General features: G+C 33.3%; 25 protein-coding genes, 1 non-coding gene and 10 pseudogenes across 58 annotated transcripts; 20 read left to right on the top strand and 16 right to left on the bottom strand.

Moving 5' to 3' along the window:
• Positions 1-2909: 2909 nt before the first annotated feature.
• On the bottom strand, positions 2910-5096 carry LOC149517669 (uncharacterized). The gene has a single exon (XM_089765145.1). The coding sequence runs from the start codon at positions 3679-3681 to the stop codon at positions 3178-3180; it is 504 nt and encodes a 167-aa protein (XP_089621271.1). The 5' UTR covers positions 3682-5096; the 3' UTR covers positions 2910-3177.
• An 8337-nt stretch (positions 5097-13433) lies between these two features.
• LOC111278471 (uncharacterized) lies at positions 13434-14915 on the top strand. The gene is made up of 3 exons (XM_022865089.2): positions 13434-13996; positions 14120-14266; positions 14350-14915. Exons 1-3 carry the CDS (start codon positions 13916-13918, stop codon positions 14611-14613), a joined length of 492 nt encoding a protein of 163 aa, XP_022720824.2. The 5' UTR covers positions 13434-13915; the 3' UTR covers positions 14614-14915.
• Positions 14916-17486: 2571 nt separating this feature from the next.
• On the top strand, positions 17487-18900 carry LOC111278616 (putative WRKY transcription factor 65). Its single transcript, XM_022865228.2, has 3 exons — positions 17487-17796; positions 17901-18047; positions 18179-18900. The coding sequence occupies exons 1-3, from the start codon at positions 17639-17641 to the stop codon at positions 18678-18680; spliced, it is 807 nt and encodes a 268-aa protein (XP_022720963.2). The 5' UTR covers positions 17487-17638; the 3' UTR covers positions 18681-18900.
• Positions 18901-21220: 2320 nt separating this feature from the next.
• LOC111278126 (ras-related protein RABA1c-like) lies at positions 21221-24274 on the bottom strand. Its single transcript, XM_022864632.2, has 2 exons — positions 23468-24274; positions 21221-21942 (listed from the first exon to the last, which is right to left on the bottom strand). The coding sequence occupies exons 1-2, from the start codon at positions 23692-23694 to the stop codon at positions 21507-21509; spliced, it is 663 nt and encodes a 220-aa protein (XP_022720367.1). The 5' UTR covers positions 23695-24274; the 3' UTR covers positions 21221-21506.
• A 3136-nt stretch (positions 24275-27410) lies between these two features.
• LOC111278771 (uncharacterized) lies at positions 27411-29695 on the top strand. Its single transcript, XM_089764882.1, has 3 exons — positions 27411-28113; positions 28268-28365; positions 28880-29695. Coding segments are annotated over exons 1-3 (387 nt in total). The 5' UTR covers positions 27411-27825; the 3' UTR covers positions 28881-29695.
• Positions 29696-29739: 44 nt separating this feature from the next.
• On the bottom strand, positions 29740-29811 carry TRNAG-UCC (transfer RNA glycine (anticodon UCC)). Its single transcript has one exon. It is a non-coding gene; the product is annotated as a tRNA-Gly (tRNA).
• Positions 29812-34996: 5185 nt separating this feature from the next.
• Positions 34997-35736, top strand: LOC149517668 (precursor of CEP14 pseudogene; annotated as a pseudogene).
• A 13429-nt stretch (positions 35737-49165) lies between these two features.
• On the top strand, positions 49166-53560 carry LOC111278125 (putative alpha,alpha-trehalose-phosphate synthase [UDP-forming] 7). The gene is made up of 4 exons (XM_022864631.2): positions 49166-49384; positions 49627-51740; positions 51847-52120; positions 52642-53560. Exons 2-4 carry the CDS (start codon positions 49753-49755, stop codon positions 52951-52953), a joined length of 2574 nt encoding a protein of 857 aa, XP_022720366.2. The 5' UTR covers positions 49166-49384; positions 49627-49752; the 3' UTR covers positions 52954-53560.
• Positions 53561-55841: 2281 nt separating this feature from the next.
• Positions 55842-57999, bottom strand: LOC111278709 (protein GRAVITROPIC IN THE LIGHT 1-like). Its single transcript, XM_022865335.2, has one exon. The coding sequence runs from the start codon at positions 57733-57735 to the stop codon at positions 56332-56334; it is 1404 nt and encodes a 467-aa protein (XP_022721070.2). The 5' UTR covers positions 57736-57999; the 3' UTR covers positions 55842-56331.
• Positions 58000-79430: 21431 nt separating this feature from the next.
• On the bottom strand, positions 79431-88299 carry LOC111278469 (uncharacterized; annotated as a pseudogene). The gene is made up of 12 exons (XR_016344211.1): positions 88261-88299; positions 88133-88195; positions 87955-88020; positions 87609-87855; positions 87439-87495; positions 87274-87325; positions 86960-87187; positions 86522-86872; positions 86314-86434; positions 84477-84487; positions 80121-80256; positions 79431-79701 (listed from the first exon to the last, which is right to left on the bottom strand). The product of XR_016344211.1 is annotated as an uncharacterized LOC111278469 (transcript).
• A 1050-nt stretch (positions 88300-89349) lies between these two features.
• On the top strand, positions 89350-96515 carry LOC111278123 (protein STICHEL-like 3). 2 transcript variants are annotated; one of them, XM_022864627.2, is made up of 7 exons: positions 89350-89582; positions 90353-92748; positions 93445-93664; positions 94063-94623; positions 95087-95732; positions 96031-96094; positions 96212-96515. In XM_022864627.2, the coding sequence occupies exons 2-7, from the start codon at positions 90676-90678 to the stop codon at positions 96302-96304; spliced, it is 3657 nt and encodes a 1218-aa protein (XP_022720362.2). In that variant the 5' UTR covers positions 89350-89582; positions 90353-90675; the 3' UTR covers positions 96305-96515. The 2 variants fall into 2 exon arrangements, with proteins under 2 accessions (XP_022720362.2, XP_022720361.2); XM_022864626.2 differs by having other exon boundaries at positions 89350-89945.
• Positions 96516-100999: 4484 nt separating this feature from the next.
• LOC111278120 (U-box domain-containing protein 17 pseudogene) lies at positions 101000-103946 on the top strand (annotated as a pseudogene). Its single transcript, XR_016344122.1, has one exon. The product of XR_016344122.1 is annotated as a U-box domain-containing protein 17 pseudogene (transcript).
• A 994-nt stretch (positions 103947-104940) lies between these two features.
• Positions 104941-108971, top strand: LOC149517667 (uncharacterized; annotated as a pseudogene).
• LOC111278121 (Pentatricopeptide repeat (PPR-like) superfamily protein) lies at positions 107074-112215 on the bottom strand. 4 transcript variants are annotated; one of them, XM_089764879.1, is made up of 3 exons: positions 112077-112215; positions 109073-111876; positions 107074-107555 (listed from the first exon to the last, which is right to left on the bottom strand). In XM_089764879.1, the coding sequence occupies exon 2, from the start codon at positions 111030-111032 to the stop codon at positions 109425-109427; it is 1608 nt and encodes a 535-aa protein (XP_089621005.1). In that variant the 5' UTR covers positions 111033-111876; positions 112077-112215; the 3' UTR covers positions 107074-107555; positions 109073-109424. The 4 variants fall into 4 exon arrangements, with proteins under 4 accessions (XP_089621005.1, XP_089621006.1, XP_089621004.1 ...); XM_089764880.1 differs by lacking the exon at positions 112077-112215 and adding an exon at positions 108360-108429 and having other exon boundaries at positions 109073-112030; XM_089764878.1 differs by lacking the exon at positions 112077-112215 and adding an exon at positions 108360-108429 and having other exon boundaries at positions 109083-112030.
• Positions 112176-114961, bottom strand: LOC111278119 (heat stress transcription factor A-4c-like). 3 transcript variants are annotated; one of them, XM_022864623.2, is made up of 3 exons: positions 114696-114950; positions 113534-114443; positions 112176-113435 (listed from the first exon to the last, which is right to left on the bottom strand). In XM_022864623.2, exons 2-3 carry the CDS (start codon positions 113750-113752, stop codon positions 112443-112445), a joined length of 1212 nt encoding a protein of 403 aa, XP_022720358.1. In that variant the 5' UTR covers positions 113753-114443; positions 114696-114950; the 3' UTR covers positions 112176-112442. The 3 variants fall into 3 exon arrangements, with proteins under 3 accessions (XP_022720358.1, XP_022720357.1, XP_022720356.1); XM_022864622.2 differs by having other exon boundaries at positions 113534-114447; positions 114696-114896; XM_022864621.2 differs by having other exon boundaries at positions 113534-114961.
• Positions 114962-120352: 5391 nt separating this feature from the next.
• On the top strand, positions 120353-124932 carry LOC111278614 (BES1/BZR1 homolog protein 4-like). 3 transcript variants are annotated; one of them, XM_022865227.2, is made up of 3 exons: positions 120353-121290; positions 123647-124410; positions 124506-124932. In XM_022865227.2, exons 1-3 carry the CDS (start codon positions 121075-121077, stop codon positions 124507-124509), a joined length of 984 nt encoding a protein of 327 aa, XP_022720962.2. In that variant the 5' UTR covers positions 120353-121074; the 3' UTR covers positions 124510-124932. The 3 variants fall into 3 exon arrangements, with proteins under 3 accessions (XP_022720962.2, XP_022720960.2, XP_089621001.1); XM_089764875.1 differs by lacking the exon at positions 120353-121290 and adding an exon at positions 121430-121841; XM_022865225.2 differs by lacking the exon at positions 124506-124932 and having other exon boundaries at positions 120431-121290; positions 123647-124414.
• A 1483-nt stretch (positions 124933-126415) lies between these two features.
• Positions 126416-129908, bottom strand: LOC111278118 (uncharacterized). Its single transcript, XM_022864619.2, has 5 exons — positions 129651-129908; positions 128461-129375; positions 127938-128138; positions 127228-127423; positions 126416-126859 (listed from the first exon to the last, which is right to left on the bottom strand). Exons 1-5 carry the CDS (start codon positions 129780-129782, stop codon positions 126669-126671), a joined length of 1635 nt encoding a protein of 544 aa, XP_022720354.2. The 5' UTR covers positions 129783-129908; the 3' UTR covers positions 126416-126668.
• Positions 129909-130900: 992 nt separating this feature from the next.
• Positions 130901-134444, bottom strand: LOC149517666 (uncharacterized; annotated as a pseudogene). The gene is made up of 2 exons (XR_016344121.1): positions 134071-134444; positions 130901-133925 (listed from the first exon to the last, which is right to left on the bottom strand). The product of XR_016344121.1 is annotated as an uncharacterized LOC149517666 (transcript).
• On the bottom strand, positions 133496-136024 carry LOC111278467 (uncharacterized). Its single transcript, XM_022865087.2, has one exon. It carries the CDS (start codon positions 135751-135753, stop codon positions 134704-134706), a length of 1050 nt encoding a protein of 349 aa, XP_022720822.2. The 5' UTR covers positions 135754-136024; the 3' UTR covers positions 133496-134703.
• Positions 136025-136587: 563 nt separating this feature from the next.
• LOC111278466 (uncharacterized) lies at positions 136588-137613 on the bottom strand. The gene has a single exon (XM_022865086.2). The coding sequence runs from the start codon at positions 137201-137203 to the stop codon at positions 136646-136648; it is 558 nt and encodes a 185-aa protein (XP_022720821.2). The 5' UTR covers positions 137204-137613; the 3' UTR covers positions 136588-136645.
• Positions 137614-140136: 2523 nt separating this feature from the next.
• LOC111278613 (aquaporin NIP1-2-like) lies at positions 140137-142388 on the top strand. The gene is made up of 5 exons (XM_089764876.1): positions 140137-140477; positions 140677-140901; positions 141089-141286; positions 141585-141646; positions 141918-142388. The coding sequence occupies exons 1-5, from the start codon at positions 140340-140342 to the stop codon at positions 142129-142131; spliced, it is 837 nt and encodes a 278-aa protein (XP_089621002.1). The 5' UTR covers positions 140137-140339; the 3' UTR covers positions 142132-142388.
• Positions 142389-143398: 1010 nt separating this feature from the next.
• On the bottom strand, positions 143399-145784 carry LOC111278612 (seipin-2-like; annotated as a pseudogene). The gene is made up of 2 exons (XR_016344120.1): positions 144588-145784; positions 143399-143788 (listed from the first exon to the last, which is right to left on the bottom strand). The product of XR_016344120.1 is annotated as a seipin-2-like (transcript).
• A 1554-nt stretch (positions 145785-147338) lies between these two features.
• Positions 147339-151936, top strand: LOC111278116 (MACPF domain-containing protein CAD1-like). Of its 2 annotated transcripts, none has more exons than XM_022864614.2 (6): positions 147339-147887; positions 149092-149330; positions 149633-149828; positions 150019-150202; positions 150311-150465; positions 151011-151936. In XM_022864614.2, the coding sequence occupies exons 1-6, from the start codon at positions 147588-147590 to the stop codon at positions 151656-151658; spliced, it is 1722 nt and encodes a 573-aa protein (XP_022720349.1). In that variant the 5' UTR covers positions 147339-147587; the 3' UTR covers positions 151659-151936. The 2 variants fall into 2 exon arrangements, with proteins under 2 accessions (XP_022720349.1, XP_022720350.1); XM_022864615.2 differs by having other exon boundaries at positions 147757-147887; positions 149026-149330.
• A 428-nt stretch (positions 151937-152364) lies between these two features.
• Positions 152365-156536, top strand: LOC111278465 (protein NRT1/ PTR FAMILY 4.5-like; annotated as a pseudogene). Its single transcript, XR_016344209.1, has 8 exons — positions 152365-152451; positions 152673-152772; positions 153335-153478; positions 153596-153812; positions 154015-154457; positions 154597-154724; positions 154840-155233; positions 155793-156536. The product of XR_016344209.1 is annotated as a protein NRT1/ PTR FAMILY 4.5-like (transcript).
• A 188-nt stretch (positions 156537-156724) lies between these two features.
• On the top strand, positions 156725-158576 carry LOC111278117 (cyclic phosphodiesterase-like). Of its 2 annotated transcripts, XM_089764874.1 has the most exons (4): positions 156725-157162; positions 157286-157340; positions 157646-157791; positions 158224-158362. In XM_089764874.1, the coding sequence occupies exons 1-3, from the start codon at positions 156863-156865 to the stop codon at positions 157765-157767; spliced, it is 477 nt and encodes a 158-aa protein (XP_089621000.1). In that variant the 5' UTR covers positions 156725-156862; the 3' UTR covers positions 157768-157791; positions 158224-158362. The 2 variants fall into 2 exon arrangements, with proteins under 2 accessions (XP_089621000.1, XP_022720351.1); XM_022864616.2 differs by lacking the exon at positions 157646-157791 and having other exon boundaries at positions 158224-158576.
• Positions 158577-160977: 2401 nt separating this feature from the next.
• Positions 160978-166478, top strand: LOC111278115 (serine/threonine-protein kinase 12-like). 3 transcript variants are annotated; one of them, XM_022864609.2, is made up of 12 exons: positions 160978-161441; positions 161531-161605; positions 161689-161784; positions 162366-162451; positions 162742-162862; positions 163221-163300; positions 163689-163751; positions 163901-164007; positions 164169-164254; positions 164963-165084; positions 165492-165603; positions 166109-166478. In XM_022864609.2, the coding sequence occupies exons 1-12, from the start codon at positions 161121-161123 to the stop codon at positions 166211-166213; spliced, it is 1374 nt and encodes a 457-aa protein (XP_022720344.2). In that variant the 5' UTR covers positions 160978-161120; the 3' UTR covers positions 166214-166478. The 3 variants fall into 3 exon arrangements, with proteins under 3 accessions (XP_022720344.2, XP_089620999.1, XP_022720347.2); XM_089764873.1 differs by lacking the exon at positions 161531-161605; XM_022864612.2 differs by lacking the exons at positions 162742-162862; positions 163221-163300.
• Positions 166479-171054: 4576 nt separating this feature from the next.
• Positions 171055-177229, top strand: LOC111278611 (agamous-like MADS-box protein MADS1). Of its 5 annotated transcripts, XM_089764870.1 has the most exons (9): positions 171109-171562; positions 171885-172120; positions 174742-174823; positions 175406-175467; positions 175553-175652; positions 175800-175841; positions 176374-176415; positions 176530-176696; positions 176947-177229. In XM_089764870.1, exons 2-9 carry the CDS (start codon positions 171894-171896, stop codon positions 176948-176950), a joined length of 726 nt encoding a protein of 241 aa, XP_089620996.1. In that variant the 5' UTR covers positions 171109-171562; positions 171885-171893; the 3' UTR covers positions 176951-177229. The 5 variants fall into 5 exon arrangements, with proteins under 5 accessions (XP_089620998.1, XP_089620996.1, XP_089620995.1 ...); XM_089764872.1 differs by lacking the exon at positions 176947-177229 and having other exon boundaries at positions 171055-171175; positions 176530-176700; XM_089764871.1 differs by lacking the exon at positions 176947-177229 and having other exon boundaries at positions 171201-171562; positions 176530-176700.
• A 556-nt stretch (positions 177230-177785) lies between these two features.
• LOC111278610 (GDSL esterase/lipase At1g29670-like) lies at positions 177786-179465 on the bottom strand. Its single transcript, XM_022865218.2, has 5 exons — positions 179163-179465; positions 178789-178913; positions 178458-178703; positions 178103-178358; positions 177786-178009 (listed from the first exon to the last, which is right to left on the bottom strand). Exons 1-5 carry the CDS (start codon positions 179395-179397, stop codon positions 177786-177788), a joined length of 1086 nt encoding a protein of 361 aa, XP_022720953.2. The 5' UTR covers positions 179398-179465.
• An 8786-nt stretch (positions 179466-188251) lies between these two features.
• LOC111278609 (alpha,alpha-trehalose-phosphate synthase [UDP-forming] 1-like) lies at positions 188252-194916 on the top strand. Of its 2 annotated transcripts, XM_022865216.2 has the most exons (18): positions 188313-188522; positions 188627-188999; positions 189101-189198; positions 189298-189686; positions 190334-190448; positions 190602-190703; positions 190908-191058; positions 191434-191522; positions 192013-192061; positions 192173-192273; positions 192366-192553; positions 192802-192919; positions 193073-193249; positions 193347-193469; positions 193557-193644; positions 193777-193907; positions 193995-194093; positions 194422-194916. In XM_022865216.2, exons 1-18 carry the CDS (start codon positions 188472-188474, stop codon positions 194809-194811), a joined length of 2832 nt encoding a protein of 943 aa, XP_022720951.2. In that variant the 5' UTR covers positions 188313-188471; the 3' UTR covers positions 194812-194916. The 2 variants fall into 2 exon arrangements, 1 of the variants encoding a protein (XP_022720951.2); XR_016344118.1 differs by lacking the exon at positions 193557-193644 and having other exon boundaries at positions 188252-188522.
• A 125-nt stretch (positions 194917-195041) lies between these two features.
• Positions 195042-197004, bottom strand: LOC111278464 (uncharacterized; annotated as a pseudogene). The gene is made up of 5 exons (XR_016344208.1): positions 196940-197004; positions 196809-196830; positions 196224-196347; positions 196035-196128; positions 195042-195889 (listed from the first exon to the last, which is right to left on the bottom strand). The product of XR_016344208.1 is annotated as an uncharacterized LOC111278464 (transcript).
• Positions 197005-201808: 4804 nt separating this feature from the next.
• On the top strand, positions 201809-202590 carry LOC111278608 (protein S40-3 pseudogene; annotated as a pseudogene).
• A 6388-nt stretch (positions 202591-208978) lies between these two features.
• On the bottom strand, positions 208979-213345 carry LOC111278463 (exonuclease 1-like). 3 transcript variants are annotated; one of them, XM_089764866.1, is made up of 7 exons: positions 212163-213337; positions 211655-211974; positions 211439-211562; positions 210641-210831; positions 209552-209766; positions 209267-209456; positions 208981-209146 (listed from the first exon to the last, which is right to left on the bottom strand). In XM_089764866.1, the coding sequence occupies exons 2-5, from the start codon at positions 211664-211666 to the stop codon at positions 209686-209688; spliced, it is 408 nt and encodes a 135-aa protein (XP_089620992.1). In that variant the 5' UTR covers positions 211667-211974; positions 212163-213337; the 3' UTR covers positions 208981-209146; positions 209267-209456; positions 209552-209685. The 3 variants fall into 3 exon arrangements, with proteins under 3 accessions (XP_089620993.1, XP_089620991.1, XP_089620992.1); XM_089764867.1 differs by having other exon boundaries at positions 208979-209456; positions 210656-210831; positions 212163-213345; XM_089764865.1 differs by having other exon boundaries at positions 208980-209456.
• A 307-nt stretch (positions 213346-213652) lies between these two features.
• On the top strand, positions 213653-215999 carry LOC111278462 (bidirectional sugar transporter SWEET2a-like; annotated as a pseudogene). The gene is made up of 6 exons (XR_016344117.1): positions 213653-214118; positions 214511-214547; positions 214633-214850; positions 214945-215103; positions 215192-215311; positions 215447-215999. The product of XR_016344117.1 is annotated as a bidirectional sugar transporter SWEET2a-like (transcript).
• A 2059-nt stretch (positions 216000-218058) lies between these two features.
• On the top strand, positions 218059-222673 carry LOC111278112 (transcription factor GTE12-like). 7 transcript variants are annotated; one of them, XM_089764864.1, is made up of 11 exons: positions 218059-218292; positions 219048-219797; positions 220060-220123; positions 220195-220347; positions 220436-220488; positions 220576-220636; positions 220720-220803; positions 220947-221068; positions 221182-221248; positions 222013-222134; positions 222267-222673. In XM_089764864.1, the coding sequence occupies exons 2-11, from the start codon at positions 219057-219059 to the stop codon at positions 222486-222488; spliced, it is 1689 nt and encodes a 562-aa protein (XP_089620990.1). In that variant the 5' UTR covers positions 218059-218292; positions 219048-219056; the 3' UTR covers positions 222489-222673. The 7 variants fall into 7 exon arrangements, with proteins under 7 accessions (XP_089620990.1, XP_089620988.1, XP_022720341.1 ...); XM_089764862.1 differs by having other exon boundaries at positions 220424-220488; XM_022864606.2 differs by having other exon boundaries at positions 219040-219797; positions 220424-220488.
• Positions 222674-231764: 9091 nt separating this feature from the next.
• On the bottom strand, positions 231765-234511 carry LOC111278114 (protein SRG1-like). Its single transcript, XM_022864608.2, has 4 exons — positions 234127-234511; positions 233548-233789; positions 232355-232679; positions 231765-232259 (listed from the first exon to the last, which is right to left on the bottom strand). Exons 1-4 carry the CDS (start codon positions 234388-234390, stop codon positions 231993-231995), a joined length of 1098 nt encoding a protein of 365 aa, XP_022720343.2. The 5' UTR covers positions 234391-234511; the 3' UTR covers positions 231765-231992.
• Positions 234512-242688: 8177 nt separating this feature from the next.
• Positions 242689-243120, top strand: LOC149517665 (uncharacterized). The gene has a single exon (XM_089765094.1). It carries the CDS (start codon positions 242689-242691, stop codon positions 243118-243120), a length of 432 nt encoding a protein of 143 aa, XP_089621220.1.
• Positions 243121-244301: the final 1181 nt, after the last annotated feature.

Raw genomic sequence — 244301 nt, 5'->3', positions numbered from 1 at the left:
GATTGATGATCGATCTGATACTATTTATAAATATTTATATTCACTTGTAAGATATTGTTTATTTTAACTTAAAAATTTATCAATTTTATCTACTAAAAATATTTCATAAGTTTAAATTTAAGTTTCAAATTACATACCATAATAAAATTTTAAAATATTTTCACGTGAGATTAGAAAGTCATTTGATGAATTTCCATGAAAAGAATACAAAGCCATGAGATTTGAAACAAATCAGGGAAACGGACAAACATTCTATCGATGGCTTCAACAGCTGTTGGGAAATAATACCCATCTTTACATTAATATAGCTCCTGGCATTGCGCAAACAAAATAATATTAGAAAAAACAAAATCATTATGATTGACTTGCACACGCTGATTATTATCATATTAAAACTAGATCACTTGTAAAGAAAATTGGACATTTTAAATTTTTGCCCTAATCAGAAACAAATGACTGATGAAATGATCCACCATGAATTTTGGTATGCATCAGAAAAGATTTCACTGCTAAAATTCAGCTTTAAATGATAAAATTTCAGATTGCTACTTATTCACAGGGGCTAAAGGATACAAAGAATGAATTACTCAGGAAATTTGCAGAATCAAGTTCCAATCTCCAAGAGTTATGAAGTTATTCATCTCATTCTATTTTCTTCAACAAAGATATATACTCACTAGAACCAACTATTTCCCGGGTTGGATAATTTATAACTCATAGTGGTCAAAATTGTTAAGGATGGTATCCTCTTAACTGAAGTGTAGCTCGGCGAAGCTCAGTAAGGCTATTTTCCCTGGTTCATTGGTGATATCTATGCCAAGCTGATCTTGGATCAACAATAACATACTCCAGAAATAATAGAAGACAATCTCATACACCAAAAACAGGCAAAGCACTCCATAATATCAACAAATAACATCAATCATTCCGCCTTTACTACTTTGGTTGTGTCACAGAAAACAAGATTATCTGATTCAGCAGGCGTTGTACAGAGCCAATTAACCTGACAAAGAGAAATGACCACGTAACAAAGAAAATGCCACACAAGATACAGCAGCAGTATGACCACCTAAAGAGTAATCCAAATGCAACCATTTTCTTCCGTTTTCATCCTCAACTCCACTATCAGCTGGAAGACTGCCTTTTGACACTGACTTAGATCCTTTTCGGGATTTTGTGGAACTTTTAGGCCCAATGGCTGCAAGCTCTGACTCCATATTAATCACATTAATAACACCATCACCCCTAGCAACAATACATATATCCTGCCTAATTTGTCCAACTTATCAACATCTGGAATTTCTCTTAGTGAACAAAACTAGGGTTGAATGTTAGTTTAATAGTTTTGTTATGTATAATTGTTTGATTTTAGTTAGAAAAAGTGGTTTGAAAATATCAATTTCTTTATATGAGTAAAATACTAAAATTTGAATGTAATAACCTGATTCTGAATGCCAAATCAATTTGAAATAAGTTAAAATAAAGGTGGCTCTAAATACTAACTCTCTAGTCTCTACCATCAAAATAGAAGAAATGACGATCAAATTGATAATACAGTTTGTCAACCCAAGTGGTCATTTTTCAACAAATCACAAATAGACGTTGTCAAGAAACATCTTGCAACTAAGAATGTTTTAAAACAATCAAATGTGGAACAAAAGAAGCAGAAATTGGAACAGGAGCCTGTCTGGCAGGCTATACTTGAAAATTGAAGTTGCAATTTCAACTCATCTAAGTTAGACATGAAAATTTTCAAGGGAAAATTGTGATATTTTAATATTTTTTTATAAAACGATTTCAGCATGGAGATAAAATAAGATGTTATAAATATTAAAATTTAAATATCAAAACTCTTTGACGTCATATTTTAAAAATAATTATATAAATTAATCAAGTAAAATTTGTGACATTTGAATATTAATCGCATGTTAACAATCATGCCCATAAACCTATATAAAATTAACTTTTAATCAGTAAATATCAAGACATGAAACCAATTGATTAAAGTAGGTATTAGGCAAGACATGCCTAATTGCAATTGCTTTTGATTTAAATAATCACCACCCAATTCTTTATTTATTTTTTTGATAAAAATCATACTAAGTAACATGTTATTATGAATCATTTAATATTTGGATTGAGTTCATTCCCTTGTTTCCTAGCAATCAAACCAAGAATGTCAAAAGAAGATAATACCCTTATCTTGCATGTGAACTTAATCGGTCTGTAGAAAGTTTCTTTGCTAATGTCGTTTCTTTTGAATTCTTCTACCAATGCCTCTCCTCTTCACTCGAAACAGCAGCTTGAAGTTCAACATGGCAGCAAAAAAGTTGACCAAAGAAGTCAGTTAAAACTTAAAAAAGCTAGCCCCCATGTATATGTTCATACCAAAGGACAAAAATGGAGTTTGATTGTAGTCTGGATTCACGTTTTGGGGATTCTAGTGTGAGGGTCGGGAAGTGGAGGACAGCATTGGGAAAATAACAGCTGTAAAAAAGAGCCAATATCTTTGGTTATTGATCAGAGGCCTGAAGAGTCAAATGTTTAATGAGTTGAACCTGTGGGATTAACGGTGACAAAATGCTTATAAGCAGAAAAAAAAAGATCATATCTGCCCTTTCACGTGAAAGTTTCATAGGCTTACTTTAACAACCATGCCTCATGATTTTTATTTTGATCTTATATGGTAGTAAAAATGGTGTGAAAGGTGGAGCATTCCATGTTACCTGTTGCCCAACTCCTTACATAGTGCAAGAAAATCAAGTAAAAATGTACTATAATTGGGTCTTTTTTCATTGAATTTAATGAAATTTTAAACTACGTTTTGAACTACTACCATTTCTTGTGATAAACCTCTAGCTTGAATTTGAATTTCAAAGAGTTTATGACATCCATAATTTGATTCAGAATCACATAGTTGATGAACAAATTCCATGAAGAAAGGATAACAACTAAACAAAACTACCATGCATATTCGCATTTCCCTTATCAAATTGATTATCCTTGGTTATGAAGAGATCTGCCAAAATTACTTAAAACAGAAATGGAACTTAAACATAGTAAGTAGCTAAAAGAAATGCAGACTTAACAGTCATGGAGATGGGTTAAAACAACAACTGAGCAGTCCATAACAAAATGATCAGGTTTTGAGTTGAAGCTAGTAATTAGTAGTAACATTTATCTGACACTGTAGGCGACTGCATGAGCCCAAGACTTAAGGTGCTCTTTCATGGCCAAACCATCATCCAAAGGAGGCATTTTCATGTAATGTTGGCTTTGGAAGTTTGAATACCCATATGTTTCTTCAGAAAACGAAGACTTGGAATCCAAGTTTCCATGAAACCCCAAATCAAGGTCTCCAAGGACATTTCTCTTGCTTCTTTTCCTTCTCCTCCTTCTCTTTGGCTTCTCTGTTGGCTTTGCAAATCCCACCATTTTAACTGGCTGCACTACCTGCTGCTCACTTCCAGCAGCAATTTCACCAAAATTGGGACACCTTGGAACCAAAATATCAGTACTAAGAACCCCATGAATACTTTGTTTTGATGGTTCTTCTTCCTCGACGGTGTCTTCATCTAGGACAGCGGCATGATTCTTGTAATGAAATGTTGTTAAAGTGAGCACATTGTTGAAAAACCATAGAGAGTCCAAACTTTCAATGACTTTCTTTGAACCATCCATGAGAGGACCCAAGACGTGAAACAAGACTTATAAACATGGACAAAAGTAAAACTGAGAGAATTAGAAGATGAGAAAGCTAGTCAAAGTATTTTTTTTAATTCAGCTACAGTTAACATTTGGCTTGATTCTCTTTACAAAAGCATCAGGGGAAATTTTGTTTTTCTGAAATGCAAAGGTTAACCCTTTGTTGCTATTGGCTTATTTTGATGGAGAATCATGGAGGAATGAGGGTAGTTTGGGTCTATTGGAAAATCCTGGTTTATTGGTTGGCATTGGTTATTCAATCTAATTTTTATTTACGATTAAACTTGAAAAAAAAAAAAAAGAAGGAGAAAAACAACTGCAGAATTCAGTATCGAGTAATTAAAATCATGTAAAAAGAAGAATTAGAGAGAAAAAAGGGGAAAATCCCAAGAAAACCAAAACAGTGAACTGTGAATTCTCATCATCAGAATGAGCCCACCATCTAAGGTTGTCTTTCATTTCTATCTCATCGCCCAAAGCAGGGACACTCCAATCCATCAAAGGGTTTTCTTTTCTTCTTGTTCTTTCTGAAACTTCCCATGCTTGTCTGAAAGATAAGGCCTTGAAACTCCAGCTTTATCATCAGATTCCTTTGCCATTTTGTTTGAAAGCATTCTGTTTTTATGGTAGGTTATAGTTTAATTATCCCGATCAGTATACAACATTGCCACTTAGTTTACTTTGCCATTTTGTTTTTCAACTGCTATATCCATTAAGCATCATTTGGTGCTAAGAACATGTAAGAAATAAAAATTTTGAGCACTAATTCAATTGAAAGAAGGGTAACTTTCTTTTCCTCCCATTTACATAATCTTTTAACAACATTATGAGCTTTCTATCATACCTTTAACATTAATCAGCACTTTCAAACCGGTCAAAAAGTACTAATCTCCTTCTGAAATGTTCCAAATTTAAGCAATGGGAACCTTGTTGAACATTTAAAGACAAATATTTCTGGGTATAGAAGGAAGCAAAAGGATTAGTATATTGTAGATTTTTTCTGAGTTTAGGAAGTAGTACCATGAATTTCTGCACATTAAATTGACTGAAGAATGTATAGCTGAATTGCTGGGCAAAACTCCTTTGGCAATAAGATTACTCCTGATCCCTCTCTCATAACCCAAACTATGAGCAGCCCTGAGTAACATAATGCCAAAGTTGAGTTGCCTAGTAATGCATCCATACCCGGCAATTGAAAGTACATTTTTGTGCAGATGAACAGTTCAAAATTCAATCTTCATTTATAGGCCAGGAAAAGTCTAGCATTTCCCTGCATATAGCATATTCTTAGCTTATCCACTTCTTTGTAGGCCTCAAGTGAGATGTGTCATCTTTGTTTCCATCGATCCGGTTGGTAATATTTTAAGAAATAATAATTCATTTGAACCCTATAAGAAAATATAGGATGGCAAAATCATAAAGGATTATAGTGACACTGAGAGGAAGATATTGTCATAAGGTTCTTCACGAGTTCCTATCTGTCCTTTAGATACATGAGGTTAAACACATTATATATTTTTTATTCCAAGTTATTCATGTTTTTCTGCAAATAAAACTATTTTTTCTTCTTTCTGGTGATTAGTCATTGACACCTGAGTTAAGAACAAAGCTGACTGATAGTTAAGAACAAACCTGACTGATATATGTGGTCCTTAATTATAAGGCCCCTTCACTCCTCCAAGGGTCACAAGAAATTGCACGCAACCAGATTTACTGTAAAGGAAAGCATCGAATATAAAGGCTTCCCTTTTGTCTCAATAAGTATTAGTCCCCATCCAGAAAAAAGTAGGAGAAAGAAAAAAATCATAAAGCATAGAGATGGAAGATCCAGTGGCATGTTCCATTGCCTATCTTTCTGATCTCTATGGTTTTGTGTGTTTTATGGGGAAATAAGGAACATTTTCTGTTGATGCTGCATGTTTTTACGTGTACTCATGCATATTTCGCTTCTGTCTTCATTTTTCCATTAGCATATATGCATCCGGCTCTAATATGCTTTATACAATATTCTTTATTAACTGTTCTCATGTGCTCAGACAGCATTCATAACTGATAGTGACACTAAATTAATATTTGAATTCTAAAAGTGTTGAAAGATGCATAAACATTTTTTATTGATAGTAGATTAGCAGGACTCTTGATTGAAAAGGATATGTTTGATTTCTTAATGCAAGACTTGAACCAGCTTTTAACTAGCTTGTTTGACATTACATTATTTTGCCAAACTATATATAATTAGTATTTAAATATTTATAATGGCATTATTTGATATACCCATGTTTCTCATGTAGTTGTCTCCTCTTACTTGTCCTTATGTTTGACACAATTGATAATCTTTTTCTTGCAGAATTTCATGATTTGACAGTTTAAAATGGCTATGACTACCTCCTCTTTCATTAATGATTGAGAAGAAATTGATTAACTCTTTTGTTAATCGTTAATATTGCAACATAAATAGGGAAAAATGGCATCACTTTGTCAAGAGAGAGCAGATAAAATTAGGACCACTGTCCCATGATTAAGACAGGGAATCTTCACAGGTTTGAATTGGCATATGCCACTCCTTCCATTGGCATATCCAAAATATTTTACGTGGTAAGTGTCATCTATTTCGTAAATTAGAAAGAAAGCATATGGCATTTGAGCACTATAAATACTAGCCAAGGAATTGTATCAGTTTCGGAAGCAAGATAGATGTGGAGTTGAGGAATTACAGAGCAAATTCTCCTCTAGCAAAAATGATTAGGCCTCCTGCATAATTCTGTTTTGCCAAAAGAGATTTGCTCTGCCATTCACTCGCACAATGATTTCCTTTTTCTAAATCAGTAGTCTTCTTAGTAATGTTGTCCTATTATTGTAAGTTTAGCATTGTTTGTTGGAAAAACAGACTATCAATGCGGTCTTTATCATGAAGTTAGGCTTCACTTACATGCAATCTTTCACTAAACTGACACTAGCAGTCGTATTAATCAACATGGAAGGCTTTGTTTTCAGGCTTGCTTCATTGCATTAGGCCAAATGCCTGCAGCTGATCAACGAATATTATTAAGACAGATCTGCGAGTAGGTAATAGTAGATCCAAAGTTCTCAATATATCAGAGTGTTTAAACATTTGTCTTTGCAGCACTTTAATAAAAAGAGCCATAAGAGATGAGAGTCTAATAGCTCTACGATCGATCCTGTTATGTTTTCCCATATCAGAGTGCTAAAACAATTGTCTTTGCAGCTAGGCTAAACAAACCCTTGCAAAGAAGTGGTATTTCCAGTGTCATGGATTAAGCGGAAAATGCAATATCAGAGATAAGTGTACTAAGCTTCTTTTTCATGTAATGAAAATATCTGTAATTTCGTATACGAATGCCTCTATTCTCTTCTGTCCAGCCTTTAAAAATTAAAAGAAAAAAAAAATACTTGTTCCTGTTTAATTTAAGAAATCAGTTTGCATTTTTGTACGTATTGATCCAATTCATTGATTTTCAGGGAAGTTCAATTGACCTGAACCAACTGACCGATCAAGCTTGTGTACAACCTTGCATTTCTCATATCTAATTACTCTTCCTGAAAGAAAAAAATAAAAAATCTGTGGTGGTTCATAGCCTAAATAGTACCTGCACATCTCCTTCAGTAAGTCCCAAATTCAAATCCCTCCTCTGACATACTATTATGAAAAAAATCCTTTGACAAGTTGTGAACTGCAAGAGTGAAAATCATAGAAATATCAATAAAGACTACATATGAGCATGGAGAAAAAGGGTTGCAGTAGAAGTGGGGAGAATTTCCTTTTGCAGATACTCCAATTCATTGAGAATTATAGTCTTTGCAAATGTTGTAATGCAAGCAGCACCAGTCAAAGAAGGTTTAGGCAGCAATTTATGTTCACAATAAGAATGATACAGTTGATTAAACTGTCACTGCATTTTCTTCCCTTATCCTTAATGCATCCTTGTATTATATTTTATAAGCAAAGATCAGAAAGATAGAAACTCGTTTGGAATGAAGCATCATCTCTAAAATCTACCAATAGATACAAACAACATCTATTTTAATGTTTTTGTTATTCTTATAACATCAGATCAGAGAGAGATATCGCAGTAAATATTCCTTAGATCACGTGGTCCGCAATATATGTGTGGCCCTTGCTTTCATAAGGCAATTTCATTGAAAGAACGAGTTAATGAAAAGTCATATAAACAAAGTATGCAAAACAGTCTGACTTAATTGTGATTGTGTTACAGAATTTCCTGTATATTTAGACTTGCTTATAAATATAAATTCATTTATAGGACAAGTTCTGGAAAAGGTTGTTGAAAGAAGCCTGATGAAGATTGAAGAAAGGGACCATGATGACAATAGCAGTAGAGAAGAGCAAGCTTCTTATAGGAATGAACCTCGGCATATGCCAACCCAGTTCCATCAAATATCCATATCGATATGCGAATAATGCAGAGAAATAAGAGGAAATTCAATTCAACCTAGCAAACACAAGCAGGAATGTGATGATCAAAGATGTTCTAAGGGTAGAGAAGAATAACAGTGCAATTCTCCTTCGGCAGAAATATTAAACTTGAAGAAAAGTGCAATATCCGCCAAAGGAGAATTGCTCTGCCATTCAAGTACTCTATCATATTTGGCGTGGAGCAAATCTTTCTTGAAATTGATATTCACATTTATTTATTTATTTTATATTTTTCTTATCTGTTTAATTGCTTGTTGTAGGTGAAAGGGGCCACAGAGAGAGTGATGAATAATGCGAGATACTCATTGTTAAGAGAAAACTATGCAGTGCTTATATTTGCAGTCAAAACCACAACAGTCCCAAAGTATATTTTCAACATTATTCATGCAATGAAGTTTAATGAGAATATCTTCGGCTACAGGAGGAGCTCAAACCGTTTGGTGGATTTGTTTTGACGATAGTTTGATGGTATAGACAATCAGAACATGAAGATATCCTATCTAATGTGTGATCATCAGCCTTTTCCTTGATAAAACCTTGTCATTTTCCAAATTGCATCAAACTGATTTCATCCGAGAGTAACAAAAATGGAGGGGGATCAAGTGGGTATACCCAGTCCTTCAGATGATGTATATATGGAGGATGATCAAGAGTGCAATTAAATGGCTATTGCAGGTTAAAAATAGATATAAACTATACATATATACTTCTGTATTTAACTCTATTTGAGTCTGTCCAACTTTAAAATTTGATCTTTGATAAGCTGTTGCTGTATTAATACAAATCAGTAAAGAAAACTTGACTTTTCATTTCCTATGAAAAAAAAATTACAGAAAAACATATATATTTGATGCTTAAGGTAACTGTTTTTCAAGCTACCTTGGTTTGTGCATCAATTGATGACTAGTTTTATATTAGAAGATGGGTATATTATGGGGATTCGCTTTAACAGGAGAGTTTAAGGTTTCGATCTCACATCCGCATATTACGAGGATTGTATATACGTAGAGAGTTAAACACATACTTATGAGATACTTTTTGTGAAACAAAATTGTGAAACCTTTGAGTTAAAGCAGATAATTCCTTACTAATGGGAGGTGGGTCTTGACATTTCACGCAGCTGGTAAGCTGAAGGAATGTTGCAGCGGAATTGAGGGGCAAATCTCCATTGGCAGAAGGCACACTACAAAATTTAATATGCATCACAAGTCACAGCTGATGGATCCTGCCAGCTGGAGATTTTGTCCTGTAATGCAACTGCAGCTGAAAATTGAAGAGAGATGAACACCAGATGCCTCTTGTTTATAGTTACCATATTTTCATTATAATGCTAAATGCTGCGCATATCCAACGTACAAACTTTTTCTTTTCTGATTGAAGGATTTTCAATCAAATTATTCCTTATGCATCGCGTAGTGATAAATTTGCTATCATGAGGAAAAGTTTGAGAAAGTACGATTGCCTATCTAGTGAGTAGAATCGTTAAAAGAATAGAGACATAGAGTTAAGTTACCTCAAATTGTGTAATATATCAAGCAACTGATATAAAAAATTATTCCTTCAAAAATCATATTCGCTTTTATCTGATCAGTTTCCTCGTATAATAGTTTTTACTTGAAATAATCTTTGACAAAGATGTAAACATATGGAATCCAATTAATAAAATGAAAGAGAATTGGTTTATTATTTGTTTTTCGTCATAATAGGTCATAATGATTGTATTGCATGTAAGAGCATCAGTACTCAATTCTCTTAAGCTGTCCATGCACGGGATCTCCTTTTGAACATAGAAATTTGAACCTAAAACATACTAATTATTATTGAAGGTTTTGCTGTTATAATATTCATTGCATCATGGGTACTGATTTGTGAAAGGAGAGGTTCAAACCAACAGCCGCCAATTCCTTTCAACTTCCAGGAATATGTAAAATTTATACATGCAAAAAAAAAAAAAAAAAAACACGTGTGAGAGCAGGATTTAGATGCTTCAGGTACTCAACTTTTTTTTTCAATTTTTGTTCCTTGTTCCCCTTTCCTTTTTCATTGGTAATTCAAATCGCCAATTAACAGGACTGCTTATCTTCTCGTGCTGCTGTTCAACTGAATATAACGAGGATTTGCGCCATCTCATTACATGCATTTACATTTCTTCAATGCTTCTGTGAGTTATACCTGGAGAGGGAGCAAAAGAATTTGTGTCAGAGTCACAAAAAGGTGACAACATATATATGAAGAAATAAAAGATATGGGTTTTGTGCATGAATGGAGTGTAATGTTTGAGCAAAAAATGCCATTGGAAATTAAAATAAAACAGATTGAAGGACAGAAAAAAAGAAGCATCGTCTTTGAATCTCAATGGACAATCAATTTATAAAGGGGTTTGCAATTGTAGTGCAAAAGAATTGCCGGGCAAATCTCCTTTGGCAGATGGCACACTCACTACTACGTACATTAATGCATGAGTTTGGATGCACGTCTGATGAGTGCCTGCCTGCCTGCCCGCCAATGGAGACGTTGCCCTGTAATGCAGTTGCACATGAAGTCGCCTTGTGTTTGCTACAGTGCCTTAATTCTCCCTTATTTATGCCCTCCTGGAAACAAGCATATTCAGTGGAACAATGCCTTGCTGTTGGACTTTGCTGCCTTTTTTGGGTGAATCACAGCCACTTGATTGTACATATGTTGAAATTCCATATATTTCCAGAATTTCGGTGAAAATTTATAGAGGAAAGGTCACCTGGACATGTAACCAAATATGCTTCCTTGTGCGTAATTCATCTATTTTAGAAATGAATAAATTTCACAAAAGATAGAAAAAGGAAAGAGAATAAGCTGAAATGAGTGCTTTGCTTTGGAATGGAAGATCCAAAGAATGTTCTCTATATTCTACTTGTGCTGTCCCTTTTGTAAGGCTACTGTCAACCGGCCAAAACAAATGGACCCTAAAGTTGATTTTATGCATAAACTCGAGGCTGCAGTTCCAAAATGCTTAATTCTTGTTGTCCTCCATTGTCGATTCTTCCAGTACTCGTAACTGCAAACCTTCCTGATTCATCCTCTACTGACTTTCATTATTTGATAATAACGCAATATATCACATGTAATTATTGTACTACAGTTAATCACATAACTCTTCAAGTAAAGTGTTTTATCAATTTATTCTAATGGAGAAAGAAAGAGATTTTAAGCTTTGACAATGGCAAATAGTTCTTTCACGAGATGAAATTCTATTGCATTGGCAGTTTGGCACGCACTTCAGGAAGCCCAAAAAGTGGTTCAAGGCCAGATATAATAACACGATGAAGTAAATAGGACTTTAGGCAGAAAATCAAGCCCAAAATTTGAACCCACTTCAACAAACCCAAAAGATGATTTCTTAATTATGACACATTGAATGGAATGGTTCTTTGGGCCAAAAATCAAGCCCAAAATAAGATCCAAGTCTTTATACACTGACATAATGATAATTGATATATGGATGTGTTTGATGTTCCTTTGCTTTTGGGTTCTTCTAACTCCTAATCTAATCATATCATTGACACCACAATCAAATTAACTTGGAATTTTCTTTCTTTTTTTTTTTGCTGTTTCTAATTTGCATCTTGTCCTGTAATTACAGGAATATTGTAGAGACTGCTACAATGCAGGGGCAGGGCAATAGAGTAGTACTTCAGCTTTCTGACAATTTTCAGAGTTGAGATTCTTCATTTCCTAACAAAAGAACAGATTGGGTATCCCTAAAAGGCTTCTAATTCCCATTAATCTATGACAAACTTTAAGAAAAGGAGTTTTCATCTTAATCTCTACAGATGTACTTGCAAGACTCTTTTTATCACATTGGATATCAAAATAGTCCTAGAAATAGCTGCTCAAGGAATTCTTCAAATCCTAGAATGAACACAAAACAAGAATTATAGGTTTTTATCCCCTTGTTTTGGTTGAACAATCAAATGTAGTGCTTGCAAGCTCGATAGTTAGCTCATGTGACTCCTGATGCCCTGGACGAGAAGATATAAGGGAAAACAGCCTCAATATCTAGACAAAATTTTGGTAGAAATTGGATCCTCCTTTAACAAACTGAGAAGGAGATGTCAAGCAGAAATGGACAAAGAAAACTAACGGAAAGAAAGATGGGTTTAAAACATTGAAATATCAGAAAGATAAAGGGGCAGAAATGGACTCCTACTAGACTAGAGAATACACCAACAAACAAAAGCTAATAAGAGTGATTTAGGGAGGAAAGGGGATGCATTAATGCAAAGTTGTGGCTGCGTCCTTCTGCATATGGTTCTGAATAAATGACAGAATTTGAGAAGTGGACAAGTTCTTGTCATTGATAATAGGCAAAGTACCCTGTTATATACTTGGCCTTTAGTATTTTAAAGCTTATCCTCTCACTTTTCTTATTAAACTCGGAAAGGGAACAAGAATTCGCGGACATCCAGGTTATTTGGTGTCACAGTAGAATCTATATGACATATCATGCACTGTAAGAATCAAACTTTTGCATTGTACCCTTTTTTAGTCATTTATCAAAGATCTCTTGGCAGCAAGTCCTGGAGCAGTATAAGTTTCAAAATGAAGCGAATGCTAATTAAGGATTACGAGTCATGAAAATGAGGGGGGAAATGATAACAAAAGGGGAGAAAATGAACCGAAATGATGGAACTTTTGAATCTTCAAAGCAACAAAGGTGAAATAATTTTACTTCTGAGACGAGTGGTTGGTGGAAGTACCTGAAACCCAGAATAGCGAGACAGCTGGACTTAACGAGGGGATATGATGAACCCCAGAAGAAGAAAGAACGATAAAGAATAAAACAGAAGTGAGAGTGTCAGAGCATGTGACCTACAAAGCCAAGACCAGGGCACTAGAAGGCAAAGGCAAAGGGCCTCGCTTGCGGGGGACAAAGAGAAAGAGGATATGACAAACATTAACTGACTCTGTGCCCTATGGTTTTATCGATTGCTTGATATTTCTGATTCTGACTGTGACCATCATACTCAATTCCAACATCCCTTCCCATGCAAATATTGCTAACTGAAACAGAGAATATAACAACCAAGCAATCCATTTTATCTATCATTTCAACTGATCCTTATTCCTTATCATTTTGGCATTTCTTGTTAGCTAGTGGTCCTGTTTCTCACATTTATCAATGGAGTAGTAGTATTATTTTGTCCGGAGGTTTCATGTTTTGGTATCTGTTCCTCGATACTTTATTATCATTTGATTAATCTAATCAAAGTGGAGAGGATATAAAATGGAATACCCTTAATTGTTACTGTCAATTAATGATTTTTTGTTTCTTATCATTTCTAAAGAACTGCAAAAAACTACTTCTAACCATTTCAGGATGCCATATGATCATATGCCTATTGGGCACTACATAATTAAGAAACTGTAATCATTCCAACAAAAAAGCCAAAATTCTGCAGCATAAACAAGTTCACAATTCCATAAACTATTCCCTTCAATGTTCCAGAAACAATGCCACATCAACTAAACTTAAGAACATCATGTTACCCGTTCCTATAATTGCCTTGCCTTTGCAAAGTACTCTCTCAGTCTCAACTACTCATCATTTTTGGATCCCAAGACATACTGATCTCTCTCCTTTAGCTACTCTTCCCTTTTCCCATCCTATAAAAGCTAGGCCACTATATTGAAAGTTTACTACTATTACTACTACACGTTTTACATAAAAAGTGTTAGACAGAAAGGGAAGATCAGCGGACAGAAAAGAGAGAAGAGATGGTAACTAAGCTGCAACGAAGAACAACATTTCGCAGAAAGGTTCACCTTCTGCGAACTCTTTCCACCAACACCATATCTGTAATACAAACATTTGTTATCGGCTTTAGCCCCTTTTTTTGTCAAAACCAATCACTACGTTCTTTGATTGGATTCAAAGAACTTATCAGGTTCATGATGTTAATCCCTTTTTTTTTTTTGAAGATTAAAAGGAGTTCCATCATGTTAAAAGTTCTTCTCCATTTTTACAAGCTTAAAGTCAAGTTGGAAGAAATACAAAGAGAGTGCCAAAACCTTATGGCTATCAGAAATGAATACTTAACTCTATTGAAGCATATACAAATCCCAAAGGTATTCTCATGGTGACAATGTGTGTGTGTGTGTGTGTATAAAGCACATTTTTTTCAATTAATGTATGCATGGAATCTTAGCAGGAAGTGAAGGTGGAGAAGATCGGAGAAGAGTTTGTAGTTAAAGTGACTTGCAACAAAGGAGGGGACAAGTTGGTCTCAATTCTAGAGGCGTTTGAAGAACTGGGGCTTAATGTTCTTCAAGCTAGAGTTTCTTGCAGCCATTTCTTTGCCATGGAAGCCATTGCTGTAGCTCAAGACCAACAAACTACTGATATCAAAGACATTACACAAGCTGTTCTCAAGGCCATTGAAAAGCAAGGAGGAGAGGGGATGCTTGTAACATAGAAGTTTCCGTTTTCATTAAAATTTTCTCATTTTCATTTTAATGCTATGGAAGATTTTGAAAATGAGATGATGTTTCAAGAATTCTAATGAGATTTTCGTTTTGTATCATCTTCTGAACTGTTCAAATGGCAAGAAAGAATTAACCACAAGAATTCCGTGGGTAGAAACTTAACAATGGATGGTTAATTGGTAGATTAAAAAATAATTATACATCAAAAAGTTAAATGAAAGAGTAGAACATAAATAAATATATGGTTACATAAAAAATCTTCAAATATGAGCATGACTATTAGTACACAAATATCAAAACATTAAAAAAAAAAAAAAAAAAAGAGAGCGTGAAGGAAAATTATTCAACCGTGCCATTAACAATATTGTGAATAAAATAATACTTTAGTTTGATATTATTAACATATACAGTAATCAAAATGGATAATATGAAATCATAAAACCCAATTCTATGTTTCTTGTAAAGTTCATATATTAAACTCCTTTCATGAAAGAAAATCTTTAACTTCATTTTAAAGGTTCATTTAGTTAATTAATAAAAAATAATTCCAACTTAATGAATAATATGAAATGATAAAATGAAATTATATATATATATATATATATATATATATAAACCCTCACTCAATCCAATACAAATCTTTCTTGCAATTAAGCCCACACCCAATGCAAACTTTTCTTGTAAAATCCATATGGGAAACACTTTCACCAAATCACTCAACCGTCCAATAAGTGTGTTAAACCAGCCCACCATCAACCTTTCCTCAACTCAGCACAATCAAGCCTATCAAATTTCACATATCATAAAAAATTTTTAAAAATAAAATTTAAATATATATATAAAAAAAAGGTAAAAGTATAAATTTTCAAAAAAAAAAAAATTTTTTTGGGACATTTTAAAAAAAGAAAAGAAAAGATGAAATGAAAGAAGCACTGCTAAATTAATAAATTATTATATTTTAATTTGCAAGAGAATTGAATATAGCCGATAAGAATTGGCCCCATTTTTTTTTTTTAACAAGTCTTAAAAGTTATATAAAGTGAAAGTCTACATTAGATGTTGTAAACATCTCGACCGTCCATTATTATATTGATTGCATGATGTTAGCCGGCGAGGATGATGAAAATTGTGTGATAATTTTGATTTTTCATTATATACTATGATGCTGCATATGACATCATAATATATTACTAAGTAACAGTAGTAATAAAATTAACTATCACAATAGTAACAATTATCATCCAATCTTACATAATTATGTTATTGATAAATACTTTTAACAATACTTTGTTAAATTCACATGATTTTCTTTCCCTGACAAATTAGGTCATGATTTGTCAAAGACTAAAATTAATGTTGGAAAACAAGGTGAAATGCAATTTTAATTATATTTAACAAAATAATAATGTGATTGAATTTTTTAATTTTAATATTCAATTTTTAATTTTTAATAATTTTAAATAAAAAATAATTATTTTACATCAAAATATGTATATAAATATATATATATATTGTAAAAAAAAATTCGAGGATAAATAAATTGTTCAGTCTCTCAAGTAAGAGTAATATGTGTAGTACCTGATAACCTAAAATAAATAATTATAAATTATACATTTAAGATGATTTCAACAAATAACCATCGATAAATATATATGTATTTAACGGTACAACTACTACGATAGAACAAGTTGTTGTCCTGGTGGAAGAAATTTCTGTTAGCCCAATGCAACGGTGTTAATAAAGGAGTTTTAATATATATCTGTCAATTAATATTTAATAATAATTAATTAAGGAGAAAAAAAATCAAGTAAATATTAGTAAATGAAGACAAGAGTGAGAGAATTAAGACAAGGCCAAAGTTGATGAAGTCACCATCATTGAATTATGCTATTATCATTGAATAATTAAGCAAAATGGATAAGTTTGTCCTCAATTGTTATGAAAAGACCGTGTGAACTGAATCAAAGTGGTTCCTTTGTCGTTGTTTTGTTTTGTTTTTTTCCTTGTGTGTTTTGTGGGTTTGATTTAGGAAAGATAGTTGGTCTGTTTAATTAGGAGCCCCAAAATACAACAGATTCTTGTTTCTTGAAGTACTAGCACGATTAATGGATGTCAAGCAACTATTAAATTATAAATCTACCGATTTTAGTTTTTTTTTTTCCTTGGTTTTGATTAAAAAAATCAGCAAATTTAACCCAAGTAACTTCCCAAAAGTTCATTTATCCTTATTAATCATCTATACATACAGCTCATACCTACAATACTTATTTTTTAAAAAACACATTATACTAAAAATTAATATTTGATATATTATTAATGTATAAATTTTATATACTAATAAATTTATAAAATAATAATGCTAAACATAAATTCTTACAATAATTACACAAAAAAATTATTAAATATATTGATAATAAAATTTTTTAACTCTATAACTGTGTCTTTTATATATTTTAACAAAATTAATTTAAAAAGTAAATAAAACATTTATTATTATGTTAATTTCGTTTATAAAATTAAAAAATTTTACTATTAATGTATTAAATAAATTTTCTTACGGAAACGCCCTCATTTATAATTTAGTTTTTTTTTCTCAAAAACTTATATTAATTAATTAAAAAAAGGGCGAACAGTAAGGATTGAGGAACGAGGGGGGGTGTAACCTGGCATGTATCCCATGTAACAAATGAAGATGAACAGTGAGAAAGCTGTAATCAGTGTGCTTTGATTAATATATCTAATAATTAAAAAACGAAGATATGATATAAAAATGAAAACATAAATAATATGGGAGGTCATTTTCAAGTTGCATTTTAATAAAGTCTAGGATTTACATCACATTTGCTAAACCAATCTGTCAACATGCCGCCCACCACCCCTCCCCACATTTTTAAAAGGACCACCCTTCTTCCTGTTTCTTCTTCTTCTTCGACCTAACCCCTTTTCTCTCTCTCTCTCTCTCTTTCTACGGCCACCACAAAACTAAATCTGATCATCAAGATCTAATCATCAATCATGAACGGTGGTAGTAGTTTCAGCAAAGCAAGTAACCCTTTTGTTACCGAACAACAATTAGAAGACAACGACAGCGACAACGTTTCATCAGAAACCGGCGCCGAATCTCCTCCTTCTACCACTTTCAACGACATGAAACTTGCTTCTCCTAAAAAAGGGTAATTTTTTCCTATCTCTTTTCTTTTTCAAAGTACTGTAAAATTCTATTAAGTTCGTGTTTTGCATTTTGTTTTTTCTTTTCACGTAATGGGTTTTGTTACAGTAAAAAATCCGTACACAAAAGAGTGGTGTCAGTGCCAATCAAGGACGTTGAAGGTTCCCGCCTTAAAGGTGAGACTGCTCCACCGTCCGATTCTTGGGCTTGGCGAAAGTACGGCCAAAAACCCATCAAGGGCTCTCCTTACCCCAGGTAACTAAATTAACTAATTGGCAGTAAATTTATCCAATGTTTCTCTGCATCGAGGCGTAAATTTCTAAGTTTAGGATTCCTATAATCATCACCGTTGATCAACGTTTCTGTTTTGATCATTCGTCCGGCAGAGGCTATTACCGGTGTAGTAGCTCAAAGGGATGTCCAGCAAAGAAGCAAGTTGAGAGGAGCCATGTGGACCCTACAACGTTAGTGATCACGTACTCCTGCGACCACAATCACCCTTGGCCGGCTTCTAGAAACAACACCTCCTCCGTTAAGCAAGCTTCGGCGGCGGCGGCAGCATTTGCTGTGAAGCCCGAGATATCTACATCTCACCCGGACACGGAACCGGAATCACGAACCGAAGAGAGGTTCACGGATCTGACGGACGACTCGATTCTGACAACGGGGAATGAATTTGCTTGGTTCGGAGAGATTGATACAACGTCGATGACGGTTTTGGAGAGCCCGATATTTGCGGAAAGGGACAGTAGTGTAGCTGACGTGGCGACGATTTTCCCGATGAGGGAAGAGGACGAGTCGTTATTCGCCGATCTGGGCGAGTTGCCCGAGTGCTCGTTTGTGTTTAGGCACCAACGGAATGTGGGACCACAGGTGGAGATCTTCTGACACGTGGCTAATCAGCAATTCGTAAGTGGCAGAGGAGTCGTTGGTTTCAACATCGTGTGGTGCGTATAGAGTGGCACAAGATATTAAATTCCTAACGGAGAAAAATGAAAGGGAAAACGAAATTTTTAATTAAAAAAATTTTCTTACATTACATTCCCTTTTCACAGTTAAAGTTGCCTTGATTTCGGTGTAGTAAATGAATAAAATTCAGAATTCCAAACTCTGCCGTTATCTTGTTGTGGCTACCAACATTTGCCGTTTGCTTAAGGGACTTGATTGAATAGAAACAATTTTAACCAAACTCACAACAATATTTTCTGATTCTCAAATTTGACCTTAATTTGATGAAAATGATGTTAGTAGCCGTTTTAGACTTTTATGTTAGGGTAAATTCCACCTAAATCTTTAAATTTTAAATATTATTTAACTCATGTTTATTAGTTTAAAAAGTACACATTTCACTTCAAACTTTTAAATTCGTAGGACAAAAAGATTTTTTGTTAGTTATTTCTTAATTATTTTATTAATAATTTTATTAAAAGAATTTTTATTTTTGAAAATTTTATATCCTTAAATATTCACATAAAATAATAATTTTTAATAATAAAATTTTTAATTTTTTCTTAAAATATATTAATAATATATAAATAAATTTTTAGATGTAATATATAAAAATAAAATTTATAATTTTAAATATGTTAATATCTAAATATGTAAAATAATATGGAATATGTTGAACTTGTAACAAAATTTTGACATAGAACAAATTAAAAAAAAAAAAAAGGAACATGTAGCATATAATAAGAAAAAATATTTGGTTGGGAAAAAAAATTTTGGTTAAAATTGTTACATGCAAAAATATATTCATTTTGTTTATATATATATATTAACATATTTATAATTGTAAACTTTGTTTGTATAGGTTATATTTAACAAATCTTTTTATATTATTAATATATTTTATATATCTTGAGAAAAAAATAAAAATAATTTATTATTATAAAATATTACTTTATATAAGTATTTAAAGATATCGATTTTTTATAAGTAAAATAATATTTTAATGAGAGCATTAACGAAATAATTAAAAAATAATTGACATAAAGATCTCTTTATCCTATTAATTAAAAAATTCAAGATGTAATATCAAAATTTTAAATTAATGAATTTAAATTATATTATATTTATATTAAAATTTAATTTCAATCATTTTATGCATATTTATATATCCGTTTAAAATTATTTATATATCAAATTTAAAATTTATTTCAATTAATTTATATAATTTTTATATCTTCATATCATGAAATTTTTTATTAAAAAATTATTATATATACTTGATTTGTCGATTGGTGCATGAACGCAACTCATTCTGGTTTTTTTTTTTTTTTTTGGCAAATTGCTTTAGATTTAGAAGCTCGAATTGTACACAGCAGCCTGCAATTTGGCACCCGCCAAGGACAATTGGATAGTCATGACTTTGGCAAAAGAAATTGAATATTAGAAGATTCTTTTTTTTTTATTGGATGAAAGTTCAGCCGGCCATAGCATTTAAACTCAAATCAACCGAAGAACTTTGACTTTTAGGTGATCGTATGGCTGTAAAATTTGTTCCACCCATTGTTTTATAATTTTTTTTTTGGTTCTTATTATCCATTCAAACATCATTTGTTCACACACATCAGAGAGATCCACATGGCTTTAGATAAGCTAATCTTTGCTGCTCTGTTAAGCTTTTCCCCAGCTAAGCCAAGGAAAGGAAAATTACAATATTATACTAATACTTTAAAAAAAATACCAATATAAGGAGTAGTTGAGGCCGAGAAGAGTGATTGAGGGACCCAAGTTGATATTAAAAATCAAACATTTTAATTGTTTTTAATTGGTTAATAATTACGATTAAGTCAAATTTCGAATAAGATTTATAAAATCCGTAAGCAGTGGTTGTTATATATGAATTATTTTAGTAGATTAAGCCTTGATTTGCATCTCATTATCTTGTACGGTTATACAAAAGGTCAGGGTCACTTCTATAATGATCAATGCAATCGTTAATATACTTAGATTTATAATTATGTGATTTAATGATAAAATATTAAAATTTTAATTTTAGATTTTTAATTTGAATAATTTAAATTTATTAAAAAATATTATTTATAATTTAAATTTGATTGATATTTATTCGATAGTAAAAATTTTATTAATATTTTTATTAAAAATATTTATCAAAAAATATTTATTAAAATTTTTTTAAATTTTACATACTTAATATATGTAACAAAAAATTTTAATTTTAATTTTTATTTAATCATTTTTAATAAAAAATTTCGTATAAATCTTTTTAGAAATTACATGATTTTGATCATGATAAACTCACGCAATCTAAAAAACAACTTTTGGAGAGAAGGATAATGACAAGATTCTTCTTCATTTTAAAGTGAGTTCAGATTTTTTTTTTTTTTTTCAAATTGCTATCCTTACCATCATTCATTGATTTTGAATCTGTCTGAGAATGGAAGAGAAGAGACTACTACAGATAGTGATTCCAACAAAAGAGCCCAGGACAACTGGCTCTCAGCAAACAGATTTTCTAAGCAACTATTTAAATGCGTTCAGTGTAATACCCTGTTCCTCAAACGCCTCGTCTGCTAAAAATTACAGCCATGAGGAAAAATTTTGTATGTAAATTAATCAATCTCCGGCCATATCCTACTGTAGGTATCTTTCCAGTGAATTTTACAAAACCAGAGTTTACAAAGAAATAGATGCTGCAGAACAAACCCAGGCAGCATCCCTTGAACAATCAGGCTTCAGATTAACAACATCCTAGCTTGAGCAGCAGCCCCCTCTCCTCATAGCAGAGACATCTTTACTGACATCAATTTTCTCGCCCTTGGAGGGAACGGCTGAAGCAGACCCTTCATCACCTGTCTCCATGGCCTTCTTGCTCACAATATGGTAGATCTGAGTAAGAACTTCAGCAAATGCTTTTTCAACATTTGTAGCTTCCAGAGCAGAAGTTTCCATGAAGTAGAGGGACTCTTTCTCAGCAAAGGATTTCCCATCCTCGGTTGAGACAGCCACAAGGTGACGAAGATCTGATTTGTTACCAATGAGCATGACTACAATGTTGGGATCCGTGTGATCCCTCAACTCTCTTAACCACCTCCCGACATTTTCAAACGTGGAGTGTCGAGTAACATCATACACAAGAAGTGCACCAACAGCTCCTCGGTAATAGGCACTTGTTATGGCACGATACCTATCAGCGTAAAAGAAGTTCAGAAAACAATATAAAAGAACTAGGAGAGCATGGAACAGAAGAATTCTGCAAGTAACAATGTCAGATCTGGAATTAAAACTAATTTATCGATAACTCACTACAGTACAAAATAACCATGCTTTAAATACAAAGAGAAAGTAAAATCACAATCAATCCAGCCATTTAACAACCTCATCATCCCTTATTACACTCTATAACCGTTGTCCCTAAAACATCAAGGGTTTGAAATCAAAGTTCAATCATGCATCTGTTTCCTATGATACTAAAACTACATTATTCCAGCTATTAATCCATGATGTAAAAGCAATTCCATCAATCGACCATTATCTGAATCCAAACTATGTAGGGACTAGAGATTATACACCTCAGCTTAAACACTTTCAAAATGGGATGTTTTCATTGCTCTTCTGGACCAATCCTCACCTCTTCCAACCCTTTCTTTCTGGCAGTCCAAGAAAAAGGATGAAGCCTTACATTTTGTATTTTAAATAAACAAACCACCTTAGAAAACATATTATAACTTAGTAGCCTTACACACTACTAGAACAGGGAAATCAAACCATACCCAGGCCATGACACAGCAGCCCGTAACAACAACAGCAACATTAGAGATATAACAATTTACCAATTTACTGAAGCACTACTCTTTCCCTGTAACATTCTGAGCAGTCAAACCACAAAACGACTAATAGGTCCTTCTGACAAACTAACATCTATTTACTTGTTCATGCCATTTCTTCCATTCCCAATTTACCAAACAGTAGCTACAAGGTCCCACAAGTCAGCAATCATCATCTCTTTGGGACTACGCATTACAAAATTAGGAAGCACGCAAGCAATGAAGACAACGGATGATGGTTTTGACCGGTGATGAGGCAGTGCCGCTTATCAGTTTCTCTTAATCCAACTTCAATTTCTCTTAACCCAACTTGTAATAGAGCTCACAAATCGTAATGCAATTTAGCTCTAACATGAAGTCAAAACCATATCTCATATCTAGCAGGAAGCAAACATTAAAGCATGACCACTTTGTTTCTTACTCATTGTCAAGCCAGATAACAGCTGCAACACGGCTCACACAACAAGATTAAAAGATGCAGAAGCAACAAGATCTGGTGATCCACACTTCAAATCTATGTTCAAACTATTGATAACCCAAGCCTATTGGGAAAACAAACTAAACCTAAATAACAGATTTCTATCAAAACAAGCAACCAGAGCTCCATATACGCACAAGCTGCTAACAGATCTAGATATGCAAGAAACTTCCTTTTTCTAACATACAAGTGAAAAAAATTTTCTTAAATCTGATTTTAGATCAAATCAAACTCTTCCAGAATCAAAGTTGCTCTCTTTTCCCAAGCAGCCAAGAGCACAATCTCCAAAAAGAACAAAAACCGAATTCCCTTATGGTATTTGCTCATCTTTTGTAGCAAAATCAAAAGAAAACTAAAAATACCGAGAAAAAAAAAAAACGAAGACAAGATAATAGTAAAAGTGAGACCTTTCTTGACCAGCAGTGTCCCAAATCTGCGCCTTGATGACCTTGCCATCAACATTCAAGCTACGCGTAGCGAATTCAACGCCAATAGTGGACTTGGACTCGAGGTTAAACTCGTTCCTGGTGAATCTTGAGAGCAAATTTGACTTTCCCACTCCTGAATCTCCGATCAACACCACCTTGAAAAGGTAGTCATAGTCATCCTCTGGTCTGTAACTGTAACCAGCCATCTTTCACTCTACCCAAAACCACAACTGTTCCACTCTTCACCTCCTTTTTCTTTGTTTCAAGCAAATATGAAAAAGCGACTGCGTGTGCTAGAGGGCGTTGGTTTCAAGTTTTTTCAAGCTTTTTTCTTTAAGATCTCTCTCTAGAAAAAGGTATTCTTGGGTGTTTTTTTAACCTTATTTTATTTTGACGGGTTGGAAATGTAAAAGACTGCTGTCTGCTCGATTGGACTCCATAGTGGAAATTAGAGGAAGTGGGGGTACGTCCTTTTCAACAGTTGGGGCCTGATTCTATGGTTTTGGCCCTTCTGGGTTTCTTCAGGAACTTGAAATGACTTCAATGCCTTCCAAATATTCCTCTTTATAATGTCTTTAGCTGTTAAAAGATGAGGTTGTATTTAGCGGATGTCATACAGTCTTTTGAAGTGGGTGGAAGGTGTTAATTATAGGACACCATTTGTTTGTTTTTAGGTATTTTCTTTCAGAGGAAGGGAACCTTCAATCTGAAGGCTTCAAATGACTTACTTCAATGCTGGTGATGAGATCTTTGTTGTGCTTTGGTTTAGGGTTTAAATGGGGTTGGTGACTGATTGCTGTTGAAGAAGTGGTTACTTGCCAGGTTTAAGGATATGATTCTTGTTAGGACTTAGGATACCGTTAATTGTGCTGTTTCTTTTTTGTTGTTTTTTTATGTTCTTGATTTTGTTATTAAAAAACAAAAGGGCATGCAAACTAATTTCTTATTTCATAATAAAATATTAGTATAGTGTATAATTTAATTTAATGATATAATTGATCGAGTTTAAGTTGATACAGTATTAAATTTAAATTCAATCGAATTTTATTTTTTTAATTTGAGCTTAAATTCAATTTAAAATAGAAATCGAGTTATACAAACCCATTCAATCAAGTTCAATTAATATATAAAAATAAATTTGATTCTTATATTCGATAAAAACTCGATTATTTATATTCGAGCTTAAATTCAAGATAATTTATTAATTAAAATATTTAAAATATATTAAAATATAAAAATTTAATTAAACTCATAAATTATTCGATTTTAATATAAAAATATTTAAATTCGATTTGATCGATTAATCAAATTATTTAACCTCGATTTAATCAATAAATCGAACTACTCAATCTCGAATCAATAATAATTAGATCGAATTTAAATTTTATTCGAATTAAATTTTTGTAATTTATAAATATTAATATATCATTTATTCTTCTAGTTTAATTCATATAAATGAAATTATTTAAAACATTTAGTCAATTTTGAGTTGAAAAATAGAAGAAAAAAAAAAAAGAAACAAATGAGTTTGAATTTCAAATGTACTCCCTCGACTAAGTCCCTAAAAGGTAAAAATAGGCTATATAAGATTACAATCTGATCATAAAAAATTACAATTAGTGATATTTAAATTTTAAATATGTGGGATTTTAAACTCTGAATTCAAAATTCATAACTTTTATTGAGAGCAAGTGGAGGGGAAAATGACGGTTGATTTTTCATGGGTTATGTTCTTTGTCCTTGTATTCAATTATGGAGCAACTATTCATTCCAAGTACTTTCATCATCACACTCTTCATTTCCTTTCCTAAAAGGAGGACCACGTTTTTTTCGTTGTTCATTTATTTATTTATCATCACAAAAAAAAAGGGGTAGGATAAGAGTGAATGCCATGGCAACCGGCACAAAATTTGGTCAAATACGCAAAGTTAAGATTTTCATATTGGATTGGATGAATTAATTTAGTATGAATCCAATTTAGCCCAATCCAGCTGTTTCATTAGATTTTGTTGATTTGGTATACAAGTTAGAGGCATGTGAAACTGAATCAAATCTGATAGCTACAAGAATATTCAAGTAGTTTTATCAAAACTGAGATGATACTAAATCTTGACTCACGTGATTTTCCCCTTTTTAATATTCAGATTTAATCTCCCAGGTGGGAAATGAAATTTCTTGCCATTACTGGGTAATAAGGCCTGACCTTGCAGTATTTAGCTAGTTTGACCCAGCTCATGGCCTACCTTGGTCCCTAAACTCAGGCCTCCATGCTTTCCACTTTACCAGGCAAGGGATCTAGCACCAGGGCTTACCTGGGTCTCCCAGACCATTCACTTTGGCTTGGGCCTTGATCTTGCACACAACCAACTCAAACTTTAACTTGCAAATTTGCAGTAAGTCGGTTATCAAGCCGAGGATGACATTTTTTGATGATATTAAAGTGTCCAAACCTGTCTTACAGTGATGACTTGACATAAAGGAGAGAGCAAATGTCGGATTACTGGTCTTAGTGAAGGTCAGTCCTACGATTTCTTCAATATGATCACCTTGATTTGTAGTACGGTCCGTAGTTATTATTGGTTTCATGAAAGATAGCTGGCCACTGTCCCCATAAAAAATTGTTAAACCCCTTTCCTTGCATCGTATTGTAGTCATGATTCAGAATTGACACATGATGGTTTTGGGAACAATTATGAATAGAAAAATTGCCAACAAATATGGAAAAGCAAATTATTTTGGAGTTTCGATTCTATTTGGTCTTCATTGGGTTTTGAATCAAATTCGATTATTGGGTAGATAAATTGCTTGATAGATAGGGAAAGAATGGCTTATGACAAGAAAGAAGAACAATCTCCCCCGTTAGAGCTTGGAGAGAAATGGATTGAAACTTGAATATGAGACAGTGGGAAAAAATCCGAGAACATGACAGGGAACTAATTTATTTGAGTTGAGCATGAATCTGACATTGCTTTGGGTTGTTTTCTTTCTTATGGAAATTTGATCTTTGCATTCATCACTGTCACAATAGACAAAAATCCTAACATAATTCAAGAGTTTGAGCCAGGTGAAGGTGTCATTATTGTTGTCAATGTTATCTTTGTTGGAACAAAAAGTGATCCTCCAGCCCATACATTACAGGAAAAAATAATGGTTGATACTTTGCCTGTGTTCTCTGCCCCACAATGTTGAATGCATAAGGCCTCCTTGAAAAGAATCTCAACCAGTTCAGCATCCAATGAATTGAAATTATGGCCACCAGGAAACATTATCCAAACCTATGGAAAGGGCAAAGCCCTATTGCTTCCTGCTTTCCATTGTAGCCTGCACCAAAAATACCGTTTCTGGTAAAACGTAAAACTTGATCTTTACGATTTCAGAAGGTTGGAAAAATGGAAATCATAAAGCTTCCTTTAAATTCCAAAAAGACTTTCCGTTTTTCGTCGTTTGCTTTGCAACAATAGAGTTTCCCTATGTCGGTCTCGCAGCATGATCAGAATTAATTCTGGCTCAAAACTGCAGTCGCCTGTGCTTCAACTTAATGATCATTGTTGGAGTAATTTCTTTAGCAACAAAGTCATCATTGTGACATTTTACTTCTTAATTTCCGGAGTGATAATGATCCTATATCATATAGGAACATGGATATAGCAAATACCTACAAGGTTTAGTCTAGTTAGTAAATAGTTAAATTTTCAAATCTAAATTTAGTTCAATTGTTATATACGATTATTTTTTAAAATATATCATATAACAAATTTAAATTCAAAATTTAAAACTTATAATTTTTTTTTATGTTCTCGTTTTGCAGTCTTCTTTTGTAAAAAATAACATGAATATAGCAGATCGTACTAGAGTCGGTGGTCTCTCCCATCTTTCATGTTCAATTATAAGGGTACCCAAATTAATCAAATGAACCTGCTTGATTAAAATCACATTTTCGGAAGGATTTGCTGACCAACCATGGATTTACAGTGAACAAGATAGGACGAAAAGAATACATCCCTTCAGCCAAACCAAACAAAATTGCAAATGTACAAAATAAGCTTTCCATGGCTCAAATAATTGCTTAGCCAAAACTAGTGCAGGTTCCTCTAAACTTGGCTCCGGAATTTCAAACCCCAGAGATATAAACCTTGGGTTATTCCACCCATGACCTCTCTATGATTGCAGACAGCCATACATGTTTTTATCAAAGTTCCCACTTCTTCCCCCAACTCCAGCCTTCTAAAAATGTTGTCTCCTTCTCAGTACCTTCATCAATCCCAAGCTTATCATAATTATCATTATCTTGTTGTTCTTTTTTTGGAGGTTTTTTTGTACTGATTTCTATTTTATCAATGTCAATCTCTGAAGTCATTTCATATTCACCTTCTAATTTGCCTGAGACATTTCCTGTTAAGGTTCAAATGGTTTCTAAATCTGTCTCCGACCGCCTCCTTGAGAAGTTTTTTGATGTATCTGAATACAACTTTGATTATGAGAAGAGTGGACTCTGGTCTCCCCCAGTTCGAAGAAGTGCCTTTTTAAGCTCCCCTGGTCGAATATTCACTGAACAAGAAATGCTTGAAAGGCTCAAAAGTGTAATGGACAGACGTTGTAGTAGAAGACATAATATTTGTTTCAACGTATGTCTTTGTACTTTTCCCCTTCTTTAATTATGATTGAATTCATTTCTCTTTCATTGATATTTCATGTCAAGAACCGAAATTCAACTAAGTTCAGCTTCAATTCTAGTCCTGTTGAGGATTGCTGATGAATCTTTTAAACTTTTTTTCGCAGGCGTTTTGTTGCTCCTGTAGGAAACATGATACAGTGAAGGCTTGCTTAACAACGAAAAGGAGAAACGCAGAAAAGAAAGTAACAAGAAGAAACCAATAGTACTTGCCTCACCTTCCTTTAATTAAATGTTGTAGTTTTCCTGTAGAATTACACAGCCTTTTCTTCTGGTACTTTTCTTGGGAGTGTTTGTTTTCTTTGAAATTAATGAAACCCAGCTTTCTCAGAAGATTCAATATCTTCCAAGCTTGCAGCTCCCAAGGTTAAACTTAACAACCCATTACAATCTTTTCAGCAAGAGCTTCTAATATTTCATCCAATACCAAAATCACCTAATAGGGTCTCAAGCTCAAAAGTAGTGTTGCATCAGATTAGAATTTATGTAACTAAATTAGATACTGATTTTATTATAAGCCATTACTGTTAGTTTTCTGAGATGCTTTAATCTACCAAGGCTGTCAGCTTTGACTCAACAACAATGGCAATTCCAGCAACTTCATAACTATTTGCAGTATTGTGCTTTTGCATGAACTTTAAATTGAAATTAGAGTTGAATATTTACATTGTACACTTCAAACAAAGCATTATTATCAGTCATTCTGGTTAATCCTGCAGGAAGAGTTATTGTACTGAGGACAGTATTTGGAATGGAAAAAAAGATGCCAAATTGGAATCACATGGAAATCACATGCTAATCATGTGCTCATCAGCTTTAGATAGGCAACCAATCCCCAAAAAACACAACTCATTCCATTGCGGACAAAACTTTTGTGGGGTCCTGCAACTGTAAAGTATGCATGCAATCTCAAAGAGAATAAATTTGAATGGCCAGCCTGCACTTTAGCTGCTCTCACCATGCAGACAGCCAAAGAAATTTGTTTTTCTTCAACAATCTAATCTGTCTAAACATTGAATCAAGTGAACCTTCCAAAGCCAAGCTGGTCCTCTACTGTTCTGCTTCGTACAAGACCAATTTTTTTTTTTTCAGTAAAATGTTGTAACCTTTCGATCTTCAATCCTTGTTTTGGGATAACAAAAAAAACAAAAAAAAGGAAAAAGTGAGGTGAAGGGAGTTGAAAAGGAAAGGTATTGAGAAAAGAAGAGGAATCACAATTGTACTTTTACTGTTCTCATCAAACTGTGAGCATCATCAAGTCCCAAGTAGCAGTGGAAGTACCTGTCCAAAGTTTGAAAAATGTACTGTTTATGACCGTAGGGAGGCAGTGGGCCCGTAATGACGTGCCCCAATGAACATGTCCTTTTTATCCTTTTTCTTTAATCGTATTTTCCCTTTGATTTCTCCTGTGATAGTTCATGGAGAAACCCGCATATATTTATAAATGAAAATTTATAAACATAACAATGCTAACAGAGACAATGCATGCATTAATGATGGTTCACTTGACTGATACTGAGAATGGAGAAAGAAGATGATGTTGATACAACTTTCCAGTCCAGTTAAAAAACAAAAGATATGCGTTTGCCGGGAGTCGAACCTGGGTCTATTGCTTGGAAGGCAATTATCCTAACCGTTGGACTACAAACGCTTGGTGTCTAAGGTGGAAGAAATTTCAAAACTGGCAAGTTACAGCCAGTCTATTTAGGTTCACAAGAGGAGATTTAATCTTGAAAGCGATACTTCCATGGTCCATAACTACTAATTCGAAAGTGATTAGATCAAGCCTTGTTTCCTTTTAGGCCTAGAGCCTAACTATACCCATTTTTCCAACACTAAACTCCTTCTCAGTTTTCCAACCCACAATGTTTTTCCTGGCCCAAAAGAATTGCTACTATAATGTTTTTGCTTTCATGACGTCCCAATGCCATGTGAAGTTGCAAGACCAAAGAAGAACTAAAGCCTAAATTGGGAAGAGAAAGGAGGAGGCAAAGAATGATTCATATTGGTGTATAAGGTCATGAAGTTGGATTAAAACAGCTAAGAGGTGATGATGGTGGGAAAGAAGTATGTTCTATTCGCTAGTCTGAAAATGAATTTGATATGGTATAAACAGCTTAGCAGGGCTTGTCATTTTTCTAATCCACTTTTGACAAATTCTCATTCAATCAATTAAAAAAAATATCTCCATAAATACTAATTTCTATATATAGTAAACAAGAACAAATCTTTCATCATTCCAATTTTTTTATAATTTTGATGGGCAAGTATGAAATTTGCAACACTTTTCATGATCAATTACATTTGTCTTTTAACTTGAGATTTAGCTTAGTTTATTCATACAATTATCTATAACATCTGCAATTCTTTTTTTTATTCCCAAATTGAAGCCTCTAAATCAATAAAAAAAAAAAGGGATTCAATCGCTAGGTTTGCCTGATTATTGGTATTCATGTAAATCACTTATCAAATAATCAAAGCATATAGAAATATTTAAAAAAATGTTCTCCAAAGTCAATTGAAGAATTTTTTTTTTTGATAATGGTAATATGATCTTTAAATACAAATATAATTAAGGCAAGTTGAATTGACATAGTAAAAAGTTCAAGCTCAACTTTAACTTAATACTCGTTGTTCAAAAGAGTTTTGTCAAATTTAATTTTTAAATTTAAGTTTAATTTAAAATAAAAATTAAACTATTCAAATTCATTTAATAAAAAAATAAGATTGATTTTTATATTTTATTTTAAGTATAATTATGTTTAAACTCAAGTTTGGACTCGAAATTAATATATATATATATAAATAAAATAATAAATTTTATTAAAATTTAAAATTTTAATTAAATTTATGAATTAATCAAAATTAAATATAAAATTATTCGAATTTAATTCGTTCAATAAATTAAATTATTCAAATTAAATTTGATAATAATTAAACTAAATTTGAATTTTATTTAATTCCGAGCACGAGTGATACAACCATGCGCACAAGGTAATGTCCCTGACTCTGTTCTTAGAAAAATTTTCTGAGGTGTAGTGAGACAAAGGAGAATTGATTGCACTGTCGGCCAACTGCAACGGATAGTAGTTGTCGCCTGGCAGACACCTGAGTTGTTGACATGGGTGAATGCTTCAGGGACCCTTTCGTACACATCATGCCCTGCAAACATCTTTCTTTTTATTAATGTTACAAAACATTTTATATATGCCGACAGGTTTAGCTACATTTTAACACGAATTTTTTGTGGGTTTTTTTTTTTTCTTTGTTACTTTCCTGGTTTGCTTTAACTTCCTCATCGTGTTGGCAATTCAGAACCATATTTCTCTTCCTTTTTCTTTCTATGTATTGTTTAAGTCAACAATGAATGTCGACAATTTGTTTGTATTCATCTAAAAGGAAGGGTACTTGTCAAATATGGTAAGTGAGAAAAGCTTACTTGAGCCATGGTTTCTATGATCTTTCCTTTGAATTTTGATGCAAATTTTTTTGTTTTTATATGGAGTAAAAAAGTTCAAAGAAATTCAAAAGTTGAAATCTTCAAAATGTTGTTATAGTTGTAATCCAATTTATTGGTAAAAGAATTAAAAGTAAGAAAGTAAAATCTAATGCTCCAATGAAATACATGCTAATTGCTAAACGATCTCTTCATGCATGATTCATTGAAAGAAAAAAAATCAGACCCATCAACCATTTTGCCATTAAAAATCATTTAATCCACATTCATGTTTATAATTAATGGTTGAAGGGACTCTTTGTTGAGAGTTGTTGTTGACTTTCTCATTACAAAACAAAATCATCTTTCAAAGCTAAATATAATGAGAGGCCATTTGGTGCTAAACGCGTTATCTTTCATGTACAGAGTGGATAATATAGAAGTGATAAAAAAATAATAATAATAACAAATATTTAATAGGAAAATATAATAAAATGTCATGAAATATTATACAATAATAAAATGTAATAAAATTTATATTTCCGGTTTACTTGATTAGTGCATGATCGGATCTACAAAATTAATCATTTGACCATTTAAAGTAGTTTCATGAAAGAGAGTAGTCGTTATTAAAAAAATAATAAAGTGTTTTAGTTCTAAGGATTAATGAATGAGAGTTATGATATCCGTAGTTAAATAAAAGTCTAAGTCTCACATAAAATTTTTGTTGACTTTTAGATGCTAAGAACTGGGACACTAAGCGATTCTATGAGTTTGTTTTTGTTTTTCATAATTGTTGTTGGATAGTAGTCTCTAATATATTAATGTTAGTGTCAATTATGATTATCATACTAGTCTTAAACCGTTCGATCCACGTTAAACCCCTCAAGAGAGATAAGCAGAGTGATCAGTCTCTGTGATGAGGACGTCACGAGGTTGAATGCGAGAAAATGTCATGAATTTATGAAAGAGTACTGAATTCCACATCCAACGTAATAAGAGGATCACTGGAGTATAAAAGGATTCACATTATCTCTTCATTATGAGGCATCTTTTGTAAGATAAAATCGTGAGGTCAGGGGACCAGAACGAACATTATCTCACAAGGGTGTGAATCGTGACAAGTAGACTGATCTGGAACGTCGAATGAGTGGATGCCCAGATCCCGAAAATCGCGTGAATTTGGAACTTAAATCTCGACCCTAGACAAGTGGTATTACTTTAATTTTATGTATTTGTGTTGTATTTATTTTATATAAAATATAAAAATTATTATATTAAATTCGTATCAATATATTAAATATAAAATTTTTAATTTTATCAAATTCATATATAATTTTTATTAAAATTTTAAAATTTTTATTTTATATCATCGTGCAACGTCTAAAATTATCATATCTAAACAAGATTACTCGTTGCTTCCACGTAATGAATATGATATGTGTTTATAAGACAAACTCTAAGAGAACAATACAGTTAGCATACTGATCCAGGCATAAATTAATTAGTTACGCTTTGTTTGGCTGTTATTTTTTCTTCTTTTAGAAAAAGAAGAAAAAATGGGAAAAAAAAAAGAAAAAAAAAAGAGAGAGTTTCATGAGGGGGAGAGGGTATTACTGCCTGCAATATGAGCCAAACAAATGTAGTTAATTTAGAAGATTATGGACAAATTCTACGCCAGCTAGCCAACTGCAGGCTGGCTGTGGAAGACGTGCTAGTTGTTTTCTCTTCATTTTGTAAAAGATTTAAGAGCCTCATGCCCTCATGTGCTCGACCTGTTCTCCTATGACAGAAAAAAGGTTTTATTGGCTGTAATAATGGCAGCAAAGGTACTAACTCCAGTAATGTCATGCACCGAAATTATTCAGGACCAATTAATTGACATTGAGAGCTTGTTTTTGACAGTTGATGTTCCAGTCCAGTAACAGCTTTATCAATCACAAACTACTACAACACACACAATGTCCAATAACTTGTTCATATCTCAATTCATAAACTTTTAACAGCAGCTCCAGTTCTATAATTTATTGGTAAAACCCTTTTAATTAACAGGCCTGTGACGGTCACTTGTTGTGGGTGATTACTTGGTAAACAACCAACAATTGAAGAATTTTAAGAGCTAGCTTCATGTATCACATTATTTAGTCTTATTCCAAATCTGGCCTTTCTGCTTGGCATCTCTTGAGATAAGGTTAAGGATATGGGACAAACTCTTCAGATTCTTTGTTTGCGTCTGCATAAAACATTTCCATTTTTTTGCCGTCGCATTTGTAACAGGGACTTTGCTGTCCTATTGTTCCACATGTTAATTTTGGATGTGAGAAAATTGACAAGAAGATAGTTCTTTTTTTTCTTCATTAATTTAGGTTTGTTGTTTTAGCGGGGTTGCTTTAAATATCAGGAAAACAAATCTTAATCCTTGGCCAAGAAATGATCGGTTTCCCATTGGCCAAACAAAGGTTAGACTTAAACACTGGTTAACATATTCTTTTATAAAAATCTTTCAATATAACAAGTTATTGTCACGCAAAAGTTTAACCCTTCCCCAATTTTAACTAAGGGACCATGTGGATCTTAATCTTATTCTTTTCTTTCATGATTTTGACTTTGGCAGTTTGTCCTGCCAATCAGACCTTCAGCTTCAACTCGATTTTAGAACTCGGCTAAAGCTATAAAATTATCTTCATTTGGCGGTGGCTAACATTTGTCAGATAACAGTCACAGTATGATGTTGATGGCACATGGAAACTGATATAATTCTTGTGAGAATTATCTGTGACATGTCATTGCGCTTAATTCTCCATTTTTTTATCAACCTGTTAACAGCTGGTGAGAAATATTTTGGAAGTAATGATAGAAAATCCCATTCTTTCAATCTTTCTTGGTCATAATAAGAAACTTAATTGAGAGGAATTTCAAAGATGGAGATTCAAGTCTGCACTAGTGGAGACTTGACTGAGTGGTTGAGCCGCTGCCATGCATGAAGCTAAAGCCTAAACTGAGCCAAAACAAAACCAAATGTGGATGCTGAACTACTGCCGTTTGGACCAAGAATTTAAGAGTTGACGGTGCATGAAATTGCCAAGAAATTGGCCGGCCGCTTATCTCACTAGTCACTCCCTCAGTACCTAAACTCATTTTTCTTCCACCATCACGCGGCCTTCTCTACCCTCGTTTTTAATTAGTATCCAAATTTGTATGTCCCATTTTAATTCCACTCTGAATTAAACCTCAAAATTTTCTTTTATTTTTCTTGGTTCTCTTCATTTTCCATTTTTTTAATGTTTGACTTAGCCAAACCCCTTCTAACTTGTCCTCCACGCCATCTCTAAAGCCATCACGCGTTGGTTCATTGCATGATTTCTCAGTATATTTGTATATATATTTGTGCACCAGACCCCATTGTCAAGGCATCAAGCAAAGCACTACATTACAACTTCTCTCAACGTTTTCCAACTTCACCAATAAAACCCAGATTCCATTCGCTCTTCTTTTTCTTCTCTGTGTCTCAAACCTCGTTTTGTCTGCAATTACTTTTTTTTTTTTTTACAATTCATGGATCGTTTTGGTTCTCTGGCTCTCATTTTCTTGGTGATCTCTGCTTCACTTGTGCCGCAAATGGAAAGTAGGAAGCTACTAAACACAGGGGAAAGCAATAAAAATGCTCCTTCTTTGTTTGCAAGCTTGGTACTTAGTGCCCTTGGGAAGGGCACAGTGCCAGCTTCTGCTCCTAGCAAGAAAGGTCACGCCATACTCGATAACGAGAAGCTCTTTGCCCGCCACCTTGCTGGCATTGATCGGATTCTTCAGTCTGTTCCAAGCCCCGGCGCAGGACATTAGTCTCTCCAGAATCTCTCCCTAGCTAGTTTTCCTTTTCCATATATCTTCATGCATAGGGTTCTTTGTCTCGGTTTGCATTTTTTTTGTCTACAATTTTGACTTTTTCCTTCTTTTATTCTTTCTGATTTGGTTCAGATTATTATTATACACATAAACAGTCAGTCAGTCAGGTTTTTTTTTTTCTTTCAAATTATATCCTTTCATTGGGATTGATTTTGTTATTTATCCCTTTGATCAATGCCATTGTCTTGAAGGTTTAGAGTAATATGAATGAAAGTTTCTTAATTTTTCTTATTATAATCAGCTCTTACATTTCTGCGAATTTGGAATCCTCTCTCTGTTTTTGTATTTATTTTATCAATCCCAAGGCCCATGAACAACAATGGAGTTGATAAAATGATGGAAGAAAATCACAACTTAAAAAGCAATTCATTCGATATTTAAAATGTAAAAGAGAAATGTTACAAACCTAGTATCTAAATATATATATATTGAATTTTAACTTAATTCAATTAATTTATGAAATAATTCTTATAAAATGACATGAAATAAATTTAAAATTTAAATCCCCACTTATAACTCTTTATTTTTATCTTCAAACTATGGTTTTTTGTATAAGAAAATGTGCAAGTATTATCTTTGTCCGGTTGCTATTGATTAAGATTTGAAAACATTAAATTCAGCCTAATTTAAAAGTACTTTTCAAATACTCAAGTGAAAGTGAGCTTTTCATGTTTAAAATATAATTTTTCCCCATTTATTTTTGGACTCTATCTCAAGAAAAAGATTACATTTCCAAGCATAAAGCTGGTAAACAACACCAATATGCAAACAAAGAAAAGGGGAAAAAGAATTAGAAGAAATATGGAAGGGAAAGATCGCTTATCATGCAGACATAATGGCATGCCATTTGGCCCCTAATTGTGATAATAAAATGAGACCCCAAATATAAGGAAAGACGGGTTTAAAGACAAATACATCAACCATTATCGGTCGGTTGCTTTGACATAAAGATAAAGATGGTGATTGCACCCTTTGGGGCTCTGGTCCAATAACCCGAATCACAAGATTTGTCTCATAAGAATGGAAGGTTAGTCAATGAGAGCTGGCAAAAGTGATAAGAGGTGATTGTTGGGTGCATTAGTATTTAGATTCGATCCTTTGTTATTTTTTAAATAATTTGTAAATTCGAAAAATTTATAGATAAAAATTAAATGATTTCTTAAATTTTTATTAGGTTGGCAGTTTGTCTTCCCCTGTTCCTAAACTTTTTTTGGACAAGAAAAAATGACCTCTGTCAAGAGTTTTGGAATGTCTCTCAAGTAAAGCTTCAATTTGAGTAGATTTTATCTTTCATTTTTCAAACGTTTTGCTTCCAAGAATTTAGCATGATTGTCACTATTTCTAATCCCTTGGAATAATCAATGATTCAACAAGTCAAAATCATTTTAATTAATGCACTATGGTCGGTGAAATTTTTAACAATATTCTTATATGGCTAATTCAAGATTGGTGGAAAATGATTTTATTAACCCAAATTCATGCCTTAGACGCGGGATGAATTCAACCAAAGCATGAAACTAGCATCCTAGGACACTAAAAGCCATCAAAATTGACTGGGAATAAAAGAATGATGGCCTAGATTTGGGTTCTTAGATTATCTTCCCCTGACTTTCTGCCCATATAGGTAGACTTTTTGACTGTTTTGAACCTTAAAAGTTTGAACCCAAAAGTCCAACCTCATGCTAAGATTTCTTAATCACTCGAAGCTACCAGCTACCTTCTTCTACAGAAAAGTAGTCTGGTAAGTCAATTAGGGGGACTTAAACCAGTTTTAAAACAATTGTGGCACAGTGAAAATTGCTATAAGCAAACTGAGGTGTGGCAGAGAGCTGTGTTTATGTTCTCAAAACTGACAAAGCAATTGAAACTTTGACAGAGAATTATAATCAGTGACAAATCAGATAAACCAGGTTGAAAAGAAAAGCAAAAGATATGTTTCCTACAGGACAACAAACCACATAGATTACATGAACTTGTATCCTAAATCTTGATAGGATGGCTGTCACACTGTCTTTAGCTTTTCTTTTCTTTTATTATTATTTTTTTTTGGCATTTGGGTCATGTAGTCGTGTTAATGTAAGATCAGTCATTTCTCAATTACATAAAATTAAGGCATAATCTATCACTAACCACTGGGATTACAGATTATCTCAATCATGACAAAATGCATTTCTAGTCATAGGCTGATAAGAATCATCAGTGCTGCCCTAGTTTAAAGTGATGAAGGAAAGGGAAAAAAGTGGTTGATGAAGAGATTAATCCTTTTGATAATTGTCTTATGCTTAAAAGTGTCTTGTCCTCCAATGATAAAAAATTACGAATATAATTTTGCCTTGTCCAATGTCCATACCAACATAAGGGCTCCACAAAAGCACCATTCACCTGCAAAAACAGCAAGACATGAAATCAAATCCTTTTGCATATATTTGTACTTCAATCGACCATCAATTTGTCTGAATCTTTTATCTGTGACAACAGCGATTAGCAAGAAAGATGCTGATAATTACCAGTTTATCTTTTACCCTGATCTGGTGTTCTTCATTCTTTAATGTATTTTTTTGTACTCACTAATGAGATTGAGAACATAAATAATTGACATCAGCCAGTTTAGGTATTGCTAAAATTAAGGGTGACAATAACTTAGGATGAAACATGATCAAGCTCTACTATCGGACTTCAATTATTTATCCAAACTGCTTGATTTTAGAAGACAGTTTTTCAAGGTAACCATGAACAAGCGATGAGGTGATAGAATTGAGAGTTTTTTCTTCTTCAACTCTTGCCTAGCCAATTAAATATTGCTTCAGTTAGACTAGAGGTGAAACATGTGATAATTAAATACTAAAGTTACTTACAGCAGGGAAGGTGAAGACGGGTCTTATTTGTAATGTGAAAAACCCTCATGCAGCGTCACTTTAGTCAAGGCCGCAAGGGCCACCATGCGAGCAGCGTACCAGAAAATCCTTGACGGTTTGGCTCCAGGGTTTGAAGTGTGGATCATATTGTCATTTTCCCTACCTAAAAATTTACCACTCATGTTTTTGACAGAATGTGGGAGGGCACTTTTCGAAGATGTCGGGTGTTTCGTGTTCCGGAAATCAATGCACAGAATGCATGTAGACAATTTTTGGACCAGGAAGAAGCCAATTGAAAGCATCCCTTAGGTCTAACGTTAAGACAGCAAGACTTGAAGAGCAAATTTCGTAGGAAAACAGCCTTTGAGTTGAAGAGAAACTTGACACGTTTTTTTGCAGTTAATCTCTGGTCCAACCAAGTTTCAAAATCGTGGGTCGGATTTCCAAGCAAGATCCCGTCCTCGCCTAAATCTAGTTGACAAATGACAACAACACTGTCGGTGGGCGGGAGGGGGGGCGGTGAATCTTGAATCACATTTATGGATGGTCCAAAACATGAAAAAGAAAGCATTATATATTGGCCTATAGCCATCACAAATGGGGCTAATATATAATTTTAGTTGCTTTTAGTATCTTGAGCCCTTTATTAGAAAAGAAAACCAAACAAAATACATGGAAAGGAAGGAAAACGTAACAATTGGAAAGTCGGCTGCCAATTTTTCCTTATAAATAGATTTGTAATGATTTTTTTTTTAGGGAAAATGTCAATGCTGTAATTCAAACATCGATTAAATTGTCCGTGGATATTTCCTGAACCACTATAATTTAAACATGCGTAATAAGTTTTTTTTTTTTTGGTGCAATTGCAAAGGGATGCTTATACAAATGGTAATTTCAAAGACTAGGGCATTGACGATTTTCCATTTCTGAGGAGATGTGCATTCGATGCTGGACAGGTTCAGGGCTTCAAGCTGCTGGAATAGTACTCAAAAGGACATGAAAATTAACGAGCAAAGTTGTGAAATGCAAAAGAAAAGAAAATTGCCTAGCTAGAAAAATAAGAGATTAAGTCAAAATTGGTTCACATGGACTGTGGCATCATAAGACACAAGAAATCATAATAGTATGGGGAAATCTTGTTCAAGAATTCAATGTGTTTGACTGTCTGTTGCCAATCTAATGTATATAATAACATTCACAAAAAACTTCTTATATATCCGGTTTATTGAGTTGAATTGAAATTAAAGTTAAAAGATTTGGAAGGAATTTTTTTAAAGTAATAATATCTTCAGCAATTGTTATAGGCAGCTGTACAAACATCCTCTGCAATTGTGACCATTTGTGGTGCGAATTGCCATCAAGATAATCGCAAACGATTTGAAATTGTATTGTGGATATCTAGCAAAAATTGACTTTGGGAAAGAAACAGAAGGAAGCATGATGACATGGAGATGCTACCTGAGAAAATGGAAATATCATCATGCCAATGAGTTTTACACATTACCTTCACAAGGACTTTCCAGGAAGCTTCAGAAAAGAGGATTAATAGACTAGTACTAGTACCCCCTCCCCGACAGCATTGAAGGCAGATAAGTTAAAATGAAGAATGTGATACTGAAGTTAACTAATTGATCAAACGTCCTTTGATATATAATTCTCAAAGATCAAACAGAGAGACAAGGAATATTACAATCTAAGTAGTAGAATTTAATTGCAACAAAAATGAAATTGAAAATTTGATACATCTAGTCTTATAGTCCAGCCACTAGAGATCAAGCTATCTTTTTCCTTTTCTACACATTAAGTCTCTCAAATCTCAACAACCAGAATAGTGAAAAAAAAATGAAGTTCAACAAGAACCTGAGGACAAGTACAAAGTTGTAGGTATCATCGACGGCCAATTCCGAGGCTTGGCACAGAAATTAGCTCTTGAAAACTTATAGCATCGGCTTATCTCAAGAGATGGTGCCTGTTGAAAATGGGTGCAGTATGGCCTCTGTGGCTTGGACCTGAAGGCGTTATTGGACCCTTCATGAGAACACGAAAGGCAATTCCGTATGATTCTCGCGGCGGAACATTATCATCATAAATGGCTAACATGTCGGGATTAGGCCCTTCACTTGGAGACTTTGATGTTGTCATCAGTTGCCGGTTGATTCGAGTTGCAGAAACGGTGCCCGGCATGAACATGGGAAATATCATGAAAAAGCTGATCAAGTAAAGCATATAATTGAAGGCAGCCATGAGAATTTTTTAAGGTTGCAGGGGGGAGCAAGACAGGCGATCTATGAATTGTGAACAATATCGTTTTACCAGGAACCACAAAAAGTTAGTAGGAAGAAAAGGAAAGAAATAGGTGTTGAGGGGCCTAGAGTTGGGCGGTGTAAAATGGGAATGAAAAGTTCAAGCTGTTAGTATCTGCTACAGCTCAAGTCTTATCATGATAAAAACCCAATTTTCCATGAAGAAACAATTCATAAATTTGACAAATTTCAGTATTAGATGCGAATTAATACAAGGCCAATCCTTTAGATTAAAATAATTAAGAAGCATATATAAATTCCAGAGCAGATTCTTTGAGAGGATATATATTAGCTTAAAACATACTGATCATATTCAGGTAATTATTTAGAATCTCAATCATGTTGTATTACGGACCTTAAACATAGTTGCAAATCCTGGGATTTTTATGTAAAGGAGGAAGAAACATTGATGAAACATTGATGAAGGAGGTGTTAGATAGTTCTTTGGTGAATTCATGCTTTGTCAGTGAACCTAAACATGGTTTGTCCTAGAAAAGCAGAGGTTTTGGGCAGCTCTTATATATGGGCATATCAAGAATGAAAAACTCAAAAAACTCTTAATAATTGAAGTTGTCAGAATTCAAATCTTAGTCAATAAATAAAAAATTTAATATGTTATTAACAAATCATATAACGGTTGATTAAACTATATAGATTTAAGGATGATATTTGCAACTGCCCACCCTTCATGGAGAATAATGTATACAAAATAAATTAGGACACCTTAAAAGCATGGGGTTAATCAGGTTAGTAAAGCAAATAATTGTCATTATCTTTGGATATGGGCGGTTAGGCCTTAAAGAAAGGACACAAGAAATAAGAGGACTTAGATTAATTTGACTTTTGCATGTGTCTTTAGTGACTGTGTAAAAGAAAATGATACACCTTTTGAAACGTTTGTGAAAAGATAGCTAAATGAAATATTAAAGAGGTATGGCTGTTGGCACGTCGCCGACTCGCATGGTTAGGTATTTAATAGATTTGATGAAGATGTGCTTGCTTTTGCGGGCCAGTTGACATTGAATGTATAATTCAATCTCTATAGAGAAAAAAAAACCATTTAAATTCTCTTTGCTAGAGGCGTAGATCAACTCTTTCTACATAAGATCATGAGTTTTGGAATTGCGAAATTATTATGCAAAAACAGGCATCTTATTTGGGTTATAAAGTTATAAAACGACCCTTAACTTGCAATATCATGGACATTGAGATGGGAGAGCAGAGCAGGGCCGTCCAATCTCACCTTATCTCTCAGCTTTCCTCCAATTACTACTTAGACAGTTACTGTTTCCTGATTTATGATTAAAAACTACAAAATTTTGCACCCTGGGAAAAGCTGGCCAAAATTAAGTACTAGGAGTAAATAATAATACTGAATTATTTGATATTGAAACGGTGATGGAAAGAATTCTTTCACCTTTATATGCCTGGAATTTTCATTGCCAAAGATGAGTTTGTACCATTTTTACATATTTCTATGTTTTAAAGGGAACTACTTTTAATAATTGGTCTATTAGCTCAATTGGTTAGATGTCGTGTTAAAAACATGAAGATTGCAGATTAGGGATCTGCACGGTTATTTTCGTAACATTTGACAGTTTAATCATATAAGCCAATCTATAATCCCTTTAAATTTGAATGGATTAAGTTCTATTTGAAAGGAGGGTATGAAATGAAAAGAAATGGTGTGGAAATCTTGACCGGGATCATGTGCTATTCCAACTCCTACTAAAGAAGCAACAAAGGCGTGGACGCCCGAAGCAGGTACCCTGCAACTATGATCATCGGTGCCACTGTTCACAATTGGCTGCCCAACCTATGGAGTTCATCATGTATGTAAGATTGCCACCAAGACATTGAGTCAGCCTCCACCCGCATAGAAGAAATCCCATTGCAGCAACAAGTCCTCCAATGCCTCTAAACCAGCACTTCACTTGCAAATACCGCTGATAATGTCTTATGAATGGTTAAATGCATTTTGGTTAATTGTAAAAGCAAATGATTCAATAATGTTGCAGTAATTAACTTACCTCATCTTTCCCATTTCCGTAATACTTTGATCTATGCTTGAACACATCTAGCTACATATGGATTCACAACAGCAGCTATGTCGCTAGCGGATCAAAAAACCCTGCAGACCAAGGCCAAGATTGAAAGAACTATATGGCAAGTTGATCAATTTCGTTATGCTTTTGCATTGCCAGGGTATTTGTGTGCTTTAATTTGGGTTAGTGCACTTTAATTTGGGTTAGTGCAAGAGTAGGCAAAGATGCCTGATGCTAGAAGTTGAGGAAAACTGAGGCAGTCTTCTATCTCATCATATTTTTTAGCCAAGGCCTGCCGAGAGAGAGTTCTTCTGTCATACTCAAGGACCTAATCCATTGCAGTTATGAGTTATATATGCAGTCAGTAAAACCAGCATTTCTTCGTTCCTTGCTGAGGAAGACATGAGATTGTGCATTTTTAGCAAACCAAGTTAGTTAAGTACCCTAACTAACGAGGGAAAATGTGGACTTTGTCATGTAGCGAATAAACTTAATGGCATCTTCAATTGGTGTTGTTTTCTCCATCCTCTGAAAGTTCCTTATTTGCAGCAACCTGTTTGGCGTTGACTTAAGCAGATTTTTAAGTGGAGCAGATTGATCTGCACTAGTATTAATAATACCACGAGAAACAGGTTGAACCTGCTCAGACTCTTGGGCCGCAGCCAGTGAAGTCCAACTTCTATCTTCCTCCTCATAGACTGTTTCTCATCTGCAAAAAATCTTTTGCACCACTAGACTGCCCTGAGTTTCTTGACTTTCTACATATTCATACTTCATAGATGTGTTTTCCTTTAATTTCTGTAGTTTTTGCTAGTAGCAGATCTTTTCATTGCCAAAGGAACGAACACATCCTGTGGCAAAACCCAATTAGGCTATTATTAGGAAATCAAAGATTAGAGACGACCAAAAAAAAAAAAAAACCATTGGTGGTACAGCATAATTTGCAATAGCAATAATAATATGAAATAAATACTGTAATTGAACAGTATTTACCAAAGATAATAGTGCGCCAATCAAGGCAGACCCTGCAACAGTAATTATAACAGTTAATCTATTAACATCCACATTGTTTCCTATGACCTACCACCCTAGTCAAAACATTGTGCGGCCAGCATGGTTCCCTGATTGCTGAGGTGCGACAGGATTGATAATTGCAATATTTATCCACTTCAGTATCAAGCCAAAGAAGAAGAAAAAGTAAGGCAGAATGTTTCAATCATTTCGGGTCAGACTATAGTCATAAAAGTTCTGAACTTTTTTATCTGTCACGTCCTTTTCTTTCTTTCCTCTTCTTGGCAGCAAGCCAATCTAACATAAAATTGGTAATAAAATCAATCAAAGAGACCAAAGTCTTATCAAGTACTTGCTGTGATGAGAACAATTACCATACTCCACGTCAAGAAACCTCCAGTGGGTTGACTTCATTTCTTTGAGGAACTGAATGAAAACGAAACTTCATTAGGTTTTTTTGTATACCACTAAATGTTGCTTTTCCATTTAAGAAATCTTTGCGCTGGGTGAAGCTTCTGTTTGGTAAAAGTAGAAACAAGCAAAATTATGATTTCGAAAATGACATCTTTTCCATACATCAGAAAATAATAGCATTGACAGTCGTAGTACTGTTGTTTGCTGAGGCCGCTCCAGGAATATCTACGGCGCAAGCCATGATTGAGGCCTTCAAAAGGGTTAAACCCCGTGAGCCTACTGATATTGAAAACTGCAATTAAAAAAAAAAATTCGTTTTCAGATGTCATAAGAAAAACATGTGCTATTTCATTTTTCCATTGGATCATCGATGCAGGACCTCAATGTTTTCTATGTTCAAACACTCATGATCATTGCCATATACCTTGGCTTGCAAATAAGTTTTGAGCTGTACAAATGAGCTGCTTAGTTTGATTAATTTAAAGCATGGAAAGGCCAAAAAAAAAGGGGTAAATTGAGAGACAAACAGGGGCCGGAAGATTGTTGGCACCAACTGAAAATGCCAGTTCAATCCATTGATAAGTCTCCTTCCACTTCCCAACAACCCTGGTGGGCCGGTGGCCAATTCAACAGCAAAATTTTGCATTCTTTCATGGCATTTTGTCAACGGCTTTAGTCACAAACCACCAAACTTATGTTGAAATTAGAATGCTTGAAATTCACATTTGGAGATATCCCCCAAGTCCTATAGATTGGCTTTGTCGTTTCCTTCTCTCTTCCTGTTTGTTTTTAATGCTTACAAATTTGAGTTTTTCGTATTGTTCTAGCTTTCTTGTTTATTGGAAAAACCACTGTCTTAAGATTCTACGGCAACGAAAAAAAGACAATTCAAATACTTTATTACTTAACCCATAAATCGAAAAAAAAAAATCTAGCAAGAATGTGATAAACATGCAAAATTTGGACATAATTTCTACGAGAAAAAAGAAATCATTGTAATATGGTGGATATTACCATGACCAAATTTCTGTTTTAAAATGAAGGATCCATCAATTAATTTGATATTAAACTTAGTGGAAATTTAAACTTTATTATATTTTCAGTACAGTGTAATTGAACTCACTGTACCATTAAATAAATTCAAATATTAATTTTAGTGATATTCATTAAATATAAATATTTTTATGAACTTTTTTTAAATTATAATAAGAATATTTTTTTCAATCATAATTATAATAATTTTTATTACTATTTTTAATTTTATCGAAATTAATTTTATCGTCTATCTAAATTAACTGTTAAAGTTAAAGAATTTGCTAATAGAATAAGCCAATGAAGGTGCTGGGAGACATGAGGGAGCATTCAAGCCTTTATGCTTCTAGTTATTGATCAAGAAGGAAAGCATTTTAATTCAATTCACCTATAACTATATTGAAGAAAGTTTCGATGGCCCTTCTCTACCAAGAATGGGAAAGGAATATGTCATTTCCAACTTTTATTTTGGCCTTTCTCATGTTGCTTTCCATTGAGTTCATGATTTGTTTCCTAAATTTTAATATATGTTGAATCTTCTAAAACATTGAAGCACATCTCCATTTTGTTTCAACACAAAAATATTTAAATAACAAAAAAAAAAAAGATTCTAAAGAGATAAGCATAATTGAAAGTCAACAAAAAGAAGTGAAAATATACCGAGTGTGAATGCATGGTATGCCAAAGTTTTCTTTTTATCTAAAGCTTCTTTCTTTTCCTCTATTTTTTACTATCTTTCCCCAATCTTTTCCTTGATTTATGTATATATTCCCATTTTTCTTTGTTTGGGAATGAAAGAAAGTGTTTCTGAACTTCCTCCCTCTCCCCTTTCCAAACAGATATATTTATTGAGAGGTGATAAATGTACCTATTTTTTTTTACACCCTTATTTAAAAAAAATTATAAATAAAATTATTTAATTGTTTTTCTCATAATTTTTAGAAAATGAATTTTTGGATAATTATATAATTTTTTGAAAATAAATTTCTAGAAAATCATAAATATTTTCAAAAATGAACTTTTAAAAAATTATATGATTTTCCAAAAATCCATTCCAAGAAAGTGAGACAATAACAATTTTACTTAAAATGTTTCTTAATTTTTTCTTAGCCCATTTTCCTGAAATGGATTTTCAAAAAATTTAAATTTATTTTTGAAAAGATTTATAATATTCTCAAATTTTATATGACTTTTTTAAAATAATGTATGTAAAAAAATAATTAAATAATTTTACTTACAAAAATTTTTAAAAAATTGGGGTGTAAAAAAAATGGATGTATTTAACACCTCTCATATTTATTTTGTCCAAACAATTTCCTTTTATTAATTTGGATAAACTTCATAAATATATCCTATAATTAAGGTCAAAATAAAAGTAACACTAAAGTTTAAAACGTAATACTTAATTACTATATGATTTGTTTTATTGTTTTTAAACCCAAAATCATTACTTTTTTTTTTCATTTAAATTCATATTCTTTCTCTAAAAAATCATACTATCTCTCTAAAATAAAATCAATTTTTTTTTTAAACCAAAATCAATCCACAAGCAATAACCTTCAAATTACCAAAATCGTCATACTTCTATCACCATTACAAATTCATATCACTACCAAATTTCATCTTTAACTTATTCTCTTTCTCTAAAAATTTATATTTTCTATTTAAAATCACTAGTTCCTTTTTCTTTTTTTTCTAAATGTATTTTTTCAAAAACAAATTTATCAATCAATACTCAAATCCCAAAATCTAGTGAACTCCGTAGTCACTACTATTTCAACATTATATGTTGACATTAACATACCTATGAAACACCTTTTTTGACTTTAGTTCTTTTTTTTTCTATTGTTTATCTTCTCTTTTCAATACCTATGAAATTTCGAGATCCTTGATTTGATTTTTTTTTTGGGTTTTTATTTTTAGGTTATTTGGTATGGTTTTATTTGATTCTTTAGGTAGATTATTGATTTTAATGACAAGGTTGATTGCTTGGCAAAGGTAACGGTAAGGTTAATAGGTTGCTGAATTTGTTGGTAACCATTTGTTTTGGTGATAATGTAAATTTGTAATGATGGTGATATATAAATTTTGATTGTTTGAAAATTATTGTTTATGAATTGATCTAAAGTTTAGAAGAAAAATTAATTTGATTTTAAAGAGAGAATGAAATAGCGGAAGATAATAAATTTTTTTTAAAAAAGTATGAATTCAGATATAAAATGAAAAATAAAATAAAAATAAAAAATGATAATATTTGATAAAAATAATAAAATAAATTATAAAATAATTAAATGTAACATTTTATATCTTAAACGATAATTTCATTTCAACCTTAATTACAAGATATATTTATAAAATTATCTCTTTTAATTTTATATTCCCCATGACTTGTCAAAGAATATTAGGTGAAAGATATCATATGAGTCAACAAAAAACACCCAGCAATCTGGTCTGACCCTAACCAGTCATTGGAATCTGGTCTGGTCACAGCCACATTAATTTTTTCTCATAATTCCATCCTAACCTTCCTTTAATTTCAATCCTCAAGGCGAAACTGACATTTTACCTAATAAAACGAACACATGCTTACTAGTTCCTCCATCAATGCACAAAACCAAACGCAGCGTTAAACGTAGACACAGCTCAACCAACCCCGTCCTGCCATTTGATGATGGTGACTTCACCGATGACGTCATTTCCTTTCAGGTCATCGCCAACTCTACCTTATCCGCAAAAAACTTTTGTCTGCCACGTGGCGACATCGTGAACAGAGGAAGTGGAACTGAGCTTGTCCCCACTTTTCAATGAATCAATGATACGCAAGCTAAAGCCGTGACGTTTATTGCGTGTTGAAGATTGGAAGGGTTTAAGCCATCCGCCATGACCACGGGGTAGCACAAACAAAAACACGTGGCAATTTTGGTTAATGCCACGTCGGAATCATCAGGAGAAGAGAGAAAAGGCGGGTGAGGGAAAAACCAAACAATGCCAGCTGGCATTACTGGGACGTCCACTGGCCGACCTTGCCCTTTTCCATTTTTATATTCCAAAAATTTGTATATTTCTATTTTAAATATTTCAAAAGAGCGAAGCACTTACAGGAATTTTCTACTACGCGGTACGGGAAGTAATGCCGCCAAAATATACCAATCTTTTTATGCCACGTGTCTTTAAAATGGCTACGAAATTATTGAAAACCGGTAAAACCGGCAATGCCACTTGGCACAGGTCAAATAATAAGACGAAGGTAAAGCCATTACACTGCTTAATTATATTATATTAAAATATTAAAACGAAACTTATTAGTAATATTTTGTTACATAATTTTAAATTAAAATATATTTATAAAGGCATCAATAAGATTTATTATTCCATTTTCTTATTGATAGTTAATTTCTATTTAATAATATGGTATCTATATGTAAATTTTATAAATAGTATTTATATTAATAAAAACACTTTAATTGATTTGAAGTTATAAATTAAATGACACAAATTCAATTAAAAACATGACAAAAAAATCATTTTTGAAATAATTATTTAAATTATTTTCTAAAATTACAATTTTATATTTTTTTACTACAAATATGTGAATTACATAATAGGGTACAGTTAAAATTTTTTTTTTTTTTGAATAAATCATATCATATCCCATAATTAACGATACAGAAATTTTATTTTATTTAGTTTAAAAAAAGTTTATACCAAAAAAAAATAAATACAAATGTTAGTGTCATCGTTTACTTATAATATGAAAAGTATTGAAAACAAGGCCCAAATTTTGTCTTTTATACAACTTTTTTTTGGACCACACGTGTCTTTTATACAACGTAAGATAAAATAGAAATGGAACTCTGGGTTCACCTGCAACTTGCTGAACCAGGTAATCTTTAAAGAACGGCTAAGATCAATTATTGTAAAATCGTACGGCAGAAGTTCCTGGCGGCATCACGCCGGCTTTTCACAAACGACATTACAATATCACCAACATTTGCAAATTGCAAGAGAGAGAAAGGAAAACAAACTCAAAAAGAGAAAAAAAAAAAAAGGATTTTAAATGTGGCTCTTTGAGATAGAGTATCAAAACAACCCCAAAACAAACCCTAGATTTCATCCTTGACAAGAAGAAACCCCCAAAAGAATTTCTATTTTTTATCTCAAATTTTCATATTTGGATCCAAGGGTTTCCCATTAAAGACATAAACTCTGTACTTCGAAGGGCAAGGTTAGTTTCAAAGTTTCATTTTTTAATTTACTCCCGTTACTTTGGATTCATCTGGTTCCAAAGATTTTGCCTTTTTTTTTATTTTTCTTTGATTGAATTTTGATATAATATTAATTTGGGTACTTTTAGTTTTTTTTTTCCAATTTTTGATCTAATTTATTCATGGGTTTATTTGTTTTATGTGATTCTTGTTTGTTGTTCATGTAAAGTTGATTTTTTTTTTTTTTTTATATCCAATGCAGAACGTGCCAAATTAAAAGGAGTATTTTTGGAAGAGAAACGAAAATCTTGAGGGTGTCTTGTTTATAGTTTTGAGATTTTGGGGATTGCTTCTTGTTGAAGGTTGATAACTAAAAAAGAGTTTAAAGATGATGTCAAGATCATATACCAATCTTTTAGATCTAGCGTCTGGTAATTTCCCGGTAATGGGTCAAACTCGTGAAAAGAAACAGCTGCCGCGGGTAATGACAGTACCGGGGGTTATTTCAGAGCTTGACGATGATCAGGCTAATAGTGCCAGCTCAGATGGGCCATCCACTATTATCCAGGATAGAATTATTATTGTAGCCAATCAACTCCCAGTTAAAGCTAAGCGTAGACCTGATAATAAAGGGTGGAGTTTTAGTTGGGACGACGATTCGTTGTTATTACATTTAAAAGATGGTTTGCCTGAAGAGATGGAGGTATTGTATGTTGGTTCTTTGAAGGTTGATGTTGATCCTAATGAACAAGATGATGTTTCACAGCTTTTGTTGGATAGGTTTAAGTGTGTCCCTGCATTTCTGCCACCTGACATTTTGACTAAGTTCTATCATGGTTTCTGTAAACAGCATTTGTGGCCACTTTTCCATTATATGCTTCCGTTTTCAGCGAATCATGGAGGCAGGTTTGATAGATCTTTGTGGGAGGCATATGTTGCTGCGAATAAGATCTTTTCTCAAAGGGTAATTGAGATTATAAACCCAGAAGATGATTACGTTTGGATCCATGATTATCATTTGATGGTGCTGCCTACATTCTTGAGGAGAAGGTTTAATAGATTGAGAATGGGGTTTTTTCTGCATAGTCCATTTCCTTCATCTGAGATATATAGGACTTTACCTGTGAGGGAAGAGATCCTAAAGGCACTCTTGAATTCAGACCTCATTGGTTTTCATACTTTTGATTATGCGCGGCATTTTCTGTCTTGTTGTAGTCGAATGTTAGGTTTAGAGTACCAGTCAAAGAGAGGTTATATTGGACTGGAGTACTATGGAAGGACAATTGGGATAAAGATCATGCCTGTTGGGATCCACATGGCACCGATTGAGTCTGTATTGAGACTTGCGGATAAGGAGTGGAGAGTAGGACAACTTAAACAACAGTTTGAAGGAAAGACTGTGTTGCTTGGAGTTGATGACATGGATGTCTTTAAAGGTGTCAACTTGAAGCTGTTGGCAATGGAGCAGATGCTGAAACACCACCCAAAGTGGCAGGGAAGAGCAGTTCTGGTACAGATCACAAACCCTGCTAGGGGAAGAGGGAAAGATATTGAGGAGATACAGGCTGAAATACAGGCAAGCTGCAAGAGAATCAATCAGACTTTTGGACAACCTGGTTATGAGCCAATTGTCTTCATTGATAGGCCAGTATCCCTCAGTGAGAGAGTTGCATACTACACTGTAGCTGAGTGTGTTGTAGTCACAGCTGTGAGGGATGGGATGAATCTTACTCCTTACGAGTACATTGTGTGCCGGCAAGGAGTCTCTGAATCAGAGTCTTCCTTAGAATCAACTGGGCCCCAGCAGAGCATGCTAGTCGTATCAGAGTTCATTGGTTGCTCTCCTTCACTCAGTGGTGCAATCCGGGTAAATCCTTGGAATGTTGAAGCAACTGCTGAGGCAATGAATGAGGCAATCTCAATGGCTGATGCAGAGAAACAATTGCGCCATGAGAAGCATTATAGGTATGTTAGCTCACATGATGTAGCATTCTGGTCTCGAAGCTTCTTCCAGGATATGGAAAGGACATGTAAAGACCATTTCAGAATGCGTTGTTGGGGAATTGGTTTGAGCTTTGGATTCAGAGTTGTAGCTCTTGATCCTAACTTCAGAAAGTTGTCTATTGATCACATTGTATCTGTGTATCGAAGGTCCAAAAACAGGGCTATACTATTGGACTATGATGGAACGGTAATGCCTCAAACATCACATAACAAGACCCCTAGTGCAGAGGTTATCTCAATCATAAACACACTCTCTGGTGATATCAAAAATACCGCTTTTGTTGTAAGTGGAAGAGGAAGGGAAAGTTTAGGCAAGTGGTTTTCTCCATGTAAGAAACTTGGAATTGCGGCTGAACATGGTTATTTCATGAGGTATGCTGTTTTCTTCTTTCTTTCTTTTTTTTTTTTTTTTTTTCTCTCTTCCCATTTTTGTGCTTCTTCAATAGGTACACTTACTTCAAAGTTGTCAATGTTTCAGGTGGTCTACTAATGATGAGTGGGAAGTCTGTGGGCAGAATAATGAATTTGGGTGGAAGGAAATAGCTGAGCCTGTTATGAAATTGTACACAGAGGCCACTGATGGCTCCTCTATTGAATCCAAGGAGAGTGCCTTGGTCTGGCACCATCGAGATGCAGACCCAGGTTTTGGGTCTAGCCAGGCAAAGGAGATGTTAGACCATCTTGAGAGTGCATTAGCAAATGAACCTGTGGCTGTGAAAAGTGGCCAGTTTATCGTTGAAGTGAAACCTCAGGTATCTGCTTAACTTTGGTTTTGTAACTTTATGTATGCAATATCCTGTCTTTGTTGTCTTTTCTGATCATTTTGTTCTAGTTAATTAATACATTAAAATTGGCATGATGTGTTGCAAACTAAGTTTTTCCATTCCTTTATCTGTGATTCCAACATTTTGAAATATGCTTAATGATTATGAAAACTCTAGCTTTAATATTGTTTTTCAGCTTACTCTTTTAATGGGAAATGTAACAGATTACTTTGCCTTGCTCCTGAGCTTTGGTAGTAAATTAGTTACTTCTCAGGTTACTTTGATGGCAGTATTTGGGATTGAGAGTGAATTGTACTATTGTTCCATTAAGGATAGGAAAAGCATAAAATAGAAATAATATGAGTAAATCTTGTTCTTGTATCACTCCTGAATATAATGTGATCAATTTTGGGAGGTTATTATCTTAGTTTTCTATTTTGATTTAGTGACATTGGTTTTGTTGATTGGATGAATGCATGATATTGAATCAATTTTATTGTTGGTTTTAGGGAGTCAGTAAAGGTGTGGTCGCTGAAAAGATCTTCACAACCATGGCAGAGAGCGGAAGGCGGGCAGATTTTGTTCTCTGCATTGGCGATGACAGATCTGACGAGGAAATGTTTGAGATCATCAGCAGTGCAATTTCCAGTAGTGTCCTCTCCTCTAAGACATCTGTTTTTGCCTGCACAGTTGGCCAGAAACCTAGCAAAGCGAAGTATTATTTGGATGACCCAGCTGAGGTTGTAATCATGCTCAAAGCTCTTGCAGAAGCTTCAGACCCTGAACCCTTCACAGATACCGGATCAGAAGGCTCCCTTTGAAATATCCTCCATGGCTTTATATCAAATTTTGGGCCTGTTGTCCTTTTGGCCAGTTGGGAAGAATGCCATGCCTGACCTGTGATGAAGATAGATATCATTTTCTGCTTGGTTTGGAACTTACTGTTGAAAAGGACATTCTCTGGCCTTCTGTCTGATTATTTGGCCATTGAGAATTCATATGATCTGAGGGGGAAGGGGTAAGAGGATCTTCTGGGACGTGGGTTGATTCATGGAGAGAGACTTGGAATTGAAAGAAACCCATCATGTAACTCTTACTACCATCTCATGCATGAGAAAGGTTACTAAGCTTTCCTGTGTGCAGTCATAATATCCATCACATAGATGGTTTGTATCCAGTTGCAGTACAGCCAGATAAGTATCATTAATTTCAGAGATCAACTTTTTCTGGTGATAGTGACAACACAAGCAGGTATCAGCTGGTTAAGAAAGTCATCGTGTTGAATAAACAGATACAAATGTTATTTTCCCCCCTCATTTTATTTTTTTGGAGTGAATTTGTTTTCTTCCTTTTCATTGGATCCATTCCTTATTCACTATTGAATCTGTAAATTTTATGGAAATATTGCAACTAGCTTTTCTATGCTTACATTCAATTGGAAACTGACTGATGGATGCAGAGAGGGATTTACAATAGCAGAAAACCCAGAAACTTCTTGGCAGAATTATGTAATTACTGCAAGTTCTAAGAAATGTTTTAATTTTGCTTCTCTTGGATTCATTTGGTATCTCCTTTTAAACCTAACAAAATTTTACGTTCTTGAATTGAAAATCTACTCATTTTTGTTGTTGAAAAAACAAAATTTATCTTGGGGGTGTTTGTTTTAGCTTGATTATTGATGAACTTCATTGAACTTAAAATCAATATATGAAAATTAAAGACATAATTGTTTAATTAAATTATGAATAGAAATCTAGTGCCATAAATTAGACCAGTCAGTCAGGGATATGAATTGTGATGCTTGATGCACCCAAAGGCCAAAACTAGTCGTTGGATAACAGGGCTCAAAGCTATTCAGGTTGCTTCTGGACACATTGGGCTCTAGAGTTCTAGGACCATTTATTTTCTAGGACTTTGTTTGTTGTTCATATAAACTGAAAGAAATTTCAGATTTTAACTCAAAGGAATGCTTTTTTTTTTAAATTTATTTAAAATTGCTAATATTTCAAATTTAATCATTCAAACTAAGAGTTAAGTTATTTTAAAACGATCGTATTTTCATACGTAATGTACCCAATAAAATTCGTATCTTAAACATACTTAAATGAAATTAAGAGATACGTTTCACAATCAATGGGGGCTTTGAAAATTATTACATCCGCCCGAGGCCTAGCTAATGAATTGAGGTGGCATGGAAACTGCCGAAACAGCTTGGCAGCTTGGTCTCAGATGCCAGCCTCTAACGATAAGTTGCCAATATTTATTGTTTCTTATTGGAGTATCAATCAATTCATTTCTTGGTTACAATTTATAATCAGACCAGAACTGTCCACATTGGCCTACTGCATTTATGAGGCAATCTAAAAACCTTGTCTCATTTAACTTCATCTTCCTTTGTTTTCATCCTCGTGCTGCACCTGCAACAGGCTTAGGTTTTTTTTTTTTTTTTTTTTACCCTTCAGATCCTGACATTCACATGGCTTAAAGTTCCAAGGATTTTGGAAACAAGTTTTTTCTCTTTAACAAATGGCTTCTTAATTGGATCATTATAGTAATTTCTAACTTCAACCATTGCTGTATTTTAAGTTCTTACATTCTTGATTTAAGTACATAAACTTTTAAATAAACATTGACAAATCAACAGTTGTACTGACTGTTGGGTGTTCTGAAAGGGTACAAATTGGTGGAGGCTGAATGAATTGATCACCAGTAATTATCCTGAATGAATGAATCTTGTACCCTGCAAACAATTATTGTACTCTGGTTATCTTTGAAAACCAAAATCTCTGGTTTTATGTTCGGTTGCACACAGATCATAGCCAAACGTTACATCAGAATTAGGCAAATTTTTCATAGCAGGCCCCGTGATCCTTTGCTCAGATTTTTGCGATTACAGCCTAAACCCACTTTCCTAAGTGAATTATATGACTTTAAAGTCTTCCTTATTTGACCCTACATTGCTTCCCCACTACCGAATCTATCAACCAAAGCAACTACAAACAGTCCTTAAGTTTTTTTCTTTGCCGCTTATGTTTGCTCACTTATCAGAAAAGGTTAAAATCTGATCAGCCCAACTGCTAAAAATTGAGCACCTGACCCCAAAGTCCAATTTTTTTTTTTCAAATATTACAAAAATAAAAAAAAATTATAGATGATGAAATTTAAAATCTAAATCTACTAAATATTAGTTATATAAATCAATTAATATAAGTTTCGAATTCATTTTATTTATTTGCAATAAAACAAAGTCTTACATAAAAATAAGATATATGAAGTAAAATTTGCATAATTAGAATTAAGGAGATAGTAAATAGCCAAAAAGGTTTTCCCAACTAATTGGTAAATCTAATATTTCTCAAATTTAAAGTCCATAGATGATTGATTTTAATAAAATTAAAAATAATAATAAAATTATTATTTTTATAATTAAAAATATATTATAATATGATTAAAAACTATAAAAATATTTATATTAAATAAATTTTATTATTAAAATCTAATTGATGATACGATAAATTATAATGAATCCCACTTTTGATGGAATCCAAACCCTTGTGAGAATATGAGTAAGCAGATGCAATGACATATATGAACAAGGGTATTGTTCATGCATTATTACAAAGACAATCATAGAATTTCATATTGGCTTTTAAAATATTTTTCTATTGCCAACTTGCAATTCTTGTCTAGGAATTTTTAGGCATGTTAAACACTAAAAATTTGCTTTACGCTATTATTACTGCTGCTGCTGAATTACAGTACTAACAGAGAACTTTTTTCCCTCTCAAAACACTTTCTCTTTCTCTGTTATAAAACTGATTTTTTTTTTAAATTAAAAAGAAAGAAAAACCCCTACTCCCCTATAACGTAGCTGCACCTTCTGTTTCTTTTTGGCCATTTTGGGCTGTGGGTCCGGATGCTGGTGGTGCTATCAGCCACTACTATTCCATAGATCAAAAACCACGCGCCACCCCACGCTCCGCTTTCTTTCCCATAACCTGGGAGATAACTGAACTTCTGAAGTTGAAATATAAACCTTAAACCACGAGTCCACAAACCCCACTTGAAAATAGCACTCAACTCCACTCTCCCCAACTTTCCCATAGCGGTGCGTGTACCATACGGGCGTGGATAGCATCTTAATTTATTCATCTAATAATAATGAAGTACTATACGTTGATTCTCTAAAAAAAAAAAGATCAACGACTCACCGGAGGAATAGACTCCGGAGACAAATAAACTTGGCTTTGTATCACAGTTTTACCAATCTTGAACCCTGGAACCACCGTGAAACTGACTCTAGTATCAACATTTGCGTCGTTGATTTCACCGGAAAAAAGAGATTCTTCACTCACATTTTCCATGTAAACCTCAGAGAATTTACAATCTTTCTTTACCTGAAAGACTGAAACTTGATCATGGATTGAGAATCCCAGGCAATGCAAGAGCCAAAAGCGCCTAGCCATCTCTGCAAAAGCTGTAAAAAAGGCTGTATCCGGGAACCCACTAGAGGTAACTAGCTTCCTTTGGTTCAAGTTTCCAAAAAAGGAACATTCCATTTTGGCATGGACCAGGTTGAGGTACTTGGTTCTGGTGAATTTAGCAAAAGAAGAGTTCGGATTTTGAACTAAAAAGGATTTTGGGTGAGCAGATTTCAGGTTCTTGAATTTGTGGAAATACTGCTCAGGGTCGAGTTTTTTTGAGGCAGAATCTTTTGTTAGCCCAAAATCATGGCAATTGAAGTCTCCTAACATTGTTTTACACACAAAAGATTCAAATACCAAGCAACTGTGGCTTTGTTTTGCAAAAACGACTCCAGGTTCAATGGTTTGAGCAGCTGAATCAAGATCCCACTTGGCTAACTCCATTTCCTTGATCATCATTTTCACGAAACTGCGAACAGATCTCAAAGTACAGTGTAAAACTTGCACAAAATGACTTGGATTCAAAGTTGTAAACTGGATATTATCAAACATTGACAAAGGTCCACTGGAGTTTAGTTTCTTTTCTAAAGACTTGTTAACAGCAGTGCAATCTTCAAGCTGCTTATGGAGTAAAGCAATGTCTGAATCTTTTTCTTCAACATCAGATTCCAACTTCTTGATTGTGATCTCGTAAGTTCGCATCAAGCTTTGCTGTTCCTGAATCTCCGCGAGCATCAAAGTAACTTGAGGTGAAAGATCAAGCTCTTTCTTTAAAAACTTTCGCTTTAGCTCTGAAAGAGCTCTGAGTTCTTCCACAACAGCTTGGTCAGCAGCCTGAATAGCATCACTGTTGTACGGATATTGAGCCATTTGCAGCTCAACATAAGCAGCTTTGATAGAAGTAACACTAGCAAAAACCTTAGCAACCACAGCTTCCAGAACTGCTTTTTGCTTAAGCTTGGAGCCCCCATGTTTGTCTGCATGGGAAGAAGTTTTCTGACCTGGGATTGAACCTTCCTGTGGGAATTTATGTTGGGATATGAGAACAGAGGTTCTAATCCCATTGCTTGAAGCAATTCTTGTTGCAGTTCTTAGGTTGATTACTTTCTGGAAAGTTCTTGCTAGCCTGCTCTTATTGTTGCTGTGGTTCAAAGCTGATTTGGGTCTGATTGTTTCCATTTTGGAGAGATGAAATTACAGGGAATTGAAATGTGGTTTGGAGCATGAAAATAAAAAAAGATTTTGGCTTATTGTGAGCCCAGAAAAAAAAAGAAAGAAAAGAGGGAATCGTGGAAAAGAAAGTGAATGTGATATGAAGAGCACAACTTTGACTATCAGATTGAATCCGGATACGATGGTGGGGTTGAACAAAAGTGAAAAACATATAAAATATCATGTAAATGATACAAAGAGAAGTACAAATTCAAATCTTGAATTTCAATACTCTTGAGTGAAGATAACAATTGTGAGCACTACAATGCATAACGTAATCACTTTCATTTACATTTCATTTAAACATAATTTGGGTTCTTTAATTTTAAGAACTCACAACCTTATGCATCCAAACTTTTTTTTTTTTCAATTGATCTGCATGATTCAATCATTTAAAAAAAAATTGATAATCTTAAATATTAAAATTCAAAATAAATAAATTATTTAATTTTTTGTATTAAAATAAAATTATGACCTAAAAAATAATAATTACATTATAAATTTGAGATGACAAGACAATCAACTAATCTCAAACCCTAAGATATTTATGTTGAAAAAAATGATCTTATCAATTAAATTAACATCTTGTTGGTAAAAGAATATATATTCAAGAATCTTAATGCTCTTCTAGACAGTAACAAATGTTAAATTAATTCTTTAAATACTTAAATTTCAATGTTTTCATTGTTTAGATTTTAATAATAGTAGAAGGGATGATGATTGTATATAGGGGCGGCTGATCAATGGTTGATGAACCCCTTGAGTTTGAGGTGTTATTTTACTTATCCACCCTCTCTTAAATTAAGCTATATAATTCAAAATCTTGGAATGTAAATAAAAAATTCACTCGTTTATTATAAAGAGATAATACAAATGACAGCCCGAAGATCTAAAGTTAGGTGTAGTGAACGAAGGCATTAGCATCAGTTTTCAGCAGTCAGTCAGATTTGTTCTTTGGGCAGTGAACAAAATCAAACGTTAGAGATCTGTGCCTGCGTTCTTGGTGGGTCCCCAACTGATGAACTGAGAGTTATGAACTCAAGCAGAAGAAGCATGAGAGAAACACACCCTTGTCATCTTCCTCCTCAAATATTAAAATCATATTCGGTGAAATAAAATGATAAAATTTTTATATTATATTTTATTTATATTCAAAGAGATACATGAGATTATAAAAAGTATTAATATTTTTTTATATAAAAAAATTTATTTTTTTAATTCATTATATTAAATTTATATATGTTATTATATTTTTAAAAATTATATTAATAATTTAAGTTGAATATATAAAATTTTAAAAATAATATTTTTAATTAATAAATAAAATTATCTTATCTTAATTATTATACACTTCAAACATAAAATAAAATAAATTATTTAATCTAATCATCTCTACAAAATAATTTTATACATAAAACATAACATAAATCTACTATATTCGAATTTGGACTATCTTTGTATGTATCAATTCACTGCCCGCTGTCCCCCATTGGCCTTTCAAGTTGAAGTTAACATATTTCAAAATAAGATAATATTTAAATTGAAATTTAATTTAATTAATTTATAAAATTATTTTTAAAAAATAATATTAACAATTTTAAATTTTAAATTTTAAATTTTAATATCTACATCCTATTCTTATATTTCTTAATTACGGCCTCGCACCTAAAAAAAACTTTTTTCTTTTCATTTAAAAAATTGGTTTTTAACTTCTTTATTTTTCTGTTAGCTTAAAATCATGTTTTTTTTTTAAATGCTTCCTTTTAATTTACCCTTCTCAGCGCTACCTAGCAAAGATTGAATGATTGACTGACGGTGGATTCTTTGTTCCTTATAAGACATTGGGAAAATTGGAAAATACTTGTGAAGGTATAACTTTTTTGGGTTTTGTTTGAATGAGGAAACCACAAGGAAACTCGTTGATAATAGCATGCATGACGATTCAGACAATGTCAATTTGCTAGAGCTTGATATGCACTTCGTGGTCTTAAATATATCGAATTTGCTGCTGATTCAGGACGCTTTTGCCTTTATTTTTTTTAACCGTAAACACTCATTTATGTTCAGATTCAATTAAGTTTATTGATGTTTGGATTTGATTAGGTTCATTGATGTTTGAACCTGATTAGGCTCATTAATGTTTGGGTTGATTAGATCTATTTATTCTGAATCCAATTAGACTCATCAATGCTTGGATCCAATTAGAGAGTTTTTTTTTTTTAAATTGTTATCATTATTATTATTCATTTTTCTTTTTTTGTTTACTGTTTTCTTTTTTATCCAATTTGCACATGGATTAGAAAATAGAGAATCAGAATCCATATCCGTGGTCAAAGTTTTAATTGTAAATCAAATTGCTAAACTTTTGGACTAAAAATCACACTAGACACAATGCAATTTCAAGATTCAAGCATGAGATTAATTCTGTTCATTTTCTTAAGCTGATCCTAAGACTACTTATAAATTGGAATGATTCTACAAAGGGAACACATAAAAATTTTGACAAAAAGTTATTGAAAAAAACTCTATGAAATTTTGTGCAGAAAAGGGTTTTGGGAGCTTAATTTTGGGATTATATGATTCAATTTGAAATTGTGAGCTTCATTTTAGGTTTTTGGGTTAGAATTAGGGTTTAGAACGATTCTGAAAAGGTTATAGGGGTAATCTAGACAAAATTTGAAGAAATTTGAATTTTTCTAAGTTTTTTTGGGTTTGGGAACAACTTTGAATTTTTTGACGAAGGTTGAAGTTTTCAGCGAGATTCAAACAAGATTTTCAGAATCCGACATGTTTTTCAAAAATCTATGAGTTTTTTAGCTTTTGGTTGAATTTTTTGACGACATCCCTAGAAACTTGTGAGATTTTCACTTTTTGATTAAATTTACTAGCAAATTTTTTAGAGAGAAGGTAGATGTTTTTTGGCTAGAGAGAGAGGCTCTAGAATTTATGAAGAAAAACTCTAAAATGTGCCTTTTATACTATCCCGGCATGATGTCATTTTGGACAACCCAAGATCCGTGTGTTGACCTGGTGACCTATATGCTGACTCACACTCTAACCCGACCTGATCATATGTTTTTTTTTATTTTATTTTTATTTTCTAATTTTATTTTATTTTATTTTATTTTATTTTTAACCCTTTTTTTGAAAAAAATGTTATTTCTACCATCTTTATTTTTGGAAGAAAAACAAAAGATTCAATAAAAAAATCTTTCCAAATAAAAATAAAAATATCTTTTCAAAAATTTTTTTTCAAAAAATCCTTTCAATAAAAATATAAAAAAAATATGTTTTTAAATAAACAAAAATACTTTTTATCGTCTAAATTATCGGATGATTACTTTGAAGTAAGCCCTACCAAACTATTGGGAGGCTTTGCTAATTTTTTTGGAATAAAAATTAATAAATCTGATGATGGAGCTTCTTCAAAGTGAGACACTAGTCTTCATAAATACTCTTGAGATGAAAAAATTATCCTAAATTGCTATCAAACTATTGAGACAATTTTAGGGTTAATTTTTAATATTAAATTATTTGATAAATCACAAAAATGATCGAGGCTTGGATAATTTGAAATCAAATCAGTACCATCCTTCGGATGGGCATTGTAGAAGTGCTACAACCTTCCTCATGCATAACCGACTCTCGAACCTAACATCTATCTTATAGATTAGATTCAATCAAATGACTAATCACACCTAACCAAAAAAGATTGGTGGTGACTCCTGCTTATCCATGTCTAGCGGTAGGTCCACGGATCTATACGTTATGACAGTTTGGAAACTCCGTTGGAGAAATTGAAAGTTAAACCAGTAAATGATTTTTTATTATCCAGGCATCGCTTAATAGATTTAAAGTTATTTTATTCCCTTTCATTGCTTATATTTGCATTATTATTTATTTTTCTTTTCATTGTATATACTTGCCTAATTGTTTATTTGTCTATCTTTTATTCATTATTTATATTTACTTAAATATTTATTTATTGTATATATCTGTCATTCATTTGCATATATATAATATAAGCTTTTCACGTGGGCTTTACCTTTAAGAGAGTGTGAAGTACCTATGCCCTCATGAAATTTTATGTCTCTGCATGAGCTTACGAAATACTTTACTCATATTGAACCATTTCTGCTTATAGCTTATGATGGATGAGGATTAGGGTGCCTTATTATTCTGTAATGGACCTGATATAAGGTATAATTTGAGAACCTGTAGAATTAACCCCAATCACATATAGTCAACTTTAAGAGCCCAACCATAGATAGAGCTTTGTCCTCCCACCCTTTATAGTTAACCCAAAATCCAAGGTCATTCTGTAATATTAACTTGCTATTTGGTGTTTTATTAAAGTGACTAACTAATTTTTTTATCTTCTTCTTTTACTTTTTTTCTTTTTAGGCACATTTATAACCATGTTTATAGATTGTATAGTGTTATTGCCCCAAAGCTATTTCAACAAAAGCCTTCATGGATTCCACAGAGCGTCAGGTTTGTACCTTATCTATATTATTCAAATGTGACTCTCTCATAGATGTGAAGTTGGAATAAAAAAAAAGACAGTGAGAAGAATGAGATTGTTTACCACCTAGTCATGTCCCTACATTATCAGAAAAAGTTTGCTCCTCAAACATAATGATCTAAAAAGCTTACTAGATATATTGAATAGTATGACATTTTCAAGGCACGAGGCTTTTTGTGAGAAGTTTAGACATATTGCATATCTCTTGTTAGTAAAGGTTGACCATTCACTTATCAAAGTGATGGTACAGTTTTAAGATCCTTCTTATCGATGTTTTATCTTTAATGAGGTTGATCTAGTACCAACATTAGAAGAGTACTCAACTCTAGTAGGTATGCATTTACTGTATCCAGATAGAATATATATAAAGAAACATAAGTCAGAAAGTCACATGAAGCTGGGTCAGATTCTAAGAGTAAAAAATGAGGTCATAAATTCATACATCCAAAAGAAATAAGAGCATAAAGGTATTTCATGAAAAATTATTCAAGATTTCATTATCAAGCATGTCGATAATGATCAGGGAATGAATGCATTTGCTCTAGTTATATATGGGCTGGTCATTTTTTCTAAGGTTTTAGGTCATATTGAGATAGAAATGATAGATTTATTTGAGTAGATTAAAATGAGGTGTAATCTTTCACCAGCTATTTTGGTAGAAACCATTAGATCTTTGAATTTTTGTAGGTAAAATGACAAAGTATGTTTCATGGATTGTATTATTATATATATATGGATGAAAAGCCACTTTAAATGCAAGAAAAATGCTTTTTTCAAACTTTATTTCTACATTTGGAGTTTGATTAAGGAGTTCTGTTAGAGCATTTGACCAAAAGCAAAGACTAAAAAAGAGTGAAAATATCTGCTACAAGGGTTCACAGCTGGTCAGGTAAAATGGTAACTTTATGGATGAACAAGGAACCTATGTTGTATTAATATGAAAATGAGACAAAGGTCTCACTTTTAAGTTTATGGGGGTCAACAAGTTATGCATCGTTGATGGTAAAGAGACAGCATGGATCCAAGCAGTTTACTCTTATGACCTATAAGTTCAGCCAGTTTGACTGTTCTATGGGGAGCCCAAAACTTTTTAGAAGATTGGTGGAAATATTAAGGCCTGAAAGAAACTCAAGAGAGTTAGCTCAGGGCCATTCACTAATAGAGTCACGCAGGGGTAGCTAATTTAGAATAATAAAATGGTCAAGAGATTACATTTATGCCTCAGAATCATCACCTATCAGTGAGCCAAGAGTCAGATAATAAGCTTTTAGAGTTAGAGCATGAAATAGAGAAGGAGAAACTGAAGTAAGAAATTTAAAAGCTGCAGGAGAAAACAAACCAGTGGCAAAATAAAGCTGAAAAATTAGAAATCCAAGTCCATAGTATAGGATCTCTAAGGAATACAACAAAGCCTAAAAAATTGTTAGAGAACGAGATGATACCCTTAAGAAGTTGAAGGAGCTACCACAAGAACATAAGAAGTTACGCATATAGGTGCAAGCCAAAGAAATAAATAACATAGAGCTAGCTCATGAGAATGAAAAGTTAAAAAAAGAGCGTGCCCAAATAGAAGATGACTTTGTAGAGGTTGAACAAGAGAATCAAATGTTTGTAGATTACATTTTGACTCTAACATTAAAATTGAATGAACAAAAAAATCATGTCAAAACCCTCACAGAAAGGCACAGAAAGTTATCCTATCAGGTGTGGTACAACAAAAGAAAAGTGTTGGAAAAACAAAGATACATAGAGTACCTCACAACTCAGATAGGTAAGGTCATGATCAAAGTAGGTGAGATGATAAAAAAGGCTGAGGCATTGAGAGCTTCAATTACACCAGTAGAGGAGCATGGACAGAGACTGTTAAATTTTATTGAGGAGGTTACAGATCAGTATGAGCAAGTTAAGCATTTTTATAAAGGGACAATATTAGATTTGATGTAAAACAAACTCCTGTGAAAAATGAAAGTTTTGTTTTGTTGAATTTCTTTTAAGGGGTAAATATTTTCATTTCTTTTTTTTTTATATGCATTTACATTACACTCATTCATTCGTTCATCATCATAATATCATCATTGAATCTTCAATTATGGTACTAAGGTGTAACAATAGCTACATATCCATACAATACCCAAGCTTTAGTTAGAAAGATAGAAAAGACAATACAAGTCGTCTTAAAAGGATAAAAAGAGCTCAAGAGGCACTAGAGGAAAAGTTGAGCAAGATTTTAGAAGCCTTAAAAAAAGTAAATAAAGAAAAATTAGTGGAAAAAGATACTTAACAAGAAGAGACTGAATCAACATATCTTTCAGGCTTTGATCCATAATAAACTCAAATTGTCTTGGTATTCCAACCTTAACATGTAGCTTTTTCAAAATATAACAACCCGAGAATGACTTATGCACCTCATCATAAAAATGTCTAGAGTTATGATAATCTTGTTTTAACCAAAAAGATAGCTGAGCCCATTTAGCTCTCTACTATAGATGAAGCAAAAGAGAAAAATAAGTTATGAATAGTTGTGCTCTTAGAGGGTTCTAAAACTGATCAGGCCATAAATAAATTTGAAAAAAAGATTGAAGGCTATAGAGGGAATGGATTTCAATGGATCCATGGATGCAGTGAGATTTTATCTAATACTAGACGTGGTGATGTCACCCAAGTTTAAAGTACCAGAGTTTGAAAAGTATAATGATACTAAATGTTCTATCACACATATCATCATGTACTATCGTAAAATGGTGACATATGCTAGTAATGAGAAGCTACTTATGCATGTGTTTCAAGATAGCTTAATTGAATTTACAGTGAGGTGGTATTTCAGTTAGATGAGACTCGTATAAAGATATAAAAAATTAATCAATATTGCCATATCATTGACATGGCTCCCGACTATTTTTTCCTATAAGCAATGAAAAAGAAGTTATCTGAATCCTTCAAGCAATATGCTCAAATGTAGTAGAATGTAGCTACCCAAGCACAACCTCTCTTGATAGAAAAAAAATTATGGTATTATTTGTTAGCACTCTAAAGTTGTCTTATTATGAAAAGATGATAAAAAATACGACTAAGAACTTTGTTGATATGGTGATTTCAGGAAAAATCATAAAAATGCCATAAAAAATAGTAAGTTTGAAGGGTAAGTCTTCTAAAAGAGTACCTAAAAAGAAAGAAAGTGAGACTCAAGCTGTAAGTCTTGAAAGCTAACAATTCAGAAGTTACTCTTGGCCTACCTACCTTACATACCATCACACTGTGAACCATACTTCTGTATCTCCCTACCAATCAACCATCCGACCATCTTATCCATCTTCACTGAGATCTTTTGCTCACCCAATTAGCACTACAAGTAATACCAAAAAATCATGAACCAGGGAAAGACCCACTTTTGATCCTATACCCATATGCTACACAGAGTTATATTAATAACTTTACAAAAACTATTTAATTGCTCTTGTTCCTGTCAAATAGCTTGAATTTTTGTACCATAAATGGTATGATTTTAGTGCTTACTGTGATTATTATTTTGGAGTAGCAGGACATTCTATTAAAAATTATGTTCTTTTCAATCATAGGGTATAAAACTTGATCAAAAAAGGGTTGATAAGTTTCAACACCAGTAGGAATTCAATATCCAATGTCAGTGAAAATCTCTTACCTAATCATACAGTAAATGCTTTGGATGAGGGCAAAAAATATGTGAAAAGAAGGGTAAAAGAGTTTAAAATACCATTTGGCTAGTTCTATGATGCCCTATATAAAGCCAAACTGATACAACCAGTGACTCTATGCACTTATGTGAGAAGTTGTTTCCCCAATTAGAAATGTAAATATCACAGTGGAGCTTCTGGGTATTTTATTGAGAAATGTCAACAATTTCAGCATGAGGTACAGAAACTAATAGATTCTTATCAGATAGAGTTATATGAGAAATCAAGAGCTTCAAAAAATATTGGGGTGGGTATGATAGACAAGTGGGTGTCGAAACTATTACCAAACATTGTAAGAAAAAGACACAATCGGTTATGAGCAAGTTTGTTCCCAAACCAATAGCTTTTAGAGTCTCACACCCATTTTTTTATAAAGATAACAAAGTGGTACCTTGGAGTATGAGTGTGAGTTGATGACTCAAAGGCAGCAAAAAAATATATTAAAAGATAAAATTGCCTATATAACGGGTGTAAGAGGCATAACTAGAAGTGGGATATGTTACATTCTAGCAACTTTGAAGAAAGAAAAGGAAAAACAGATTACATCGAAGATTCTAAAGAAATATGCCTTAAAGTTTGTGTCTAAAAAAAATACCTGCAAGTTTTTAAAGTTAGTCAAGCAAAGCGAATATTCTGTGGTGGAGTAATTGAATAAGATGCTAGCTAAAATTTTTTTACTATCGTTTCTTCTGAACTCTTAACCACATCGCAATAGCTTGTTAAAGGTATTGAATCAGGCTTATGTGACCCATAATGTCTTCATGGAGTATGTGAATCAGTTGAAAGAAAATCTAGTGGTACCACACTATATCTCTTTTAGTAATGATAAGATTTCACTTGAAGGTAGAAAGAGCACCAAGGCATTGCACATCACTGTTAAATGTAAAAGTCATATAATAGCTAAGGTTCTTATTAATAATGGATCAACTACTAATGTCATACCTGTGTCCACTTTAGCCAAGCTACCCTTTGATATGTCTCATATCCAAATAATCAGATGATGGTCTGAGCATTTGATCAGACTAGACGAAAGGTCTTGAGAGATGTTGAGTTACCTATGTAGATTGGTCCATGTATTTTTAATATAAAATTTCAAGTCATTGATATCTCTCAATCATACAGTTGCTTATTGAGCAGGTTATGAAGCAGGTGCCATCCCTTTTTTACTGCATCAAAAGATCAAATTTAATATAAAAAGACAATTGGTGATTGTGGCTGGAGAAAAAGACTTATTGGTGACCTAACCTATAAATACCCTATAGTGAAAGTGACAAAAAAATCATTAGAGTGCTCTTATCAATATTTTGAACATGTTAATGCAGTGGTGAAAACCTTAAATTTAACTGAATTGTGATAAATCAGATGGTTAATAAAAGTTAGAGTATTAGGTTCAGTTTAGGCAAGAATCTTCAAGAGATGAGAGAGTTGCTAAAACTTGAAGACAACAGTGGCAAAACAGAGCTAGGTTATGAGATGGAGAAAGTACCAAGCCACAGTAAAAGGACAAATAATGGATCAATGGTTGTTTCTCATTTAAATGAAACTTTCATTTTTGGATGATACAAGTACTCGAAAGTTGAGGAGAACACAGAAGAAGAACCAAAGTGGGAAGACGCTTTTACCAAGCTATCTATTCATATGGTGGATAATGAAAGTCAAAATGAGAAAGCTTTGGTTTACCCCTGCTAATCAGGATATGAATTGTCGAATTAGAGGGTAATCCATATACCTATTATTTTTAATTTTTCTTTAATATAATCACATCTTCTAATTGCTTATGCCAAAAGTATTAAGATAAACTCTTATGTTTGGACTTTTTTTTTCATTATTTCAATAAAAGTAGGAGCATGCATTTTATTCATTGCTTACATTCCATTCATTATCCCATCAAAGTTTCTTGCCAATATTTCCTATCCTATTAATTTTCAAGTCCCCAAATGAATACGAAAGTAATCATGACAATGATTTAGGGTTTAACTTTAAAAATTTAATTAATACCGATGAACTTGATACTGAAAAAAATTTTGAGAAAAAAACTTTGTCTCCAGATTTAATGAGGCTAATTGAATAAGAAGATAAATCCATTGAGCCTCATCAAGAAGTTATTGAATTGATCAATTTGGGTGATGTCAAAAACAAAAAAAAAAGTCAAGATTGGCACTTCACTCTTAATTGTTGATTGACAGTGATTAGAGGATTTACTCTGAGAGTTTGTAGATGTATTTACCTAGTCCTACCAAGATATGCTTGAACTTAGCACTGAAATAATGAAACATAGGCTACCATTGAAGCCAAAATATAAATCGATGCAGTAAGAGCTAAGAAGAATGAAACCAGAGATGCTGTTAAAAATTAAAGAGAAAGTCAAAAAGTAATTTGATACGACTTCTTGCAAGTGACCAAATATCCTAAATGGGTGGCTAATATAGTAACTATCCCCAAAAAGGATGGAAAGGTATGGATGTGTGTAGACTATAGAGATTTAAACAGAACTAGCCCTAAAGATAACTTTCTTTTACCTCACATTGATACTTTGGTGTTGGTATTCTCTTTCATGGATAGATTCTCTAGTTACAATAAGATAAAGATGGCCTGAGATGATATGAAAAAGATCATGTTTATCATTATGTAGGAAACTTCTACTACAAAATTATACCTTTTAGACTAAAAAATGCTAGGGTAACTTATCAAAGGGCTATGGTAACATTTTTTTATGATATGATGCATAAGGAGATTGAAATGTATGTGGATAACATGATTACCAAATCTTAAAAAACAGAAAATCATGTAGTCAATCTCAAAAAATTATTTAAAAGATTGAAAAAGTTCTAGCTCAAACTGAATCTGACCAAATGTACATTCAAAGCCAGGTTAGGGAAGCTGTTAGGATTTATAGTCAATGAAAGAGAGATAGAAGTGGATTCAGACAAAATTCAAGCTATCCAAAATTTATCTCTGCCAAGCACACAAAAAGAGGTTCGATGTTTCTTGGGTAGATTGAACTATATATCCTAATTCATTTATCAATTCACTCTTAAATTGACCCCATTTTCAAACTCCTTCGAAAGAATAATCCTAGAGAGTGGAATGAATAAATGCCAAGAAGCCTTCGATAAAATTAAGCAGTACTTATCAAATCCTTCAATATTAGTACCCCTGTTCTAGGAAAACCATTGATTCTATACATAGTGGTACATAAAGAATCAATGGGATGTGTGCTAGGCCAACAAGATGAATCCGATAAGAAAGAGAAATCTATATATTACTTGAGCAAAAAATTCATAGAGTATGAGTCTAAGTATTAATCACTGGAGAAAATGTGTTGTGCTTTGGCTTAAATAGCTAAAAGACTCAGGCAATATATGATTTATCATACGACTTGACTTATAGCTAAATTGGATCCCATCAAATACATCTTTGAGAAACCATCATTATCAGAAAGAATTGCAAGATGATAGATGCTGCTTTTTGAATACGACATAGTATATGTGTGCCAAAAAGTAATCAAATGAAGTGTTATTACTGAATTCTTGACAGATATGGTCACCGATGATTATGAGCCCATGAAGCTTGATTTTTCAGATGAGGAACTAATGACCATTTCAGAGTTAAAAGAAGATGATGAGGAAAATATGTGGAGAATGTATTTCGATGGGGCCACCAATGCTATAGGGCACGGGATTAGAGTAGTTTTAATATCTCCAATTGAGCATTACTATCCTATTATAGCAAGAATAAACTTCAACTGCACCAATAATGTAGCTGAATATGAGGCTTGTGTTATGGGGCTACATGCTACTTTGGATAAAAAAAATAAAAAAAAAATTAAGGGTGTTTGAAGATTTAGCTTTAGTCATCTATCAACTAAAATGTGAATGAAAAACAAAGGATTCAAAACTTATTCCTTATGATAAATACATTTTAGAGTTGTGTAAATAATTCAAAGCACACTTGTCTCGTGAAGAAAACTAAATTGTAGATGCATTAGCTATTTTAGCTGTAATGGTACGGATTGATGATATTGCTAAAATTCAACCTATTAAATTAGATATCAAGGACATGTCAGTGCATTGTGCCAACTTGAAAGAAAATGAGGATGGCCACCTCTGGTATCATGATATTATGCAATATGTAAAGAATCAATAGTATCCAGATTGAGCAATAGAAAGTGACAAGAGAATCTTTCGAATATTAGCCATGAAATTTTTTTTAGATGGAGAAATTTTATATAAAAAAAGTAAAGATCAAGTATTATTACGCTGTGTAAATGCCTCTGAAGCCAAAAAGATTATTAAAAAAGTTCACAATGACGTATGTAGAGCATATGCAAGTGGACATATGATGACAAAATATGTTATGCGAGTTGGATATTATTAGTTGATAATGGAAAAAGATTGCATTGAATATGCTCAAAAATATCATAAGTGTTAAATTTATGCTAACAAGATTCATGTTTCACTTAGTGTTTTACATGTCATAGCACCTCTTTGGCCATTTTCTATGTGAAAAATGGATATCATTGGCCCCATTACCTCAAAGGCATCAAATGAGAATAGATTCATTTTTGTGATGATTGACTACTTCACTAAATAGGTTAAAGTCACCTTTTTCATGACTGTGACTAGGTCAATGGTTTGCAAATTCATCAAAAGGGAAATAATTTACAGATATGAGCTCCCAAAAAAATCATATCAGACAATAGAAAGAATCTGAATAGTTAGATGATGCAAAAAATATATGTTCAGTTTAAGATCAAATACCATAATTCAGCTTCATATCACCCAAAAATGAATGGGGCAGTAAAAGCTATAATAAAAATATCAAAAGAATTCTAGAGAAGATGATTGAAACATATAAAGATTGACATGAGAAATTACCTTTTACTTTACATGTGCATCATACTTTCATACAAACTTCTATAAGGGTAACTCTTTTTTCGTTGATTTATGAAATGAAAGCTGTATTGCCAGCAGAAGTAAAAATCCCATCGCTAAGGGTCTTAAGGGAAACAGGATTAGAAGAAGCTGAATGGATTCAGGAATGCTATAAGCAATTAAACTTTATTAAGGAGAAGAGATTAACGGCACTCTACCATGGCCAATTATACTAAAAAATGATGAAAGCTCATGACAAAAAGGTTAAACCTCATCAGTTTCTAGAAACAGAGTTGGTATTGAAAAAAATTCTTCCAAGTCAGCATGATGATAGAGGAAAATAAACCCCGAATTGGGAGGGATCTGTAAAAAAAGCTTTTTTAATAAGAACCTTGAACCTGTCAGAAATAGATGGAGATGAACTTCCTAGTCTTATTAATTCTGATGTAGTAAAGAAATACTTTGCTTGATTCTTAAAAAAAGAGTCTAAGTTGAAAACCCGAAAAGGCAACTTGTATAAAAAAAATAAAAAAAATAGTTTAAGTTGAAAACCTGAAAATGTGGCTTGTACAAAAAAAAAAGGGTTCAAGTTAAAAAACTCAAAAGGGCAGCTTGGATCCAAAAGAAAAAGTTTTAGTTGAAAACCTTAAAAGCAACTGGAATCAAATGAAAGCAAACTCGAGTGAACAAAATATGGCATCACTTGGGAAAGCATACTAGGGATAGTGAATTTCAAAAAGCTTTAAGGTATTGGGGCATCATGTTTTGATTGAGTTTTTGAAAGAGATCTAAAATTTATTGTCATGGTTATCTAATCATTTGTCTTGGGGCATTGTTACCCCAAATAGTTACTCTTGAATACATTTTTTTTTATCTCTATACCATCATTTGTAATTTATTACTTATCTAAATAAATGAAAATCGTCTTATTATTCTTTCCTAGTTCTATACATTGCCAATATATTTGTCCTTTCTCTTTATACCTTGTCATGAATGGAAGAAGCGTATAATTTGCATCCACACTTTGAAATTAGGATAATGATTAATAATTGAACAAAGTTATAAGAAGTTGTGTGTTACTTTGAAGAATTAAAAGAAACAAGGACCAAATATGAACTCCTTTAAAATAAGAGCAAAATAGCCTCCATAGCCTTCCTAAGGATAAAGATAAATATTTAAACTGATGAAAGATGGTTTTTTTGCCAAAGATATGCATTCAAGTTGATGAAAAATAGTTTCTTTGCCAAAGACATGCATTCAGGTTAATGAATGATAGTTTTTTCACTAAAATGTACAGTGAAGATAAATAATCAGGGTAATAAATGATGGTTTCTTTGCTAAATATGTGCAGAAATGAGAGTATAAAAGCCTTAGTACCACAATTGATGTTTCATTTGTATTATAGATAGGACATGCATTTGCATTATCTACTCATCTGATCTTGGCTCAGTCCAGATCATGTCTTTTGATTTATGGTTTCACCTCGATCATTTATTTTCGACCTTAACTCGACCCTAGTAACTTTATTTTGACTCGTGGTTTCGTTCCGATCACTTGATCTTAGCTCAGTGTAAATCATTTTTTATGATTCATAGTTTCGTCTCGCTCATTTATTTTTAACATCGATTCGAACTTAATCGCTCTATTTTGACTCGTGGTTTCATCTCGGTCACTTGATCTTGGCTTAGTCCAGATCATTTCTTATGATTTATAATTTCATCCCGATCATTTATCTTCAACATTGACTTGATCCTAGTTGCTTTATTTTGACTCATGGTTTTATCCCGATCGCTTGATCTTGGCTCAATCTAGATTATTTCTTAAGATTCATGGTTTCATCCTAATCATTTATTTTCAATCTCAATTCGATCCTGATTGCTTTATTTTGACTCATGGTTTCGTCTGTCTCTTGATCTTGGCTCAATCCATATCATTTTTTATAATTTATGATTTTATCTTGATCATTTATTTTCAACTTCGACTCAGTCTTGGTCGTCTCATTTTTTACTCATGGTTTCATCTCGGTCACCTGATCTTGGCTCAGTTCAGATTATTTTTTATGATTCATGGTTTCATCTCGATCATTTATTTTTTACCTTGACTCAGTCTTGGTCACTTCATCTTGACTTATAGTTTAGTCTCGGTCACCCGATCTTGGTTTAATCCAGGTCATTTTTTAGTTTCAAAATTGTTCTTGATTTGACTCGAATAAAGTGGGTGTCTAGGTCTTTGTAACATCTCTATTTAACAAAGATATGCAAAAATAAACAGCTGTAGACACTTATTTGTGTTCGGGCTCAATTAAGCCCAATGATGTCTGGGCTTGATTAGGCCCATTGACATCCGAGCCTGCTTAGACTCATTGACGTTCGGGCCCGATTAGGTTCATTTGTTTTGGATCCAATTAGGCCCATCAGTGCCTGGGTCCAATTAGATAGTTTTTTTTTAAAATTGTTATTATATTACATTATTATTATCATTATTATATCATATTATTTTTTTTTTTCATTTTTTTTCTCTGTTTACTGCTTTCTTTTTTATCCAATTTGCACATAAATGAGAAAATAAGGAATCAGAATCCGGATCCTTGGTCGAAGTTTTAATTGTAAATCGAATTGCTAAAATTTTGAACCAGAAATCACGCTGGACAGAATGCAATCCAAGGATTCAAGCCTGTGATTGATTTTGTCCATTTCCTTAAGCTAATCCTAGGACTGCCTATAAATTGAAATAATTCTATAGAGGGAACACATAAAAATTTTGATGAAAAGTTATTAAAAAAAAATCTAAGAAATTTTGGGCAAAAAAGGTTCTAGAAGCTTAATTTTGGGATTCTAGGGTTCAATATAAAATTATGGGCTTGATTTTAGGTTTCTGGGTTAGAATTAGGGTTCAAAATGATTCTGAAAAGGTTTTGGGAGTAATATGAGCAAAATTTGGAGAAATCTAGGAAACGTTTGAAGAAATATGGGTTTTTCTAGGTTTGGGAAGAACTTGAATTTTTCGACGAAATTTTTCGATAAAGGTTGAAGTTTTCGACGAGATTCAGGTAAGATTTTCAGAATTTGGCACATTTTCCAAAAATCAATAAGTTTTCTAGCTTCCAATTGAATTTTTCGATGACATCCCTATAAACCAGTGAAATTCTTAGTTTTTGGTTGAATTTACCGATGGATTTTTTAGAGAAAAGGTAGAGGTTTTTTGGTTAGAGAGAAAGGCTCTAGGATTTCTGAAGAAAAATACTGAAAGGTGCTTTTTATATTAGCCCAGCACGATGTCGTTTTGAATAACCTAAGATCCGCGTGTTAACCCGATGACCAGTGTGCCGACCCACACTCCAACATGATCCGATCGCAGTTTTTTTTTTCATTTTATTTTTATTTTTATTTTTATTTTTTTATTTGATTTGATTTTATTTTTAACCTATTTTTTATTATTTTTTTATTTTTTTGAAAAAAATGTTATTTTTGCCATCTTTATTTATGGGAGTAAAAAAAAAAGATTCAATAAAAAAATCTTTCTAAATAAAAATATCTTCTCAAATAAAAATTTTCAAAAAATCCTTTCAATAAATATAAAAAATATATGTTTTCAAATAAATAAAAATACTTTTTATTCTCTAAATTATTTGAGGATTGCTTTGAAATGAGCCATACCAAACTATTGGAGGCTTTGCTAATTTTTTAAAAATAAAAATTAATAAATCCGATGACAGAATCTCTTTAGAATGAGACATGAATACTTTTAAGGTCAAAAAATTATCTTAAATTGTTATCAAACTATTGAGATAATTTTAGAGTTAATTTTCAATATTAAATTATTTGATAAATCATAAAAATGATCAAGACTTGGATAATTTAAAATTAAACTGATATCATCTTTTTGATAGATGATGTGAGGGTGTTATAACTTTTTTCATGTGTAACTGACTCCTAAATCTAATATATATTTTACAAATTAAATTCAATCAAATGATTAATTATATCTAATTAAAAAATTTTGATAATATTTTTTTTTAATTTATGTATAATGATAAATCTATTAATCGTTATGACACTAACAATAGAAGCTTTGGTCTTGTTCGAGAGTATCATATGAAATGAAGAGCACTTTCTTCATCTGACAGTCTCCGACAAAGTCAAATTTCTTCGATGCCAAAATGATTTGAGTAATTAAAACTTAGCTTGTGATTCAGTATTTAAAAAACAAAACGTGGCTGTGGGCTCGAGGAAAAAAAAAGCTGAAGAAAATGGTCCAAAAAGTCATGGCCGAAAGATGATATCGACCCATAACTAGCTAGTTCTTAAGACTGGCCGAAACAAGTTGCTTTAAATTGTCCGACCAGAACAAAATTTGATTAGGATTAAAAGTCTGTCAAATTGTAAGAAAATTATTGAATAGGCAAACAAAATTATATTTATCTAAAATTACATATTATAATTTATATCGATATAAAAATATAAAACATATATTTTTTATAAATTTATTTATAATTTTCATTAAAATTTTAAATTATATTTTATATTTTATATTTTATATTTATATTATTTTATATCATATTATCATATTATGTTTAAAATTATTAAATGTAATCGAACCTCAAGGAAGCAATGAGCATCAAGAAACAATCATTGATATCAAATTATCGTTAAACAATATCATATTTTCTTCTTTTTGGGGGGAATTTGAAAAAGACCTCATGATAACAATACACACAAGTTATTGAGTTTGTTGGGAGTGAATTGGTGGTGTGATAAGGGGGCCAATACAAATTTATTGGTGTTCTTATTCTAGTCTCCAAGTCTCCAACATCATTAACAGTGACAATAGAGCTAAACTAAAGTTGTTCAATGTGGAAACAGGGGTCATCCCAATTTCTACGAAGTTAGTTAACATAATTGAAAATAAAAATGAAGTGACCTATAAGCCAATGAGGCAGGTTTAAGGATGATTTTGGACATGGATTTTTTTTTTTTTTCAAAGTTTACAATGATTTTTAAATTGAAAATTGAATTGCTTTCTTTTTTCTTTTTTCATTTGAAGATAATAGTAACCTATGCTAGGGTAGAAACGTTTAGTTTGAATTTATCAAACAAAAGGTTAATTTTATAAAATTTCAGTAATTTATTTGAATTTTTTAATTTACATTATTTATAACATTAAAGTAATACCTAAATGAAAACATTTATTTTTGCAATTTTTGAACGAACAAGATTCGAATCCGATTTTTTTTTTTATGTAAAATATAAATACATTTATCATTAATTAAAATGTTCATATACCAACGAATTACTTGATGAATTATGAAAATTAATAAGATTAATAGCATATTTATACAATTTATCAATGATTAATACAAGACAAGGGACATTAGTAGCACTGGAAATGTAATTATAATTTTTTCTATTAAATAATGGAGTGGCATTTTCACGTGTGTCGTGTACAATTAATAAGGTTCATTAAGTGTTGGAATCGGTTTCACAATTGAAAATTTCAAATTCAAACCGATCCAAAAAAAAAAAATCATATTCTTAAGCAAAATTATGACATTTGCTGACTTTGAGAAACAAATTGGTCGTACCAAATTATGACTTTGGCAGACCATGGAAACACAATAATCATTTCACGGATAGGAATAGGCATTCATTTAGTGGAGATTTGAATTTTATTGTATTTTTAATGTGATATATTTGAATAAAAAAAAAATAAAAAGAAAGCTGGCTAAACTTTGGGTTCCACAAGAAGCAATCATGCTTGAACTATGAAGTATACATGCGAAGTTATGAAGTGTCATACGATTAAAGAGGAAGAAAGTATAATTGCAATATAAGTATGTAGGAAAATGAAGCGAATGAAAAACAATACATACAATCAGCTACCAATTCTTTACAAGAGAATAGAATAGAGTTTGGTTGGGATACATTTGGTGTACGTAGAAGAGTCGAAATTGAAGCGTAACTGAAACCAAAGTTCTAAGTGAGCCAAGGGATAACAGTTTAAATGAAATGCAATGACAAAAACGTGGATTCTCCTTGTTATTAATGTATGATTGCTTTAAAAGCAATCAACTAGAGAGTCCCTTACTCGCTCGAATAGTTAGAGAAGGTAAAAAAAATTAGAAATCAATGGGTTTTGACTCGATCTGATTTTTTAGAGTTGATTTTTTTTTTTTAAATTGAGTATTGGATCGGGTCAGATTAAATGATATAAAAAAAATTCGAAGTTGGGTTGAGATCGAATTTTAGGTAAATTCGATCATACTCGATATGATATATATTATTTTTTAATTATTTATTTAATTTTATATTTATATTAAAAATAATATTTTATTCATTTCGAATCGAGTCAGATTTGAATATAAAAATAATAAAAAAATTTATCGAATCAAGTTTAAATTTTATATATTTTAAATAAAATTAAATTCGAAATGAACAAAAATTTTTCTCGATTCGACCGTTACTATCACTAACAATAATTAATTTTTGAAGTGACAATTCATTCGTAAATTTAAAATTGACGTTCTCCAGGATTAATTTAAAATAGGAAGATTTTTTTATATTATTTTTAAGAATAAATTTGATTATTTATATATTTATATTATATAAAATATTAAAATATTTATATTCATATGATATTTTATATAAAAATTATATGTAATAATTCGTTTAGATAAAAAATAAAAAATATATTTTTTAAAATTTATTAAATTTAAATATAATTATTTTTAAAATTTTAATTCATATTATTTTTTAATCTCACTTTTATATTATATTTATGTCATATTCGCATTTTAAATTATTTTTCTATCAGCTTTTCAGCTTTGGTGAGGATAAAGATGTAATCATCTATATAGAATCCAGCGGCCATAATGGAGGTGAAAGCCTATTTGTTCTTAGTGCTGGGGAGGCGGCTTCATGTCTCATCAGTGGCCTGAAAACCTGGAAATTCATGTGCTGTATGTTAGTCAAACCAAACCTCTCCAATGTTCAAAATGTTGATTACTAAAATCTTATTACTACTATTTGTATTCAAATTTTGGGTCCAAATTGGTGTCATTTCTGGCCACTATATATACCTTTTTTTATTAAAAATTGTTAACAAATATTTTAAAATATTTTAAAATTTTAAATTGATTTAACAAATCAAATCGAAAATTATAATATCAATGTCAATTTAACGACTTTATCAATTGGTCTGATAAACTCTCTTTGATGTTGATTGGTTATTTTTTAAGTGGATAATTAACATCTTAATTAACTTGATTATATAAATCATTCCTAACTTCAAGATTAACCAAAATCCATCACAATTCAATTATAAATAAAGATATTTAAGTATCATTCAAAACATAAAATACTTTCATTCTTTTCTAATTTATGTATTTTTTTTTATCGATCTTTGATTTAAATATCAAAACATAAATATTAATATTACTTTTCACCTTTATTTTAATCGTTTTCTTTTTTTTTTTTATTGGTTTCATAATTTTATCCCTAACAGGTCAACTCGACGCAAACAAATGTATGGTATGATGCATGCTTCAGCTATCGAATGAAAAGCTAAGTTTTGTATTGTCATCTCTGTTTAAGTATTATCATGCTTTAAATATTATAAAAAAAGGGATTATCATGCTTTATATTGAGCTTATGTTTTGTCGTTGTCTCGAATATGCTTTTGCAAAGACAAAAAGAATTATAAATTTAATTATGTTAATTTATATAATTATTTTAAGAGATAATATTTAATAAATCTGAATTTTAAATCCTATAATTATAAATTTTTTATTAAAAAAACAAAGAGCAACCAAACCTATATATATATATATATATATATTTATTTATTTATTTATCATCAAACTATGAAAACTCTTTTATAAAAAAATGAAAAACAAAGAGCAACCAAATCAGGCTAAATTCTCTTTACCCTTTTTCATTTTAGTGAAACCACTTTAATAATTAAATGTTGTATACAAACAAGAATAAAAGATTTAAGCATCCTTGACGAGCAAGGATACCCATCCAACGTTTTTTAATGCTTATTCCATCAGATTTAGTCATTAGTAAGTTTATAGCATATTCTAGATTCTATACATCCGATGATGGATTGTTGTCTTTTAACTTTATTTTTCTGTGTTCCATCAATTTAAACTAGAAACTTTGGAGCATCAAAGAATGTAAGATCATGGAAAGATATGTTATAGTTTGAAAAATCTGTAAAAAAAAAACCAATTCATGCTCTGAGAATTGTCTTAACAATATCCAAGAACAGCGTGTTTATATTCCTTGAATCTTTTGTACCGAGTATTACTTAAAAATGGATACTCATTTTTCTTGCAAAAGATATTAACTTACGAAAACACTGTTCAAAATTATAGTTTTGATGAAGATGAAGTTTATCTGCCTTTGCCTGCTTGCTAACATAATAAATCAACGCCTGACTAACAATCTTGAACTCAATTTCTATCCACAGGGTGTTACAACAAGGTGGAAACTACTTACATCTTTGAATTCGCTCATCAAAATTGCCATGACTCTCCAACAGCACCACCTAACATTATTTTTTTTTTTCCTAAAATGAGTTAGAGCTTAGAAGCCCAGTTCACTGGCTCTCTCCTTCTCAAACGTCTCAAAGTACTGATATATGATTCTCATGGGCTCACGGCAAGCAATATTCCAGTCCCGGAACCAATTGCTCTCATGAAATCAGCTAAGACTGTTAGCGAACCGGTGCACATTCCGCCAAATGCAGCTGCAGTTGGTATGTAGCGGTTCAGTTCCTTCTGCAGATTTGAATCTCTATGTCCAGGCATCACCATTTGTTGTTCCTGCAAAGATGCAGGGAAAACAGGAAACTTAGAGAAATCAGAAACACATCCAGTAAACAACTTGAGTTTTGGCCTTAGAAAACTCTCTTCATTAAGTTCTGGATATCCAAAGCACTAGAAGATCAAATTAACCATTTTTAAAAGGCAACAAGGACACGTAAATCAAAAGAACAAATAAGCATTGACATAATTCAATCACATATTAGGCAAAAACTTGGAGAAAACATGATCCATGAAGTCTTCACTTCATGCACGATGCAAACAAACAAGACTAAAAAGAATAAGAACTCTTACAGGCTTCCTGATACAAGACTGAAATCCCAATTTTTACAAATAAAAACATATGGTAATGCCTAATGGAGAAGGACAACAAATAGAAACAGATGGATGAGATAGAAAAACTTATCATAAAAGGTTACCTTGAGCTGGTGAACCGCGTCTGCAGCAGAAGAACCAGAAACTTCAATCCAAGTTTTTGAAAACAAGGCACATGCTGAAAGCATGAACACCGAATAAAACAGAGCATGGAAGGGTTTAGCTGCCATGTCTGCCAACCTGGAGGAAAAATCAGAAAAACCAGGCATCATATGATGAAGAGAAAATAGCAAATAAATGAAAAACAAGCATGCTGAGTGTGATAAAGATGGAAGAGAAACAAGATCGAACCTTGCAGGTGCAGTTGTCACGCCCTGGGCAGGCGCGCTAGGCACATCAGGCGCACCAACACGCGCACCCGGGATTGAAGCCTGCACACCAGGCGCACTGGCGGGAGTTTGTGTGCAAGGCCTTGGAGGGAAGGCCAGAACACCCGCACAGCCTGCAGGCCAGCCCGCACGGCCAAGGCCTAGCCTGCATGATGCCCGCACAAATCCAGAAAGGCCCAAGAGGGGAGATGTGCAACAGTATCTTCTAGAAGCCCTCAAGATCAACAAGAGCCTTCTAACAGATTTGGTTGACCCATAGAATCAAGAGATAGAATCCTGATTGATTGTAATCTTTGTAATTCCTTGATTTTAACCTTGATTCCAGGGATTTAGCCATAAGTGTAGCTGAGAGCCTCAACTATAAATAGAGGGCTGCTCCACCCTCATTTGTACATCATCATACACACTTCTGTTTCAGTAATACAGAGCATATTTTCAGCAATTCTCTTGTTCTTCTGTTTCTCTCAAACTTGCGCATTCTGCCCTTCTCAATGTTCTAGTGCCCGCACGCTTGTGTTTTAGGCTGACTTAGGCTAGAGGGAGGTGATTCCAGGCCTAAGCCCACATAGATTCTAAGTCTAAGGTTGGAGCCCGTGACAGTAGGTATCAGAGCAGTTCGATTGTGCGTGTTTGTGTTGTGCATGTTAGATCACAGTCAAGGAGATGCATCCCAGAGTGACGTTGCCAGCCAACAACCAGAGGCCCAAGAGCAAGGGCGTTGAAGAGGCAAGAAAGCCAATTCGAGAGACATCTGGTCTACCATGGATGGGAGGCTGGCCAAGGTAGAGGTGACCATGGGCGACATGAGGGAGAAGCTTGATGAGGTAAAGGCTCACGTTGAAGCGCTAGACTCCATGGGGGAGGAGCTCTATGGTGAGCTACAAATTGCTCTCAACAAAGGCATGGATGCAATCACCCAAAGGAACGAGGCCTCTGAGGCTGTGGTGGAAACCATGTGCGATGGCATGGAGGCCATGAACAAGAGAATAGAGGAGCTCACCAGCGAGCTCGTTGCATGCAAGATTGCAATTAGGAATGGCATGTTTGCTAGAACGTCTAAGTCCATGATGGATGTTCCCAAACCGAAAGAGTTCAAGGGGACGAGGGCGGCCAAGGAAGTAGACAACTACCTATGAGGTAGAGTAGTACTTCCAGGCCATGGGCATGCAAGACGAGGCGATCAAGGTAAGCACCGCTACTATGTATCTTACTGATGTGGGCTTATTGTGGTGAAGGCGCAAGTGTGATGATGTAAGGCGTGAGAGCGCCAAGATTAGAACATGGGCAGAGTTCTAAAAGGAGTTCAGGGAGCAATTTTACCCGGAGTATGCCGATAATGAGACGCGAGCAAAGTTGCGCAGGCTGAGCCAGCAAGGGGACATAAGGGAGTATATCCAGAAATTCTCTGAACTGATGCTACAAATCTCGGGTCTAAGCGAGAAGAATGTCCTGTTTGCTTTCATGGATAGGCTGAAGCCATGGGTGAAGCATGAGCTACAAGGGAGGGTAGTTCATAACTTGGCTAAAGCCATGACTACTATTGAGTCCTTGATAGAGTTTAGACCACTGAACAAGTTCGAGTCTTCCAAGCCCAAAGGTAAGGGCAAAGATGAGAGGGATCGGAAGAAGCAATCCAAGGGTAGGGGCCGTGACCGATAGTCCAAGGATAGGGATCGAGAGCATTCAGACAAGGATGGCGCGAGGAAGCCACCAGCAGGCAAGTGGAAAGCAAAGGGAGAGCGAGAGCTACTCGCATGCTACCTATGTAGAAGGAGCCACATAGCATGCAATTGCCCACAGAAGGGCAAGCTAGCTGTTGTAGACAAGGAGTCTGATGAGGAGCCAGAGGCAGGGGCAGCAAAGCTTGGATCGTTGGTGCTCAATGCTGTCCAAAGTAAGGGAAGCCGCAAGCCAAAGGGCTTGATGTTTGCGGATCTGATGGTTGCAGGTTAGAAGGTGAGCGCACTGGTGGACACAAGTGCCTCACACTTGTTTATTTCAGGTGATGGAGCCTAGAAGCTTGGACTGAAGGTGCAGAAAGGGACTGGTACCATTAAAATGGTGAACTCCAAGGAGGTTCCAGCCATTGGAGTAGCGCGGGGAGTGGAGTTGCAGCTTGGAGACTAGAAAGGCAATAAGACCATTGAGGTAATACCCCTTGAGGCCTGAGTTTGTGATTGAGTTGGATTTCCTTGTTCGGATTAACGCCCTCTTTGTGCCTTTTGCCAATTGCATTTGCATCTTGGATGCACGGTGCCAATGCCTAGTACCATTGAAGAGAGGGTCCGGAGTTGGGTCGAGGGTGGTGTCAGCCATCCAATTTGCCAAGGCGGTAAGCAAAGAGGAAGACACCTTCTTGGCAGCCTTGAAGTATGAGGAGCCAAGGGAGAAGGAGACCGAGTCACCCTTGGAGGTGCTAAAGGTGTTGAAGTCCTTTAGCGATGTGATGCCCGCAAAGCTGCCTAGCCAGCTACCACCTAAAAGGGAGGTGGACCAAAAGATCGAGCTGGTGCCCGAGGCCAAGTCACCAGCTAAAGCCCCTTACCAAATGTCCCCACCAGAGTTGGAGGAGTTAAGGAAGCAGCTTAAGGAGTTAGTTGATGCTGGCTTCATCAGGCCATCAAAGGCACCATATGGTGCACCGGTTCTATTCCAGCGCAAGCATAATGGGTCATTGCGGCTGTGCATAGACTACCGAGCTTTGAACAAGCTGACCGTTAAGAACAAGTACCCTATCCCACTCATTGCAGACTTGTTCGACCAACTTGGGAGCGCAAGGTGGTTCACCAAGCTGGATTTGAGGTCGGGCTACTACCAAGTTAGGATCGCAGAGGGAGATGAGCCCAAGTCAGCACGTGTCACTCGGTATGGTTCGTATGAGTTCTTGGTCATGCCATTCGGACTCACGAATGCCCCAGCAACATTCTGCACCCTTATGAACAAGGTACTTCAGTCGTTCCTTGATCGGTTTGTTGTGGTTTATTTGGGTGACATTGTGATCTACAGCCAGACTTTGGGAGAGCATGTAGACCACTTGAGGCGAGTGTTCGAGGTGTTGCGAGCGCACAAGTTGTTTGTCAAGAGGGAGAGGTGCTCGTTTACCTAGCATGAGATCCCATTCCTAGGCCACATAGTGGGAGGTGGCAGGATACGCATGGATGAAGGCAAGGTGCGCGCCATCCTAGAGTGGGAATGGCCAGCCAAGGTCACGGAGTTGAGGTCATTCCATGGGCTGGTTAACTACTACAGGCGTTTCATCAAAGGCCACTCAGCCATAGCCACACCATTGACTGACTTGCTCAAGAAAGGGAAAAGCATGGGAGTGAAGCGCAGGGTGCCAGGGAGCCTTTGATAGGTTGAAGCAAGCTGTGACCAAGGAGCCAGTCTTGGCCTTGCCAGACCATGCCAAGCTGTATGAGGTGCATACAGACGCATCAAACTTTGCCATAGGGGGCGTGTTGAAGTCTGATGCAGGAGGGACATCCAGTTGCGTTCGCGAGCAGAAAGTTGAACGAGACTGAACGCGAGTACACGGTCCAAGAGAAAGAGATGACTGCAATGGTGCACTACTTGCGCACTTGGCACCATTACCTGTTGGGCTCGAGGTTCGTGGTTAGGACGAACAATGTGACGACCAACTACTTCCAAACGCAGAAGAAGCCGTCCCTCAAGCAGGCGAGATGGCAAGATTTTCTTACGGAATTTGATTTCCAGATGGAGTACAAGCCAGGGTGGGCGAACCTGGTGGCAGACGCCCTGAGCAGGAAGGCTAACCTTGCTGCCATTAGCCAACCAGAGGGGTCATTGGTTCCGCGCATCAAGGATGGACTTGCGCATGATCCTACAGCCAAGGCTCTTATGGAGTACGCCCAGCAAGGTAAGACTAGACGGTTTTAGGTGTAGGATAGTTTGTTGTACACCAGGGGCAATAGACTGTTTGTGCCGCAATATGGAAAGCACCGCAGGGAAGTTTTGCAAGAGTGCCATGATTCAAGGTAGGCTGGACATCCAGGAGTGAGCCGCACCTTGGCGTTGCTAAAGGACTAGTACTACTGGCTGCACATTAGGAACGATGTGGAGGCCTATGTGAAGACTTGTCTTGTGTGCCAACAGGACAAGGTGGAGCCCAAGAAGCCAGGTGGTCTCTTATAGCCATTGCCAGTGCCAGAGCCAGAGCGACCATGGGAAAGTGTTTCTCTGGACCTTATAGTAGGTCTACCCAAGGCAGAGGGGTTTGGAAGCCTCATGGTAGTGGTGGATAGGTTTTCCAAGTATGGAATCTTCATTCTAGCAACCAAGGAGTGCCCAGCCGAAGAGGTAGCTCGATTGTTCCTGAAGAACGTGGTTAAGTATTGAGGAGTGCCAATGATCATTGTTAGTGATCGGGACGGGCGTTTCACAGGCAGGTTCTGGATTAGTTGTTCAAGCTGTTGGGGTCAGACTTGAACTTTTCCACCTGCATGCATCCGCAGACCGATGGGCAGACAGCACGTGTGAATGGACTATTGGAGGTCTACCTCAGGCACTATGTGAGTGCCACACAAAGGGACTGGCCAAAGTTGCTAAATGTTGCGCAGTTTTCTTACAACCTGCAAAGCAGCGAGGCAACGAACCAGAGCCCATTCGAGGTTGTGATAGGTCAACAACCACTAACACTCGGTTTGATTGCTGCAGGTTATACAGGGCCGAATCCAGCAGCATACAAGTTTGCTAAGGCTTGGCAGGAGCAGGCTAACTTGTCCAAAGTCTGTCTACACAAGGCGGCAAAGAGGTCGAAGAAGTGGGCAGACCAGAATAGGCGGGACGTGCAATTCTAGGTAGGAGACTTGGTTTTGGTGAAGCTGCATCCCATTGTGCGCCACAGGGGGCTGCACAAAGGCCTAGTCCGCAGGTATGAGGGACCTTTCCGAGTAGTCAAGAGGGTAGGCAAGGTTGCCTACAAGCTGGATATACCACCCAAGTCGAGGGTACACCCGGTGTTCCATGTAAGCATGCTCAAGCTGTTCCATGAAAATGCGGGAGATCCAAGACGGGCAGAGTCAAAGCGTGCGCCATTGGGAGTAAGGGCCTCATATGAGAAGGAGGTCCACAGCATCATAGCTGACTGAGAGGTGAGACAGAAGAACTACCAACCAAGACATGAGTACTTGGTGCGCTGGAAGGGACTTCCAGACAGTGAGGCAAGTTGAGAACCAGCAGAGGACTTATGGCAATTTGGGGACCAGATCAGGCAGTACCATGCAGAGGATGCAATGAGGGCGTTGCGCAATCAGGTGGGGGAGAATGTCACGCCCTGGGCGAGCGCGCCAGGCACATTAGGCGCACTAGCATGCGCACCCTAGGTTGAAGCCCGCACACCAGGCGCACTGGCGGGAGTTTGTGCGTAAGGCCTTGAAGGGAAAGCCAAAATGCCCGCACAGCCTGTAGGCCAGCCCGCAAGGCCAAGGCCTGGCCTACATGATGCCCGCACCACATCCAGAAGGGCCCAAGAGGGGAGATGAGCGAGGGGATCTTCTAGAAGCCCTTAGGATCAGCAGGAGCCTTCTGGCAGATTTAGTTGACCCTTAGAATCAAGAGATAGAATCCTGATTGATTGTAATATTTGTAATTTCTTGATTTTAGCCTTGATTCCAGGGATTTAGCCATAAGTGTAGCTGGGAGCCTCAACTATAAATAAAGGGCTGCTCCACCCTCATTTGTACATCCTCATACACACTTCTGTTTCAGTAATACAGAGCATATTTTCAGCAATTATCTTGTTCTTCTGTTTCTCTCAAACTTGCGCATTTTGCCCTTCCTATTGTTCTAGTGCTTGCACGCTTGTGTTTTAGGTTGACTTAGGCTAGAAAGAGGTGATTCCAAGCCTAAGGCCGTACGGATTCTGAGTCTAAGGTGAGAGCCGTCACACAGTAACGTACTATGCTAGCAGGCCAACAGGAATAAACTGACCACCTGAATATTCAGATTCCTTCCACTTGCCCAACAGATTCACAAAGAAGTTACCACTGTACCTCCTGTACAGCAACTGCACAAAATTAAACAGTGTTATAGGAGTACAACATTAACAGTAGCCTTTTTCATATTTAACTTTCATATAGAGTATAAGAGGTAACAGGGAGATGAATTAAAGATTTGAAACAAGAGCAGATTGCAGGATGATAGGCATGTTGGAGGTGTAGAATAGCTTAATGGGATATGACCCTTGTTGTCCATGAGCATTTTTTTATCTTACAGGCAAAACCACACAGAAACCTTGGAAGTAGAAAAGAATAAGGAAGATCAATACTGTAGCAAGTAAATTTGTAACATTTGGAAGATTCTGCCAATTGAAAGCCTTGCAAAGTGCTCGAACTTTGTCCAACCTAGTTATCATTAGATGGAATATAGCAATGACAGCACCTTCAAATTCAGCTCCTCAAACACTGTTGATAGTTGTAGGACTAAAGGCTTTCCAGAATATGTTTTCACTGCACAATCAAAATAGGATTTAGGATAGTCATGTACTGGAATACATATCAGTTGAGTCAAAAATGGAAAACAATGTGATAACATACCAGATATTGGTGGCTATGAAAAGGGAGATCCCAGAGCCCAAACCATATCCCTTCTGGAGAAGTTCATCCAGGCAGATCACAATGATGCCAGCAAAGCAAAGTTGAATAATAATAAGAATAGCATTCCCAACACCGAGCTGACTGACACTGCCATACATACCAGACAGTACATATGCCACTGCCTCATCCACAGCAATCAGGATGCCCAACAACTTTTGAGCCCCATTTCTGTAAAGCACACATAAAAGCTCAAAAGATTATAATATGCACATAGAAATCATAAAGGATAGATAAAATATGGTCTGAGCTATCACAAGCAATTACCAAACCAGTAAGGCACAAAAAACATCAATAGCATAAATATTGCTACATGTTATAAAAGAGAAAATAGCTGTTTATCTAATCCAACTATAGAAAAAAAATGAAGTATAATCCCAAGTTCCATAACATTACCACGGTTCGGTGCAAGAATAACACACATCCAATAGAATGGATCAACACCTGTCGTAGAATGTATGCCATAAAGTGGGAGCTGGCTGCAGAGCAGAAAGATGAAAAGGAAGATGACAGTGTAGATGACCTTCTCTCTAAGGGGAACTTTCCTGTCAGCACTCTGAACCTCTGGCAGAAATGAAAGGAATGGTCTAACCAGATGCAGCACTCTGAACCCTCCTCCCATATTGACTATTCGGAACTGAACTATGCCACCAATTCAGCAATTGTTCGTTAGTTAAGGAACTGGCAACAAATATAATGCATTTAAGAGCAGAACCGGAAAAGAAAAGAGGTGTATATGAACAGATTGTAATCAGGCCAGAGTAACCACAGCTATCATTGATAATCAGAATCAAGAAAAAGCAAATTTCCATGAATTCTGCTAGAGTTGAAACATTATCCTAAATTTCAGAAAATAATTCGAAACCCGAATATATGATTCCTTGGATAATTAGTATCCTACTTGACCTCAATCTATAAATCATTCATTCAATTCTTACAATCAGAGCAATGATTACATAGAAAGAAGCAAGCATGCATAAGTTCTGAAAAACCGTTCTTATACTCTGCCATATTTGCATACCAAGTGCAAGAAGAAATATGCGAGGAACCCATGAGGTAAAGGTTAAATGTGGATGCCTTGATAAAAGAAATAAATTTAAAATTTTAAAATCAAACAATCAATAAAGATACAGTTGAAGCGCTCATCACATTATTAACCAGTATGAATTTGGCAGCAGACTGATTAATTCAATCTAAAATTAAAGTCAACAGTAATGAACTAAGCTCTCATCCATATTAATTACCAGTAAGACTACAATTATGTTTAGCATCCATTCAACCATTAATCATTAACTATTGAATCACATCAAAACACAACATCATGATTACGATTTTTTTAAACTGATCGGTTCAAATCAGATAAATTAAAAAGAAAAACCGAAATAAACTCACACTTATTTACAGATCAACCAAAATAACAACAGATCTACAACTTTATAAAGTAATCATTTTGTAAATGCAAATCCAGATCACGAATTATCTCATTTTCCAGAAAAAAAATTTCTCAATAAACAGAAAGAAAATGACTTGAAAAAGAATGATAAGAAAACAAAAGGAAAAACAAAAATAGAGAGAATCGGAGACATACGATAAGGATTGAGGATCAGACCAACAGTCAAATAAGGGGTCCGAATAGATATAATTCGAGTAAAGTTCACATAGAAAATGTTTCGGATTTTTCAAAAGAGAAGGCCCAGTGCTGGGTTCCAATTGCAAGAGAAAAAAAAAATCTGCTGCATTTTATCCGATAGCGACTTACCACGTGTATCCGAGACTCTTTAAATGTTTTGATTTGATTTGATTATATTATAAAATTTTCAAATTTAGTTGATTTAATTTTTATATTTTTTTAAATTGGTACGATAAAAATTAAATTTTATTGATTTGATTTATTTTTTTTTAATTTTTAATCTTATTTTTAATATAATTAAATAAATTTAAATTAAAATAATTATTTTATTTTATAAAAATTTAAAATACATACAAAAATTAATAACAATTATAATTTAACTCAATTTTTTAAATTTAATTTTTTATTCAAATTTAATATATATATATATTTAATATTTAAATTTAATATAAATAAATAATAAAATCAATTCTAATCAAACTAAAAATTATAATTTTAAATCAATTTTTTGTTTTTTTTTTTTTTAATTTTACCTTGCTTTGCATTGCAAAAATCCACGAAACTTGCAATCAAACATGGGATCGTTCAAAAGGGCAAAAACAAAGGAAAAGTTTGAAACATTATTAGTGAGTCGAATTATACAATGTTGGTAAAAAGTCACTTCTTTACAACTATATCATTCCAACGACAACGGCAAAAATTTAACACATGGGTTACTTTTTGGTACCATATTTCAATAAAAAAAATCCTTAATTTAAAACATACTCCATAATTAAAATCTTCAATTGGGGATGGGAACCAAAGAAAATCAAATCAAACACTTTTTTTTTTTTCAAGATTTCTACAAAATGAATTTGCATGCTCGGACGAACGGACACGCCAATATATTGGCATCATGTCCTGTTTCCATAGATGTGTGTTTCTGAGTTCTTGTCGGTAACAGATCTTACTGACCCCCTTTCTTTCTCTAAAAATATACTTTGTACATTTGTAGTAACACACGGAACACTTCAAAAATACTGCACTCTCTCTTTCTTTAAATTCTTTCAGGAGCTCTGTGTATCTCTCTGTGTGTCTTATGAAAAGAAAGAACTCTGTTTCTTTCTCTGTTTTTTTTTTTAATTTTTTTCGTGGGACTATCGTTTTCTTTTGAAAGAGTGCCCAGGATTGTTAGTGAAAGAACATGTGAAGTGGGGTGGCGACAAAGAGAGAGAGAGAGAGAGAGAGAGAGAGAGAGAGAGATCTATGGGGGGTTCTGAATGATAGGAATGGTTCATTTTGCTTTTGGGGGTTTATCAGGTGAATGCAGTTTCCTGTTCCTCTTTGCCTTATTTCTCTTTTTGCTTGCTCTTTTTTAGGACGTTGAAATCATGGGTTATTAGTCTCCAGCTTTCCTTTTTTTCTCTACTGCCCATTTCTTTTCCAAAGCTATAATCTTTGAGGGATTGAAAGCTACAAGATTGAAAATAGTTTCTTTTGGCTTAGATTTATTTTGTTCTATTATTTGTTTTTGCATGTTTCAAGTTCTGGGTTTTGTGCCTTTAATCTCATGCATAGAAGTTGGAAACTTTTCTTACAAAGAGCTCTTCTTGCTTCCTTGTGGAGTTAGGTTGCAGCTTCGGGGTTTCAAGCTTGAATTTTTGGAAGTTTGCCTGCTTGGCTTTCTAATCTATTGCTGTTACTTACTTTTTGTTTTGTACTTGTAGATTGTCTTTATGTATGATGGCTAGCATCAAGGGCTTGTTGTGTTTGATGGGAAATTTTCAAGTTTGTGGCTTAATCATCTCAAATTGGGTTGCCCTTGTAAATAAATGCTTTGTTTTTGAGGAAAGATCTGTGAGAGCTTCAAGTTTGGTAGTTAAGACAGTTTTGCTGAATAATCTGTAGGATGCGAGGAATTTTGGTGCTTTTTAATAGCCATAAAAAAGAGAGATTTGGGGCGTGCGAGATTAATGAAAATGCAATATATTTTGGTATGTTTCTTTAAGTTAAAAAAGATTCTGCAATCAAACACATTAATTCTCTGATCATGACAAGAGCTGTTCCAGATAGGATACTCAAGGATGTGAATGCTGATATCAGCGATCATCTAAACAACCATATTCATTTGACTAATTGTATCCACCTGAAGAACCATATGCATACGCATAGCCCTATATTGGCAGAGGGATCACTTATGAGGGACCTTATAGTCCTTCAAAGATCACAATCCCTCAGGGACCCTTCTGCCAGTCCTCCTTCTTGTCACTCACCTAAGTTGCCTTCTGTTGTTGATTTGCTTTCGAAGAAGGGTGATAAGGATGCTGTCTGGGAGGGGAAAAGATCTGCGGGCACTGAGAGGCAGAGGGATGGAAGAAGGATTTCAGTAAACTCACCTCCTTTAGCTAATTTGGCAACTTCAAAAGTTGCTTCAGGCGAAGCTAGTAGGGTCAATGAAGGGGTGCCAGCAGTTAGTAAACGTAGTAGTAAGAGTGGAGCTAGAGATAGTAGAAGAATTAGGAGAGAAGAATTTAGTTGGAGAAGTAATAGGACTGATCTTTTCGGTGACAATAAGGAGCAGGATGGTAAGGATTTGCCTCCCGATGCTATCTTGGGTAATTCCAGACTGGAAGATGGCAATAGTAAAAAACAAAAAGGGAAGCAAGCACAAGGCATTCGAATTATGCCTCTATCTGAGCAGTTGAATTACCTGCCCCTGGATAGTGATGATGTAGCATCCTCAAATGTCCACCTTCGTGGGAGGCATATTAGTACAGAGAAAACTGGTAGGGAACCTGAAATCAGCATCCGTGGTTGTTCAAGTGGATTAAACAGGGTGAAAAGACACAAGTTTCGAGGGGCAAGAAGAGTGAGGGCTGCGCCTTCTTCTAGAGAGTTTGGAGGTCAGAATGAGTTGTCCATGGCTTCTAATTCATTTGCTCAGGGTTCAGTGTGTCCAAAGTATGGTGTGGAAGAGGAAGAAAATGAATATGAAGAGCAAAATGTCACTAAAGCCCCTAGAAATGGGTGTGGGATCCCCTTTAATTGGTCAAGAATTCATGACAGGGGTAAAACTTTCCTTGACATTGCAGGAAGGAGTTTTTCCTGTGGTTTATCAGACTCTAGACTAAGGAAAGGTGTGGCAGGTTCTCATGGAAGAAATGCTCCCGAAATGCCTATGGAATCTGATCAATCAAGCTTATCAGCAAAATACAATGCAGAGGCACTGCCTCTTCTAACTGAGGCATCTGGATCTCAGGACAGCAAAGAGAATGCTGGTTGGGTGAATGACTATTCAGGGGAGCTAGGTATATTTGCTGATAATTTATTGAAGCGCAATGTTGATTCTGATCTTGCTTCTGAAGCTAGATCTGGTGACCAACACAAGTTATGCGGGAACCTCCGTGGCAGGCACCAAAATCTGACACAAAAATACATGCCAAGAACTTTTGGAGACCTTGTCGGACAAAATTTGGTATCACAAGCCCTTTCTAACGCTGTCATGAAAAGGAAGGTCGGATTGCTATATGTCTTTTATGGACCTCATGGAACAGGAAAAACTTCCTGTGCTTGGATATTTGCCAGAGCTTTGAATTGTCAGTCACTTGAACAACCCAAACCTTGTGGCTTTTGCAATTCTTGTATTTCACATGACATGGGTAAGACTCCAAATATAAGGGAAGTTGGTTCCATCAGTAATTTTGACTTTGAGAGTATTATGGATCTACTTGATAATATGATAATCTCTCAGCTATCTTCACAGTACAGAGTTTTAATATTTGACAACTGTGATACTTTGTCCCCTGATTGTTGGAGTGCCATATCAAAGGTCATTGATCGAGTCCCCAAACGTGTGGTTTTTATTCTTGTCAGTTCAAGTCTTGATATTCTGCCTCATATGATCATGTCCAGGTGTCAGAAATTTTTTTTCCCGAAACTGAAGGATGCAGATATCATTTATGCTTTACAGTGGATTGCATCCAGAGAGGACGTTGAAATTGAGAAAGATGCACTAAAACTGATTGCATCTCGATCAGAGGGATCGCTGAGGGATGCAGAGATGACACTTGAGCAGCTAAGTTTGCTTGGGCAGAGAATCTCTGTTCCTCTGGTTCAGGAACTGGTGTGTCTTCATAACCTAATTAGAACATGGTATAATAATTGATATCACCATGCACTGGTTAATATTTTGGCTTTCAAATAGTTCGCTTTGAAAAATGCTCTCTGGTTGCTTCCTTAATCCAGCAGTCTCCTTATATTGCTTCAAATAATTAAATGTTCATTGTATATTCCAGTTGAATTATTCTTCTAGGTGTTGTCACTATTGCTGTGCCTATTTACTCGACTTTTTACTTGATCTAATCCAGTTGTTCTTTTATTTTGTTGACTTGAGCTTTGATACATGCTCTTATAATTCTAAATTCTCTATATCATCGTTTTACTTGTGATTTCTCAAACAGAAGACAAGGGTGGTTTTGGCTTCTTTTCTTATTTAATTTAAATTTTGATTCACATTATGAATCTTTATTCAATCTTTTTCACCTAGATAAGTGTGGCTGTCTTAAATGACAGTCTTTTCTGAATATTTTGGGCTGCAATTTATAGTTTTTCCCCTTATTTATGATTTTGTTATAATCAAAGTTACTTCTGCATTTGATCTTTTTATTTTTTGGTTTTTTTTGTTGGATACGTCTAACCTGGGTAAGTAGTGACACCCATGTCCCCAAGTTGAGAAAAGTAAACAAAGATGACAAAGATTTATGTAATCAGCTAATATTCTGCATACTATTGCTCTAAATTTTATGGATCTGATTTGCAGGTTGGGCTTATCTCTGATGAAAAGCTGGTGGATCTTCTTGATCTAGCATTATCTGCAGACACAGTAAACACTGTAAAGAGTTTGAGGGTGATAATGGAAACTGGTGTGGATCCTTTAGCTTTGATGTCACAGCTTGCTACAGTGATAACTGATATTCTTGCTGGCATTTATGATTTCTCTAAAGAAAAGCATAAAAGGAAGTTTTTTCGAAGACAGCCATGTGAGTCTTAAAAGAGAAAAAGTTTTATTTAGTTTACAGTTACTAAACCACCCATTTCCTCTTGAGTTCCAGTAGTAATTGTGTGTGTGTATATATATATATATATATATATATATATATATATTATGCTTCCCCTAAAGTTTCATATTTGCATATCTTACTTGGTGTGACTCTTTTATTCTTATTATATTTTTAATATATTTGTACCATCTTTTATATTTTTCAATCCTTTTTTGGCTCATCAACCTTTTGCCTTGTGAAATTCTGTGACTCTTAGATTGCAGCCTAGTAGAAAAACAAACAAACAAATAAATGAATAGACAAATACTCATTGACTCTTTTTGTGTTTAAATATTTATCTTTCTTCCAAACTGATAGAACGGATTTATGCAATCCAGTGTCCAAAGAAGATATGGAGAAACTACGCAAAGCTTTGAAAACGTTATCTGAGGCTGAAAAACAACTGAGGATGTCAAATGATAAACTCACATGGCTAACTGCTGCTTTGCTTCAGCTTGCTTCTGATCAGCAGTATATGTTGCCTGTTTCTTCTGCTGACACTAGTTCTCATCATAGTCCCTTGCCTCTAAATGATGTGGGTGGAAGAGATACAACCAGGAAAGGTGGTGAGCCTGTTGAGCTTGGTAATAACTCGAGAGGGCTGTCAACAAATGCTAGGTTGGAAAATCTCCATGCTGGAAGTTCAGGGGATTTTGAAACTGGTAACATGAAAGGTATAAATTTAGATAGGAAGAGACGTGCTGTGGCTAGGATGGCTCCTCAGCAAACATCCATAGTCTCTGCTGATTTGATCAGGGTTACTGGGGGGCAGACTGTAGTAAAAAACCGTAAGGGAATCGAAGAAATTTGGTTGGAGGTGCTTGAGAAGATTCAAGTTAGTAGTCTAAAAGAGTTTTTGTATCAAGAAGGAAAGCTGATGTCTGTCAGTTTTGGTGCAGGTACATCCTAGTGTGCTTTATGCACGTGCCTTGAACATACAGCTATAACATACTTTTAAATGAGAATTGTTGCCAGCTACTTAAATTACTAGGAACAAGAAATTTTAGCAACTTGAAGCCATAATGCATCGGCCATTGGCATTTAATGGTTCTATGGAATTTAATATTCGTGGCCAAGGCAGAATAAGTTGTCCCAAAAATTGATTTCAAGTGTTCTTTCTCATCTAGATGGTGGCTTCATGAGCCTCCATCCAAGTTTTGCATATTAAGTAGACTCAAAATTTGTTCTTTTTTTCCCTCTATATTTACAAAGATTTCTTGTTATTAATATCACCTCTATCAGCAGCACTTAGAAATGTTATTATAATTTTACTTGAAATGAGACATTGCAGAAATAATGCTTCTCCTGTGCTTAGTAATTATAGGTGTCTCCTCCCTTTAATTGAGTGTGCTTTTCTTTCAGCTCCGGCTGTACAATTGATGTTCAGTTCACAAATGACCAAATATAAGGCAGAGAAATTTGGGAAGCATATTTTACAAGCGTTTGAGTCTGTTCTTGGTTCTCCTGTGACAATTGAAATTAGATGTGAGGTGAAGAAAGATGCCAGAGCTGGCATTCGTGGACTTCTTGTTTCACCAGCTTCCAGGGATGGTCCATCTCAGATGGTCATGGATCCAGAGTCTAATTCTGGAAATGTGATGCCTAGGGCAGGTTTTGACAATATTAGCAAAAGGGTTATGAGAGGTAGAGATGCCATGGTCAGCTCTCACACTCGGCTGTTGCACTCCGAATCTCTTGAAGCAGGAAGGAGTGAAATTGTTGAAATACCAGCTTCTCCAAACGAAGCCAAGGTTAATGAACATGCTGACAACATAGTATCTAACAGAAGAGATTCAAGGGTAGCTGATGCTGCAGCTTATAGGAAATCAACATTGGCATCTAGCTCAGGAAGACGGAAACTTGGGGAACTAAGTCAGAGTCAGAGCATTGTTAGAAGTAAGGTGTCCCTTGCACATGTACTTCAGCAAGCAGAAGGATGTACACAGCGAAATGGATGGTCAAAGCGCAAAGCAGTTTCCATTGCTGAGAAGCTTGAACAGCAGAACCTGTATGTATATCTGGTTCCACTATAAATTCTCCAATTATGTCAGCTTCTGTTTTATGGGTTGGAGTTGCTTGATAAATTGTTAAGCAGCTGAATCTCTTGTTTGATTATCAAAACTATGGTAGGAAATGTTGGGTAATCCTTGTATATTTTTACACTTTTTATTCATGTCCCTCAATGAACTTAAATTAGTTATTATTCACTGAAGGATCACACTATGATGAAAAATTAGTATACACTGGAATTTAATCATTTTCTGCCGTCTTAAACTAAGAATTGACTTCGTATTTGTAAATTTCAGGAGATTGGAACCTAGGTCGAGAAGCTTGCTTTGCTGGAAAGCATCTAGAGTAACCCGTCGGAAGGTTATTAATCTTATATCTAATCTTCTTAAATTGGCATTATTCTGATGAAAACAAGTGATCATTTGTTCCAACTTTTCTTCCTCTTCTAACCTTCGATAATTTTACTCTGTCCCGCAGCTCCCACGCTGGAGGATTAGGACACGAAGACCGCATTCATTATTGAAGCTTGTCTCCTGTGGTAAATGTCTCTCTTCTAAATCTCCTAGGTAAGACGAGAAAAATTTTGGTTGGCTGTGCATGACTTAATTGAATTCATATTACATTTGTAATTAGCTATTTTCTTGCCGTTTACAAGGTCAATACAATCTGCGAAATCTTTTTCCTGGAATAAATGTATATAGTTCTTTTCAATGAGAAAATATAGGTACGAAATTGGATAGTGAATTTTTACTATCTTTATGCAATCATTAATGTTTTGTTAGGCCTTCTTCCACTTCTTCCACTTCCATCCAGAAAAGATTGATTTCAACCTATTATGGTTGGATGTGGATTTGATTTCCACGATCAATAGCACTTATCCATCAGTTCATGATAAATACATACATAATTAAATTGATATCATGGTTTCAAAAGAATGATTTGCATGTCAATATGGATGATGTTTACATATTCCTGAACAACTTGTTTGACGACCAAAGCTTGACCTCATACCAGTGATTGGAGTTTCTGATCGGAGTTGATTTCGAACTCATAAACTATGCATCCCAAAACAAGTCTAACAAGATGTGGCAGGGGAATTGGGCTTACCCTTGAAGATGGCTAATCAGGGTCCAAAAATCGAACGATCCCACGACCCAAATCCTTAGCCTTATGTTAAGGACATCAGTTTCGGTTGTTCCAAACGTTCAATCTTCATATCAAACAAAACAAGTTGTGTAGAAACATTTTTAAAGCATTTTCAGAGTTCACATTTTATGTCTGAAAACGATTTGAATGAAAAAAACTAATATACAGTCCCTAAACCCCATCTTACTTTAAACTAAAACTTTGAAAGATATATTATAAAAAACTCAGAATTCAATTTCCTTGATTGAACCCTTTTTTACTCCATGCAACCATTTCAAAGCTACCATTTTTTTCACGCTTGAAAATGATGTTTGAACTTTGAACCCTAAATCCCCAAAAAATAAAAGATAAAAAGAAAACTCGCTTTCTTTTCCATGGAGTCCATCCCATTTATTAAGTACTAGCATTTTTTGACTTGGGGCTGTCTAGCAACGTAACTATGAATCACAGCTTTGAAACTTGTAGAGGTCGGCTTGTTTGAATCCGGAAAACCAAAAAGAAAAAAAAAAGCACCCCCCATTGCAGCTCGTCTTTTCTCAATACCAAACTTGTATTTCTTCATAGCAAGTCCAAGGTACTTGTTCCCATTCCACAAAATTATTCTCCGCATCATTAATATCTTTGAATGAATCTTTCGACATTCAAGTTCACACACCAGAATAATATTCTTTCTGTATAATTTCCATTTTCCAGCTATACAAACATAGAACGAATCCAATTCATTTGAGACCAACTTGACTTTAGCAAGCTTAATAAAAATAAATATAATAATTTAAAATATAATATTATAATAAAACATTACGATGTAAAAATAAGATAAAAAAATAATATGATTTAAAATTTCAAAAAAAATTAAAAATATATTTTATGAATTCAAATTAACACGTAATGTGATATACAAAATTTAATATTTTATATTCTATGAATAAAAAAATCATCAAGTGTATTAAAAAATGTATTAAGACTTCGGACATTTAATTTAATAATTAATACGTAAAATAATTATTGAACTAAAAAAATATTTAATGATTAGTAACTTAAAATTTGAGGTTTGGGGAAAGAGCGTACAAACCGGTGTGTGTCATTGTCGAAAGTCCAAACATTGCTTTGATTTGTCTTTTTACTGTTGACCGCACTCTATACGTGGCGTGATCGTAACCGACAAAATCATCAGCAACTTGACGATGTGGCTTCCAACTTGCGATCGCGGGCAACGGTATGGACTATGTAGAGTACACGTGGAGACTATAGTTCAACAATGACGGTTGAGCCAGCTATATCACGGATTGACACGAAGCGCTTGATGCAAGACTTCCGTGTTTTCCTTTCCTTTTTCTATTCAATGGCAAAAAACAATAGAAATTTTGGCGATGATTATGAACAAAGATCAATTTAAAATGGCATTTTTCGATTTGGGACGCGTTTTCACACCATTTTATCACCGCTTTGTTTTATTATCTAAATAAATTTTTAGATTAAGAACGACCATTAAATGAAACGAAAATGTTAACAAGATTTTTTGTTATAATGTTTTCTTTATTTCATCCGATGTATATAATAAAACATAAATATATAATATATTTAAATGCATGTACCTAATTTCAAATAATTATTATGGCTTGCGTAATTGGTAATTGAGTAACACGAAAGAAAGTATTTTTGTTTTTATCTTATAAAAATATATTTTAAATTGACGTAATTATTTATATTTTAAAATTAATTTTAATATATAATCGATATAAAATTTATAATTTTTTTTTAAAATTATAAAATTTTTTTCACTCCGATAAAATGTTTATTATTGTTGGTAATACGTAATTAATTGTGAGATTTATAATTTATTTTTAAGATCTTTTTTAGTGATATATAGTTAATATTTTAGTATCAATTTGTGATATATTATTTGATTAAATTTTATAATTTTATTTTATAAAAAATATTTTATAAATTAAAAATAATATAAATATTTATTTTTTAAAATCAACTTTAACATGCAAATCTATATGATATTCATCATTTCTTTTTAGAACCACGATACCCCGCATGGCTTGTCAAATGAACCAAAAACGGAAAATAGAGGTTTGGCCAAAACTATTGAAATAGCTGGTTTCGTGCATTCCAACACAAAACCGGCTGTTAAGCCTAGTGGAATTGTCCATTTCATTCAAGTCGTGGGGGTTGGGGTTACCTTAGAAGTTAGGATAAGAGTGTAGGCAAAATCTTAAAATTAGAAATTTTATCAGTTTCTGGAAATTTCTGACTAGAAAGGCAAAGGACATCTTCATTCTTCCATCCAAAGGCAACCACATATTCATTATGGTCATTTATTTTCTCTAGGCTTAAGTTTCATATAATCGGATGAGTAGGTAGCGGTCGTCTGCTCAAATTTCATTTCCCCATCAAGCCATATGAAAATGAGTTCTTCTTCTCACCAACCAAATTTAATAAGAGTTTAGATTTCATCATACTTTTAATACAATATAATTAAATTTATTGTATAAATTTTATTATAAATTTTTTTAATAATAATAATTATTATTATTATTATTTTTTTAATTTTATAATCCATTTAAATAAATTTTTATAAATTTTCATTAATTTTCAAAATAAAAGTTGATGGCATGTTCCAACTTCCAACTTTAACTTCCCATCCATTTAATTTACACTGTCACTTCAATTTCTTTTACCCTTTTTCATATGATTTTAAAATTACACCGTTTTTCACTTTTATCGACAGTGGTTAAGGGGTGACATTCTAAATTTTGTCCTAATTTTTTTTTTTTTTACACAATTAAATCATTAAGTCTGAACGTGCCCTTTTTTTGAACTTCTTGCTTTGCGTCTGTTTTGAGTGTTGGATTTGCCTTTTAAGAGGTCAACTTGCCGTAATTGTTAGTCAAAGTGAAATTTTTTCTTTGTGTATGCCAGATGGATGTTGGCAGGCAACTACAAGGATAATAAAGCTAACCCTCTTCTTGTAATGACTCCAAAGTCCACGCGCCTAAAAGTCGCGTGGGCCCAGTGCGGTTTTTTTTGGGTCAACCCTTGAAGGCTGAAGCAAGTCTTATATCCATTTTTGGCTTTGCTTTAAATGGCAAATGAAATGTAATCATACTCTGCCAGCAGAGATTCAATTGTAGTTCTCCTAATAAAAAATTAGTAATAATAAAAGGATTTGGAAATTAATAGAAAAAGTTTCCCCTTTTTAGGGTAATAAATTTTTTTTTGGTAAAAAAAATTTAAAAATGATACATTATTCAATTTTTTGAATTAAAATAAGATATGTTATATTTAATAATTTAAAATTAATAATTATAAATTATGTATTAGAGATAATTTAATAAATAATTATTAATAAAATTTAAATTTAAAATTTTTTCGTAAAAAAAACGAATCTTAATCAATTAAATTAATTATTTATTGATATAAATTTATTTTTATGATATTAGGCTAGTAACAAATATTCACATTCACAAACATGAATAATTTTAATAGATGCTATTATATTTTTTATTTGCAAAAATTGAAATGTCTATGGTTTATTATTTGAAAATAATTCTTCTTCTGTTTCATTTTTTTATTTTTTTAATATTTAATATTTTATTTTTTATATTTTAAAATTATTTTTATGATTATTTTTAATTTTTTGACATTAAAAATCATACAGTTTTAATTTAATAAAAAATTTAAAATTTAAAATTAAATATATTAAAATAATTTTTTTTATAAAAATTAATATATAACAAACATTTTGAGAGGAAAACAATATCATTAGTTGGAATGATGTTTTATTTAAATATTTTTTGGGATTTCGACTAAAATCAAGTATAGGAATGAGGCTTTAAGATTATAATATTTCAATTCAAATTATACTTTAATTAATTTATATAATTTCAAAAAATAACATTAAGTAAAATTTAAAATTAACTTTTATTTTTTTTTCATATTATGATTTTTCATAAAAAAAATTATTTTATTATAAAAGTGGAATATGATGATTTATGCATGTTAAAGTAAAACTAGTTATCCAATAGAAATTGCCAAATGTCAAATGCCAACAACATTGTAAAGCCAAACTTCTACAAACAGCCGGCAAGGAACAAGAAACAAGTCTAACCAGACAAAGTGCCTCACTCGTTATTCTTTAACGTCCCCAAAGTCCAAATCCTGGAAAAATTTAAACCCCCCGATTGAAAAAGTACCGTCCTTAATGGTTTACGAAGCCTACTTTTACAAACCAACTGGTAAGATAACCAAAGTTGTACGCATTTAAAAAACCACTGTTTAAACAGTAGAGTAGAAGAAAAGAGAAAGGCAACGAGTGGACAAGAATCTGGATGATTATCCGTCAAAGCCATACAAGTCATTTTCACAGCAACTGCATTGAATTTTTTACAGAGAGAAAAAAACTCAAAGGAAAAAGGAGTTGAAGAAAGAGGAAATATAAAAAAGAAAGAGCTGTTCATGGAAAATTCATGCCCTTTTTCCTTCCCCTTCCTAGACGCGGATTTGGTGTTACACAAATCTTCTCTCTCTTGAAAGAATGCCCCTTTTTTTGCCTTTCACTAATATAAAAATGAAGCTTGTTTTTGGTTGAAGACCAAATCTTGCTATCATTTGTATACAGCATCCTTTGCAGATTCAACCAACAACCCAGAACTAGAATAAGGCTAAAAAATCTTGGGTATTTTTTTTTTTTTCATTTTCTTTTTCTTTGGCTTCTCATTTCATTTGTTTGTTGCAGATCTAATTCTGTTTTAGCCAGAGTTGGTTCCCTTAAGACCCTTGTTTTAGAATTCAACTTTGGAGTTTATTAACCATGGCAACAGCGGCTATATTCTCTTCTCTTAGGAGGAGAAGATTGCCGTCTTTAGAGGCTTTCTTGGCTCCCGTTGACTTAACAGATGTAGCTCTTGTTCAAACCCTGGCAAACATTTCATCTGAGCTTGTCTCTTGCTTTTCCAACAAAGCTTTCTTCTTTCAGCGAAGAAATTCTCGATCTTTGATTAGAAAGATGGAAATTCTCGTTGTTCTGTTGGAGTCTTTGAGGGATTCAGGATCAGGGTCCATGTCCATGTCAAGCCTGCCTTCAACAGCCATATTGTGCTTCAATGAGGTCTATTTGTTGCTATATAGGTCAAAGATACTACTTGATTATTGTGCTCAATCCGGTAAGTTGTGGCTTTTGCTCCAAAACGATTCAATTTCAGGCTATTTCCATGACTTGAATCAAGAAATCTCTACCCTTTTGGATGTTTTTCCAATAAAAGATGTTGAATTGAGTGATGATGTCAGGGAACAAGTTGAGCTGTTGCAAAAGCAGGCTAGGAACGCAAAATTGTATGTTGATAAAAGTGATGAGAATTTAAGGGTTACGTTCTTTTCATTTCTTAATGAGTTTGGGAATGGGAGGATACCAAATCTTGTGGAATTAAGGTTGTTCTTTGTGGAGAGATTGGGGATTAGGGATGCCAAAAGTTGTAGGTGTGAAATTGAGTTTCTAGAGGAGCAGATTGTGAATCACGAGGGAGATATTGTACCTACGGCTTCTGTGCTTAATGGATTTGTTGCAATTACCAGATATTTTAGGTTTTTACTATTTGGTTTTGAGGAAGATGGGGTGCAGTTGTCTTTTGGGAATCAAAAGAAACCAAGAAAAGGTTTGATTATTCGTGAGATTGCTGATACGTTTTTAACTATTCCTAAGGACTTTTGTTGTCCAATATCTTGGGACTTGATGAGAGATCCGGTGATAATTTCGACAGGGCAGACTTATGACCGGAGTTCGATAGTTAGGTGGATGGAGGAAGGGCATTGTACTTGTCCAAAGACAGGGCAAACGCTCATCCATACTCGCCTTGTTCCTAATCGAACTTTGAGGAACTTGATCATGCAGTGGTGTACCGCTCATGGTGTTCCATATGATCCTCCAGAGAACACAGATGCATCTGCAGAGTCTTTTGCTGCAGCTTTGCCGATCAAAGCAGCAACTGAAGCCAATAAAGCAACAGCAACACTTCTTATTCAACAACTAGCGAATGGATCTCAGGGAGCTCAGACTATTGCTGCTCGTGAGATTCGCTTGTTGGCTAAAACAGGTAAGGAAAACCGTGCTTTTATTGCTGAGGCTGGGGCGATACCACACTTACGGAGGTTGCTGTCATCTTCAAGCCCTGTTGCTCAAGAGAATTCTGTTACTGCAATGCTGAATTTATCCATTTATGATAAAAACAAAAGTCGAATTATGGATGAGGATGGCTGTCTAAGATCAATTGTTGAAGTCTTGAGACTTGGGCTCACAACAGAGGCTAGGGAAAATGCTGCAGCAACATTGTTCAGCCTCTCTGCAGTTCATGACTATAAAAAGAGAATAGCAGATCAGGAAGGGGCTGTTGAAGCCTTAGCTGGTTTGTTGAGAGTGGGGACCCCAAGAGGGAAGAAGGATGCTGTGACTGCTTTATTTAATTTGTCCACTCACACGGACAATTGTGCAAGAATGATAGAGGCTGGAGCTGTTACAGCACTCGTAGGAGGTTTGGGAAATGAAGGCGTTGCAGAGGAAGCAGCAGGTGCATTGGCCTTAATAATCAGGCAGCCAATTGGGGCGGAAGCAGTGGGGAAGGAGGAAAACGCAGTGGCAGGGTTAATAGCAATGATGAGATGTGGAACACCAAGAGGGAAAGAGAATGCAGTTTGTGCATTGCTTGAGTTGTGCCGCAGTGGTGGGGCTGCTGCAACTGAAAGAGTGCTTAAGGCCCCTGCATTGGCTGGTTTACTTCAGTCTCTGTTGTTTACAGGTACAAAGCGGGCAAGAAGAAAGGCTGCGTCACTTGCTAGAGTGTTTCAGAGGTGTGAGAATGCTCCCTTGCATTTTGGTGGATTGGGTGTTGGATACGCATTAGCAGGCAACTCAACTACAAACAATTCAAGATTCGCCGGTGATGTGTCAGTGCCTATGTCCATTTCAGTGTTGTAATGGCAACATCACCTTGTGGTGTTGTCCTTCTCGCCTATATAAGTCCCCATTTTTTGTTGGTAATATATTTTACAAATTCTTTCATTGAAATTTCAGATGATGAGAAAAAAAAAATTTATAGAAATGAGATACCTGATCTGTTGTGGGAGAATGATAGAAGTGTTGTCCAGCAATGTAGCTTGATCATACATGTAATGGCTGGTGAATTAGATCTCAATGATACAATGATACTGAAAAAGACTTACAATTTCATGACAAAATAGCACTTAAAGCAGCTTTAATCTGCATTTTGCTAACTAGTTTCATGCATCAAATGCTTGTCGCACGTGGAAACTAAAATTGTTTGATTTGGAATGTTCCATTTGCCAAAGGTACAGGATGATTCTTATCAAAAACATTAAGTCATTTTATTGGTGGCTTCTTTTGTACCATCCCATTGTCTGACCTTCAATTTGTGATTTTTCTCCATATTTTTGCAGCAAACAAATAGGTTAACATAAGAAAGTTATTAAAATAGCTTCCTGGTCCCAGTTTTAATATAATAGGACGCGAAAGAGCTTTACTACAAAATCTTGTTTACGCCTTAAAATTGGGTTGTTTGAGTTTGAAGATGTGGATTCTTCCACAGAAAGCGAGAAAACAGTGGCAACTAAGCCTCCAAACTCTTGCTGAAATTGGCCATTCATTTGTAGCAGTTCATGAGCTGTAGGCACATTGAGTGGTAAAGTTTGTAACTTGCTTTAAGCTTTCCCTTATTACGCGGTTGGACAAGATTCATAGTGGCATCATCTCTTTTTCTCTTCAATATTCTGACAAAGAATCTGAGGAAACTTAATTTTTAATCCAGAACGAATATTGGACACTGAGTCAGAATTCAGAAAGTATATAGTTTCTATTTGCTCTAAAATCACATGCCACATTAAATGAAGCATCTATAAAAGCTAAGGGAGTAAAAAGTCATGGTTTGATGTTGATCAGATATAATGTTACCACAAACCATGAGAATAAGACATTTCAACTTTTTATTAACTCATAAGAATTACTTTATGAAGATTCCTAGGAATGGCAACAAGATATTTCAACAATGGGGAACTTTCTGGAGATTAAAGTAGTGGTTGCCTTTGCAAGTGATGGAAGATTTAGACTAGTTTCTCTTCTTTGAAATAATAGCTTCTACTATTATCACTTAGTGGCAACATTCATTATGATATCAGGTGACACCAATGGCTTTGCTCGTTTCAGATTCTTATTGCTGATACAGGTCATCAAGCACTACTGATACTGGGTGGAAGGTTAACGATATAAGCAGAAACTAAGTTCAGGTAAAGGATTAACATCAGCTAGATGACAACTTAGTATTCCAAGATGATTTTATTGTAAATAAAATTTTTGGTACTGGCCTTGTTCAGTGGGCCATCCCTTCAACATAAGCATGCTATTCTATTTTTATTGAGCGGAAGTGGACGAATAAGTTGGCAACTTACTTTGAAAATGATTGGAGTATGTCATTTAAAAACCTGTGGTGGAATGATAGAAGGTGATGCTGCTATTGAGGTCAGTAATTGTTGCAATCCGACATCAATGATTATTATTTCAGGTAGTTGTTATTCTATCTAATGATCTGTTCCACTTCTTTATTCTCTCTTTCATTTAATTTTCTATTTTCTGGAATACCCTAGCCTCACTTCTAAAACTCAAAAATGGGGAGGTGAAGGGTAGGAGCAAAGAAAATTAGCCAAAGAAAAAGGGAAAAAGATTAGATAAAAAAGGTTCAACTTGAACAATCCGGGTTCCAATAATTGTTGATACCAATTACCCATTAGAAACATTGGAAAGAGATTGAAAATTGCATTTCAGGACAACACATGAAACACATGCATGTAAGTGCTACATTGTACATTTGAAGAGTGCCTATCTGCCTGGAGATGCATTAATGTATGTTGCTTGTATAGCAGACATAACCACTCCACAGCCTTATCTTCTTTCTATCAAGTGTATTAGTTGACAGGGAACAAAGTTTCAACTATACATTGATTATTGTTGTCAGTTACTGTCATTTTGTCAGTGTGACCGCCATCTCCTCACCAGGAGTCGTCTTCATGGCTGATTTACTTGCTTCAATGGCATATTCAGAATTCTAGACTATTTCTATCTTTTATTGCTGCAATGTTTAGGGTTTGATGGCCTGCGGGAGCTGGAGGAGAGCGCTTACTGCTTATAGTTATAGGACCCATAGACATGATTACTGAGTGATGAGCCCACAGATTGCATTAATAATTTTAGTGGTCAAACTCATTAAGTGCTGATTTTGGATGCAATATGAATTTTTCCAATTAGGCGGCCAATGCCTTAGCAAATTATGGTCACCACTCATCTTGTCATCATTGTGGCTTTATAGAAGTATTGATCTCAGTGATTAGCATTTAACCTTTTCCATCAAAGGGATTTGAGTCTTTGGTAAATCCCAGGGTGGTTGCTTCTCAGACGGTATGGATGAACTAACATTTTCATGGACTTTTTTTCTCAGAAAAAAAAAATGTCTTGCGAAAATTTTTTTGCATACAATTTTGACTTTTTTTGAACCAATTCCTGCCAGAAAAGGGTTGATGTTTATAGCTTTGGCATTGTAGTTAAGGTCGCTGCCCGAAGAATGCATGCAATTTCTCAGGTTACTCGTGAAAAAAGCAAAGGAGGATCAGCTAATTGATGTTGTTGAAAAGCTGTATTATGAGGAGGATGTGCAACTATAAAGGTCACTAAAGCTTTTGTTGATGTTAATGGAGCAAGATTATTCGGAAAACAAAATCTTGCGCTAGGAATGGCACCAAAAAAAAGGATAGAATTACTTACATCACACTACAACCAGGACTGCAGAAATCGAAATAAAAAGAAACAGAAACCAGTCCATTTCTTTGTGCATGTTGCTACATTAAGAATTTGACTGAACTGGCTAAAGTTAATCCCACCTCATTTTGCTTACAAAAGAGAGGAAAACGACTAAAAGAGATTAATCCTTCAAATCATCGAAGACCATAAAAAGGACAGATTGTTACATTAAAGAGGAAAAAGAAAACTACCCAAATCACAAAAAACCAAGAAGAACTGCTTATTTTCCTTTTACAAAAAACCTGCACCCGTATCGAAGCCCTGGTAGCTGTTAGCATTGCAGATACTAAATTTGTAATCTCCAGTTGAAAGAACACTTTGCTTTAGGTAGTTCTCATAAATGAACTTGGTTTGTTCCCTCAGATAGGGACCAAGAGGGTCCCTACTGAGAATATATTTCTCTTCAAGAACATGCTACAAACCATAAAGTGGAAAAAGGTTCGCAAGGAGGTCACAGGATTCAGGGCGGGTTTGAAAAAAGAATCAACAAAAACTGGCACTAAACCAGTAAGAAATCCACGTTCCTATTTAACAGCCTAACTGTCCCCTAACCGCTAGAACCCTCCATTACATTCAAATTCAGTTTTCGTGTCAGCTTCCCCCTCTCTGTAGTTCCTAAACCTTAACAAATCAAATATTCTTGGCCCAAAAACTAGGCTTCAGGAATTTCTCCAGGTGTTTAATGATGAAGTGGGAAGGAAAAAAAACCTTCTCCATTTTCATGCTCGTTTCACCTTCCTTCATTTTCTCGTGCACTCCCCACTGCATGGCTTTCCACATTCAAGCGAATGAGCATCAATTCTGAACCAAAACCTGAAAAAGATTAGCAAAAAGAGATGAGAAACTCTGTGTCAGGGAGTTCAACAAAATTTGCTGGTGGTGGAGAAAGATTCTATGGTGGGGATGATGAGGTTTTTGGGAGACTATCATTTGGAGAAGACAGTGCTGATGGCAAGAATAATAAAGTGTGTCCCGATCAGCCAGTATGATTCAGAGGATGTACTAGATTTTGCACCCTCAGGTTATCGAAACTGTGGATCAAATGCCACGGGGACAAAGGAAAAAGAAGAAACTAAGAAATTAAGCAGTGTGGCTTGCAATGTAATGAATATGAAAGGATTTCGAAGGGTTTCACAGATTTTATCAGAGATGAATATGAACAAAGGAGGAATGATGGCAGTACTTAAGACACCAAGGAGCAGGATGTTAACAGAGAAAGACTTGAAGAAGACAAATGAAAGACCTATGGAAGAGAAAAGTTGAAAAGACAAAATGAATCAGGTGAAGCACAGCAGAAATCAGCAAAATCAGTAGAAAAGAACACCTTGCAACTGGAACCTGTGAGAACAATTCCAATAATTGAAAGGGAAAATCTGAAGTTAACTGGTGGTTATCAGAGAAAGCATCAACATCTGTTTACCTTGAATCTAAGAACCTCTAGTTTAATAACAAATAAAGAAGACTATGCATTTACAGCCCAGAAATAAGTGGAAACTGATGTATTTTCTCCAAAAAAGTTGGCTTCAGAAGGGGAAAAGTGGAAAGAAATTAAAATTGAAAAAGTGAGAGTGAAGAGTGAGAAACAGAGGAAATCTCTTAACATGAGCAGAGAATTACCAAGGAGAAGAATGAAGCAAAACAAGAAGGTCCAGGTTTTTTCTCCAAGAACTGCTGCCAGAGTGGAAACCTGCAAAATCAAAGCTCTTGAAGACATGAAGAAGGCTAAATTGAAGGTGAAGGCAGCAGAACCAGAAGACAATTAGCAGAAGAACCAGATTAGAGAACTTTGCTGTGGTGAAATGCTCATTTGATCCCGAGAAGGATTTTAGAGATTCAATGACCGAGATGATCAAGGAGAAAATGATCAGTCAACCAGAAGAACTAGAAGAACTCGTGGCTCGTTATCTGAAACTAAATTCTGATACATACCATGATCTCATCATCAAAGTATTTAAGCAGGTATGGTTCAACCAGGATCAGGCCAGTTCTGATACTGACTTACAGAATGAACAATGTTCCTATGATTAATCATTTTCTAAGTGATGATGACCAAAATTGTAAATGGCTTTCTAGTTTCTACAGCTACACTAACAACATATGCTTCTAATTTGCTTTCAATTATGATTAATCATTACCTAAGTGATGATGACCAAAATTGTAAAGGGCTTTCTACTTTCTACTGTTACACTCACAAAATATGCTTCTAATTTGCTTCCAGTTACAATTTTAGCTTTAAATTCATAGTTTAAGAGTCCGTAAGTTGCTTTTAAATTTAATTTTTGGCTAGAAGCGACTTGACAGGCAAGTAAAGAATGCAAGAAGAAATCCACCTTTACTTACAGGTTTATGACCATATCTCCATCATAAGCAAATTCCTTAGACATTTTCCTGTACTGCCTCATGCTTTTCTACAGCAACTTCATGATGCACCATATTTGCTGTCGGCTTTTTTTTAGCACTAATCTAGAACAGGGAACATCATATCCACTTTCCAGCAGAATGGATTGATTTTTCATAATTAAGTAATTTCTTTTCAGTAGTCTCAACAACCATTTCACAACTACTAGAGCATGGTACATGCTACAGAGTTCGTGACTTACTGCCACGTTATGTCCAGTGCAATATCTTGGGATAGCATAGCTACTTCTCTGAAGCAAACAAGACTTTAAACTTTTATTAATGTCAGATTTGATCAAGACTCATTCCTTCACCAGCTAAAAACTCATGAACAGCACCATCTACTTCGATCATGCTACATCCAGGTTCCTTATTTATTTTCAGGGCCTTCATCTTTTTCCTCACCTTCAAAACATCATCCCATCTTTTTAATGCAGCATATGTATTTGACAACTGAACATAACCAGCACTATCTTGTGGGTTTAACTCTAAGAGCTTCCGAGCAACGTGCTCTGCCATTTCCACATTACCATGGTTTTTACAGGCACTCAATAAGGACTCCCAAAGCACAGGAGCTTCTTTCAGTGGCCTCGTTTCCACAAGGTCCAAAGCCTCCTCTAATAATCCCACCCGACCAAGGAGATCCACCATGCAGCCATAGTGCTCAATAGTTGGTTGAATTCCATAATCGTCAACCATGAGTTGGAACATATGACGTCCCTCATTTAACAATCCTGCACGACTGCAAGCAGACAGAACAGCAATAAAAGTCACCTCGTTGGGTTCAAAACCTTGCGCAAGCATCTCTGAGAAGGTCTCCAATGCATTTTCTCCAAAGCCATGCATCCCTAAACCAACAATTATGGAATTCCATGTACTAATATCCTTCTGCGAAGCATTTCTAAACACATTTAGAGCCTTACCGATGTTCCCACATTTTGAATACATGTCAACAAGAGCTGTAGCTACAAAACCATTGGTACCTATCCCATTCTTACCAATATAAGCATGGATCCATTCACCTTGCCCCAAAGCTCCAAGATGAGCACAGGCAGACAAGAGATTAACCAATGTGCAATTATCCGGTCTCACTTCCTCACGCTGCATATCTTCAAAAAGCAGTAAAACTTCACCAAAACAACTTGTATGAGCATAACCAGTAATCATAGCATTCCAAGACACCGCATCTTTTGCAGGCATTCTATCAAAGATACTTCTAGCTTCTACGAGTAACCCGGTATTTAAATATCCTGAAATCATAAAATTCCATGACTCTACATTCCTTTCCTCCATTTCATCAAAAAAATCACGAGCCAATCTTATAAATCCTGTTTCAATATAAGCACTCAACAAAGCATTCCAAGAAACAACATCCCTGTTAGTCATTCTATCAAGCAAATTCCTCGCAACTCCAAAGTACCCACTTTTGCCATACACATGAATCAAAGTATTTGCCACAAAAATATCAAACCCAATTCCCATTTTCAACACCTGAGCATGAATCTGTCTCCCTTCTTGCACCCCACCAAACCCAGCACAGGCCTTCAAAACAAAAGTGAAACTATACTTATCAGGAAAGACGAGGCCTTCAAGCATCTGACGAAAGAGAAAGAGAGCATTTTGAGGGGTACGGCTATTGGCATAAGCTCTGATAAGGGAATTGTAAGAGAAAGAATTTGGGTTAGTAATGTGAGTGAAAACGGAGTGAGCATAATAGAGGGTGGTTGGGTCAGGATTTGTAACAGCAAAAGAAATGAGTTTGTTTGAAGCAAAGGTGTTGCTGTAGAAAAGACCAGTCTTGAGAAGGTGAGCATGGGCCTGGTGGATTTCAGAAATGGAAGTAGCCATTTCTGTGAAGGAAAGAATTGGTGGCTGAGATAATGTTCCACTCATTGTCGTCCAAGTCAGCTATTTTTCTGTCTGTAAGATAAAAAACCGAGCTTGAAGGAGAGGGCTTCAAAGATTTTTTACTTTTAAAGTCTGCAGGTAGAAGAAGATATTTAGATACGTTTCACAATTTGTGCGTGTCGTATAAAATGATGATAATTTATATATTTATATTATATTTTTTATAGAAATTACAAATCAATATAAAAATATAAATTATATATATTTTTTATTTAATTTATTTATAATATTTATTAAAATTTTAAATTACATTCTTTTATATCTTTGATTCCTATTTATTTTTGTTTCATTTGAGATTGTCTATCTATTCCGTACCCTTTTTTTTTTTCTGATTTTTTTCTTTAGACCAAATAATGAATTCGAGATCTTTGGTTTTATTCAATCCTAAATTTTCAGTCTTGAAATTGATATTAATATTATTGATTAAAATCCAAAGTTTCAAACTTTAAACCTTTCATTATTGACTTAATCCTCTGGTTTAAGGTAGAGGATTTTTTAAGTAATGAATTTGTTTTTAATTACTGAGAAATAGGCAAAGCATGTAGCTTGGCATTTTTTTTCTTTTATTATAGTGGTTGAATTGTAGTAGTAAATAAAATGATTTTTTAATGTTTTTTTTTTTTCATTTCATTTGCATGATTAAATTAAAATTAGAAATATTTATTTAATTCATGTGCATTCTTTTAAAAGCATCAAACTCCAAAATCTCAAACCAGCCCAGACGTGTTCAAGTCCTCAATTACAAATCAGGTTGGACCAAACGTTGAGCAAAACAGGAACCGAGCCAGCAACCATAGATACTTTGCTTGTCTTCATCTTTAAAATTGCCCTAACACACCGGAAAATGCTCAAAGTTACTTACAGCACATGATATGGTTGATATTCAGATGAAAAATCATATTTATCGATGTCAACAATATATGATCTTATGGTTCATATCAAAAATAATATTTAATAAATTTAAAATTCAAATTTCAACACGATAATTTTTTTTCTTATCTTAAGCTGCGGGTAAAAATAATTGGAAACCTTTCTACTACCGGAAGAAGCCACGGTGCCATTCGATACACTCCATTCTGCATGCAACAAAATAATTACTATATATGCCATAAAATAAAGATATTAGCATGCCATAAAAATGCCATTATTTCTCAAGAATATGTGCAGCTGAACTCAACTATGTTGAAGCAGTCTAAAAAAAGCTATGACATTCACACTATATAGCACCTAAAAACTAATGAACAAGGGAGGTGTGAACATTAGATCATGGCATGCTCAGGGAGATGACCTCAAACATAAATTATCTACTTATTTCCACATCAAACCAATTATAACTAAATCTATTACATCTGAAATATTGAGGCATCAAAAGCTGGAAAAAATAATCAACCAATATCAAGTTCTCTCTGCAGGAGTAAGATGCCCCATCTGTTCTGCAAGGTTATTTACATTGTTCATATTCCACCAAAATCTGCCATGATCACCAGGTTTGTTTCCATTCTTTCTGGCATCTGAATCTTTTCTTTCTGACAGAACTTCCAGAGTATCAGTTGAACCAGGATTTTCAGTCAAAAATTGTTCCCAGAATAAATCATTAACACCAGTTGTTGAAGGTGCAGTGGTACCCGCAGCTTGCTCCTTTGCTGCAATCAGCGCAGAAGCAACGATGGTGACAGGCTCGGAGTTCATGTCAATCTCAGGGGATTTAGGCCGACCATCAACATTAAGCTGCATGCAAGATTTCGCTTGGCTTTCTGCACTTGTTAATTCATCCAATTCTAGGCTTGTATTAAGTTGAACGTTTGTTTGACCAAAACTGTGGACCACATTCTCCCAAAACACCAAGGACGACTCTAATTGTTCAAATGGCTCCGTGTTGGACAATGATGTGCTATCTGCATTTTCTCTAGCAATTAGGGAACAACCTGTCTGATTAGCTTCAATCCCAGCTTCATCATATAAGTAAGCAATTCTAGGCAACCTTCTCTTTCTGTCATGAGCCTCCAATTGTGGTGTTTGATCTATAGCAAGTCCCGGATTCTGCAAGAATTGAGCGAAAGAAGACACCATTATTTGCTGTTGCCGTTCCATATTGTGCAAACGCTCTCTCAAAACCCGCATTTGTATCTCAAAGCCTTGCCGGTCATGTTCGTGCCTCTTCAACTCGAAAACAAGCGACTCTTTTTCATTCTTAAGTCTCTCCACCTCATCCCTTAAACTCTGTCTCTCTGATTCTGTTAATGGAGAAGCTCCTTGACCTAGGAGATGCTGCATGGAATGACTATGAACTGGTTTGCGTCTGTGTATGTTTTTCAAAAGATGAGGCTGACCTCTTATAAAATCCTCATTTGCAAATTCCCACTGCTCTGGATCAATTTTCCTGAAACCCTGCCAAAATTTGGAAATATTTCAATTCAAGCAACAATAATAAACAAAAAAAAAGTAATTAATTTATAAATTTAGGGAGACAAAAACAAGTGGCTCACATATGTATTAAGCTGTCTGATAAAGCTAGAAAAGTTATTGTGTTTGAAGAATCTCGGAAGTAAATCTCTTGCAAACTCTGGGGGATTCCATACAATGAAACTTTTATTACTTGCACTCCAGGACACAACAGGATCCGTTGAAGGATCATCCACCATCTCATATGTCTTTGCAAGGAATGGAGGGAGCGAACTTGAGCTGCCCTGCTGAGCCTCATCCATACCAAAAATTCAATTATATGTAATCACAAACCCCCTAAAGTCAGTTCCCAGCAGTCAAATACCAACCAACTCCTATAATTTCCTCATAAAACGAACTCTCAGACGTTACAAACTAACATCCTCACCCCAACCATCAATATCAAACAAAAGAACAAACCTTTGATCACCCTTCTGTCATATGCAACCAAAGATTGCTATCAGCAACCAGAATCTATAACTTGCCAAAAGGCCTAATTCATGACTCTCAACTTCCCAAGTCTACAAATTTCAATCAAGATCAGTCCCTAAACAATAACATCTAACCTTGGATGAATGAAAAGAAACAGCTTTACTGACTTCTTAAAAAAAGAGAAAAAGTTTCAGCCCAATCAAGCAAAACCCTTAGACCCAAAGTTTTCAAAACCCAGATCAATAAAAGAAAACCCTTCTATCCTTGGACAAAACCCAGTCAAAGAGGTCAGCTGTTTCAGTTTAGCAAGCTAAAAATCCCTAAAAACTCAATTCAAATCCCTAAATTCTCCTCCAAAATTCAATGAAAGCAAAACGCTTTTGCCCACCAATCACAAACTCCATCTATCATTCAAGAATTATCCAGCTTCAACTTGAAAAAAAGAAACATCACCAACATCCAGAGAGAATTGAGAAGCCAAAGCCCACCAAGTTTTGAACCTGCAATAGCTATATAAAGCTCCTGTCTTCAAACCAAAGCCAAAATTAAAACCCAACTTTTTTTTTTAAAGGAAAAGACAAAGAAACTCTTTGATTCTGTTATCAGTTGGAAACTATCAACCATTTGACAAGTCATTAAAAAGTCCTTTTATTACAACATATGTTTTCATTTTCTTCGAATAAAAGAAAACGAAAAAACTTGAAGCAAAAGCAACAACAACTAAATAAATAAATAACTGATGAATTCACGAGCAGTTAGTTGAGTTTTTATTACCTGAGACAGAGACACAGAGAAAACAAAAAAAATAAATAAATAAAAACACGAAGTTGCAGAGAAGATGATGATGTTGAAGACCCAGACTTCGAAACGCGAACAAAAAAAAAAAAAAAAACGAATCGTTTTTGAAATTTGAAGTTTTTTTTTGCCTTTTCTGGTTCGAGAATATTTTGGGATTCTCGTTCGTTCAACCGCGCGTGGAGAAATGTACGATGCTATAATTACTATTAAAAACAAAAAAAAAAGGAAACTTTGTTACTAGTATTATTACGGGTATAATTATGATTGGAATTTAAATGTGGGTGGCATTGACGGAGAGGAAGCGTTGACACGGACGGAAATGATTGGTGGATGGAGAAAAGAGCCGTAAACATGTGGACATATTACCGTATGTTACGTTAGGGGTGACGTGGGTACATTGGTCAGAAAATCTCTAGATAAATTGGAAATTTAAGGAACATGTTTGGTGGTGGAATTTAAAATTTTGCAGAAATTTAAAATAAAGATATTTTAAAATATTAATATTTATAATTATTTTATTAAGATAAATATTTTATAAAAAGTATGTATTTAATATATTATTAGTATATAAATTTATGTATTATTAATGAATCAGATAATAATATTTTATTAATAAAATAAATCAAATATTATTTTATTAATAAATAAATTTTTAAAAATTAATTTTTTATATTTATTTATTCATATATAAAATTTATATATTAATAATGTATTAAATATAAAATTTTTATTAAAAAATGATTTGAGGTATTCGATTTTTCTTTTAAAATCCCTTCTAAATTTTTTAATCCTTCCTTACTTATCTAAATAAATAAATTTATATTGCGACTTTCAAAAGTTTTTATTATGAAAATTTTCTTTTAAATTTTTTTATAAGCTTAATTTTATTTATACAAAAAGCAAGTAAAAATATGCTACAACAATAACTATTCCAATTTTACAAGAAGAAAAAAATGGTAGTATGTTAGTAGCGAATAACTATATTAAGGATCCGTTTAGATGAGTGATAAGATTAACTCTTATGAGATTGAAAATATTGGTGGATGTGAGATTTGTTATTATAACTATGAGATTAAAATCAATAATGAATTATATGTTTAGAGGTAAACACAATAGTGATGATGAGATGAAAAATAAAAATAAAAACTATTAAGGACATTAGAATAAAGTTTTTATTTAATAGAAAATTTAAATTTTTTATATTTTTTAAGTTAAGAAGTAATTGAAAATTATTAAAATCATTTATTCAATTTATTATTTATTTATTTTACATATTTATTCAATTTTTAGTTTTTTATTAATTAGTTTATCATATAATTATAAAATATTCTTTGTTATATTAAATTAAAAATTTTATTTAAAAAATGCTAAACAAAAATTAAAAAAATGCTGTGGTATGAACACCTTTGTCTCTATACTATAGTTATGAGGGCAAAAAAAGAAAAAAAAAAAAAAAAAAAAAGAAAAGGAAATCATGAATATAATGGGAATAGAAGCTGCGGTTGAAGATTCAAAATCTTCACTAGACTTTTGAGCTCCAGTGAAAAATTGAGGTAGCAGCACGATGAAAACAGCTTCACCACACCACAGTCAAGTAATCTAAATGAGATTCCAGCGTGATTGAAGGTGCCAACCGCACCACACCACAGCCAGCTGGCGATCTAAATGGAGTACCATTTACCAAATTTCTTTAGTGTAAGCACAGTCAAAGTACACACAATTCCTAGATTCATCCTCATTTTGGCACAAGCAGTACATGTTATCTATCTCCATTCCTCAAGATTTCAGTACCTCCTTCATTGAAAGTCTATGCAAAGTGGCCATCTAAGCTATCAATGAATGTTTTGGAATATGATATTTAAATCATATAAGCATATGCCATCCCATCTTTTCCTATTTACATCTTGTCTTATTCCACACCATTGTAATTGAATAACATCTCCATGGAAATGTCCATACCTTAACTCCATTTTTCTATTTAATGAATTATTAAGCAATTTACCTCAAATGAAGTAACTTTCTCCAACTCCAAGTACTGGTTCGTTGGCCTGTTACTTGCCAATACATAAGCTTCTAACCAAGCTATCCATATTGACCCTGCTTTGGTAAAGATGGACTAAAGATTCTTCATAATACAAGCTTGGTTCCGGAATAATATATCTTTTACTTCTAGCTTTCCTTCAGACTTGGGATAACATACTCCCTGTCACCTTATTCGAGCTCATTTGGTTATTCCTTCTCTCCCTTTCGAAAAAAATCTTGAGCACAATTGATTTAACCTTTTTAATACATATTTGGGAAGAATAAAATGCATGCACCAATAGTTTTGAACGATAAACAACACTGATTGAATTAGTTGAAGTCTGTCAACATACAACAAATCTCTTGCAACCTAAATTTTGATCTTTACTGTAATTTTCTCTAATAGAGATAAGTAATCTCTTTCAGTAAGCTTTCTAGTTACCAAAGAACTCTTTTATATCTGATTGGCAAAGTAACAATCTTAAAGCCTAAGGCCTGTTGGATTGATTGGAGTTCATCTCTGCTAATCCCTATTTGGTAGAGTTTATTTTTCCCACAATTTAGTTGTAGACTAGAGATACTGTAGAAAACTTCTAGCACTTCTTTTATTCCCAACAGAGAATTTTGAGTTACCTTTTGCAAAAATAAAAAAAATCATCAACAAAGTATAAATGAGTTAGGCTTACTTTTTTATTGGATTAATATCATATATAACACTCAAGCTAAAGTAAAATGTTTAATGTGATATTTAAACTTTAAAAATATTTCATGTGACATTTAAATTATAAATTTGTTAACTAATACGATACCTAACCTTAATGTAGCTAATTTCAAATAAGGACATATAACAAATAAATAATCATTTAAGTATCACATTAATTAATAAATTCATAATTTATGTATTATATTAAATGTTTTTAAAGTTCACGTTCCATATTGAATATCTCACTATACTTTGAGAATCATTCATGATATAACCATTTCTATTCAATTCAAACACACCTTAAAAAAATGTTTAATATCAAATAATTCGTTTAAAAACCATGGTGATTTACGCTCAAAAATTACATCACTTTGTTTAGTAACAATTTAGAAATCTTACATGATGGTGAACTTAAATCACTAGGTTAGGAAGATCACTCTCTTGATGAATAATTTGATTCCCAACCTAATCCTATGTTTGGATTGAAGCTAATAAAGGAAAGAAAAGAAAAGGACAAAAAAAGGAAAAGAAAGGTTTTTAAAGGTAAGTGATAATTTATTTCCATATTTGGATAGCCAAAATGAGTAAAGGAAATGAAAGGAAAGGAAAAGAAATGGTTGATCATAACTTTTATTTAGTTAAATTGTGAAAAGGAAAGAAAATGAGATATTATATTATATTGCTCCAATTATATCTATCATGTGAATAATCTTGATATTAATTATTTTAATTTTTTAAAAAATTAATAAAAATAATTTCAATTAAAGAAAATATTTTGAATAATTAATTCATAAAAAATGTATGTTTGGAATTATTTTTACACCATTTTTTTTTCAAAATTAATCCTAAATGAGAAACTTAAAAACTTAAAAATTTAATATTAAGATAAAACTAACCATAAATTTATTTAAGTATTGACATTTTCTTATCGTTGTACATATTTAATCATATTCTTTTATTTTTATTATTTAAAATTTGTAAAGTGATAACAAAATAAAAAAAATTAAGACGTAAGCAAAAATAAAAAAATTATAGAATTTGAAGTTATTGACAAAAAAAAGTTAAATGAGTTGTAAAAGATTTAAAAGTAGCATCAATGGCTAAGCTTCAATATTGTAATAATATTTTTGAAAAATAATAAAAAATAATAAGGACACAAAAATTATTTTATATTTAAAAAGTTTTAATCCTTTCATTTTCTTTATATTTACTCCAATTTGAGATAATTAAAAATTAGAGCTTTTAAGGAAAAATGAGGGTACTCAATTTCCTTTTCTTTTCTTTATTAAAATTTAAATGATAAACCAAATAAAAGAAATATATATTTTTTATTTTCCCTGCTTTCCTTTCCTTTATTTCACATTCCCTCAATTCAAACGTAGCTTAAAGGATAAAAAAGTTTTATCACAATGAAAAAATAATTTTTAATATTATTTTTTAATTAATTTACTTTTATGAAAGATATAGATAACATTACTCTAAGAAGCTAACCACTAAATTTAAAAAAATCTGTTTTTTAATTGTTTATTCTAAAAAATGTTTTATGTTATGAATTTGTATTAGCTAAAAAATAATGAATTTATTTAATAATTGTCTAGAAATTACTTTTATCAAAATTGATTGATATTTTGAAATTTTCTATTAAATAATATTTAATTATTTTATAAATTATTGATTCAATAAATATTAAAAAATATATTTTTTACAAGGTTATTTTTAATATTTTATATTATATGATTTATTTTTTATATAATACTAAATACAATGATTTAAAATTATTAGTGATTTATAATATTTTATTAAATATGATAATCTAAAATCATTTAAAATTAAATCATTTTGATAATTTTATTATTATAATAATTAATTTATTATAATAATCTTAAAATTGATATCAAATAATTTTATTTTTAATTACGTCTGCTTCAACACGTGGTCAGTATACGGATGGTTAGAACTTAGAAAACTTGAATAGAAATTGATGTAATGATAAAATAATTGGGGAAAGGTTTGATTTTCTTTGTTATGTTTATGGGGGCATTGTCTTCTTCTTTCTCCGAGTTTCGAGAGACTTTGAAACTTGGGGACAGAAGATGCCAAAACGTGACGCATGGTTGACTTTCATCCAAGGAGTGGACCCGAGTGGCCCTAGCTTTCAAGAATTGATAGTTGGGCCCCCGGTTAAGTCGATGACTGCTATTTGCAGAGTAAAGCCCATTTAAACCTTTCTTGGGTTCATAGTAGAATCCATTGGTGGCCCAAACTTTTATTTAAGGGTAGGCTGGGATGAGGGATCAAATCAAAGAAGCCCGATTGAGGGAGGTGGCGAACCGATGCAGAACAGGGTGGGCGGCCTTAACAGCGACCTATCAAAGTTGAAACACCTGGCGTCCCTAATTATGCAACTCACGCCCAAAAGCAAAAGACGAGAGTCAGGTCATCCTGGTGGTGTCCTCGCGTTAGAAATGAAAATAGTTTCAATCGGGTCAATTTGATTTAATTTTTTTTAGATAATATATAATATTATAAAATTTTAAAATTTGATTTTAATTTAAATAATTTTTTTAAATCAATTTAAATTAAATTTCATTAATTTGATTCGATTTATTAATTTTTAATTTTTTAATTTTTTATATATTATTTTAATAAAAATTTTAATATATTTAAATAAATTTTATATAAAATAATTATTTTTATTTTATAAAAATTTAATATATATAAATTAATAAAAATATATAATAAATTCAACTTAAATTTTAAAAATTTTTTACATTAAATTTGATTGGAAGTTATTATATATATTTAATATCTAAATTTATAATTTCAAAAAAATCAATTTAAATTAAATTAAATATTATAATTTCAAATCATTTTCAATTTTTTTGATTTTTTTTTTCACCCTTAGCCTCAGACATGGTGGGCATGATCAGTTGAAGACGTGGGTGTGGCTGAAGAAGCCATAGCATTAGTGGCAGATCAGAGAGATACAGAGATTTTTAGTGTATAATTTAGGAGCAAAACAGCCAAGTAACATACAGGGATTTATACAATACAGCACTGACACATGTGACAGTCAGTCAAACTCAGCCTGCCCACCGCATCCTCCAAGGCTCCGCCGCAATAGCCTCCGTGATGTCTCATCAACAGATCAACTAGCCAATTTTTCACTCTCTCTCTTTTCTTTCTATGATAAAACAAGAAAGAACTTGAAGCCATTTCGTTTTCTTTTTCCTCTCCCATATTATTAGTCTTGCTATCCAATTCTTAGCTTTTAAACGCTTTTGCCTTCAAAACGTTGCTTTATTTCCTTCCTTTTCAAAATGCAGAAACACGTGCTACCCCCGTGCGTGATCCAGGACAAAAGCTTTGCATAAGTGAGTGGCTCCCTCGTAATTTTATCTATCATTCATGTCCAATTTCACTCTCTCCCACCACAACCTCGTTCATTTAACAACACTTCCCTCTCCATGAAAACATATACAGAAAAATTAATATTAAGAAAAAGAAAAGAAAACCGCCAAATCCTCTTTTTTTCCTTCCCTCTCCTTTTGTTTCTCGAGAAAATAATACTACAGAATTCCATGAAGTAAAGAGAGGTTGACGACGCTGTTTCGAGGAGGGTATTGAAGCATGACGTCAGGGACGAGAATGCCGACGTGGAAGGAGAGGGAGAACAACAAGAGGAGAGAGAGGAGAAGGCGAGCTATCGCGGCGAAGATCTTCGCGGGGCTTCGAATGTACGGAAACTACAACCTTCCGAAGCACTGCGACAACAACGAGGTCTTGAAAGCTCTCTGCAACGAAGCTGGTTGGACCGTTGAAGAAGACGGCACCACTTACAGAAAGGTAAACAAAAAAAAAAAACCTTTTTTTTTATATGCGTATGTTAGCATAAAGGTATGGAATGGTGATAGACTGCGCCTTGTCTGTGTTTTTTACGATGAACGGTTGAGATTTGATTAAAACTGTAACGGTGTCGGTTAAGGAAGAGGAAAGCACAAAGCACGGAGGGTGTTGTCAAAGATTCGTTCTTTTCTGTTTATGTTTCTGTTTCGGCCTCGGTGAATCAAAAGGACGAAGGAGCTTTGTTCAGACAGCTTTGATCAGAACTTACTTTTCAATAAGACAATCATGCCCTTGGTCGATCATAAAAAGAGGTGCCGTTTTAACATTACCACCGACCTAGTGTAGCATTTCAGGCAAGGGTAGTTCCGTCAACTCGAAGACACCATCCCTCTCCTTAGCGACATTGAAGCTGGCACTTTGCTTTAATGCAACTGATGATGTTTTCCCTTTTTCTCGTAAAAATGCTTTTCCACGCTCGTCTTTTTCCTCTCCCAAAAACGTCATCAGCCCAGTTGGAGCAAAGAAGGTCACTTTGGTCATTTCCGCTTAAGGTTAAATTTTTTTCCCTTCAAACATTTTGCGGGATTATTGGCTTTGCAATGCTTTTTTCTTTTTTTTTTTTAATAGAAAATGAATGAGAAAAGGAGATATCGAATCCTTGGATTCCACTTTGGAGGAATTAAAGCGTGTAGGGATGGGCCGGTGGGGTTTTTGATTAAGGTTATAAGAAACATGTTGGAAGAGGTAGCATGTTAGCGTGGTGTATAATGCTTATGTAACGCCATTGTTTTGACGTTCGTTTCTGTTCTTTAACCAAGTTTTGTTGGTTTGCAATGACCATGTTGCCCAAGCCCTTTTTTTTTCCCATCAGATGTGACCCCAGGAATGGTTTAGAGCAGAGTTGTCGATACCGTTTCGGTACCGTTGGTACTGGCCGGCCAGTGCCATTTTCAGTTAAAACCGATACACAAATACCATAATTTTGTGCTTTTGTACTTTTAGTCAAAGTTGTATGTGTTGTCAGGGAGGAACAAAGTGGAGGTGATGGGTTAATTAGGTGGCAGGTGGAAAGTAGGTAAAATGAGTAGTCCATCACGTGAGGAGGTGGGGTTTAAGTTAGCAATTTTTTATAATTAGTTATTTAAAGGGTAAAAAATTATTTTAAAGATAATTAAAATTAAAAATAAATAAATAAATAATAGTGTAAATAGAATTAATTAAATGAAATAAAACATATTTGGTAAAAAAAAAAAGAAATAAAACATATATAAGCATGAATACATTTACATATATATAAATTTATATAATATAAATATAAAAGTATCTAAAAATTTTCTTTGGCTTTATTATATGGTTTAGTATTAAATTATATATATGAATGAAAATATAAATAATAAATTAAATAAATAATTAAGTATATATAATTATCAATTTTAACAATAATTAATACTTGTTATAAAAATAAAATTTTTTAATGTTATATTTATCATTATTAATTTTAAATATTATATATATTTGTTTTACATATTATTAGTAATAGTATTATATATAAGTCCATATATTATTGCATATTCATTTTGCATATTATTTTTTATATTTTTAAACTTATTTATTTGATATTTGAAGGTATTTTATATTGATTTTGTATATTATTAGTAATATTATTATGTACGAATTAATGTATATTTATAAATATATTAACAACCTTGGTTTAGAGACAAAAATGTCACATGTAATGTTTGGCAAAAGGAAGACTGGTAGTTAGATTCTATTTATAAAATAATTTTATGTTCATAATTCATCATGCATTTTTCTTTTCTAGTCTTTGTTGTTAAAGCCAAGTGGTTGAGGCAAGATTGGTCTTAGTAAAATTATAAAAGACAGTTTCTTGGGCCATTTGTAAAAGCTGTAAACTTTTAGGGACTTGAAGATTAGCCTGAGAAACAATTTGATTTTTTTTTTCTTATATTAAAATGAAGTATCTCTATTTTCGACTTTGACTTAAAGTGGTAATGATGGCTGCTGTGTTAGCTACTATGTGCATGAACATCAATTTGATTGTATACAGATACTAATAGTGAGGTCCATATCCCATGGGACATTGAGAGGTTTGATCTGTTTTGGCTGTCGAGAGGATTGAAGGAATGATGTTAAACTGTTGGGACGATTAGCTTCTTGCAAGAAATTGATTACTATCCATGAATATGTTTCGGCCACGATCATGAGAAAGTTAGGAAAAGGTCTTCAGAGAATTGTGTATTTTGTCATTGGCATTGCTGCTCCAACATGTAGAGCTGTTTCAGTAATTTTGTGTCACAGACTTACAGCCAATTTTTTTTCTTTTCTATTTCTGCAGGGATGCAGACCAGTGGATCGAATGGACATAGTGGGAGGTTCTGCATCAGCTAGTCCATGCTCGTCGTATCACCCAAGCCCTTGTGCATCTTATAATCCTAGTCCTGGTTCATCTTCCTTCCCAAGTCCGGCCTCATCTCATTACACAGCTAATGCCAATGGCAATGCTGATGCCAATTCCCTAATCCCGTGGCTCAAAAACCTTTCCTCTGGCTCATCTTCTACTTCATCCAAGCTTGCTCAGCATCTCTTCATAGCTGGGGGATGCATAAGTGCTCCTGTTACCCCACCATTGAGCTCCCCAACTTCTCGAACTCCTCGAACAAGAAATGACTGGGATGAAAGGACTGCTGGCTCAGCTTGGGCTGGGCAGCGCTATTCTTACCTGCCTTCATCCACTCCACCAAGTCCCAGCCGTCAGGTTTTTCCTGATTCAGGATGGCTTTCCAGACTTGAAATACCCCGAAGTGGGCCAACATCCCCTACGTATAGCCTTGTCTCACGAAACCCATTTGGATTTAAAGATGAGGCTTTTTCAGGTGGAGGTTCACAAATGTGGACTCCTGGGCAAAGTGGCACATGCTCACCAGCATTTCCTGCAGGTGTTGATCAAACATCGGATGTTCCAATGTCTGATGCTATTGCTGCTGAGTTTGCCTTTGGCAGTAACTTAACAGGGCTAGTGAAGCCTTGGGAAGGGGAAAAGATCCATGAGGAATGTGTAGCTGATGATCTTGAACTTACCCTCGGAAATTCTAAAACCAGGTAATTTGGGTGGATTTATGGTTTAAGCATGCAGCATTTAGCATAATTCTTCATGTGCTGCTTCTGTTGTCTAATGACTTGCTTTCATGGAGCAGATAGAGCTTCATGGAAGAAAATGAGAATCAAGCAACACTTGTGGAAGAGAGTGAGAATATTCGCCTTGGGACTTCATTTGGCTTCATCCTTTAGAGCAGGAGTTAAATTTCATGTCAAAATCTAAGATTCTATGTTTCGGTTGGCAACACTATGGAGTTAATACAGTGATTAGAAGCATCTGTTCCAATTTCCATCCCCCACCCAATCTCTCCTTTCAAGCAAAAGAAGAAACAAAAGATTAATTTATAAATAGCTATTTACTGTGAATTTGCCCCTAATTTGCAGTTCATTCATCCATTTCATATTTTTCTTTCCAAACAGAAATTCTAGTAACAGCATTGCCAACGGTATTGGCTGTTTGGTGTGATTGTTGGTTTTGTGATTGGAAGTGATTTTAAATGTCTGAGATTTCTTATTGCTTCTGAAGTTCTTACACATCTCTGTTAGTGTTTGTATGGACTTTTGACGTGTTTCTTCTGATTCTATCACCATTCAATCTGCAAGTCTATTCCTTTCATCGAATTCACTGTTTCTGAAATGCAACTCAAAAACCCAAGTGAAGAAATCAAAGCATACATGCAGAGTGAGATGACCAGGTAAATAAAACTGGTCACCAACAGTGAAATTCGAAAATATTTGCTTTTCAATTGACCTTTTATTGGGGTTTGGGTTCAGACAAATCAATAGGAGGCATGTCCTTGTTGAAATATGTAAACATTTCATCAAAGTGATGACAAGTTGAAGTGTTATACCTGGCCTAGTCTGATCAGAGCATTTATCGAAGATGATCAGGGAAAGGGCATCCCAAAAAGATCAAAAGAATTTATGTTCATCAGAATGTTTAGAGACAACCAACAACCGCAGCATCAGCACAGAGTCGTTTTGCGTCACCATTTTCAGAATTAATTCTCTTCGAATACACTACATTTATAAACTTCATTCCTGGATTTCCAGGATCTTTTTAAGTTAATCAAACAATGATGATAGCAATCTTTTCATTAGCCCTTTTATGTGGAGAAAATTTTGAGATGCTCAGAAAACAGTAATGAACATAGATTTTTGATGATTGCACACTCAAATACTTGCATGTGCACACACAAAGCATCATAACTATATGGTAATAAAGCAAGCTTAATCGAAATGATGATGTTTGAGAAAACAAAGATGGTGGAGTCTCATGAAGCACTCAGTCCTTTCCTTTTCTCTTAATTTCCTGCTTTTTTTCTCCTTTTGTCCCTTTCCCTACTGCATTGTGTTGATCCAATAACTAATGTCAAGACCCATTGATCTATCTTGAGCACTTAAGAGCAAAGCCAACATAGATATTTTCTTGACAAGAAAAATTGAAGAGCCTAAAAAGATCATCAGGGTAAATGCTTTTATGCCCCTGATGGTTGTTCGAACTTCATTGGCGTCTCAAGATTGTGGCCTCCAGGCGAATGGTCAAAGAAAGAAAATAATTTTGGGTGGTGGTAATGCAATTATAGTGCTGCCTTGTTAATCATTTCTCTGCAGCAGAACAAAACAATCACACTATCCTTTCTCTATCCTTTTACTTTTATCAATGGTGGTGTGGCCTGTCTGGTGTGTTGTTTAATCAGCATAGTCGGGGTTCCAGCAAGTTGAAAGGAAAAAACCGCCATAATCTTCAACTTGGTTTTCACAGATAGTACATGGCTTCTGGTTTGCTCCTGACAGAAGTATGGAATTCGAGGATTGCACACGAACTATTTATTTCCAAAGCTTGGTATTCATAAATCTCACAAGTCACTGGATATTCTTCATCACATACATTGCATTATTTATTTCAAACTCTTTATTCTGTTTTCTTTATAATTTGAATGTTATTCAACAATATAGAATATATATACAATCGCGAGAAGTTCATCTGGTTATTCTTCATCATATATATTGCATTAACATGCTAAGTTATTTATTTTTTTTTAATTTTTGTCCAGTCTTTCCATTTTCCTTCAAATTTTTCCCCATCCATGTTCTTCCCTTTCGGAAGACAATCCAATTACCAATATCATCTTTTACACAGACAAAGAATGGTGGTACGGAAGATCAGAATAGATGATTTACAGAGAATGTACATAAGATTCATGCTCCATTGGCCTTCTTCATACCGAATCTAGAAGATACTAGTTTGATTCCCAGCTTCAGGAACTCAGCTTAAGTGTGTTATATAGATCAGAAAGTGCATGATAGAGAATGGCAGCAGCAGGTGGCCGAGGCATTGACCCGAGAAGTATATCTGATGCAGTTATGGACTGGCTTCCATAAAATCGGGAGTTCTCTTGTCTGCGAGTGGTGACGATACTCCCTTCGAGTGAACACCCAACAAAAGCACCTACAGATTAAAGCATAAATTAAAATTTGAGCATTAAAAGCGACAATAAGAATGCAAAGAAACAAAATCATAGGATCCAAGGTATTATGGGGAGTGGCGGCTGCTGTCTGCAGGGAATAATGTAGGATGCAGTTGTTGATCTCAGACGTTAAACCCTAAGAAACTTAACCAGTAATACTTAACTTCGAAGAATCAAAAGAGTGGACAAGGCACCATGTGTGGGAAAATAGACAACATTAATCAATATTCAACATCATACAAGGACAGATCCTAAAAAATCACTAAGACAAATATGCAACTGAATTGAATTCAACTACAATAACAGAAAAAATAAAAATAAAAAACCTCAGATGAGATGAGACAGATACCTTTACTGCAGCTGTACGTATAACAAGCAGCATAACCACCATCACCAGCTCGTACATCAGCTTCCACGGCTCGTCCAACAATACCAACAGCTGCACTCAAACCAGCTCCAATAGAAACATGTGCATTGCCACTAAAAGTCCTGACAGCATCATTTGTTCTCAAGATTATAATAAAATCTGTCAGTTCTCCCCCAGCCTGCAGATGTAACCCTTAATAGTTAGGAAAAAAGTGAAAAAGAATTTAATTTCACAAGATTGGCCCATTGCATCCCACTGTCCAGATATCCCAATTGAGTTCCCTTGGCTCAAATAAAGACTCTGTGGTTTAATACTAAAGTTTAAGCTCAGCGTTTGCATGTCTTCGTTTAAATTTTTGGAATAGTAAATAAATTATTTTTGGACAACAATAAACAACGAAAAATTTTATCCTTTCTTAATTAAAAAAAGCTGCAAAGCTAAAAATGATCCTTATGAGCGGAGACTGGAGTACCAGTGAGAGAGAAGCTAGAATCATCAACACAATTTTACTTTTGAAAAATTGATAAAAGTTGATTTTGTTCCATGAATGTGATCTCGAAAGAGTAATGTATAGGATTTTACTAGGATGAAGATATGGTTGTATGCTACCATTTCCAGTTTCTTGGATATGAATTTCCAATAGGTAAAGTTTAGTCTATGTGCTGTTAAAGAACAAAGATTTAAGTATTCACCTGAGCTCCCCATCCTACACCAAATGAAGAAATAGCAGAAGGTGGCGACCAGGAGCCATCCTCTCTATGAGCAATCACAAGTCCTGTACCAATATTGTATGTAACCATTACACCAACTTTCACAACAGATAGTATGGCAAGGCCTTTTGCTTCTCGGAGAATGGCATCTGGAATTGATTTCTCAGGTTTCAAAGAACCAACCTAGCCAGTGAAAACGAAAAGGGTGAGAATACCAAAAGTCTAAGTATAATTTCAAAGAGAAGAAAGAAATAATTGTTTGTACAAAAACATATCTACAATTCCTTTCTGTATATTTGGCACTCCAACATGCAAATATATGAGCGTCTCGCTCTTTTTTTTTTTTTTTGGTGCATGACATAATATATAATCAAGCTAAAGCAACTAGCAGAATAACAGGCCCAATATATAATCACAGCAAGGTGCAATTTAATGCAAAACCATAAACTTGTTTACTAGTTAACAACTAATCAATGACAAGTAAGCCTCAAAGCTCAATTCTTACCTTAGTAATATAACCCCGAATTGTATTTGTTGCCTTATAAATTTCATGTTCCATGGACTGTCCCCAGGGAAAATTAACCCAAGATCTCAAAGTACTAAGGTCTGTCAGGTCATGGGTTGGCAGCTGAGCAGCACGACTAACTTGATCCATTAAGTATGGCTGGACAGACTCAAGCCGCACACAGCATACATCACAGACACGTTGTGGATCACCAACACGAAACTTTTCTGGCATTAAACTCTTTCCCTTGGAACATTCACCACAAAATATTCCTCCACAAAACCTGCAATGGTGTCTAGAACACATGATTGGGTGAAACCTCACACCACAAAGCATACAAGCAGACGCAGCACTGTCAGCCAACCACTTTGGTGGTTCTGCTTCAAGAATTTCCTTCAAATTACCAAAATTCGCTTCAGTTAGTGTCTGAGCCATCTCTTGCCAAGCTTGCTCAAGTAAATGACTTGATAGCCATGAAATGCCACATCTTTGAATATCACCAGAAGTGAAAGCATTTACTTTCCCACGTGCAGCAAATATCATCTCCACTATCACATCCCACATTGTCAACTCTTTTTCTTCCCCAAGGACCTCAGCCCATCCCATGTCACCTTCAGGGAAATAACTCCCATTGGAATGAAAACCTCTTGCCCACTCTTCATGATCACTTTCTAGCATTGGTGGAACTGAGACCGGTATCCAAACCCCAGTATCTTCAGCAAGAGGTGAGTCATAGAAGAAGTATTTTCCCAGCTTCTGGTGGCTTGTCTTAAGTTCCTTTTCCTCATCATTCAACTCCATACTTTTAGTTGGCACTGGTAACCTATTATCACGTTCTCCAGAAACATTCATTCCTTGACTCTCAAAACTAGCATTGTGTGGGGGATCATATCTTTCAAGTCCCAGGTTATCATCCTATTATTAACATAAAAGGGAAAAGTAAATAATCATCAAATAAAAAGAAAAACACCCAAATCAGAAATATCCCCAAATATTTGAATTTTAAGGAAAAAATACATGTTTTTCATTATTCTTACGAATTTTATGAATAAAAATAAACGCATAATCAAAACGTAAAATTTACACAATCCAAGAAAAAAAAGCAGGAAAACAAAATCAAAATCCTATACTTTCTCAATCGAAAGATTATAGGACTAATTCAAAGAACAGAAACAATTTCAAAGACTCACCCGGAGAGAATTGGGGTTCTGATTGCCGCTATCCTCGTTTAGGGACAAAGAACAAACCCTAGAATCCAAAACCTGGGTTTCTGGAACTCTGGAATCAGGACGAAAGCCCGGATTTTGATTGGAACCCTCCATAAAGTTGTTAAATTTAATTAAATACTTTAGCTAAAAAAGGGCATAAACGAAACCCATTTACATAGAAAAATAGAAAGAGAGGCTGCAAAGAGGAAAAAATCTTTTTTTTTTTTTGTGCAGTTGATTAAAAGAGAATTATTTTCATCATTGAATTTAAAGTGGATTACTTCATTAATCATTAATTATTGAAGAAAGAGAAGGTTGGATTTCAGCTGCCTTCAAAACTTGTCTTTATTAGGTTTTCTTGTATAACCAAAATTCTCCGTTGCTTTATTAAGTTAAAAAAACAAACTTTACTAATAAAATTTTTATTGAATTTTTACAATGATTTTTATAACTGTTCCTTAGGCCACACTCATTATTTTACTTATACTCTACTCCATGGTAATGGCAACATTTTTATTTGGATTATCTTTATTTCTTTAGTACACTAAATAAATTTATTTTGTTCTTAAATATTAAATAAATTATCAAAAAATTTCACAATGTGAGTACTTAATAACATATTATCTCTAAAAAAATAACATATTAAAAATTTCCTAAAAAATAAGGTTAAAATATTAAAAATATATCAAAATTTATTATTTTATTTAAATAAATTTTTGTATTTTAACTTGTATTCAAATAAAATTTTTATATGTATATAAATAAACATTTATTTCAAATTAACTACTGCAAAATTTTTTATTCTTTTTAATTATGTAAAAATTGATTTTTTATATAAATAAAAGTTTAATTCAAGTTATTATAATCATGAGTGTATTATGATATAAATTAAAAATTAAATGTTTATTTGAGTGTAAATTAAAAATTAAAAATTTATTTGAATAAAATAAAAAAAATAAAAATTTATTCGAATAGAATGATAAAATTTAAGAATTTGTTTATTATTTTAAACAAAAAATAACATATTAAAAATTTTAATTTATAAAATTAAATTCTTAAATGAAATGATAATGGTCAAACTCACAAATTAATTGGACTTAAAAAAAAAAAACAATTTTATCTTTTTTTGGTAAGAAAAAAAATTCCTTTTATCGAATCCAAATTTTATCAAATCCAAAAATTTTTTATAAAAAACAATTTTATCAGTTAACATTTTCCTTTTATCAAGTCCAAATTCTAACAACAAATGATCAAACTGCAGATTCCAGTCCTTCAGATTCAGACAACAAAACGGGTAACAAAAAAAAGTCACCCACCCAAAAGACAAGGGAAAGGAAAGTGAAGTCCCATATAGTAAAAAACAACTCTTTCTTGCATATCAGAGGTAAAGAAAAAAGAAAAAAAGAAAAAAAATAAAGACAGTAGCCAATTCTAGAATCTCTCCATGGAAACAAGCTCTAAACTTTTCACCCTCTTCCCAATTCTCTTCCTTTTGTTATCAACTCTAAGCCAATCATCATCATCATCATCACCTGATAGCATCAATATTGGCAAAAACCCTTCAGTCTCTTGGTACCGCACCTTGTTAGTTTTGCGAAGGAACAACAAGAATCAGATCCCAAACTGTGGTGAAATGGTGTCAAGATCTCAATGTTTGCAAAACCCAAAGTGCCATTGGTGCCGTAGTGAGGCTCTGGATGATATGTGCTTTAGCAAGGCTGAGGCTTGGCGCTTGCCACAGCAGGTTTTTCTTTGTGATTGATTCATTCACTTTCAACTTACTTTCTGGCTTTTGCTTCATTGTATTCGTTATAGATACTCCCCTAGTTATTTGTCAATGAATGAGTTTTTCAAGAAGAGATAATTGCAATTTTTTTTTCTATTTAACTATGAAATAGTGAGTTGGATATTGTTGGTGATCTGATTTATGATATGGGTTTCTCTTCTTTCTGCAGAGGCTGGTTTTGTTTTTGTTTTTTTTTTTTTTCCCTAACATATTGATTAGTTGAAAAGGAGAGGGATTATTTACAAATCAAGTTTACTCTTTTGCTTTTGGATTGATCTAAAAGAATTTTGATGTGGAAACTTGGGAAATGAATTTTGATGAACATAGTCTGATAGCTGTGAGAATGTAGGGGAAGTAATTGGTTATGGTTTACCTCTTGGATTTCTTGGTGGTTGGGAACCAGCTGCTCAAGAAGATAATATTTTCACTTGAACTCTACTTAAACACACTTTTTACTCCATGGGGAGCCATCCAATCGTTAATGGACACCATAACAATTCCCTTTCCGATATAATTCTCTGACACTCAGCTCTAGAACTGTTGCAATTCTGTTTGGCATGTGATGTTCCTTATTATGTTCACGAATGCTGTTTATTAGATCTATATCAAGCACAGGATGTGAAATTCTGAGTGTTTGGCCTCTTTAGGGCATCATGTAAATCTTTTCCTTGGTTATATAATCGGCTGTTTATTATATCTATATCAGTTACGGTGCATATAAAAGTTCTAGAAACAAAATAACAGTGCCATGGTGATCTGCACCTACAGGATGGAACATGAATGTTGAATATTAATTAAATTTTGGGCTGCTATGGTTTGAGTTAATAGTTTCAGGACTAGTACTTCAATACAATTTAATTGGGATTTTTCTAGTGGTGCAAGACTTGTATTGACTTATATTGTGTCTTTTATCATCGGTTTTGTCTTCTTTGCCAATTTCATGCATTTTAGATTCTGGGATTAATGATATGCTATTTTCAAGTGAGTTTCTAATCTTCAATTTTCAGTTGGTTTAAGGGCCCAATATGCCTCCTATGTGTGCTAAATAGAGGGTTGTGACTTCTTCCCTTTTAAGGATTTGAATAGATGTATTGGTGTCAATAAAACTTGTATGATCTTGCTTTTGTTTCTTAAGAATATCTGCTCTAGGGTGAAAACCTCTGAAGCAAATGCATGGCCAGAAAGTACAGTTTTTAAACATGTTTTTGTGATATATGGGAGGGAGTGGCAATTTGGCTAAATGATTGAGCTGGAAAATGGGAAGCTGCTTGCTTAGGGGAGCCCAATCAAAACAAGTTTCATGCAGAAGAGTGGAAGCACATCTCAATCATAGAAGAAAGTGATGTAGTTTCTTAACTTTGTTATTATTCTCCATTACCAAATTATAAGCGTCTCATGCCGAGTCTCTTATAGTTTACCTGAATCACTGCTAACCTTACTGGAAGTAGAATTTCTTTGCTCAAAATGTTGCTGACTCAAAGGCTTGCTGTTAATGTCATTTATTTTTCTGGTGAAATGCATTGTAGCCTGGCCAGAGAAAATATTCTTGAAAACGCATAAGCTGTTGAGCTTATGTTTCTTCTTTTGTTGTTTAGTACAGACATTTTGCCAAATTTTTAGAAGCTAAAATTGCTTCAATATTATTACTAAGCCAATCAGAAGGGTTTGCCTTCAAAGAGCCTCGTAGTTTAAACATTACATTTTGCAGATGATTCCTTCATACTTGCTTAAATAGAAGAGGACTCTTCCTTGAGAGAAGCAAGAGTTGGATCGATTGGCCTAAGAAGGCAATCTAAACTATAGGAACGTTTTGGATGCTCCAAACTATACTACTTTCAAATCCGACATGGCTAACGAAGAGATTACTGAACATAGCACGAAGCAGAGCAAGCGTCATAGCTTCAACTTCAACTGTACATAGCCATAATCATCACCATCACTGCTACCACCCTTCCAACCGCTGCCACCAGGAAAATAATGCTTGACCGCCACTCTCATATCGTCAAACTGTTCACACCAGTCAAAAGAATATTAGCAACTTCTCGAGCTTCCTATTGTCAGCATCATCCACAAAGGTCAGTAAGGGGACAACAGTCTCAGGCTGCAAAGAATAAGCATTGGGGTTGTCATCAACTGTCACAACTTTCCTCCAATCCCTCCCCATTTTCAGACAAGTCCATAACAAACTTCCCTTCCACCTGCTGCAAGTGTCCTGATAAAGCCAGTACGATATTAACCCCCTAGGACCAAGATCATCCAAAACCTATGAAGCATATTGCTTTAGCCCGGCCGTGAAAGCCACCACCTCATGTTTCTTGCTGATTTCTTCTAAGGAGAAATCCACGCCAGGTCGTTTCAACACATAAAAATGCATAGTTTGACCTTCAATATTCGGCCTTACTACAAAATCATTCATTTTCGGAGGTGGGTCAGGGCTTGAATGCACCAGGGTCTCGTCTAGGTCAAGGAATGATATGATCTAATTGTCTGCGCCTTGTAATTTTAGGTAGTTTACTTACTATCGTTAGCATAGCTTATACGTATCTCATCAACAAAAAAATAGCTAAGCCATACATAAAGTTCTTCTTTTCTCTATGTCTCATATGTCTCAAAAAGAAAGATTTTTTCATCTCCGAAATCAACAGTGGAAGCAAGCAACGGTCAGAGCACGAGGAAAAATGAAATTGCTCTCGAATTCATCAAGTTCTTCTTGGTTTAGGATTTTGAAGCCCTTGTGGCAACGCTTGGCGGTGGTAGGGGTTGCTATGGACTAACTTTGAGAAGAGCTTTACAAGGCGGGGATGGTAAGTCTTGATGGACATGTTGAGGGAGGCAATGACAGAGAACGAAGCATTCTTCTTTATTGGAGAATTCATTCTCCGATGATGGTTAAGTCAGTGGCGCTTGATGGATCGTGGTATTGTGTTGATAATCTTGGAAACCATCTAAGGATTCTGGATTACGATCGGACGATCGAAAATAATCATCATCCACAAAAAACAAAGAAGGAAAAGTTCCTAGATTTAAAAAGAAGAGGAGGAGGTATCCTTTGGTTCGGTGTAATGGTCATGAAGATAGTGGTTCGAAGTCGAAGCTGGGATTAGTGAGCAACAGGGTTGTTTTGTTTCCGACCAAAAAAAGAAATACACAAAAAAAAAAAAAACTTGTATGCATCAACTCTTAGTCTTATGAGGTTTTAGTCATTTGAGCTTAAAATTAGATGACAGAAGCTTCCAATAATCTCCAAGTTTAGCTCATGTTGGCACCACCAAAATACTGCTTAACCGCATCTCTCATGTCCTCAAAACCATCGCAATAGCTCTGAAAGAACCCTATCAGCTTCTTCAATTCCCTGTCTTCAATGTCATCTTCAAATCGCTTTATGGGGATTGCATTTGCGGGTTGCAAATAATACGACTTGGGGTTATCATCAACAATCACAACTTTTCCAAGGTCCCTCCCTATCTTCGACAAGTCCTTCACGTATGTTCCCCTCACTAATTGCTTGCATGAATCCCTGTACAGACGGTGAGATATCAAGCCTTTGGGGTCTAGAAAATCAAGCAGCAATGAGGCGTATGGCTCGATTCCTGCCGTGAACACCACCACTTCGTACTTCTGACTGATTGCTTCCAAGAATTCATCGACCCCGGGTCGTTTCAACACGTATAATTTCATTCTTACACCATTAATGCTTGGTTTAATCATGAAATCATACGTTGGTGGAGGCTGGTCAGAGATTGAATGCACCAGGGTCTCGTCCAGGTCAAGAACGATGGTTCTCTTTTTGTCTGAAACTAATGGATGAAGCAGCTGATGGTGCTCGTGTAATACAAGAACTTGAGGCAGAGCAGAACTGGTCTCAGATTCAAATTTAAGTCTAGGGCCAACATCGGGTTCGAACAAGGTCTCTTTCCGTTCAAGGATTACGGAGCCCAGGTGGTGTCCTATGGTTGCCAACTTGGAGAAAAACTTGATGAGGCGAAGATGGCATTTGTGAATGGACTTGCTTATGGAAGCAATAATGGAGAAAGATTTGGTATTTGTTGAAGATGATGATCTTCTCTTAGGATGATGGAAACGGCGGAGGTGGTGACGGAACAGGCGTTGATGGTGCTGGCGCCTGATGGACTTTGGTTGGACCCTTTTGCCCATCTTGAATATTGACATTTCTTGGTTAAGAATATAGAAATCTAGAGAGAAAGAGATTGAAGAGGTGCTGTTGGAATCTACCTGTTGATTTAGGAGGTTTTGAAGCTTGGTTCGGTGCAACAGTGATGAAGTTAGGTTCAAAGCCATAGCTGGATTTCCAGTGAATTAGTAATGATCAGAGAGAGGGGGTTTTTTCTGTTTAGAATGGAGCGTTTTGTTTAATGCTGTTAATTAATAGCCAAATAGGGCATCACAGGAAGAATTTGAGTTCTATACCTGAGCAAAATTAGTAATTTTAACCTTTATCCGCACTTGTAATATAATTTTTTTATGAAAAATAATAACTCACAATGGTCCATGTATAACCAATTATAAAACTTTTAGTTTTTTTTTTTTAAATTTCACAATTTCGTACAATGCAAATTTCACAATTCCTAATTAATTTGGATATTACAAGCACAAGACCTAGCAAAATATAAGTTTTGTTAAGTGCAGCTCATAAACTTGGTTATTATTTTTTGAAATATCATATATAATTAAAATTTCAAAAATATATTTAGCAATTTTTGAATTTTTTGCAAATTTTTTAAAAAAATTACAATTTATTAAATTGAGTTTGTTTGATTAAAAAAATATCATGGTTCATGAATAAACATAAGGAGACAGCAGAATAATATATGTTTGTTTTTCTGTACATATAATCTATTCTTATTAAAAAAAAATCAACATTTAGAAGATCATAAACAGTAACTAGCAGTTTATTATATGAGTATATTGGTCAAGAAATGAAAGTTTTTAATTAGTAATTATAGAATTAAGCAAATAATTACATGCAGTGCCATCTCTCAAATAAAAAAAAAAATTTTTAATGATTAATTGAGAGAAATAAATAAATTTCATTTCTCTGAAGGACTTCCTATAGAAAGTATTCTTGAACCATGATCACTGGCCATGTATGAGTTTCGATGGAGGTTGAGAGGCAAAATTTTCAAAGTGCAATTACATGGTTAGATTCTAGTTTCTTATAAAAGATATCACCTTATTCTTTAACACCTCTGAGGTACTGGTTCACGGCATCTCTTATGTCTTGAAAAACATCACATCTCTCAAAGAACCCCGCCAACTTCATCAACTCCCTGTCCGAAATCTCATCACTGAAAAAGGGTTTTATGGGGATCCCGTTTTCAGGTTGCAATGCAAAAGAGTGTGGGTTATTATCGACGATCACAATCTTCCTCAAGTCTCTCCCCATCTCTGACAAGTCCTTCGCGAATTTCCCTCGCACTTGTTTGCATGAATCCGTGTAAACACGGTGCGATATGAATCCCTTTGGGTCAAGGGTATCCAGCACTTTCGATGCATACGCTTCCTGCCCTGCCGTGAGCACAACAACTTCGTATTTCTTGCTGATCATCTCCAGGAACTCATCCACCCCAGGTCGTTTTAAAACGTAGAAATTTATTGTCACCCCATCTTTATTTCTCGAAACTGTGAAATCGTACCTTGGTGGAGGCGGGCCAAGGCTTGAATGCACCAGGGTTTCGTCCAAGTGAAGAACAATCGTTCCTTTTTTGTCAGAAACCAATGGAGGAAGCATGTTGCGGTGTCAGACAAGAACTGGAGGCCGGGGCACATTATTGATGAAGTTGGTTTCAATATTTCAAATTCATGTTGGAGTCCAGGACAAACAACATTGTTGGCTTCGAACTAGGTCTTTTCTTCCTGTCTAAGATTCTCGAAGCCCTTGAGGAGGCATGATGGGGTTACTATTCGGGCTAGGCTCGGATAAAAACTTGGCCAGTTGATGGAAACACTTGACAATGGACTTGCTTATTGATGCAACGATGGCGGCTGAGTTGATCTTCCATGGAAAGCGCCTTCTTTTATGATAATCGTGCTGGCGCCCTACGTAGTTTTGCTTATGGCATAGCATCCCTTGATTCCGAGTTATTATTGGAAATTCGAGAAAAATAATTTGTTTGAGAAAAAAAAAACATAAAAAACAAGAGAGATCACATATGAGTTAATTTTAAAATTTTGCTTGATGATAACAGATAATTATTTTGTGAGTCGAAGCTGGATTACTAATTTAGGATTGATGTAATTAACCTATCTTACAGATAAATAGAGATATATAAAAATAATAATCAATCTATTTCTATAATCTATCTATATTTATATAAAAATAAAAATATAATACTATATGGATATGGATAAAAGTGCATTTTTGCTTATTAAATTTTTTAACTTGTTATTTTAAATATTTTTATGATAAATATTAATAAAAGTTTTTTGGATAAGTAATAAAATTTATCCAATTTATAAAATAAGAATTATAATTATGATAAATAAAAAGAGTTAAAGTTTACACTAAATAATTTTATTTTCATAATTTTAATTTTACATTAATGTTAAAGGTAATTAATTTTATATTAATCTTATATATTTTTCACATGACATACAATCATACATTAAAAAAGTTTAAAATTAAACTTATATATTATACAAATAATTGAAATTAAAAATGTATAGTTAAATCTAGTTTAGTCATAATCAATGATTTATTGGTTTCATATGAATTTTCTATTAATGTCACAAAGGGTCTTTGCCTGCCACTTATTGAGAGAAAAAAAAAAAAAGTCTCTTTAACAAAGCATGCGCATTGAACAAACGGAGAGTTGTTGGTAGGTCTCTGATTCCATCTATTACCACTTCAAACACTTGGTTGGATTCAATGGAAAAAAATTTCTTCAATTGTTGATAATGCATATAAATGTTTAGCTTTATTCTTCTGATAATTTGCTGTTAGAGTTCCATATGCTTCAATTTGAAATTCATGCCAAACAAATTTAAGTTGATTTTGGAGGAAACACAATAAAAAAAATATTGATTGTGATATCATTTTAAATATTTAATAAACTAATAGATAATAAATAGAGGAATTCAATTTGAATATAAAATTATAAAAAATTAAATATTTATTAAATATAAAATAATATCAATAAGTTCATTTTCAAAACAATTAGAATGGATACCTAGCTTATAGCACATGGAGTCGAGCATGAGGCGACAAAAAGTCTGCCTAAATCACCGATTATTGAATTATTTTATTAACAAATTTCAAAACAGAGCCGCAATTGCTTCCAGATTGCGACACTCTTGTTTTCAGATCACTACTCTATTTGGCAGGAAATGATGCTACATTTCAATTATTAACCTTGGCAATGGCAATGCCCACTATGGAGCAAAGGATTGTGTCATATATATATATATATATATATATGTTTGTTTGTATGTATGTAGAAAACTAGAAATTATCTACAAGATCATCCTACTAAGCTAGCTTCCTTGGCATTTTTACAACAAAGTTGATTCTCTTTTTGTACTTTATATTCCATAGTTAAGAAATTAATATTCCATGTACAGAATAAAAATGTACAACTCAGCTTTGGTTATGACAAAAAATACACCAACTTGATCGATTTGAACATCTGTTTTCCTTATTATTGAACAATTGATCGATTTGGGTGCATCATTAGCTGCTTAGCTCTATAGTTTAACAGATTCCGAATATGATTCTAAGGAGCTTCTTTGTTTGATTCACTTGCTGAGATGGATTCATTGTAAATAGCAAAGATGACAAAAAATGACAACTGATTTCCCAAAATTTGATGCATTATATTTGTAATTTTGTATGCATCATGGTTTTTTTTTTTTTTTTTTTTCTTTTTTTACCTTATTTCAGCAAATCAAGATGGACAATTGAACATCGATTTTGATGATCCAACTATATGGTTAAAATTTTCCTTCTGTCATGGTATCCATTAGTAAAATGCGTCTCTAACTACACTCTACTGATAAGCATCAATTAATTACCTTTATATGGAAAGAATTACAGAATTTTTCTTATGAAGCTAGATAATATTAATATAGATTCATAAGAAGGAAAATATGTGATAAAATTCGTAAGTCCATCTCGAATTGTGTAATCTTGTAGCCATAGTTAGAATCAAAACCAAAAAGAGAAACCCTTTTGAAATTAGAATGAAATAGTAAAATTTCGTAATTAATGTCACAATTTAGAATTAATCACCTAAATTATCTTTGGCAACCATAAATCGTAAATATGGATATTATTTAGATAATCATCATGATCTTATGCACGGACAGTAGAATTTATAAGTAGATTCATGTGCTTGTAACGTATTCAATTGATAACAATATCTTATCTTAATCAACTTAATCTAACAGAATAAAGGATGGAGGATTGGGATTAACCTTCATTAATATAGAACTATGTTTTTGGCTACAATGTTGTGTGCCCATATTAATTGGGGCTTAACTAAAATTACAGGACCTATTCAAGACATTCATGTCTTCCTGTATAACCGGGGGGCAGTCGAAGCTGCCTTCAATGCCTTTTCACTGTTCACAAGCCCCAATTAAGTCACATTTTTCAACGATATCTCCAAAGAATGGGATAAATATAAAACTATATATGGTAAGGAAAAAACAAAAGCAGCAGAAAAGGAAGAGGCAAGATAAAAGAGGTGGCATGGTCAATCTCTCCTTTTTTTTTGGTAACATCTAGGCTACCCCTTGTACACACTTCTTCCTGGTTGTTGAGGTACAAAAGCCAGCAGATCAAGCAATCTTTCTGTCTTTTGTCTCCCTCCTCTATTTCGCTCTCTCCTTGTTTTGCTAATTTTCCTGTCCTATAGAAGTTAGCAGTCATGGCTGACAAATCCGGAAGTAATGGAAATCATGGAGTGGTCGTGAATGTGAATTGTGAAGCCAATCATAATCCTCCTCCATCGGCCTGCAAAAGCAAAGACTCTGACATCGGTTTATCTGTACCTTTCATGCAAAAGGTTAACTCTATATTTATATTCTTATTTCTTGTCTTGTGAACTCCAAATCAATATCTTTTCTTCTGTTTGATCCTGATCAATCGCCATGCTTCAATTATGTTCCAGCAATCTTCATCCCATTATAATTCTAATTCCAAGTTGTTACTAATATGTTATGTTTCAAAAGGGTGAATGCTGATTTGTGTTTTCCAATTTGCAGCTGATGGCTGAGGTGTTGGGCACATATTTCCTGATATTTGCAGGTTGTGCATCAGTGGTGGTGAATGAAAACAATGAGAAAGTGGTTTCACTTCCAGGGATTTCCATGGTGTGGGGACTGGCTGTGATGGTCTTGGTTTACTCTGTGGGTCACATCTCTGGTGCCCATTTCAATCCTGCAGTCACCATTGCTTTTGCTAGCTGCAAAAGATTTCCTCTGAAACAGGTAAGTAGCAGCAACATGGTTAACACCTTATAAGAAAAGGAAAAATGAAACAATTCCTTCTCATTCTATAAATTGGTCAACAACAAAAACCAACTTTAAGCCAAATTTGGGATTTAAGAATGAGTTTTCTTGTGGAAAAATTAGAAAAAAACTTGTGCTCAAAGGGTTAACCTTATTCTTTATTTAGGTGCCAGCATATATATCAGCTCAAATTCTTGGATCAACCATGGCAGCTGGTACCCTTCGCCTGTTGTTTAGCGGACCCCACGACGTCTTTGCTGGAACGTCGCCACAAGGGTCTAATTTGCAGGCTTTCGTGGTCGAATTCATCATCACCTTTTACCTCATGTTCATTATATCTGGTGTTGCCACTGATAACAGAGCTGTAAGCTTTTCCTTTTCTTTCAATTACATTTTTTGACAAAAAAAAATGGAGGAATAATATGGTAAGCCAATAGGTTTGGTGAATTCAGTAGCCAACCTCATTTGCCTTTCATATGCACCAATATTTGTTATGCAATTGATCAATTTGCCTAATATATTCTAAAGCATTTGAATTATACTCCATTAATGACAGTGACTCATTCTTTCAAATCCTATCTGTATCGAAAACGATATAAAAAATTTTGAAGTAACAAGCAAAAATGTCCTGATTTGTTTTGATCCATTTTTTTTACATGTAGATTGGAGAACTTGCAGGACTCGCTGTTGGCGCTACCGTGCTGCTTAATGTGTTGTTTGCGGGGTATTAATTTTTTCCTTATCCAATTCGGCAGATTTAGAGCTAAAATTTCAATAATTGTAATTTTTTTTATCTCTAAAATATAATATCTTTTGTTAAATATATATATATATATATATATATTTGAAGTCGCCAATATTTCGGCAACATGGGTACAAATCTTAAGAACAAACCTGAGGTCAAACTAAGCTAGCTTTGGCCTTGCTGTCGTTTTTTCTGACATAGTTACAATAATAAAAAGATAAGCTGATAATTTAAGATTGTATTCTGACAGGAAGATAACAGGAGCATCGATGAACCCAGCGAGGAGCTTGGGACCTGCAATTGTGTCCAATCATTACAAAGGGATATGGATATATCTTACTTCACCAATTCTTGGGGCAGTGTCTGGTGCTTGGATTTATAACATGGTGAGGTACACAGACAAGCCGTTGCGGGAGATCACAAAGAGTGCTTCTTTCCTCAAGAGTTCACGTAATTGTGGTTAAACTTGCTAAAGAGTAATGTAAATCAGGACTATGATCATTAACCTTAAGACAGAAAATCAAAGATGGCAATTTTAATGGGCATGTGTTTGGCTCACTTCTGCAGTATTGTTGTCACTGATCCTTTGTTTTCACTTTTCCCTTCTATTCCAAGTTCTGAAAGCAGATGATTAAATCAAATTCCTAGTACCATGAATGCTTGAATTGGTTATCGAAATTCTTCTTAAAGGCTTTGATTGCAGGCCACTTGAAAACAAATTATTTTTATCTTCTAGTCCAAACTGGCAAACCATCATACTTGTCTTTTGATTAGATCATCGAAATTATGTGAACACGAAAAGTGAATGGGCAAAATAAATTCATTTATCATGTGAAGAAAGAAACCTTGAAACCTTTCATCCTGAGGAAGAAAAAATGGAAACGCAAAACTTGGAAATGAATAAGATTGAGAAAAAGCATGTTATCCTCTGAAGACTTGGTTGAGATCACATGCTTCATGTTTCTTATGGATTGATAGAATGCGCTGCCTTGGAAAGCTTGCTCAGGTTGGGGGAGTCTTCCTGTTAAACAAGCACATGATTCCTGCTTGGCATGTGGCTTTTGCAATTTTGTTCATAATGATTAAGCAGAAAGATCTTGCTACCACATGTAAATTGAAACACATTTCCCTTCCAACATGGAAAATCTTTCGACAACAACAGTTTACCAACAACCATTACAAGTTCATTATTGCTAATTAGGCTGCCCCAGAATATACTTGGTTGTGTTAGAGAATAGAGCCAAGGCAATAATCTTCATTTGCGTTATTTCCTTCATCTATGCAACCACTAATCAGCCAAATGTAAGTTAGTCATCAACTAATAACTAGTGGCTGTAGATACATTTACATCAGGGTTGAAAAAATAAAATTAAAAAATGGTGGCAAAATAAAGTGACGTTGCCCTATCAAATTTACCCGAATTTGTAAGCAAACACTAGGTAAATCTTTAATTGCATTATTATTCTTTTTTTTTTTTTTTGGGTATAAATGAGATCATAATTTGAGGATAAAAAGAATTACAGATGCTAAAATTTGAACCCCAAACCTATTGAATATCACCTTTTAAGAGTGAATACATGAACGAACTAAGATTCCGGTTCTTAATTGCATTATTATCATCAATTCTGCAGTGCTTCAAATCTGTGCTGGCCAGCTATTCTATGCATACCTGCTGTTAGCAGAACCATGTCTTGTCCTTGTTCTTGGAATGAGTATAGGTCTACAACAAACTAAAGTAAAGAGTAACTGCATTATAAATGATGTAATGCTGACCCATATAAATATAGTTCTCTGCCAATACCATATAATTCTTTTGATAAAAGGAAGTTCCGACTTAAGGATGAGGAATGCATCATATAGTTCAGGAATACCAGCACCTGGCCTGTACTCTGCTCGTTGTTCAAGTACTACCCTTAAGCAAGCAGTAGGCACAATTCCTTCGTTCAAACCTCTAATCTTCAGATTCAGAGTCTGCGCTTCTGAAACATAGCCAGTGATTAGAGGAGCAACCTTGAAGAAGGTCAGCAGAAGGCGGATAGGCTCACTTTTGAATTTCAACATGCATGTATGGCTTGAAGTGGCAAGTGCTTCGCCATTAAAAGACAGGAAATCTACCCTGACCTTCAAATAAAAAAAAGTTGCACTAGCATTCATCAAATAAGAATTTGGTTACTAAAAGTTAAGAGTCAGATGACAGATAAAGGTAAATGAAAATCACTACAGTTAGGAAGAAACACCTTTAACAAAAAAGGCCGTCTTTCCTTGTTACCAAACTTTCATAGCCCTGTTAATGAGTTAGGTTCCAGCAAACATACCATCAGCCTTGATCACCATATTTTGTTATTTAGTACATAAGGGATAGAAATGTTCAGGATAACAGAATATATCAAAATTTAACTGAGTTTTACACTCAAAATTTTTGTGTTTGAGAGCAGAAGCAAGTGGTCTAAGGCAATAAATTCATGCTGCTTATATGCAAATGACCAGTTACCAGAATATTATCCAACTTATACGGTAGGACTTCTCATGGTAACAAGCTGCTGCTAACCTATAGAACATGCTAATATAAGAAGTATAAACTGAACAATCCAATTTTCCCTAATACACTGGCTATAAATTTTCCTCGGCTCAAGAGGTTAATAACATATGGAAATAATAACCCATTCCCTCGATGATTAAGGTTGATGGACACTCCAAACTTCAACAACAAGATAATTTACTAACTTCCTAGGTCAAATCGCTTCATCCAATAAGTTACAAAATAAGGTAAAGAATGTCAACATAAAACTTAACCAACCAAAAACTGTAAACAGAAGCATAAACCCCAAATTGTCTTCTAGATAAGAAATGAAAAACACAACAGAAGTAAAATAACTTGAAAATAATGGCAATTTCTGCATTCCAGAAATCAACTAAATACCTGGAACATCCCAAGATTTCTGTTGTAATCTGACTCTGGCAATGTCAAAGAAACAGTAACCTGCAATTTGTGATCAGGCGGTATGACTCTGGAACGCGTGTTCTTCCCAACATCTATCTTCTCCATACCTTTGACACCACAACCAACACCAGCACAAGATACAATCGGAACAAATGCAACCGGACTACTCTTAGTATAATCAAAGTTCAAGGTTCCCTTTATCTCCAATGGTTCCTCCACCAAATACCTCATCAAAACCCCACTAATCACAAGTGAAGTAAATAATAACCCACATAAAACACAGCCTACATATGTAGCCCACAACGCTCCCCACCCCAATCTAAAGATGAGGTTCCATATAGATTTATGATACTTTGTAATGATGAGGTTCCAACTAAACACTGATAGCGGTAATGTAATGAAGCTTATTAGCGAATTTAACTGAAGCCTGATTACCGCTATCACTAAACCAGCTATAAACACTAGCAAACTCGAGGAAGAATATAGTGACTCATTGAGTTCGGCGCCCGCGTCAGCCGAGTTACGGGCTCGGTGAATCAATTCATCATTTCTCGCAGTGGTCACAGTGGATTCGACGTCGATTTCCTCTATGACGCGGGTCGAGTTGAATCCACCCCGAGTTGACTCAGTTATCTCGAAAGTGTCGTCATTTGCCTCCAAATCGCGGAAAATTTTGTACCTTGACTCTCTATAACTGGTTACTGAGTGGTCTTTTAAGGTGGAAGCTTCTGGAAGGGAATCTCCGGGTTCCTCGGAGGAGATTCCTCGGCGTCGAAGAGTAGGGGTTAAGTCAGACGTGGAAGGATCTGATTGGTCGAAGGTAAGGCAATCGTAAAACGGGAAGTTGTCGAGTGCGACGAAGAACCGATCCCCTTCGTCGGTGGTTTGTGATTCCATTGAAAAATTGGCAACGATAAATATCAAAATTTGCCTTTTGTTAGCCTCTCAAATATATGAGAGATTGTCCAGCCCAGATTATACCCAAAACGGAAACTCCAAACAATGATAAAATAATCCTTTAGGATTGTAAAAAGGTATGATTTTGTAGCTATTGCAAAGATTCATCACCTATGGACAATTGAAAATGCAAACTCAGTGATAACAATCCAATGTCAGCTTAAAGCCTTAAACCCACTAGGAATGTACAAAACTGTGTTCGGATAGATCACGATTCAGAGCCAGTTCAAAATGTTAAACATGTCATGCATATGAATATAATATATATAAAAAAAAAACATAAAGCTAATATAATTAAAAATTTTAATAATAATTATATATTAATTTCATAAAATAAAAAAAATTTAATTTTTATATAAATATATATATTATGATACGTAATTTTTATATAAAATATAATATTAATATATAAATTTTATTATTTTATAAAGTAATATATGATATAAATTAATATAAAAAAATTAAAAATAATATAATTTAAAATTTTAACGACAATTATATATAAATTTATTAAAATTAAAAATATATATTTAAAATTTTTATGTAAACATAAGTTATGATATTAATTTTTATATAAAATATTATATAATATATAAAATTTAATATTTTATAAAATAAAACAAGACATCATTATAAAAAAAAAAAAAATGATATGAATGGGCCTTGGCCTTGATCTTACATGGATGAGCCGCCCGGAGACTCTTTAAGCTATTTAATCTGATTCTTCTCCTCAGTTTTTGGTGTAGTATAAAAAAGAGGCCTTTTGTTTTCAGATTTTTCATTTGTTTTTTTGGGTAAAACATTAAGGCAGGGCTATGAAAGTAAATTACTAATAATTTACTCTGAATGTTCTCTTTAACCTGAATTAGAATGTTTCAGATTGAATGGGTCCAAGTTGATGGGCTAGTAGATGCCTACTTCTCATTGCAATTTGCAACCAGTAATTTACTTTGATTTCGTTGTTTTGGAAAAAAAAAAAAGAACTCTCAATTTTTTATTATAAAAACAAAATAAAACTAATACAGTAGAAAATCATGAGAAAAAAAAACCCATTTTCCATGCAAATTGAAAAAGGCCATAAAATCTAAATTAAAAAAAAATTATATTCTACATTCATCTCACAAATAGATTTTATTAAAATATTAACATGAAAATTATTTTATCTTAATATATATCATAAACTAAATTTTCTTTTTTTTTGGTAAACTAAATTTTCTTTTTTTTTGGTAAAAAAAATTTAAAGATAAATAAATTATTTAATCTCTTAGATTAAAATAAAATATATTATATCTGATAATTTAAAATAAATAATTATAAATTATATATTTAAAATGATTTTAACAAATTATTATTAATAAAATTTAAATTTAAATTTTTTTTATCGAATTAAATTAACTTTAATTAATTAAACCAACTACTCACAAATTTTTAAACAACACAAATATCTTGTTTTTAATCCAATATTTTCAAATTTTTTTATTTAATCAAATATTGTGAATAATTGAAGATTTTTTCTGCCAACCAGAAAATCAAAAATACAACTTTGGTTGTCGAAGATAGTTTAAAGAAGGGGATTATGGCAATGAATATTTTTTCTTTTAGTAGTGTGTAGCAAACGAGTCAAAAAAGCATAGCATTTATTATCTGATAAAACAGGATCATGGTCCTGGTGGACATGGTAGAGAACCTTGGGGGTTAAAAAATGAAAAAAAAAATAATAATAATAAGGTTGGAGAAACAAAAAGATCTAAGGAAGACCAGTCAACTCAGAATCCTTTTTTGTTCAGACACATCACAGAAATAACGCGTTTTTGGCGATTATTGTAGTCAACATCCTCCTCCTCATCCCTTTGAACCAGAACAAGAACATCAACAACAGTAACAAAACTCACCAACTCTCACAAACTCAATAACTCACGAAAAAGGGACAACAAGATGAAACAGAAACTTAGAACAAATTAAAAAGCTTTAATTTTTAGAGTCCTGTGAAGAAAAAAAAATTTTTTTTTTTTGTTTTTTTCTATGGAAAACCCAAGAACAAGAAGTGGTGGCTTCTTGAGTTCGTCTTCTAGCCTAGATGCTTTGACTACTACATTAAGTAGCTCAATTCAAGCTCTGGGTCGTGGGTTTGATGTCACTTCAGATATAAGGCTGTTGTATTGCAAAGGGGCACCTGGGTCAAAGTTGGTTCAGCTTGATGAAGATCATACCAACGATCTTGTTTTGTCTGGTGGTGTTATTGTGCCCAATGTTTCTGTTGATATTGGGTGGTCAATGGGCAGAGGTGGCATCGAGAGAAAATCGGTTTGTAGCTTTCATGAGGTAGGCTGCGGCTGCTGTTCCCTTTTGATCGGCTTTTGATTTGTTGGTTTTTCTGATCTCATCTGTTTGTTTTTTGTGGTGTTCATATCATTTCTCCATTTTTGATTCATTATCTGTGTGGTTTTAGTTTCCCAGTTTGGCTGCTTTATTGGCTTTCTGTCTTGGTTGGATGGACATAGGGGTAATTGGGTATTTGATTCAAAGCTTAAACTTCGATATTCTCTGGGCATGCTGGGATTTCCATTTTATTTTTTACTTGCAAAAGTGCAATTATTAGACATATTTCCTAACTTGGGCCCTAGGTAGTCTGGATAGTTGCAAGGGAACTTTTGTTGTTCCTTCAAGTATGCACAATATGAACTCGATACAGTTAAAACCACTCAAGCAAGCATATCCCACGGTGTCTGTGTGTCTTTTCTATTGTCTATTGGACATTCATGGCATACTGTGATTATTGATTGCTAAAATTTTCTTGGGCCTCCTCTAATTCATTAGAGTAAAGAAGTTGACCTTGACTCTTCATGCATGCTGAAATTTACATTCTGGATATTTGGGCAGAATCCATTTAAATATAATTTTCTTATCTGTGGCACTGTCAAGTATGGAATAGAATGTGACAATGTTAAGTCAGTATAAATGTTGTTATACACACCATTTAGTTTTTCTGGATTAAGTAAGGCTTGCTTTCAACAACTGGTGTGATAATATGTTCGTTTCATATATTGTATATATGTTATGGGTGCATTCTATGAATAGCATGTACAGTGCTTGCACAATTTTATTTCATATAGCAGTTTGAGATGTAATTGTCATAAGTAAATCACAAGTGATGTTTTACCAGGGTACTGCCTAATCATTTCCTCATATCTGATTTGGGCTTGACTCACTTTGTTGATGATGTGCGATGGTTAAAGCCATTAAGCACTACCCATACTGTTTGGTTAAAGCATTGCCTCATTTCTTTTTGGCAATGAATTGCACATGTAGGTTGAAAGTCTTATATAGGAATTTTGTGTCTATATTGATGTATTGGTGTAAATTTCCTTGCTGAAGGTAAAGAAAGATTCTACTTCTATTTTTATCAATTTAGTTTAAAGTGACAAAATCACCTAATTAAGAGTAATGATTCTACTTGTAGTGGCATTTATTTGGTACGGAGTGAGAAACCCACCCTTAATGGACATCTTTGATGTTTGAATTCCAGATGTCAGGATACTTTAATGAGAAATCTGGTATATCAGGGCGTGTTCCACTTGGAAGCTTCAATGCCATGTTCAATTTCACTGGTTCTTGGCGAGCTGATGCAGCAGCTACAAAATCCCTTGCCTTGGTTGGATATTTAGTTCCCCTATGTACGGTCAAATTAGCAAACTTGAATTTAGCTCTGCATGAGGAAGTCAGACGTGCTGTTCCTTACTCTTGGGATCCCGCATCCTTGGCAAGGTAAATGGCATGGGAGTATGTTTAAAGAGTGAACATTTGTTACTTCAGCTGTACATTTCTGCTGTACTTTTTATTTGATATCTCATTTCTGTAAAGAAACCTTTTATTTGCTACTTCCATGCTATGAGGTCAAACTAATTTAATCCCAGCTCCAAATCCTTTATCTGTCAGTGATGTATCATATGTATTATTAATCTTCTCCCTCTCCTCTTATGACAAGGTACCATAGGAACCATATATAATTCTGCATTGCATCAGGTTGTTAGTGTTGACATTGATATGTTTTTCTTTACTTGTTTCAGTTTTATTGAAAATTATGGTACACACATTGTTACCTCTGCTACAATTGGTGGGAGAGATGTTGTTTACATCAGACAACACCAGTCATCTCCTTTGTCAGTAACAGACATTGAGAACTACGTGAAAGACATTGGGGATCAAAGGTTCCTGGACTCCAAAGGCCAGTCAAGTGCTGCACCATTAAAATACAAGGACAAGGTTAGCATTATGGTGTTGTTCACTTGATAAATTCAATGTCTAAATATATGCAAAACATAGTATTTTTATGACTTCCTGTTTATTACTTTGCTGTCTTGCTGTGAATGCTTAATTTTGGGGGGAAACATGTTTCTTTTTATGTTTGCCTCAAATGTGAGGAAATCTGTTGCTAAAAGAGTTCATGCTGTAGGATGTTACAGTCATTTTTAGGAGGAGAGGAGGTGATGACCTTGAGCAGAGTCATGCCAGGTGGGCAGACACCGTACAATCTGCACCAGATGTTATCAACATGACATTTACCCCCATTGTTTCTCTTCTTGAAGGAGTGCCTGGTATAAAACATTTGGCCCGTGCAATTGAACTATACTTGGAGTGTAAGTTCTCGTTCAACAGTTTCTAATGAACTTATCTGCTTGACGTGCAATTCGATTATCTTACATATATGTTAAAGTTGTTTTCTTTCTTCCTCTTCCTTTTACCAGACAAGCCACCAATTGAGGATTTACAATATTTCCTGGACTTTCAAATTGCTCGAGTTTGGGCTCCAGAACAGAGCAACATTCATAGGAAGGAACCTGTGTGTTCGTCCCTTCAGTTTAGCTTAATGGGTCCCAAGCTTTATGTTAGCCCGGAGCAGGTATTCTCTTTAAACCTAAAATTTACACTATTGGATGTTATGAGAAAAAGTGTACATGGGTTATAAAGAATGCTTCTTTTTCAAGTGCATGATTAAATTGCATCTCCCACCTTAAAGTCCAATATTTATTACCACTTAAAGAAAGGAAAACACTATTAATAAATTGAAAGCAAACATGATGCCTAGGGGACACATCTCTGTCACTTGATTTATTGCAAATGTTTCTTTCATCTTTTGGCAATGCTTGACCTTTGTGAGGCTCTAATTATAAGTTATGTCACTAAAAGTAAAAGTCGAGCCTTGAGAAGGAAATTGTTGAACAATATAGAAAAATGCTTGTGTGTGATATAGAGAGTTTTCAAAGCTTTTAGTAGCATTGGTGGGATATTGCAGTTATACTACCTCCATCATGACATTTTCCCTCTTGGCAAGTGGGAAAAAGATAGTAAACAAATGAGGAGCATTTCTTGGAGCCATACTAAATAACTTCTTAGTGCCTTAAATAGTTTTTTCTACAGCTAAATTAGCATGCCATGATGTTGCAGGTAACAGTTGGCCGTAAACCAGTCACTGGGCTTAGGCTTAGCTTAGAAGGCAACAAGCAGAACAGACTTGCAATTCATTTGCAGCATTTAGTGTCTCTTCCAAAAATCCTCCAACCCCATTGGGATGCACACATGGCCATAGGTGCACCCAAGTGGCAAGGTCCTGAGGAGCAAGACAGCCGTTGGTTTGAGCCCATCAAGTGGAAAAACTTCTCCCATGTAAGCACTGCACCAATAGAACACACTGACACTTGCATTGGAGACCTCTCTGGTGTTCACATTGTCACAGGGGCTCAGCTTGGTGTATGGGACTTCGGTTCCAAAAATGTATTACACCTGAAACTGCTCTTCTCTAAAGTACCAGGGTGCACGATAAGGCGATCTGTATGGGATCATAGTCCCTCCAGCCTTTCTAGTGGTCAGAGGGCCGATGGTTCTTCATCATCAGTTTCAAATGAGAGATCTTCTGAGGATAAGAAGGAAGATAGTTCAAGCCATGTTGGGAAGCTAGCAAAAATTGTGGACTCGACTGAAATGTCAAAAGGACCACAGGATAGTCCCGGTCATTGGTTGGTTACAGGGGCTAAGCTCGGGGTTGACAAGGGGAAGATTGTATTGCGCATTAAGAACTCATTACTGAATTACTGATCCATTACTTTCATTTGGTAGGATTACCCTTTGTCCACTTGTAATCATAGTCATGCATTCTTTGCACAGGCGATCCTCCTTCATTCGTTTTTCTGTACATTGTGCTCTTTTGTTTTGTTTATTTGCCCTTACAGTTGATAGACAGATTATTACGTATTTGACTACTGATTTGTCAATTCAGTTTCAGTATTTGATTATCAGAAAACTAGGCCATGTTACCCAATAAACAAAACATTGTTATATGGAGTGATTGTTCTTGTTCTCCTTTGGAGATTGCACATCATTGTTGAATGGTCTTGTTCATTTTTTTAGTATTTCCATTTATTACTCAACTTTCTTCTAAATAAATTGCCTTATTATATTAATGAGTAGAAGCACATGCACATGCACATGCACATGCACATGCCCTTATACATGTCATTAACACACGCAATGATGTAAAGGTTGAGAATTGTATATAATGTTAATCCTCACCTCAGAACTAGTTCTAATGAAACACCAACAAAGATGTGATAACTGATTTTAAATTCCTTGTCCCCCCGTTTTTCTTGACAAAACTGAAGTATCAACTTGGCATATAGGTATTTAGTTTATATCTAAAAGCCTGACCCTATAAATATTAGCCAGAATTGACACTCAGGCCTGTCATCATGGAACAGGACTCTAAACCTTGCTGATCGTAGAAAAGGCCAATAGACATTGATCCATGAGTGTCACGACACGAGGTTTCTTGCAACACTTGATGCACCAAATTGACTGTGTCTATCTATGCTATATCCTATTCTTCAATATTGTGTTTTAAGTCGGACTTTGTTACCTTTCTGTTTCAGTTTTCCTTGACAACAACACACAAATGCTCTCTTTTGCGAATCATCGTCGCACCCACATTCGAATACAATGTTAATTAAAGTTTCATCTGCAGAGACGTTTGCTTATCTAAAAGATTGTGTGATATTCATAATCTATTGACAGCTTTGTCAGACGTTTAACTTGGATTTATAAATAACTGGTAAGACCCCACATCCATGTGTCCGGAAGAAGTCTGCTCAGTTAAATAAAGACAACAGGTTCCAGCGCTGTGACTCATTTGGAATAAGCACAAATTCCTTCTGCAGTTCTTCTTGTTCCATTGCTTCTGTTAAATATCTTGATTTCTATGTCAATCCAACTCTTCTATAAAATGATATGCTGGTATAAAAACTCTGATCATCGGTTCATATAACCACCTTTTAAGGGATGATATCTAGCATATTTGAGATTCAAATCTCAAACCCGCAAACCTTTTATCTATCTGCACGCTGTAGACTCCTTTGTTAAAAAAATATGTAGTATAAAATTTTCATGTCACTACGTTATTTGATTACATGCTTAATTCCTAGCTAGATCAATAATTGCAAGTGGGAATATCTCATTAGTGAAGTCGGCAATATTCAGCTAGAGCTATAGTCACTTTCAAACAAAGCAGAGAGCGTGTTGGTCCATTAACTAGTCTTCCCGCACAATCAATAGTACTGTCTCTGAAGCATTATATATACAGAGCTATCTCATTGCTTCTAATTGTCCTACCATTATTAATCTTTTGCACCAGGCATAAGACCTAGCTGCAGGCTAAGTAGCCATGGTATTTTCATCTTTTCCTCGTTTCATTTTGCTCGCTCTTTTTGTTTAACTTTTAGATATTTCCTTTAAAACAAATAACAATATTTTTCTGGTTTTGTTGCGGGAGAAACTTGATTTTGTTGAAGGAAAGGTGGACTGGAAGGGAAAAACAGCTGTGAAGTATACGCATTGAGGAATGAGAGCTGCTTTCTTCATTCTAGGTAAATGAACACTGCTTAATATATATAATTAGTACTGCGAAAAGGAAAAAAATTTATAAAAGAAAATTTTGGTTATAACTTATAAACTCATGTAAAATGATTTCTTGTTTTCTGCAGTGAGGTTTGCATTTGAGAACATGGCAAATATTCATCTGGCTGTGAACCTGGTGACTTAATTCAATGGAATTTTGCACTTCGAAGTTGCTGATGCAGCTAATGTTCTAACCAACTTCATGGGGACTGGTTATATCTTTCCATTCTGTTTGGCATCCTCGCAGACAGTTATATTGGCAGATTTAAAATTGTTCTCGTTTAAGGATCCATCGAGTTTTTGGTATGCTAGATATTATCATCATTTTGTATAATGTTATCCATTTTTCCACTGATATGGCCCAAGAGAGATGACTTGGAAGTTGAGAATCGCTCTCACTCTTTCGGGAAGGCTAGAAATTTCATAGCCAAAGCTGACAAACTTGTTTCTAATCAGTAATTCATTTGCTTTTGTTTATGATTCTGTGAATGATCATTACATGGAGGGACTGGCATTGCTTTCAGTGCAAGCTCACTACCCAAGCCTCAAGCCACCTATTTGTAACGTCTTTGACCCAACTTCTCGCTGTGAGAAAATAAAAAGTGGTGTTGCTGCATTCCTCTACATTGCTCTATACTTGGTTGCTGCCGGAACAGGAGGGATTAAAGCTTCTGTGCCATCCCATGGTGCTGATCAGTTCGATGAGAAAGACGACCCAGAGGCTAAGCACATGTCTAGTTTCTTCAACTTTTTTTATTAGCCGTGTGCCTTGGTGGTGCAGTTAGTTTAACGCTCATTGTCCGGCTTGATGATTACAAAGGATGGGATTTGGGACTCGGGGTCTCTGCCATCGCCATGTTTTTGGGTGTCATCGTTGCCGTAGCAGGATGGCCATTGTATAGGATACATGTTGTTCAAGGAACTAGTGTCATCGTGGAAATCACTCAGGTTTATAGAAAAGTCCATCAATTCTATATGAAAAGTCAACTTTCTCATTTTTTTTTGTCTTTTTCAAAAATTACTTAATTCGTAACTTGTGTCTCTATGTGGATAAGTGTTCACTCACTTCCTTTTGGTTTGCTTGAAGCTTTATATTGCAGCCATCCGAAACAGAAATCTTCAACTCCCTGGGAACCCTCTGGAGCTCTATGAGATTGACAACGACAAAGAAGCTACTTTGGAAGATGATTTCCTGCCTCACAGAGACGTTTACAGGTTTCGTCCAAGTTCCGCTTTTTTATTTGGTTCTTTCTGATGAAAGAAGTTTCTGTTGCTATTGAATCATAATCAATCAAAGAGTCTTATTCATCCTGTTTATGATTGTATTCAGGTTCCTGGACAAAGCAGCCATTCAAACAGCATCACCAGCGCAGACTCCAAATCTACGGAAACTCTGCAGGGTAAGCCAAGTAGAAAATGCAAAAATCATTCCTGGAATGATCCCAATTTTTGCTTGTACCATAATCATGACCCCTTTGCCTAGCTCAGCTCCAAATCTTTTCTGTCCAACAAGGCCTTACCATGGATACAACGATCGTTGGCTCTTTCCACATACCAGCTGCCTCTCTACCAATAATTCCTATAGATTTCTTGATCGTCATAATTCCCTTTTATGACCAACTTGTTGTTCCCCTTCTCCGGAAGTTCACAGGGCATTCCGCAGGGATCACTCTCCTTCAACGTGTAGGAGTTGGCCTCATTCTCTCTTCCATATCCATGGCTGTGTGTCACGGACTAAGCTTTCTCTCAACAAGCACTAGCCCGTGTGACACTTGAATGGACGCTTCCACCCAAGTCAACCTTCAATAGATCGAGATCTGAACAAATAACCATAAACCATAGTTAGTCTCAAGCATTCACAATAAGGCACAATATATCGAGGTCAATCTCAAGCATACACACAACCAGACACATTCACATCGAGAAATAAAAAAACACATCGAGGCAACAATCGGACATTCAATCGGAGAATTATATTATAAATGTGAATCATACATCGGACCTCCCACCATCACCAGGGCCAGGGGGGCAGCCCTTGGTGGATGGTCTAAGCTCGCATAGCACTCGATGAGACAGTCCAATACTATGCTGCCGGCTCACCTCCTAAAGAGTCTTAGAACTTTTAGAGTTATGCTACAGTAACCGTTACAATGTTTGAAATGAGGACACTTTTCCTAGCACAAGGGATCTACTCGACCATGACCCTATACATGAGTGGCTCATGATAACCTAAATCTCGGTCATAACCCTATACAAAGGTGGCTCATGACACTGTGGCTGCAGTAATGAAGTGAAACGCCAAGCTGTGGCACGAGACCACAATATGCTAGAAGCTTTGCAACCATTGCCTATTAGTGCATTCTGGCTCTCATTCCAGTACTTCATATTTGGAGTTGCTGACATGTTTACATTTGTAGGTCTTCTTGAATTTTTCTATTCAGAAGCTCCAAAAGGACTTAAAACGGTCTCTACTTGCTTTTTGTGGAGTGCCATGGCACTTGGGTACTATCTCAGTACCATTGTGGTTAAGATAGTCAATAGTGCAACAAAAGATATTACTAACAGTGGAGGCTGGTTAGCAGGCAACAATATCAACAGGAATCATCTGAATCTCTTCTATCTGTTGTTTTCTTTAATGAGTTTGGTCAATTTTATTTGTCTATTTGCTTGTTGCTATGCGCTATAAGTACAGGTCCGAGAGCCCTGAGGTTTCTTCTGTCGATGACAAATCTGGAGCCATGACAGAAGGAAACTAGCTAAAGTAACAAATGGAAATTTCTTTTCCTTGATCTGTTTCTACTTTCTTTTGATGTTTATTTCAAATTAAGCTGATGAAAGATGTAGAGGGTTTGAAATGTATCTGTTATGTTCATTAACCAAATATGCCATATTCTGGGAAACAATTTATTTTCATGTGTAAATTTGGTCACATACCTGATATCCAAAGCAAAGGTATTATGATAAATTTAAATTTCATCATTAAATTAGATTATTAACACAATTTGTCAAACAAAAGGTCAAATAAAGGTAAAATTTGTTATCATATGTGATGTTAACAGCCTCTAATCCTAATAGAATCTGCTTTTTTACTATTGCAACTTTTCAATTGTAATCGGAATGTCAAATTCATTTTCTGGAACATATGCTGTGGGCCCTGGCATCAGGTTCCAGGGCCTGTACTCGAGCACAAGGGCATATGCGCTTCCCATGTGCCACTTTGCCCAAGTTGCCACTTGAAAATCCAAAACCCATTTTTCTCCATCTTCAAAAACCCAAATTCAATCTAGACCAGCTTTCCAAGTTCCAACTGCAAGCCACTGCTCGCTCGCTTCAGTTCGACTTGTTTCACCCTCATGGGAACCTCAGAAGCCGTGGTTAAGAAAGATGTGTATTCGGTGTGGGCACTTCCACCGGAAGACGTTACTGCCAGGGTGAAGAAGTTGATGGAAGGTTTAAGATCCGAGTTCGGTGGGCCACAGTTCGAGCCCCACGTCACGGTTGTTGGGGCCATCAGTTTAACAGCTGATGATGCGTTGGCCAAGTTCAGGTCAGCCTGTGATGGGCTTAAAGCTTATAATGCTACCGTCGACCGTGTGGCCACTGGGACTTTCTTTTATCAATGCGTTTTTTTGCTGCTTCACCCCACTTCTGAGGTAATAATTCCCATTTCATTTCACTATTTCTTTGCTCTTCCTTTAATTTATAAAACTTCATTCACAGAATTTTTTTTTCCTTTTTAGAGTAGTTGAAGTAAAGGGTTTTATGCATTTTTCCAGGTGGTGGAAGCAAGTGCACATTGTACCGATCATTTTGGTTACAAGAATTCCACTCGTAAGTAAAGTGTTGCCCTTTGGTTCAACACCTTTGGCAATCTTATGTTTCATGGCATGGATCAGGGTATCATGTAACAGTGGGGTAAATTTTCTAGAACCCCTCTTTAGTCACCCAAAATTTTCAATGACTTAATACTTCATAAAGCTGAAATTCATTAGACTAAACCGTAGCTATATTATGTGATTTGAAGATCATGGTTACCTGGAAAGCTGTCAATTAAAATCATTGGTGCTTTCTTGTAAAATTTTCAAGGGAAGAAAATCTAAATATTACCCTGAGGTTTTGGTATAATTCACCTGCAGAGATGATTAGAATTATGGAATATGGAGTAACCAAGCATAAAGATAACATTTTGAGTTGCTACAAGCGTTCTACTGAGAGGGGAAGAAAAAAAACTAGAAATACAGTGGTCCAGGTGTGTTAAGGATGGTCAAAATGGGCAGAATGGGTGAGTTTAACATTGTTATTAATTGGTGCATCTTTCCACTGAGTTCTTTAATGGTGTGCCTAAATGCTCATACTCAATTTGATTTCTTTGCTTTCAACTTGCAAAACAAAGTCATTTTTTTAACTTGATGTAGCTTGTATATCTGAATCCATTTCCTTGCTTTAGTTTGGCCCAGTGGCTAGATGAGCTATGGTTGGTAATTGCTGTTTGTCTTCAAGAATGGGCGTGAACTATTTTCTAGATGAGAGAAACTATTATCCTCATCTGACAATTGAAATTGAGGTTTCCAAATCAAAACAAAGCTTAATTGATCACCTTTCAATTTAAACTTTAAGGGGAAGAGAAAGTATTTATACTTGTCCTTCTATTATGACATTCATTGTATTGGTCACAAACAGACTGTTGACAAATATGTCTTCTATTTTCTTGTAGCATACATGCCACATTTGAGCCTCCTTTATGCTGACCTGACAGAAGAAGAGAAGAAGAAAGCTCAAGAAAAAGCTAATATACCTTATGAAAGCATTGGCAGCCTGAGCTTCCAGATAAGTCGCCTTGCATTGTATAAAACAGACACTGAGGACAGAACTCTCAAATCCTGGGAGAAGGTTGCTGAATGCAACCTCAATCCCAATTAGCTCTTTCTCTTCTGTTACTAATGCAAATGGCACCTAATATGATTTTACCATATAATCTCCTTTCTTACATCAAATATAGGTTGTAATAAGAGTGACCGTGTCATCTTTCCGACATTAATAATAGTGTACCTCCTCCGGTTCTGAGTATTACTATGAGTTATGATGGTAGGGCACTATATATGTCATCGACAATTTGATGTCTTTAAGGCTGTGTACCTTGAGAACTGCTGCTAGCCATTAACAATCCAGGCAATTTGCCAAGTCCACGGGCTGCTGCTACTTATTTACTGCAAGTGGTGCTGTATTTTGTTTATTGGGGTCAATGAAAGTTTGCTAAAAGTAATAGGTACAAGCCATGTGATTATAATTAAAATTGACATTACCAGATAACAATCAATTGACTTGTGCATACAGGCAAGGCATCAGAGAACATATCAAGAAATTATCTTTCTGATATGGTTTCTGATTAGTTTGAAGAGGATAAAAGCAGAGGACCGGGCATTCCTTATTCATGATCTATATTCAAAAGTCCCCTACTGTTAATGTCCTTATTGACCTGAACTTTCGGAAGGAAAAAATTGACCAAAGTGGAAACTAGTTAAAAATGAACAAACAGTGGATATGAATCTTCACAAATACAAGTTCAAATGTTTTATCCAAGTACGTTGACATTGGAACAGAGCTTTTTATGATAAGCATATGTGAAAAACGGGTAATGGTCATTTGGGTTTTCACATCTTGACCTAGGTTGATCCTGGATGAGCTAGCTTCTCCACAAAGTTTTCTTTTTTCCTTTTTTCATAAAAGTTTAGAGTGAGGAAGGTTTCCTCCTTTTAGAGTCAAGATTAGCAAGCTTCAGAAAAGATTTATATTAAAATTTCAAATCGATCACCAAAAAAGATCTTTGGTGACTGCTGGTAATAGATCTCCGAATTTAAATTTTATAAGTAAAGTATTCAAATTTTATTAATTTAATCAATCTTATTTACATTTTGAGCCCAACACGGTTGGAAAATCATTGTACAGAATATAACCCGGAAAGAAAAGAATGATTCCAAAATGTGTCCAAACCGTAAAAGCAACTTGATGGATGAAGAAATAGAAATTCCCGCTACCATTTCAACTACAGGAAGGAAGCAAAGGAAAGAAAAACCCTGGAAACATGTAAACAGATTCAGAATAGGGGCGGCCTAATTTCATGATTGGTCGCTGAAGCTTTCTTGTGGTGCTTATCTTTTTTCTTTTAATCACGTGGTACATAAAGCCAGGTTCAATAGTCAACACAACAGCCTCATTTGTTGTTCTCAAGATAATCATGAATCGCTGTAATGCACAGTAAAGCTTACCCAATTCTCATACTTGGTCAAAACGGCATTCGGATTTCACAGTATACCACTCTGGCTTTTCAATTCCCATTACCATGTTTAAAAAAAAAAAAAGCACCGAAAAGCATCTATCTATTAAGATTCTGTCACAATTCTCAATGTAATAATGCCTATGAGATTTTGTTAAATCGATAAATATTAAATATTTTATTTATAAAATTTAAATTTGATTTTTATTATCAATAATATAAATTTTATATCATATTTATAATTTATTTTGATCTTGAATTGAAAAAAAATTTTCTTATCTTTAATTTTTTAAATAAAAAAATTAAATAATAATAAAATCCCAATTCCAACCTTAATCAATGTGACTTTTTCTTTAAGTCATGATTAAAATTTCAAACATGCAAGGTGATGGACCTTGCTTGAAAGTCAGACAAATTTTGAATTGGCTTGAGCCTTAGAGGAAACGAAAGCTATATAATAACGAACCGTTTAAAGTTCATAAAATATTTTTAGTTTGACCCCATTTTTTAAAATATTTTAAAGAGTATATATATATATATATATATTTTTTAATATCAACTTTATTTTTGAAGTATTTTTTATAAAAATTAATTTTAATTGATAAAAAAATTATTCCCTTATCAATTGAATTAATCTATTCAAACATTTTATTTTTATGTTCAAAATTTGTATCTCCAAACACCGACAATTCAGCCACATCCAAAACTTGCTTTCAGGCTGTTTCCAATAATAATTTTTTCAAGGGCCGGCCGAAAAGTTTGAGCAAACACTAACTGTCTCGTACAAAATACAGATTATCGCAGAAAGTTTGTAACGCGGTTTTAAAAAAAAAAAAAAAAAACCGAATACGACATCGTTTGTCCAAGGATAAGTAAATTTCCTTCCGCGTTAAGTCATTTGGGCCCACACAGCTCAACCGCAATTAACCGTCGGATCATTCATCAATGGTCCCGATTGTGAACAACCTTTCCAACAAAAATAAAATTTCAGTAGTAGAAAGTAGTCTTATCTTTTTCGCTCTTATCCGGAGCGCCGTTAACCCCATGTAAGTTGGTAAAATATCTCTTATCCTGCGCCATATCACCGAAATTTCCCTCACGCGTCGACAGCGCGTGATCCACGTAAACTTCGACAACTGCATTTCCAGCTTTCCTTTCCCTCTTAAAACCTCCCCAGAGTCTCTCATTATATCTAAATCTTCTGATAAGATCCTTATTCTGTTTAAATCTTGTTCGATTAAGAATTTAATCAAATTAAGAAAAATCATACTCATTTTGGATATACAAAAGAAAAGGAGTAATCTTTTGTTGATTTTCTTGTTCTTGGTTTAAAGAAGATGGAAAACAAAGCGGCGGTGAGGTTTACGGTAGGGAGGCAATCGTCGATGGCACCGGAGAGAGGAAGAGGCGAACTGGATCGAAAAGAGAAAGAGGAAGGAGAAGAGATTGACGGAGGAGTTAGACTTATGTATTTAGCAAACGAAGGTGACTTAGACGGCATTCGTGATCTCTTGGAGTCGGGTATCGACGTAAATTTCCGGGACATCGATGATCGGACCGCTCTCCATGTTGCTGCCTGTCAAGGACAGACCGACGTCATATCCTTGCTCCTTCAACGTGGCGCCAATGTCGAATCTAAAGATCGCTGGGGAAGCACTGTAAGCAAGAAAAACCGCCACCTTTTTTACCTTTTCTTTTTAAAAAACCTTTTTTTCGTATATTTATATATATATATTTGGTTAAATAGCCTTTGGCGGATGCTATATATTATAAGAATCATGATGTGATTAAGCTTTTGGAGAAACATGGAGCTAAGGCTTTGGTAAGTTTTTGAATTTTCGATTTGAAAATCTTTTTCTTTTTTGCTATTTTTTATTGATGTTGATTGTTTAATTTTGGTTAAAGATGGCTCCAATGCATGTAAAACACGCGCGTGAAGTCCCAGAATATGAAATTGATTCAAAAGAACTTGATTTTACTAACAGCGTCCACATTACTAAGGTAAGCTCTTTTCTAATTATATGCCATTGATTCGTAAGAGTTTAAATCATGGTTATACATATGGTTAGTTTTATTGGGGAATTGAGGAAATCTTGGGGACTAGTTAATATTGGCCACATTGCAGTGATAAGGGGGAAGCAATTTTGCATTGGACTTGTTTCTCTAACATAATGCTAATAAAAAATTGTGAACAATACTTGGACTTTTGAAATGGTGGCCTTGTTCGTTGTACTGTAAGCTCTTTTGTTTCTTCTAGTTGTGGACTTGTGGTATGTTTGAGTGGGCAATGGGGAATCGGTACATGACGAATTAAAGAGAACTTTTTTCTTTTGTTTTTTGCATAGAGCTAAGAGTTTCGTTATTTATGCAACGCAGTTGTGATAAGAGACACATAAAGGCCAATTAGGCAAGTCTATGAGCAAAGTGCCTACTGAAAACTTAGGCTGTTTTTCTAACTTCATGTTGCATATACAATTATACATGCAACTGTCAACTCATAATCTTATGAGCCTGTGCTTTTGCATCTTAAATTTTTCACTTAGCTGCTGCTGATCTAAGTCATCTCTATGACTAAATTGCAGGGAACCTTCTGTATAGCATCATGGCGTGGAACACAAGTTGCTGTAAAAAAGCTTGGGGATGAAGTTATTACTGATGAGGATAAAGTGTAAGTTTTCAGAAATTGAAGGTTTTCTTCCACTCTTTTTTTTTTTTTTTTTTTTTTTCTGGAAGGGGGGCATGGGTGAGAGAGGGTAGGAACTGAACAGGGGGGTTGGCATATTTTTGCTTTATATACTTTTCTCTTTTGTTGTGGTGGGTATTTAGGTCTTGGACCTTTTGTTGGGTATCCAAATCCTAGCGCCTGATGCCTGCCTTTGGCTTAAGAAACCTTGGACTAGGCCTGGGTCCTTTTCTTCCCTTAAAATATGATGTATGAGTTGTTTGGTATTTTTTCAGGAGGGCATTTAGAGATGAGCTTGCATTATTTCAGAAAATTCGACATCCAAATGTAGTCCAATTTCTTGGTGCGGTAACTCAAAGTAGTCCCATGATGATTGTGACAGAATATTTACCAAAGGTTTTAATCCATCATCTTATTTGCTATCATGCATCAATGGACTCTCTTTCTATGAATAATTTACCTCTGTCTGACTTTTGGGCTTGCTGATGTGGATCTCAACTCGTTGTGAACTTGGGTTGTTACGAATTCTTTTTGTTGTGTATGAAATGTTTGTTAATTCATTCATAGGGAATCATAATGCCATATCTTTACTTTGTTTTGTTAACTTTTGTTCATTATAGAGAGTAAAATTAAAGATGAATATAGGATTTTGTAAAATATTGGCCTTAAAGCTATCTCTAAGCTTTTCTTTTTCAAATATAAATTGATCATTAGGAATTGGCATTTGAGATCATGATTCACTCTTTGTTTTCAGGGAGATTTACGAGCATTTTTGAAGATAAAAGGAGCATTGAAACCAATGACAGCTCTGAGATTTGCACTTGATATCGCAAGGTTTATTATTGTATTTTTGCAGTGGACCTGATTATTGTTGCTTGAGTATGCCACATTGACAAATGGTTTTTTTTCCTTTTCATAAATGGACAGTTAGATTTCAACTTTGATTTGAGAGTTACTGCTAATTGTAAATGAGTATATATTCTGTTACATGGTATGCTATCTTTGTGAAGAATATGAACAGGCGAATATTAAAGGTGCAAAATGATGATACATTAGTGTAGGGGAAAAAATGGTTGGTGACACATAATACTGTGCTTGCTGGTCTTAGGTGATTGTAGTTGAGACGATGACTACAAAACTTAAGTTTAGAGTTAGGTGAAAGAAATAAAACTGATCCTCAAGGATGATCTTGAATATTAACATATCTTCCACAATTTTGCAGGGGAATGAATTATTTACATGAGAATAAACCAGCACCAATAATTCACCGAGATCTTGAGCCTTCGTAAGTTTTCTTGTTGAGATGGGTTTTTCTTTTCCTAACAAATGTATATCCAGCAACAAGAATTAGCTTTAGGTCACTATAAAGGACTTGTCTGCCTTAATTTTCTGAAATGGTCAGCACCTTTTATGTGCTTACAATTGAAATAACAGAAACATTTTGCGGGATGATTCGGGACATCTGAAAGTCGCAGATTTTGGAGTTAGCAAGCTGCTTACTGTTAAAGAAGATAAACCTCTAACTTGTCTAGACACATCTTGTGAGTTCTCTTTCTATTTGGTTCTAGTTATCCTCATTATTGCTATTTTACATATTTAAGTAGTCATTTTTCCAAAGCATCTGGATAAGTGGAACTTTATCTTGTATTTGATAAACTCTTTTCTCTGTAAGCTGAAACATTTTAGTTGTTAATTGACACAGGCCGATATGTTGCTCCAGAGGTTTTCAATGATAATGACTATGATACCAAAGTAGATGTGTTTTCATTTGCTCTAATCCTACAGGAGGTAATTTCTTTCAGGCTTATGATCAGTAAATGTATGAAGTTTTGAGTCAACTGCATACCTGATTATCAAGAAGGATATTTCTGAACAAAGGATTTTTGTTTTACACGGTGTTTTGAAGAAAAAGCAAAATTTATGATAGTTATACCCATTTTTACTTGTTCTTAACCATGGTTAAGAACTACCTCCATTGTCCAAGTTGTTGGTGCACTACTTCCAGTGAGTAGTAGTTGAAGTATGTACAGGAAATCTTGGAGGATAGTAAATATTTTTGGCAAATATTTATAAATAACCTGAATATTTCTAAGATTATTTGAAATAGCAATTATGAGTCTAGGTTTTCTGAGAAGTTGGCAGTTGCAATTCATCACTCTATCTTGCCTGGAAATGTTAAGCTGGACAATTTCCTTATTCATTTTTTCTGCTCTGATTTAAGACAAAAAAATATTGGGAAGGAGTTAATTTGGCTAAGGTTTGACACTTGTAAATAATTAGCTGGGCATTACAAGTTCATTTGTATTTTCACTTTTTCCCATAAAACAAGGAAAGCCACAATGAGGTTTTAGCTTTGCTTCTCTGCTTAATCCCCTTTCTTGTGTTGGGGGTGTTGTCCTGCTTTTTTATTTGTTTTTCTTTTTATTCTTTTTTTTTTTTTTTTTTGTTAATGATCACAACAGGATTGCAAAGTGATTTTATTGTGCTATACTGTAGATGATTGAAGGCCACCCACCATTTTCTGCAAAGCAAGACAATGAAGTTCACAAGGCATATGCATCAAGGGAGCGTCCGCCTTTCAAAGCTCAGGCTAAGCATTATGCCCATGGGCTTAAAGAGTGAGTACTACATTTTGCCTTATTCAATAATAAGTAGAGTTACTTTGGGCCTGTCTTTTTAGCCTTATTGCTTTGAGGACCCTAGCATTGTGGTTTGTAACAAGCTGTAGGCTTTTAGTTCGTCGTCAAATTTAATTCTTGGTTCTAAATTTGGAATATACACGCTTCCATATGGCACCACACCCATATCCACATGCATGCATAACTGTAAAAATTTAATCCTTATGCTTTTCTGAAAGGATGTTTTGTGTGAAGGTATCTGTAATCTTTTGGAGAAATTTTAATTCTGTGAATTAACCTTAAGCATATTAGTCACCACATCTCATTTCTGTGTCCGGGTGACATATGCATCTAGGGGCCCGACATAGATATATAAAACATATACTAATGTATGCTTCTGACTACAGGTTAATTGAGGACTGTTGGAATGAGAAGCCTGCTAAGAGACCTACATTCAGACAGATTATAACAAGACTGGAATCCATTCACAACAGTTTCAGTCATAAAAAGTGGTGGAAGGTATCCTCTCTTTCTTCAAATCCCCATCCTGCCATTCTCTCACACAGATATTGCCTTTAGAGGCACTTGTATTGGAAGCTAATTATCAAATAATAAGGCAAATAGCTATTGAATTTTTGTGTGAGGGAGTAGTTCTTCTTAATCCATGCTGTATAAATTATGACGCCAAATGAAAGGTCAGAAATGGGCAAAATATGAGTGTATCCTGAGTGCCAGTTTCACAAAAATTGCTGAATTTCCTGTTTGATAGCCATCAGATCTAGGTCAGTAGTTCAGGTGATGATGGTTCACGGCTAGTCTTTAGTAAACTGGCGAATCTTTCTTTGCTTGTGTCAAGTACCAGCATCTTGATCTGTTGGCTGGAATTGATGGCCTAAATGTCTGTCAATTTGGTCTATTGTTTTAGTCCCTTTCACAGTTATGTTTCAATCATTTTTGCAGGCCTGTGCATTCCTTTACCATTAAGTTGACAAGTTTTCATTATGGGTGCTTGCAATATGTACAGGTTAGGCCACTAAAATGCTTTCAGAATCTGGAGGCAATGCTGAAGAAAGATCACTCTAGTCCAACCAGTCGTAGCTTTTCGTCACATTCTACTGGCAGCATATGAGTCCGATAGTTTATTTTCCAAAGCTTATAATTGTGCATAAATTTTCACGTTCACTTGTTAATCAGTTTGTTGGCTAAAAGACCAAGTTGTATAATCAGAGGAGCATACCATTTTTTTTCTTTGCTAATTTGTTTGTAGTCCTTGAATTTGATATCTTTCAGATTTGTTCTCCCAACGGAGAACTACATTTGTATCACTCCATAGCATTGTATCTTTTCGTGTACATTATGTTATTATAATCCAATATTTTACAAATTTTAAACAATTCAGCTTTTATTCAATTCTTTGATAATTTCAAATACTAAAAAACTGGTCTCTAAGGTATGAAGTAATAGGTTGAACTCAATGGTTCTCCCATTGGGATCCCCCTAAAAAAAAATGAAAATCACTGGTTCTTGAACTTGATGATGAATTTTCTTTTTCTCCCTAGACTACTACTCAAATCTAATTAAAGGTAAAAAACATGGTACATAAATTCAAAAGAAACAGAACACTCAAGGAAAAGAAAAACCTGTTTGGCCTAGTGAATTATGATCATTCGTAGTTACTTGTGGAAGAACATTTAATAAGTGTAATGTTTAAATCTCAATATTTGTAATTCTTTCTTTAAAGTTACGAATGCTTTGGTAAAAAGAAAATTGATACTTGTTTGGTGTTAAAAATTTGACAAGAATTTACTGGAAATTTGGTTTGGGTTGGTTTTTCACCAAAATTTGAACTTCTAATCTCAATTTTCTTGAATAAAAATATCAATCCTCGTGGAAAGTGATGGTTGAAGAAATCGACTTGGCTTGAAACCGACAGATTCATGGATGGCTCACCTTAATACCAACTGACGTGAAAGCATCGTTTTATTTATCAAATTCTTTTTTTTTTTTTTACAAAAAAAAAAAATTTAGAGTGAGGGAAGGTTTCAAGATCAGGTAAATTGTAAGCTTTAAAAATAATCTACATTAGATTTATAAATTGTCTAAAAAAAAAATTGTTGACAAGGAAACTCAAATCTAAATTTTGTAAGCAAAATATTAAAATCTTTCTAAATTAACCAATCTTGTTAGCTTATCGGTTTATAGATTTTTACGAAAACCTTTGCGTAACCCATGGAATCCAATGAATTTCTATATCTCAACTGCTTTGAGCTTTGGGGGGTAAGTTTCATAACATCTGTCTTCTAACCTTGAGATTGGAAAAGCTTATGATATGTCCCTGGATTTCTTTTAACAAACAAAAATTGTACAGGAAATTAAAGTTAATTAACAAAATGAAGTAGGCACATTTTGTAACCTGAAACATAAATTTTTGTCTAATCTTACCATAGTAAGCACACATGACTAAAAAGAAATGAAAAGTATGCTATGATTTATGGGGGAAAAGGGAATACATTCAACATTTTTGGCTTTCATAACCAAGAAAAAAAAAAAAGCTATAGTGCAAGAGTAAGAACTTACAAGTTACAACACCAAACTAGAAACATAAGAAAGAAAAAGAAATCAATTACATTCATATTGGAAGCTAGACATGTTCAAGATGTGTCTCCTTGATTACTCCAAGTTAGTGTATAACTGAAAAAGAGGGGAAACATGTATCATTGTATAAGAATAGTTGCTCAAATTTCTAAACCCAACAAAAGAGATGATGGAAAACTTTCTAAGATTCTTTAAAACAAGATTTTTAATAGTTGGGAGCTTTGGCCACCATTTTTGCTGCTCAACTTCATTTAGCTTTATGCCATCAACCGATGATCACATGGGGGCCCGTGAATGGCTGAAAGAGATTTTTCATTGTTGAAGTTGGGATATTGAAACCCTAACCAGGGATTCATTATTCATTGACTTGAACCTAACATACCCCCTTCATATTATTGAACACCTTGAAGTACTTATCCAAGACAATTTCACAAAGCTTGGCAGCACAGTTTCTAGATTGGGAATTGCCATTAAAAAGCCTTTGGGACCACAACTTGATTAATGTGTAGGACCCTTTTGTGGGATCATTATAGAATGCATTTATGGGATTAGATATTGCATTGAAAGTATTCACCTATAATAATCATTCTATTGGAAATGTTGCTTAATTTTTGGTCCCTTAATATTTCATAGAGAATGTTTTAGATGTATTTGGTAGGATTTTATTTCCCCTTTGCCTTGTAGTATTCCTCTAAAGAAAAGAATCCATGGTATGAATTGGAAGTGGTCCAATGTTTGTTTATAACAGAAAGGAAAAATCAAGCAAAAAACAAGTAAATTTCTTTCCTTTTTTCAGCTCAACATGTTAAAACCTCTTGTTGTAATTGTTCTGTTGGTCTGCACCGTTTTTGTGAAACACAGCTAGCCAAAACTAAAACCTTCTAAGAGGTTGGATCAATCAATTTATTTGAATTTTGATTTTGACAAAACCACAACTGCTATTTCGTTTTCAACAGGAGAAGAAAACTCTTGTTATCTCTCCCCTTTTCATCAATAAATAAAGGGTTTTTACCTTTTTTTATACAAAAGATCGCAGTTTGAAAATAATAAAAAATTTATTGACACTAGATTTGAATTCTAAATCTGTTGGTTATTATCATATAAACCAAATGAATTAAGCTTTGAGTTTGTTTTACCTAATTTAGTTTTCATTACCAAATATATGTTAAAATCTTCAACAATTAGATATTTTTCTCAAAAGATAAATATTCATAAAAATTACTATTTATCATACATATGCTAAGTATCATAAAAAAAAAAAATCTTATTCCCGGTATAGTTTTAAGGGAAAATTTTTTTACATTTGACATTTTTGAAATGTGAAGTAAGAGAGAAAAGAGGACATAGTTACCATGTGGTCCTCATGTAGATATGGAGAAGATTTTCTTGCCTCGATCCACAAAGGGAGAGCAGTGGCAATCACTGCATCCTTTCTAGTTTAGAAATCAGAACGTTTAGACTTGAAGCCATGAATAGAAAGTGGACTCAAAGTTTTGTGCAAGGTTCATATGCCAAACTATAAAGCAAGAGTGGAAATAGTAAAGAAAATGGATGGATGCTTTCTTTCTTCTTGATCAAGTAATTAATATTCCTTGATTGCACCATTACATTGAAATTTCGGTGAAGAATATTGTTAATTAGTGTTTTTATGGTACCAAATTAAGACATGATCATGCATTAAATAAAGAGTTTTTTTTTTTCAGATGAAGAGTGGACAAAAGAGCTAGTCTTCCAAGGAAAATATGTTTGACTTTTGCTTCTAATGGTAAAGAATGATTTGCTTTGGCTCAAGATTTGTACCATTATCAATCTCATCTTCTAAGTTAAAATTAATTAATAGAGAACCACAACCGTCTCTTCTTTTTTTTTTTCTTTAATAATTGAAGTTGTCAGAAATTGAATCTGATCATTAAAAAATTTTCACATCTTTTTAAGCTTAAATAATCAGCATATTTAAAGAAGGAATAAAACCTCATTTAATCTACCAATTTTTTTCGATTCCAAGAGTTTCCCAATTCTTGTTATGGTAGAATGACAACTCCTCCAAAATGATTGTCGACCATTGGCATTTCCCAACTTGCAAGTTTGCAACAAACATGTAAAAAAGTAGATTAATTTATATTAATAAACAATTAATAATTTACTTGTTACCATAGAGTTTTCGATTTGCAAGTGTTAAAAATCGAATTTCAATCTTACAATAATAGATATTTAAATCACTAATCTTTTGTCATAGCTAAAACTTTAACAAGATTATTTTCTAAAATTAAGAAAATTATCCATGTGATAAAAATAGATTGCTTTCTAAGAGTTGGATTGTTAAATTTTGAGATTCAATCTCAAAATTTGAACCATCATTAAGTTTATTTAATGCCTAATTAGTATTTGTATTTGTATTTACCCTAAAATACAAGTACTAATAATTAATAAATTTTGGGTGTTTAAGAGTGTAAAATTTTAAATTTTAATCACTAAAATTAAAAATTTAATATTCTATCAACAAGTCATGCGAGCTATTAGCTAATAATTAATAATATTGATGGAAAGTCGAAGTAGTCTAAAAGTCACTATCTAAACCAACTTCACTCATGTCCTCCATCATGAATCCATAAGTTAGGCTTGGAATAGTTTAAAATTGTTATTATATTGCATTCTATTTATTTTCTTCATTCCAAATAAAATATTACACTTTACTTTGATGAATCAAAGAAATTGATAAAATTTTTAATATTTTTAACTTAAATTTTTGAAAAAAAATCCCTAAATTTATGAAAATAAAATAATTTTTAAGTTGAAAATACCAAAAAAAAAAAGGAATAGTGGAAGTTCAAAGTTTAAACAAGAAAACAAACATTGTTTAGAGACATTGCAATTGATGAAAAGTATGTAAGACACATAAAATTTAAAAGTTAACGTGTAAATTGGTCTTTAAAACTATATTACTTTTCATAATTTGGTACCTATAAAAAAACAAAAATTAACAATTTGGTACCTTAATTTTGCTTCCATCAAGCACTTCGCACCATTTATTAATGATGTTTAGTAAAATGATGATATGCCGAATATTAATCAACGAAAATGCATCATGTGTCATGATTTTATTTACTAATTTCTTGTCACATCAACATATTATTAACGGTGTTGATATTTGAGGCGAATAAGATGACAAAATAAAAATCGAAATATTAAATTATGATTTTTTGTATAAATATCAAATCACGAAAAATTATATAATTTAGAAGCTAAATTAGATATTAATTCAAAATTTAAACAAGAATAATATAAATGACAAAAAGCTATCTATAACACAAAGAACAAGCATAAAAAGATTGAAAATACTAGTAATTAACAGACAATAAGAGTTCCCCTTTGTACTTTTGTTTACTCTATTTTCCATCCTTTATTCACACTAAGATTTTATATCCTTTCAGTCTCTCCTTGCTTGCAACTTAGCCTAACGCCTTTATTCACCACCATTAATAATCCCTTTCAAAAGGTCCCTCTCTCTCTCTCTCTCTCTAATGCATTTGCCCTCCTTTCATTCACATGAAAAAGAAAAAAAAAATTAATGGTTAATGGAGTCTGAACCTTACAATTGACTATCATTTCTTATTATTCCTTCAGCTTTACTATATAATACACCACTTAGAAGAGGAAGAAGAAGAGGAAAAAAAACCAAAACCAAATACTAGAAAAGATAGGTAGTGGTTGTTTACTTTTATAAATAGAGACCTCTCAACCCTTCCTGCTTCCATATTCTGCAACTCTTCTGGTCATATTTGTAGCAAAAAAGAAAAGAAGAGAGAAAAACCTCAAAACCCTTTTTTTTTTTTGTTTCTGTTCTTAATTGTCATACTTGTCCTTGCTTTCCTTTCCTCTCCAGGTTAGTCAGCTATAAACTGAAACATAATCCTTCTAATCATTTTCATTGCTTCACTTCTTTGGGGTTTCAATCAATTTTTTTTTTTTTTCACTTCACACCCATCCAATCTTAGCTCTTCTTGATCATCACCATATGAGCTTACTTGATTTTATACATATATATATATATGTATGTATATATATATATATATATATTTATAGTTTTGCTAACGTTTTCTTTTCCTGAAAACTTAGCAGCAAGATAGTAAATGTTGTTTACATTTAGATGGTGTTTGTTTTAGAGATCATTCTTTGCTTTATCATGGATTTTTCTCTTTGTTCAGTTAGCAACCATGGTGTACCCTAATGAATCCCGGGAGACCTCTCTCCAGAAGAAAATGGGAAGGGGAAAGATAGAGATCAAGCGGATCGAAAACACAACGAATCGTCAAGTCACCTTCTGCAAGAGGCGCAATGGTTTGCTCAAAAAGGCTTATGAGTTATCAGTTCTTTGTGATGCTGAGGTTGCCCTGATTGTCTTCTCCAGCCGTGGCCGTCTCTATGAGTATGCTAATAATAGGTTTGCAGCTCTAATTTCATCTTTACAAGTTTATCACCCTTTTTTCCTTCCTGTAACCAAAAAAATTTCCATCAGTTTTTAAGTTCAAAGGGGATTTTGTTTTGAAAAGTAGAATGAAAATTTTGTCAGAAAGAGATATTGGTGTCAGCTGGGTGAAGATTTTGGTTTTGAAACAGATCTTTGTGTTGATTTAAGTAAAAGAGATTAATTATTAATATAATTTTTATATATTTTGGTAAGGCTAGATTGAATCCTCTCAAACTAAGATTCACTTGTCTTTCTTTCTTCTATTTTTTTTTTTACTTGTATAAGCTTTTGGCTTTTGAGCTCTTTTTTTTTTCTTTTTTGCAAGCTGTTTACAGATGTGGTGCAATAGATAGAAATAGAGAAGAGCCTGTAAGAATATAATATGTTTGCAGGCCTGTGAGATCATCCTCCTTTCTCCTCCATTGTTGTTAAAAGTTTCTGTTTTTGAGTCTTTCTCTTTTGTCTTGGCTGAGCCTGTGTCAACCGTGGGGCTAAGATAAGGGCCTAAAACAAAGTTGTCATGCTTCCATTAGCTCCAAGCTCTCTTGACACTTCCTTAATGACATGTCAGTACTTAAACAACAAGAAAGCAAAAGTACTTACCCCATCTCAGAAATCTCATTAGGGTTTCCAAAACCCAGATTTTTGTTTTCCATTGGAAACATGTTAAGACTCCATTTTCCAACCAATTACAGCCGAATCAAGCCTCAACTAATCACATCAAAATTAGGGTTCTTCTGACACGAAATTTCCCTAAATCCCACTTTGCACCACGTGAGTTCCCCTTCTTCTCAGTCAAGCATAACCAAATTAGGGTTTTTTATTTTTATTATTAACCAAACGAGGCTAACAACTCGCCCCAAGACTTTTAATTGGTAACCCGTAAAATCAAGTGAAGTAATATTTCCGCAACCAATCACAACGTACTCACCAAAATTTTACATTTTGCTTTCTTTTTTATCAGCCCTTGGTTTTCTTTTTGGTACTGTTAAGTCTATCTAGGGTTTTCATGAGATTAGGTTGGTTTTTTGCCTTGGTTACAGAATCTTTTGGTCACGTCACGCATGATTTTTTCAGGTTCTTGACTACTGACAAATGGGTTATTTGACAAGATTCCATAACTGGGTTTCTCTTCTTTTTCTTTTTTTTTTCATCATTTCAATCCCAAATTTATCTTAGATATGAGACATGGATCAAATACCAAACAGCCCCCCCTTTTTTTTTCTATCTGTCTTCTCACATCTCTCTTTCTCACTCTGGTAAAATTCTTTTACAAAAGCTAATTCTGTGGAAAAAGAGTGGATTGAGCCAATGAAAATATAGTTCAACTGCTGAAAGGGTCATCATCATTATAATGACTCACTGTTGGCATTATAAGGTGAAGCTTTGCGGTTTGCATTTGTTGAAGATCTTGCATAGATATATTCGTGCAAGTTTAGAGAGAGAGAGAGTTCTGGGGAAAAAAAAAGTAGAAAAAAGTGAAGTCAGCAGTGTTGTTTCAAAGAGACAACGTACGACAACTGCGAGCCAATGGGAGAGTTCTGAGCTTTTGGCCTTTTGCCGAAAATGTAACTATGGCTGCCGAAATGGACGCCATGATGTACTCAGAGTTTCAGACAGGACAGAAGCTCAAATAATCTCTTTTGGCTTTTACTTTAGCCCTTTAAAATATTATTAAAACCTTAGATTTTTACACTATTTTTTTATATCAAACGAGGTGGTTAATAACTAAAACAACGTTGGACTTAAGAGTATTATCCATTGCGTAATGGGCTTCTGACACCTGGCACAAGTTTTGACCATAGAAAGCTCTGAGCCAATCCTACTGTTAGAACAGTGTCAGCGTAGCTGAGACAGCCAATCACGGGCTCGACGAAATTAAGGTATCAGCACCATCGAGGAAATTTAAATAGTTGGGGTGACTAGGGTCTTATCAAGTAAATAAACTTGGCTATTCATGGTTTCGTATTAGAATCAGTTAACTGAGAAAGTTGGTTGATTTGACCATTAAGCTACCCATTAGGTATAATGATGATAATGTTCCAATCAGAACACTATTTGCTTTATTATAAACTTGATTCAGTGTTTCAATTTTCTTTTTAGTTGAAAATTCTTCCCACATGGTGACATTGCCACAGATTGGTAATATTGTTCTCACAAAAGCATTTTATGAATGTTTTGTAGATCTTCTTAGTCTGAGGTCATTACGACAATTTCGCTAAATTTAGCCTGGTTTTGTAATGCAAGTGCCGAAGTTTTATAATTCCATTACTGAATAGTGATGTAGATTTATTAACAGGGTAATATCTTGTGATGTTGCTCATCTAATTTTATCTATGAAGAACCTTCACGGTTCACATTTCTTCTGGGAGCAGTTCTCTTTATGTTTCATGGAATACCTTGATGTGTTTATATATATAGTTGTGAAAGATTTCACATATTCTAGATTTTACATATTCTAACATCTCATCTAATTGATAAATTAATGTAGTAAAAGTAACCACTTACATGTAGACATTCATTCATAGCATTATCTGTATTATGTGCCTTGATTGTAGATTTAATTTGTTTTATGTAATTAACAATGTTTGAAGTGTTAAAACAATAATTGAGAGGTACAAAAAAGCTTCTGCAGATTCTTCCAATACTGGGTCAGTTTCTGAAGCTACTGCTCAGGTATAAAGTCATCAATCTCTCTTCTTTTGCTTTTCTTTTACATATTGGAATACATAGAATTATAAAATAAAAAGTAACCCTCTTTTTTCATTTAGATGTCCCCATGAGAACATCAATCATATATATTTATAAAGTCACATAAATGAAACCATAATGGATGAGTGGCAGTATGGATAGGAGAAATTGATTAACTTCTGATTGTCATGATAAAATAGTCTTTGTTTACAATCACAAGTCCCCCACACCCTTGAGTTCTGTATTATTACATGTTTTTTGTTAAGATATAATTGTGCATCAAAACTAAATTGTATCTCATTGTCTAAAGTTTCATCTTAAATGCAGTTTATGAAAATTGGAAAGCTCAGGTTTTGTGTATATTTAGTTTTTTTTTTTAAGGAAAAATTTGAGTTTAATTATAAACATTAAGACAAGTTAATTACGAAGAAAAAAGAAAAACCTTATGCTAAGTACAAATTAAAGCCTATTTTCATATGAAAAATCTCACATACTTAAGTGGTATACATTCAATTCTAGTTATTGATGACCTGAGTTAAACTAATTCCATGCGGATGTAAATCTCAGTTCTACCAGCAAGAAGCTGACAAACTACGCAAACAAATTCGAAATTTGCAGGATACAAACAGGTTATCTCATGGGATCTTCATTCGGTTCCATCATTCATGATTTTGTTTTGGAACCCTTTTCTTAAACAATGCTATATGTTTTCAGGCATATGTTAGGTGAGTCACTGGGATCATTGCCAATGAAAGATCTTAAGAGCTTGGGGACTCGTTTAGAAAAAGGACTTAGCAGAATCCGTGCCAAAAAGGTCTCGTCTCTAACTGACATTTTATATCTCTAAAAATAATTCCTTCAAAATGACAATGCAAAATTTGATTTTTATTCCTAGGTTTGCGATTGCCACTGACAATTTTCCCTTTTTTTTTTTTAATTTTCTTCCTCTAAATTCTACCAGAATGAGCTGCTGTTTGCAGAAATTGAGTATATGCAGAAAAGGGTAAGAATTTTTGGCACTCATGTTGCTCTTTAAATCACATTTAATCGAAAATTATTAATTGCCTGAGTATGGTATAATGCAATAATTTTGCCAACTTAGCGATGGCCATCAGTTAAAAGGGATCCGAAAGGTATGGGGTGATCTCTTTATACTGATGCATGATGTATCAGAATATGTCTATTTTTGTTTTTATCTTGTGATTAGTACAAAAAGCCTGAAATACAAGGAGCTATAGCTTCTGATGGTGGAGCTTTCAGTAGTCCAAATATGGCAAATTTCGAGCTCCATTTACTTAATTACTGATAGAAATACAAGCAGTTCCATCTTAACCTGAAACTTTTGTATTCCAACTGTATGCAATACTATATTTAATCCCTTCACGGATAAAATTGTACTTTTTCCTTAGATTTATAATGCCTTGATCTGGCAAAGGAATGCCATATAGGAATAGTGCATACTATTTTTTTAAAACCATTTCACAAGGCTACCTGATAATGCTATTCTTTTTTGTTGACAAAATTGTCCATTGCAGGAAATTGACTTGCAAAACAATAACCAACTTCTCCGAGCAAAGGTTCTCTCTTTTCTTTCCTTTGTGTACGAGTGGTGCAGTACTGTTTTGCTGTCTTTGTATTTAGCAATCATAGAAACATTAATGACTCGAGGACCTCTTTACTTTATGCTGCAGATAGCTGAGAATGAAAGGAAGCAGCAGAACATGAATTTGATGCCAGGAGGGTCTAACTTTGAGGTCATGCATTCTCAGCCTTTTGACTCTCGGAACTTCTTTCAAATCAATGCGTTACAACCCGCTAATCATTACCCCCATCAGGACCAGATGGCTCTTCAATTAGTGTAAGAATCTTTCACATCATTTTTTTGGGGGACAATGCACATCAAAATTACATAATCATCATGCACCATTTACCGTATTTTTCATGAAACAACACATGATCCGTAGCCCGCCATCCCAGAGTTTTATCATATATCTCAATATTTCATCATGGAAATGTTAATTATTAAGACATAATGATGATTCTAAATGACCATATATAATGGAAACAATCCCATTTGACCTTAACAAGTTGTTTCTATGCCTGTGCAGCTAAGATTCTGGTGAATTATGTGGTGCTTTCTACTGTTTCTGGTTTAGTGAAGAACACCTTAGTATTCTGTTAGATGAAAGCTACCAGTATCATGAAAATGCTATAAGGGCAGGAATCAACTTCCATTAAATAGAGTACCGTAAAATTGTTCTGCCATTTTTTAGCTATGTATAGTGTGTAAGACTGATAAGCATGTTTGTCGGACAAGAAGTCTTCTCTTCCATATGTTTAGAATCCTTTCATATATATACTGGCATGTTTACATTATCCGTAGTTTTTTTACTAATGTCTATTTTTCTTTGCTGTCTCAAAATTTAGAGTTGAATTTAAAGGTCAGGAACAAACACAAAGACAAGATTTGTGTCCTTTAACTTTCAGTTTTTGTAGTTTCTAGTTCCTAGAAATCATGAAAAGTTCACTGCCATTAGTTTTATACAGATACCCTTAAAACCCAAGTCTGGTTAATGAAAATGGAGTTATTATATAATATATCCCACAAAAATCTTTCTCCTAAAAGTGCCGCAATTATTATTTTTAGAGTCTCGTGTACTCTGATCAGGTGTTCCAAAACCAAAAGCCATTGAGCATTATAACTGATGATACAAACCAAAATTTTACATTAATTACTTTCACAAAGATACATCCAGAAATGATGAGGCTTTTTTAGACTCTGATATTCGAAACTATAATGAAATGCCACTTCCCTTAGAAAACATTGACACACTAATGATTGTAACAAAATTAGAAACTATAGAAAAATAGTGTGAATAATATGATATGAATAATCTATCATTTATTTATAAATTATTATTATCCCATCAAAGTCTCATCTCCATCTTCAGAGCTGTGCAAGACGGCGGATATCAATCGGGTAAGCATCGGAGGAAGACTGAGCACTGTATGATCTTCTTCCAATGATCACATTAGCAGCCTCACTTGGATGAAAAGCATCCCAAAACAAATACTCATCCCTATTTTGGCAAGGAATTTGGAATGGCAAGCAGGTAATTTGCCCATTGTTCCTCCCCACCCCACAACACCCTGCATTTGTTACCTTAAAACCTGAAATTCACAATGGCAAATCAACCCAATATTAATATATTAGTTTTTAGGATACTCAGTGTCAATAGTGTTTTTCATAAAATATATATTTACCGTAAGCTGCAGGATTGCTTGTTATGTCTTGGAAAATTCCGTAAGCATTAATGTAGATGAATTTTGCGTCAGAATTAGCATTGTTGAATTGATCAACAAGACCTCTAAGCTTGTTATTAAAAATCCGTTTGGCAGCATTGATTCTCTCCACACAAGTTCTACCATCTCTGCTATTTTGAGCCAATTCATTTGGGCTGCACCCAATCTGACCCAAGCCGATCAGCACAAACTTCCTTGCTCCATAATTGTACAAAGTCTGAAACATACATCCAAAGCGTTTTGTCATAGTCATGAAAGGATTTTAGTGGGAAAAAAAAAGTGGAAATATGTAAAGATGTCAATGGAAAATACTAACCTGAAGCTGCTGAGTGTATTGTTGAATAAGAACATTAGCATATTGCTCGGGGCTGTATTGCCTGCTGGTTGAGTAATAAAGAGGCATGAAATAGTTGTTCAGGTAGTCGTTGCTGCCCATTCCGATTGAGTAAATACACTTGCTCAAATAATTTGCTGCTGTGTCTTCATCACCTAGCAAGTTGACCACTTGTGAAACTGTGCGTTGGTAATTTCTAACTTGCCCGCTAAAACTGATCCGAGCTCCCTGGTAATGATGCAGATAATAAAGCTTGGATATTGATTTGATGCAATAATTATAGGAAGAAACTATCCAAAGTTAAACTAATTACCAGTTGTCGGCCGGTCTCTTCTCTGATTCCGGCAGCCGCGGATGCATAGTTAACTCCCCCGAGTATTTGTCTACCTCTTGCGGTTGAGTATGGAGGAATGTAATTGTCAAACCCCAAAAGTTCAGCTGCACATAAAAAAATAAAGCTAAATCGACAATGGTCGTTTTTCTAGTAGTTAATTTTTGATATATCAAGTGGGGTTGATATTATAACATGCCACTACTACACTACTGTTGAAGCTTCAAAAATAAACACTGCAAACATCCGAATTTGTCTATTCAATCTGTTGCTTTGAAAGAGACAATAGTAAAAGAAAAACCCAAAGATTAATTGGTCAAACAGATGAAGAAAAAGAAATGAAATTAGAGTCTCACCTATGACATCGACCGTAGTTTTACCATTGGAAAACCTTCCGGTTGGTCCATTAGGGAAGTCGATGCCATAAGGCAAATAATTAGCCCTTGCCAATGATAACAATTGATTGTTATTCCCATTATCCACCAAGGAATCCCCAAAAATAAAGTAACAAGGAACTTGAGGTGCTCCTCTAACCCCAAAGCACAAACTCAAAACCAACACTACCCCAAAGACCCCATACCATTTCTCCATATTAACCAAATTGTAAGAATCAAAATCTCAAAAAAAGAAAGAATGGATGACACCAAAAGAATGATGGAAATGTGTGATAGTAAGCCTATGGGAATGATGGCATCTAACAGGTAAGTATATATAAAGAGAGAAGGGAGAAGGAAAGAGATGATTACTCATTCAATCATAGGCAAATGATATTGTTTTTAGCTTGTACAGTTGAAAAAAAGTAGGTTAGACATTAAATTTCACGCGGACATAGTGTGAGAATCTGTGCTCTAAGAATTTTGTTCCTTTTTATTCTTAAATGTTTGTTTAGTCTAAAGATAAAAAAATTATTGTATGACTATGAAAAAGTTATTCCTAGTGTTATAATTCTACTTCTATTAATGAAACCACCAAGGGGCCACAATGGTAGTGGCAAACAGGAATAATATAGGTTTTAGAGAGGCTTTTGTGGTGTATTATCATTACCAATAAATGGAATCGGCTATAGAAACATGATTAGTTTACGAGTGAAAAAGAATGCACTCAACTGATAAGTATTACGATTCATTTTGTTTCATTTTAATATAAAATCTTATATCATCATTTATACACTTAAAAAAATTGAGTTTGGATCATTTTCTCTCTCCAATAAAAATAATTTTTGTTCTTGTTTATATTTGCATGTTATTAGAATATTGAATTAATTGATATAACAATCATTATAATGTAAATTTAGGAGTTTATTTGATTCAATCATAAAACAACGTTACAATTTGATAAGTTCAAATTCTATGGCCTGCTGTCCTAATTAATATTGTAGCTACTCCATTCAATGGTGATGTGCACATCGTTTTACACCAATTAAGTTGTTTCATTGGCCCAATTTTTGTTCATATGCTATTAATTTGCCTTCATAACCCCCAACATTTCAACGCCTATATATAAGCCAAAGTGCAGCCTTTATAAACTTGGGAAAATGACAATGGGGTGAGTAAATGGTTAATTTGGTCGGTTCGGTTTGAAAAAATCAATAACCAATTTAACCGATTTTCATTTAACAAATAACTAAACCGATCAAATATTATTAAATAATCGATCATAACCGAACCGATCAAAATCGGTTCGGTTCGATCAGTTTAGTTAAATAACCGATTTTTTTTTATCATTTTTTTCCTATTATGAATAATTATTTAACCATAAATTCAATTCAATAAAATTCAAACTCTAGTATCATTCAAACTAAATTACTAAAGAATTTAATAATTTCAACAATATTTTACCAAAAAATAAAAAATAAAAATATTTATCTCAATTTTTTTATTTTTAATTATTAAAAAATTAATTAATTCGATCAGTATGGTTATCAATTTTAAAAATAAAAAACCGACAGAATTAATCAATTTAATCGATTTAAAAAATCAATTATAATTAAAACCGAATAAACCGAATCGATTTAATCGAATTCACTCGATTTTGATCGATCTAATCAGTTCAAACCGATTTTTGCTCACCTATGACATTACAAAAGTCAATACCCAAAAAGTTTGACATCTTCGTCAACTTGGTCTATACAACTCAATCGCATGCCATTACACTAGCCAATAAAGACCTCTTGTGGTCCTATTCCTATACATATTTTTCCTGCTTTTCCTACTTAATTTTGCGTTTACTTTGATCATCTTCTCAATTCAATGCAGGCATTAATTACAGGGAAACTTATTGAGAAACTGATCGCTCTTTGAAAGGGAAACAAAACCTTTACTTCAATTCAAAACCAGGATATGGTGAAGCTTTACTGAATAAAAATGCTTCGAACAGCAATGAATCTGACGATGCATATATGTATGTCGTTCAAAAATGAACCAATCGGCATGCAGTCATTAATGGTAGTCGGTAGCCATATATATTTAATGTAGGAGAGACTAAGTCATGACGAGTAACATCAGCTGTGTACTTGGTGGCTCGTCGTTGACCGTCTGCGTCGGTCTTACGAGTTCCAAACATTGGTCATGGATCCATGGAGAGAAGTAGCATTTGAATGCTTTATAATCCATTATGTATGCGTTGAATCCTTTTAAGTTTTCCACTAGTTTCCCACCCATATCATCTGCCATATAATGAAAGATGCATTCCCACTCAATGTCAAACCTGTACCTCAAAATCAATGTAATATTATACACCTTGTGATTTGGGGTCATGGCAATTCCATTAATATCTATATAGCAGTCTCCCGATCACATGAACATGGTTGATAATAAAATTCCATTATCAGATGAACTAACCTTTGCGAATATCTATGAACATCTATCTTCTTTTTTGTATCAAGAGCATCTGACTTTTTTTGTTTCAAGTATTGAAACTTATGAAACATGTATGAGGTTCCCATAAGGCAACAATATGATTCTGCTGTAACTGTGAGAGGAACATTGAATATGGCTTTTCTCAAAGAAAAAAAAAAAATTATCAATACGGATATGGGCATCAGGCTGGATAAGATAAGATGTTTTTGATTTGATTTAACCGATCACCCATGACTTATTAATGGCTATTTTCTCTATTTTAGATATTGTATGAAAATGTAAAGTGATTTTGATAATTTAAAATATAATATGATAATAAAATATAAATATAATATAAATAAAAATTATAATATGATTTAAAATTTTAATAATAATTATATATAAAATTAATAAAATTTAAAAAATATATTTTATATTTTTATATTAATATATAATTTTTATATAAAAATTAATATAAATTAATAAATTTTAATATTTTATATAATATAAATACATGGTGGATTTGGAAGAGAGAGAACGAAGACCCAGGGATCAAGGGTGGCAAAGACCCAGTTTGAGCAGCTGAGCCCAAAAGATATGATCTTCAATGCTAAACCTGGGCAGGCAGCTGCATCCCCAAAGCCCACCTTGATGAGCATAAGGCCATTCAATTCAATGAAGCCTCATAACTTTCCAAAGTCAACTAATTCCAAACATATTCTGGGATTTCATTTTAGGAAGAGTTTTGAATTCATAACATTTTGTGAAGAGTTGATAAAAAGTTTATTTGAATTTGAAATTTTTATTTAAACGACTACTAAAATCCAAATTCTACCAATTCAATTTTTTTTTTAAATTAATAGTTTAAACACATCCAATTCAAACCTGTAAAACGGTTCCAATATAAATTGATTTAATTTCAAATAACAATGTACCGATTTTTTAAACACTTTTAAAAGCGGTTAAACATCCGTTTCGAAACCCCAACGATTTTTCCGTAATTCCAAGCGATCTACCTAGCTCTCTCCATCTCAGAGTTGGACCGAATCAACTCGATCAACAACCCCTCTAATTGGTTCAAATTCAAACGACGTCGTGGACTTCCCCGTAATCCGAATCCCTCAAGGCGTAGTTCCAAATGCAGTCCCATCCTACCGACGCCGCGCCGCCTCAGACACCTACCCATTGCCGTATCTCCAGTTTCTCATCCATGACCCGCGCACGATTCGAGCCATTCGGAGCCATTCGCGTCTCCACGTGCGGAGCGCGAGTTGGCCACGCGCGTTAGGAGGGAGTGGGAAAGGGAGACCATGGTTTTGTACTAAGAGTAAGCGATGGAGTTCACTGGCTTTGGTACGGTGGGGTGGTGGTGAGAAGGACGAAAGTTGCGCGGTTGCGCGTGCTGATGAAATCATGGCCGTTGATTTTAAGGCGGTTTTTTACTTTTGACGAGAAGTTCCAACGTGGTTTATAGAGGTGGAGTCGGTTAATTTTGGGCCGAAATAGGGCCTATGTTTGGACTGGGCTTCCTTACGTGCTTTCTTTCACCATTAAGACCCAAAATCCATAAAAATTTTACATTTTTGGCATTACATTTTTTTGCCAAAAATTTGTTTACATATTTAATGTACTTTATTAATTTTATAGATCAACTTAATTTTAGCATAATAATCAATTTCATTTTTATTGGTATAAGAATTGAATTTTTTTTTTTAAAAAAATCTCAATCTAAAACTTTAAAAAATTATAAATTATATAATTTTTTTTTTATAAATGATTGTATAAATCAACTCGATATTTATTTACTATTATGCTAACAATAATTGAACGAAATCGGTGACAAAAAATTCCAAGTCATGGTCATGTTCAATAATTATACATTTGTACATGATATAATTCGTCCTATTATTTAAAGGTCACGTTCATCCAACTTGAATCGAATCATTTTGAATTAAAAAAAATTATTTTGAATTCAATTTAAATTCAAATTTGTATTTAGATTAAGTTGATTTAAATTATCGATTTTTTTATTTAATTTGAATAAATATTTTTTTATTTGAGTCAATTTTATAATATTTAATATCTAAATTTAATAATTTATATATTAATATCATATAAAATATTAATATTTTATATCATGATTCGTATTTATATAAAAATATAAAATATATATTTTTATTATATTAAATTCATATATAATTTTTATTAAAATATTAAATTATATCATATTCACTTTTTTTATATTTTTCATTACACATCACTAAACGATATTTTAAATTATAAAATCTGATCGTACGTTATTCATGAGGCAGCTTCGGGACCGCAAAATTCAGGCATTGCTCATTTTAAACTTGGAATCAAATCGTTAAGGCTAAGGAAGGACCCACTATTTTCTGATTTTTGGGTGGCAACTAGCAATAATGAATTGCCAAAATAATCTTGGGTGAGGTCCATAATACCCACTCTCCCCATCCCCATCTTACTGGTTATTTACTTTCTCATGGTAGCATTTCCTTCACGTGTACTTCTACCGTCCACTATTGCATCCAATAAAATTTTAAATTTGATAACTTATATGAAATATTAAAAATTTATATATTTATTTTATATTTATATAAAAATTATATAATATAATTTGTATCAATATAAAAATATAAAATATATTTTTAATTTATTAAATTTATTTAAAAATTTAAATTATATTATTTTTATATTATATTATTATTATATTATATTTAAAATTATCGTATATACAAAAACCTTCACTTTCCCTTTCTTAGGAATGAAAACTACATGACTTTGAAAAAATAATAAATTTCTTCTAATCTATCTATCCATCATTTTCCAAATGTCCCCTTTTTACTCCATCATTTGCTGATATTATAGCTTTCTTCTTCCCTCAATTTTAGCCATAGAAGGCTTGCCATATTCTTCAACTTTCTTCATCAACTAGATATTTTCTTGAATTTTCTCTTTTTTTTTTCATGGTAATTCCAAATTTAGAATCTTCTTCAAATATCTAATAAATGACAATTTGATTGGGTGGACCAGCATCAAATCATTAGACATAATTTTTTCAAATTACAAGTCAACTTTTGTCACTAAAAAAAGAAGTATTGGATTTGGCCATTTGGGTTGAGTTTAGGTGAAGGATGCCTGACTTGCTTAATGAATTTGTTTTGAGTTAATTAAGCCAAAAAAATTAAATAAATCAAAATCAAGTAAGATTCTTGTCACTTCAATAAGTCTATTTGCACTGAATGGTTTATTTATCCTCTCTCAAGCATAGAAAATATTTTTTTTTTTTGAGAAATATGAGAAAATTACTATATTCAAATTAATTCTTCAAATCTAAAATTATTTTGATTAATATGAAAAAAAAAATCTTTCAATAATTTAAACCTCATTTGATAAATATTTTTTTAATGCTATAAAAAATCTCATGTTATGTCATAATTTTAAATAAAAATTTATTTGACAATAGGATAAAAAAATTTTATTATGTCATAATTATCTTATTTTAATGTCATGTATTTCTTAATTAAATTAAAAATTATCAAATATATTGATAGATTTTTCCACAAATGTAATTAATATCATAATAATATCAGAATGATGATTTCCTAGCTAGACTCAAGTTGAATTATATCACAACTTCGTTTCGGTGCGATTAAATGATTTTTTTTTTGTTTAATTTCACCATGATTTTTCGTTTACGTTACGGTTCATCTTACGTGGCATTAGTTGGAGGAGTAATCTCAACTAGTGAGGAAGGTTTTAGTAACTCACCACATCCTATATTAAACTCTTTTACATTCACTAATTTCTTAAAATTCAATTTTACCCTTTCTTTGAAAATTTATCAAAATTAAAATATTTTGTGAATTTAAAAAATAATATTTTACTTTTACTCAAATTATTAATTTTTTTGTTTAATTGTATCCCTAAATAATTAATTTTTAATATTTTAAATATTAAATAAAATTAAAATATACATTTAAATAATTTTTTAATTTATTTTTAGATTTAAGTGTCTAATAGTCATTCTATATTTACACTTCATTACCATCGTTGCTTTTATATTTAAATATATATTTCATCATTTATTTTAATTTTATCGTTATAATATTTAATATTATCGTTATAATAACTAATTTTATTATTATTATTTTTTTAATTTTACTAAAATTAATTTCATTACCTATCCAAATGAACCCTTATTTTATAATTTTAATTTCATCATTCAAATTAAAGATATTTTTGCTAATTATTATCTAATCAAGCGATTGACCATAAAAACTAAATTTTTTTATTTTCATTTTTAAATAAACAAATAATAAGCTTTTTGCCTAATTTATTAGCTTAGACAATATGATGGAATTAAAATTTTCACATTATTTTTTTTATTTTGTATGTCCAAATCCAAATCTAACAACATTATATTCACATTATAAGAAAACAATACAAAATTGGCATAAATTGATAAATTCTATGCATATTTCATTGTGTAAAGTCCTAATTTTAAAATCTGAAATATTTTTAATGCATATAATACTCTCGAGTCTTGACTTGTATTTATTCATAATAATAATAATAATAACAATAATAATAATAATAATTTCTCATAAATTTAACTATTGAAAATATAGTGTGCTAAGCAAATTTATATATATATATATATATAATTAATTTGTGACTCATGCAATATATAAATTATATTATTTATTTAAATATATGTTTATATTATAAAATTTATATTTTTTCTGCTATTATATCTAAGTTTTTTAAATTTTATGACATAAATAAAATAAAATATTTATTTAATTAACATGTCATAAGAAAATTAAACTTTATTGTTATTATCTTGATCAAAATGTTAAAAATAAATGTGAAAAAAAAAAAGAGAAAATGTTAGATATGGATAAAAAAATAAAAAAAGAATTAAATATAAATATAATATGACTTTTTTAGGAGAACATAAATATTGAATGACGAATCAAATAATAAAAGAAGTATTAACATACATTCACTAAATTATGATTTTGCTCAAAATACTGAAAAAAATATTAATTAAGAAATGTGTGACGAATAAAAAAAATTACATAAAAATAATGTCAAAAGAATTAAACAAAATAAACAAGATTACAAAAATAATATAAATTTTAAAGGAAAATTGAATACTCCGAGAAAAATGACATAACACATTTATATTTGGCATATTTATGGTAAAAAAAATCAATAATTTAATTTATTTTTAAATTTAGCCATATTTTAATTAAAAATTTATTATTTCGTTAATGAATGTTTTGTCATATCTTATTATCTTATTGTTTATGTGATGTGATTCTAACCCACACTTAAGTTTCAATTCACCATCTATATAAAAAATATTGTTCACCCATTTTATTCTTAATTATTTTCTTAAGGAATTTTATAGATAACTACTATTATTCTTATGGTATATAGTATATACATCATAGTATAAATAAATATATAAATAAAGTCCAAAACTTCAAAATTGTTTTACAACATACTTATATAATTTAAATGCGAGATAAAAATTATGAATATGTTCTATATAAAAAATACTTAGATTAATTTTAAATGAGATTTTATTTTTTTTATTGGAATGATCTCAATAATATTATCTCATTAAATGAGGTAAAAATTATAAATTATTTAATATAAAAAAATTTGGATAAATATAATTTTTAAGATTTGCAACATTTTTAAAATTTAAAAAATAAAGTTATTTAGTAGGCGATTACAATTAAAGAATTATCTTATGTGTAAAAATTATAAATTGCCCACATAAGATTATATGTAAGCCAACCTTATTAAGTAAGTACATATCTTATAATATAATATTATATTTGATATATAATTTGTTGTTATGTAAGTTAAAATTTTCAAAAGTGTAATTAATATTAAAATCTTTTGACCAATTGAGTATTAAATCAAATGACATATATGGTGGTCAAATTTTTTAAATTTGTCGAAAAATTTATTCGTATAATATCTTTTTAAATATAATTTAAAAATTAAAAAAATATGTATATGAATCTTCCTTTACAAGTTAAACAATATAAAAATAAATAAAAAATTAAAAAAAATGGCAGTTCACCGAGCAAAGAGGGGACAATTTTTTTTAATTTTATTCCAAGAATCAAGATCCTTCTAGTTTGAAGAATCTCAATCTGGCATTTTTACTCTGAAAAATATAAATAAAAAAAATCATGCTGAGTGAGCAAGTGGTATAAGACGATAACGTATCTAGAATTATTGTATTATAATTAATTAATTAATTATAATTTAAAATTTTATGAAATCTGTGAAAATTTTATATAAAATCAGACTTATAAAGACTTGTAACTCAAAGGCTAAGCCAGGATTCAAACGTTATGGATAATCAGTTTTGATGCTTTTTAATGAAAAAAAATCCTTCTATATGCGTCGTAATCTAAAATAGAAGTGTTTTATTATCAGTCTGGATTTTTATTTTTCCAAAAAAATTATTAAATAAAAAAAAAAAAGCAAGGTTGAGCAAAATCCTAGTGGGACGGTGGCTGCATGGCTAAAAAGAAATGCAAAAAGGAAAAGGAAAAAACCTTGTTGGCCTCTTCTCAATGGCAATAATGGTTTGGATAACAGTCTGCGAAGATGATGATAAATAAATTTATATATCTGTGTATATGGTGACAGATTTTTCAGTTTTTCTATGAACTTTTTCGTATTAGCCACAGCCTTAGCCTTCCAAAATATCCGCATTTTGCCAACTTGCTCTCTCATCAATCCTCTTCTCCATATTACCCTTTGTCATCCTCATCAATGTCAATTTCATCCCAAGAGATCTGCATTTTGCATAACAATAACAATCTGGTAAAATCAAACAAACCCTTTCTTTCTTTTTTTGTCATTTATTTTGTTGACGGCATGATTTTGTTATTATATAATTTTTTTTGGTTTCTTGGGCTTTGTTACAGACTAACGGAATGCCAGGGAACAAATATAACTGTAGTCCTGGCACACCAAGAACAAGATTGGAAAGGCTTCTTAGAGAAAGGGAGTTGAGGAAATTCAACAAGTCTTTAAATGATGGAGAAACCGATCAGTTATCAACCCATGACTCTTTTTCACCTGATTCTGAGACTTCAACTTGGTTCAATGATGAAGAATCCTTGGAAGCGATTTCAGCTGCCAGAGTTTCATTTGATGGATGTGAAAGGCAAGATTTCCGGGCTTCCAAACAGCGGTTGTTGGTGGTTGCTAATAGGCTGCCTGTTTCTGCACTTAGGCGTGGGAAGGATTCATGGCAACTTGAGATAAGTGTAGGAGGCTTAGTCAGTGCACTTCTTGGTAAAGTGATCACTTCAATTCTCTTGCATTGTGATTTTTTTTTTTTCTTTTCTGGAATTCGTTTTCGATTGTTTAGTTGCAATGTTTAATTTGTTATGAAGGTGTGAAGGAATTTGAGACCAGATGGATTGGTTGGGCTGGTGTAAATGTCCCTGATGAAATTGGAAAAGAGGCATTAACTAAAGCTTTAGCTGAAAAGGTCATACAAAATGAAGTTCTTATTCTTATTGTCAAGTAATCCATAATCTCGAAAATTAGTAGGGTTTATGTTTAATTTTGTGCTTTATACTTAATGCAGAGATGTATACCAGTATTTCTTGATGAAGAAATTGTTCATCAATATTATAATGGATATTGTAACAACATATTGTGGCCACTGTTTCACTATCTTGGACTTCCACAAGAAGACCGCCTTGCAACTACTAGAAGTTTTCAATCTCAGTTTGATGCTTATAAGAAAGCAAACCAGATGTTTGCTGATGTGGTTAATGAACATTATGAGGAAGGTGATGTGGTTTGGTGCCATGATTACCACCTGATGTTTCTTCCAAAATGTCTAAAAGAACGTAACAGTAAAATGAAAGTCGGTTGGTTTCTGCATACTCCGTTTCCTTCTTCTGAAATCCATAGGACGCTGCCATCTCGGTCAGAGCTGCTGAGATCTGTTCTTGCTGCTGATTTAGTTGGGTAAGATCATCTTTTTTTTGGCATTATTATATTTGAAAGCAAATGCAATTATCTTGGTTTTCTTTCAATGTTTATGTATTGGTAGATTGCTTGGGTATCTGAATTGAGCTTAGTTTGCATGTCTAGGAAGGTGTTCAAATTTTCACTAAATCTAGTACTAATAATGTACTTTGGATTTGGCTGAGCAAGCTAGTGGACCTTAGGCTGGGATTCGACTCCCCGAGGAGTTTGAACATTCCTCAGGTTTTATCCCCTCCCTTAATGACCAGCACAAAGGTAATAAACAAACATAAGAGCAAAGAGAAAGCTAACATTGAATCACATGTCTTCTCTCTGCAGTATGATAATGTTTAAAGGTTTGTTTTTTTATTCTATATTCTTTGATACCAAATCATTGTTTGTAGCCAACATGATACCAAATGTCATATTCCTTCTGCCTGATCCCTGGCAATAAACCATAGGCCAGTTAATTTATAAGCAGGGGTAAAAGTCATTCAAACTGAACGTTTTTTTTACCTGCAGTGCTTTCTAATGGACTCTGCTAACACTTTGTGCACTCTGTTTCTTTCCGCCAAAAGCATATTATGTTAAGTTCTCAAGGCCATTATTGTAGTTTTGTTTTAATTGCTGGTACGTTGACCTTCCAGCTTCCATACATATGACTATGCAAGGCATTTTGTTAGTGCTTGTACTCGTATTCTTGGGCTGGAGGGCACACCTGAAGGAGTAGAGGATCAGGGAAAGCTGACTCGTGTAGCTGCAGTATGTCTTAGTGGATCATTCTCTCTGTGTTTATTATCTAGGAACCTTCAAATTTCTAATTTAATCTGTTTTTTTGCATAGGTCTTTTAGCATTATAAATACGTTTATTCCTTATCACATCTACTTTTGTTTCTTGGGAGCTTGAAATTACAGTTTCCAATAGGGATTGACTCTGATCGGTTCATTCGAGCTCTTGAACTCCCTCAAGTCCAAGATCACATGAAAGAACTGAAAGAGAGGTTTGCTGGCCGAAAGGTAGGAATTGCTTTCTTTTCTCCCTTTATTTCTCACTGTTTTCTTTGCCCAGCTGAAAGCACCATAGTTCAGTACCCTTAACTGTTATATGTTAGTGCTTGTGTAGCATTCATTGGGCATTTTTAAATCTTATCTTTGACTTGAGGGAAGCAAACTTGCAAACTGCTTCTGAGTTACTTATGGTTAATGTTTAATAATGGTAAGGTAATGTTAGGCGTTGATCGGCTTGACATGATCAAGGGAATACCACAGAAGATTTTGGCATTCGAAAAATTCCTTGAGGAAAATCCTGATTGGCGTGAGAAGGTGGTTCTCCTGCAAATTGCTGTCCCTACCAGGACTGATGTTCCAGAGTGTATGTTCCTTCATAAACATTTTTCTTCTTTCTATTAGATTACCTGAAAGATTGCCTTAAATTTTGCAACAAGAACTGCCAAGGCATTAGACCGATTAACATGGTCTATCTTACTAATACACTAGCATCTCAAGATGTTATACTCGTGTGTTGATTTGCCCTCTTTCTATGTCATGTCATGGTGACTTTTATAACAATCAATTGTTGTGTACATGATTAAAATAGAAGATGCAGTGCCAATCTTATCTTCAGCAGATTTTTTTAGTAGTGAATCTGTTTTGACATTATTTGTTTGCTAACCTGGATGTTGCTTTCATCCCTCCCCCTCTCCCACCCTCCTCAAAATCTTACATGTTTATTTTCTTGATTTCATAGATCAAAAGCTTACCAGCCAAGTGCATGAGATTGTTGGGCGCATTAATGGAAGATTTGGAACTCTTACTGCTGTACCAATACATCATCTGGTTTGTCTATACCTTAATTATCTTTATATCTGTCACTATAATATCATAAAAGAATGAAGTAAAGGTTTACTGCTCAGCTGGAAAGAAGCAGATAGGATAAATATCTGAGTTTCATCTTATTCACTTTCTTCAATGTATAGAGTACCTGTGGGAAATTCTATATGAAACCATGCAAAATTGAAATCTGAAGTGGTTAGAAACTGAATCTTATAGATAAATAATCACAGACAGTTTAAGGTGCTGATTGTCAGGCTTAGCAATGCACTATTTAGTCGATTTTGTAGCCATAATAGACATAAAGAAGGAGAAGTTCCAAACTTTTCTTTATTTGATTTTTTTTTAGCTGCCGATGATCAAACATTGTCCCACCCTTTACTATAACTTTTAACATGCATGAATAAGTTGTTAGCTCATTGTCTGAACTTACCTATCTGTTATTGTTGATGGACTGTGTGAAGGTTTCTAAAGCATTTTTCTTACTCTTTTACAGGATCGTTCTCTTGATTTTCACGCATTATGTGCACTGTACGCTGTTACTGGTACCTACTTTTGCGCCGTAACACCATTTTGAATCTCTATTCATTGTTTCAAATGATAACTTTTTCTTATGCATGTCCAAACTTTTAGCAATTAATTAACAAATTATGCAGACGTAGCCCTTGTAACATCTTTGAGGGATGGAATGAACCTCGTCAGCTATGAGTTCGTTGCCTGCCAAGCTTCCAAGAAAGGGGTCCTTATATTAAGTGAGGTACTTAGATCTGATTTGAATCTACATTTATTCAGGGATTTTCCCGAAGTGCAAAGCTTAAATTTCATAATAACGTCTCTGCTTATTTCTAGTTTGCAGGAGCTGCTCAGTCTCTTGGTGCTGGAGCCATTTTGATTAATCCATGGAATGTCACTGAAGTTGCTTCTTCAATTGGTTATGCTTTGAATATGCCAGCTGATGAAAGAGAAAAACGCCACCACCATAACTTCATGCATGTAACTACGCACACATCTCAAGAATGGGCTGCAACCTTTGTAAGGTGTTGATCGTAGCTTAGTACTGGTATTTTTTTTGATAAAAACTTGAGGGAGGGAAAGACTGATGCGTCTAATGTGACAGGAAGAGTGAAGATAAGACCTTACTTGCAACACTAAATTTTCTTTTCAAAATCTTGGATTTAAGTTGTGGGATTGGAGCTCTCCATAATAGATGATTGGCTGGTTTCCATTTTTCTTATGTCTATCTTCTTTCAATTTTATTATAAACTCTGAAGGTTTCCTTGTGTAGTGAACTTAATGATACCATTGTTGAAGCTCAATTAAGAACAAGACAAATTCCACCACTACTTCCAATTGAAGTTGCTGTTGATCGTTGCTCACAATCCAATAACCGATTGTTGATACTGGTATGCTAATTTTTGTACTCGCGTCTTTCTATATTTGACAATGTAGAAAAACCCCCTGGTCTCTCTCTGTGAACAATTCAGGAAGAGAAAAGAGGAAAAACTACTCCTTATAATTTGGATTTTCATTTTCATGATCACACTTCCATGTTACAGGGATTCAATGCAACTTTAACTGAACCGGTGGATACCCTTGGGAGGAAGGGCAATCAAATTAAAGAATTGGAACCCAAGTTACGCCCGGATTTACAAGAACCTTTGAAAAAGCTTTGTGATGATCCAAAGACGACAATTGTTGTCCTCAGTGGAAGTGACAGAAGTGTCCTAGATGATGTATGCTTATTTCTGTTTTTCTAAATATAAATCCTTAATCTCTACTCTTTGCTTCTTTTATTTTTTTAATCTCTGAAATAGTAATTTACTTCTACAGAACTTTGGTGATTACAACTTGTGGTTGGCAGCAGAAAATGGGATGTTTTTACGAGTTACAAAGGGAGATTGGATGACAACAATGCCTGAAAATTTAAATATGGAATGGGTGGATAGTGTCAAGGTACATACATTAGTCATATTAAGTTTAATATAATCCTTATCGAGTTCTGCAGGCTCTAGTTTTTCTGATGCTTACTCATGATTTCAGCATGTTTTCGAATATTTTACTGAAAGAACTCCTCGATCTCATTTTGAGCTCCGTGAAACTTCAGTTATATGGAACTATAAATATGCAGGTCCTCATCAATAAACTTCAATTAATTTATATTATCTCTTCTATTTACCATAGATAATCACATAAATTTAAGCTTACGTTGGTTTTTTGTGTTTATTGATTTATGTACTGAACAACTTAACTAAAAATCTAGATGTTGAGTTTGGAAGACTTCAAGCAAGGGACTTGTTGCAGCATCTTTGGACAGGTCCAATCTCAAATGCATCTCTCGATGTTGTCCAAGGTAGCCGATCTGTTGAGGTTAGATCTGTCGGTGTTACAAAGGTATGGTTTAGTGGTATTATTCATATCTGTTCTGCTATTCAATCAGGATCACAAGTTGTCTTATATCATGCTTTAATGAAAATATAGGGTGCAGCAATCGATCGAATCCTTGGAGAAATAGTTCATAACAAAGGCATGAAGGAACCCATTGATTATGTCCTATGTATTGGCCACTTTCTAGCTAAGGTGTGTTTCAATTACCAACGTTTAGCTATTCTTCTTTCTTTTGAAGTACTGCTATATAAAAATATTTGGTTCGAGCACATTCTGAGAATTGAAGCAATCCCCATCTGTTGGTCCAAATGGGAAATAAGAGGCCAGAAAACCAATGTGTGATGAGATCATGTAACAGATTTAGGGTTTTAGCAGGTTTGGCTATTTTGGCCTATAATCCAGTTTGATCAACCTCAAACTAATGAAACCTTGCTAGCATTGATCCAATAACTCTCTAAAGTTTGAGCTGATGATGCTTAAAATGTGATCTATTGAAATTAAATCGTCTGCAATGGTTCAGGATGAAGACATATATACGTTTTTTGAGCCAGAGCTTCCATCAGAAGTCCCAGCTCCGGCAAGACCCCATGTACCAACACCAGTCAGGACATCTGTTTCAAAGTTACAAGTGAGTAAAAGCGGATCCAGAGCAGCAGCTCGCCCTAAGAAACAACGGTCATTTTCAACTATAGAAAGGAACTCAAGCTATCCTGTAACTGGAGGTGTTTTGCAATCAATGGCGGCCGATAAGATGTCATTGCAAGAGGGTTCTTCAGTACTTGACCTGCAGGGTGACAACTACTTTTCTTGCTCTGTTGCACGGAAAAGATCTAACTCACGCTATCTCCTTGGATCATCTGATGATGTTGTAAAACTCTTGAGAGAGCTGGCAGATCATACTCAAAGCTGACGGTATGACCAGAGAAGGGTTACAATAGGAGCAAAGTTAAAGAAAGTTGAATTTTGTTTAGCAGTTATATTTTTTGGAAAGGAAATGAATTTTATTTGGTTAGAATGCCTTCTAATCTAAGCAATTAATTTCATTGAAATTAAATCGATAATTGAAGATTAATTAATTAGTGGTTGTTGGTAATAAGAATTTTATTTCTTCTTTTCAATTTGTTTCCAGTCAATATCAATGGCAAGAAGAGGTTCAGCAATTCAGCAATGAAATAGCATGGCAAGCTATGTTGCAGCAAGAGAGGGCCTTAAAAGTTGAAACCAATCCAAAAAGCTGCCCACAATTTTGACAAATTTGAGTTGCAAAATGTGCAGACATCCATTTTATTTAGAATAATTATAGGGTCTCATATGTTCCCATTGTGCTGCCTCATTCACTCTGTTATCCATATCAAATGCCAGTAAAGGAGTGTCATATGTTCCCATTATAGCTCCTTGGCCTTCGCTCAACATCCACTTTGCCACCTGAGCATCAGTGAGTCTGGAAAATCCAATTTAGGCCCACAAAATATTGCATGACGGAGCCAGCAATTACAAGTTGAATCATAGCATCCATTCAGTATAAACCTTGGACAAAAAGGTTGAATCAGAAGAAGCACACCTAATAATCATTCAATGAACCTTCTTGCATGAGTAATGTATGTATTCCGAATAATAGCATTTACCTTCTTTTGCAACATCCGTCGACAAGATTCTATAAATGGCTGTGTTAATATATACAAACTGAACTAAAATTGAAGAAAATCTGTATCAAAGGCTTTCATGTATTTAGCTTGAGCCAGCAAAACAAATAAGAGGTAACAGAAAATTAGTAACCACAAGCCTCCCTACATCAATGAGAAAACTTCAGAAGCTTTAAAAAACAAAGCAAGAATACCACATACTTGAATTACATGCAGCCATCGGCTCCTGTCCCTCAAAATTCCTAAAGCCTTGGCTGCTGCAATCAATGGAAACTCAGTCTCCCAAGCTGTCCATTTGTCCAATGCTCCATAAACTGCCTCTTTTTCATTGGGAAGTTGAGAAACCTGCTCATGCCAACAAATCCAAAACCAACCAACCCAACAAAAATATTCACCTATAGAATCAAAGTGCATAGTTTCATCTTCAAATACCACATAAAATAACTGAACAGCATACTCGATAAAGTGAAAATAATCAAAGTAAATTTACAATTCTAACGAGATTGAGTGCCTTTTGTCCACTGCCAGCTGAATCTCTTTTCTTCCACAAGTGATGCCCATTCTTTCCCAACTCCACTAGTTTCCTACACACTAAAAAATTTTATTACTTTAGGCTTCTAAGTTAAACACTCATTCAATATTTTGATAAATTGATTTCAAATTTTTAAATGACACCCACTTCTCAACAGCTTTTGACGTGCTAAATGATTGTTTATCACCCAGCTTTTGGGAACATTTAAATAGGGAACTCTGCAAATTGAAATCCCAGAACCCAATAAAAAAGCCACTTCATTTCTTTGAACCTGAATATAAAGGCAGCAACATGGAAAAAAAAAAAATGATTCCTTGGAATCTTAATTTATCAACCTTGTTTTTGGCCTATGGAGAGACTGTTAACTTCTTGAACAAATGCAACTAAAAGCCATTGATGCCTTTCTTCTTCATTGAATTTTCATATTGCTTTGAGGTTGGGCCAGCATTTTTAATACATATCCACATGAAAAACAACTTGATTTCCCTCTCTTTCTTGGTTAATAATAATTACATTTAAACTATCATTTTATATATTCGATGATAAAATTTTTAAATCCCAAAAATGAAATTAAAACGTTGTTACGTATCATTTTATTTATTATATTAATTTACTAATTATTTTAAATTTAATTTAAGATAATTTTTTAATTCCATGGATGGAGTGTATGAGATAATTATTCCATTATATAAATAATTGAAAAAGATAATTTATGGTCAAAAGAAAAAAAACCATTAATTTTCTTTCCAACAGCCTGTCAAAATTTTCATTTATGTGCTTTCCTAACGCTCTAAGGAATGGATAATCTTATTTGCAAGAGGTTTTCCCTTCCTTAGCAAACCACCTAAAAATATAAATCTTACCTAATCAACAAATAACTCAAAAGAAAGATAAAACCCAAACTTCTTCTAATCTTATCCAAAACCATTTATTCTAGATTCAGTACTTTTGTTAAATTTGACTCAAAATCTCTAACAACACAACTGTTTAAAAGAATTTAAAAAGATTTGACTTTTGGGACAGGTAACCTTTAAATAGATTGAAAGTTTCAAATGCCAAATTGACCAAAATTAAGCAAACTCATCACCCACATATCCTAATGCCGTGACACAAACTCTCACATACCAAGAATTTCAACCAAAATTTTCCCAGATGAGATTGCAGTCAATGTCATAAACTTTTCACATACTACAAATAATCTCACAAACGTACATGCTTATGCCAAAAAGACAAAAAAAAAAAAAAAAAAAAGAAGAAAGCGACCTTTGAAAATCAATGGGTGGATGGAAGCAGGGTTATGGGTCATTTTCGTTTAATTGAGTACTATAATAGTGCCCAGATTTGCATAGGGTCATTTTCATTAAACTTTCACATATATTTATATATATATATATATTTTATAATCATGTTTATGAGGTTGTTGTGTTTCTATTAAAGGAAATAGCGATTATATTAACATGTTTTATATAATTAAACAAGCACGTAATAAATATAAAAATATATAGAAACTTTAAACTCTTTTCGGTTATTATTAAGGTGAAAAGTACCTATGAACTTTTTTTTTAAATTAATATGATTTTATTTTTTATTTATTGATGTAATTTTTAATTTGATTGAATAGCTTAGTGAAAATTGAGCCGGAAAGAGTGTCAAATATGGGAGAATAGAGTTGGCATCGGATCAGATTCGAAATTGATTTTGTTCGCTTTAAACTCGACCCGATTTTATATGTTATTAAACTTGAACTCGATTCTATTCGAATTTTTTTTTGTTTTTTTATATCCGAATCCAACTCCGACTTCGATCCAATACTATATAAATCATACCTGACCTGAAATTAATAAAATATTATTTTTTAAAATATAAAATATTATTTTTTAAATATAAATATTTAAAAATATCTTTATATAAATATATATAAATAAAAAATTAAATAATTAATTAAAAAAATAATTTTTTATATAATATCGGGTCAGGTAGGGTTTATCTAAAATTCGAACCCGATTCGATCCTGATTGTTTCATAATCTTACCTGACCCCGATCCGATCCAAAACTCGAATTTCAAAAAAACAAAATCAACCCCATAAAATTAGATTGAAATCCGTCGGTGATAAATTAAATTATCGACCCTACGAGAGAAGCTCAAAAAGTATCGAAAATAATATTTTAAGATGTACTTTTACATTCAAGTCAGTTGAATGTATGAAAATAACAAAAAACAAATGAGAAAAGAAAATAATAAGAAAAAAAAAACAAAAAGTTGGAAATAAAAGATCGTTGGAGATGATTCTCTTCGTTACTTAAAAATAGTGAAAACTTCCACATTACTTTTAATTATGATAAATGTATTTTTAATTAAATTTAAAATTAAAATTTGTTCAAATCATTTTTATCTTTCAAATTAATTTTTATTTATTTTTATATTTAATTTAAAAATGATTAAATTTTAACTTTAAATTTAATTAAAAATATATTTATCATCATTAAATAAAATAATAAAAACTTTCATTATTTTTTATCCAGTGAAAGCGGATTTTTTTTTTTTTTGGTAAAACACACCTGAATTATTAATTTGTTATTATTACTCTGTTTTTTCACTTACTACAATTACTTGCACGGCAATAACGGCTGACAATGTGGCACCTAAGCCGGTCGGGAATAATGAAATTCCACGCCCCCGTGTGCTCGTTTGAGCCGCAGTTTGACGTCACGTGCTACGTGTCCATATCTAACTGGCTGGTCTTATTTGAAATCATCCTGAGGAGATAGATTAGGTGGACCTCACGGTTCTCACCAGCGTGGAGCCAGCGCCCTCTCTCTTTCTCTGTCTTAGGCGTCGCATGAGCCGTGGGATACGCCGAGCTAGTGGATTTCTAGCTTTAATCTTACGCCCTTACACCCAATCATTGCCCCGAAAAGAAAATTAATTGTTCGTTAAGCATTTTTAGGCTCGATTCAGCCAACCTACTTCCCCTTTGACTCGACTTCTTTAGCCAGATCTATGCTTTTCTTTTTCATTTTTTTCATTTTGATCCCGAAATGAAAAGAAAGAGTTCACATAAATTAATTTGTTGGCAAATTTTTTTGGGTGAATTTGTAAAAATAAAATATGTATTTGAACAATTGAACTTCTTGATAACAAAGCAATGATGTGTGAATTTGTTTAAATATGATTATAATAATTCTAATTGCAATATTCAACTTTTTAAACTAGTATTATATAAATTAACAAAGATAAAAGTTTGTACACAAAGGGATTTGACCTAAGACCTGGGATTTTTCCTATGAAAGAATTATTAATTTTTGCATTTAATTTCTTGTAACCAATTATAAACCTTTTTCAAGCAACCGTAACCTCTCCAATGTAATGTATGTATTTTTATGAAGAAAGCGTATTTGAATTAGTCGAGTTGATAAAAAAATTTAATTTTTTCATTGACAATCATATTTAATTTTTGTGAAATACATTAAATACACTTTTATGACAAGAAATCGATAAAACAACTAAAAGAAAAATTATGTTTATGTGCTTCATGATTAAGAGTAAGGATATAATCGAGTCGAATCATATTGATAAAATAAGAAATTCAAGTTTAAGTTTGACTCGAAATTCATTATTCGAAATTTGTTAGTCAAAATTCAGCATAAATTCAATCGAATTTTAATTTTTAAGTTTGAACTTAACTTGAGATAAAAATAAAGTTACTCAAATTTATTCAATTAGACTCGTTTAATAAAAATGAGCTTAATTTTTATATTTTATTTCAAATTTGATCATGTATTCAAACTCAAATTGGAACTTGAATTGATATATATATATATATAGGTAAAATAGTAATTTTTTAATTAAAATAATAAAAATATATTAAAATTTAAAATTTTGATTAGACTCGTAAACTATTTGAGTAGGACATTAGAATGTTCGAATTTGGCTCACTTGATAAATTGAGTTGCTCAAGTTTGAGCTCAACTCGATAATGATTGAGTCGAATTCGAATTTTATTCGAAACGAATTCGAATAACTTGTAATTATTAATGTATAATTTATACTCCTAATTAAGAGATTATGTTGACACCATTACCCAAGAGACTTTTCATGCCACTTAAATGTTTAGCCAAGGTGACACCATTTTTCTCTAATAGCCATGTAGGGAAGGAATTTCTTCTCTATATCAAGACATATAATCATCAAAAAGCTAGCCATCCTAAAACATCTCCAAATTCCAATTAAGATTGGCAAAGTCTCAAAAGTGAATGAAGAAGCACACACCACCAAACCTTAGTACACTTTTGAGAACTCTAAAGGAACTTACCCTTTTTTCAATTTGTAACTAAAGGATTGAAAGTTAAAGCCCATGAAATTTAAATTTCGAATTAAATATTAACACAAATTTAGGTAATATAATCAACAATTAAAGTAAATCCAAATACCATATGTGTAAGGATAGAAACCAAGCAAAAGAGATTTTTTTTTAAGTGATTCATTAAGTATCAAATTTTAACGAAGAAGGATCGGATTTGTTCTCTAAAAAAATATTTTTATTCGAACTTGTTAGCTAACATGATTTAAAAAAATGAGTTTAGAATTCGACTTCTTTATTCCTCTTCAGATGGTTTACTTAAGTTTTTACATGATAATCTTAATGAAATAATTAGGTCAGGGCTTGTATATTATAAAGCGATCAACCACTTTTTAATATAAAAAAAATATTTTGTACTTGTTTTAGAAGTTCCAAAGATCCGATCCCATGAGAAAAAAAAAAGAAATTGTAATTAATCAAATATTGTGGCAAAATGAGGAAAAAAAAAAAACTCATTAAAAGCTAAAGCCAACTTAGTAAAGCAATAACTTGGCTGAAGAAGTTACACAAGAGAAAGCCGTGAGCCACAAGAAAAGGAGAAACTTAGAGAAGCTTAATTTGCTTTAGGCAGACGACTACATAACTTGGACAATTAGAAAAACACAAGCACAAGCACAACCTAGACAAAGAATCAAACAATCAACCAAATATATATATTAAAAAAAAAAAATCAAGGAAAACATTAAAAGGTGAGTGACGTTTATTATATACTTTTTGGGTACTTAAAAAGGTTCAAATGAAAGAATATTCCATAATAGAAGATTTCAAAGAGAATTTATATTTGATTATCCAAAAAAATCATTGATAGCAAAAATATTTTTCATATTCGATATTATGTTTTAGATCAAAAAATAAAAAATTAAATTTATTTTTCGGATATACTATTACAGCTCAATTCTATATTAGGGTTGCAATTCCAATTGATGATAACAATTCAATTAATTACAATCATAAATCTTTGTTTACTTTTAATTACTACTGAAAACAAATTGACTATATAATTTTGTATTTTTCTTAATAACTGCACGATCTATTAGTAAAAGGTATGACTTTAATTCATGATAATACTTTATATTTGACAATCTTAAATATTAAAAAAAAAGAATTATTATAATTAAAATTTTATATTTTGTTTGATTTTGTGTCTATAATCAAAATTGGCATTACGATTAAATGAGCTCAATCACCATATTAAGCAAATTTTATATAAAATATAAAGAATATTATAAAAAAGAGAAAAATATATAAAATTTAGATCAAATAATTCATTCACCTTTTTTAATAATTAAATTTTAACAAAACTAATTTTAAATCTAAACATTTACAAATTATTTTTTTAATTCCCCTTAATTCTCTCTAAGAAAAAAAAAAAAGAAAAAGAAAGCGGGGATCGCACTCATGACGGTATCTCTTCTCAAACACCAACATTAAAAAAAAAAAAAAAAAAAAAAATTCAAAAGTGTAAATCCCTACGGTTTAGATTCTCTCCTATAAATTACCTTTGTTTTCCCTTCTTTTCCCCCCACCGTTCCATTTCCCCCATTGAAATCTTTCCTCTCTTCATCTACAACTCACAAGCTAAGCTAAGCTTAATAGATTGATCTGATCTTCCCCTTTGTCATGGCTGAAGAAGAATTCCAAGAGTCCGAGGTTATATTTTCTGACCACAGCAGCAACCGTTGCGGCACACATGACGAGGATGCTGCTGTTCATGATGATGGGTACTTCAAGAACGGCCGTGTTTCACGTGACCACAACAAGTCGAGGAAAAATAGTGGCAAGAAGAAGAGGATAGTCGCCAGTTCGCTTCCTGTTAGCATCCCACGTCATCAGGGTAGTCCTGTTCATTGCGGCAGCGAAGCTGATGATTTTGAGGAAGAGGAAGATGAGCAAGGTGAAGTCGTGCCGCCCCATGTGATCTTAGGAAGAAGAATCGCCGGGAAAATGGCGTATTCGGTTTGTACTGGCAATGGTAGGACGCTTAAAGGAAGGGATTTGAGTCAAGTTCGGAATTCAATTCTTAGAATGACTGGATTTTTGGAAGCATAAACCATGGTCAAATCTTTTCCTTTTTTCTTTTATTTTCCTTTGTTCTTTGGTATTCATTTCAGAGTTCAGAAATGAAATGGGAAAAAAATTGTTTTCCTTTGTACCATCCGGCGTCTTTTTTGATTCTTAATCATTCATTGTGACAGAAAAAGAAAAAAAAATGGAATTAATTACTGTAACACAATTATTGATGAGTTTCACCAATTAATCTATCTCTCTTGCTTAAATTTTTGGTTAATTTCTAGTAAGTAATATAGTAGTCTGCGTGTAATAATAAAATTTCTGAGCTTGGAGGTTTTGTTTCAAGCAAAACATGCTGCAAAATTCCAGCTTGCATTGGTTTGATCTTGTGTAGCTTGGCTACTAGGACATGTGGAGGCTTAGGCAGCTGCCGCACCGCCTTACCAAAAAAGGAAAAGAAACCGCTGTTGGAGTTTTTGTCTTGACATTGGACATAATCCCAATAGAAACAGCTGGTTTCCTGATTGAGAGAGAGAGAGAGAGAGAGAGTTTTACCAGCAGAGATGATAAAAAAAACTTATTTTTTAGGTACCTGTTTTTGACAATCTACAGCCATTTTGGAATACAGTATTGATGTTGTTGGAGTAGGACTGACCAGGCTCTTCCTAGGATAATAGGCACATTAATTTGGACATGTGAGATAATCATAGTTTCGTTTTGTTGAAGTTAATAACTATGACAAAATGACAAATACTAGAAGTATTTTTTTTCTTTTATTTATTAATGACAACATGAGAATTAGGCCATTAACCAGCAGTCAACCAAACTCCTTTTAGGGATCTCTTTCGATCTGCAGAAAGCTATGAGAAACCAGGATTTTGAGATCAATCCAACTTTTTATTCTTCCTTTTGCAGCAATTTTGGGTAGATGAAACTTTAATATTGCATTCATGAGGAATAAAATAAGTAAAGATGCCTAAATTTGTTTGCTTTAGAGTTGAAAACTTGTGTTCAAGAGCTTGATGAGTTACAGGCTAAGTACTTTTGTAACCCTAATTTCTTTTCTTTTTAATTCTGTTCATGCACGTGTCAAGTTTGTTTTTGAATTGTTCAATGGCCCTCAACAGTAATTTCTAATCATTCCCTCTTTTCCAATGTCAAAAAAGGAGGCACGTAAATTTTTCTACGTCCTGGTTTTCTTACCTAACAATGCTTCCCCTTTGTTAATTTCTTCCTATAAAAAACCAAACATACATCTAATAAAGAAAATGAATATGCAAATATAGCTTAAATTTATTTTCTTCTTGAGGTAGCTGTCATAAATTCTATAGCGAATCCTCCTTTACCGAATTCCAAAAGCCTAGAATATATATATGTATATATACACACGTGCATGCTCGTGCACGTGTGTTAATAACTATTAGAATTTTGAAGAAAAAGAAATTCAATTCTATTATAATGCATTTTCATAATGTATACTCTTGAGTTTTGCTTTGTGTTAGGGAATGAAAATTTTAAAAAAAAAATTTTCTTCTAATTTTTGAAAAGATATATGATTACTTTTTTTACCTCAATTATAATGCATTTTTTTTATTTTTAAAAATTTTAAAAATAAATAAATTATCTAATCTCTCAAATCATGATAAAATATATCATAAAATAAATTATTACAGATCATATATTTTAGATATTATTAAAAAATAACTATCAATTAAATTTGAACTCAAAATTTTTACATCCAAAAATCTTTATCAATTGAGCCAACTAAAAAAGAATAAATTTGCATGAAGTTAAGAGTTACTTGAAACTTAATGGAACAAAATCATTACATGTAAGTAAATTCAACAACAATAAAACCCTCACGATTCCATATTAATTAAACATGTTCCTCAACTATAGGACTGTTTAGATTCCATATAATTTAACTTGTTGCCATATCATTAGGGCCATTTTTTTTTATATATTTAAAGTTATGGAAATTTGATTTTTTAACTTGTTATCATCATCATTATCCGTTATTTTTTATATATTTAAAATTATTAAAATTAAAAACAAAACATACTATCTCTCTTATGAGATAATTTTTTATAAAAATATTATTTTTAACGCTTAAATTTTTCTTTTTAGACGTCGACCTCTGTTTTGAAACCCACGTGTACACTTAAAATAAACTAAAAGTTTAATATAATATTTAATCAATAAAATAATGAAGTTATATTTGTTTGATTAAAATGTTAATTAATAAGTCAATAATTAAATTGTCGATTGGGAAAGAAATGACAACGGAGGCACGTGTGGTGCAGGATGGTTTGTCAATGATTCCGTGCAAACATGTCAGAAACGATAATTGTCAGAAAAAGACCAAACATGTTGTGAGATCATCACATCAATGACGTGGTCAAACATTTGCCATAAATTCTTTAAACATAATTTTTTTTTTATTTAGAGAAATTGTGACTCTTGATTTAGTGTCTTATTATTATTATTTTAATAAAATATACTTAATTATTATTTTTTTATATTAAAAGAATAAAATCGTAATATAAATAAAAAAAATTTGATTCGAAATTAAATCTTTAATATTTTTTCAAACTTTAGAGACATTATCATTATTTGATTCTTAGGATGTTTGTTTACTTTCTCTTAAGAAAGATAAGAGGGGATGACCAAATCAAGGAAGTCATTTAGTAGCAAAAATACGTAGTCAAAAAAATGTTAAATATTGAAGACTTAAATTAAAATATAATGAATCTAAGTTTATTTTTCATGATTCATGTATGATTAAAAAGTAATATTTAATAAATTTAAATTTTCAATTTAATATAATAATAAAAGAAAAAGGGAAAAAATTGACAACTCTGTGATTATTCATTTAGTGTAGCATTAGGTGATAATAATTTTTAAGAAAAATCTAAAGAATATAATGTAAACAAAATTTAAATAAAATCTCATGGAAATCATATTTGTAGAGTTGGCATCGGATTAAATTTGGGACGGATTTTACTTGCCTCGAACCCAATCTGATTCTATGTGTTATTAAATCTGAATCTAATTCTTTCAAAATTTTTTTTGTTTTTTCATACCAGAAATCGACCCCGATCCCTATATGAAATTAATAAAATATTATTTTTTAAAATATAAATATTTAAAATATTATTATATAAATATATTTAAAAAATTAAATAATTAATTAAAAAATAATTTTTTATATAATATCGGATCCGATCGGGTCAGGTTTACCTAAAACCGGACCTAAAAACCTGAATTTCAAAAAAAAAAAAAATCGACCCAATAGGATTAGGTTGAAACCCATCGGGGAGGAGTTAAATTGCCAACTTTACACATTTGAGTTTATTAATATTTTTACTAAAAATATTTATTTAATAAATATATCATAATTTATTAAAATTTTTAAAAATTTTATACATTTGATATACATGATGAGTATTAAAGTGAGTTATCTCATATCTAATAAATTTTTAATTTTTTGTAGTTTTATATTTAGGTTCGACTTTTTCATTTACTGTTAATTGATTTTAAGTTAAATACTTAATATGATATTAGAATCAGGACTTTTTTTTCATTGCTTTTTCCTAATTTGTCACACGAAAAGCTTTTTCCATCTTCACTTACACATGATGAAACTTGTTAAAATGGGTTATCCCATATCTAATAAATTTTTAATTTTCTGTAATTTTATATTTAAGTTGAACTCATTCACTTGCTGTCAATTAGTTTTAAATTAAATGCTTAACAATAAAATTTTTAATCTATCAATTTTGATTATTGATTTTAATTTTTATTTACTAACTTTTAATAAAAAATTTTACAAACTTCACCTATAAAATTTCATATAACTTTTTTTCACACAAAAAAGCACTTATCTTATTCAAGAAAAAGACAAATATAGCATTTTTATGAATTCCCATTTCACTTTCCTTAAAGAATTTTTTTTTTCCCATCAAGCTCACGTTCAAACAACTTCTAAGTTCCAGAAAAGCAAACAAAAATGGAGAAGAGAAATACAAGTTAGCAGAAGATGCTTTTTCAATTCCACAAGAATAAACTGTCCAGATGGGCAGCCAATGTCATATATCACTCAGAAGAAGAAAGAAAACAAACACCCAATGATTCTTATGGTCAAATTAAATTATGATCAACATAATTGACATAAATCAGAGATACGTGTTTCAAAGAATTCCTTGATGTTTGGGCCACTGAATGTAGTTGGAGTGTAGTGAAGGAAGTATTTTAATAGACTTTTAACATGAAGGTTTTGATTAGGACATGTTTTGCTATAATGTCCAATTTTTCATCAAGTAAGAACATATCAATGGGAAACTGGCTTTAGAGTTTGGTAGTACCACGTACCAACCTTATCCTTTTGGTTTGGTGAAGGATTGGTAGCAAACAATTAAATTTATAGTAAATCATTGATTTTAGACCCACTTTTCATATTCATAGATCACCTGATAATAAATGAGTTATTGAAAATCTAATAGGTTATTCATTTGATTGATTCGATTAATTTTAAATTAAATTATATTAATATTTTTATTAATCAAATTGAATTTATAAATTTTAAAAATTAATCGATTAAATTTAATTCAATTGGTTCGATTAATTTTTTAGTTAACAAAATAATAAATATATTTAAGTAAATTATATTTTGAACTCTCAATTTTTTATATTTTAAATAAACTAAATAAAATTATTTAATAAAATATTCAAATGCTAAAGTATTATTTTAAAAATTTTAACAGATTATAAAATTAAGTGATCTATTTTATCTATTTTACATTTTATATTTGAATTATGTTATATTTTGATTAAAATTTTGATTAATTCAGTTTCAAATCGAATTAACTGAAAATAAAAAATTTTTTAAAATAATTTTTTTCATCAATAAAAATTAATTCAATAATAAAAAATTAATTCAATTAAATTAATTCAATTAAAATCAAATTATAAACAATCTTAGATTCTAATTCTCTAGTAAACTATTTGCTGCTTCTCTTATGGGTGTAAAAAAAGATTTATCTCCCTTTTTTTAATATTAAATAAAAAATTATATTGATGATCAAATTAAATTAAATTAACACATAAACAGAAAAATAAACAAAAAAATATATGGTTATTTTGCACAGCTAATTTTTTTATTTGTTTTTGTATTTTTTATCAAACAATATTTTTTTTAACTTAACACTGTTTACCAGTATTAGAGTCTTGGTAGTGACACGTAGGCACGTACTAACCTTATCCTTTTGGTTTGGTGAAGGATTGGCATTAAACTCTTAATTTTTTATATTTTAAATAAATTAAATAAAATTATTTAATAAAATATTAAAATATTAAAATATTATATTAAAAATTTTAACTAAGTCATAAAATTAAGTGATTTATTTCATATATTTTGTATTTTATATTTAGGTTATGTTATATGTTGATTAGAATTTCGATTAATTTGATTTTGAATCGAATTAATTAAAAATAAAAAATTTTTAAAATTATTTTTATCAATCGATCAAAATTAATTTAATAATTGATTAATTAATTAAATTAAATCGATTTGATTAATTATTTTGATTAAAATCAAATTATGAACATTCTTAGATTCTAATTCTTTGGAAACTATTGCTTCTTCTCGTAGGGTTGTACAAAAAGATTTATCTCCCTTTTTTTAATATTAAACAAAAAATTATATTGATGATCAAATTTAAAAGACACATAAACAGAAAAATAAACAAAAATGGTTATTTTTAACGGATAATTTTTTTTTGTTTTTTTATCAATAATTTTTTTTAAAAAAATTTAACTTAACATTGTTTAGATCATAAACTTTTTTTGTCTTTTAATTTGACTATCAACAAAAACTCTCTATTTAATGTTGAAAAACGAAATGAGCTAGATCCGTAAAAACTACACCTAAGTTAGACTTGATCATAATTTAAATTCAATTTAATTATTGTCAAATTGAGTTTGAGTTTAAGTTTAAACAATTCGATTTATAAAACAAATTAAATTTAAATATTTAAATATTTAATTTAAATTATTTACATGTTTAATCAATTTTTTATATTTTAATAAATATTTTTTATTATTTTTAATTATAAAATCATAATTTTAATGTTGAATAATCAAGATTGAAGTAAATTAACTTGAATTAAACTTGTTTTTTATTTAATAAACAAACCTAATAAAATAAATTCAAATAACTAAATTTTTATCTTAAATCAAATTTAAAATTCGAATTTAAAATTTAAAATTGAATTCGAGCTTCTCACTGTATTGATTTAATTTAATTAATTTGACAATATACCCCTATTGTCTTTAGTGGAGATGAATTAGATTTCTTGGTCGAACAAAATTATGCTACATATTACCCAAAACTCAAAATCTGGTCTTTATGTGCTTAGGTATACGAGGAAACTGGGCAAGATTTACAGCAGCAGATGACCCTCAATGGATAACAAGCCAAATTATGAATAATGAATTCTAGGATTGTATTTTTTATGGATTCTATTTGGGATTCAGATTTTATACCGCAGATTTTTAACCCAGAATGCAACTTTAATGAACAATAACAATTACAAAACCAATGTTGTTGGCATTGTCTTCTGTCAGGAGCTCCATATAAATGAAGATGAAAGAAAATGAAGCATGCTAACATCTTTTCTTCTTGAAAACACAATATGGTGCTGGCAGCAATTCATTTAAGGTCCGCAGCAGTCCAAAATCATGAGCGTCCAGAAAGGCTGAAATCAGCCATTGCAAGGAAAACAAATATAAATAAACATGAAGGTGAAAATGTCACTTACAATTTCTACAGATGAACGGACTTCGAAGCAGCAATAGTGATGGAAACAGAAGATTTGACTGCTTAGTTATTAGGAAGTTTTGCACTTCTGCTAAATATTGTTAAAACTCAAAATCTGCATGATGCTAATGTGGCCTTCTTGTTTTTTGGTACATAAGCAAACTGGCTAAAGATCCATTGCCGCAGATGACCTTCAATGGATAGAAACCAAGTTGTAACGGATGAATGCTAGGAATATAACCTTTTAAGTGCAATTCACTACAGGATCGAGATCAAGTCTGTTTACCTGTTGCGACTTGGGTTCCGAGCATCTTTCAGACGGGCTCGAACTAGCATGAGAACCAGGTGATGAAATGCTAAATGATGATATTGCGGAAACAAATCTTTCCATGGATTTCTATGCTATGTCAGAGCAATCACCTAAACGTGAAATGTTAGATCCAAATTTTGCTCCTCCAGCTTTTGTCTCCGTAAACGTTTCAAGATTAGGATCACAATGACCTACAAAAAGAAAAATAGCAGGTAAAAACTCTTTCAACTTTTGCACTAATTTTGGACCATGACAGCTACATGAATTTAGCACTAAGCAAAGACTAGTTTAATTTATCAATCCATGGTGAACAATGGCAGATGTTCAATATCCTTACTTTTCCATTGATGGTAGAAATAATTTGTTCATATAAACTTAAATATATTTTACCTTATTTACTCATGCACCTTAGTATATGGATGGAATTCCTAGTCTATAAAACCAGCCATTTTAGAGGCGAAGCAAAAGGGATAAATGACCACCATAACTTGACCATTATATTTGATTGGCTTCAATCTTATTTGGCATTGTTATTGGTGAAGCAAAAAGCCAATGTAAATATATGTTTCCAACTTTAGCACACTGGCTTAACACATAAGGTTCCAAAGCAAACATGATAAGAAATGAAACGACACAAGAATTAGACCAAAAACTAAGAGTATGATGAGAAAGGGAGGAAAGAAAGAAGGAAAGAATGAATGAATGATATTACATAAAATAAGCACCAATTCCAATGAACATAAGCATGCAACTGTTTTAAGCATAGCTCCATTAGTCAGGTTTCTGCAACAAAAAGATCACTACATCAACTGGTAAACCAACTTTCAAATATATGGTCAGAACTTCTCATCTCATCCACCATGGTTTTATGTTGGTGAATGCACAAAGTAAACATTAACTCATAGTAGAATTATAAATCTATCAAGCATATATCGTAACCTAGACTTGAAGATTCTGAAAACTTATGAAGCATGGAATTAAAACCATTTTCTTCCAGCAGAAAATGAGGCAGAAAGCATAAAAAATTTGACAACTATTTAAATGAACTAGAACTTTGTAACTCACACTCTCATCACTCACTGAGTTGTTAGTATCCTTAGAGTGAGGTGAGGATGTAAACGAGGTATCAATTTTGCAAGAAGCATCCTCCACAATGTGTTCGCGAGGACTGATAGAGGAATTAGCAACTCGACTTGAATGCTTAGGTGATACCCAAGGGACCCCGAAGTTTCCTTTCGCTTCAAGAGATGCAAAGCCTTTAGTTGTTAAGGAACAACAATAAACAAATAAAGACAAATTAAAAGGAAGAGAGAATCACCCTGATGAAATTAATGGTCAGAAGGGCAATTAGATATAAATATTAAGACATTACATAAATATTTAGCTTTGGCGCTTTCATACACTTACAACAATCATTTAGATCCTCCACATTTGTCTGAAACTCTATGCTTTCTAACTTTGTACCAGGTCCTTTTCTGCCATAATGGTAATTGTTTTTCCCTAGGCCCTCCCATTTGTAACTCTTTTGGAATAACTGAATAGATTTCTTCCAACATGAAAGTGAGCAAATAGATACATGGTACAAAGGACACCAGAAAATTTGTCTAATTTCCTAGAAAATAGGCACACAGGGAGGAAGGTCATATAAGCAGAGAGAACAGAAACTGTCCAATTTTCCTCAGAGAGACGATTAAAAATTCCAGAGGAAGAATTCTCTACCATGAAAATACGCCCCCTGTTCATTCCTTTAAAGTGTAAAACAAACTAGATTGTTTCAAGATAACTCATTCCATCTCAATAATGTATTTTTTCCCTAAAATATGCGATCAATCAAAACTAAGAGAAAGTAACATCAGGGGATACAGAAATAGTTGGTCAGGAGGTTCATCTGCACAGGCAAATCTAGCTTTTTCCCTTCACTCTCAGGTTTAAAACTTTTGAGCTGTAAATTTCTGTCAAGAACCAGCCTAGAACTATTGCTCACACCCTGTTAAAGAAGACCACGGATTCAAGAATAAACGCTATTAGTGGAAATGATGAAAGAAAAATATAGAATTGAAAAGTAGATAGAACAATTACCTGAAATGGCATTGGCCTAAATGGATCAAGATCACCTCTTGCTATGCCTTGAGCTATTTGTTGCGGAATTGGTGTATTCCGAATTAAGGTTCATCAAATGTTTCTCAATAAAGGAAGTAATAAAAAAAATTTTAGCTAATAGGACAATTTCTTCAGAATATGGGCCTAAACAGTCTAAATCATCACCAATGTTGTTGGATATGTCAGATAAATGTACAATGGTTCAGTGATTGGATCATACATCATAGACTTGTTGGTGCTGAAAAGTTGATATTGCTTTCCTGAATGATTCTTCATAAAGTGGGGAAACTGAAACAGAGCTGTCATCATTAAGCGTATAAGAGAAATTATTCAAACCAGTGACAGGGACAAGAAGAATTAGTATAATCAAAAGAAAACATATGCATGAAGTGCTTAAACCATCATTTTGTCTTGTTAAAGACAGCCTTTCTTAGTTTATCTTGTTAAAGATATTCAATCTATTAGAAACATTCTTAATGAAACTCACCTTCTCATAACTTTTAAACTTTTTGATAAGTAAATGGGCCCTTCTGAGACCCATTCCTGACAGTGACGGTAAATAATCACAACCACTCAGGATGCCCACAATCGATATCCATTGGCTATGCAGACAAGGCTGGAGAGAGAGACCTGGAGGTGGGCAATCATTTGCAGAGCTCAGTGCTGCAAGATAAGGTGCCTTTATGGAGCCAAGAATAGGCGTCAATACCTACACTAGAGCCTTCAAGATCCGTTATATGGATTGGTACCATTATTGATTTCAACAGAGGCAGAAGACCTTGCATTCCCATTTCTATTCTTCTTTCTTTTTCGTAATCTCTGAATCAGCTTTTGGATTTCAGGGACTTGAATTGTAATAATAGAGAGTAAAGACCAGCGCCTTGCACTGTTAAACATCGCATTTGCAGAGAAATGAAGAGAAAGATTATAGGTTCCAAGGAAGGAGAAGAAGAGCCTAATAATGGCCCAATTTTTGAGCGGGAAGAATCAGTGGGATGCTTTGATGGGGTTCCATTTCCCTGGGTCAAACCCAAAGATGATGCTGCTCAGAGAGTCAAAGGTCGGGTTTGTTATTGTGGGTTTGGGTTATTTGACTCGACACTCATCGTTCCAACCTATCACAACTCGGCCAACTTTTTTTTTATTGTTATCATAAAAAAATTTGAGGTTACACTTTGCATAACCAGAGGTGGAGAATTCCATGGAGTAAGATTCGAATATTTAGGCAGGCATAAAACAAGTGGCTTACATAAAAATATATATATGTATATATTACATGTTAGACAGGTCTCACTCGCTCACATCAAGGCGAGTTAAAGGCTAGTATCCCACTTGGATCTGTCTGCAATCCTGAACCAGGTAAGTTGATTTGATTCCACACCATGTATATATCTCAACTGACTTTTCTTTATTGGTCAAACAGACAATTCCTTTTTTCTTTTTTTCTTTTTCAGTTTTTGTGGTTTGATTTACATGAAATATGAGTTCTCTATTTTTGTGAAAAATATCCATGAAAATGGCAATCATGGAAAGTAAAAAGCTTGGATCAGGTTGAAAATCATTCAAGTTTTTGCCCGTAAAATAGCCGAGGCTGAGTTGTTTTTAACTTATTGTTTGCCACTCTGTATTAGGGATATTTTTAGATTTAAAGGGTAAAATAGATGTCTTTTTCATTAGAAAAAAAGGATATTTTGGATTTTATATGTCGATCTGAATTTAAAAATTTATATCAACTTAATCATTTCAACAATTTATAAAATAGACCTTTAAACGTTAATTTGTTGCGTTCTAAGTGAATGATTCAACTTAATTCCTAAATCATTCTTAGCAATAGAATTGACCTCAGACAATTTAAATTGTTCAAAACCCTTATTTTATAAGTATAAATAATACCATCTACGTATCATTTTCTCATTTTATTTTTTCTACTTTCATGCTATCTCTTTTTTATTATTTATATTGACCTCCGACTTAAATATTGAAGTACAAACACTAAAACAATCCTTAACCTATATTTTTAATCACTCTCTTTCTATCGTAATTTTAAAGTTTTGCCCCTCGCACAAACATTGAGTCTGGGATTGAGAGTCATCCGCGCACCTTACATATAAGAATGCTGTAAATCAGCAAACAACAATAAAAAAAAAAGTAATAGTACCAAGAGAAAATTGATTGGACAATGAAAACTAGTGGTTTGAAAATCTGTCCAAAGGAATGACAAACAGAAAAAGTTTCTTGTCAATGTGACTTGATTGTCTAGCTGGTGTCTTATATAACTGGAAGCTTTCCCATGGGATTTATTTGCAAAATTACAAAGGTGAAGAGGGAAGAGGAGAGAAGCAGATGCAAAACAAAGAGAAAGGAGATCTTTGAGTTTTGCAAATGTCTTCAGCAGTGTTGACTTCAGTTTATCCAGTTTGCAGTGATGCAGCTGGTGTTGCAGGTAGCCTGCCTATCTCTTTCCTGTTATCTGTCACTCTAGCTTCCTTTTTCACCTCCTATATTATGATTAATATCTGGCTTTTCCGAATCAGAAATGTCTAAACAACTCTTTAAACTTTAAACTATTTGTTGTATTCTACATGATGGGGCTTTTTGGCTTTGGGGTTTGAGAATTTGGAATTTTTTCTAGACTAGTTTTTCCCCCTTCTTGCTCCTAATTCCCTCTTTGTTGGTTTTGATATTATCGAACATGATCACGGAATAGAAAAATTAACTAAAACTTTATTGCTTTGAGATGAGAATTGTCAGGATTGAAGAACCTGGAATTTATTTCTATACAGGATGGCTTGAAGATTATTCCAATTCTAATCTGTTGAGTTCAATTTTTTTCAGGTAACATCTTTGCTTTTGTGCTGTTCTTGTCACCCACGTAAGTTATTTTAAACTTCTATAAGAATGTAACAAAGATCATGGATAAAAGCTGAACTGCAAGACTTTCTTTCTCTGTCTTCCAGAGCAACATTTCGGAGAATAATCAGAAATGAATCAACAGAGCAGTTCTCAGGAATGCCCTACATATATGCCCTCTTGAACTGCTTGATATGCCTCTGGTATGGAATGCCCGTCGTATCTCAAGGTTGTTATCCTGGTAGCAACAGTAAATTCCTGTGGGGCAGTTTTCCAATTGATTTACATCAGCATTTTTATTAGATACGCTGAAAAGCCAGTGAAGGTATTATTTTGTTATGGCAAGATGATCTAATTGGAAATGGCTTTTTTTATACATTAACATGATTGTCATATTGTCCTCTGGATGTTGTTTGCAGCTGAAGATGTTAGGATTCTTGATATCAATTTTTGCAATTTTTGCTTTGATAGTTTTCGTGAGCCTGAGATTCTTGGACTCCCCATCACGGCAGCTTTTTGTTGGATATTTAAGTGTTGCATCTCTGATTTCCATGTTTGCTTCTCCTCTACTCATAGTTGTAAGTTCATCAAAGTTTCATATTTTTCGACCTTTAGATTGCGGAATTCCTTCTCGCTCATGTTGTTTTCTGTACATTGCCATGCCAGAATCTGGTGATCAAAATGAGAAGCGTTGAATACATGCCATTCTCACTCTCCCTTGCAACATTCTGGATGAGTCTGGCTTTCTTTGTATATGGAATGTTCAAGCATGACGCTTTCATCTATGTAAGTTTTTCCTTTTCCACTCTTCTATTCTATGTTCCAAATGCCTACAGATTCGATCACAATCAAGAGTCCCCCAATTTTGGTTTTCAGCAACAACTATCCATCTATTGTTCTAATTTTCTTCCCCTGGTACAGGTTCCGAATGGAATTGGAACAGTTTTGGGGACTGTCCAATTGGCCTTGTACACCTATTATAACACTGCATCCCGAGAGGACTTGAGGCATCCCCTGATAGATCCTTGAAGGAGAGCTCAGCTGTTGCAGAGAATGGAAAAAATACTGTTTGCCACTCCAGCTTTTCCAGTTTGATTGGCATAGAAACTTTTTCCTTTCCCTTGTTTGTTCCTCTCATAAGATCATGGAATTTGATTTAAATATATGCATAATGCAAAATCAAATTCATGTTTGTATATTGTATATATCAATATATAATACCATTGGTCTCAAAAAATCAAAATCAGAGTACTTTTAGAAGAATTGGGGGAAGAAATTACCTGAATAATAATACAAATCTTTTGGGTTGATAAAGTTTCAAGAACAAGATGAGGCAACAAAGACATTTTCCTATGTAGTACCTTTTTTTCAGTAGAAGGAACTTATAAGTTTATGAATAAAGTGGTCACACACGCACACACAAAATATGAATTACTTTTGATTTTATTATGGTCATGTGCACTTGCATAATTAAACAACATTAGTTATATATGTATTTTTTCCATTAACTATGAGTTTAATGAACATCATAGGTCATTTAAAATCCCTCTTTATATAAATGTATTGTTTGTGTTAAGTTTAGACTTGAGGATATTTTTGGAAGGATAAAAAAGGAGAGAACAGTTAGATGTAAAGACACTAAGTGTTCTTCACTTTTACATTCCGATGCGCAAGTCAAAAGTTAAAATAAGAGGGATTAGAATGAAAGAAAGTAAAGAATTTGAACAAAATAAAATAATATGAAATAGAATGATAGTACTTGAATATCCATATTTATAAGCAATAGACGATGGATCTGTTAAGAACCAAAGTGATGTGGTCGGGCTAACATGGCCTTAAACATATCGGGTCAGTCTGATATGTCAGGTTGGCTAAATGCCTTAAGTGCCTTTGACCATAGTTATTAAAATCGGATCGGACATTAAACCGTTCAAGATTTTAGCTCATCGAGTCGGTTTAATAAAAAATAAAAATATTTAAAAAATTTAAAATTCAAACTTTTAACTAAAATTATAGTTTAATAATTCAATCAAAAAATTATAAATTTTAAGGTATATCGTAAACTACAAATTTCAAAATATAAAATTCATAAAACAATTAATTACTAGTTTAAAATAAAATTACTTAACATTTTATTAAAATCATATTTTATATGTTAATAGTTAAAAATAATATTTATATTTTAATAAATATAATAAATAATAATTATTTTTTAAAAAATATAAATATTATTTATTAATATATAATAGTTAATCTTTATATAATAAAAAAGAAAATATCTATATATAAAATTAATAAAAAAGAAATATTTATAGTTATATGAAAATTAGTAAAAAGATAATTAAAATCATTTTTATTGTTTTATACGAATATAGATTTTTTTTATTAATTTTACATATATATATTTTTATTAATTATTTTCAATAATGGTCAAATAATTAATTATTTTTATTAACATTTTATTTGTTTGTTAAATTTGTATATTATTATTTTTATAATTATTTTTAATTATGGTATCAATTAATAAAATTTTTTGTTAGATAATTTTTTTAAAAATTATTTTATTTTTTTATATGTATAAGTTTTTTTTTTACAATATCATTATCCATGTGTTTCAAAATATATCAATATATCATTAATACAAAGATGCAATGGTTTTGATAGTAAAAAGTAGGAATTGGGGGCTTATTGAAATAGTATAAAAGTTTAATTAGATTGTTTTGAATATTTGAAAGGTTTTATTTTTCATATTTTACCTAAATTTATAATTGATATTAAATCAATCCAGTTAAAAAAAATCATTAGATTTATTAATTTATTATGCAAATCGCCGATTCACAATAATTTAAAATGATTTAATTATAAAATTAGTGTCATTATAAAATTAAATTGATTTTAACATCGATTCATCAGTTCACCTAATTGAATCGATAATTTGATTTGATTATAATGATTAGGCTTTTAATTATGATGATTAGGCTTTTAATTATTTATTGATAATCTCTAATAAAAAAAATAATTACAATATCTTTTGAGCAACTAAATACCGTTGATATGTACCCACACATTTTATAATCTATATGGTAACTTTTTTATTTCATATTATAGCTTTCTTTATTAAAAAAAAAAAGACAAAATTTGCTTATAATTGATATCACTAACAAATGTGTGTTTTTTTCTTGCTAATTTGGGATTAGAGGTCGAACATAATTTTATCATTATTACAAGTACAAATCCCCCATCTACTCATTACTTATTTTCTAGTAGCGTTAATCTTTCTCCTAATCCTAACATATTTTGGCAATTCATAGTCTTAGGTCTTTAACAACAAAACGGCATTGACCCACCTTGTCTTTACTCCAATCATTAACTTTCCAAAGTAATCCAACGAAATTACCAAACTAACCCAACCCTATATGAACAAAAGATATAGAAATATCTCAAGATGAGGGCAAATTAGTCATTTTAAAAAAGCAGAAGTTCCAAAATGTTCACGCGTCAATAAAAGGAAAGAGAGAGATAATTTAAACCCTAGCTGACATTTACGCGTTTTTCTTTTCCTGAAGCAGAGAGTTAGAGTAGCAGTGTAGAGATAAACCCTGATTAATTCTCTCACTCTCTCTTCTCTTCTCGCTCTCTTCTTCTGTTTTTTGGTTGTTTTTAAGCTCTCGTTTCGCTTCTCTGCTTGCTGTTTGTGCTCTCGCCGTTGGATCGATCAACTTATCTGTCAAAGTTGGGTTTTTGGTGTGAATTTGACTGGATTTTCGGTATGTTTCAGGAAACCCTAACTTGCTTTCCTTTTCTCCATGGGTTTGAATTGTCTGCTTTCTTTAATTTGGTGAATCGAGGTTGGTTTGGATGATTCGGCCTAGGATTTTGTTATGAATGAACTTCTGATTGGTTCTCTTGTAATTACTTTTTGGGTGTTCTTAAATTAAATTGAATTCTGTTTCTGAAGTATTTATACGAAATTTTGTGTTTAAATTGGATCTAACATCTGTTAGGGTTTTGTTAATGCCTGATCCAAATTTGAGTTTTTTTCTTTGCTTATATCTTTAGTCGTGTTTGGTACAAAGTTTTGGTCTTGGTCAACTTGGTTCTAAGGTTTTTCAGAATTCCAGTGAAAAACAATAAAATAAATTGGCTTTGCAGTATTGTTTGTGGTTTTCGCGCTTTCTTTGGTTTTGGATTCGGGATATTGATTTCTTCTCAAAGTCTTTTCTTTTAAAGGACATGAAGAAACCCGTATTACACTCGGTTAACTTTTGCTGCTTTTGAAAGTTCTTAGTTTACTTATGAACGCCTGCTAGGATGACATGTCACCATTTGTTTGATGATTTTTATAAGCATTTTGATTCTTTTGATATTAATCCTGCCAATAGAAGTCATGCTTTTATTTATTTTTGATTTATAATTTATTTGTAGTGTGTAGCTGCTTCAAAAATCTTTGCGCTCTTGTTTAATTTTTCCTATTGTCTGGCAACGTAGAAATCTAGAAGGCACTATATTTGAAGTTTTGCAGCTTTAGAAAATGATTGCTGCACAAAGTGTTGTGCCAAAGCAGAAGTTAAAGATTAAATTCCCTTCTCAGAGGATAGAAGCAATTCCTGCGCCACAATCTTTTGAGTGTGGGCAACAACTGAGCAGTTCTTTTGATGGAAAAAAGGCTTCATCTGCTGGAAATTCGAAAGAGACTTCTGGTGCTTACAAGCGTAGACCTGAAGGGGTGATTGTGGGTGGTCCTCAGGAGAAACGACGAAAGATGGACCGTGGCATGACTCAGCAGTGTTCTGCCCTACTGAAGGCACTGATGAAACATCCAGCTGGTTGGGTTTTCAATGAACCAGTGGATCCTAAAGCATTAAACATTCCTGATTATTTTACAATAATTAAAAGCCCCATGGACTTGGGTACGATTAAGTCCAAGCTAGTGAAGAATACTTATCTTGGCATTCAAGAGTTTGTGGCCGATATTAAACTGACTTTTTCTAATGCCATGTTGTATAATCCTCCTTCTAATAATGTTCATAAAATGGCGGAAGAAATGAATGAGTTTTTTGAGGCCAGATGGAAATCTTTGGAGGAAAAATGGAATCAAGAAAATTTTAAGGTTGGGCATGGAAAAATTTTGAGTGTACGACTGAAAGATGTTAATGAGGGAAGACAGAGTTGTCCTAAAACACAGCTATCCCGAAATAGCTCTTTTCCGAAGAAGTTGAAGCCATCTGAGGAGAAGGTTGTGAAGGTACCTTTGAATGCAAAAGCAACCGAGGTGAGTACTTTCTATTGTATTTGCAAACAAAAATACTTATGATTACTGTGGTGACTCTCATTGGTAATTTGATTTATTTATTAAAGAAGGATGTTGGATTTGACAATTGTAAAGCAAGTCATACTTATAATCCATGTAATATGTTGCTGTCAGCATCTTAGTTCTGGCTTTTTGAAGTTGTGTTTTTGCTCATTTTATGTTGTTATTTGTCATATAGAAGTTTGCATTGTTTCTGATACTGGTTTTCTTGGCTTGTTACCAGGTTGAGCTTCCTAAAGCGGCACAGAACTGTGTGAACAAGTATTCTGGAAAAAACCTACAAAAAGGTATGAAGTGGCAGAATACAATTTCTGCTTTATGGCTCTTTATAGGAGCTAATTTGCAATGTGTCTTATAGGCACCAGTAGTGGTAGTGGTAGTGGTGGGCGTGCTCATGGGTCTGCCAATACCAAGCCACCATTGAGCCCAGCTGCCTGCAAATGCAGTTCATGTGGTAGCATTAAGTGTCAATGTAGCCTTCCAAGTGTTTCAAACCATGCATCTTCAAGCGGTTAGTTGATAATTTCTTGTGCTACCTCTGTTTTGTTATTTTAGGCCATAACTTACTTATTTTTTGTTTGGCATAGATGTAACTTCAGAAAGATCATTGGTTGGAGATCTTAGAGTGTGTAGTGCTGTTGCCTCTAAATTGGTATACATTACTGCTCTTATGGCAATGTGATTATTTTTATGATTAGTGCCATGAAGTATGTTAATAAAATTTTATATTAAAATCTAGGATTGCCAGGCAAAAAGCACATCGACATCACAAACGAGCAAGTCTGATCCAGATTCTGATGGTAAGGAGATATCTCAATTTTATTTCATGATTTTCTACTTGATTCTTGATCTGAGCATTGGAATTCTTTTAAAAAATGTTAAGGTGCTGTAAGTGCTTTGGATGATGAGAATGTCTGTCCTAGTTCTCAACTGACAACTCCTGCAACAGATGCTGCTTCTGATGAAGGTCAGTTTATCTGCTGATGTTAACTGTTAAGTTTTTTCCTTTTGCCTTCAATAGTGGATGTGGTTTGTGGTTGTCATTAGAATTCCTTTTGTGTTGTAAATTTAACTACTTTAGTTTTTTTTTTTTTCTTTTATTTGATGTAGGATTGTTAACTCCTATTTTTGAGGCACAAATGTCACCAGAGAAGGCTCTCCGTGCTGCAATGCTGAAAAGGCGCTTTGCAGAAACCATTTTGAAAGCTAAGCAGAAGACACTACTTGATCATGTAAGTTTTTGCAAGGATATTGGGATTTTGTGTTGGTAATTAATGTTGCATGGTATTGAATTGCATGTTGTCTTCATAGTGTTTAATAGATAATTATGCTGCCTTTTATATAGGGTGACAAAGCTGATCCAGTGAAGATGCAGCAGGAAAAGGAAAATTTGGAAAGAAGGCAGCGTGAAGGTGATCTATGAATCTTCGCACTTATTCTAGTTCTTGACTGTAGTATTTGTAGCATTGTTGATGATTTACTGATTATAGACAGTCATTTTTATTGTTTTCTATTTCTTACTTCTTTTAAAAAAAATTTTCTCTGCTAAAAAATGCAAAATCTTCTAACGTTCATCGAGGAATTAAAAAGATTGACAATAAGTGAAACTCTATAGGTGTCTCAACGGACATGTGCCGATGTAAATTACTTATTCACTTAATTTTTATTACTTACTCATGCCATTATGTATTTTCAACTGATTTTATTAATGAACTGTTATATAAAACAGCTTATTTTTTCTGCTTGTGTTCACCAAATCAATCTTATCAGGATTATGAAATATGTTGCTTCCTATAAAACAATAAGTTTGGTACCATATATTCTATAATTTCTCTTCCTCTTGTTTGTTTCTCTTTCTCTTTTGTGGTTGATGTGCTAATGTGTTTATAGTTGAAGGTTTTTATTAAATAATAGACATGGAATGATTTATAGGGTTGGCTTGATTTATACACTTGTACGTAAAGTTATCTATATTTTATGGTAATCTGATATTATACCTATATATGCATTATGTTACGAGTGATTAAGACAAGTAGTTCTTTTGGTGCATACTTTTGTGAAGTTTTGATACAGGGAGCTGTTCCTGTTATTACTAGTTCTAAGTTAAATATCTGAGTCAGGTGAGAGACAATTGTATGCTTAGAGGTCTTATAGATGATTCTTGTATTTTGTACAGAAAAAGCAAAAATTGAAGCTCAGGTCAGAGCTGCTGAAGCTGCAGCAAAAATGAAGGCAGAGGTTGAGTTGAAGAAGCAACGAGAAAGAGAAAGAGAAGCTGCTCGAATAGCATTGCAAAAGGTTTTACCCTTTTTTTGTTTTTTGTTTTTCATTTTGTCTATGTTTCTATCAGTGGGTTTAGAGGTTATACCAGTTTTGTACTGTATTCAAAATATGAATCAGAACATCATCTGATGCTGCCTGAATTTTCAGATGGAAAAAACAGCTGAGATTGAATTGAATCTGGAGATTTTAAAAGAACTTGAGATTCTGAGTGGTAAAAGTGGATCTGAAAAGTTGATTGGAGCATATGGAGGAACTCGTGTCAATCCACTGCATCAACTGGGTTTGTTCATCAAAGACGAGTATTTGGAAGACGACGACGATGAGACAGTTCTGAATGAAGACGGGGAAGAGGGAGAAATACTGTCATAAATATTGATTGCAGTCTTATTTGTTCCAGCTCCATGTGAATGCTTGTTCTCTAGTGAGACCAAAAAAGGGAAAAAAGATTAGTATCGTTTGTAAATGAAGTATTTTTGTCGGAAAGTGGACATTTGTAATCAAAGACGTATATATTCATATAGAAAAAGATGAAGATATTCTAGTTTCCATCAAAACTACTCTCTCCCATTGCTAAATTCTCTCTGATTCTCAGAACAATTGGTAAATTTGGGGGAAGGTGTGAAATGTGTCATGACAAATAATTTTCAATCATACTTTTCAGCTGAATTTGAGCATTATAAAAAACTTTTTTCTGATTGTATTTCAATTGGTAATTACACTCTGAATAAATAAGAAATTACAGATAATTAAATGAAGAATATGGCATTACTTAGACAAAGTCGGTGTGCATGGGTCATTTTCACGATCTACTGGGCCTTTGGCTTTGGGCAATCAGAAAATCGAGAAAGAAAGCCTTCGTCTGCTGAATCAACGAAAAGCCTAAGCTATCGAAGAGGAAGTCCAGAGAGAGAACAATGGGGGTAGAGGAAAACCTGAAATCTTTGAGCATCAACGAAAAACGAGCAGCTAAGAGAGGAGGAAGAGGAGCTGGAAGTCGGAGATATCGTAGGGGAAGAGGCTGATACGACGTCGTCTTCGTCAAAGAAAGGTATAGTTGAGCAGCCCACCTGCTGGAGCACCCATGGACCTTCTGGTTCGATAACCCATCTGCCAAGTCCAAGCAAGCTACTTGGGCTAGCTCTATGCAACCTATTTACACTTTTACCACCGTCCAACAAATCTGGAGGTTATTCTTCCTTCTTTCTCTTTTCCTTTGTTTCTTTCCATTTTTAATTTTCTATTTGAAGGTTGGGTTGTTAAGATAATGAAGATTTCCATTTGTTCTGGGTTTGTTTAATTCTGTGGCTGATTTCTGTCTTTTTTTTCTTTATTAGTTTTTGTTACAAGTTGAATTGAAGAATAAGGCTATGTTAGTCATTTAGTAGTCATTTATATATATATATATATATATATTTTTTTTTTCAATTAGTATATACAAGTTAGCATGTAAGTTATTTTATTAAAAAATTGATAGTTGGTGTAACAATAATTGCAAAACTATTACAAAAGAAGGTGGTTATAGAAAGAAATACAATTTTTACATCCATTTCCTATATTTTAGAATTTTTTTTCTATCTTTCTTCTTCCTTCTCTCCTTACCTTTATTTCTGAAATTTTAGCTACTAAAAATTTGAGTTTTCACATAAGAGCTTAAGTTAACAGTGGTTCGATTGAGTAGCATCATTCTTGGTATCAGAGCCTCAGTTCTTGCAATGACAAAGGGTATGACAACTAGGTTGTAGAGAGACATGGGCCAAATGCAAAAAGAGCTGGAGAGGATAGAGGCCAAATTTGACACCTCTATCAAGTAACTTAATGATAAGATTGATTCCTTTACAGAAGAAATGCGTGGCATGTTTGAAAAGATCATGAACAGTAGGCAAAGCTCACTTCAAGAAGTTGAGATGGGAGATTCAATAGCACTATCAGCTAGGAAATAAAAATCTGTCGTAGGTGATGTGGAAGGTAGCAGGGTCATTATTCATGGACCACTTTTTGCTGAAATAGAGGAAGTTGCAAGGGTACCAACCAAGCACTCTAAGTTGAAATGCTCAAATTTTGCTGGAGACAATTTAAGGGGATGGTTGTTGAAAATCGAACAATTTTTTGAAACTAATTGAATTTGAAAAAATGGGAAAATAAGGATTGTGATGATGCATTTGGAGGGACAAGTTTTACAGTGGCATCGGAGGTTCATGAAGAATCAAGGAAGTCTTCAAGAGGTAAGTTGGCTCACTTATGTTACTGAGATGAAGACTAGATTTGTTGAAATTGAGTTCTTTGATCTTATGTTAGAAATAGTAGTGTTAAAGTAACACAATATTGTTGATGAATTTTATGAGGAGTTTGAAAGTTTATTAAATTTACTCTTCATTTTTTATGACAATGCTCTCTATATATTTTTGAAAAATTTGAAGCCTGAGATTTCTAAGCTTGTTGGAATGTTTTATCCTAAATCCTTAAGCCATGCTTACCAGTTGGCCAAACAAATAGAGTCCTTAATATACAATGTGCCTAGAAAACTTTATATACCTTATAAGAATCCTGTAACAACTCCTCTTATATCCCATAATAATCTTTGTACCTTTAAAACTACATTACCCCCACTGTTACTAACCCCATAAAACCTTTTCTTAAATTACAACCAGTCTACTAAATCAACCAACCCCATAAATACCTACAAAACCACAACTAGTAAACCCGATTCAACTCTTGTAAAATCCAATGTTATCAAAATACCAATCCGAGATGAAAGAGATGACAGGAGGAAGAAAGGACTTTGTATGTGGTGTGGGATTAAGTTTACACCAGGCCATAGGTGTGTCAAGGCTTAATTGTACTAGATGTTTACTTAGGAAAATGAAGACAATAATAATGATACTAAGGAGTTCTGTGATTGTGTAGACAATTTGAAGGAGAATGGAAAGGAAGACCATGAATTAAAAAACAAGCATGTCATATCTTTACATGCTTTAATTGAAGTTGAAGGTCATACGACCATGATATTATATGGTCGAATCAAGAACCAATTAGTAGTGTTCTTGGTTGACTCTAAAAATACCCATAATTTTATTGATCAATTTTTGATTAAGAAATTGGGATGTAACACTAAGAAGATTGCTGGAATCAATGTCACTGTAACTAATGGTAACAAATTATTAACTCAGGATATATGTAAAACATTGACTTGGGAGGTTCAAGGCCTAGTCCAGCATACTAATTTCTTTATGCTATATTTAATGGGTTGTGAAGCAGTACTTGGGGTGGAATGGCTCCAGACATTAGGGCCTATTCTATGAGATTTTTCCTTGCTGATCATGTAATTTACTGTACCAAACAACTGGTATAAATTGCAAGGAATAGAGGTTGCTCAGGTACATATGGCTACAAGTAAGCAATTTGCTAAGCTGAAGGTCGTTAGTAAGACAACTGGACTAATGATGATATCTGGTATTGAAATTTTTCAGTCTCGAGATGAGTTACACCATTTTAGTCAACAAATTGAATTACCACATGATTTGCAAGAATTGTTACTACGATACTCTCTAGTATTTGAGACACCTACAAATTTACCTCTATCAAGGCCTCAAGATCATAAGATACCTTTGATAAATGAATCTCAACCTGTAAAGATTAAGCCTTATAGGTATCCAATTGTACAAAAAAATGAGATTGAGAAGATAGTAGCAGAAATGAAAAGGGTTGGAATTATAAGAGATAGCAACAGTTCATTCGCATCTCCAATGGTTCTAGTGAAAAAGAAAGATGGCTTATGGAGGCTTTGTGTGGAGGACAGGTAGTTGAACAAGATCACACTTAAAGATAAGTTTTTCATTCCTTTAATAGAAGAGTTGTTAGATGAATTATCTATTGCGTGCTGGTTTTCTAAGTTGGATCTTAGATATGGTTATCACCAAATTCAAATTGATCTTGCAAATGTTCACAAAATAGCTTTCAAGACTCACCAAGGGCATTATGAGTTTTTGGTCATGCCAATTAGATTGACTAATGCACTTTTTACATTTCAAAGTTTAATGAATAGTATATTTAAGCCTTTCCTTAAAAAATTTGTATTGGTGTTCTTTGATGATATCATGGTTTATTCATCAAATTGGAATGATCATATAACATATTTGCAGCAGGTGTTTGATGTCTTAGTTAGCAACCATTTATTTGTTAAGCTTTCAAAGTGTGACTATGGTGCTATTCAAATCGAGTATTTAGGGCATGTGATCAGTAAAGGGATAGTTGCTATAGACAGTACTAAGGTTGAATGTGTTAAACAATGGCCAATTCTTGAGTCTGTTAAAGAATTAAGAGGATTCTTGGGCTTCACTAGGTATTATCGTAGGTTCATTAAGGGATATGGAACTATTACAAAATCAATGACTGATTTATTGAAGAAAAATGCTTTTAATTGGCAAAAAACAGCAATAATAACTTTTGAGAAGCTCAAATAAGCTGTAATATCAGCTCTTGTTCTAGCACTGCTAGATTTTAACTCAATTTTTGTAATTGAGTCAGATGCTTTAAGTTATGGAATTGGTGCTGTGTTGAGTCAAAATGATAAGCCAGTTGCTTATTTTAGCAAAACTTTATCTCCTAAACATTAGGCACTGTTTGTCTATGAAAATAAGATGTTGGCCATATTAGCTACAGTAAAAAAATGTAGTGCTTATTTAACTGGAAGGCATTTTCAGATAAAAATAGATCACCAAAGTCTTAAATTTTTACTGGAACAGAAAACAAACACCCATGCTCAGCAACTTTGGGTTGTCAAGATGATGAGATTTAATTATGAACTTGTCTACAGGAAGGTCTATACCAACATGGCAACCGATGCTCTTTCTTGAAATCTTGCAACCTTGTTATATACCTTATCTTTTATAACTAATGATCTAATGGCTAGGATTAAACAGTCTTGGTTGAAAGATCCAGTGTTGATACATTTGTTACATAAGCTCAAGAACAACCCAGGACAGTCTCCCAAGTACACTTGGCAAGCAAGACAGTTGTGAAGGAAGGGAAAACTTATGGTGGGAGCTTATTTTGAGTTAAGAAAGGATTTATTGACATTTTTTCATGATTCAGTGGACAGAGGGCATTATAGAGTAGAGGCAACTATGAGGAGAATAGCTAATGTGGTATATTGGAGAGGAATGAAAAAAACAGTTTAGCAGCATGTCAAAGAACGCACAATTTGTCAAAAATGCAAATATGAAACTTTCTCTTGAAGTTTGTTACAACCTTTACCAATTCCTGATAAGATATGGGTTGATGTGTCTATGGATTTTTATAGAAGGTTTGCCTAAGTCATTTGAAAAAGATGTTATAATGTTGGTAGTGGATAGGTTAAGTAAATATGCCCATTTTATCACTCTAGCTCATCATTTCATTGCCATTACAGTTGCTTAAACCTATCTAGACAATGTGTACAATTTGCATGGAGTACCTAATACCATTGTTTCTGAAAAAGATAAGATTTTCACTAGTTCATTTTGGAAAGAATTGTTCAAATTATTAGGAACCAAGCTAAAAATGTCTACTACTTATCACCCTCAAATAGATGGACAGTTTGAAGTGCTCAACAGATGTTTGGAGACATATTTAAGGTGCATTATAGGAGAACAACCTAAACACTAATCCAAATGGATCTCTTTAACAGAATGGTGGTATAACACTAGTTTTCACACTTTCATTCATACTACACCATATGAGGTAGTCTATGGTCAACTTGTTCCCATTCATCGACTATATCTACTTGGAGATTCTAAAGTGGATGAAGTGGATAAAAGTTTGCAAGCGAGAGAGGCCACAATCAAAATTTTGAAATTTCATTTAGATAAGGCTCAAAACAGAATGAAGTAGCAAGCTGATAGACATAGGGTTGATAGGGAATTTGAGATTACTGATTTAGTTTATGTTAAGCTCTAGCCATACAAACAACAATCTGTCATCAATAGGTCTTGTTTTTAGCTAGTTGCTAGGTACTTTGGCCCTTATAAGGTGTTAGAGAAGATAGGACTTGTCGCCTATAAACTAGAGTTACCTGCTGAAACCAAAATTCATCCTATCTTCCATGTTTAACAGTTGAAAAAGCACATTGGGAAGGTTCTAACACAATTTAATCTTTCTATGATTGATGCAGATGGAATGGCGACCAAGGAACCAGTGGCAGTTCTAGATAGAAGACTTAGTAAGAAAAGAGGTAGAGCACTCACAGAGGTTCTAGTATAGTGAAGTAACAGTTATCCAAAAGATGCAACCTGGGAAGGATTATATGAGCTACAAAAAAACTTTCCTTGCTTCAATCCTAGAGGAGAAGGATTATTTCGAGGGGAAAATAGTTGTTACAAGTTGAATTGAAAAAGAAGGCCATGTTAGTCATTTAGTAGTCATTTATATATTTTTTTTTACAATTAGTATATATGAGTCAGCATGTTAGTTATTTTGTTGAAAAATTGACAGCTGGTGTAATAATGATTGCAAAACTATTACAAAAGGAGGTGGTTACAGGAGGAAATACAATTTTTACACCCATTTCCTATATTCTAGAATTTCTTTCTATCTCTATTCTTCCTTCTCTCCTTACCTTTATTTCTGAAATTTTAGCTACTAAAAATTTGAGTTTTCACAGAGGAGCTTGAGCTGATAGTGGTTCGATTGAGCAGCATCAGTTTTTGGATTTTGATGACATGTTAGTTTTTGGCTTAGGCTTTTGAAAAAAAGATTTTTTTTTCTTTTTTTTTCTTCCTCTAATGACAGTAACATTTGGGGTTTTGCTAACGTTGGCGTTGTTAGAGTTTCTTGAAATCTGAAAAATGAACGTTTGTTGATTTTATACATATGATGATTTAACTACAAGGGGGGTTGTTTTCACTATAATCGTTGAAGGTTGTCGTCTGTAAGAATCTTGGAGCTGCCTGCTGCAGAGTGCTGTTTCCTGGACTCTGTTTCATTTTAATGGATGTTATTAAAGTGTTGGTCTGTTCTTTTAATCCATTATAATTTGACCTTGTGGAAAGCACTTTTATCAGTCATAAAGGAACTTAATTTTTGTTTATTATAATTATGGATTGTTGCTTGGTGCCTCCAGGTGAATAAGTTATGTGATCATCGAAGAACTGCTATGCCAACTGTGTCCATGTTGCTGCTATTGATTACTGATTTCGTGTTTCACCTCTTAACTGTTAGTTGTTGTTTGTTTCTCCTGTGAATGTCACTTATAGATTTTTCTTCCAAACTTTTTGGATTACAGTCTTTACAATAACATTCATCACCCAAGCAAGTTGGCTGTGGGTGCAGACTTTCATTGTTTCAAATGTAAAATTGAGCCAAAGTGAGTAGACCCTGTCTGTGCTAATGGAGGCCAGTGAACTGTAAATTTCCAAAGGGGGAAGTCAGATACGTGTTGGCTGTACACAGTATTGTTTCAGATAATGTAATGCTCACTTGTGTGTGTGAAATTTGCTGCTTACTGAAAAGTGTGGCCTGATCTCTTACATGTCTGCTGTTTTAATTGCTGGCTTTGATTGGAGAACAGTTCGAGTTTGGTGATTAGATCTGTGGAGCAGTTGTCATTGTGAGAGCCAGACAGGAAAAAATAGCACTGTGGACCAAGAATGTTGTTAATGAAACTGCTCAGGTGACTAGAGTTGCTTGGTTAGGAAAATTGGCTTGTGCAATTCCGAAACCGTTTCTAATGGCTTATGCAATTCTAAAACCATTTCATGGGTTTTTGTTTTTAATGCAGATAAGCATTGGGAAACAGTGGAAAGAGTTACTTGATTACAATGATACTATAGGCTTCATATTTCATGTAATGGTTCTTTTAATTTGTGCAGATCTTTCGTATTGTGCTGTTTGTCCAAATTTGTTGGTTTTAGTTTGTCTTTTGGGCTCTAAACTCATTTCTATTTGCTTTTTCAGGGGATGCAAAGAAGCATGACAGAGTTGCCAAGAATTGCTACACTATATGACTTGTATAGAGTTCTTTACCAGATGCTGAGCGCTGACGAAAGATTGCTTTTTCATGACTCTGGAAGCATCTGCTGCTTTTCTTTTTGCCTTCTTTCAAGTTTCGAACTCTGATTTGTTTTAACTATGCCTATTTCTACAAGAGCTTTTAGCTATATAAGCGAATGTTATACTGCCATAAATTTCAGTTTGACCATTTATAGGTGATTATAAGTTACGACTGCATTTTGTTCTATGCTCTGTGATGTTTATAGCTCTTATACAGGGTTACCTTTTTCACCTAACATCGAATCATGTCAATCTGGATTGATCTGGCTAATTTGTTTCAGCTTGAAATCCTAAAATTTCCTGTTTGTTTGGTTTCAGTATGATTACTAATTATTTTGAGACCAAAAGCAGGTACCCTGAAACAGGGCCTTAATTAGTCCTATACTGGTGCCATCCAACCTGTAGCTAAAATTTCATTTTCTTTTCAAGCATACGGATCTATCATACATGAATAGGAGAAAAATAAAATTTCCGAATCAAATCCCTTACCCTGTCTTCCTTTACTTAACCATAACTCAGGTGAAAAGGGAGCAGAACCCTTGTTTTGTTATTTTAGTTAGGTTTAAGTCTGACGAGAATAATATTCTACGACAAGCAATTCATTTATTTTCAAACCGACCCATTTCCTATCTATTATTTGATTGACTAATCCTTTATATTGTAATGTGTGAAGGGTCAAATGCTTTGGTAATTTCTCATGGGTGGATGAATCAAGATAATTTTGAATCAGAGTTCTAGATTTTTGTTCATCCCTCGCTGAAATAATATCTCGGGGTTTGCAGCGATAACTTGGTATATCTACTGTACGACCATTAACTAAAATATGTCTATGGGCCTCAATTGTTGATATTATGCTCCTGCATTTTGTCAAAACAATGATCAGTTAATTAGTCAGATTTGACCTTCAATTTTCAGGCATTTGTTATTACACGCATGTGAGGAAACATATAATAAGTAAACAATTTCCAAAATAATAACCTGAGCTTGTTGATAAAATTGTGATGCGAAATTGGCGAGTTCAAGCAGCAAAGGTTCAGGATAGGGCAGTGGCTGCTGCTGCTGCTGCTGCGGCATTGCGTTAGGGTTGGTTCCGCTGATCAGCATTTGGTCTCTTGTAGCCGGAAACGGGGAGCTATAAATGCAAAGAGGATCAAGAAGGACACAATGGATGACTCCATGGCATGGGCTTCGGGCAGAGAAAGTGTGTTTTTGCATTTTGGTTTATAACGATGATTGAGGAAGAGGATGGTTGGCGTGAAGGGCAGTCAAGAAGGAAGAGTCATGAATCATCTGTTGTGCATGAATGCTATGCAATTGATAGAAATATTAGTTATATCAATCACATTTCTTCAATGGTAGTTAAGATATTTGGATTTTTATGCATTTTTTCCTTCAAAAAAGAAAAAAAATCATTTTAAAAATGTGAGATTAGCAACTAACTATTACTCCTATACTTGTCTCTAACCATAGCTAGAAAAATTTTAATTGCAACTTTAAATTGGAGCCTGTGGCCACCTTACTCTTGATCTTAATCTAAAACGCTTTGATTATTCATTTCCACCTACGATTTAATCAATAAGATTTAGGATTGGAAGCTTTTTTAAAGGCTTTTGTTGGAAATACACACAAATAACTGTACTTTTTTTACACATTTTATTCATTACAGTAAAATGCTACATATACTTCGGACTTTTACACATCAAACAAACGAAGCCCGACAGAGAATCGATCAGTAGCTGGGCTAACAAGCCTCGTGTATTATATACAATCACAGCTGCTGCATTTATTTCACACCACATCACACGTACGAATTAACAGTAGCCTATATGTATATAAGAGTGGTTTTTATCAAGCAGAGTTGTGTTCTCCATTTTCAATCCTCATATGCTGCAGATATGTTTTTCCATAGAGCTTACGGACAAAGAAATCTTTGGCGTATTGCTCCAACCCAACCCTTTTAAACACTGGTGGGTTCTTCGGATTTATGAGGCTTGGTGAAGGTCCCACCTCAGCCTCAAATTTGGGGTTGAGGAAAAAGGCAACTGACATTCTTTCTTTCCCCGAATTGGTTGTGGCCCTGTGCTCAATGCTACGGTAAACGCCGTTGCTAAAGATCTGCAAGAAAACGAGAAAACTTTACAAGTTAAATCATATTTCCAGCTCTATATATAGCTTGTTGAAAAAAAAAAAAAGACAGCAGATAAAAAAACCTCTAGAACGTCTCCGACGTTGACCACAAGGGCATCTGGGAGGAAGCTCACGGGAAACCAAACACCATCTTTCTTAATCTGGAGGCCATCAACTCCATTAACTTGGTGCAGTATGGTGAGAAGAGTTGCATCAGAGTGAGGAGTAATGCCCATAACCAGCTCTGGTTTGGGACATGGAGGATAGTATGTCATCCTCACAGATTGCATCCCATCGTCAAAAAATTCTATCATCTCCTTCGTATCAATTTTCAATGCTTTTGCCATAGAACAAAGTAGTTTCGTGGCAAGCTTTTGCAGTTCCAAGAAGTAAGACTCCAAGGTATTTCTTCATGCAACAAAAAAATATATATAATTTCATGAGGATTCAGAAAATGGATTGCATGCAGAATACTATTGAATTAAAATCCACTTGCAGGGCCATAAATTAATTAAGACTTGCAAACCAAGTTTGTGAATGGGTAAAAGAGATCGTAATCTAGTCATAGAAACCCTCATTTATTTTTTATTTCACGATGCAAATAGTCAATTAACTGGAAATTGCTTATAATTATGATTCACCTTCTAATTAAATTGCATGTCTGTTTTGTTGCAAGGGATCTTTTAGTTATACATAATATGAACTTAAAAAAAGTGTCGGTAGCCGCACTCCACCGCACTAAAAATGTGAGAATAATATAACATATGTTATTCTCGTTATAATAAAATCCATAATTATTTTGAGATAACGCATAGTACTTTGACAACAAATATGGTTTGTTGATATTGTGCTGGACTTTCAATAATCGAAAATTAATCTTTGACAACCTTAAATAAAAAAAAATTAATTTTGAGATTTAATAAATCAAATTATTTAAATAGGATATATAGTGGCCAATTCTTAATTCAACAGGGATAAAAATCATGACCTTTAAGATCATAGACTAATATAGAGTTCCAAACATGTCTCAAGGTCAAATGTTTCCAACATAAATAAATTCACCACAACTGTCTCTTTCTACTCATCTGTTATTCTTTTCTTTTCTTTTTTTTTTTTTTTTTAGGAATATGCATGCAGATTTCAGAGCTTGCATGGGCCTGCAAATGAATTTCTGTTCTTTCATTTTTACTGTTTTATTTATTTTATGATCTGTAACTGGCCTCTTCCAACTGGTTAAATAAAAAAAAAAAAAAAAGAGAGTCCAGAGAAAGAAAACCTTAAGGATGAAGGGAGCTCTGGGAAGAGATGAGGCTTTCGTCTATGAATAGGGTTTGTTATCATATAAAGCCTGTCAGACCAGTCAAGCTTTCCTGCTTCTCTGGGTGTATTTCCATACCCTTCAAACTCACCTTCCCTTATCTTGTATTTCATTTTCTCTTCCAGTGGAAGCTTAAAAAATTCTTCAACCTCATGTTTCAGCCTGTCCAGTATTGAAGAGCTAACTCCATGGTTCACCAACTGCACAAGCAATTCCAAAACTCTGAGGTCTTGGGTCCTCATTAATTTATTCTAAAATAGTTTTTTATTTTTTTTTTCCTCTCAATTTTAAGTTTTCTTTGTCTTTTTGTACTTTTAATAAAATGAAGTGTAGTTCTATAATCCGTAGCGTAACAAACAAATATGAACATGAAGAAAATTCCATGCACATGCAAGTTTATAAAAACCTTTTGGATGGATCTTGGAAACATGCATGCGATCCTTTTCTCGATGCTGAAATTAAATCTCTTTGCTATATATCATGTTTTATTGAAGAGATGAAACTGTGTAGCTAAAGGTTGAATTGAGAAGAATTAACCTGAAAGAGACCCCACTCTTTGCAAGTTGAGTGCAACTTCTCGAGTTCAACATCATCATCCTCCCCGGAAACCAATCGAGTCATGTCAATGGTTGGGGTGATCATTGGCATGGGACGACTACCGTTAGGGAGGGAAGGATCAGGTTGTTGATCATCCAGACGAACATAGTGTTGAGGGATTGTGATTATTGGCTTTTTGACAAGCTCTTGAACACTAACCACTGGAAAAGAGAAGCTAAACTCTTCTGCATCTGATGATGCCATATTTGCTAAAGCTGATGTGCTTCTATACAACTGATCACAGGAAGAGTATTTATAGGGAAAAATCTGGCTAACCCGTCTTCCGCTTCTTCGCCTAATGACAAAGAAGCCTTAAAGAAGACATTAAAGTTTGGGTTCGAACCAAGTCACTCTCTCTCTCTTTTTTCATGTAACAGGGTAGTGTCCTCTTTGAAACCAAAAAACAAAAAAAAATCTGGCTAACCCACCAACAAAAAAAAAAAAAAATCTAAATATTGATGAAAACAGATATCTTGGGTTTACAAGAATGATCAGCAACAAGCAGATTAATTGTGCTTGGAAAAAAAAAAAAGATACAATAGCAAATTAAATGTTGACTCTAATGTTTCTACATATAATTTTCAGATTTATGTCACATTCTGCTTGTTGCTATATTATTTGAATTTTTGTATCTAACAAATTCATTCCTACTTCTGGGGGTTGGGGATTAATTATATATTAAAGCAAATTTAATTTGAAGCTTCCCCATTTATTAACATATGATCTTCAAAGATATATCCTTAGAGGATGGTCTGGCATGGCTTTTGCTGAATCAATAAATGTATATTCTAGATGTCCATATAATTATTTTTGATAGCGTAATTTAGAGTATTGAAGATTAATGGCCAAGATTGGCCCCCCAAAAAAAGGTTAATAGCCCAAACCATATGATGTTAAAATATTATTTATAGTAATACAAATAATCAATTTGATAAATTTCAATACATTAGTGGGAAGTTATTACTTAATACATATAATAACATTAAATAATGTTTTTAAAACGACTCATTGACAAAGCTCAAATATTAATTACAATTTTTCCAGGGAACATGTTTATGAGACAGGGAAAAATTTAGATTAAGTTTTTTTAGATGAAATTTATGAAAATTTTTATTAGAAATTATTAAATAAAAAGTAAAATAAAAAATTAAAATCGATAAATTAAAAATTTTCGTTACAAAAATCAGGTGTGTAAAATTTAAAATATTTTGATATATTTTTTAGATAAACATTTTTAATAAACATATTAATAAAATTTTTATCATTGAATAAATATCGATAAAATTTAAATTATAAATAATATTTTAATAATTTTTTTATCTATTACTAATTTTTACATTAAAATGTATCAATTTATTAATATTTTTATTAAATAATTTTTAATAAAAATTTCTCATAAAAAACTTCATTTAAGTTTTGTCATACGGACATCTAATATACCAACATAATAAACATACATAAACAAAACCCATCCATAGTCATTCAAAAGCATGTCTTTCTAAAGCACAACAATAATTAATCTTAATTTTCTTTTCCCCTAAAAAAAAAAAATGCATGATAGTGGACATGCCAGCGACATACATAAAATTTTCACTAACAGTTAGAATAGTTTTCTTTCTGTCAAGCCATGATCTAGCTAGAACTTATATCGATGAAACAAGTACTTTTCCAAGTGTACATTATTTTCAAAGCATAATTAATTGTAATATTTGATTGAATAGACTGAAAGAAAGTCATTTTCATCCGTAACGTGTTAACTAAGGCATGTATTTTCCACGCAAATATTTAAATCTACAGCTAAACACGTGCTTAATTCATTTCCAATTATGGTTTCCATTTTCTATCACACAGTTGTTGAACATTTGGTTTGATGAATTTTCTGATTTATAAGTTTATAATTTAAAACGCAAACCACGTTTTTAATTGTGACATCTGGGGTCCAATGACTCATTCAAATGCTCATTCATTCATATTTATATCAAGTTGTCATCAATGATGGTTTGGGTTCAAATCCAATGACTAAACTACCCTTGGGAATCCATTGCTTCAAAATTCAATGTTGAGCAAAAACACACCTCAAATTCTTTTTAAGTGTAATTTTCTTTCAAAATTAGTCTATGGTCAAAACTACAACATGTGTTTTTTTTTTAAAGGATAAAGGGTTTTTAGACTTAATCCAATACACCATCTTTTCAGACTTATTCAAACAAATTTATTTACGACATTTACTTTGCATTTTTAATTGTCATTAAATATCTCCGAATTTATTGCAACTTTTGCTATTGTCTCTGCAAATTGATGCTCAGCAAATTAAGACACACCTCAGTCCTATCAATCGATGTAGATGCAATTTTCTTTGGAGATGTTTGGTCAAGAGTAGTTGTGCATGTGCTTGAGATATATAACTCATTAATTTCTATGAACTTGCACCATCTGCATATTATAGAAATCACTAAAGCATTAAGATTTGAGCATGGATCTCTCAGGGGAGTTCTTTAATTAAAATTCATAAAATTATCTAATAAAACTAGATAGTAAATAAAAACTAAATTATGATAATTTGTTCATCGTACAAATATATTTTATAAATAATTTTACGAACTTCACTTAGAAAAAATTCACTTAAATTCACTTCACCTCTTGTTAAAAGTACCACCCTTCTAATTGTTGGATAAAAAAATATGCAGCACCGTCAAATTAAAATTGTCCTCATGCATGTACATGCCAGCAATTGAATGTTGTCATTTGATTTGTTTTTATTTTTTTGAAAAAAAATGGGAAGTAATACTAATTAAATATGATTAGTTTAATAAAATATTAGTGAAAACAAAGCAATTTCAATTTGGAATCAGTTTTTGTTTACGCAAGCAATTGGTGTTTAGTTACATAATTGACCTTAAATTCATCTAAATCTTCAGTACCGATCGAAGGACAAAGTGGCCGGGAACAATGACTTAGGCCGACCAACAATGATACTGTACTCCACAAAACTGTTTTCTTTTATTAAATTATACTAAGTATGAAATTAACGTTTTGTATTGTTTTGTTACGTGGATTTAATTTATAATATTAAATTTCGGTGCCAATTCATTACTAATTGCTTGGGAATTTTTTAATATTTGCTTTGTTTTTTTTCTTTCAAGTACAAAGAATCTAGCTCAGAATTGTGTAAAATTTTAGAAATTATTAAGCAAAGCTTATTATTTGGTCAAGAAATTGATGGTTTGAAAGTCCTTTTATTTTTATTAATTGTCTAACACATTCCACATGTGGAAGGCTTAGCTTGTTTTACATTGTTCTTTTCTCCCATGCTTTTCCTACTTTCCTAATTCAAACAAACAAAAAAGCCCTAAAGACTGTCCTTTATGAATGGGAAAGTGAAAAAATATGGCAAGTTGATAAGAGGATCAATGTGGAAGAAAAAGGGAACTCTTTCTTTTTTTTCCATTTGTGTGTAAACATGCTTTATGAGAAAGATGAAAAAAAAAAAATGTTGTTTTCATCACATTTCATCCATCCATTCCTTGATAAGCAATCAAAGAGGAAGACTTGTTAGGGGTTGCAACTTGCAAGGCCTAGGACAGTGGCATCCCCAACTTTTTAGCATTATATATATATATATATATATATATATGTCAAGAGATAACAAATGAATAAACACAAGAAGCATATTCCAAAAAATAAAAAATATACTTAACTGACATTTATAATTTGATTTTGAACCATAAATATTGGAGGACACCTCAAAGTAAATCAAATATTAGAGACATAATCAACTCTTAATTTCAATAATCGAGATTTAAATCATGATAATCTCAAATATAAAAAAATAATTGATTTCAAGAGACGTGTGCAAATATTTGACTCTTAACCATTCTTATTAGTTTTCTTTTTTAAGAAAAAAAATTAATGAAGGATAAGCGGGGGAATTGAAAAGGAAAATTAAAACCTTAATGCCCTCCTACTTTGCGTCCATTAATTGACTAGCCTTATCAAAGCAGGTGTTACTCGTGTTTTAATTGCCTACAAGGAAATTTTGATTCCGAGAAAAGTAGAAGGTTGGGCCACTTTATCTAGAAATATGACTTTTATTTTTACAGCTTCTGAAGGGATGATAGATTTAAGGGTATTGTAAATGTTAATAAAAAAAAAAGTTTTTATTTTCTATCTTCTCGCTTTGCACCCTTTGAAAGGGGGAATTTGAACTTGAAATTTTTGATTTGAAGTCATGCCGTACAAGAGCTTATTATTCAATTGCCAAAAAGGTAATAAGATGTCAAAGTCATGTGATCTATTAATAAAATGTTGAACTCTTAATTTCAATAATTAGAGTTCAAATTCTGATAATTTCATATTAAAAAAAAAAGCTAATATGATTAAACTTAAGATTTAATTTAGTTGGTTTATATAAACACATTTAAAAATTAGTATTTAGCAAAATTTAGATTCATATCTAAATACCTATAACCTCTTCACTGTCTTTAGGCTAAAGCATCATTTATAAAAAAATAAAAAAAAATCTAATATTATCTTCAAGATGAAAGAAAATGGCATTGTTCTTGTTAAAAATGAATTTGAATTGGAAAGGGACCATGAAAATTAATGTGAATGATGAATTCTGATGATTCCAGTAGTGAGTCCAATTACTTCCAAATGCTTATGATCAATGTTCTTAATTTGGATAGGCTTTAGGACTTTCACCTCTCCAAATCTCACGATGGATTCGGGATTTATATCCAGTGGGAACAAATTTATTATATTAACTACTAATAATATTGGTATAATAATTTTATATTTATATTATGAACCATTACTTTACTGATTTATTTTTATTTTTTAATATATCCATATACTTTTTAATATTACAAAAGACTCACTTAATTTTTTTTCTTTTTATAATTAATGGAGTCTACAACAAAAAATAAAAATTTTGGATTTATTTCTAATAATTCTACTTTTTTATATTTTAATTGGGGGCAAAATCCAAAAATCATTAGAATTTTGGATAACTTCATGATGATTAAAATTAATTTTTAGGATTTTAATGAAGGCAGATGTTAGAGATGTTTATGGGCCTAGCCAAGTCGGGTTTGAGCTAGACTTATATTTGATATTAATAATTTATATATTTGTCCAGACTCAAACCAAAATTTGAAGTCTCAAAATTTTTTAAGTTCAGCTTAAATTAAAAAATAAATTTCAAATATATCCATTAAACTTAATTTATATAATAAAAAATAAAAAATATGATTAAATTAAGTTTAATGAGATTATATTCAATTCACATATATATATAAAATAAAAATAAAATAATATATATAAAAATTAAAAGTAAAAATTATATAAGAGTAAAAATTAAATTTAATAAAAATATATATTTTTTATTTTTATTTTATATATATATATGTGAATTAAATTATATATAATTCACATATATATAAAAATTAAAAAAAATTATATATATATGAATTCGAGTTAAATTAGATTCAGACTTTAATATTTTTATTCAAGGGCTAATTTGAAACTTAAACGAATCTAAAATTTATGCCCAAATTCATTTAATTGATTTAAATTTTTTATTTAAATTCTTTCTAGACGAATTTTTAAGTTTGGACGGATAACTAATGCTTGAACAGGTGTAGTAGCTACCCCATTGCCCCACCCTAGATAGATCTGTCCCTCCCCACTCCTACCTCAATTTATTAGAAAGATTCGTTGACATTGCTTCAATTCAAGTATATCTAATTTTCAAGTATATTTTGCTAATCAAACCTTTTTTTTAATTTTGCACATGTTTTTTTAAGGTGATTAATTAGTCTAATCGTTTGTTAATCCACATCCTTAATTAAAGGGTACTTTGACTAATTATTCTTGAATGAGTTTGTGAAAATTTTCATTTATAAAAGGAATTAATAATTGAAATAATGATGATATTGATTAGATAATCAACCTATTGTTTTTCAATTTAATTTTTATTTAATATAAAATTTCACCTCAAGTCTTTCTTTTAAAATATGAAATGAAAGTTAGAGTATACATATCAACAATTTGTAATTAAAAAAAAAAAAAGAAAAATCATCATATTTTCGAACAAGTAACATCAAATCCAATATTGCAGCAATTTCAAGTAGCTTGCTCAACCGGCAGAAGTTAAATATATTAGTAAATGAAAGTTGGATAATCAAAGTCGATATGCTCGATCAACACCAAATGCCACACACCCCCCCCCCCCCAAAAAAAAAAAAATTAGGACACTGAAGCCGATGATGTTATGAGCTTCACTTCTCTTTGTTTACTTATTACAAAAAATAATGATAAACTTGTAATCTTCTAACTTTTTCGGTAAGAGGAGACAAATATAATTAATTGGTTTCATGATGTAAGCGAAAATTTTCTATGTTCTAAATATAGACATGTCTAAGCTTAAGTAGTATAACTTAGTAATTAATTTAGCATGAAAGATTACGAACTTGAAAATAAAAATCAAGTCCTAAATCACTTAATTTATTGTGATTAATTAATGATTATTTTTAAAAAGCAACATTCAATAAATATAAATTTGTTTCGTCTAATAGTTTAATCCATAAAGTCAACCTCCACATATGTTAAATTAGTATATGTTTAATTGTCAAGTCATCATTGAAGAGAATCAACACTCAAACTCTTCTTCGCTACACTATGGTCTCATCCCCTGCTTGCATGCCAAAACTTCTTCGCCCGTGGAAAGAGCTCGTCTCCTACTCATTATCGTCTCTTCAGCATATCACTTTACAATAAAACAACTAATTTTTAATTTATTTGAAATCATTAATTATAATTTACGTTTGTCATGTAGATTCTGATTGAGCTCTACATGAATTTTTCATTAACTATCACCAATCTCGATCATATCATTGTTCATTATCTTATATTTAAGGTAACAAGAAGGTCTAAGTACACAAATTCTAAACCCTTCTTCCTTGAGCTTCTTTCATACTCCTTATAGTTTACCTTCCTTCCTTAAAAAACCAATAAGAGCACTTAACTGATTTAAGTATTGGAACGCATCTCAAAGATAAACTCCTATATCTCTTGACCATATTTTCTTATTGCAGGTCTAGACTAACTCAGTTCGCCACAATCCAAAACGCTATCCACGAGTTTAAATCCCAAGACTTGTAATATTTTTTATCTATAAATTATAGTTAAAAAAAAAAAAAGTTTGCATTCATCACTAATACTTAGTAATTTACTTGAATGTTTCAAGATTGAGTTGTCAATCAAAAAATCTAAAGAATTCTGTAAAGGATTTCTCACTCAAGGAAAATTATTCACCTTATGTCAAAACTTCCTTAAAAATCCCAGAGGGATGTAGTTCTTCCAAAATGTAGAGGCATGCATGAGTCTAAAATCAAGCAATAGAAGATGGACAACATTGTTCAATACAGCTATAAACCAACAACATTTTGTAAAAAAAAAAATAATAATAATAATAATAAAGAAAATTTGTCATTGAAAATTGTATTATATCAATAAGCTTAACATCGAAACATCACAAACATTTTATAAGCCTGAGTTTCATCTTTCTGAAATTTTCTCATAAATAAAAAAAAATTCGGTGTAAATTTTTCTTGTTGAGCTTCATGATCAATCTCCATAATGATTTGAATGAACATGTTCCAGTCCAAAGTGTCCAATTAAGAACTTCCATTTTCCACAAAGTTTACAGGCCCAATTTAATTGAAATTCATTGCCAAGTTTTGGCCCAATTATACATGAGCCCACTTTCTTAAAATATTTCTTTACCTTGGATTTTGCTTTTGCTTTTTCCGAAAAGAAATGGCCCCATGGTTTCTTCTTTGAATATGGGAAGCTAGGGAGTTTCATGGTGGGTTCTATCATTGCTGCTTCTGCCATTAATTTCCATCAAGATGCGGAGATAACATGAGGCAGCCACCATGATCAAATACTTGGTCGTCGAGAGGATCTTCAGAGATTACCTCTTCGGAAGGTTCAACATGCAAATATGACCCAACAAACATTTTCATACATATTCCATTGCCATGGAACCCCCGAAATATCATGTAAGAATTAATTTACTCATTTTAAACACTATGCCACGCGTTAATCTCTTTTGCATTTTTGTTAACATGCAAAGAAATTAAAAAAAAAAAAAAAAACCAACAATAACTGTATATCAATAAGGGACAGCCATACTTGAAAGGCGGAAATATATGGCAATTTGAACCACAGCATGGTAACAGTTGGGGTTGGAGGAAACTACTTCAACTTCGAACTATTGCATGCCAATTCATAAAATAGGAAAATGGTATTGAGGTGTGGCCTGTCCTTAGCAATGGCTATTTTATTGTAGCGATTTGGAATGAGATAAGTTCTAAGTAACGAAAGGTTGAGTGGCATAGACTAATATGGTTTCAGTATCATATTTCGAAGCACTCAATGATTGGATGGATGATTATATTAAATAGGCTTTCAACGAAAGATAGATTGAGGAATTGAAGAATGGAGGTGGATGAAAAATGTTACCTATGTCAACATGGGAGGGAATATAGAGATAACATATTTTTTGGTTGTGAATATGCAAAAATAGTGTGGAGAAGGGTATTACAATCATGCAAGATTGACAGAGTAGTCGGGGAGTGGATTGAAGAATTGAAATGGGCAATGACAAAGATAAAAGGGAAGGCACTGATATCAGTAATATTGCACATTGCTTGGAATGCTCATATATATTATATATGGAGAGAAAAGAACCACAGATTATTCAAAAATAAAAAAGGAACAGAAGAACAAGTGTATGAGTTGATTAAGAAAGTTGTTAGGATTCGATTACATGGATTGCATTCGATTGATGCTAACCCAATCAACAAAATTTTGTGTGATGCGTGGAAAATAAATAAAGCTATATTGCTTATTAGTTATAATATGATTTGATTGTATATATAGAGTGTAGTACTGTAGCAATTTTATTGCTTTTTTGGATAAATAAAATACAACTTATCCAAAAAAAAAAAAAAAAAAAGGGACAGCCATCTTAAGGGGAGACTGCATCGACCACCGGGAAAGTCAGCATCTGAAGAGTGAACACTGAAGAGAAAGCAGAGAGTGAAAGTGATTGTGAGCTGAGAGACTAGAGAAATAAAGGAAAGTAAACGAAACGATTGAAAGACAAAGTGAAGAAACCTAATTTAATAACATAACATGATACTTGTATTTTATATTTAAATATTTATTAACTATATATATTATATAAAGATATATCTAGTATGAAAATGAGAGGGATATTATATTTTTCGTTGCTAACATTATCTTTGAAATTCTATATCCATATTTTTATTTAAATAAAAATTAGATTTTTTGTTGAATATAAAAATATCATAAAAAAATAATTTATTTATTATCATTTATATTTAGACGAATAAAATATTATGAGTATTAAAAATTCAATGAAACCATTCCTTGTGGATTAAAAAGAAAAACAAATAATGTGGAGTTTTTACTCTTTCATACCTATAACTTAATCTAACCATTATTATATAGTAGACGGACGAATTCAATCCAAAACATGAATTATAAAAAAAAAAAAAAAAAAAAAAACCAATTACCGTAACTATTGTAGAGGAATCTTTTCAGAAGTATCAGCCATTTGTTTCGCTTTTCTCCGCAATTTCATCAAGTGCCTGTGTCATGTTAATGCTAAGGATCTAAACAGTCGTAGATAATTATGAAATGTAAAATTGACATCTCGATCCCAATCCAAACAATCATTTTGGTCCTCTGCCGACTGCTAGGCACCCACTTTTATAAGCTTATAAACAAAAAAAGCCCAAGGTTCGGGATAGGGCAGTGACTGCTGCTGCCGCGGCATTGCGTTAGGGTTGGTTTCTCTGATCAGCATTGGTCTCTTGTAGATGATTCCATGGCATGGGCTTCGGACTGAGGAAAGTGTTTTTCTGCATTTTGGTTTACAACGGATGAAGAGGATGGTTGGAATGAATCATCTATTGTGAATGAATGCTATGTAATTGATAAAAACATCAATGATTTCTATTGAAATAAAAGTTGTATCAACAATATTTCTTCAATGGAAGTTAAGATATTTGGATTTTTAATAC

The sequence above is a fragment of the Durio zibethinus genome, chromosome 8 (genome assembly GCF_047325235.1).
Source record: "Durio zibethinus cultivar Kanyao isolate XHJ-2024 chromosome 8, ASM4732523v1, whole genome shotgun sequence".
Lineage (NCBI taxonomy): Eukaryota > Viridiplantae > Streptophyta > Magnoliopsida > Malvales > Malvaceae > Durio > Durio zibethinus.
Note: the sequence above shows the minus strand (reverse complement) of the source record. Positions and strands in the feature narration are given on the sequence as shown.

Bases quoted from the DNA above. Each gene is read 5' to 3' on its own strand.
- LOC111278123 (XM_022864627.2), top strand. From the start codon at position 90,676: ATGACAAGAGCTGTTCCAGATAGGATACTCAAGGATGTGAATGCTGAT. The intron at 93,665-94,062 runs GTGAGTCTTAAA...TATGCAATCCAG, and splicing joins GTTTTTTCGAAGACAGCCAT to TGTCCAAAGAAGATATGGAG. The intron at 95,733-96,030 runs GTATGTATATCT...TGTAAATTTCAG, and splicing joins AAGCTTGAACAGCAGAACCT to GAGATTGGAACCTAGGTCGA.
- LOC149517669 (XM_089765145.1), bottom strand. From the start codon at position 3,681: ATGGATGGTTCAAAGAAAGTCATTGAAAGTTTGGACTCTCTATGGTTT.
- LOC111278463 (XM_089764865.1), bottom strand. The intron at 210,832-211,438 runs GTATCCCCTGAT...TAACAACTAAAG, and splicing joins CCTCCTGACCAACTATTTCT to GCTTTGCATCTCTTGAAGCG. The intron at 209,767-210,640 runs GTGAGTTACAAA...TTCTTTTTGTAG, and splicing joins ACTCAGTGAGTGATGAGAGT to GTCATTGTGATCCTAATCTT.
- LOC111278611 (XM_089764868.1), top strand. From the start codon at position 171,894: ATGGTGTACCCTAATGAATCCCGGGAGACCTCTCTCCAGAAGAAAATG. The intron at 175,468-175,552 runs GTTATCTCATGG...ATATGTTTTCAG, and splicing joins AATTTGCAGGATACAAACAG to GCATATGTTAGGTGAGTCAC. The intron at 175,842-176,373 runs GTAAGAATTTTT...TGTCCATTGCAG, and splicing joins TTGAGTATATGCAGAAAAGG to GAAATTGACTTGCAAAACAA.
- LOC111278471 (XM_022865089.2), top strand. From the start codon at position 13,916: ATGGTAACTAAGCTGCAACGAAGAACAACATTTCGCAGAAAGGTTCAC. The intron at 13,997-14,119 runs GTAATACAAACA...TTTTTTTTGAAG, and splicing joins TTTCCACCAACACCATATCT to ATTAAAAGGAGTTCCATCAT. The intron at 14,267-14,349 runs GTATTCTCATGG...GAATCTTAGCAG, and splicing joins AGCATATACAAATCCCAAAG to GAAGTGAAGGTGGAGAAGAT.
- LOC111278610 (XM_022865218.2), bottom strand. From the start codon at position 179,397: ATGGAGAAATGGTATGGGGTCTTTGGGGTAGTGTTGGTTTTGAGTTTG. The intron at 178,914-179,162 runs GTGAGACTCTAA...TTTTATGTGCAG, and splicing joins AACTACGGTCGATGTCATAG to CTGAACTTTTGGGGTTTGAC. The intron at 178,359-178,457 runs GTTAGTATTTTC...TGTATGTTTCAG, and splicing joins AATACACTCAGCAGCTTCAG to ACTTTGTACAATTATGGAGC.
- LOC111278616 (XM_022865228.2), top strand. From the start codon at position 17,639: ATGAACGGTGGTAGTAGTTTCAGCAAAGCAAGTAACCCTTTTGTTACC. The intron at 17,797-17,900 runs GTAATTTTTTCC...GTTTTGTTACAG, and splicing joins CTTGCTTCTCCTAAAAAAGG to TAAAAAATCCGTACACAAAA. The intron at 18,048-18,178 runs GTAACTAAATTA...TTCGTCCGGCAG, and splicing joins AAGGGCTCTCCTTACCCCAG to AGGCTATTACCGGTGTAGTA.
- LOC111278613 (XM_089764876.1), top strand. From the start codon at position 140,340: ATGGCTGACAAATCCGGAAGTAATGGAAATCATGGAGTGGTCGTGAAT. The intron at 140,902-141,088 runs GTAAGTAGCAGC...TTCTTTATTTAG, and splicing joins AAAGATTTCCTCTGAAACAG to GTGCCAGCATATATATCAGC. The intron at 141,647-141,917 runs GTATTAATTTTT...GTATTCTGACAG, and splicing joins CTTAATGTGTTGTTTGCGGG to GAAGATAACAGGAGCATCGA.
- LOC111278126 (XM_022864632.2), bottom strand. From the start codon at position 23,694: ATGGCTGGTTACAGTTACAGACCAGAGGATGACTATGACTACCTTTTC. The intron at 21,943-23,467 runs GTCTCACTTTTA...TTACGCTGATAG, and splicing joins GACACTGCTGGTCAAGAAAG to GTATCGTGCCATAACAAGTG.
- LOC149517665 (XM_089765094.1), top strand. From the start codon at position 242,689: ATGGAGGTGGATGAAAAATGTTACCTATGTCAACATGGGAGGGAATAT.
- LOC111278467 (XM_022865087.2), bottom strand. From the start codon at position 135,753: ATGGCTTTGAACCTAACTTCATCACTGTTGCACCGAACCAAGCTTCAA.
- LOC111278118 (XM_022864619.2), bottom strand. From the start codon at position 129,782: ATGGAGGGTTCCAATCAAAATCCGGGCTTTCGTCCTGATTCCAGAGTT. The intron at 128,139-128,460 runs GTAAGAATTGAG...TTCACTGGCTAG, and splicing joins TTCGGGGTTATATTACTAAG to GTTGGTTCTTTGAAACCTGA. The intron at 126,860-127,227 runs GTATCTGTCTCA...TTTAATCTGTAG, and splicing joins TACGTACAGCTGCAGTAAAG to GTGCTTTTGTTGGGTGTTCA.
- LOC111278114 (XM_022864608.2), bottom strand. From the start codon at position 234,390: ATGGCATCATCAGATGCAGAAGAGTTTAGCTTCTCTTTTCCAGTGGTT. The intron at 233,790-234,126 runs GTTAATTCTTCT...TTGCTTGTGCAG, and splicing joins AAGAGTGGGGTCTCTTTCAG to TTGGTGAACCATGGAGTTAG. The intron at 232,680-233,547 runs GTTTTCTTTCTC...TGTTGCATGAAG, and splicing joins GAGCTCCCTTCATCCTTAAG to AAATACCTTGGAGTCTTACT.
- LOC111278614 (XM_022865227.2), top strand. From the start codon at position 121,075: ATGACGTCAGGGACGAGAATGCCGACGTGGAAGGAGAGGGAGAACAAC. The intron at 121,291-123,646 runs GTAAACAAAAAA...CTATTTCTGCAG, and splicing joins ACGGCACCACTTACAGAAAG to GGATGCAGACCAGTGGATCG.
- LOC111278115 (XM_022864609.2), top strand. From the start codon at position 161,121: ATGGAAAACAAAGCGGCGGTGAGGTTTACGGTAGGGAGGCAATCGTCG. The intron at 161,785-162,365 runs GTAAGCTCTTTT...ACTAAATTGCAG, and splicing joins ACAGCGTCCACATTACTAAG to GGAACCTTCTGTATAGCATC. The intron at 165,085-165,491 runs GTGAGTACTACA...TTCTGACTACAG, and splicing joins TATGCCCATGGGCTTAAAGA to GTTAATTGAGGACTGTTGGA.
- LOC111278125 (XM_022864631.2), top strand. From the start codon at position 49,753: ATGATGTCAAGATCATATACCAATCTTTTAGATCTAGCGTCTGGTAAT. The intron at 51,741-51,846 runs GTATGCTGTTTT...TCAATGTTTCAG, and splicing joins GAACATGGTTATTTCATGAG to GTGGTCTACTAATGATGAGT. The intron at 52,121-52,641 runs GTATCTGCTTAA...TGTTGGTTTTAG, and splicing joins TCGTTGAAGTGAAACCTCAG to GGAGTCAGTAAAGGTGTGGT.
- LOC111278119 (XM_022864621.2), bottom strand. From the start codon at position 113,752: ATGGATGAGGCTCAGCAGGGCAGCTCAAGTTCGCTCCCTCCATTCCTT. The intron at 113,436-113,533 runs GTGAGCCACTTG...AAATTTTGGCAG, and splicing joins TCAGACAGCTTAATACATAT to GGTTTCAGGAAAATTGATCC.
- LOC111278609 (XM_022865216.2), top strand. From the start codon at position 188,472: ATGTCAATTTCATCCCAAGAGATCTGCATTTTGCATAACAATAACAAT. The intron at 192,062-192,172 runs GTACCTACTTTT...CAAATTATGCAG, and splicing joins TGCACTGTACGCTGTTACTG to ACGTAGCCCTTGTAACATCT. The intron at 192,920-193,072 runs GTATGCTAATTT...TCCATGTTACAG, and splicing joins ATAACCGATTGTTGATACTG to GGATTCAATGCAACTTTAAC.
- LOC111278116 (XM_022864614.2), top strand. From the start codon at position 147,588: ATGGAAAACCCAAGAACAAGAAGTGGTGGCTTCTTGAGTTCGTCTTCT. The intron at 149,829-150,018 runs GTTAGCATTATG...TTCATGCTGTAG, and splicing joins CATTAAAATACAAGGACAAG to GATGTTACAGTCATTTTTAG. The intron at 150,203-150,310 runs GTAAGTTCTCGT...TCCTTTTACCAG, and splicing joins AATTGAACTATACTTGGAGT to ACAAGCCACCAATTGAGGAT.
- LOC111278709 (XM_022865335.2), bottom strand. From the start codon at position 57,735: ATGGAAACAATCAGACCCAAATCAGCTTTGAACCACAGCAACAATAAG.
- LOC111278121 (XM_089764879.1), bottom strand. From the start codon at position 111,032: ATGAGTGGAACATTATCTCAGCCACCAATTCTTTCCTTCACAGAAATG.
- LOC111278771 (XM_089764882.1), top strand. From the start codon at position 27,826: ATGTCAATCTCTGAAGTCATTTCATATTCACCTTCTAATTTGCCTGAG. The intron at 28,114-28,267 runs GTATGTCTTTGT...TTTTTTTCGCAG, and splicing joins GACATAATATTTGTTTCAAC to GCGTTTTGTTGCTCCTGTAG.
- LOC111278117 (XM_022864616.2), top strand. From the start codon at position 156,863: ATGGGAACCTCAGAAGCCGTGGTTAAGAAAGATGTGTATTCGGTGTGG. The intron at 157,163-157,285 runs GTAATAATTCCC...GCATTTTTCCAG, and splicing joins TGCTTCACCCCACTTCTGAG to GTGGTGGAAGCAAGTGCACA. The intron at 157,341-158,223 runs GTAAGTAAAGTG...ATTTTCTTGTAG, and splicing joins TGGTTACAAGAATTCCACTC to CATACATGCCACATTTGAGC.
- LOC111278112 (XM_089764862.1), top strand. From the start codon at position 219,057: ATGATTGCTGCACAAAGTGTTGTGCCAAAGCAGAAGTTAAAGATTAAA. The intron at 220,348-220,423 runs GTTAGTTGATAA...TGTTTGGCATAG, and splicing joins AAACCATGCATCTTCAAGCG to ATGTAACTTCAGAAAGATCA. The intron at 220,489-220,575 runs GTATACATTACT...ATTAAAATCTAG, and splicing joins GTGCTGTTGCCTCTAAATTG to GATTGCCAGGCAAAAAGCAC.
- LOC111278466 (XM_022865086.2), bottom strand. From the start codon at position 137,203: ATGCTTCCTCCATTGGTTTCTGACAAAAAAGGAACGATTGTTCTTCAC.